Source organism: Barbus barbus (assembly GCF_936440315.1).
Source record: "Barbus barbus genome assembly, chromosome: 48".
NCBI classification, from domain to species: Eukaryota; Metazoa; Chordata; class Actinopteri; order Cypriniformes; family Cyprinidae; genus Barbus; species Barbus barbus.
Genome location: NC_136726.1, coordinates 1795273 through 2083630, shown reverse-complemented (window position 1 = coordinate 2083630; position 288358 = coordinate 1795273). Strand labels below are relative to the sequence as shown.

General features: G+C 40.7%; 2 protein-coding genes and 1 long non-coding RNA gene across 4 annotated transcripts; 2 read left to right on the top strand and 1 right to left on the bottom strand.

Moving 5' to 3' along the window:
- Nucleotides 1–61937: 61937 nt before the first annotated feature.
- pamr1b (peptidase domain containing associated with muscle regeneration 1b) lies at nt 61938–204551 on the top strand. 2 transcript variants are annotated; one of them, XM_079411947.1, is made up of 14 exons: nt 61938–62320; nt 88454–88630; nt 95153–95278; nt 137313–137427; nt 176511–176728; nt 183646–183753; nt 185067–185237; nt 185373–185561; nt 185759–186598; nt 188861–189046; nt 201335–201401; nt 201640–201872; nt 202377–202720; nt 203106–204551. In XM_079411947.1, exons 1-14 carry the CDS (start codon nt 62185–62187, stop codon nt 203658–203660), a joined length of 3465 nt encoding a protein of 1154 aa, XP_079268073.1. In that variant the 5' UTR covers nt 61938–62184; the 3' UTR covers nt 203661–204551. The 2 variants fall into 2 exon arrangements, with proteins under 2 accessions (XP_079268073.1, XP_079268074.1); XM_079411948.1 differs by having other exon boundaries at nt 185759–186577; nt 203106–204550.
- Nucleotides 181636–182843, top strand: LOC306866552 (geminin-like; the record flags this gene model as incomplete). Its single annotated transcript, XM_079411814.1, has 2 exons — nt 181636–182256; nt 182829–182843. The coding sequence occupies 2 exons, from the start codon at nt 181636–181638 to the stop codon at nt 182841–182843; spliced, it is 636 nt and encodes a 211-aa protein (XP_079267940.1).
- A 10907-nt stretch (nt 204552–215458) lies between the features above and the next one.
- On the bottom strand, nt 215459–219149 carry LOC306866804. The gene is made up of 5 exons (XR_013783966.1): nt 218934–219149; nt 218221–218294; nt 218081–218133; nt 217283–217348; nt 215459–216628 (listed from the first exon to the last, which is right to left on the bottom strand). It is a non-coding gene; the product is annotated as an uncharacterized lncRNA (long non-coding RNA).
- Between the last annotated feature and the right edge of the window lie 69209 nt (nt 219150–288358).

Here is a 288358-nt window from a genome sequence, read left to right as displayed (position 1 = left end):
AGTGAGAGAAAGTTGGTTTATGCAATTTTAAGAGTAAAGCTGAAGTACATGAAAAATGATAATTTCTCATTAAATGAAATGTCATTTGCAATGCAGGAGACAGATTTTCATGTGTTAGAGTATTTTTGCAGAGCAAGGCATGTTAGATCTTCAATGCACATGTTAAAGTCATGTTCAAAGTCATGTAAGAACTTCATTAGTTTTAGATCTTTTTAAGAACATTAATGCTGTCTTAAGTGCAGCTATGCAAATAAAAAGAAAGCAAGGCCACAGATGCTGATAAGCTTCTTTCTCAGTGAGAGAAAGTTGGTTTATGCCATTTTAAGAGTAAAGCTGAAGTACATGAAAAATTATAATTTCTCATTAAATGAAATGTCATTTGCAATGCAGGAGACAGATTTTCATGTGTTAGAGTTTTTTTGCAGAGCAAGGCATGTTAGATCTTCAATGCACATGTTAAGGTCATGTTCAAAGTCATGTAAGAACTTCATTAGTTTTAGATCTTTTTAAGAACATTAATGCTGTCTTAAGTGCAGCTATGCAAATAAAAAGAAAGCAAGGCCACACAGATGCTGAAAAGCTTCTTTCTCAGTGAGAGAAAGTTGGTTTATGCAATTTTAAGAGTAAAGCTGAAGTACATGAAAAATGTTAATTTCTCATGAAATTAAATGTTATTTGCAATGCAGAAGACAGATTTTCATGTGTTAGAGTTTTTTTTGCACAGGAAGTCATGTTATAGCTTCAATGCACATAATAACTGGTTTAGAGCTTGTAAGAACACTAGTGCTGTGTTTAGTGCAACTGAGCAAATAAAGAGAAAGCAAGGCCACAAATGCTGAAAAGCTTCTTTCTCAGTGAGAGAAAGTTGGTTTATGCAATTTTAAGAGTAAAGCTGAAGTACATGAAAAATTATAATTTCTCATTAAATGAAATGTCATTTGCAATGCAGGAGACAGATTTTCATGTGTTAGAGTATTTTTGCAGAGCAAGGCATGTTAGATCTTCAATGCACATGTTAAAGTCATGTTCAAAGTCATGTAAGAACTTCATTAGTTTTAGATCTTTTTAAGAACATTAATGCTGTCTTAAGTGCAGCTATGCAAATAAAAAGAAAGCAAGGCCACAGATGCTGATAAGCTTCTTTCTCAGTGAGAGAAAGTTGGTTTATGCCATTTTAAGGGTAAAGCTGAAGTGCATGAAAAATGTTAATTTCTCATGAAATTAAATGTTATTTGCAATGCAGAAGACAGATTTTCATGTGTTAGAGTTTTTTTGCAGAGGAAGTCATGTTATAGCTTCAATGCACATAATCACTGGTTTAGAGCTTCTAAGTACACTAGTGCTCTGTTTAGTGCAACTGAGCAAATAAAGAGAAAGCAAGGCCACAAATGCTGAAAAGCTTCTTTCTCAGTGAGAGAACGTTGGTTTATGCAATTTTAAGAGTAAAGCTGAAGTACATGAAAAATTATAATATCTCATTAAATGAAATGTCATTTGCAATGCAGGAGACAGATTTTCATGTGTTAGAGTATTTTTGCAGAGCAAGGCATGTTAGATCTTCAATGCACATGTTAAGGTCATGTTCAAAGTCATGTAAGAACTTCATTAGTTTTAGATCTTTTTAAGAACATTAATGCTGTCTTAAGTGCAGCTATGCAAATAAAAAGAAAGCAAGGCCACACAGATGCTGAAAAGCTTCTTTCTCAGTGAGAGAAAGTTGGTTTATGCAATTTTAAGAGTAAAGCTGAAGTACATGAAAAATGTTAATTCCTCATGAAATTAAATGTTATTTGCAATGCAGAAGAAAGATTTTCATGTGTTAGAGTTTTTTTTGCAGAGGAAGTCATGTTATAGCTTCAAAGCACATAATCACTGGTTTAGAGCTTCTAAGTACACTAGTCCTCTGTTTAGTGCAACTGAGCAAATAAAGAGAAAGCAAGGCCACAGATGCTGAAAAGCTTCTTTCTCAGTGAGAGAAAGTTGGTTTATGCAATTTTAAGAGTAAAGCTGAAGTACATGAAACATTATAATTTCTCATTAAATGAAATGTCATTTGCAATGCAGGAGACAGATTTTCATGTGTTAGAGTATTTTTGCAGAGCAAGGCATGTTAGATCTTCAATGCACATGTTAAAGTCATGTTCAAAGTCATGTAAGAACTTCATTAGTTTTAGACCTTTTTAAGAACATTAATGCTGTCTTAAGTGCAACTATGCAAATAAAAAGAAAGCAAGGCCACAGATGCTGAAAAGCTTCTTTCTCAGTGAGAGAAAGTTGGTTTATGCCATTTAAGGGTAAAGCTGAAGTGCATGAAAAATGTTAATTTCTCATGAAATTTAATGTTATTTGCAATGCAGAAGACAGATTTTCACGTGTTAGAGTTTTTTTGCAGAGCAAGTCATCTTATGGCTTCAATGCACATAAATCACTGGTTTAGAGCTTGTAAGAACACTAGTGCTGTGTTTAGTGCAACTAAGCAAATAAAGAGAAAGCAAGGCCACACAGATGCTGAAAAGCTTCTTTCTCAGTGAGAGAAAGTTGGTTTATGCAATTTTAAGAGTAAAGCTGAAGTACAGGAAAAATTATAATTTCTCATTAAATGAAATGTCATTTGCAATGCAGGAGACAGATTTTCATGTGTTAGAGTATTTTTGCAGAGCAAGTCATGTTATAGCTTCAATGCACATGTTAAAGTCATGTTCAAAGTCATGTAAGAACTTCATTAGTTTTAGACCTTTTTAAGAACATTAATGCTGTCTTAAGTGCAACTATGCAAATAAAAAGAAAGCAAGGCCACAGATGCTGAAAAGCTTCTTTCTCAGTGAGAGAAAGTTGGTTTATGCAATTTTAAGAGTAAAGCTGAAGTGCATGAAAAATGTTAATTTCTCATTAAATGAAATGTCATTTGCAATGCAGAAGACAGATTTTCATGTTTTAGAGTTTTTTTGCAGAGCAAGTCGTGTTATAGCTTCAATGCACATAAATCACTGGTTTAGAGATTGTAAGAACACTAGTGCTGTGTTTAGTGCAACTGAGCAAATAAAGAGAAAGCAAGGCCACACAGATGCTGAAAAGATTCTTTCTCAGTGAGAGAAAGTTGGTTTATGCAATTTTAAGAGTAAAGCTGAAGTACATGAAAAATGTTAATTTTTCATGAAATTAAATGTTATTTGCAATGCAGAAGACAGATTTTTATGTGTTAGAGTTTTTTTTGCAGAGGAAGTCATGTTATAGCTTCAATGCACATAATCACTGGTTTAGAGCTTCTAAGTACACTAGTGCTCTGTTTAGTGCAACTGAGCAAATAAAGAGAAAGCAAGGCCACAAATGCTGAAAAGCTTCTTTCTCAGTGAGAGAAAGTTGGTTTATGCCATTTTAAGAGTAAAGCTGAAGTGCATGAAAAATGTTAATTTCTCATGAAATGTAATGTTATTTGCAATGCAGGAGACAGATTTTCATGTGTTAGAGTATTTTTGCAGAGCAAGTCATGTTATAGCTTCAATGCACATGTTAAAGTCTTGTTCAAAGTCATGTAAGAACTTCATTAGTTTTAGACCTTTTTAAGAACATTAATGCTGTCTTAAGTGCAACTATGCAAATAAAAAGAAAGCAAGGCCACAGATGCTGAAAAGCTTCTTTCTCAGTGAGAGAAAGTTGGTTGATGCCATTTTAAGAGTAAAGCTGAAGTGCATGAAAAATGTTAATTTCTCATGAAATGTAATGTTATTTGCAATGCAGAAGACAGATTTTCATGTGTTAGAGTTTTTTTGCAGAGCAAGTCATGTTATAGCTTCAATGCACATAAATCACTGGTTTAGAGCTTGTAAGAACACTAGTGCTGTGTTTAGTGCAACTAAGCAAATAAAGAGAGAAAGCAAGGCCACACAGATGCTGAAAAGATTCTTTCTCAGTGAGAGAAAGTTGGTTTATGCAATTTTAAGAGTAAAGCTGAAGTGCATGAAAAATGTTAATTTCTCATTAAATGAAATGTCATTTGCAATGCAGAAGACAGATTTTCATGTTTTAGAGTTTTTTTGCAGAGCAAGTCGTGTTATAGCTTCAATGCACATAAATCACTGGTTTAGAGCTTGTAAGAACACTAGTGCTGTGTTTAGTGCAACTGAGCAAATAAAGAGAAAGCAAGGCCACACAGATGCTGAAAAGATTCTTTCTCAGTGAGAGAAAGTTGGTTTATGCAATTTTAAGAGTAAAGCTGAAGTACATGAAAAATGTTAATTTTTCATGAAATTAAATGTTATTTGCAATGCAGAAGACAGATTTTTATGTGTTAGAGTTTTTTTTGCAGAGGAAGTCATGTTATAGCTTCAATGCACATAATCACTGGTTTAGAGCTTCTAAGTACACTAGTGCTCTGTTTAGTGCAACTGAGCAAATAAAGAGAAAGCAAGGCCACAAATGCTGAAAAGCTTCTTTCTCAGTGAGAGAAAGTTGGTTTATGCCATTTTAAGAGTAAAGCTGAAGTGCATGAAAAATGTTAATTTCTCATGAAATGTAATGTTATTTGCAATGCAGAAGACAGATTTTCATGTGTTAGAGTTTTTTTGCAGAGCAAGTCATGTTATAGCTTCAATGCACATAAATCACTGGTTTAGAGATTGTAAGAACACTAGTGCTGTGTTTAGTGCAACTGAGCAAATAAAGAGAAAGCAAGGCCACACAGATGCTGAAAAGCTTCTTTCTCAGTGAGAGAAAGTTGGTTTATGCCATTTTAAGAGTAAAGCTGAAGTGCATGAAAAATGTTAATTTCTCATGAAATGTAATGTTATTTGCAATGCAGAAGACAGATTTTCAGGTGTTAGAGTTTTTTTGCAGAGCAAGTCATGTTATAGCTTCAATGCACATAAATCACTGGTTTAGAGCTTGTAAGAACACTAGTGCTGTGTTTAGTGCAACTAAGCAAATAAAGAGAGAAAGCATGGCCACACAGATGCTGAAAAGCTTCTTTCTCAGTGAGAGAAAGTTGGTTTATGCAATTTTAAGAGTAAAGCTGAAGTACATGAAAAATGTTAATTCCTCATGAAATTAAATGTTATTTGCAATGCAGAAGAAAGATTTTCATGTGTTAGAGTTTTTTTTGCAGAGGAAGTCATGTTATAGCTTCAATGCACATAATCACTGGTTTAGAGCTTCTAAGTACACTAGTCCTCTGTTTAGTGCAACTGAGCAAATAAAGAGAAAGCAAGGCCACAGATGCTGAAAAGCTTCTTTCTCAGTGAGAGAAAGTTGGTTTATGCAATTTTAAGAGTAAAGCTGAAGTACATGAAACATTATAATTTCTCATTAAATGAAATGTCATTTGCAATGCAGGAGACAGATTTTCATGTGTTAGAGTATTTTTGCAGAGCAAGGCATGTTAGATCAATGCACATGTTAAAGTCATGTTCAAAGTCATGTAAGAACTTCATTAGTTTTAGACCTTTTTAAGAACATTAATGCTGTCTTAAGTGCAACTATGCAAATAAAAAGAAAGCAAGGCCACAGATGCTGAAAAGCTTCTTTCTCAGTGAGAGAAAGTTGGTTTATGCCATTTTAAGGGTAAAGCTGAAGTGCATGAAAAATGTTAATTTCTCATGAAATTTAATGTTATTTGCAATGCAGAAGACAGATTTTCACGTGTTAGAGTTTTTTTGCAGAGCAAGTCATCTTATGGCTTCAATGCACATAAATCACTGGTTTAGAGCTTGTAAGAACACTAGTGCTGTGTTTAGTGCAACTAAGCAAATAAAGAGAAAGCAAGGCCACACAGATGCTGAAAAGCTTCTTTCTCAGTGAGAGAAAGTTGGTTTATGCAATTTTAAGAGTAAAGCTGAAGTACATGAAAAATTATAATTTCTCATTAAATGAAATGTCATTTGCAATGCAGGAGACAGATTTTCATGTGTTAGAGTATTTTTGCAGAGCAAGTCATGTTATAGCTTCAATGCACATGTTAAAGTCATGTTCAAAGTCATGTAAGAACTTCATTAGTTTTAGACCTTTTTAAGAACATTAATGCTGTCTTAAGTGCAACTATGCAAATAAAAAGAAAGCAAGGCCACAGATGCTGAAAAGCTTCTTTCTCAGTGAGAGAAAGTTGGTTTATGCCATTTTAAGAGTAAAGCTGAAGTGCATGAAAAATGTTAATTTCTCATGAAATGTAATGTTATTTGTTCAAGTTCAAGTTCAAGTTGAGCTTTATTGTCATTCCGCTACATGTGGGGACATGCAGTGGAACGAAATGTCGTGTCTCGCAGGACCACGGTGCTACATAAATACAGACATACAACAATGAAGTAAGAAAAAAACACTATAAACCTATACACTACTAACAGATTTAACTATAAGTATACTATATATAAGTATTTACCCTATACAAACTAAAAGAATAAAGGATAAAAAATACAACTATACGAATGCTTCACATAAATATTATCCTATACAAACTAAAAAATAGAAGACAAAAAATACAAACTGTACATGTGCAAAGAGAGACATTTGAGTCAGCAGCTGGTTGGGGAACAGTGCAGGATGATTTGTAGTGCAAGAGCATGTAAACATAACATACATATATTGCTGAGTTTTTTGTGAGATTGTGCACACGCAGCAGTGTGTGTAAGTGTCCATAGTGCACCTAGTGTAAAGTGTGAGTGTCCATAGTGCACATAGTGTAAAGTGTGAGTGTCCATAGTGTAAAGTGTCCATAGTGCACATAGAGGAGAGTGTCCATAGTGTAAAGAAAAATAAGAATAAAATAAATAAAAAAATATATAAAAGTTCCATACAGTTTTTCTTTGGTGTGGTAAGGTTTGGGGTGGGGGGTGGTCCATGTTCAGGAGGTAGGGGTTTGCATGGGGTTTCAGAGGGGGGCGGGGTGGTTTGAGTTCAGGGCTCTCACAGCCTGGGGGAAAAAGCTGTTGAGCAGTCTGGCGGAGCGGGCTCTGATGCTCCGGTACCGTCTTCCTGATGGTAGGAGCTGGAAGAGACTGTGGGAGGGATGGGTGGAGTCCTTCACGATGCTGTTGGTTTTGCTGGAGCATCGTGTAAGGAAGATGTCCAGGATGGAGGGGAGAGGGGCACCGATGATCTTTGCAGCTGTGTTCACTGTCCGCTGGAGGGTCTTGCGGTCAGCAGCACTGCAGTTCCCGTACCAGACAGTGATGCAGCTGGTCAGCACACTCTCAATGGTGCCTCTGTAGAATGTGGTGAGGATAGGTGGAGGGAGACTTGCTCTTTTCAGCCGGCGGAGAAAGTGTAGGCGCTGTTGTGCCTTTTTGGAGAGTGACATGGTGTTGGTGGTCCAGGTGAGATCCTCTGTGATGTGCACCCCCAGGAATTTAGTGCTGCTGACTCTCTCCACAGTCGAGCTGTCGATGGTCAGTGGGGGGTGGTCAACGGAGTTTCTCCTGAAGTCCATCACAACCTCCTTTGTCTTCTCCACATTGAGGGACAGGTTGTTTGTGCCACACCATTCAGCCAGCTGTGCCACTTCCTCTCTGTAGTGCGTTTCATCGTTGTTGCTGATGAGACCTACCACTGTTGTGTCATCAGCAAACTTGATGATGTGGTTGGAGCTGAACTTGGCAGTGCAGTCGTGGGTCAGCAGTGTGAAGAGCAGCGGGCTGAGCACACAGCCTTGTGGGGCACCTGTGCTCAGTGTTGTAGTGCTCGAGGTGTTGTTGCCGACACGGACTGACTGAGGTCTTCCAGTTAGAAAGTCCAGGATCCAGTTACAGAGGGAATTGTTAAGGCCCAGCAGGTTTAGCTTATTTATGAGCTGTTGTGGGATTATTGTGTTGAATGCCGAGCTGAAGTCAATGAACAGCATTCTAACATAGGAGTCTTTATTTTCTAGGTGGGTAAGAGCCAAGTGGAGGGTGGAGGAAATTGCATCGTCCGTAGAGCGGTTTGGACGGTATGCAAACTGGAGCGGGTCAAGTGTGTTGGGGAGGCTGGTTTTGATGTTATGCATGACTAGCTTCTCAAAGCACTTCATCATGATTGGAGTCAGTGCTATGGGACGGTAGTCATTGAGACAGGACACAGGTGATTTCTTTGGTACCGGTATGATTGTTGTGGATTTGAAACACGTGGGGACGACTGCCTGACTCAGCGAGGTGTTGAAGATATCTGTTAGGACATCTGTCAGCTGTGCAGCACAGTCTCTCAGAACACGGCCAGGTATGTTGTCAGGACCCGCAGCCTTGCGTGGGTTAATCCTAGATAGGGTCTTCCTTACGTCGGCTGGGGACAGACAGAGCGCCCGGTCGTTGGGAGGTGTGGGCAGTTTTTGTGCAGGTGTGTCATTCTGCATTTCAAACCGTGAATAAAAGTGGTTGAGTGCATCGGGGAGGGATGTGTCCTCATCACAGGCCTGTGGCGGGGGCTTGTAGTCAGTGATGGTCTGAATGGCTTGCCACAGGCTCCGTGTGTCTCTGCTGTCTGTGAAGTGGTTGTTGATTTTTTGGGCATATGACCGTTTTGCTTTTTTGATGCCACAGGACAGATTGGCTCTTGCTGTTTTGAGGGCTGCTTTATCTCCTGATCTGAATGCTTCATCTCTGGTCTTTAGCAGCCCACGAACATTTTTAAGAACAATTTGCAATGCAGAAGACAGATTTTCATGTGTTAGAGTTTTTTTGCAGAGCAAGTCATGTTATAGCTTCAATGCACATAAATCACTGGTTTAGAGATTGTAAGAACACTAGTGCTGTGTTTAGTGCAACTGAGCAAATAAAGAGAAAGCAAGGCCACAGATGCTGAAAAGCTTCTTTCTCAGCGAGAGAAAGTTGGTTTATGCAATTTTAAGAGTAAAGCTGAAGTACATGAAAAATTATAATTTCTCATTAAATGAAATGTCATTTGCAATGCAGGAGACAGATTTTCATGTGTTAGAGTATTTTTGCAGAGCAAGGAATGTTAGATCTTCAATGCACATGTTAAGGTCGTTCAAAGTCATGTAAGAACTTCATTAGTTTTAGATATTTTTAAGAACATTAATGCTGTCTTAAGTGCAGCTATGCAAATAAAAAGAAAGCAAGGCCACACAGATGCTGAAAAGCTTCTTTCTCAGTGAGAGAAAGTTGGTTTATGCAATTTTAAGAGTAAAGCTGAAGTACATGAAAAATGTTAATTTCTCATGAAATTAAATGTTATTTGCAATGCAGAAGACAGATTTTCATGTGTTAGAGTTTTTTTGCAGAGCAAGTCATGTTATAGCTTCAATGCACATAAATCACTGGTTTAGAGCTTGTAAGAACACTAGTCCTCTGTTTAGTGCAACTGAGCAAATAAAGAGAAAGCAAGGCCACAGATGCTGAAAAGCTTCTTTCTCAGTGAGAGAAAGTTGGTTTATGCAATTTTAAGAGTAAAGCTGAAGTACATGAAACATTATAATTTCTCATTAAATGAAATGTCATTTGCAATGCAGGAGACAGATTTTCATGTGTTAGAGTATTTTTGCAGAGCAAGGCATGTTAGATCTTCAATGCACATGTTAAAGTCATGTTCAAAGTCATGTAAGAACTTCATTATTTTAGATCTTTTTAAGAACATTAATGCTGTCTTAAGTGCAGCTATGCAAATAAAAAGAAAGCAAGGCCACAGATGCTGATAAGCTTCTTTCTCAGTGAGAGAAAGTTGGTTTATGCCATTTTAAGGGTAAAGCTGAAGTGCATGAAAAATGTTAATTTCTCATGAAATTTAATGTTATTTGCAATGCAGAAGACAGATTTTCATGTGTTAGAGTTTTTTTGCAGAGCAAGTCATGTTATAGCTTCAATGCACATAATCACTGGTTTAGAGCTTCTAAGTACACTAGTCCTCTGTTTAGTGCAACTGAGCAAATAAAGAGAAAGCAAGGCCACAGATGCTGAAAAGCTTCTTTCTCAGTGAGAGAAAGTTGGTTTATGCAATTTTAAGAGTAAAGCTGAAGTACATGAAACATTATAATTTCTCATTAAATGAAATGTCATTTGCAATGCAGGAGACAGATTTTCATGTGTTAGAGTATTTTTGCAGAGCAAGGCATGTTAGATCTTCAATGCACATGTTAAAGTCATGTTCAAAGTCATGTAAGAACTTCATTAGTTTTAGACCTTTTTAAGAACATTAATGCTGTCTTAAGTGCAGCTATGCAAATAAAAAGAAAGCAAGGCCACACAGATGTTGAAAAGCTTCTTTCTCAGTGAGAGAAAGTTGGTTTATGCCATTTTAAGAGTAAAGCTGAAGTGCATGAAAAATGTTAATTTCTCATGAAATGTAATGTTATTTGCAATGCAGAAGACAGATTTTCATGTGTTAGAGTTTTTTTGCAGAGCAAGTCATGTTATAGCTTCAATGCACATAAATCACTTGTTTAGAGATTGTAAGAACACTAGTGCTGTGTTTAGTGCAACTGAGCAAATAAAGAGAAAGCAAGGCCACACAGATGCTGAAAAGATTCTTTCTCAGTGAGAGAAAGTTGGTTTATGCAATTTTAAGAGTAAAGCTGAAGTGCATGAAAAATGTTAATTTCTCATTAAATGAAATGTCATTTGCAATGCAGAAGACAGATTTTCATGTGTTAGAGTTTTTTTGCAGAGCAAGTCATGTTATAGCTTCAATGCACATAAATCACTGGTTTAGAGCTTGTAAGAACACTAGTGCTGTGTTTAGTGCAACTAAGCAAATAAAGAGAGAAAGCAAGGCCACACAGATGCTGAAAAGATTCTTTCTCAGTGAGAGAAAGTTGGTTTATGCAATTTTAAGAGTAAAGCTGAAGTGCATGAAAAATGTTAATTTCTCATTAAATGAAATGTCATTTGCAATGCAGAAGACAGATTTTCATGTGTTAGAGTTTTTTTTGCAGAGGAAGTCATGTTATAGCTTCAATGCACATAATCACTGGTTTAGAGCTTCTAAGTACACTAGTGCTCTGTTTAGTGCAACTGAGCAAATAAAGAGAAAGCAAGGCCACAAATGCTGAAAAGCTTCTTTCTCAGTGAGAGAACGTTGGTTTATGCAATTTTAAGAGTAAAGCTGAAGTACATGAAAAATTAGAATTTCTCATTAAATGAAATGTCATTTGCAATGCAGGAGACAGATTTTCATGTGTTAGAGTATTTTTGCAGAGCAAGGCATGTTAGATCTTCAATGCACATGTTAAGGTCATGTTCAAAGTCATGTAAGAACTTCATTAGTTTTAGATCTTTTTAAGAACATTAATGCTGTCTTAAGTGCAGCTATGCAAATAAAAAGAAAGCAAGGCCACACAGATGCTGAAAAGCTTCTTTCTCAGTGAGAGAAAGTTGGTTTATGCAATTTTAAGAGTAAAGCTGAAGTACATGAAAAATGTTAATTCCTCATGAAATTAAATGTTATTTGCAATGCAGAAGAAAGATTTTCATGTGTTAGAGTTTTTTTTGCAGAGGAAGTCATGTTATAGCTTCAATGCACATAATCACTGGTTTAGAGCTTCTAAGTACACTAGTCCTCTGTTTAGTGCAACTGAGCAAATAAAGAGAAAGCAAGGCCACAGATGCTGAAAAGCTTCTTTCTCAGTGAGAGAAAGTTGGTTTATGCAATCTTAAGAGTAAAGCTGAAGTACATGAAACATTATAATTTCTCATTAAATGAAATGTCATTTGCAATGCAGGAGACAGATTTTCATGTGTTAGAGTATTTTTGCAGAGCAAGGCATGTTAGATCTTCAATGCACATGTTAAAGTCATGTTCAAAGTCATGTAAGAACTTCATTAGTTTTAGATCTTTTTAAGAACATTAATGCTGTCTTAAGTGCAGCTATGCAAATAAAAAGAAAGCAAGGCCACAGATGCTGATAAGCTTCTTTCTCAGTGAGAGAAAGTTGGTTTATGCCATTTTAAGGGTAAAGCTGAAGTGCATGAAAAACGTTAATTTCTCATGAAATTTAATGTTATTTGCAATGCAGAAGACAGATTTTCACGTGTTAGAGTTTTTTTGCAGAGCAAGTCATCTTATGGCTTCAATGCACATAAATCACTGGTTTAGAGCTTGTAAGAACACTAGTGCTGTGTTTAGTGCAACTAAGCAAATAAAGAGAGAAAGCAAGGCCACACAGATGCTGAAAAGATTCTTTCTCAGTGAGAGAAAGTTGGTTTATGCAATTTTAAGAGTAAAGCTGAAGTGCATGAAAAATGTTAATTTCTCATTAAATGAAATGTCATTTGCAATGCAGAAGACAGATTTTCATGTGTTAGAGTTTTTTTGCAGAGCAAGTCGTGTTATAGCTTCAATGCACATAAATCACTGGTTTAGAGCTTGTAAGAACACTAGTGCTGTGTTTAGTGCAACTGAGCAAATAAAGAGAAAGCAAGGCCACAAATGCTGAAAAGCTTCTTTCTCAGTGAGAGAAAGTTGGTTTATGCAATTTTAAGAGTAAAGCTGAAGTACATGAAAAATGTTAATTTCTCATGAAATTAAATGTTATTTGCAATGCAGAAGACAGATTTTCATGTGTTAGAGATTTTTTGCAGAAGAAGTCATGTTATAGCTTCAATGCACATAATCACTGGTTTAGAGCTTCTAAGTACACTAGTGGTCTGTTTAGTGCAACTGAGCAAATAAAGAGAAAGCAAGGCCACAAATGCTGAAAAGCTTCTTTCTCAGTGAGAGAACGTTGGTTTATGCAATTTTAAGAGTAAAGCTGAAGTACATGAAAAATTATAATTTCTCATTAAATGAAATGTCATTTGCAATGCAGGAGACAGATTTTCATGTGTTAGAGTATTTTTGCAGAGCAAGGCATGTTAGATCTTCAATGCACATGTTAAGGTCATGTTCAAAGTCATGTAAGAACTTCATTAGTTTTAGATCTTTTTAAGAACATTAATGCTGTCTTAAGTGCAGCTATGCAAATAAAAAGAAAGCAAGGCCACACAGATGCTGAAAAGCTTCTTTCTCAGTGAGAGAAAGTTGGTTTATGCAATTTTAAGAGTAAAGCTGAAGTACATGAAAAATGTTAATTCCTCATGAAATTAAATGTTATTTGCAATGCAGAAGAAAGATTTTCATGTGTTAGAGTTTTTTTTGCAGAGGAAGTCATGTTATAGCTTCAATGCACATAATCACTGGTTTAGAGCTTCTAAGTACACTAGTCCTCTGTTTAGTGCAACTGAGCAAATAAAGAGAAAGCAAGGCCACAGATGCTGAAAAGCTTCTTTCTCAGTGAGAGAAAGTTGGTTTATGCAATTTTAAGAGTAAAGCTGAAGTACATGAAACATTATAATTTCTCATTAAATGAAATGTCATTTGCAATGCAGGAGACAGATTTTCATGTGTTAGAGTATTTTTGCAGAGCAAGGCATGTTAGATCTTCAATGCACATGTTAAAGTCATGTTCAAAGTCATGTAAGAACTTCATTAGTTTTAGACCTTTTTAAGAACATTAATGCTGTCTTAAGTGCAACTATGCAAATAAAAAGAAAGCAAGGCCACAGATGCTGAAAAGCTTCTTTCTCAGTGAGAGAAAGTTGGTTTATGCCATTTTAAGAGTAAAGCTGAAGTGCATGAAAAATGTTAATTTCTCATTAAATGAAATGTCATTTGCAATGCAGAAGACAGATTTTCATGTGTTAGAGTTTTTTTGCAGAGCAAGTCGTGTTATAGCTTCAATGCACATAAATCACTGGTTTAGAGCTTGTAAGAACACTAGTGCTGTGTTTAGTGCAACTGAGCAAATAAAGAGAAAGCAAGGCCACAAATGCTGAAAAGCTCCTTTCGCAGTGAGAGAAAGTTGGTTTATGCAATTTTAAGAGTAAAGCTGAAGTACATGAAAAATGTTAATTTCTCATGAAATTAAATGTTATTTGCAATGCAGAAGACAGATTTTCATGTGTTAGAGTTTTTTTTGCAGAGCAAGTCATGTTATAGCTTCAATGCACATAATCACTGGTTTAGAGCTTCTAAGTACACTAGTGCTCTGTTTAGTGCAACTGAGCAAATAAAGAGAAAGCAAGGCCACAGATGCTGAAAAGCTTCTTTCTCAGTGAGAGAAAGTTGGTTTATGCCATTTTAAGGGTAAAGCTGAAGTGCATGAAAAATGTTAATTTCTCATGAAATGTAATGTTATTTGCAATGCAGAAGACAGATTTTCATGTGTTAGAGTTTTTTTGCAGAGCAAGTCATGTTATAGCTTCAATGCACATAAATCACTGGTTTAGAGCTTGTAAGAACACTAGTGCTGTGTTTAGTGCAACTAAGCAAATAAAGAGAGAAAGCAAGGCCACACAGATGCTGAAAAGATTCTTTCTCAGTGAGAGAAAGTTGGTTTATGCAATTTTAAGAGTAAAGCTGAAGTGCATGAAAAATTTTAATTTCTCATTAAATGAAATGTCATTTGCAATGCAGAAGACAGATTTTCATGTTTTAGAGTTTTTTTGCAGAGCAAGTCGTGTTATAGCTTCAATGCACATAAATCACTGGTTTAGAGCTTGTAAGAACACTAGTGCTGTGTTTAGTGCAACTGAGCAAATAAAGAGAAAGCAAGGCCACACAGATGCTGAAAAGATTCTTTCTCAGTGAGAGAAAGTTGGTTTATGCAATTTTAAGAGTAAAGCTGAAGTACATGAAAAATGTTAATTTTTCATGAAATTAAATGTTATTTGCAATGCAGAAGACAGATTTTTATGTGTTAGAGTTTTTTTTGCAGAGGAAGTCATGTTATAGCTTCAATGCACATAATCACTGGTTTAGAGCTTCTAAGTACACTAGTGCTCTGTTTAGTGCAACTGAGCAAATAAAGAGAAAGCAAGGCCACAAATGCTGAAAAGCTTCTTTCTCAGTGAGAGAAAGTTGGTTTATGCCATTTTAAGAGTAAAGCTGAAGTGCATGAAAAATGTTAATTTCTCATGAAATGTAATGTTATTTGCAATGCAGAAGACAGATTTTCATGTGTTAGAGTTTTTTTGCAGAGCAAGTCATGTTATAGCTTCAATGCACATAAATCACTGGTTTAGAGATTGTAAGAACACTAGTGCTCTGTTTAGTGCAACTGAGCAAATAAAGAGAAAGCAAGGCCACACAGATGCTGAAAAGCTTCTTTCTCAGTGAGAGAAAGTTGTTTATGCCATTTTAAGAGTAAAGCTGAAGTGCATGAAAAATGTTAATTTCTCATGAAATGTAATGTTATTTGCAATGCAGAAGACAGATTTTCATGTGTTAGAGTTTTTTTGCAGAGCAAGTCATGTTATAGCTTCAATGCACATAAATCACTGGTTTAGAGCTTGTAAGAACACTAGTGCTGTGTTTAGTGCAACTAAGCAAATAAAGAGAGAAAGCAAGGCCACACAGATGCTGAAAAGATTCTTTCTCAGTGAGAGAAAGTTGGTTTATGCAATTTTAAGAGTAAAGCTGAAGTGCATGAAAAATGTTAATTTCTCATTAAATGAAATGTCATTTGCAATGCAGAAGACAGATTTTCATGTGTTAGAGTTTTTTTGCAGAGCAAGTCGTGTTATAGCTTCAATGCACATAAATCACTGGTTTAGAGCTTGTAAGAACACTAGTGCTGTGTTTAGTGCAACTGAGCAAATAAAGAGAAAGCAAGGCCACAAATGCTGAAAAGCTTCTTTCTCAGTGAGAGAAAGTTGGTTTATGCAATTTTAAGAGTAAAGCTGAAGTACATGAAAAATGTTAATTTCTCATGAAATTAAATGTTATTTGCAATGCAGAAGACAGATTTTCATGTGTTAGAGTTTTTTTTGCAGAGGAAGTCATGTTATAGCTTCAATGCACATAATCACTGGTTTAGAGCTTCTAAGTACACTAGTGCTCTGTTTAGTGCAACTGAGCAAATAAAGAGAAAGCAAGGCCACAAATGCTGAAAAGCTTCTTTCTCAGTGAGAGAACGTTGGTTTATGCAATTTTAAGAGTAAAGCTGAAGTACATGAAAAATTATAATTTCTCATTAAATGAAATGTCATTTGCAATGCAGGAGACAGATTTTCATGTGTTAGAGTATTTTTGCAGAGCAAGGCATGTTAGATCTTCAATGCACATGTTAAGGTCATGTTCAAAGTCATGTAAGAACTTCATTAGTTTTAGATCTTTTTGAGAACATTAATGCTGTCTTAAGTGCAGCTATGCAAATAAAAAGAAAGCAAGGCCACACAGATGCTGAAAAGCTTCTTTCTCAGTGAGAGAAAGTTGGTTTATGCAATTTTAAGAGTAAAGCTGAAGTACATGAAAAATGTTAATTCCTCATGAAATTAAATGTTATTTGCAATGCAGAAGAAAGATTTTCATGTGTTAGAGTTTTTTTTGCAGAGGAAGTCATGTTATAGCTTCAATGCACATAATCACTGGTTTAGAGCTTCTAAGTACACTAGTCCTCTGTTTAGTGCAACTGAGCAAATAAAGAGAAAGCAAGGCCACAGATGCTGAAAAGCTTCTTTCTCAGTGAGAGAAAGTTGGTTTATGCAATTTTAAGAGTAAAGCTGAAGTACATGAAACATTATAATTTCTCATTAAATGAAATGTCATTTGCAATGCAGGAGACAGATTTTCATGTGTTAGAGTATTTTTGCAGAGCAAGGCATGTTAGATCTTCAATGCACATGTTAAAGTCATGTTCAAAGTCATGTAAGAACTTCATTAGTTTTAGACCTTTTTAAGAACATTAATGCTGTCTTAAGTGCAACTATGCAAATAAAAAGAAAGCAAGGCCACAGATGCTGAAAAGCTTCTTTCTCAGTGAGAGAAAGTTGGTTTATGCCATTTAAGGGTAAAGCTGAAGTGCATGAAAAATGTTAATTTCTCATGAAATTTAATGTTATTTGCAATGCAGAAGACAGATTTTCACGTGTTAGAGTTTTTTTGCAGAGCAAGTCATCTTATGGCTTCAATGCACATAAATCACTGGTTTAGAGCTTGTAAGAACACTAGTGCTGTGTTTAGTGCAACTAAGCAAATAAAGAGAAAGCAAGGCCACACAGATGCTGAAAAGCTTCTTTCTCAGTGAGAGAAAGTTGGTTTATGCAATTTTAAGAGTAAAGCTGAAGTACATGAAAAATTATAATTTCTCATTAAATGAAATGTCATTTGCAATGCAGGAGACAGATTTTCATGTGTTAGAGTATTTTTGCAGAGCAAGTCATGTTATAGCTTCAATGCACATGTTAAAGTCATGTTCAAAGTCATGTAAGAACTTCATTAGTTTTAGACCTTTTTAAGAACATTAATGCTGTCTTAAGTGCAACTATGCAAATAAAAAGAAAGCAAGGCCACAGATGCTGAAAAGCTTCTTTCTCAGTGAGAGAAAGTTGGTTTATGCCATTTTAAGAGTAAAGCTGAAGTGCATGAAAAATGTTAATTTCTCATTAAATGAAATGTCATTTGCAATGCAGAAGACAGATTTTCATGTTTTAGAGTTTTTTTGCAGAGCAAGTCGTGTTATAGCTTCAATGCACATAAATCACTGGTTTAGAGATTGTAAGAACACTAGTGCTGTGTTTAGTGCAACTGAGCAAATAAAGAGAAAGCAAGGCCACACAGATGCTGAAAAGATTCTTTCTCAGTGAGAGAAAGTTGGTTTATGCAATTTTAAGAGTAAAGCTGAAGTACATGAAAAATGTTAATTTTTCATGAAATTAAATGTTATTTGCAATGCAGAAGACAGATTTTTATGTGTTAGAGTTTTTTTTGCAGAGGAAGTCATGTTATAGCTTCAATGCACATAATCACTGGTTTAGAGCTTCTAAGTACACTAGTGCTCTGTTTAGTGCAACTGAGCAAATAAAGAGAAAGCAAGGCCACAAATGCTGAAAAGCTTCTTTCTCAGTGAGAGAAAGTTGGTTTATGCCATTTTAAGAGTAAAGCTGAAGTGCATGAAAAATGTTAATTTCTCATGAAATGTAATGTTATTTGCAATGCAGAAGACAGATTTTCATGTGTTAGAGTTTTTTTGCAGAGCAAGTCATGTTATAGCTTCAATGCACATAAATCACTGGTTTAGAGATTGTAAGAACACTAGTGCTGTGTTTAGTGCAACTGAGCAAATAAAGAGAAAGCAAGGCCACACAGATGCTGAAAAACTTCTTTCTCAGTGAGAGAAAGTTGGTTTATGCCATTTTAAGAGTAAAGCTGAAGTGCATGAAAAATGTTAATTTCTCATGAAATGTAATGTTATTTGCAATGCAGAAGACAGATTTTCATGTGTTAGAGTTTTTTTGCAGAGCAAGTCATGTTATAGCTTCAATGCACATAAATCACTGGTTTAGAGCTTGTAAGAACACTAGTGCTGTGTTTAGTGCAACTAAGCAAATAAAGAGAGAAAGCAAGGCCACACAGATGCTGAAAAGATTCTTTCTCAGTGAGAGAAAGTTGGTTTATGCAATTTTAAGAGTAAAGCTGAAGTGCATGAAAAATGTTAATTTCTCATTAAATGAAATGTCATTTGCAATGCAGAAGACAGATTTTCATGTGTTAGAGTTTTTTTGCAGAGCAAGTCGTGTTATAGCTTCAATGCACATAAATCACTGGTTTAGAGCTTGTAAGAACACTAGTGCTGTGTTTAGTGCAACTGAGCAAATAAAGAGAAAGCAAGGCCACAAATGCTGAAAAGCTTCTTTCTCAGTGAGAGAACGTTGGTTTATGCAATTTTAAGAGTAAAGCTGAAGTACATGAAAAATTATAATTTCTCATTAAATGAAATGTCATTTGCAATGCAGGAGACAGATTTTCATGTGTTAGAGTATTTTTGCAGAGCAAGGCATGTTAGATCTTCAATGCACATGTTAAGGTCATGTTCAAAGTCATGTAAGAACTTCATTAGTTTTAGATCTTTTTAAGAACATTAATGCTGTCTTAAGTGCAGCTATGCAAATAAAAAGAAAGCAAGGCCACACAGATGCTGAAAAGCTTCTTTCTCAGTGAGAGAAAGTTGGTTTATGCAATTTTAAGAGTAAAGCTGAAGTACATGAAAAATGTTAATTCCTCATGAAATTAAATGTTATTTGCAATGCAGAAGAAAGATTTTCATGTGTTAGAGTTTTTTTTGCAGAGGAAGTCATGTTATAGCTTCAATGCACATAATCACTGGTTTAGAGCTTCTAAGTACACTAGTCCTCTGTTTAGTGCAACTGAGCAAATAAAGAGAAAGCAAGGCCACAGATGCTGAAAAGCTTCTTTCTCAGTGAGAGAAAGTTGGTTTATGCAATTTTAAGAGTAAAGCTGAAGTACATGAAACATTATAATTTCTCATTAAATGAAATGTCATTTGCAATGCAGGAGACAGATTTTCATGTGTTAGAGTATTTTTGCAGAGCAAGGCATGTTAGATCTTCAATGCACATGTTAAAGTCATGTTCAAAGTCATGTAAGAACTTCATTAGTTTTAGACCTTTTTAAGAACATTAATGCTGTCTTAAGTGCAACTATGCAAATAAAAAGAAAGCAAGGCCACAGATGCTGAAAAGCTTCTTTCTCAGTGAGAGAAAGTTGGTTTATGCCATTTTAAGAGTAAAGCTGAAGTGCATGAAAAATGTTAATTTCTCATTAAATGAAATGTCATTTGCAATGCAGAAGACAGATTTTCATGTGTTAGAGTTTTTTTGCAGAGCAAGTCGTGTTATAGCTTCAATGCACATAAATCACTGGTTTAGAGCTTGTAAGAACACTAGTGCTGTGTTTAGTGCAACTGAGCAAATAAAGAGAAAGCAAGGCCACAAATGCTGAAAAGCTTCTTTCTCAGTGAGAGAAAGTTGGTTTATGCAATTTTAAGAGTAAAGCTGAAGTACATGAAAAATGTTAATTTCTCATGAAATTAAATGTTATTTGCAATGCAGAAGACAGATTTTCATGTGTTAGAGTTTTTTTTGCAGAGCAAGTCATGTTATAGCTTCAATGCACATAATCACTGGTTTAGAGCTTCTAAGTACACTAGTGCTCTGTTTAGTGCAACTGAGCAAATAAAGAGAAAGCAAGGCCACAGATGCTGAAAAGCTTCTTTCTCAGTGAGAGAAAGTTGGTTTATGCCATTTTAAGGGTAAAGCTGAAGTGCATGAAAAATGTTAATTTCTCATGAAATTTAATGTTATTTGCAATGCAGAAGACAGATTTTCATGTGTTAGAGTTTTTTTGCAGAGCAAGTCATGTTATAGCTTCAATGCACATAAATCACTGGTTTAGAGCTTGTAAGAACATTAGTGCTGTGTTTAGTGCAACTGAGCAAATAAAGAGAAAGCAAGGCCACAGATGTTGAAAAGCTTCTTTCTCAGTGAGAGAAAGTTGGTTTATGCAATTTTAAGAGTAAAGCTGAAGTACATGAAACATTATAATTTCTCATTAAATGAAATGTCATTTGCAATGCAGGAGACAGATTTTCATTTGTTAGAGTATTTTTGCAGAGCAAGGCATGTTAGATCTTCAATGCACATGTTAAAGTCATGTTCAAAGTCATGTAAGAACTTCATTAGTTTTAGACCTTTTTAAGAACATTAATGCTGTCTTAAGTGCAACTATGCAAATAAAAAGAAAGCAAGGCCACAGATGCTGAAAAGCTTCTTTCTCAGTGAGAGAAAGTTGGTTTATGCCATTTTAAGAGTAAAGCTGAAGTGCATGAAAAATGTTAATTTCTCATGAAATGTAATGTTATTTGCAATGCAGAAGACAGATTTTCATGTGTTAGAGTTTTTTTGCAGAGCAAGTCATGTTATAGCTTCAATGCACATAAATCACTGGTTTAGAGCTTGTAAGAACACTAGTGCTGTGTTTAGTGCAACTGAGCAAATAAAGAGAAAGCAAGGCCACACAGATGCTGAAAAGATTCTTTCTCAGTGAGAGAAAGTTGGTTTATGCCATTTTAAGAGTAAAGCTGAAGTGCATGAAAAATTTTAATTTCTCATGAAATGTAATGTTATTTGCAATGCAGAAGACAGATTTTCATGTGTTAGAGTTTTTTTTGCAGAGGAAGTCATGTTATAGCTTCAATGCACATAATCACTGGTTTAGAGCTTCTAAGTACACTAGTGCTCTGTTTAGTGCAACTGAGCAAATAAAGAGAAAGCAAGGCCACAAATGCTGAAAAGCTTCTTAGTGAGAGAAAGTTGGTTTATGCAATTTTAAGAGTAAAGCTGAAGTACATGAAAAATGATAATTTCTCATTAAATGAAATGTCATTTGCAATGCAGGAGACAGATTTTCATGTGTTAGAGTATTTTTGCAGAGCAAGGCATGTTAGATCTTCAATGCACATGTTAAGGTCATGTTCAAAGTCATGTAAGAACTTCATTAGTTTTAGATCTTTTTAAGAACATTAATGCTGTCTTAAGTGCAGCTATGCAAATAAAAAGAAAGCAAGGCCACACAGATGCTGAAAAGCTTCTTTCTCAGTGAGAGAAAGTTGGTTTATGCAATTTTAAGAGTAAAGCTGAAGTACATGAAAAATGTTAATTTCTCATGAAATTAAATGTTATTTGCAATGCAGAAGACAGATTTTCATGTGTTGGAGTTTTTTTTGCAGAGGAAGTCATGTTATAGCTTCAATGCACATAATCACTGGTTTAGAGCTTCTAAGTACACTAGTGCACCGTTTAGTGCAACTGAGCAAATAAAGAGAAAGCAAGGCCACAGATGCTGAAAAGCTTCTTTCTCAGTGAGAGAAAGTTGGTTTATGCAATTTTAAGAGTAAAGCTGAAGTACATGAAACATTATAATTTCTCATTAAATGAAATGTCATTTGCAATGCAGGAGACAGATTTTGATGTGTTAGAGTATTTTTGCAGAGCAAGGCATGTTAGATCTTCAATGCACATGTTAAAGTCATGTTCAAAGTCATGTAAGAACTTCATTAGTTTTAGACCTTTTTAAGAACATTAATGCTGTCTTAAGTGCAACTATGCAAATAAAAAGAAAGCAAGGCCACAGATGCTGAAAAGCTTCTTTCTCAGTGAGAGAAAGTTGGTTTATGCCATTTTAAGGGTAAAGCTGAAGTGCATGAAAAATGTTAATTTCTCATGAAATTTAATGTTATTTGCAATGCAGAAGACAGATTTTCATGTGTTAGAGTTTTTTTGCAGAGCAAGTCATGTTATAGCTTCAATGCACATAAATCACTGGTTTAGAGCTTGTAAGAACACTAGTGCTGTGTTTAGTGCAACTAAGCAAATAAAGAGAAAGCAAGGCCACACAGATGCTGAAAAGATTCTTTCTCAGTGAGAGAAAGTTGGTTTATGCACTTTTAAGAGTAAAGCTGAAGTACATGAAAAATGTTAATTTCTCATGAAATTAAATGTTATTTGCAATGCAAAAGACAGATTTTCATGTGTTAGAGTTTTTTTTGCAGAGCAAGTCATGTTATAGCTTCAATGCACATAATCACTGGTTTAGAGCTTCTAAGTACACTAGTGCTCTGTTTAGTGCAACTGAGCAAATAAAGAGAAAGCAAGGCCACAGATGCTGAAAAGCTTCTTTCTCAGTGAGAGAAAGTTGGTTTATGCCATTTTAAGGGTAAAGCTGAAGTGCATGAAAAATGTTAATTTCTCATGAAATTTAATGTTATTTGCAATGCAGAAGACAGATTTTCATGTGTTAGAGTTTTTTTGCAGAGCAAGTCATGTTATAGCTTCAATGCACATAAATCACTGGTTTAGAGCTTGTAAGAACATTAGTGCTGTGTTTAGTGCAACTAAGCAAATAAAGAGAAAGCAAGGCCACACAGATGCTGAAAAGATTCTTTCTCAGTGAGAGAAAGTTGGTTTATGCAATTTTAAGAGTAAAGCTGAAGTACATGAAAAATGTTAATTTCTCATGAAATTAAATGTTATTTGCAATGCAGAAGACAGATTTTCATGTGTTAGAGTTTTTTTTGCAGAGGAAGTCATGTTATAGCTTCAATGCACATAATCACTGGTTTAGAGCTTCTAAGTACACTAGTGCTCTGTTTAGTGCAACTGAGCAAATAAAGAGAAAGCAAGGCCACAGATGCTGAAAAGCTTCTTTCTCAGTGAGAGAAAGTTGGTTTATGCAATTTTAAGAGTAAAGCTGAAGTACATGAAACATTATAATTTCTCATTAAATGAAATGTCATTTGCAATGCAGGAGACAGATTTTCATGTCTTAGAGTATTTTTGCAGAGCAAGGCATGTTAGATCTTCAATGCACATGTTAAAGTCATGTTCAAAGTCATGTAAGAACTTCATTAGTTTTAGACCTTTTTAAACGATAATTTCTCATTAAATGAAATGTCATTTGCAATGCAGGAGACAGATTTTCATGTGTTAGAGTATTTTTGCAGAGCAAGGCATGTTAGATCTTCAATGCACATGTTAAAGTCATGTTCAAAGTCATGTAAGAACTTCATTAGTTTTAGACCTTTTTAAGAACATTAATGCTGTCTGAAGTGCAACTATGCAAATAAAAAGAAAGCAAGGCCACAGATGCTGAAAAGCTTCTTTCTCAGTGAGAGAAAGTTGGTTTATGCCATTTTAAGGGTAAAGCTGAAGTGCATGAAAAATGTTAATTTCTCATGAAATTTAATGTTATTTGCAATGCAGAAGACAGATTTTCATGTGTTAGAGTTTTTTTGCAGAGGAAGTCATGTTATAGCTTCAATGCACATAAATCACTGGTTTAGAGCTTGTAAGAACACTAGTGCTGTGTTTAGTGCAACTAAGCAAATAAAGAGAAAGCAAGGCCACACAGATGCTGAAAAGATTCTTTCTCAGTGAGAGAAAGTTGGTTTATGCAATTTTAAGAGTAAAGCTGAAGTACATGAAAAATGATAATTTCTCATTAAATGAAATGTCATTTGCAATGCAGGAGACAGATTTTCATGTGTTAGAGTTTTTTTGCAGAGCAAGTCATGTTATAGCTTCAATGCACATAATCACTGGTTTAGAGATTGTAAGAACACTAGTGCTGTGTTTTAGTGCAACTAAGCAAATAAAGAGAAAGCAAGGCCACAGATGCTGAAAAGCTTCTTTCTCAGTGAGAGAAAGTTGGTTTATGCAATTTTAAGAGTAAAGCTTAAGTACATGAAAGATGTTTCTTTCTCATGAAGTGTAACGTTATTTGCAATGCAGAAGACAGATTTTCATGTTTTCGAGCTTATTTTGCAGAGCAAATCATGTTACAGCTTCAGTAAACAGAATCGCTAATTTGGAGCTTCTAAGAACACTAACGCTGTTTTTAGAGCATCTAAGCAAATGCAGAGAGCAAACCACAGATGCTGAACAACTTCTTTCTCAGTTAGAGAAAGTTGGTTTATGAAATTTGGAGAGTAAAGCTTAAGAACATGATAGATTCTTCTTTCTCATGAAAGTAATGTTATTTGTAATGAATACAGATTTTAATGTACTAGAGCTTTTTTTGCAGAGAAAGTCATGTTACAGCGTCAATACACAGAATGACTAATTTTGAGCTTCTAAGAACACTAATGCTGACTTTAGTGCAACTAAACAAATGAGGAGAAGCAAGGCCACAGATGCTGAAAAACTTCTTTCTCAGTGAGAGAAAGTTGGTTAATGCAATTTTAAAAGTAACGCTGAAGAATATGAAAGATGTTTCTTTCTCATGAAATGTAGTTATTTGCAATACAGAAGACAGATTTTCATGTTTTAGAGCTTTTTTGCAGAGAAAGTCTGCAAACGTTTGCAGAGAAAGTTTTGCTTCAGTGCCAAAATGACTAATTTTCAGCTTCTAAGAACACTAATGCTGTGTTAATTGCAACTAATCAAATGAAGAGAATGCAAGGCCTCAGATGCTGAAAAGCTTCTTTCTCAGTGAGAGAAAGTTGGTTTATGCAATTTTAAGAGTAAAGCTTAAGTACATGAAAGATGTTTCTTTCTCAAGAAGTGTAACGTTATTTGCAATGCAGAAGGCAGATGTTCATGTTTTAGAGATTATTTTGCAGAGCAAATCATGTTACAGCTTCAGTTAACAGAATCGCTAATTTGGAGCTTCTAAGAACACTAACGCTGTGTTTAGAGCATCTAAGCAAATGAAGAGAAAGCAAGGCCACATATGCTGAAAAACTTCTTTCTCAGTGAGAGAAAGTTGATTTATGCAATTTTAAGAGTAAAGCTTAAGTACATGAAATATGTTTCTTTCTCATGAAATGTAATGTGTCTGTGCACATGATTACCCGCTCTCTTGTGATGCTCTCTATGCCATTCACAATATGCTTTTGTGTTGACAAAGATGCGACGCGGGCAGTGGAATAGGAAAAAATGCAAGAAGATGGAAGATAAACATCTTTTAATAACTAGAGCGCCGCGTTTTTAGAAAGCTGTTTCATGCACGAGACACTGCAAGAGACTCGAGCGCAACAGTCAAACACGTCCATGTTTACATAGGAAAACAATTGAAACGCGGCATAATCAAATAAAAAAACCTGTGAAGAACCTGTGTATGCCTGATATTTCATGTTTGCATCAGGGTGACAGGCTGAAAACTACTGTTCATTGTTTTACAGAGCCTTTATAGTTAATAATAGTGTTATACCGTCAGTAATTTTGAATTTGAATTACTTGAGAATTTTTAAAGCATTTTTCTTGTATTATTTTAAAAAATATATTAAATGAGAAAAGTTTGTATAAGATGTAGTTGTAGTTCATGCATCTTTTCTGCAAAAATATTTAGTGATTTGTTACATCATGATGACAACTTCATGTGTGTGGTGCACTTAGAATAGAATTTTCTTTAACTAGAGGTTTAATAAAAAGAAGTTGCTTGTATAATGTAGTAGTTCTATTTTCAAGTTGATTAGTCATTCTGATTGGCTGTTCAGCTGGCGAACCAGTGCGTGAGAAAAAAACCCCCGGAAGTGACAAATAAACGACGAAGTCAAGAGTGAATACACAGAATGCTCATTATTTGTTTACATTTCTCATTCCGATACGTGAATAATTAAAAAAGATATGGCTGTCTGAACGAGGCAAGTGAAGATGAATTGATTAGCATGATCCAGGAAAGGCCAGCTTTGTATGACATTAAGGAAAAATGTTATGTCTTTTTTTAGCATATTGTAAGCTGCATTGTTAATATGTTATGCACAGTTGTAATTTACATTATAGTTCTTGCAGAATTCTATGTAGACTTTAAAGTATCTATTGATTTTTTTTTTCTTAAATTTTGAAAATCTTGGAATTTTTTACTGATTTTAGTATCGAAACAGATTTTTTATAATTTTGTAAGCTGTATTGTAAATATGGCATGCACAGTTGTAATTTATATTATAGTTCTTGCAGAAATCTGTGTAGACTTTGAAGTATCTACTGTTTGTGTTCATTTTATATCATTGCCTTGTAGCAAATTTTTTGCCCATTGTTCTGCACATTGGAAAATAAAACACTTTTGACTTTGGGTAAAAGGTACTTGCATTCACAATTCTTTATGTAAAAAAGGATCACAAAACACAATGATGTAAAAACCTAACCTTTATTTAGCAATGTCACACCATCTTCATAAAACCGAAACCAAGGTTTTTATCAAAGACTGGAAACAAACAAATTTGTCACATGCTTATATTTTGCCCCACTGAAAGGGCACTACACCAATGTCTAAATTAAAATACTGGCACAGTTTATCCCTGAGCTGTTTGGCGTGTGTTGTACTGTTGGTTGTGTGTGGCAGAGAGGCCTGCTGTAGGCCAGGGTCTTGTCTCCATCTTCCTGGAAGAGTGTCATGATCTAGGCCTTCCTGGTCAATTCCTGCCATGTATACTTCACAGCACTCTGTACGCAGAAAGTTGTGCAAGGCACAGCAAGCCAAAACAACGTCCTCCACTTTGGCGGTGTTTTGGATATTTATGGTGGTTAGAAGGACTCGAAATCGATTTTCCAGGATGCCAAATGCATTTTCGAGCTCGCGAAAGCCTGTAATTGAATATGTGTTGCTCTACAGATAGCCTGCGGTTCGGATATGGCTTCATTAAGTAGTCCTTCAAGGGAAATGCCTCATCTGCCACAATGCAGTAAGGGGCCAGCAGGCCAGATTCAGGAAGTGGTGCAGGGGCAGGTATTTTTGATGTTCTTTTCTCCAAGGCATCTTGCAATAAGCATCCACCAAATACTCCACCATCTGAAATATGCCCATTGCAGCCCACATCAACATACAGGAATCTGTAATTGCTGTCAACCAGTGCCATTAGAACTATTGAAAATGAATGCTTGTAATTGTAAAATGTTGATCCAGTTCCTGGTTGGGGACGAATGTTGATGTGCTTCCCATCCAGAGCACCCAGGCAGTTTGGGAAGTTGCACTGAGCCTGGAATCCAATGGCTATTTGCTGCCACTCTTCCACTGTGTCTGGGCACTGAAAAACAACAGAATTAAAACAAAAAGTAGTTTTAATTGTCGACTCTTGATAACTTGTAGTCATTTTGGCATATTTCACTGTCTGAATGTGTACAAACTGCCCTATAAATGTTGAAGAAGAAAAAATAAAACCGATACATGTATACCTTCACGTATTTCTCTTTTAAGACCTGGTAGATTGCTACACAGGTTTCAGGAACGAATTGCCGAATTGTAGTCATTCCCACTCGGAACTGGTAAGAAAGGCTCTTGAAGCTTTCTCCTGCAAAGATTACAATCACATAACTCTATTATCGAGGTTCCACACCTTTTACAGAGTCAAATCAAACACTTTTAATGCATTTCATTACATTAAATCAGATTATTGTTATCAATTATTAAAGGCATTGTGCTATAAACAACCACAATTATGTTTTATGTTGTCTCTTTTTAAGTAAGCTCCAACTGCCATCCGAAATAATCAAATTATTTTCTTTTTTATAATGCTTAATGATACACCGACATAAACACAACTGAAACAGCATTGTAATGTAATATTCAAATAACGAATAACCTTTAGCTTGCTTACTTGTTGCCAAGAACCGTAGTGTAATCATCAGACGTTCCCCTACGGAGATACAATCCCGGTAGTTCGTGTTTCTCCTCTGTACGATTGGACTGATAAGTTCTTTTAACCTGTTAAACTGAACAGGAAAAAGCCGAGCAAAACTTTTAAAATCAGAGGTTTCACCTAACTTGAGCTCTCGACACAGGTTCGGGAAAGCCCCTTGAGCCTGTCTCTGGAGTATCCATGTTTACTTCATTAATCATTAAACTGTTTGCTCTCACTCTTGCGTTGTTCATAACTTTTCACGTCTCTTCTGTTCTCTTGCTCGCACACACTCTTCTGGAACTTTTCCATCAAAGGCGGAGCTAACCAATCAGAAATCAGTTTAGGAACTTTTTATTTGTTTATTTATAAAAAATATAAATAAATTTTACTTTGTGGGATGGGGATTCTCAGTCAAATAATTTTACAGCAGTAAGAATAAAATAATAATTCCTAAAAATATTAGTGACCTAGAGGAATGATCTGAGTTACACTCTCCCCTCTTGAATGTATGCAGGTCCCTCTGCATGCTTGAATTCAGATGGTTTCAACTGGAGAGTAATTCCTTGAGGGATTCAGGTCTTCTAAAGAGGTAGTAATTGCAATACTTAGACTAGAGAACAGGGACTGAATATCTAAACTGAGAGGATTACACAGTTGCGGGTAATTAAGTCTGTTTGGGGGTTCACAGTGTCTTCTCAAACGTCTGAGATCTTCAGTTTCATTTGCTTCACTCCGGTTCTCTTGAGACTCTCTGGAAATGCAACTTTCTCTTTGGATGGAATGGTTACTTCTTTCATCTTTCCTGCTTGAATTTTCAGAGGATTCACTATCAGTATCTGGTTTCTTTTGATCTGTCATCTGAGCAATTTCCTTTCCAGATTCATCAACTGATCTTTCAACAAGAACCTCAACTTCAGGCGGACTTGATAGGCTGCTCTCTACCGGTTGCTCTAAAGTAGGATGATCGGCCTCCTGTGGATTGGAGGTTTCCACTTCAGGTAAGTTTCCTTTATCAACAGGTTCTGTCGCGATGGGATGTCCTTCATTATTTTCCATCACAGGTTCAGCACCAGGTAAGTGGACTGCACTTCTACTTTTGGAAGAAGGAATAGGTACTGAGTTATACAAAATTCTGGTTTCAATCTCAAAGAACTTTCCAGGGTCATAATAGTCCACTGGATCATGCTCTGACTCTGAATGTTCACTCAAGCTTTCAGACTCTTCAGGTTCCTCAGCATATCTGGCTCTACTCCTGGGTTTCCGAATCACTTTTCTTTCAACAGACTCATCAGGTGTGCCTGTCGACAGGAATCCACAAGGCAGCAGCAGATCCCTGTGCACAGTTCTCAGAGGTTCATCCTTTCTTTTGGGTTTAACCGTGTAAAACCCTGCTTTCTTTGTCACCACGTAAACTTCAGGTTCCCACTTATCCGCAAGCTTGCATTTGCCTTTCAGACGAACATTTTTCACAAGTATACGATCACCGACTTCAAGAGTGGAAATAACAACATGTTTGTCATACCTCTTCTTGTTTCGTTCCGCTACCTATGCAGCATTTTTCGCTGCAACCTTGTAGCTTTCTTCCAGTCGGCTCTTGAGACCTTGGATGTACTTGGAGTGGGATCCAGACTGTCCATCCACAGGTAAACCAAATGCAAGGTCAATCGTTAGTCGAGGTTGTCTCCCGAACATTAGTTAGAATGGAGAGAATCCTGTCACATCACACATCGTGCAATTGTAGGCATGCACTAGTCAAGTCAAGTCAAGTCAAGTCTGCTTTATTGTCAATTCTTCCACATGTACGGCACATACATACAGAGAATTGAAATTGCGTTACTCTCAGACCCTTGGTGCATACAGTTAACATTAAACACGTTCAAATACAGATAATACAGTTTAAACATATGTACATACAACTATACAGCTATACAAATGAGGACATTGTAGAAAAATAAAGAAATAGATAAAGTGGCATAAGGCGCATGGCAGAATAGATAGAGTGCAAACCAGTTAAATAAAAACAAAACTGTGCAGATATACAGTATTTGTAGTGCAAAAAGAGCTTATCAATCTGAGGACATTGTAGAAAAATAAAAAAAGAGATAAAGTGGCATAAGGCACATGGCAGAATATATAGAGTGCAAATCAGTTAAATAAAACAAAACTGTGCAGATATATGTGTAGTGCAAGAAGAGCTTGTCAGTACGGAGAACAGTCCTTATATCAGACTATCCGAAGAGGTAGTTTGCAGTCAATGCTGGATGAGGTAGAGGGGGGGGGGCTTATAATGTCAGAGTTCAGTGTTGCATGGGGTAAAAGAGGGGAGGGGGGCAAGGACGACACCAACGATCTTCTCAGCTGCTCTCACTATGCGCTGAAGTGACTTGCAGCAGGATGCGTTGCAAGCGCCATACCACACAGTGATGCAGCTGGTTAGGATGCTGTCGATGGTGCCTCTGTAGAAGGTGCACATGATGGGGGCAGGGGCTCTGGCTCATCTCAGTTTGCGGAGGAAGTAGAGACGCTGCTGTTCTTTCTTGGCCAGTGCTACAGTGTTTTTAGTCCAAGAGAGGTCCTCTGTGATGTGCACACCCAGGAACTTGGTGCTGCTCACTCTCTCCACAGTCGCACCGTTGATGGTCAGAGGGGCATGCTGAGTGTGTACTCTCCTGAAGTCAACAACAATCTCCTTCGTCTTCTCCACATTCAGAGAGAGATTGTTGTCACTGCCCCACCTGGCCAGGCGGCTCACCTCGCTCCTGTAGTTTGTCTCATCTCTGTTGCTAATGACACCCACCACAGTTGTGTCATCCGCAAACTTAATGAACAGGTTGGAGTTGTGTGACGGTGTGCAGTCGTGGGTCAGCAGAGTGAAGAGGAGGGGGCTCAGCACACATCCTTGGGGGGGGGGCCCCAGTGTTCAGTGTGATGGTGCTGGATGTGTTACTGCCAACCCGTACTGCTTGAGGTCTCCCGGTCAGGAAGTCCAACAGCCAGTTGCACAGAGAGGTGTTGAGCCCCAGCTGGACCAGTTTGTGAGTGAGCTGTTGAGGGATGATTGTGTTGAATGCTGAACTGAAGTCTATGAACAGTATCCTGACATATGAGTCTTTTTTGTCCAGATGTGTGATGGCTGGGTGGAGGGCAGTGGCGATGGCATCATCGGTCGAGCGGTTGGACCTATATGCAAACTGGAAGGGGTCCAGGGAGGGGGGGGGGGGGGGGGCAGACTTGATGTGGTGCATGACTAGCCGTTCGAAGCACTTCATGAGAATAGGAGTGAATGCTATTGGACGGTAGTCATTGAAACAGGATGGAGATGACTTCTTTGGGACTGGAATGATGGTGGTAGCTTTGAAGCATGTGGGGACAACGGCCTGATTTAGCGAGATGTTGAAGATGTTTGTGAAGACATCAGTGAGTTCCACATCACAGTCTCTCAGTACACGCCCAGGAATGTTGTCAGGACCCGGAGCTTGCCTCAAAGCGGGCAAAGAAGGTATTCAGCTCGTTCAGCAGGTGGATGGTGCTGTCACAGGTCTGTGGTGGGGGCTTGTAGTCCGTGATGGTCTGTATCCCCTGCCACAGGCTCCGAGTGTCTCTGCTGTCGCTAAAACGATGGGCTATCCTCCTGGAGTACTGTCTCTTGGCCTCTCTGATGCCACGGGAAAGGTTGGCCCTAGCTGTCTTCAGGCCCTCCTCATCTCCAGCTCTAACGGCAGTGTTCCGCGCCTTCAGAAGTCTGTAAACCTCCCCTGTCATCCACGGCTTCTGGTTGGCCCAGACAATGATGGACTTTGTGACCGTTACATCATCAATGCACTTGGTGATGTAGGCAGTGACAGTCTCCGAGTACTCTTGGAGGTCTGTAGTGTTGTTGTGTGTTGCAGCCTGTTTAAACATATTCCAGTCAGTGGTGTCAAAACAGTCTTGAAGTGCATCTGACGACCCTTCCGGCCACACTTGAATCTGTTTGTGCATTGGTTTGATGACTTTAACGAGTGGTCTGTATGCAGGCATTAGCATGACAGTGATGTGGTCTGAGGCTCTGAGGTGGGGGAGGGGGAGGGCCTTGTAGGCTCCTCTCTAGGTGGTGTAAACAAAGTCCAGAGTGTTTTTTCCCCTTGTTGGAAAGTCTATGTGTTGATGTATTTTTGGGAACACACTCTTTAAGTCTGCGTGGTTGAAATCCCCAGCCAAGATGAGAAAAGCATCTGGATGGGCTGTCTGCTGCTCACTGGTGTGCTGGTACAGATCATTTAGTGCCTCACTCCTGGTGTTGTTGTTAGAGCTGGGAGGGATGTATACAGCAACGAGCAGTATAGCTGTGTATTCTCTCGGTAGATAGAACAGCCGGCACTTTATAATCATAAACTCCACCAAGGGTGAGCAGTGTTTGCAGACCACAACAGCGGTCTGCATAATGTAAACACAAAGCCAGCCACCGCGGATCTTACCTCCCTCGACGAGAGCTCTGTCAGCTCGATAGCATGTTAGCTGGTCGAGCTGTATGGCGCAGTCCCGTATGCTGTTGTTAAGCCATGTTTCCGTAAACACAAAAACACAACAGTCTCTTACAGTCCTCTGAGTAGAGCGAAGCAGTCGGATGTAGTCCAGTTTATTGTCCAAAGAGCGTACGTTCGCCAGTACGATGGTGGGGATAGCTGGCTTGTGTGGGTTGGCAGCTAGCCTAGCTCGGATACCTCCGCGCTTACCCCTCTTCTGCTTCCTCTCACGCCGCTTGTAGCGCCTCCGCTGTGGGCGAGGTGCAGTAGTGGGGGTCGGTGATGGAGTAGGCTTTCGGAGCAGTCCGAGGTCCCGCAGCTCTTCGGCGTGTGCTGAGTTTAACTCTAAAAAATGTGATTCTGCCGACATCGAGCAGAAACTCACGACTGTATGCACGCTTAAAGACAGGTAGACGAAGATGTACAAAAACATTGCGAATTACAAGACAAAAAACACAAAAACACCATTCTGTCGGGAGAGAGAGAAGCCACTGCGTCTGTGCGCGCCGCCATTTACAATGAATGTCGATGAAAACACTAGAGGTTTGACATAATTACAAAGAAAACAATGAAAACTACAATTTCAAAAAAATTACAATGAAAACACTAGAGGTTTGACATAATCCTTCCATCTTGATTTGTCTTTGTTGTTCAAGGTTCCTAGCATCTGTAGAAGTGTCCGATTAAAGCGTTCTACCGGATTGCCTCTTAGTTGGTAGGGGTTGTTTCTAGTCTTGGATATTCCAGCCACTTTGCACAGTTCTTTAACCCTCTGGTGTCTGAGGGTGTTTTGGGGGCCTGGAGAAGTTTTGACATGCCCTGACATTTGTGCTTTTTTCTGTTGCTTATAAACGTATAAATGGCTAAAGTCTAATAACACTGTAAACAGCACAAACTGGGCTACAATAATATGTTAGCAGCATTTATGTGCATGATTGTGTTTTTGAGAAAGCAACGTTTATGCATGGTTAGTGAAAAGTCACTGAAATAAGGCCAAAACTGAGAGGGAATTGCTACAAGAAAGAATGTGAGGAAAAAAGAAATGTATTTATTTACTGTTTGCAGTTTATTTTAGAATATATTTAACTATAATGCAAAATAATTTCAGATTAACTTGCAAGTGCAGGTAAACAATGGAACAAACCAAAAAAAACAACACAAGAGTCAAGACGTTGTGGGTGCAATATCCAAAAAGATCCAAAACAGCGGCAGGAAACTTGAATGCAGGACAACGGGAGACAGCAGAAACTGTATGAGAAAACAAATGGACATGAGTACCACAATAATCTGATAAAGACAGAGCAAACATAGTGACTATATATATATCTGTGTGTATGTATGTGAGTGTGTGTATGTGTTCGTGTTGAAATATATAAATAAACATCACATACCTGGAATTTCCAAAGTGTTTGATGTTTATGTGCTTTGAAGAAAATAAATTTACCTGCTTCCAGTCATTGAGTACACTTTATATAACTATGTATCCTATATAAACCTACACTTAGAAAACCTACTGAAGAAGTTATCTTGCTAGTAAATATACTTTACATATAACTTAAGACATTATACTTGAGTTTACACATGAAATATGTAGTAGTACAGAAGATACATTCAAAAACAGACATTCAGGGAAAAACAGTGCAAACAGGAACAGTGCAAGATAAAAAAAAAAAAAAAAAAAAAAGTAAAGTTTGTAAAAGCCCACTCTTACACCCTATGTATAATCTACTTGCTCACATAATGCTGAGAAAAAGTTCAGGATTGAGGGGAGAGGGACACAGAAGATACATTCAGGGTAAAACTGTGCAGTGGTGGCACAGAAGACATATTCAGGGCAAAACTGTGCAAAACAAAGTGTAAACAGGAAGAATGTAAGATAATAAAGGGTGTAAGGTTTGTAAAAGCCCACTCTTACACCCTATGTATAACCTACTCTCTCACATAGTACACAGAATTGAACAGCTATACATCTTTGTGCCACTCTAGGAAACAGTTCCTTTTCGGCTGAACACACAAGTGAACATCACATGACATTTCCAAGGAGTGTCCTGCCTCTTACCATGCTTTGCAGATCCCGCGACCAGAAATGGCATGTGAGGTCTTGTCAGCTCCTGGAACTGGCACATGGTCAACACTGGTCCTTTTTGGTGTTATTTGCTGTGACACACCACAGAGCTCTGCATTTAGTTCTTCCATAAACTGCTTGTGGCTCATGGTGCCATATAGATCTTTGTGTACAATGAAAGCATTGGTAGCAGCAATGTCCAAAAAGTGTAGAAAGATCTTTCTGTACCACTTCATTGTTTTGTGCTGTGTACTGTAGTATTTTAACAGCTGATCAGATGGGTCAACGCCCCCCATGTGCTGGTTGTAGGCAGTCACAGGTGCAGGACATGGAAAACTCTTTGTCTGCCATCCATTTTGTGTTTTCACCCACCTCTGCACAGTGTCTTCTGTATAGGCAGCATGGATGGTGGAACAGACAGACACCTCTCATGTGTCCATCCACTTCACAAACACAAGATGTTTGTCTCGAATCCACCTGATATGGAGCCCCTCACAGATTTTTTGGGGAGTGAGTTAGCTGCATTCCGAGGGCAACCCTTCCTGTTGTCTCTGTAAGTCCCACATGCACCAAACTTCAAAGCAAACAGATCTGTTAGGAGCTCGGGACTAGTGTAAAAATGATCCATGTATACATGGCACCCAGAGCCCAAAACTGTATGGTCCAAAAGAGATGCCACAGCATCATATGACAGTCCATGACCTGTGGGAAAGTTGTTCTTTCCTGTGTACACAGCAAAATCTACAGTGTATCCGTTTGATGAGTCCGCAAGAACAAACAACTTGAAGCCCCACCTGGTTGGCTTGGCTTTCATGTACTTAGTCATTCCTTTGTTTGCTTTGCATGCCATCATTCTTTCATCGACTGCCAAATTTTTCCTTGGATGATAGATGGCTTTACATGCATGCCGGATAGTGTCCATGAGGGGTCTGACCCTGAAAGGCGGTCATGTTCTGCTGTGCCCCTCTTTCTGTCATTGTCCTTGTCTGCATCTGGGTGATTCATGTGCAGATTCCATGAAATGGTGCGGTCTCTGTCCCTTGGCATGATTATGGCAGGGAAAGGAACAGAGAATATAGTATTTTACCGCCAGTAGTTTCTGATGGACCTCATCTTCACCATGGCCATGTAGAAGAGTAGCCCAATGTAGCAGCACAACTCACTGATGCTGATGTCGGTCCATTTATATTTATGGCCCTTTGCACGTGCCCTGGCAGCCTGAGCATTGGTGTTTTGACACAGAGTGGACACAGCAGTTTCAGAAAAAAACATTTTGAAAAGACTCATGGGAGTGTGTGCATCAAATGGTCTTAGCTGTGGTCCAGGTTCCCGTGTGGGCAGGAATCTCAGAGTCTGTGGAGCCATGTCAACATCAGTCTCTGTTTTCCATAACTGAGTGTTCTTTTGCACTGTTATTCTCACATCTGAAATAAAAAAGTAAGCATGCTGGTTACACAAATAAACTACATTATTAAAATTATTGTGATGGTCACTGATACTGGTACTAATTTATAGAAAAAAAAACACAATTACCACATACTGGATTTTACCATATAGTAAATATATCAAATTAAAGTATAATTTGTAAAATAGTGAATGCACACTTACTCTGTAACATTCTGAATGGAGATGAAAACTGAACGAGACCTGCGTCCCCTTCCTGTGTGAGATGCAGGTGAAAGCGAGAGTGCAGTTACATTCCTAAAGAATGTTGTAAACAACTATTAGCATTTATTATTCAACATACCTTAGTATATGCATACTTGATGAGAAAATAGAATGCCAATAACAAAGAAACTATATTCTAACACTATCAACCACAAATAATATTATCATAGGCATAACAAAAATATAATTTCTATAAACCCATACAGGAAGATTTTATTGTGTTTCTTAACAAAATTACACTAACATTTGAAAGTTGAAGCAGTTGTTAGCAACTACACGTGTTCATAGTCAAATTGCATCACTGATAAGTATGGGCGCGTGCATGTCTGTCAATGGGTCACTTATCGGTGGCATTTACAGCTTACTTGATACATTTACACCTGAGACGATCGCGAACGCAATGATTCAAATGCAAAACATTCAAAACATTTACACCAGAGCAGATATTCATGAAAACAAGCTTAGCTGGTTATCCCTTACGAAAAATAACCACGGTTTTACTAAATAAACACCATAGAAATGGTAATGTTAGTCTATTCAATCTGCCAAATCATGCAGGCTACCACACTTTTACTATAGTAAAACCATGGTTAATTTTCATAAGGGATATCATAGTATAATATCAGATTTATGTTTATATAGCATAGTTTATAGGCGTTCCCGCTTATTACAACATTTAAAACTAAAAGTAGCCTGTAAGACATATTTCATATTTCAACCAGTTTTACTCTGAATACCGGCTGATTTTAGTCTGGAAATATCCTAAAAATAACAAAAAATATGCAGTATTTTATAAATAGCTGAGCAACATTTTAACTCATGAAGGTAAGAATAAAAGGCTTACTCGTCAGGAATGATATCCTTCGCTGGGTCCAGACGTTCTTCAAAATCTTCCTCTGAGGAGCAAGTAAACTCTTCGTCGCTGTCCAGAACCATCCAAAGTTCTTCCTCACCCGTGTAGCGTGCCATCATCCAAACGGGCAGAAAAAGTAAGTAAATTCTGTGATGAAGCTTGTCGTTTTATGCCATTTCTCGGGGGCATGTACATGATTACCTGGCTCACCTGAGCTCATTTCCATATGAACAGCGCACTCAGTGCGAGGCAGGATCACATTAGCTATAATGAGTTGATACAGGAGAATCCATACCACTCCTTACTTTTATACGGATTACATAAAATGAGATTATTTGTTTTCGATTTGAATTGATTTATTTAAAAGTAGATTTATTTAAAAGTTAAATTTCAAGCTTTCTATACATATATTTCTCATGTATTTGAGGCAAGTATTCGCGGAGATTCATGTTGTTTTATTTATGTGTCTGTGAAGAGAGGTGACAGAGACAGAGCAGGCAGTGAACTCACCCTGTTTATTTTATTAATTTCAGAAAAGCCCATTGTTTCGTTGTTATTATGACTATACAGAAATAAAAGTAGACCCTTTGCAGTTTCAAATGATACCTTAATCTTATCTGTGTGATCAAAACTGACAGAGTATTTTTAGTTATTTTATTATAGACGATTCCATTCTTTGAACCATGGAATTAATTCAGGTGGAATGGTCTTGAGACAAGGCTTTTCTTTGGATTCCAGTTGTTGGATGACTATTCCAACTTCTGGATCTATTCTCTGTCTTTCCCGCAGGTTTTCTTCAGACAGTTGGGGAATCACTGTGAACTGTCTAATTCTTTCCCTCTATTTCTGTCTCCAGGTCATCTGGAATTTCTGCTTGCGGCCATCTAGATAGTCCCTCCGCATCCTGGTTTCTACACCCAGCTCGGTACTGTATCTTGAAGGTGAATGTTGATAAACTTGACAATCATCTGTAGCTGATGACTTCTAATTGCAGAATCAGAATCAGAATTTTGCTTTATTGCCAGGTATGTTTGCACATACGAGGAATTTGTTTTAGTGACAGTATTGTTTTAGTGCACAGTGCAACAGAATGACAGCGACAGGACAGGACACAGATAATAATAATTAAAAATTAAAAACAAAATAAAAATTATAATAATAATGTACAAACATACAAAATGGACAATATGCAAAATAGCACAAACACAGTATACAAAATAGATAATTCAGTATGTACAGGTATGTTAGGTGCAAGTTTGAAATGTAATAAGTATGTGTGTTAAATAAAAAATAAAAAGTATGATAGTGTTGTGTGTTTCATGTTTATTGTTTATTGAAGTACTGCTTAATTTTGCGGAGGTCAAGAGGTAGGTCAATGGGTTACTATCAGTTATCACGGTGAAATCAGCCCCATACAAGTAATCATTGCACTTGGTCGTCACAGCCCATTTCAATGTAAAAAATTTCAACTTGTGGGCGTGGTCCTTTGATTCACTCCTGGTAAGTCCTCTACTTGCGAAGGCGATGACTCTCATCTGTCCATCCTGCTCTTGGTATAATGCTGCACTAAGGCCGGTGGTGCTGGCATCTGTGTGCAACACATATGTGAGTTTGGGGTTGGCAAATCCCAATACTGGAGCAGAGGTAAGTTTTGCGACGACAGTATCAAATGCCCATTGACAATCTTGAGTCCATCATTCTCCAAACTGTTCCTTCGGATTGAAGTACTGCTTTTTCTCATCTATCTTTTTCTTGCAACTTTTCTGCAGTGGAGGGTACCCTGCAGTGAGATCATTAAGGGGCTTCCCAATTTTCTAATAATGTTGTACAAACCTCCGATAGTAACCAGAGAATCCAAGAAAATATCTGAGCTCCTTAAGATTCTTCGGCCCCGGCCAGGTTTTAAGAGCTTCGACTTTTGCTGGGTCAGTTTCAACTCCGTGCTGGGATACGATGTGGCCCAAGTATCTGACAGATGTTTGGCAGAACGTACACTTCTCAGGTGAGAGTTTCAGTCTGAATTCCCTTAACCTCTTGAGCACATGAATCAGCCGAGCTTCATGTTCTTCCAGAGTTCTCGAGAAGACTATTAAATCATCATTGAACACGAGCACTTCCTTCCGATTGAGATCTCCCATACCGTGTTCCAGCAATCGCTGAAACGTGCAAGGTGCATTTGAGATTCCTTGCGGCATCCTATTAAATTTCCAGAATTGTAATGGGGAAATGAAGGCGGTCTTCTGCTTATTAGACTCTTCCATTTCAGTTTGATAGTAGCCCGACTTAAGGTCAAGGACTGAAAACCATCTTGATCCGGTTAAGACTGAAAAGGCTTCTTCCAAGTTAGGAAGGGCGTATATGTCCTCGATTGTCTGTTTAACTTCCTGAAATCAATGCACAATCTCACATAATTGTTCCTTTTTCGTACAACAACTATAGGAGACGAGAAGGGAGATTCAGACTCTCTAATAATACCAGCTTCAAGGAGCTCTTGAAGATTTTTCCTGACAGCATCCACATCTTGTGGGTGAATCGGTAAGGCTCTGTACTTGAATGGCATTTCACCACTGAGCTTTTTCCTGTGTTTTACTTGGTCAGTGTGACCACCGTCCAGATCATGTAATGCAAATATATCAGGCATGGAGTTCAGCTGTGATTTTATCCTCTTTTTCCACTCTGGTGTTACAGGAGAATCTCCAAAGTCAATTGGAACCTTGGGCAGAATTGGCTCCATCTTCTCGCTTTCAGTATCAACTTTGGAAAACTCTTTCTCCACTCGCTGGACTGCATGGACTTCAGCTATCACAGCCTTCAGGGGAATCACTATGTCAGTTTGAGTGTCATTTCTCAATACGACTGGTAACTGTGCAAAGCATTGTTTTGGAGGTAGACTGTGCAGGCAGCTTAATTGCCACTAAAAGACCACCAGGTAAAGAGGACGTTGTAGGTGGCTCCACTGACACCCACTTCTCAAACAGAGGCGCTTTCACTTGAGCAAGTCCATCTTGAACTACGGTGCATCCTGCCTGTACAACATCTTGTTGATTTTCAGTTTTACATAACCCACAGCTCCACTGGAAGCTTGTTGTTTCCTCTTCTCCAGTATATTTACCACAGCTTGATAGCCATAACAATGTGACTTAAGAATAGATTGGTTCCCTTGTGTGCAGTTGGTGTATAACACATCCAGTGAATTGATGCCGATTAGGATCTGTGGTAGAGGTCTGCACGGGCTTTAAACTGAAGCCCGAACCCGGCCCGTACCCGCGATCATTTAACTCGACCCGACCCGACAAATACATTTACATGTTAAGCCCGAACCCGACCCGAACCCGAGGTCCACTCTATTTATCACAGCAAATAAATACCATTTTTGCAATATGTTGTATTTTCTCACAGCAAATAAATACCATTTTTGCAATATGTTGTATTTTCTCACGGCAAATAAATAATGTCGTCTCTCAGTTGTTGAATTTCGCGCAGACGTTGCCACAACGTAAATGTGTTTGCTCAGTCCGATCTCATGAAAGTGCGAATACCACGAATTGTATCTGTAGTGCTTATGATACGCAGTTTTCGTGTGCATATGATACGCACTTTATGGGGTGTAATAGGCACACACTCCGCACCCCTAATCCTAACCAAGGGGTTTACAGTACGTAGCATATGCATGCAAAAAACATTTTTGGTGTATAAATGGCACTAGAAATTAATTTGTGGTATAGATACGCACTTTCATGAGATCGTGTTTCATAATCTGCTACTGGGCCGGCCCTCTGTCAAATTTTAAAACCCAGTGTGGCCCTTGAGCCAAAAAGTTTGCCCACCCCTGGGCTACACAGACCACAGACACACAGGTAGAGCCTGTGTGTCTGTGGTCTGTGTAGCAGATGCACATTGCACATCTGCGCACGCAACTTTCTCTCTCGTGCGTGCCGGTCACCACAACACAAAGGGGAAGGGAAGTCGTGGCCTAATGGTTAGAGAGTCGGACTTGTAATCGAAAGGTTGCGGGTTCGAGTCCCCGGCCGGCAGGGATTGTAGGTGGGGGGAGTGAATGTACAGCGCTCTCTCCACCCTCAATACCACGACTGAGGTGCCCTTGAGCAAGGCACCGAACCCCCAATTGCTCCCCGGGCGCTGCAGCATAAATGGCTGCCCACTGCTCCGGGTGTGTGTTCACGGTGTGTGTGTGTGTGTGCATTTGTTCACTACTCACTGCTGTGTGTGTGCACTTGGATGGGTTAAACGCAGAGCACCAATTTCGAGTATGGGTCACCATACTTGACAATACGTCACGAAAAAAACAAAAAAAACAAAAAAAAAAAACACAGCAAGCAGGCAAAGCACACGGCACGCAAACTATATATATATGCCTATTTAGTTTTTCTTAGTTACAAACCCGAACCCGACCCGAACCCGACGCTGTTCAATAAACATTAACCCGAACCCGACCCGAAACCCGCACATTTTTCGGGACCCGTCGGGCTCGGGTCGGGTAGCAGACTTCTAATCTGTGGTATGTTCGTCAAGTCAGGAACTATCAGAGCTAAAGTTGGGACTTCTGCTTCCACTCCAAGGAAATTCTTGGGAAACTTCAGGTTAAGCTCGACATGACCCAAATAGGGTACGGCTTGTCCATTGGCTCCCTCAGCTTCTATAAGATGTCCCAAGGATTTCATTGGCTGCTTGCACAAGTACTTTTCATAGTAAGATTTAGGAATAGTTGTCACATGCAATCCGGTGTCTAGGAGGCAGTTCACTTCTCTCTCTTCCATTTGGATTCTAGCGGTGCACCTTGTTCCTACTAATCCAGTGGGTAATCCACAACATGGAGACTCATGAGCATGTTGGTGAAACAGATACCCATTCTTCTTAGGGCATTTTTCTCTCTCTTTTCTGGAGGTCCCATTTGGCCTGCCGCTCATTTAACTCGCGCCGCTTCTCTTCAACCTTGTGAGGGTTTGGATCATTCTCACAGTTAACAGCAAGATGTCCATCGTCTCCGCAATGGAAGCAATAACCAGGACAGGGTCTGTTGTATAATTTCCTGGTGGGTCTTGGGTTCTTATTCATCTCAGTTTCTGTCAACTGGGGACGGTATTTTGCAGGGAAAGTGTCAAGTCAAGTCAAGTCACCTTTATTTATATAGCGCTTTTAATTATGTAAATTGTGTCAAAGCAACTGCACAATATCAAAAAAAGGAAAATAGTGTGTCAATAAAGTAAAATGAAAAGATAAAAAAAGATTTTCAGTTAAAGGCATTTCATTATTGAATTCAGTGTTGTCATCATCCAGCTCAGTTCAGTTTAACCTGTTAACCTTCGCCCCCCATTTTGGGCCTCACAGGTGAAAATAACCTACCTAAATTAAAAGGTAACAGTTCCTGACAAAGTGTGCTACACAAACAAATTAGGTATCTTTGGAAAGAAGACACTCTAGGCTTTACTATCCATCATCCAGAGTTGATAATGCTCAAAAAGTTATAGACACTGACGTGCCTTGAAAAATATTTTTCCACACTGAATGTTTTTTAATTTCATATAGAAATACATGAAATAAGTCCTGGAGCAATCCAGAAAAGTAATGGATTGAAAACCACATGTCTCATGAGTTTATATTTCAAATTTGAAGACGATACCATGAAAAATGAGATTCCTGCAATATTTTTTCTGAAACTATTTATAGTCCTCCCACCCCCTTGTTTGAGGAAAAATAACCACCAAATGCATTGCAGAATTATACAAACTATTTTAGTCATTATACATGTTCCTGCATAGTTTTTCAATTACAAAATAATAGACAGAATTTTAGACATATAAGTGATTTATTTGAGCACTAAAAAATACAAAAATAATTATTTGAGTAATAAAAAAGGAAAATAAATAGAAAAAAATGCTTTGTAGATAGTATGTATGTATATATTCTGATTGCCAGACATAAACTGATATTGGCAGACATGGTCATACAGTCAGTAATCGCACGCTGATGTGCGTCCATACAGATGATAATCATACAGATGGGCCATATAATCAATAATAGCTGATCAATGAATCACAATGATAGCCGTCATAGAGTCGGTAATAAACACGCTGATGTGCGTCCATACATATGATAATCATGCAGATACGGCCACATTCCCCACACAATACACACATATAAAAAATGTTGAAGAAAAAAAAGAAAGTTTTTTTATGGAAAAAGCAGATCGCTAAGTTACGCCCCGCTCAGATGACAGCTGCGTCACAGCGTGCGTCACTCAGGAGAGAGTGCCAAATTCAAATAATCTATATTCCGCTTTTCTGAGACTTTTTTTTCCGTGGGCGGTCTCATTCTTTTTGTAAAACTGTATGCTGCAACACCGTGTTGTTTTTTTACCACCAAGACACTTGTTTTTGAGCGTAATTTATTCCATAACGGATGCGAACAATAACTCTCCCGAAGAAATGAAATGTAAACAAAGGAATATTCATCCTTATTACAACATTATTGTTTCGCTGGACTAAAAGTGCCCGCTGGGATGTTGTTCTGTGGACCCTTACCTCTCTAACTAAACTGGGATTTCAGCAGTGGAAGCGTTTGTGGCTCGTTATTACAATTATAATGGTACGTACTGCTTTTTTATTCTGCATGTTTTGATGTGTACTGCTTACACAAATGTAGCAAATACATTCCTTATAAGCTTTCCATCGAAAAACAGCGATCTGTCGTCGATGCTTGAGGCTTAGACCTTCAGAATGATATATAGTTTGTCAAGATTAACTTTGTCCCGTTTCATTTATTCTATTAGAAAACAATGACACATGCAAACAAAGAGCGTTCAGTGCGCCGTCGCTCTGGCAAAGGTTAACAAGTTAAATAGTGTATTTGCAATCAGGTCGACTATATCGCTGGAAAAGAAGTGTCCCCAACTAAGCAAGCCAGAGGCGACAGCGGCAAGGAACCAAAACTCCATCGGTGACAGATTGGAGAAAAAAAACCTTGGGAGAAACCAGGCTCAGTCGGGGGGCCAGTTCTCCTCTGGCCAAACGAACCAGCAGTTCAATTCCAACTGCAGCAAAGTCAGATTGTAAGGGCTCAACAGATTCCAGTGGTCTTTCCCGATGGCTGTCTAAGTAGCGGGGTCCTCACTGGGGATCTGTCTCTGGCGCTCATCTCGGTGTCCTGGTCTCCGCTGATGTTCAGGGCTGTAGAGGTCGTCTCTGGGTGCTGATCCACCATCTGATCTGATACGGACTGGATCTGGTGACTGCAGTGACCATCTGGGCTGGATACGGACCGGATCGGGTGGCTAAGGTGACTGGGGATATGTCCCCAGGGCTCATCCAGGTGTCCGGCCTCCACCGACGATCAGGGCCACATACATCATCTCCCGGTGCCGATCCACCATCTGATCCGGACACGGACTGAGAAACAGAATAGAAACAGACAAATATTAGAGTAGATGCCATAATTCTTTTGATATAAAGGTTGAATTAAATGAATTAAAGGTTGATCTAATTAATGCAGCCTAACAATCCTTTAACGGATTGTGTTATGTGTAAACCAGGTTAAAGAAATGTGTCTTTAATCTAGATTTAAACTGACAGAGTGGTCTGCCTCCCGAACAGTATTAGGTAGATTGTTCCAGAGTTTGGGTGCTAAATAGGAAAAGGATCTGCCGCCCGCAGCCATTATCAAATGGCCAGAGTTTTGAGAACGCAGCAGACGTCGTGGAGGACTATAATGTGATAAGAGCTCGCTCAAGTACATTTAGACATTTACATTTAGTAATTTGGCAGACGCTTTTATCCAAAGCCACCACTGGTGGTGGTTGAGGAGAGACCCCCCCACATGATTCTAAAGCGCTTTGGGTGTACAGCAATACACAATAAATGCGCTATATAAATGCATCATTCATTCATTCATTCATTCATTCATTCAAAGCAACTTACAATTGGGGTACTGAGTACTGAGGAGCTAAGCCATTCAGGGCTTTATAAGTAATTAACAAGATTTTAAAATCTATAGAATGTTTGATGGGGAGCCAATGCAGTGTTGACAGAACCGGGCTAATATGGTCGTACTTCCTGGTTCTAGTAAGGACTCTAGCTGCTGCATTTTGGACCAACTGTAATTTGTTGATCAAGCGTGCAGAACAACCACCCAATAAAGCATTACAATAGTCTAACCTTGAGGTCATAAACGCATGAATTAGTATTTCTGCATTTGACGTTGAGAGCGCAGCGCTAAGATCCAGTAGAACTAATAAAGAGATATCAGATGATAGAAGCAGGTCATTTGTAACTCTAATGAAAGCAGTCTCAGTACTATGATACGGTCTAAATCCTGACTGGAATTTCTCACAAATGCTATTTTTCTCTAAGAAGGAATATAATTGCGAGGATACTACCTTTTCTAGTATCTCTGACAGAAAAGGGAGATTTGAGATCGGTATGTAATTAACTAAATCTTTCGGGTCAAGCTGTGTTTTTTTTTTTTTTAGAACTTTATTTATTAGATTTTTTCAACACCTTCACTCACAAATAATTATCCAACGAACAATCACATAACAACTAATAATAACACATATAAAAAAATAAATAAAAAAAAGATAATAATTGTATGCATGTGTGTGTGTGTGTGTGGGGGGGGGGGCACATTAGACTAATAAATACCTCAAGTATTAGTCTAATTCTCTTCAATTTAACTATTTCTAGTAGAATTTATCTCCTTAAAATAATCTATGAAAGGTTGCCAAATTTTATAGAATTTTTCTTTGTTTTTTAAAGAGAATCTGATTTTCTCTAGCTCCAAATGTTTCATTACATCCCTCATTGGGAGTATTTATGTAGGAGCAGCTTTCTGTTTCCAGTTTAATAATATTAATCTTCGTGCTAGTAGACTGACAAATGAAACTATATTTTGATCCGAACTGCTTCTAACGATCTCAAAATTGCCAATACCTAGAACTGCCATCAGGGGATCTGGACCTATAGGCCTTTGCAATATTCTTGAAAATGTCAGAAAAAACATTTTTTCAATAGGATGATAATTTTGGGCAGCTCCAAAACATATGAGCCAATGATGCCGGTACCTGCCCACAACGGTCACATGAAGGGTCTACATCTGGAAATATTTTACTGAGTTTTTGCTTAGACCAATGTAAACGATGAATTACTTTAAATTGTATGAGGCCATGTCTTGTACACATATCGATGATCTATGAATCTGTCTAACGGCTATCTCCCATTGTTCGTCTGTAATTTCAACACCCAAATCTTCCTCCCAGGAAGACTTTAAGTGTTCTAGAGATGATGTATTTGTCAACTGGAAGAGCATTTCGTATATATACGAAATGCCTCCTTTCTCATTATGGTCATGCAAAATTATCACTTCCATTACTGATTTATTTGGAGATTTGGGATATAATGGGTTATTTTGTTTAACAAAGTTTCGTACCTGCAAATATTTAAAAAAATGTGACCGAGGTATATTATGTTTATTTTATAGCTGCTCAAATTATGGAAATACTTTATCAATAAATGTGTCTATAAAATTATGAATTCCTTTTTCAACCCAGTCATCAAATATTGTATTTTTAAATGAGGGAGCAAATAAGTGATTTTTTGTGATAGGGCTTTGGAGAGAACCAGCCTGCCAACCAAAACATTTTCGGACCTGGGACCAAATCTTGAGTGTATGTGAAACTACTGGATTTTCAAACAGACCAGGACGTATTGTAGATAGAGGTGAAAACAGTAAAGCTGAAAGTGAAGAAGGATAACAGCATGCACTTTCTATGCTTACCCATAATTGGGGTTGTTTTTGTAACCAGTAGGCCATCATCTTTATATTACTTGCCCAATAATAGGTCTGAAAGTTAGGCAGTCCCATTCCTCCTTTTGATTTGGGCTTCTGCAAAAATGTCTTTCTTATTCTAGGTATCTTTCTATTCCAAATAAACTCTGAAATAATTTTATCAAGACTGTCAAAAAAACTATTCTTTATATATACTGGTATACACTGAAATAAAAATAAAAAGTTTGGAAGGATGGTCATTTTTATTATATTAATTTTTCCCGCTAATGAGATATGAGATATATATAATATGAGACCATCGCTTGTAAATCCTGCGTTATTTGATCCAGTAATTTAGAAAAATTCTCTTTATATAGATCTTTAAATGCCTTAGTGACATTTATCCCTAAGTATTTAAACTGGGTTGATGTTTTAAAGGGTAGGGTGTCAAAAGATTGCTGACCGGCTATATTATTATTATATATATTATCGGAGATAATGGGCAACCCTGTCTAGTAGAAAGTGTTAACCTAAAGTAATCAGACCTGATCTTATTTGTCTGTACTGATGACATTGGAGATGCATAAAGGAGCTTTATCCATTAAATAAATATAGTACCAAACCCCGATAGGGCCGAGAAGAGATAATCCCACTCGATCCTGTCAAAGGCCTTCTCAGCATCTAAAGAAATAAGTATTTCAGATTGAGATCTTGAATGAGAAGAGTACATCATATCAAATAATCTGCAAATGTTGTGAGCCATTTGTCTGTTTTTAATGAAACCCATCTGATCCTCATGAATTATTGTTGGGAGCACATTTTCTAACCTAATGGCCATTATTTTAGCTAATATTTTGTTGTCTACGTTTAGTAAACTCACTGGCCTATATGATGCCGGATCAAGTGGGTCTTTTCCTTTTTTGTGTAATAAAGAAATTGATGCTTGGTAAAATGTGGTTGGCAGAAGAACTCTCTCTAACGATTCATTAAAAACATCTAGGAGAAGAGGGGCAACATCTGCAAGGAACATCTTGTAAAATTCTGGTGTATACCCATCTGGGCCGGGTGCCTTTGATGATTGTAGACTACATATTGCAAAATTAACCTCTTCCAGAGTTACAGGTTCCTCTAATAACTTCTTATCACTTTCATTAATAGAAGGAATATCTAGATTATCAAAGTAGTCATTGAAAAGTTTGGTTTCATTTGTTGATTCAGTTGAATATAGTTCCATGTAAAATTGTTTAAATTCTTTATTAATTTCTAACTGATCTTTTGTTATACAACCAGAACCCGTGCAAATTTCTGTTATTAATTTTGATGTCTCAGATACTCTTATTTGATGAGCCAAATATTTTCCTATTTTATCCCAGTATTCATAATATTTATGTCTAGAAGAATTTATTAATTTAACCGTCTCAGCTGATGATAGAAGATTAAATTCTGTTTGCAATGTTATCCTTTTTGTCAAAAGTTCAGTTGTAGTGGATAATGCATATTGGTGATCTATTTCTGAAATTTGTTCTATTAATTTTTGTCTTTCCTCTTTCTGAGTCTTAGTCTGATGTGCATGAAGGGAGATAATCTGGCCACGTGAATAGGCTTTCAGAGCTTCCCATAATATACTTTTAGAAACTTCAGGGGTTTTGTTGGTTTGCATATAAAAATCAATTTGGGATTTTATAAACTCAACATGTGTTTCGTTAGTTAATAAACTATTATCCATTCGCCAGGTTCTGGAAGTATATCTATTAGGGAAGACTAGTTGTAATTTTAGTGGGGCATGATCTGATAAAACAATGGCTTCGTAATCAATATATTTTACTGCTGAAAATAATTTAGAATCCAAGAAAAAATAATCAATCCCAGAATAAGAATTATGTGGCTGCGAAAAGAAAGAATATTTTTTCTGAGTTGGGTTTAAATATCTCCAAATATCTATTATATTTTCTGATTTAAAAAAGTTCTGGATCCGTTTGGCTGATTTAGATATAGACTGTTGCTTGCTTGATGATCTGTCCAATACAGGGTCCATCACAAAGTTAAATTGTCCTGTTTTGTTTTCTCAAGTTTTGGTAAAATTGCTAATATTGAGTTTATGAACTTCTCATCATCGTAATTGGGAGCATAGATGTTTGCCAATGTAACAGGGGTATTGTAGCTTTTCCCAGTTACAATAATATATCTACCATTTGGATCAGAAATTATATCAGATGTAGTAAAAGGAATATTTTTATTAATAATGATAGCCTTGTAATTAAAATTTGAATGAAACACGCGGCCAACCCAATTTTTGTATAGTTGTTTGTGTGCTTGATTTTTAAGATGTGTCTCTTGTAGAAAGGCAACACTGCTCCCAGCTTCACAAGATGGGCCAATATATTACTTTTCACAGCACCATTCAGGCCTTTACAATTCCAGGTGACAAACTGTACCTTAATCTCCTCAAGAGTCTTTAAAGATCCCATGGTACTTCTGATAATAGTCTATTTAGATAGAGGATAGGATAAATAGGTGAACATCCCCACATCCCCATAAAAGAGGGAGAAAAGAATACAAAAAGAATAGCAAAAAAATTAAATAAATAAAAACCACATATACATATAATAAAACTCAACCATGTAAGAACTCTGAAACTTACCCCCCCCCCCCCCCCCCCCCCACTTCCCAAACAAGTAGTAGGGGAATAATACATTTACCAAAAAAAAAACTGCTGTTTTCCACAGCTTGAGGAGAGAAAGCAGAACCAAAGCTGAACGAAATTCTCTCTGCTCCTCTATTGATATGTATCCAAGACATCTGAACCTCAATAAATTTTTCGATTTTAACAAAGCTATAGCAAGTATAGATAGTGTCAATATTATCATGCATCCAAAGCTCCTGCTGGATATACGTGTATTCACTTGAGCCTATTTACTTCTCATCATGTAATGATGTATTACCTCATCTAATAACAAAAAGAAACTTAACGAAAGTCTATCACACTACAAGTGCATGTAACTTTATGTCAGTTATGAAAAGAAAAAAAGTGTCCGATCATGCTACTTGCGCATAGGTCAGCCCATTTTAGTAATCTTCTGGTTGAAGAATTCTTCGGCAGCTTGCGGAGAGTCAAAGGAGTGTCTAAAGCCATCAACCGTGATAGCGAGTCTGGCAGGATAAAATAGACTGTATGTGATGTTGGCCTCGCAGAGTTTTCTCTTCACCGGGTTGAAAGCCGCGCGCAATCTGGTGACTTCCGGACTCATGTCTGGAAAAATATGTACCTGGGCTCCTTTGTACATGAGTCTGCCTTTCGTCTTGCCGAGATCCAGTATCTTGAGTTTGTCCGCGTAATAATGTAGGCGAACGAGTATGGCTCTGGGTCTCTCATCCCCCGTAGGCCTCGGAGCTAGAGTGCGATGCGCTCGGTCTATCATCACTGGGGAGGTAAAGTTCTCAGCACCAAGCACATCGGAAAAGAAGTCTGTCAGGAATCTGATCATGTTCCCACCTTCAGCTCATTATTTAATGCCCACCAGGCGAAGGTTTTGTCTCCTGCTTCTATTTTCTAGATCCATGCATTTGTCCTGTAATTTCTTACATTCTTTAGCGATCGCCTGTTGTGATTGTTCCAGTGCTGTTACTCTATCCATGGTTTCGCTAAGGGTGTTTCCCATTTCCTCGACATTACTAATTGTCTCTGCGTGTGCCGAGCGCAGGCGTGCTAGCTCACTGGCTAGCTCTTCATGTATAGCACGAATGTCTGCTTTCGTCTCTTCGCGCAGAGAGGAAATATTTGCTTTGATATCGTTAAACAAAGTCGTTATCTCAGCTTTTAACTGCCCCAGCACTGCTTCTCTGGATGCCTTTAGTTCCTCTCTTAGCATATGTAGCGAGATCGAACTTTCTGGCATAGACTCCGTTTCTTTCTCCGCCATTTTTGGACTGCAGACTGTGAAGGGACTTATCGTTTTTTAAATTTGTTTCAATTTACCTTTCTGCAAGTTCCTCTTCATAGCAGAAGTTTTGTTGTTAGGGTAATTCCATATTACATTTGGTCCTTTCTTTGTTAACTTTTGAGGGTTCAGATGATTATATTAATGTATTGTTTTGGCAGAGCTCTGCGTTTCCCACCAACTCCATCGAGCGGCTCCTGGAAGTCCTCAAGTTGTGTTTTTTTAATAGTAGTAGTAGTAGCCCTTTATTGTCACTAGTCACAAGTACCAGCGAAATTAGCCATCAACCTGTCCATACATACACAAACATACATACAATACAATATGACAGGGGGGTGGACAGGACAGGAAGACAGGGAATTGAGGAAGAAATACAGCTTAAACATGAGAAAGGAGGGGAGAAAAAAAATAATCCCCAGACTATGCTCCTATGGGAGTACAGTGTGAGAACAGGAAAAACACCCCAGCAACAAAAGCACATAATCAATACACCATAGACACACGACTTGCAACAGGTGGGGGGTAATCCAGCTCCTACAAACAGCCATCCAGTCCAGCAGCTATTCTCAGCGCCAGTCACAGCTTGTCGGACTGGCGGAACAAAGCGGCGAAGGCGAGGGATCGGGGGTGGGGGGGGTGAATGGAATGTCTGTATATATGGGTATGTGTGTGTGTGTTTTTCTCAGCAAAGCCGTGAGCTTATCCGTGATAGAATCCATATTGCGGTTCATAGTCTCAGTCTCAGTGCTGACCGCTCTGCCCACTGCGTCAATCATGACGGGCAGCCTTGTGAGGCTTTAGACAGCTGTTCCCATCTCCTGAATTTTCCGATAACCCAGGGCAAAGCCTAATCCAATCAGCAGAAACCCCGTTATCATGGTTTCGAATAGGTAGATGTCTTCAATGTCCTCCACGGAAAGAGCCGCCAGACACACGACTCGCCATCTCTCCCATGCGTCCATCGTATAGCCAGTAGCGAACGTTCCAGCAGGACAGCCAGGTTCCCCGAACCCAAAAATGGGGTCAATTGCGTTGGGAGACCAGTTGATCAAATCCATGATTTTTCAGTTTGAAGAGCAGTGCAGAGAGAGTCTCTCAAGTATTAGACAATAGACGAGAGAGCAAAGCAGGGAGGGTAAGGGTAGGAGAGGAAAGAAAAATGCATGGTTACAATTTTATCTCTGATAGAATCGATCTTGGAAGTAAAGTAGTTCATAAAGTCATTACTGCTGTGCTTTTGGGAAATGCCAACACCTGTTGATGCTTTATTTTTCGTTAATTTAGTGACTGTATTGAATAAATACCGGGGGTTATGTTTGCTTTCTTCTAGAAGAGACGAAAAGTAATCAGATCTAGCAGTTTTTAATGCTTTACTGTAGGATAGGGTATTTTCCTGCCAGGCTATACCAAATACCTCTAATTTTGTTTTCCTCCATCTGCGCTCCATTTTCCGGGCTGCTCTCTTTAAGGTGTGTGCTCATTATACCATGGAGTCAGACTGTTTTCTTTGATCTTCCTTAAGCGTAAAGGAGCAACTGTATCTAAAGTGCTAGAAAAGAGAGAGTCCATAGTTTCTGTGACGTCATCAAGTTTTTCTGCGCTGTTGGATATGCTGAGGAATTGAGATAAATCAGGAAGATTACTTACAAAGCAGTCTTTTGTGGTAGAGGTGATGGTTCTACCATACTTGTAACAAGGAGTAGAATTTACAGTTTTAGCTATATGGAGTTTACACAAGACTAGATAATGATCTGAGATATCATCGCTTTGCTGCAGAATTTCAACACCACTAACATCAATTCCATGTGACAGTATTAAATCTAGAGTATGATTTCGACAATGAGTAGGTCCGGAAACGTGTTGTCTAACCCAATAGAGTGCAGAATGTCTATGAATGCTGATCCTAATGCATCTTTTTCATTATCAACATGGATATTAAAATGCCATGTTAAAATACCATGCCAACAATTAAAACTTTATCTGCGGCCAGTACTAACTCAGATTGAAAATCAGCAAATTCTTTAATAAAGTCTGTATGGTGCCCTAGTGGCCTGTATACAGTAGCCAGTACAAACATCACAGGGGATTTATCATTAACGTGTTTCTCTAGATAATGTTATACGCAGCACCATAACTTCAAACGAGTTATACTTAAAGCCTGCCCTCCGAGAAATACTGAGAATATTGCTATAAATAGTAGCAACACCTCCCCCTTTACCTTTCAGACGTAGCTCATTTTTATAGGAAAGTGCTCAAAGCTGGAGACCTCTCTTGACATTCCCCTTGAAATCTCGGAACGAGATGAGCTTGAAGCTCAGCTATCTGCAGTTTCAACTCAGAAATTTCATCTACATTGGGGCTGCTCTTTTCTTTTGCGAACAATCTCGGTCTTCATCATGGTAATCTGTGTTTGAAGTTTTGCAACTTCCCTCTTCAGGCTGTCAACTTCAGACTTTTCAACTTTGCTTTTAGACTTGGCTGATTTCTGCTTTGCACTTAACTGACATGGTTCTTCTTCATTGGACTCATCAGGTACATCACTGCAGTACACAAACTGTTGGTTAATTGCTGTCCGTAACTTGACTGGAACAGGAGCATGTCTGTTTAGTCCAAGGTACTTCCTCATCCTTTTCTCTTTAAGAGATCTTCCGCAGTGCGGATGAGCACCACAAGTTCAGCAAAAGAAGGGGGCGTGGCTCTCTTTCCTTCAAGCTGTAGATCGATGATTAAGCTGTTGTCCCAGCAACCTCTGCAAAATTGCTTGAGGAGACAACGGTTCCTTTCAGCTTCAGCAACATCACCTTGTCTAATCGCAGTGCTCAGCATTACATGAAGGTAGGTGGGTGGTTTTTCTCCTTGATTTTGCAGGGCCAATGAACTTTGCGAACAATTCATCTCTATCCTCCACCGAGCCATAAACAGACTCCAACAGCTTCAAACACTCTGAGGGCAAAGCATATGGGCCTTTGTGCTTGACGACATCCGATGCTGGAGGTAGCAGACTGTCGAGGATCTTCCCAGTCTTGTGCAAATCAGAGAGGGACTGATCATCCAATAGGAAGTCCACAGTCGCACGCCAGGTGTCAAAATCTGGTTAATGGCTGGGGCGAGGAATTCTTCCTGAGAAGGCTTTGAGACGAAAGGAAATATGTGAAGAAGACATGGAATCACTGGTTCTTACCACATGCTCCATCACTACTCATTGAATTCCTGGTGGATTCAAAGCACTGGTAGGTATGTTCAAGGACATGGTCTTGGCAACACTGGCATCAGGGCTCCTAGGTTGGTAAGGTGACTTTGCCGGTGTGCTCACTTTGGCAGGGTTTCCAGGTTCTCTTGTATGCATATTGCTTTCATACACAGGCTGTTCCATTTCTGGCTCAGGTCTCGAAGATTCATTTTCTGAAAACATCAATGCAGATATCTTTAGCAGCTCACTCTGAAGCACTTCCTGTAGGGTTTTTACGCTGTCTCGGGTGATGGCCTACAGGTTCCCCAAGTAGCATTCAGTGACATTGCTACTTGTTGCAGGAGTGTGCACACTTCCCAAGCTGCGCACATGGAAAACAACGTTATCATCCAACGTGCTTCTGATGGACATGGGCAGTGAGGACTTCAAATTTTGCATAGCAGATTCGTCATAAGAGAATTCCACAATGGCAATGCGTTGGTGCTCAGAGTTGACATCATCAATAACTAAGTTATGTTTGATGGATCCATATTTCATTAGGCAGGTTTCTAATTCTTGATCTTGATCAGAGAGCGTTAAGCCACTCACAATAACTGCATTCTGGACATTAACGTTTTCACGTTTCACTATTTCCATTTCTGCTTATTTAACCTGTTAACGTTCACCAGAGCGACAGTGCACTGAAGTGTTTTTTTCCCCACTAGTTTAATGTTTATGAATGAATTTAACGTGAAAGAATATTGTTAATCTTGACAAACATATATATATATCATTCTGAAGGTTAAGCCTCAAGCATCGACGACAGATCGCTGTTTTCCGATGGAAAGCTTATAAGGAATGTATTTGCTACATTTGTGTAAGCAGTACACATCAAAACAGGCAGAATAAAAAAGCTGTACGTACCTTTATCATTGTAATAACTAGTCACAAACGCGTCCACTGCTGAAATCCCAGTTTAGTTAGAGAGGTAAGGGTCCACAAAACAACATCCCAGTGAGCACTTTTAGTCCAGCGAAACAATAACGTTGTAATAAGGATGAATATTCCTTTGTTTACATTTCATTTCTTCAGAGAGTTATTGTTCGCGTCCGTTATGGAATAAATTACGCTCAAAAACAGCGTCTTGGTGGTAAAAAAACAACACGGTGCTGTAACATACAGTTTTACAAACAGAATGAGACCGTCCACGGAAAAAAAAGTATCAGAAAAGCGGAATATAGATTATTTGAATTTGGCGCTCCCTCCTGCCAGCGTGTGACGCAGGCTATGACGCTGCTGTCATCTGAGCGGGGCTTAACTTAGCGATCTGCTTTTTACATAAAAAAAGTTTTTTTTTCTTCTACATTTTTTATATGTGTGTGTGGGGAATGTGGCCGTATCTGAATGATTATCATATGTATGGACGGACATCAGCGTGTTTATTACCGACTCTATGACGGCTATCATTGTGATTCAATGATCAGCTATTATTGATTATATGGCCCATCTGTATGATTATCATCTGTATGGAAGCACATCAGTGTGCGATTACTGACTGTATGACCATGTCATGAATATGTATAATGACTAAAATAGTTTGTATAATTCTGCAATACTGCAATTCTGGTGGTTATTTTCCCTCAAACAGAGGGGCTGGGGGGGGGGGGGGGGGCGAAGGGTAACAGGTTAAAATAATAATAATAGAAAGACAAAACCCAATTAAGTAACAATAACCTACAATAGTTCAAAACAAAAATACAATTATGAGAGTTCAAAACCTGTTCAGTGTATCAAAACCGATTTGCAAATTTCAACATCAATCTTTGATTTGAAGACTGTTTTCCAAACTTGATATTGAGAGACTGATATTGAAACTGAAAAAAACCCTAAAAAAATTGAGGTTGAATTTCAGTCTCAATTCCAACAATAGAAGAACAGTTCAGTCCATGAGAAAAAAAAAACTTTGTCTCAAGGGAAATCCAGGTGAATTTGAGGGGAAAAAAATTGTGTGCAGTTCTGTCCTACCCGATCAGAAAAAAATAACATTTACTTGGTTTCCAGGTGCGAACAATGGGATGACTCGCCAATCCAAACCAGGAATAGGAATCCATGGCCTGGCCAAAATTCAGGATCACAGCAGCAGTTCTTCAAACACTCAAGGAAGAGAAAAAAGAACAAAAAACCCCCCCGGCCTTCCAAAAACAAAGCCAAAAACAATCATAAGTAACTCGTTCAAATATACAGTTTCAAATGACTAAAGAGTCTGCTTCAATTATTTGTATATACGCAACACATACATGCTACTCACCCATGTGGTCAATTAACACACTAAAGTCTAAGCACAGTGTTAGCAAAGCTAGCACCACCTGGTGCACATTTCAAAAGGGAAAAAATTTTACGTCTTCACAAATAAACCACCCTTCAACAACTTGAACAATTATATACACTCACAGATCGTATTGAAGCACAAATTAAGGCATTTTCAACACATTTTTATATTACTCTCTCACATTCCTTGTTAACTTTACAATCTCCAATAACCGTATTAACATTCAATTTAATTGAATACATTTCTTATTACGAAATTTGTACTCACCAAAGAGAAATGTATTATTAAATGTATAAGAGAAATGAGAAAGGTATCTATTTCATCAGCTTCTCATCGCGTCTCTTTCAGTGCTGTTTCTTGTCTCATCTTTCTCACAGCGTTTTTTATTTATAAGAAATTATATCTTAAGTTATCTCTTAATTGGTTAACAATCCAACACTAAATCATTAAACTGTTTGCTCTCACTCTTGCGTCGTTCGTAACTTTTCATGTCTCTTCTATTCTCTTGCTTGCACGCACTCTTCTGGAACTTTTCCATCAAAGGCGGAGCTAACCTTTCACCTTACCAATCAGAAATCAGTTTAGGAACTTTTTATTTATTTATTTATAAAAATATAAATAAATTTTACTTTGTGGGATGGGGATTCTCAGTCAAATAATTTTACAGCAGTAAGAATAAAATAATTCCTATAAATATTAGTGACCTAGATGAATGATCTGGGTTACACTACACTCTAAGAAAAGTCTGTAAAAATAGGGCACACAGCAAAACCTCTGGTATCAAATTATCACTGCTGGGTGTGTATACGTGTCCACACTACAGAGTGTTAAAATCAATGAGGTAATTAAGAGATTCATTGATTGATTATTGGCCATTATTGAACACACCTGATGTTAACAAGCAGAATCACCAAAGAAGAAAATCACAATTTTTAAAGTCACCATTAAAGTGGTCAGTGTTTACATTAGTCGGGCTCTTGACCCTTGACGTTTTAACATTACAATTTGTTTGGCTGCTATAACTAATTATAGCAGCCAGACAAGCAAAGAGCAGAAGTATTTGGGTGGTGATGATTATATACAGAATTGTTCAATGTGGAGTCACAAGGCTGTTGTAATCAATAAAGGAAACTTAACTCAAATATTAGACTCTAAATGAGTTCTGTGATTCAGGCTAAAAAATGATTACGTTAGAACAAAATCATCAACACCACGACCTGATGACTTTTGCTCTTTGCAAAAGTCTGGCTGTTAAAATTCAATTATTTAGCCAAATAAAGTGTAAAGAGTCAAGAGCCCAACTAAAGTAAACACTGACCACTATAATGGTGACTTACAAACTTGTGATTTTCTTCTTTGGTGATTCTGCTCGTTAACATCAGGTGTCTTCAATAACTGTCAATCATCACTCAATAAATCTCTTAATTGCCACATTAACTTTAACACTGCTTCAGTGTTACTTTTAACACTCTGTAGTGTGGACCCATATAGACACCGAGCGGTGTTAATTTAACACCAGGGATTTTGCTGTGCACAATCTACGATGTTAATATGAAAGAATCTTCCGTATTGTTTATTTTAACCTGCATTGTAAATTATGCATTGTGTTTTCAGGTTACAGGGTTACAATGCATTATGGAAATGGATACAAAATGGCGCCGCTGATGGCAGCTATTGTGCGTTGCTCCTCAGTGTTTGTATTGTTTTTGTTTGTTTTCCCTGTTTTTTGTTTTTCAAATAAGATCAGCTTTACCAGGGATGATCTGCTGAACATTCGGCAGAACAAACCACAAAATCTTCTACCGGTTTTTGATTTTTCGGACGTTTTGCTGGACATTGTAGTTGGCGGAGCCATAGCTCTGGTCAAACGCTACAGGAGGCGCAGACGGGGAAAGCGAGCCGGCGCGCTCGTGAAACTTCGTCAGCGCGGATTTAGAACAGCGTTACCTAGCATCCATCTGGCGAATCTCCGCTCTCTACCCAACAAAACGGACGAACTCCTTCTGCTCTCCCGGACAAACAAGGACTTTTCTAACTCTGCTGCTCTATGTTTCACGGAAACCTGGTTGAATGGCGACATACCGGACAGCGCGATCCATCTGCCTAATTACCAGCTGATAAGAGCAGATCGGGACACAGAGTCAACGGGGAAATCGCGCGGCGGCGGGACATGCTTTTACATCAATGAGAGGTGGTGTACAGATGTAACTGTGTTAAAGAAGATGTGCTGTTCAGATCTAGAAACGCTCTTCATTAACTGCAAGCCGTTCTATTCGCCGCGGGAGTTCTGCTCGTTCATTCTCGTGAGTGTTTACATTCCACCGCAAGTGCACGTGAGCACAGCTCTACAGAAACTCGCTGATCTGATCACAGAGAGTGAACAACAACACCCGGACTCTGTTTTAATCATTCTCGGGGACTTTAATAAAGCAAATCTCTCCCGTGAACTGCCAAAATACAGACAGCATGTTACATGTCCCACCAGAGACAGTAATATATTGGATCACTGTTACACAACAATAAAGGACGCATATCACTCGGTTCCACGAGCAGCTTTAGGACTCTCTGATCACTGTTTGGTTCATCTTATTCCATCCTACAGGCAGAAACTTAAGTCTGCGAAGCCTGTATTAAGATCTGTTAAAAGATGGACTAACGAAACAGAGCGGGATTTACAAGCCTGTTTCGACCTGACTGATTGGACTGTTTTTGAAGCTGCGGCAAATGACCTGGACGAGCTCACAGAGACTGTAACATCTTATATCAGTTTCTGTGAGGACATGTGCATTCCTACCAGGACTCATCTATTCTACAACAATGACAAACCATGGTTCACTGCCAAACTCAGACAGCTCCGTCAGGCCAAAGAAGATGCTCACAGAAAGGGGGATAAAGTCTTGTACAAACAGGCCAAATACACACTGGAAAAGGAGATCAGAGTGGCAAAGAGGAATTATTCTGACAAGCTCAGGAACAAATTCTCTTCCAGCGATCCGGCTTCAGTGTGGCTAGGATTAAAGGACATCACCAGCTACAAAACACCACCCCCCAGCACTCTGGAGAATCAACACCTGGCAGACGACTTAAACGAGTTCTTTTGTCGTTTTGAACGATCACCCCACACCCGCCCAGAACACCCCTCCACACAACCATTCACACCTCCAGCAACCCCTCTCTCCCCCACACCTACAATTCAAATCAGCGAAGACGATGTGTGCCAGGTCTTCAGGAAGAACAAAAGAAGGAAAGCACCTGGTCCAGATGGTGTGTCACCAGCCTGCCTAAAAATCTGTGCTGAGCAGCTGGCCCCCATCTTCACACAGATCTTCAATAGATCACTGGAGCTGTGTGAAGTCCCCTCATGCTTCAAACGCTCCACCATCATCCCCGTCCCAAAGAAACACAAAATTACTGGACTTAATGACTACAGACCTGTGGCACTAACGTCTGTAGCCATGAAATCATTCGAAAGACTGGTTCTGGCTCATCTGAAGGACATCACTGGACCCTTACTGGACCCCCTGCAGTTTGCCTACAGAGCAAACAGGTCTGTGGATGATGCAGTCAACATGGGACTGCACTTCATCCTGCAGCATCTGGACAGACCAGGGACTTATGTGAGGATCCTGTTTGTGGACTTCAGCTCTGCTTTTAACACCATTATCCCGGAAACCCTTCAAAATAAACTAACTCAGCTCTCCGTCCCCACCTCCGTCTGCCAGTGGATCAACAGCTTCCTGACAGACAGACCGCAGTTAGTAAAGCTTGGCAAATTCACATCCAGCACTCGAACCATCAGCACTGGAGCTCCTCAGGGCTGCGTACTCTCCCCACTGCTCTTCTCCCTCTACACCAACGACTGCACATCTAAAGACCCCTCTGTCAAGCTCATGAAGTTCGCAGACGACACCACACTGATCGGCCTCATCCAGGACGGTGACGAGTCTGCTTACAGACAGGAGGTTAAGGAGCTGGCTGTCTGGTGCAGTCTCAACAACCTGGAGCTTAACACGCTCAAAACGGTGGAGATGATCGTGGACTTCAGGAGAAACCCCCCTGCTCTCCCCCCACTCACCATCATGAACAGCACCGTGACTGCAGTGGAGTCATTCAGATTCCTGGGCACCACCATCTCTCAGGACCTGAAGTGGGATATTCACATTGACTCCATTGTCAGGAAGGCCCAGCAGAGGTTGTACTTTCTTCGCTTTAACTGTCTGGTTCAGCTCAGCTACCAAATCTGACCTCAGAAGACTACGGAGGGTAGTCCGGACTGCTGAGCGAATCATTGGTACAACCCTCCCCACTCTCCAATAACTGTACTTATCCAGAGTGAGCAAAAAGGCTGGTAAAATCACTCTGGACCCCTCACATCCAGCACACAACCTCTTTGAACTTTTACCATCTGGTCGACGCTACAGAGCTCTGAGCACCAGAACGACCAGACACAGGAACAGTTTCTTCCCTCAGTCAATACATCTCATGAACACTCAATAAATAAACGTAGAACACACAACTAATACATTATCCATTCACCACACTCACTTATTTTATTTTCTCATTTCTAATTTGCACATACTTGACCTGTACATACATAGTCGCCTATATTATATATTATATAATGTGTATTTTTTATTTTTTTTTGCTGCTTTGTACATTGGTCATTGGCTATTTCCTGTTATTTTCTTTCATTACCTGTGTCCTGTCCTGTTACTGTCCTTCTGTTGCACTGTGGAGCTTCTGTCACTACAACAAATTCCTTGTATGTGTAAACATACTTGGCCAATAAAGCTCATTCTGATTCTGATTCTGATAATTGATAATGTCCTGGAAAATTACTAGTATCTTTTCAATTTTCTTACAGTGTACTACTAACTGATCAACAATCACAGGTACAAGCTACTAACAAAGTTTATCATAAATGAACAATTATTCAATTTTTCTATTATTATTATTATTAAATAAAATAATTGCAAATAGCAGCTAACTCAATTCATGTGATGCGTGTACTACTAGGCATCTGTGGTTTCCTCTTTTGGCGTAAGTTGAATAGAAAATGTGCCTTTTTATTGTTTGAGTCACTTATCAAAAGTTGCTAAAAGTTGTCAAATAAATAAAAAAAATTGCTAAATTTGTTGCTAGGTGCTTTTGGAAGAAAATGTTTCTAGGGTAGTCTGAAAAGTTGCTAAATTTAGCAACTAAATTGCTAAGTTGGCAACACTGAGAGAGAGAGAGAGAGAGAGAGAGAGAGAGAGAGAGAGTAATGGTGGAAACTGTGTGTGCACATGCACTTCAGTAATCCTTTCAAAATAAAAGTCATCATCATCATTCGCAGTCAGTCTGTGACAATCATTATTATTAGACTAAAAATATAGCATCTTTATAACTTGAAAAGTAATGCAACAAATTTAGCTTTTATGTGCTTTTGAAAATGCTTTGCTGAGTTGAAACAACATATTGTACGGTCATATAAGACACTGAGCAATTGCATAGAAAGTACTTTGGACTTAAGTGGGCAGTTCTTGGCAAATATAAGTTGCAAACTCAATCAGACTTTATGCTACTGGTCAGACGTCAGGCTTTGTGAGTCTGTGACCATTTATTCCTAAAACAGAATAGAATAGAATGATGTTCTTGATCAGTTATTTTGGTTGTCTTAAAAACAATTTTTTTCCAGTGAATGTATCCTTTATTCTGAAACAGTGAGGGTGTTCTAACAGCAGAGTTGTTGATTAGCGGAGGCTCTTACTTGCTGGAGTGTGAAACCTGAAACCAAGGGAGGGGAGAGAATGAGAGACTTTCTCTTTTGAGTACAGTAAATTTAAAGAGAGAGGGAGAGTGTGCTGAATGTGTAAAGAATGCAAGAGGTTTGGGACAGAGAGAAACTGAGGGAGTATGCATAGAGAGGGAGAGAGAGAGAGAGGGAAAATGTGAGTCAGGAGGGAGGGAAGTAAAGAGGAGAGGTGATGTCAAAGCAGTTGAGCTCAGAGAGTAAACAGAGCTAAAGACAGCAGCATGTGTTTATCTATTCAGCTGAAGGGGCGCAGCCAGCGGGCAGGCCACATTCTCTTCTTGAACCAAATCTCTGCACCCTGCAGTACCCTACTCATCATTTTCCTTCTGTCAGCTCAGGGGACAGCCTGGCCATATGGTAGGTCTGATTTAATTGCTTTCAATAAGAGTCACACTCTTTTGTTGTCTGAGAGTCAGTGTCAACTGAGCTGTCCCTCACACACTTTCTCTCTCGGTCTCTGTCTTTTTTTATGCTTGAGGTATAGGAACTGTACCAGTCTTTATTTGTTTCACATTACAGTAATTAATTGTAATGTTTTAGTAAAAAAATACCCCATCTGAGGTAATGGAATGTGAAATGTGAAAATGTTTTTGAGAGGGTTAAGAAGCATTAATTTTTAGAAGTGAAATGGGTGAAATTTATTGTGTTGCTTTGTATGTGGATTCAACTCTATAAATCTAATTAAACTGAACAGAGTGAGTAAATAACAAACGTGAACTGAAACCATAAACTTCATAATACCTATTCAAGGGATCTTCCTGTCTTAATCTTACAGACCCCAAGATTAGATACATGCTGAGACTTTTTCAAGCATAAATGAAGAGACAGATCACTGACTTTGTATTCCCTTGCTCACCACCCTTTGGCAAAGACCAGGGCCAGGCAAAGGGGAAAAAAGTAATTTCCACGGAACTCTTCCCCTTCACATTCACATCCTCAAGTCACATTTTGAAAACAAGTATTTGTTCAAGTAAAGATTATGCCTTACCTCATGTACAGACATCCACAAAATATGTTGGACAATCTACTGAGTTGCACAAAACATCCCTCAAGCAGAGGCTAGTTAGGGAGCAAATGCATTCATACTGGACTGTGGTTTCATTTATGTGTGGTCTAAAACATATAGAGCTTAGTAGTGCTTATTCAGAGTGAGAGTCCTGCTAAAACCCAGTGGAGTTTCATGTTCCATTGCTGCTAAATCATTCCGAGCTGTGGAATATCCAGCCACTATATTAAAGTGCAAAATTTGAACTTACATGCCAATTAACCCTTGTGTGGTGTTCATATTTTTGTTAGCCAGTGTTCGTGGGTCTGGTGGACCCCCCCTGCAGTTTTGGGTTTTTAATTCAATACAATCAAAAAGTCTATGTTAAAATACTTAAAAGATGTTTACTTCATCCCAATTACAAGCAATATAAACAGCACAAGGTAAAAATTGTCCCTTTACCTTTGTTAGATCACATTTATAAATTAAAGTGCTACAACCTTGTGCGGGAGCCGCAGGGGCAGAAACACAAAGGTTACACTTACACTCACACTCTCACAGACTCTCTTTCTCTCATACACATAAACACACATACACATACTAATAGCAGGCCCAGACAATAGGAGGACAGAGTGAAGGTACACAGGACCTAAAATTTCCACTCTTTTATTAGCCCTGGGTAACAAAACATCCTGTATGTAATATAAGTTTGTGTGTGTGTGTGTGTGTGTGTGTGTGTGTGTGTGTGTGTGTGTGTGTGTGTGTGTGTGTGGGGGGGGGGGGGGGGGGGGGGGGTGTACAGGGAGTGTTCATTGAAAATTTGTTCTGATAAATGTTCTTCACAGAAAATGAGCCAAGGCCAGTGAGTCTGAGTTTGAAAAAATAATTAATACATTTACATTTATTCATTTAGCTGACGCTTTTATCCAAAGCGACTTACAATTGCTATACATGTCAGAGGTCGCACGCCTCTGGAGCAACTAGGGGTTAAGTGTCTTGCTCAGGGACACATTGGTGTCTCACAGTGGATTCGAACCCGGGTCTCTCACACCAAAGGCATGTGTCTTATCCACTGCGCCATCACCACCAATAGTATCATTTTTCTTATTACTATAATAATTATTATTATAGTAATAATTTTTCTTTTGATAAAAACTGAAAACATGTCCCACAGACCCGAACACAAAACAAGGGTTAATATTGACTGCAAAAAATGCTGAAGTAATGCTTTATTAAACTCAAAAGTTTATAATCACTAAGAATGACATCTGCTAAAAGCATATTTTATTTGCATATGCTATCTCCAATTCACTAAACTGTGCAGTTCAGGGCATAATTATTTAGGACGGTGGTTCCCAACCCTGTTTCTAGAAATATGGTGAAATGAAGAAAATTATTTTTGCAGTGAGGGATCTGGACCTATTATTTTGAGAGTATGCCTAAATGTAGTTTTGTTGTAACATTATAGATTTGAATCTTAACTAGACATTGGACAGGAACCTACCTTGGCTAGACTGAGAGCACAACAGTTCAATGTATAAGTGTTTTGATATTTATAGCTATAATAACATTATTTAATGCAGTTCTCTTCATGAGACCTATTGAACATGAGCTCATACCAGAACTAAGCTCTGGTATAATAATAATAATAATAATAATAAAAACACTGAAACTCCAGTATGCCTTTTGCTATAAAAACTGAAATGGTTACAAACACCTCCCACACTACTGTTCCCTGTTTTTCTGAAGTTCTACACAAACACACAAATATGAGGTCATCCGGTGATTAGATCACAGCACCAGAATATTTTCTCTCTTCCATGTGAGCTGTGCATAAAAGTGAATTTTGAAGGTACTCAACCATGGCTAAACTAATCCTGGACTTCTTATTTTATGCATTTCTAGTCTGTCTGTGTGTGTTACAGTTTGTCATATAAAACCACTAAAATGTTGTTGTTCCGAGCTTTTTTAAGGGCTGAGGGTAGTGACTACAGATTGCAGCTGATTGAGTGATGATTTCATACAGCTAGAGGTTAACTTTTAAATTTTTACTTTTACATTTTTATTTTTAAAGTTTTACTGGTAAATGATTAGAAATAATGTCAATACCAAAGCACCTCAGGAAGCGACCTTTAAAGACTATTAACTGTTCATTTCATTATGTTCAGATCTCCAAATGAAATCTCTCTGGAAATACATGAGCCAACCTGGCCAAATTCTTTTAGAATGGGCTCAAACCAACACTCAGTGATGACTATGTTGGATTTCCTGACTAGTTAGTTTGTGCATAGACAGAGAGTTGGAGAAAGCCAAAAATGATCCTTTATAGATGTTTACAGGGTCTACATATCACTTACATGTAAATACTCCTAAGAGTTACAGTATTCCATGTCTAAGATGTCACAGCCATTTCACCCTGTAGCTCAAGACTGGTTGCCCACTGAAGCTAAACAGGGTTGAGCCTGGTTAGTACCTGGATGGGAGACCTCTTGGGAAAATTAAGTTGCTGTTGGAAGAGATGTTAGTGAGACCAGCAGGGAGTGCTCACGCTATGGTCTGTGTGGGTCCTAGTGCCCCAGTATAGTGAAGGGGATACAATACTGTCTTTCAGATGAGATGTTAACCTGTCAACCTTCGCCCCCCATTTTGGGCCTCACAGGTGAAAATAACCTACCTAAATTAAAACGGTAACAGTTCCTGACAAAGTGTGCTACACAAACAAATTAGGTATCTTTGGAAAGAAGACACTCTAGGCTTTACAATCCATCATCCAGAGTTGATAATGCTCAAAAAGATAAAAAGTTATAGACACTGACGTGCCTTGAAAAATATTTTTCCACACTGAATGTTTTTTTATTTCATATACAAATACATTAAATAAGTCCTGGAGCAATCCAGAAAAGTAATGGATTGAAAGCCACATGTCTCATGAGTTTATATTTCAAATTTGAAGAAGATACCATGAAAAATGAGATTCCTGCAATATTTTTTCTGAAACTATTTATAGCCCCCCCCCCCCCCCCCCGTTTGAGGAAAAATAAAGACCAAATGTATTGCAGAATTATACAAACTATTTTAGTCATTATACATATTCCTGCATAGTTTTTCAATTATAAAATAATAGACAGAATTTTAGACATCATATAAGTGATTTATTTGAGCACTAAAAAATACAAAAATAATTATTTGAGTAATAAAAAAGGAACAAAAATAGAAAAAAATTGCTTTGTATATAGTATGTATTCTGAAGTATATATTCTGATTGCCAGACATAAACTGATATTGGCAGACATGGTCATCCAGTCAGTAATCACACGCTGATGTGCGTCCATACAGATGATAATCATACAGATGGGCCATATAATCAATAATAGCTGATCATTGAATCACAATGATAGCCGTCATAGAGTCGCTAATAAATACGCGGATGTGCGTCCATACAGATGATAATCATGCAGATACGGCCACATTCCCCACACAATACACACACACACATATAAAAAATGTTGAAGAAAAAAAAAAAGAATGTTTTTTTATGGAAAAAACAGATCGCTAAGTTACGCCCCGCTCAGATGACAGCTGCGTCACAGCGTGCGTCACGTAATTTATTCCATAACAGACGCGAACAATAACTCTCCCGAAGAAATAAAATGTAAACAAAGGAATAGTCATCCTTATTACAATGTTATTGTTTCGCTGGACTAAAAGTGCTCGCTGGGATAGACAGCTCCTTCTGTGGTCCCTTACCTCTCTAACTAAACTGGGATTTCAGCAGTGGACACGTTTGTGGCACGTGGTACGTACTGCTTTTTTATTCTGCATGTTTTGATGTGTACTGCTTACACAAATGTAGCAAATACATTCCTTATAAACTTTCCATCGAAAAACAGCGATCTGTCATCAATGCTTGAGGCTTAGACCTTCAGAATGATATATAGTTTGTCAAGATTAACTTTGTCCTGTTTAATTTATTCTATTAGAAAACAATGACACATGCAAACAAAGAGCGTTCAGTGTGCCGTCGATCTGGCAAAGGTTAACAGGTTAAACTGAGGTCCTGACTCTCTGTGGTCATTAAAAATCCCATGGCACTTCTCATAAAGAGTAGGGGTGTTACCCCAGTGTCCTGGCCAAATTCCCTCCACTGGCCCTTGTCAATCATGGGCTCCTAATAATACCCAGCCATCGAACTGGCTCAATCTTTCTCTCCTGTAGCTGGTGTGTGGTGAGTGCACTGGCGCCATTTTATCCTCCAGGTGGATGCTGCACACTGGTGCTGGTTGAGGAGAGATCCCCTCATATGACTTTAAAGCGCTTTGGGTGTACAGCAATACACAACAAAACACTATAGAGATATACATTAATTTATTCAGTATAGTAATATTAATTCATTTATTCAGTATACTACTATTACTTGAGCTAGCGGGATTTGAAACTCATATATATTTGAGCCACATGAAAGAATGAAATACATGTCCACAGAAATGCATAACATACAGACCCATCAGGTAACTATGTACCTTTACCCACCATGGTAATAATAAATACTTTCTTCAAAATATTTGTATCACATGCATTGTTGTACATTTTAACTGAAAACAGACATAAATCTTAGGATATTTTAATATTATACGAGTACACTGGTAACCTGTAGCCTACCTGGATCAGAAAATGTTTTTTGCTTTCCTGAGTGCAGACTATTCAAAGGAATGCTTTGAACTACAGGGATAACTGTGATTAGAGATTTGTTTGCATAAAATATCCTATATACAAAAACACATTTTCTGTGTGAGATATAGACTACAATTTATCTCCATAGAATTCCAACACAGGCACACCTCATTCTGCTTAATGAAGTACTGATTACGTGATCACCTCAATCAAATCTAATTTAATGAGTATCTTATTTAATGAGTAACAAGTATAAAATCCACTGCTGTCCTCATCACTATCTTCTTGCAATAGGACCAGCTGGATGGCAAAAACAGTGCTAGTAGTACCTAAAAAGTAATTAGAATCAAATAATAACCATTTACCATTCCAAAAGGGTTGAAAAGTTTAAAGTGAGGAAAAGAAGTGTTCATTACTGGCTTTACTGGCAGAAGGATACAGTGAGCGTCAGGTTTCTCCCATCCTTAAAATTTCAAAGACAGCGGGTTAAAAAGAACAAGGTCAAGCTGCAGACATTGAAAACAACAAAGCAGACCGGCAGAGGACAAAAACAACTTGCTACTGATGACTGCCATGACTGCCAACTTATTTAAATGTCCCTCAACAACATAAAACTGTCAACCAACAACTGTAGGAGGACATCAAGTGGGAAACAGAAATGGCAAACAGCAGCTGGGGTAAAGTATGCAGTGAGAATGGTTTTAAACTGGCTCCTAGGGGCAGGGCTGAAGTCAGAGCTAGAAAAAAACTTCATCATTGAGAAGCAAAGAAGAGCTAGGCAGAGGTTTGCAAAAGATCCTAAGGACTGGACCATAGTGGACTGGAGTAAGATCATCATCTGATTTTCAGCTTTGCCCAACACCTTTTCATCTGATGGTTAGACGGAGACTTGGAGAGGCCCACAAGCCACAGTGTCTCGCACTCACTGTGAAATTTGTTGGAGGATTGGGGATGATCTGGGGATGATCAGCAAGACTGCAATCGAACACATTCATCTTTGTGGAGGGCCTTTGTCCTGAGAGAAAACTTGCTTGCTTCTGCTCTGACAATATTCCCCAACTCTGAAGACTGGTTTCTCCAGCAGGACAGTGCTCCATGCCACACAGCAGGGTCAATCAAGGTATGGATGGAGAACCACCAGATCAAGACCCTATCATGGCCAGCCCAATCTCCAGACCTGAACTCCATTGAAAACCTCTGGAATGTGATCAAGAGGAAGATGGATGGTCACAAGCCATCAAATACAGCAGAGCTGCCTGAATTTTTGTGCCAGGAGTAATGTGATAGACTAGTGGAGAGCATGCAAAGATGTATGAAAGCTGTGACTGATAAGCAGTGTTATTCCACCAAATATTGAATTCTGAACTCTTTCTAAGTTAAAATGTTAGTAATGTGTTGTTGTTTTGCTGTTCTAACTTGTATTCTTTGCTTTATTTGAGGTCTGAAAACACTGCGTCTTGTCTTGTCTTTTTTTGTTTTGTTATTTTGACCAATATTTCTGCAAATAAATTCTCTAAATGGCAATATGTTTATTTGGAATTTAGGAGAAATGATGTCAGTAGTTTATAGAATAAAACAAAAATTGTTAATTTTATTTAAACACATAACTATATACATCGTAAAACCAGAGAAACTGATAATTTTTTATAATTTTTTTTCCAGATCTCTATTTTCATTTACCTACATTAATTTGCTCCATCAATATTTCCACATTTACATCAAATATCTTTTTTTAGATGAAAACAAGAGCTGTAAAATAAATTCTTTCTAAATAGTTGTAATTAATTTCAATTGTTTAATTGTATGTATGTTATAATGTAAACAGTTTAATAAAGCTAAGTCAACATTGTTTACTCATAATAAAATATACTGTATGTGCTGCTGATAGACACCAAACAAATAATGATTTATGCAACACATACTTTTTACTCATCTCACTTGCGTAAAAACAAATTCAGCACTGAATAAAAATGCACAGGGAAATGCAAATCTGCAATAATTAAATTGTATGTTAAATATTACAGTTAGCAGTAACAATGTTACCAAATAAAGTTACTAAACCATATTGTCAGAGTCACCTCGGTCACCGCAGTCTCCACCAACGACACTCACTAGATACCAATCCCCTGATTTCTAATCACCGCCACCTGTCAGCACTAATCAGCAGCACTATATCCCTGCACTCCTCCCATTCCCTCACTGTCTGGTCTCAAATATTCCATGTTGACTAACCTCACCCACTTACCTTTTGTCTACTTACCAGTTGCTCCAGTGTTCCTATCCCTGTTTTCCACCGCTCCAGTTCTCCACCATCTCCATGCTCCGCTGTTACCTCTGGATCCCCTGGAAAAAGGAAAAAGGACATTCATACTCAGATAAGCCCCTAGAGACATTCCCATTCCCCGCCTGCTTACCTTACCTACATTCTGCTCATCTCATTCCCCTCTGCTACTACTCAATAAACCTGTTGATTGTATTTCACTTACCTCTGAGTCTTGTGTCTATCTGCTGACAGAAGACCAGACCAGAACCAACGACAGGAGACGGAGTTCCCGAACCCCGCCGCAGCTATCTCTCCGGTCTCTCTCAGCTCACACACCCTCAATCTGCCTCTGCCAGTCCCAAGGCCATCCCTGCTAACTGGACGGTCATTGCTCTGGGCACGAGCCATCTGGAACACACAGACCACTATATTTAACTCTTTCGATGCTTTCTCTTCCCACTTCAAGGAGGTCTTCAGCTTATCCACCGGCTCGCTCTCCATTGCTGACCAACTCATCCGCCTCCGTCAGGGAAATTCTTCGGCCAGTGACTATACCCTGCAGTTCCGGACTCTGGCGGCCTCGTGTGGATGGAACGAGGCAAATATTCTGATCTACTCCCGGAACCTGGCCGAACATCGCCATCATGTGACGCAGGTCCAACGCCAACTCAGAAAACACCACCTCTACCTGAAGCTCGAGAAGTGTGAGTTCCACCGCCCCATGGTCCAGTTCCTTGGCTACATCCTCAGTGTGGACGGGATCCAGATGGACCAGGGGAAGGTCCAAGCCATCCGGGACTGGCCCCAGCCTCAGTCAGTAAAGGAACTCCAACGATTCCTCGGCTTTGCAAATTTCTACCGGAGGTTCATTCTGAACTTCAGTCTCCTCTCAGCCCCCCTCACTTCCATGCTCCGTCAGAAACCCAAGTCTCTGACCTGGAACTCCGAAGCTCGAGCCGCCTACAAGAAGCTCCAGGAGGCCTTCTGCACTGCTCCCATCCTCTCACATCCCGAACCCCAACTACCATTCATAGTGGAAGTGGATGCCTCCACCACCGGCGTGGGAGCAGTGCTGTCTCAATACCACGGAGAGCCTCCCCGACTCCACCCTTGCGCTTACCTTTCCAGGAAGCTTTCCCCAACGAAGCGGAACTACGATATTGGAAATTGGGAGTTACTCGCCATTAAACTGGCGCTGGAGGAATGGAGACACTGGCTGGAGGGAGCTCGACACCCCTTTACGGTCATCACTGACCATAAAACCTGGAATATCTCCGAAGTGCTAAGAGGTTAAACCCCCGGCAGGCTCGCTGGGCCCTCTTCTACACCCGGTTCCAGTTTTCCATCATGTATCGACCCGGAGATAAGAATGTCAAAGCGGATTCCCTCTCACGTATCCATGCCCCCGATGAACCCTCCACACCTGAACCCATACTCCCTCCAGCCATCCTTGTAAGCCCCATCTGGTGGGCCCTGGATGAACAGATCTGCATCGCCTCCATCACCGAACCCACTCCGCTGGGAGGCCCAGAGAGCAAAACCTACGTGCCCACTTCCTTGAGGACTTCCCATCTGGGCTCCCTGCATGCTTCCCCGGGCTCTGGACACCCAGGCAGCCAGCATACTCTCTCGCTCCTCCAAGCTCAGTACTGGTGGCCCAGTATTACCCGGAATGTCTCCCAGTACGTTCGTGGATGTTCAGTCTGCGCCATCTCCAGGACCCCACATCACTTACCCGCTGCAAAATTAGTCCCATTACCCATTCCACGTCACCCCTGGTCCCACATCGGAGTCGACTTTGTCACAGATCTCCCCAAGTCAGAAGGTTATACCTGCATACTCGTTGCAGTTGACAGATTCTCCAAAGCCTGCAAGTTAATTCCCCTCTGGGGTTTACCCACAGCCCTCGAAACGGCAGAGGCCCTCTTCCATAATCTCTTCCGCACCTTCGGCATCCCGGAAGATGTCGTCTCCAACCGTGGGCTACAGTTTGTCTCCCGTGTCTGGAATGCTTTCTTCAAACTCCTCAATGTCACCATCAGTCCCTCCTCAGGGTATCACCCCCAGACTAACGGCCAGACTGAGCGGAAGATTCAGGAGATTGGGAGATATCTCTGAGCCTACTGTCATGACAACCGGCACAGCTGGAACCGATTTCTCCCGTGGGCCGAGTATGCACAAAATTCCCTCAAGCAAACCACCACCGGCCTCATGCCTTTCCAGTGCATACTCGGCTACCAACCCCCTCTGTTTCCCTGGACAGTAGAGCCCTCTGACGTTCCAGTTGTCAACCACTGGTTCCGAGTGAGCGAGAGAGTTTGGGACTCAGCTCATGTCCAACTCCAGCAGGTAGTGCGGAGACACAAGACCTATGCAGATGCCCGTCGGTCTTCCACCCCCGTCTATCGTCCTGGAGATAAGGTCTGGCTCTCCACCCGGGATCTGCGTCTCCGCCTGCCTCGCCGGAAGCTTGGTCCCTACTATATTGGTCCCTTTACCATAGAGAGGCAGATTAATGAGGTCACCTTCCATCTCCAACTCCCTGCATGGTATCGTATCCATCAAGCATTCCATGTCTCACTCCTTAAGCCTGTCTCTCCCTCTGTCACAGAACCCGACGAGCCTGCAGTACCTCCTCCTCCCGAGATCATCGAGGAGCCCCTAGTCTACAGGGTGCAGGACATCTTGGACTCTCGGCGACGGGGTGGTTGCCTGGAATATCTTATTGACTGGGAGGGATACGGGCCGGAGGAAATATCCTGGGTGACCCGAGACGATGTGCTGGATCCCTCTCTCCTGGCCGAGTTTCACCAGAACCACCCTGACCGTCCTACATCCAGAGGCCGTGGCCGACTCCATCGCCGTAATAGGGCGTCAGGAGCCACCCCTGGAGTCACCACATTCTCCACCAACGACCCTCACCAGATCCAAATCCCCTGATTTCTGATCACCGCCACCTGTCAGCACTAATCAGCAGCACTATAACCCTGCACTCCTCCCGTTCACTCACTGTCTGGTCTCAAATATTCCATGTTGACTAACCTGACCCACTTACCTTTTGTCTACTTACCAGTTGCTCCAGTGTTCCTATCCCTGTTCTTCACCGCTCCAGTTCTCCACCGTCTCCAAGCTCCGCTGTTACCTCCGGATCCCCTGGAAAAAGGAAAAAGGACATTCACACTCAGATAAGCCCCTAGAGACATTACCATTCCCCGCCTGCTTACCTGGACATTCTGCTCATCTCATTCCCACAATAAACCTGTTGATTGTATTGCACTTACCTCTGAGTCCTGTGTCTATCTGCTAACACATACACTGTGTCCATATCATATAACTCTGAAGAGTCTGCATTTACAATCTCAAACATTAGATTTTGGTGTGGGTAGAGTGGAGAATGAATGAAAGGTCTCCCACAGAGGTACACAATGATGCAGGGATGCAAGATATTATCACAATGAATATAATCATAATCAGCCTATAAGGGCTTATAATGTAATCATTGGCACCAGCCCCATGTGAAAAATTATGCTAATTTTGCCTTAAACGATAAGTTGATTGTGCAACTTCTTGCACAACTTTCATGTGTGCAAGAAGTGCTAAATGTTAAAAACACGATAGCAGTGTGGTCATTCTTTAAGTGAACCTTTTCCTGTCTTTTTCCTGATTTTGGATAATTGATTTGAGAGAGCGATTACAGAATGATCCATCGGGTGTGCAAAACCTGTCACTGTGTGTGCAGCAGCAACATACTCCCTTTCCTAGTGCGCACTAGGTAGGCAGCTTTATAGATTTAGAGAGGTGCTGTAGGCCTTCTTGATAGACTAAAAAAAGAAACGTAAAATACACAATTTATTTAAAATTTTAACAAAAAAATTAACAATTTAACCAAAAATAACATTGTTACATGATGAATAAATATCACAAACATGACTTTAAATTAAATAATTAAATACAGTTTAATAATGTATAACTTTAATCCAATAATTTTTATCTGAGGCTAAACGTGGCATCCTTCAGCTTGAATTTCATGAGTTGATGACTCTGTTGCTGTAGACCACCTACAAATTTGAAATCTATAAATTCGGGAAAGCCGATTTGTCACCAGCAGAGACGGACTACAGCTGCGTAAGTGTTTTGAATAACTTGGTTGCAGTTCTGTTGTTTTAATAATTTACTTGCTACTAGGAAGGAATAGTTCGTTTCTACCTATTTCTACTCTGCATTTTCGCTGTTTTTTCTGTTAATTGCACTTACTGGAAATTAGAATAATTTGCGCCTCAGGTGAGAACGAGCCTTTGTGTTTGTGCAAAGTGTTAGTTTCGTCTTGAGCTATCTAGCAGTCCTTTAACCTTATTGGCTGGGCTGATCAGAAGCCGGCAACAGCTGTTTTCACTCTAGTTTCTTAGACTGTATTTAGTTGATGTCAGAGCGCTGACGCGGAAGCGTCCAGCCTCCTCGTGTGAAGACCAACGAGTGTAAAGACAGACGACTTTTTCCTGCGCGACTTTGACCGAGCAACGACACCGAGCACACACTTAAGTATCCTTTATATCTTCCCTCACGCTTTCCTATCCTCTATCATGTGTTTCCAAACCATTCCAGTTCTCTCTCTACCTCGCTCTAAAAATACATGCAGAAGGTCACGTAACCCTGCCAACCTGCGCACTATCTCTACATCTTCCACTGCACCTCTTTCTTTCTCTGTAGGTCTTTGGAATTGCCAGTCAGCTGTCAACAAAGCCGACTTCATTTCTGCATTTTCCTTGCATTCCACACTCAGCATCCTGGGCTTGACTGAGACCTGGATTCGTCCAGAAGACACGGCAACCCCAGCTGCTCTCTCTCACAATTTCTCTTTCTCTCACACCCCTAGGCAAGTTGGCCGGGGTGGGGGCACTGGCTTGCTCATTTCTAACAATTGGAAATACTCTACCCACTCTCCCCTAGGCAATCTCAACTCATTTGAATCGCATGCTGTTACTGTGACAGCTCCTATAAGACTCCAGATTGTGGTAATCTATCGTCCGCCGGGCCAAATACCACCAACCTTCCTAGACGAGCTGGACGGACTGCTGTCGTCTTTCATGGAGGATGGCACTCCACTCTTAGTCTTCGGCGATTTCAACATTCACCTAGACAGGCCTTATGCTACAGACTTCCAGTCACGCCTAGCTTCATTTGATCTCAAACGCCTCACCACAACTAGCACGCACAAATCTGGTAACCAACTCGACTTAATTTATACACGCAATTGTTCTACAGATAACATTCTGGTACAACCACTCCATATCTCTGACCATTTCTTCATTACATTTACGTTACATTTTGCAACTCAGGTGCCACCATCTCCCTTACCGGTTACTTTCAGACGCAACCTACGCTCCCTTTCCCCCTCCCTTCTTTCCTCTGTAGTATCCTCCTCTCTTCCCTCGCCTACCCATTTCTCTTCTCTGGATGTAAATGCAGCCACTGACACTTTATGCTCTACCTTAACCTCTTGTCTAGACGACATCTGTCCTCTCTCCTCTAGGCCAGCACGGGCTGCTCCTTCTAACCCCTGGTTATCCGATGTTCTTCGTGAGAATCGGACCAAACTCAGAGCGGCAGAGAGAAAATGGCGCAAATCAAACGATCCGTCAGACCTGAGTAGGTATCAGTCTTTGCTTTCATCTTTCTCTACTGAAGTCCACACTGCCAAATCCTCACATTTCCACAACAAGATCACCAGCGCTCCAGACATGCGTAATCTCTTCAGAACATTTAATTCTCTCCTCTGTCCCCCTCCTCCACCTCCCACCACTTTGATAACCGCTGATGACTTTGCCTCTTTTTTCACAGACAAAACTAGAACAATCAGCAACCAGTTCTCAACTCCGCAGGACCTCCGATCAACCACATCCACCGCTCCAGCTCCCATCTTCTCCTTCTGTCCTCTCACCGAGGCAGAAGTATCCAAACTTCTCCTCTCCAGCCATCCTACAACATGTCCTCTCAACCCGATCCCCTCACATCTTCTCCAAACAATCTCTCCCACACTCTTACCGGCACTCACACACATTATCAACAAATCTCTCCTCACAGGCATCTTCCCCACAGCATTCAAGCAGGCTCGGGTAACCCCACTGATCAAAAAACCTACATTAAATGCTTCTCTTTTAGATAACTACAGACCTGTCTCTCTCCTTCCATTCATAGGGAAAACACTCGAACGAGCTGTCTTCAACCAGCTCTCGCGGTTTCTTTCACAGTACAACAAGCTGGATGCTAAACAGTCAGGTTTCAGGAGTGGCCATTCAACAGAGACTGCGCTACTCTCAGTCACTGAAGCCCTGCGAACTGCAAAGGCTGATTCCAAATCGTCAGTCCTCATTCTGCTGGATCTCTCTGCTGCTTTTGACACCGTCAATCATCAGATTCTCCTGTCTACACTCTCTTCACTGGGCATCACTGGAATTCCACTTCGCTGGTTTGAATCCTATCTCACCGGTAGATCCTTCAGGGTGGCCTGGGGAGGGGAGGTATCCAAACCACATCAACTGATCACTGGAGTTCCTCAGGGATCGGTTCTTGGACCCCTCCTCTTCTCCACGTACACTACATCGCTGGGTCCCATCATACATGCACATGGCTTCTCCTATCACTGCTATGCCGATGACACGCAGCTCTATCTCTCTTTTCAACCAGATGACCCAACGGTAGCTGCACGGATCTCAGGCTGCCTGGCGGACATCTCGGCATGGATGAAAGAACATCACCTACAGCTCAACCTGGCAAAGACGGAACTTCTGGTCTTCCCTGCCACTCCGACTCTACGGCATGACTTCACGATTCAGTTCGGCTCATCAATGATTACCCCATCAACTTCGGTCAGAAATCTTGGTGTAATCTTTGATGACCAGCTGACCTTCAAAGAGCACATTGCAAAGACTGCTCGTTCCTGCAGGTTTGCACTACACAACATCAGAAAGATCAGGCCCTTTCTGACAGAGCATGCTGCGCAACTTCTTGTCCAGGCCCTGGTTGTTTCTAGACTGGACTACTGCAATGCTCTTCTGGCTGGTCTGCCATCAAACGCAATCAAACCTCTACAAATGATTCAGAATGCAGCGGCACGACTGATCTTCAACGAGCCCAAAAGAGCGCATGTTACACCACTCTTCATCTCCTTGCACTGGCTACCAGTGGCAGCTCGCATCCAGTTCAAGTCACTGATGCTTGCGTACAGATCTACCACAGGCTCTGCACCCTCCTACTTCCACTCACTATTACGAACCTACATCCCCTCCAGAAGTTTGAGATCTGCTAGTGAGCGACGCCTTGTGGTACCATCACAGAGAGGCTCAAAATCACTCTCCAGAACATTCTCGTTTACCATTCCTGGCTGGTGGAATAATCTTCCCACCCCTATCCGGAACGCCGGATCTCTGGCAACCTTCAAGCAACAACTGAAAACTCATCTCTTTCGGCAATACTTGACTTCATCCTAAACTTAAAAAAAATAAATAAAAATAAAAAAATTAAAAAAACTTTCCCTCTATCTTTCTCTCCACCTACTAGTTTGTACTTATTTGAACAATGACTGAGACTTGGTGTTACGAGCACTTCCTCTGTCTGACTGCCTCTTCAAGATGAATCGCTTTTTGTATTCCCCAATTGTAAGTCGCTTTGGATAAAAGCGTCTGCCAAATGACTAAATGTAAATGTAAATGTAAATAAATAAAATATTTAGGTTGCTACTGCATTTGTCTAAAAAAAAAGAAAATATTATTGTTAATTTAATGGACTCTCAATAAAAAATAAATTAGGAATTTAACATTATTTAACATTTACTGGAGACAATAAAAACAGTTTTCCTAAACTACCTAAAATACCTAAAATAATAATAATAGTAATAATAGTAATAATAATAATAATAATTTTTTAAATATTTGCACAAGAGAGATAAGATATATATATATGTATCAGCATTAGTTATCGACCAAAATGTGCTGAAAAATATTGGCATATTGTGTATGTGCAAAAATTCTATATTTTGCATCCCTACAATAATGTGAAGTCAAGTCAATACTATTTGTATAGCACTTTTAACAATGCAAATTGTGTAAAGCAGCTTTACATCGGCTTGATATAAAGCTGGGTGGCTTTTTTTTTGGGCCCTTTGTCTCTCAGGTGAAAATCACTTAATATTGAAGGCCATTACCACTCCCTCGCATATTGGCTTTCAATCACAAAAGATGTCTTTAAAAATTTTAATCAATGTATTGTTTTCTGTGAGCAAATAAACAAGATGATTTTCACATAATTTTGAAGCAAAAATTCTAGGCTACAAGATCCAGTTCTCAAAAGTCTTGTGAACAATTGTTCTGTGTGTGTTTTATGGTCTTATTTCAGTGACTTCAAAATTTTAGTTTTTCACTAACCACGCATAAACGTTGATTTCTCAAAAACACAATCATGTACATAAATGCTGCTAACATATTATTGTAGCCCAGTTTGTGCTGTTTACAGTGTTATTAGACTTTAGCCATTTATATTTTTATATAAAACCACAAATGTCATGTCGAAAGTTCTCCAGGCCCCCAAAACACCCTCAGACCCCAGAGGGTTAATAAAATGAGATACCATTTAATTGATAAATGCTATCTCAGGGAAGGAGAAGTCAATACTAATAAATGAAAATACAAAAAAGTGGTCACATGACCCACAGGGGTCCATTTTAGGTGTGTTTGACTTCATGCAGCGCTGTGCAGACCGATCGGCGGCTGACATGAAGCCAGGTAGAAATTTTGTCCAACTTGAGAAGGCGTCGACGCCACGTCACTGTCACGTGTGGTCTCAAAGTAATTTCAGTTTCTCCAGAGCAGCTGCAGGAGCTCTGCTGATAACACAGCTGTTTCACGATTGGCCAGATTCACCACATGACAACGATCACATGCGTATCTTCAATTCCAATAATGCTCACAAATCTTTGTTTTTAGAACAGTAAAAGCTTTTTACTGTAGTCACAATGTTATGTTAGTCACATTTATCAAAAACACTGATAAAAGCCTATTTAACCCCACTTCATTTGTATTTAAATAGTATATGTTAATGTTGAACTTTCTTGAACAGATGGCTGTATTAAGCAATATATAAAAAGTGTTCCCTGTTGATACTCCACTCGTACTGTGTCTTGTTAAAGACACTATGGGAAAAAGCCTTTTTTCTCCTGAACTGAAGCCTTATTCAATCACGCAGTGAAACTGCACGACTATTGGTTCGTGCAGTGTGTAAAAAAACTAACCAATGGGTCGGCAGCGAAGCTGCACGAGCCTATGGTGGTGAAGCCCGCCAGAGCCTGCCAGAATGGGCGGAGCCATCTGGCTATAAAGCGATAGGATCCTCAGATTTCTTCTCCTTCAGCGACGACGACTTCGTCTCCACTGATCCCAGAAGCCTACTCGCCATTGACACGCCTCGCAGCTGGACCAGCGAACTCAAATCTGCTCGGCTTTGTCGCCGCCTTTTCCCTGCGCTCCAGCATCGCAGCAGTTCTGGGCCCGTTCGCTGCTGCCTAAAAAGAGCAAATTTCCTGGGGTTGTTGCAAGTGCTGCGACCACGAGTGTGGCTCATGCAGGGAATCCTGCACGATGCAGAAGAGCAGTGAGCGTGCCGCCTGTCTGGGTCACGCCCATACAGAGACTGTGCGCTCACTGAGATGGAACAATGCCCTATTGGAGTACGAGCCCATTCTACTAGAGGCATCGCCTCGTCATGGGCTTGGTCTAGCGGTGTGTCCATTACAGAGATTTGTGTGGCGGCCAGCTGGGCCTCGCCGTCCACATTTGCTAGGTTTTATAAACTGGACGTACCGGCCTTACAGGCCAGGGTCCTCTCTGCTTAGATAAGCGTAAATGCATAGGTTGTGGGATCAATCCTGACAGAGAATTCTTGACCGCAAGCTCTCTGCTGGGTTCCTTGCATACTTCGGTCCTGGAAGTACTGAGTAGGTAGGAGTTACATGGAACGATCACCCAGGCCGAGGCTGAGCATAACTTCTATGTATTTAGCTCGCTTTAGCCCGGAGTATACTATTGCACTTCCCTATGGGTATTAAATGCTTATGGAGGTATATTATGCAGTCGTTCCTCTACCTTAGCACGGCATGATTGAATTGTGTTCCCAAAGCATCTTTAACAAGACGCAGTACAAGTGGAGTATCGACAGGGAACGTACTCGGTTACTAACGTAACCTCGGTTCCCTGAGATACGGAACGAGTACTGCGTACTTTGCCGTGCCAGGTAGCTGTACGACTCAGTCGTCGCTTCAGTCGAAGTAACCTGAGGATCCTATGGCGAAACGGCCGCTTTATAGCCAGATGGCTCCGCCTATTCTGGCGGGCTTCATCGCCATAGGCTCGTGCAGCTTCGCTGCTGACCCATTGGTTCGTTTTTTACACATTGCATGAACCAATAGTTGTGCAGTTTCACTGCGTGATTGAATAAGGCTTCAGTTCAGGAGAAAAAAGGCTTTTTCCCACAGCGTATTTAACAAGATGCAGTACTCGTTCTGTATCTCAGGGAACCGAGGTTACGACAATAACTGAGTACGTTTCTGTTGCTCATGAAAACGTTTCTGAAACATCTGTGTATTTGACAGATATTGCATTTAATTCACTTCATCTGTGATAGAGCATGCAAACACCGCGAGAGCATCACTACCGGGAGCAGAAAGTGTCTGACTTGACGTGTCCGTTTCCAACTCTGCCCCCAAATGCTCTCGGCTAATATTGTTGACCGCCATCTGTAGCCATGGTTCAAGTTGAACACACCCTTTGTTTTCACTTTCAGGACATGTGCACATGTCACGTGACTCCATATTTTGTCCAATGAAAAGTGCACTTTTCATCAAATTTCATTCATATAATTGCTTACAGAAGTTGGAGTCACCTTTATTGGAAAGTAAAGAAGTTGGTTTTTAGTTTGCACTGTCTTTCCTTAGTTGGTTGTCATGCTTATTCACTTGATTTAGTCATTATATTATGGTGTGTGTGTCTTTATTATCATGTGTATTTAATTTAGGTTTTGTTAGTAGTCCTGTGTCATCTATCTTGAATGTTTTGTACATTGCTCTGTTCATGTGGATTACCTGTAGGATTTATTAAATATTACCTATTTGCCTTCATCTTCATCTTTGTGTGTTTTTACAACCACAAACGTAACATACCGCAGGACAGATACTAGAAATACACTGTTTTAAAGGTATTTTAATGTTATTGTTTTTATTGTTTGTTTGTAGTAGCATGTTTATTAGGATTAATCTACAATCTGTCTACAATACAATGTTATCCAATAATTGCACTCAGACCCGGAGGATGACTCATTCAAGATGATCATAATTTGATCAGAAACTAGTTATTTTTGAATAATCAACTCTGGGCTTGGAATATTTCTTTAGTGTTAAATCAAATTTATGTCATTCAAATAAAGTAGCAATACAAACATTTCTGGTCATTTGATATTCTACTTAAATAAATAGAAATAACAAACCGATTATAATTATTATTTTTTTTTTTATGTAGTGATGGGAGAAAAGGTCTAAAATAAAATAAACTGATATAAACTATGACATGTCCAAATATGTTCTGTCATGACAACTCTCTGAGGGATTGGAATGGTAAGGATCTATTCCGCCAAGACCAAAGTTAATGTATTTGTTCTTGGCGGAATAGATCTGCTACGCTGCTGCTGCTGTGGCAGAACAAGTACCGAGACTTGCTACTGCCAATACATCCACAACATGCTGCTGTGATTATGTAAGAAATACTGCTGCTGCATATATAACATACATGAATAACCCCCGTGAATCACCTCGAAGCATACAGTTGTAACGATCAGCCTAACAGGCTGGGTTACAAAGTTTAAAATGGGGTCAGATTTTATTGTGTGAGGGATTTTGTGGGTGTTAAAAGAATGACAAATCAGAAATGTGTTTAAGAACGGTGTATTTACCAAGTTCACAGGTCTATAAAACAGCACAATAAAACCAGGAAAACTCAGTCTGTTAAAAGCATACAGTCCATCCCACCATTCCGAAAAACAGTACAAGAATCCCAGTGTGTTGAAACGTCCCAATGTGAGTGTTCACCAGTGTCTATGCAGTCCACGAGAACTGATAATCCAATTGGTTGCAGAGTTGTGACTGGAAAGGTAAGTCCACAGTTTGGAAACTCCACAATCCAGCAAGTTCTATTTAGTGATTCCCTGTTTGTTTGGCATGCTGCTCTTTTTTTATTTCGTTTTTTTTTTATTGAACAATCCTTAAATGTACAAACAACTTGGCAATGACAAACATCTTCACATTACAATATACAGAACCGGTGCATACAAATACAACAGAAAGAGAGAGAACAGAGAGAGACAATAATAATAATAATAATAATAAAATAAAATACATAAAACATTAAATGTGCTAGGGTTTTTCTTGTAAATCATATTCTATAATAATAGAAAACAGATTTATTGCATTCTTCCCCTTCATCACCTTAAGGGCTTTTGTATACAAAACAAACATATTATGAAATGCACAAAAGGTTGGTTTTACTTTCAAGTATTTAGATTTGTGTACATAAAACTTTCCCATCATAAGGATGCTATTAACCAGAAAATCATCTTTGCTATTGTTCATTTCAAGTCCATAGATAATGTCCTTTTAGGGTGAAGCTGTCAAGGTGACGCACCTTTGGATTAAGCCAGGAATGAATATCAGACCATAAAGCATCCACATACATACAATGAAAAAACAGATGATCCGTGGTTTCAATGTCATCACAGAATATACATTTATTAGAGTCAAATCCAAATCTAAGTCTCAAGTACTCACTGGATGGATAAATCCCATTTAAAATATTAAAATGAAATTCTTTAATTTTAGGAGATAAAGGAAATTTTATATATTTAGTTCTAAGAGTATGAATGTCATCTTTTCGGAAATAATATGAAATTACATTTCTGTAAACTACGATAGGATAAGAAATGTTGTTAAACCTATTTTTAATACTCTTATTTGAAAGTTGACCTTCTCTGAATTCACAACCTTCAATTAACAGTGGAGGTAAACATGGTAAACAAGGTCATGGGGTTAGAATAAAAGAGAGTTTCTTTGATTAGACAAATAATAGAATTAGGGATAGCTTTAACAATAGATTCAAATTTAGCCCGATTGCAACTTAAATATTTAACACAGAAATTATCGTATGATATAATACCACTATTCTCCATTAAATGGGACACTGACCAAATACCTTTCTCCATCCAGTCCTTGTCATACAATGATTTGTTTCTAACTGTAATGTATCTATTATTCCATAATGGTGTACTGTGTGGTGTAAAATTATGTTTATATAAAATCTTCCAGTATTACAAGACCTGTTGGTGAAACTGGGATAATTTAACTGGGAGACGTTGAACAGTGAAATCACAACTTAGCAGAAACTCTATTCCTCCTAATTTCTTGAATAACTCTCTGGGAATATGAAACCAAAAATTGTTATTGTTTAGTCAAGTCAAGTCTGCTTTATTGTCAATTCTTCCACATGTACGGCACATACATACAGAGAATTGAAATTGCGTTACTCTCAGACCCTTGGTGCATACAGTTAACATTAAACACTGACAGTAGACGTTCTAATACAGATAAATACAGTTTAAACATATGTACATACAACTATACATATATACAAATGAGGACATTTGTAGAAAAATAAAGAAAGAGATTGATAAAGTGGCATAAGGCACATGGCAGATAAGAGTGCAAACCAGTTAAATAAAACAAAACTGTGCAGATATATGTGTATATGTATAGAGTGTATATATATAGTGCAAGAGGAGCTTATCAGTCTGAGGACATTGTAGAAAAATAAAAAAGGAGATAAATAAAGTGGCATAAGGCACATGGCAGAATAGATAGAGTGCAAACCAGTTAAATAAAACAAAACTGTGCAGATATATGTGTAGTGCAAGAAGAGCTTATCAGTCTGTTAAAGTGACAAGAGAACAGTCTTTTTATCAGACTATCCGAAGAGGTAGTTTGCAGTCAATGCTGGATGAGGTAGTGATCAGTCCAATGCTGCACAAGTGACAGGTGCTGGTCACAGTTTTTAAGTGGGTGGGGGTCCTGTGGATGTGGGGAGCTGGAGGGGCGGGGTCGTAGTATCAGAGTTCAGTGTTGCATGGGGTAAAAGAGAGGAGGGGGGGCAAGGACAGGAGGGAGTTCAGCTTCCTGACAGCCTGATGTATGAAGCTGTCCTTCAGTCTGCTGGTCCTCGATTGGAGACTCCTCCCTGATGGCAGCAGACTGAAGAAGCTGTGTGTCGGGTGGGTGGGATCACCTGCAATGCGGAGGGCTTTGCGGGTGAGACGGGTGCTGTAAATGTCCTGGAGGGAGGGGAGAGAGACACCAACGATCTTCTCAGCTGCTCTCACTATGCGTTGAAGTGACTTGAGGCAGGAAACTTGCGTTACAAGTGCCATACCACACAGTGATGCAGCTAGTCAGGATGCTCTCGATGGTGCCTCTGTAGAAGGTGCACATGATTGGGGTCGGGGCTCTGGCTCTTCTCAATTTGCGGAGGAAGTAGAGACACTGCTGTGCTTTCTTGGCCAGTGCTACAGTGTTGTTAGTCCAGGAGAGGTCTCCTGTGATGTGCACACCCAGGAACTTGGTGCTGCTCACTCTCTCCACAGTTGATGGTCAGAGGGACATGCTGAGTGTGTACTCTCCTGAAGTCAACAACAATCTCCTTCGTCTTCACATTCAGAGAGAGATTGTTGTCACTGCACCACCCGGCCAGGCGGCTCACCTCGCTCCTGTAGTTTGTCTCATCTCTGTTGCTAATGAGACCCACCACAGTCGTGTCATCTGCAAACTTAATGAAAAGGTTGGAGTTGTGTGACGGTGTGCAGTTGTGGGTCAGCAGAGTGAAGAGGAGGGGACTCAGCACACATCCTTGGGGGGCCCCAGTGTTCAGTGTGATGGTGCTGGATGTGTTAATATTGACCCGTACTGCCTGAGGTCTCCCGGTCAGGAAGTCCAACAGCCAGTTGCACAGAGCGGTGTTGAGCCCCAGCTGGACAAGTTTGTGAGTGAGCTGTTGAGGGATGATGGTGTTGAATGCTGAACTGAAGTCTATGAACAGTATCCTGACATATGTGTCTTTTTTGTCCAGATGTGTTAGGGCTGGGTGGAGGGCAGTGGTGATGGCATCATCGGTTGAGCGGTTGGACCTATATGCAAACTGGAAGGGGTCCAGGGAGGGGGGGGGGGGCAGACTTGATGTGGTGCATGACTAGCCGTTCAAAGCACTTCATGAGAATAGGAGTGAGTGCTATTGGACGGTAGTCATTGAAGCAGGATGGAGATGACTTCTTCGGGACTGGAATGATAGTGGTAGCTTTGAAGCATGTGGGGACAATGGCCTGATTTAGCGAGATGTTGAAAATGTCTGTGAAGACATCAGTGAGTTCCACTGCACAGTCTCTCAGTACACGCCCAGGAATGTTGTCAGGACCCGGAGATTTCCCATTGATCCTGCTGAGGAATCTCCTCACACTGTCCAGGGACAACCTGGTCGCCGGGAGGAGGTGGAGTCTTCTGTGCAGTGGTGCTGTTTTGTGCCTCAAAGTGAGCAAAGAGGGCATTCAGCTCATTCAGCAGGGGGATGGTGCTGTCACAGGTCTGTGGTGGGGGCTTGTAGTCTGTAATGGTCTGTATCCCCTGCCACAGTGTCTCTGCTGTCATTGAAACGATGAGCTATCCTCCTAGAGTACTGTCTCTTGGCCTCTCTGATGCCGCGGGAAAGGTTGGCCCTAGCTGTCTTCAGACCCTCCTCATCTCCAGCTCTAAAGGCAACGTTCCGAGCCTTCAGAAGTCTGTAGACCTCCCCTATCATCCACGGCTTCTGGTTGGCCCTGACAATGATGGACTTTGTGACCGTTACATCATCAATGCACTTGGTGATGTAGGTTTAACAGGGATTTCAATCAATTAATTTCAAGGGTCCCATTTATAGTATCAAAATTGCTTGTAAACCTCCATATTTATATTGTTTTATCATTACATTTATGCATTTAGCAGACGCTTTTATCCAAAGCGACTTACATTGCATTCAAGTTACAGTTTTTTACATTTTATCAGCGCTTGCTTTCCCTGGGAATCGAACCCATGACCTTGGCATTGCTAGCACCATGCTCTACTATTTGAGCAACAGGAAAACCATCTCTACTTTTTTTAATGTAATGTGTCTTCTTCTTCCAGATGTAACCAAAATTAATCTGATTGATTTTTTTAATAGCTCTATTTGAAATAGCAATTGTGTATGCTGGATAGATTAATCTTGAAATGCTTTCCATCTTAGTCAAAAATATTCTACCTAATAAACTTATACCTCTCAATAACCAAGAATTGAGCCTAATTTCACATTTGTCTATTATTTTCGACACATTCATAAATTCATTTTCAGTGGGATTTTTTGAGATAAGCATTCCTAAGTATTTAACTTTAGATTTTATAGGGATGTTATAAGCCTCAGTTAAGTGACATTGATGGATTGGCATTAATTCACACTTGTTCAAATTTATTTTTAAACCAGAGGCCTTGGAAAAAGTGTGAATAGATTGTAGTGTTTTGGGGACCTCTGATAATTGCTTTAAAAAAAAGGCAGTATCATCTGCAATTTGACTGATGATTACTGTCTGGCCAAGTACCTCTAATGGGGCTATTGTTGAGTTTTTGATAAAGATGGAAAGCAGTTCTGTGGTTATAATAAAAAGAAAAGGGGAAATAGGGCAACCTTGCTTTATGCCACGATTAATACAAATTCTGGGTGATGTGCCTCCTGGTAAGGAAACAGAACTATTAGAATTTTCACACAGAGATTGTATAATTTTTCTAAATTTCTCCCCAAAACCAAACAATCTTAAACACTCAAAAATAAAGGGGTGTTCAATTGAATCAAATGCCTTATAAAAGTCAATGAAGAGAATAAAACCATCGTCTTCTATTAGATGTCCGTAATCTAAAAGATCTAACACTAAACGAATATTATTGTGTATAATTCTTCCCTTCATAAAGCCAGATTGAGATTCGCTTATAATTTTGTATAAAAACATTTTTAATCTATTAGCATATATAAGGGTTACAATCTTATAATTAGTATTTAATAATGTAATTGGTCTAAAGTTATCTAAAATTTTGGGGTCTTTATCAGGTTTAGGGATTAAAGTTATTAATTGTTTCACGGTGGATATAAATGTCATATTTTCAATTGCTTCTTTTAACATAAGCATAAACGGTTCTTTTAGTATACTCCAAAAGTGTTTGTAAAAGTTTGCAGTAAGGCCGTCACACCCTGGAGATTTGTCTAAAGATAAGCTACCTACTACTTTATCCAATTCATCAAAAGTAATATCTGCATCACACAGTGCTTCAAAATCATCATCTATATGGGGAATACAATCTTTAATATGGTCAAAAAAGGATTTTGCATCCTCCAAAGAAAAGGTTGAGTAATATAGGTTACTATAAAAAGAAACAACTTCCTTAGTAGTTGAAGCTTGATCAGTAATTACCTGGCCCTGGATCAATAAAACTTTTAACTGATAGCCTCTCTTGCCTAACCGACAGAAATATGAAGTACTCCTTTCCCCATCTTCAATCCATTTAGCCCTAGACCTGATGATACAATTCCTGCAACCATTTCTTAAAGTGAAGTGAAGTGACATTCAGCCAAGTATGGTGACCCATACTCGGAATTCGTGCTCTGCATTTAACCCATCCAACGTGCGCGCGCACACACACGCACACACACACACGGAACAGGGGAGCAGTTGGGGGTTCGGTGCCTTGCTCAAGGGCACCTCAGTCGTGGTATTGAGGGTGGAGAGAGCGCTGGACATTCACTCCCCCCACCTACAATCCCTGCCGGCCGGAGACTCGAACCCGCAACCTTTGGATTACAAGGCCAACTCACTAACCATTAGGCCACGACTTCCCTTAAAGACACACACACTAAAATGTTAAGAGGAATAAAATGGACTTAAGGATACATGTAAACCAGTTAAAACTCTATTGTATATAAAATCATTGCAATAAAAAGATTGGTAAAACATGTATCTTGTGTGACAGTGACAGTGTCACACAGTATCTATAGATGTGGAGCGTTTCTGAAGCACACACAAAATCACTTTTCAGAACATTCTGGTTCACTGTTCCTGGCTGGTGGAATGATCTTCCAACCCCTATATGGAATGCTGATTCCCTGACAATTTTCAGTCTCTTTCGACACTATTTGACTTCACCTTTAAAAAAAAAAAAAAAAGTATTCTCTTTATTTATTCCTTCCCTTTCTAGCTTGTACTTATTTGAACAATTCCTGAAACTTGGTATTACGAGCACTTCCTGTGTCTGTTTGCGTCTTTAAGACGAATCGCTTGATGTATTCCCCAATTGTAAGTTGCTTTGGATAAAAATGTCTGCAAAATGAATAAATGTAAATGTAAATGTACTGCCTATGATATTGTGTTTTCTTGTTAGATTACAGGTTCCTGTACAACTACTGTCCAGGGCCCGAGTGGAGTGTGATGTGTAGGGGATGCTGTGAATATGATGTCATCCACTGTAAATGTCCTCTTCAAGGGACTTCGGTAGGTTATGCAGTGCCATGCTGTCGTAATGCTGTAAATGAATGCGATCCCTGCATCATCCATCCTGGTGAGCAGATAACACACAAACACATTTACAACTATTTCTCATTTTTCTCTTCTTGTGATAAACATTTTATGGTTTGTCCATGGTTTAATAATAGCTTCATTTGATACTATATATTCAATAATTAAACAGCTTGAAAGCAATCAAACATCTGACAGAAATATGAATGTCATATATGTTGTATATTGTAAACATTCCATCAGCCCAACATGTCTTATGATTTGTTGATTTTGACATTTGGAATTCTGGAACTTGTAAACAAAGAATGCAATCAATGTATTCACTCCAGTCAGATTTATTGGTTTAAGTTTTTTTTGTTTTTGTTTTTTCCCTAAGAAATAATTTGTCACATTCTTGACTGGGTGGTGTCAGTTTTACAGCAACAGGGAAATTAACTGTCCTAGTCTTAAATATGTCTGTACATGCACACATCCAGATGTTTGCAATCCAAGAAGTTTTGTTTTTTTTAATTGTTTTTTAATTCGGACCTAAGCTCTGTGTATTAACCTAAAGGATGATTATTAATGTCAATAACCATATTTTTATGTTAACCATATTTTACTTTACTGTTAACCAAAGAGCAGGAGTTCTCAACACTGGCCCTGGCAGAATTTTTATTCTAACCCTTTAACTCGATTTCGCTTCTCTGTTTGTGATCAGATCATTTTAAGCCTTTAAACTCCAGTTCAAATAATCAGACCAAAACAGCACCAATGTCAAAAACAGGCTCATTACGTCAGTGGCCTGTTTCATGAAGCTAGCTGAACAAACAACAAGAGTTGATAAAACCTGGTTTACGTCATGCTCAGTGGACAAATAAACATAAACATTCTCGGTCAACTCAGAGTTTGATCCAGAGTTTGTGATTAATTCTAGAGTGTGTGTGTATATTTGTGTATGTAATTTATTTATATTTAAAAAGAGCTCAAAAAGTATCAGGTTATGCATGTACCTAGTGATGGGCAGATGAAGCCTCATGAGGCTTTAAGCTTTTCAGCCAAGTGGTTCACAAAAGGGTTAATTTCTGGATGCTTCATTTGCACACAATACCACCTGGTGGCCAAAGAGTGTAAAACAAGCAGATATTAAATAGACAGAGTTGGATAGTCCAGCGGTCAGAAAGTAAAAGTCCTACCATATGTTTATTCCACCCATGAACTCAGCAGTTGAAATCAGAGGAGGAACCAAGTCATTCATTTTAAGTCACAAGCAAGTCTCAAGTCAAATCCCAAATCCTCAAAGAGTTAAAGTTAATGAGATAATTACGTGACTAATTAAATGATGATTGTGCATTAGTGATGAACACCTGCGAATTACAGATGAGCAGATGTTGATGTTTAATTGCTTAAAATGATGCCCCCATCATGGAGATCAGTGTTTGCTTTAGTTGGGCTCTTGACCCCAAAGTAATTTGTTTTTAAGCAATTGCGATAGTGTTTTACAGAAAACATTTGTGCACTGCTGAATTAAAAGCTTACACAGATTAGTTTACACTTTCTGCTTATAAATCATTTGAATGAACATCATGAAGGTGTCTCTCTTTGGTTTGTCGACTGACATTCATCTATTATTCAACTGTGAAGAAAGTTCTGTCAAACAAATAACACCGCAATGCTTAAATATTGGGGAAAAAAGAAGAACAATAGTAGCTCTAGCTTTTAGACATGAACACTTATCATGTGATCCTCAACAGTGGTAACAATATTTTTCATACTGCAGTGCATGATGGGAGTTTTTGCTATGGTGGTACCCAGCATGCATTTCAGCATTAAGCATTTTGGTGATTGTCACCATTGTTGAGATTCATATGCTGGTCCGTGATGTCTCTGTGTGTGTGTAATTAAAATAAGAGTTGAAATATTTATATGTGTTTTGTACAATGGCTTTAAAATTAATTCATTACAACTATTAGACCAATAATTCCCTTCCATGCTGTAGTTTCACAGGATTGATTATTCAAAACCTAAACATACAAATAAAATAAAAAGTTGCTTTGGATGTAATCAGGCCAGCACCTGATGATTTAGTCATATAAAAGTAGTTAATAGTTGCTCACTGTAGAGCTATGGTCTCTCTGCTTCACAACACCACATACAATATTATAGAAAGAGATCTTACACAGGAGTCCAGGGTCAAGAGCCCAACTAAAGCAAACACTGATCTCCATGATGGTGGCATCATTTTAACCAATAAAACATCAACATCTGATCCTCTGTAATTCGCAGGTGTTCATCACTAATGCTCAATCATCATTTAATTAGTCACTTCAAAGTGAAGTCAAGTCAAGTTGAACTTTATTGTCATACCGCTACATGTGGGGACATGCAGTGGAACGAAATGTTGTGCCTCACAGGACCACGGTGCTACATAAATACAGACATACAACCTATACACAACTAACCTACTGCCAGATTTTACCTATACGTATACTATATATAAATATTTACCCTATACAAAGTAAAAAAACATTAAAAAAATAAAATAAAAGATGAAAAAATACAAACTATACGAATGCTTCACATAAATATTTACCCTATACAAAAAAAAATAAATAAAGGATAAAAAATACAAACTATACGAATGCTTCACATAAATACTGTACACGTGCAAAGAGAAACATTGTGAGTCAAGCAGCTGGCTGGGGAACAGTGCAGGATGATTTGTAGTGCATGAGCATGTAAATATACATATATTGCTAGTCTTTGGTGGGATTGTGTACACGCAGCAATGTGTGTAAAGTGTCTAGTGCACATAGAGGAGAGTGTGTTACTACAGGTGGTTTGTACAGGCCCACTCACCTGTGTGTAGCAAACTTCGAATTGCATAAAAAAAAGTTCCATACAGTTTTTTCCTTGGTGTGGAAAGGTTTGGAGTGGGGGGGTGGTCCATGTTTCAGGAGGTAGGGGTTTGCATGGGGTTTCAGAGGGGGGGCGGGGTGATTTGAGTTCAGAGCTCTCACAGCCTGGGGGAAAAAGCAGTTGAGCAGTCTGGCGGAGCGGGCTCTGATGCTCCGGTACGTCTTCACTGTCCGGGGACAGCGTCATCACCTGGTCGCCGGGAGGAGGTGGAGTCTTCTGTGCAGTGGTGCTGTTTTGTGCCTCAAAGCGAGCAAAGAAGGCATTCAACTCGTTCAGCAGGGGGATGGTGCTGTCACAGGTCTATGGTGGGGGCTTGTAGTCTGTAATGGTCTGTATCCCCTGCCACAGGCTTTGAGTGTCTCTGCTGTCGCTGAAATGATGAGCTATCCTCCTGGAGTACTGTCTCTTGGCCTCTCTGATGCCGCGGGAAAGCTTGGCCCTAGCTCTCTTCAGGCCCTCCTCATCTCCAGCTCTAAAGGCAGCGTTACGAGCCTTCAAGAATCTGTAGACCTCCCCTGTCAGCCACTTGGTGATGTAGGCAGTGACAGTCTTGTTTAAAAATATTCCAGTCAGTGGTGTCAAAACAGTCTTGAAGTGCCTCTGATGACCCTTCCGGCCACACTTTTATCTGTTTGTGTATTGGTTTGATGACTTTAACGAGCGGTCTGTATGCAGGCATTAGCATGACAGTGATGTGGTCTGAGGCTCCGAGGTGGGGGAGGGGGAGGGCCTTGTAAGCTCCTCTCTGGGTGGTGTAAACAAAGTCCAGAGTATTTTTTCCCCTTGTTGGAAAGTCTATGTGTTGGTGTATTTTTGGGAACACACTCTTTAAGTCTGCGTGGTTGAAATCCCCAGCCAAGATTAGAAAAGCATCTGGATGTGCTGGTATAGATCATTTAGTGCCTCACTCCTGTTGTTTTTGTTGGAGCTGGGAGACCACAACAGCGTCGCAGCACTATGCATCATTGATGTAAACACAAAGCCCGCCGCCGCGGATCTTATCTCCCTCGACGAGAGCTCTGTCAGCTCGATAGCATGTTAGCTGGTCGAGCTGTATGGCGCAGTCCGGTACGCTGTTCTTAAGCCATGTTTCCGTAAACACAAAAACACAACAGTCTCTTACAATCCTCTGAGATGTACAAAAACATTGCGACTTACAAGACAAAAAACACGAAAACACTGTTCTGCCGGGAGAGAGAGAAGCCGCTACGTCTGTGCGCACCGCCATGTTGTTTACCATGTTTACCATAAAGTGTAGGCGCTGTTGTGTCTTTTTGGAGAGTGACAGGGTGTTGGTGGTCCAGTTGAGATCCTCTGTGATGTGCATCCCCAGGAATTTAATGATGCTGACTCTCTCCACAGTCGAGCTGTCGATGGTCAGTGGGGGGTGGTCAACGGAGTTTCTCCTGAAGTCCATCACAACCTCCTTTGTCTTCTCCACATTGAGGGACAGATTGTTAGTGCCACACCATTCAGCCAGCTGTGCCACTTCCTCTCTGTAGTGCGTTGCATCGTTGTTGCTGATGAGACCTACCACTGTTGTGTCATCAGCAAACTTGATGATGTGGTTGGAGCTGAACTTGGCAGTGCAGTCGTGGGTCAGCAGTGTGAAGAGCAGCGGGCTGAGCACACAGCCTTGTGGAGCACCTGTGCTCAGTGTGGTAGTGCTCGACGTGTTGTGGACGACATGGACTGACTGAGGTCTTCCGGTTAGAAAGTCCAGGATTCAATTACAAAGGGAATTGTTAAGGCCCAGCAGGTTTAGTTTATTTATGAGCTGTTGTGGGATTATTGTGTTGAATGCCGAGCTGAAGTTAATGAACAGCATTCTAACATAGGAGTCTTTATTTTCTAGGTGGGTAAGAGCCAGGTGGAGGGTGGAGGAACTTGCATCGTCCGTAGAGCGGTTTGGACGGTATGCAAACTGGAGCGGGTCGAGTGTGTTTGGGAGGCTGGTTTTGATGTTGTGCATGACTAACCTCTGAAAGCACTTCATAATGATTGGAGTCAGTGCTATGGGACGGTAGTTATTTACACAGGACACAGGTGTTTCTTTGTATGATTGTTGTGGATTTGAGACATGTGGGGACGACTGCCTGGCTCAGCGAGGTGTTGAAGATATCTGTTAGGACATCTGTCAGCTGTGCAGCACTGTCTCTCAGAACACGGCCAGGTATGTTGTCAGGACCCGCAGCCTTGCGTGGGTTAATCCTAGATAGGGTCTTCCTTATGTCGGCTGGAGACAGACAGAGCGCCCGGTCGTTGGGAGGTGTGGGCAGTTTTTGTGCAGGTGTGTCATTCTGCATTTCAAACCGTGAATAAAAGTGGTTGAGTAAATTGGGGAGGGATGTGTCATCATCACAGGCCTGTGGCGGGGGCTTGTAGTCAGTGATGGTCTGAATGGCTTGCCACAGGCTCCGTGTGTCTCTGCTGTCTGTGAAGTGATTGTTGATTTTTTGAGCATATGACCGTTTTGCATTTTTGATGCCACAGGACAGATTGGCTCTTGCTGTTTTGAGGGCTGCTTTATCTCCTGATCTGAATGCTTCATCTCTGGTCTTTAGCAGCCCACGAACCTCTGCTGTCATCCATGGCTTCTGGTTGGCACGTGTGGTGATGGTCTTGGTGACTGTCACATCATTAGTGCACTTTTTGATGTAAGCAGTCACAGATTCAGTGTACTCATGCAGGTCTGTGTGGTTGTTTGCTTTAAACATGTTCCAGTCTGTGCACTGAAAGCAGTCCTGTAGTGTTGAGGTAGCATCATCTGGCCAAATTGTGATGAGTTTTTGAGTGTGTTGTTTCCCCTTGTTGCAAAGTTCACATGTTGGTAGAACTTTGGCAAAACTGTCTTTAAGTTTGCGTGGTTGAAGTCACCGGCTATGATGAAAAAGCCGTCTGTGTTCTTTGTTTGTTGTTCACTGATGGCGCTATACAGTTCACGAAGCGCGTCCTTAGCGTTTGCACACGGGGGGATGTAAACCGCAACAATAACAATGGCCGTGAACTCCCGCGGCAAATAGAACGGTCGACACTTCACAACCATAAACTTAATTATCTCATTAACTTTAACTCTTTGAGGACTTGGGATTTGACTGGAGACTTGCTTGTGACTTGAAAGGAATGACTTGGTTCCTCCTCTGGTGAAATCAGTTGCTGAGTTCATGGGTGGAACAAACATATGGCAGAACTTTTACTTTCTGACCCTTGGATTATCCACCTCTGTCTGTTATATATCTGCTTGTTTTACACTCTTTGGTCACCAGGTAGTATTGTGAGCAAATTAAGCCTCTAGAAATTAACCCTTTTGTGAACCACTTGGCTGAAAAGCTGAAAGCTAACCGTGGTTCCCCAAGAGGGAACGAGACACTGCATCCTCTAGTGGACACTATGAGGAATGCCGTCAGCATGACCAGTGTCTAAAGCATGTGTGAAATCACTCCAAATACTTTGGACCGTGCAGCCCATGACGCCATTAGGAGCACAGCTGGAAGTATAAGAGGGGGCCTGTAATGCACATCATTGACTTCTTTTTCTAATGGAGATGGCTGGTTTAATTACAGAAAATGGCAGAAAACATGGAAAACACCAAAGTGATTTACATCTTATACGCTAGTTCCTCAGAAACAAATCTCAATATTTAATGCCTCTTTCTAATCCTCTTCAGGCTGCAGCATATTCGAGAACTGCAAGCGCTGTAACAATGGCACATGGGGCCCAAGGGACGATTTCTTTGTAAAAGGGCAGTACTGTGCAGAGTGTCGCCCAGGCTGGTCTGGTGGGGACTGTTTAAGTAAGTTCCTTACACTGCAGTTTTCGTGTATTCAAAGTAATGATATATTTAAGAGACCTCGCTCTGGGAATTTCTTTCTCTTCAACATGACTATGAAATGCTCAGTGTTTGCTTACTTTAATCATGATGCAGTTTTTTTTCTTTCTATTAACGATCAGACAGATTACCTGGATAAGCATCGTTATTCTGAAAAGTTTTACTCGCATGCAAACTCACTGGCTGGGAAGTAAAAATACACAATTATTTCTGTATCAATTTCATACAGTTCAGTCATGAAAACTCTTGGAAGATTTTAGCATGGTGATGGATATGACAATGTTACTGTATTTGATCTTGGCAGAATAGATCTGCTACACTGCTGCTGAATTGCTGCTGCTGTTGATTGTAGTTGTAGATTATTGCAGCAGCTGCTGCAAGCAAGTACAAGAACTTGCTACTGCCAATGCATATGGTGATACGGTGCCGTGAGTATTTAAGACATACTGCTGCTGCACAAATAGCATACAAAATAATCCCCCAACAAAGCTGGAAGAAGAAAATAATTAATTATGAATGCTGCTGCTAAACAATAATATACTTAAAATAATCCCTATAGGCAGAAGGAATATAAAAGATAACCCCCCCCCCCCCCCAAAACAAGCAGATCTATTGCCAAGACATATGTACTGCTGCTGCTCTGGAAAGCCGTGAGACCGTGTGTTTTGCTATTGTAGCAAATTAGCTCAAAGTGAGATGAACATAATTAATGTTAACGGGTTGTTATCAATTATATTCATCCTCGGGAATTAACTGTAGCATTAACAGTACAATAAAATGATTTGTTCGTCCGCAGTACGTACAATTTAAATGTCTATTAACTCTAAGGAAAATGATTTCTCTGGCCACGAAAAATAATTTCCTTACTGAAACATTGCTCACAGAGCATGTAACAAAACCGGAACGTTAAAGTGACCTCGTTATGTGAGCAGCAGACACAGACAACCAAGCGTGAATACATATGGATGTTTATTAAACTACACTACAGGGGAACATGCAGCATTTAACTATACACAAACATACATACATTAAACATAAATGCCAATGCAAGGAAGGCATGGAGAGAGAGAGAGGGTGAGAAAGAGAGAGAGAGAGAGAGAGAGAGAGAGAGAGCACTCTAGTGGTCAATAGAGTAGAGTGATATGGCAGGATTTACACATCAGCTAACCACAACCTGTTAAGAATCACATCACCTTAATTAAAAGGGGGTCGAAGCTTAGAAGCGCATCTAAATAGTTAACAAGCAGTTAATTGCATTGATTTTGTTGGTGCTGAGCAGGGCTCTAAACCGGTTCAAGGAACGAAAACGAAAACCGGAAACGAACAAAATTTTGACTGGAACAGAACCAGAAACAGAAACAAAATCAAATTTTATAGGTCTGAACAGAATCGAAAATTTGAAATGGCCATTAACTGGTTAATAACGTTATTTTATCGTTCCATTTAATATTTTAAATTTGCTGTCAACCAATCAGGAATTCAAGTAGTACAGACTATGCAAATGTGATGCTGACGCATCCAGCAAATGAAATGCCCACCCACACTCAGCTGTGAACTCTAGTCGCAATGGCAATGAATTCTGCTACCATCTGTTTTAATGGGAGGTAGCAAAATCTGACAGGGCAGCAGAAATCGTCAGAACACTGGCGTTAGAGTTTATATGACAGAGTAAGATGGATTCAACAGATCTTACGCACCTGCGGCGCTTCTGTGAACGGAGAAAACGGAATAAAACTATAGGTTTACATAAAAAGGAATATATATGCCTATACACTAAATATATTTCACGTAAATTATTGACAGTTTAACAAAACGAAAGAAAAAAAAATGCTGAGTTAGGCCTATGGTTCAATGTGACTCATTCCAGCGTTTTCGTAAAGGAAAACGACGCTGGCGCCTCACGCACACAAAGACACATATTTTTGCGACATTGCAGCCAGTTCATTATCAAAATAAAATACAGTGAAAGGAACGTGTAAAACATTACAGTGCTCCGTTGTCCGACAGCGTGACCACCGCCTCGCTATGTTGTTATTGCCGATGTGAAGGATGATGTTTTACGTCGATGAAAGTAAAAACCAATAAATAATATTTTAGTATACATCGAGAATATGGAAACATTTGGATTTGTGCCAAGTGAGAGAGGTAGGCATCAGTTTCACCTTTAATTTGTTTTTGGATTGACGTTTTTATAGCCTTTTATAGCAGCCTTAAGTTTAGAGGATTTGTTGTGGAGAGAAACTAATAACTGTGTTTATAATGTTTGTAAACATTTTTGATTTACCAGCATTTTAGCCTACATCATTTCTGAATAATAGCCTAATAAAATGCGACGTGGCTTAGCCTTTGTTTTTGTTTTTTTCCTCAAAACGCAATTTTATACAACATTTTTGATTTACTAGCATTTTACCCTACACCATTTCTGAATAATAGCCTAATAAAATGTGACGTGGCTTAGACTTTGTTTTTGTTTTTTTCCTCAAAACGCAATTTTATACAAGTAGCGTTTTCTTTTTTTTTTTTTACAATTTGCAGCAAACATTTTTAAATATCTTAAAAATGTTTACTTTAATGTCTTTAAAGCATTAATAGATTTTTTTCTTTTGTTTAGTAGCCTACATTTAGAAATGTAAAAATCTATAAAAGATGATGCTGTATTGGCTGTGACTAAGCGCAGCGGATTAAGATAACATCTCTTTCTGTATTTTTTTTTCTTTTTCTTTTTGTGTAAAGAAAACCCTGCACTTTATTATTATTATAGGCAAAGACAATTTTAAAAATAACGATTTTAACCATTATATTTTCTACTCGAACCGATTTCGGAACAGTAATAATACAGAGAAATGCAGGAACGGAAACATTAAAATATCGATTCTGCTCGGAGTGAACCGATTTACTTTTTTTTTGTTTTACTTTTTTGCCCTGGTGCTGAGTAAATTGTCCTGGTGCACGTATAATGCGTAGAGACTTGATGAATTCCTTTGGGAGTGAAAGCTTCGTCATTCCAGCCATGGGTTGATTGGTCTGAAGTGAATCGACGAAGTTACTGGTCTTAAAACTGCCAGAAGCTCGGACTCCCCCCGAAAGGGGAGTCATGAGATTTCCAAGGTGATATGTGTGTCTCCAGGGCACTGAAAGTAAAGAGAATAAATTGCAGTCTTTTGCTCTTTGGAAAAGTCTGACTGTTATAAGTCAGCTATAGCAGCCAAACAAAATTTAATTTAAAAAAGTTAAGGGTCAAGAGCCCAACTAAAGTAAACACTGACCACTATAATGGTGACTTAAATTGTGATTGTGATTAATTGTGTTAAATTGTGATTAATTGTGATTTTCTTCTTTGGTGATTCTGCTTTTTAACATCAGGTGTGTTCAATAATGGCTAATTATCACTCAATGATTCTCTTAATTACCTCATTAACTTTAACACTGCTTCAGTGTTACTTTTAACATTCTGTAGTGTGGACCCATATAGACACTTGGCAGTGTTAATTTCACACCACTTCAGTGTTACCTTTAACACTTTGTAGTGTGGACACATATAGACACTTGGCGGTGGTAATTTAACACTGGGGATTTTGCTGTGTATCTATGTGAGCCTGGGCTGACTTTGCCGAATGGCTTATTGCTAGTGAACTATTGCTGTGTGTACCTGATCGGTTGACCAGATAGCTCAAGCTAGTGACCTGAGTTGAATGTGTTTCTGGGCTAATGGAGCACAGATAAATTAACTAGTGACTTAACAATGTGAACCTGGGTGCTGTACCCGTAGGTTTATTTAACTAATGACCTAAATAACTATGTGAGTCTGAGGCAATAGCTCAAACTTACCTAGGTAGAATAGCATTATGTGTGTCATTAATCACACTGTAGGCTGAAAAATTAAGGAACCTCCAGCAACCACCTGACTCAGGCTCTGTGCGAGCTACTGTGCGAGCTGTTGCGGTTGTCAAATTTACTCAGAATTTGCGAAGCATAATCTACTGCTGCAGCACTTTTTTTTTTCTTATAAGCAAAGTAATAAATGCCTATTGAACTTTAAAGAGTTAAGTAACCCTCCAGAGTTATCACTAAAATTTTGTGCAACTAAAGCGCTTTCTGCTGCCGCTACTATATTAGCAACAATAATATGACTTGCTATGCATGCTGCTGCTAATATTATTTCTAACCTTGCATCTGAATTTGCTATGATTTACTAAACTAGCGATCTTAATAGCTATGAATGCTATAAGCGTCTTTATTAACAAGCAAATACCTATTTTGCTTTGAAGAGTTCACAAAATCTACTGTAAGCCCCGTTAAATAAGCAAAGAAATAAAATGCCTATTTCACTTTAAAGAGTTATTTACCCCATGCGTTATCACTGAATTTCAAGCAACTAAAGTACTTTCTGCTGCCGCTGCTATATTAGCAACAATAATTGACTTCCTGCTGCTAATATTATTCTAACATTGCAAATGAATTTGCTATGCATGCTGCTGATACATACGATCTTTCTATAATATGAACAAATTTCTCTTTTCTTCAGTGATTCTGCTTGATAATGTAACCGGTTCTACTTCGCCTCGCTCCAAGCGGGATTCGAACCGCGGTCTCCGGCGCGGGAGGCAGGCGCTCTAACGAGGAGGCTAAAGGTCACGGCCTCTAGCGTCAGTCGCCAGAGCGCCTCTTTTTGAGATCAGGGGAGTGAGGTTTACACACACCAGCACTTACTTGCCTACGTCTGTTACAATAATAGCAGGTGTTCATCACTAATGCTCAATCATCATTTAATTAGTCACTTAATTAGCTCATTACCTTTAACTCTGCTTCAGGGTTAATTTAACTCTATTTAGAGTGGGACCAAATGTTCTCTGAATAGAGTTAATTTTACTCTGAAGAGTTTACTGTGTACTACTGCTACAGCAGCACAAAGGTACTAAGAATTGCTATAAGCCCCTTTTAAATGAAATGCAAATGATGCCTATTCACTTGAAGAGTTCACCGACCATCCATTTTTATACATTGAAACTTCAGCAATTGTAAGTCGTTTTGTATAAAATCGTCTGCAAAATGAATAAACGTAAATGTAAACTATGGTCTACCTACTGTTGCTGCAATTAAACGCATAATTTGATTTGCTATGCATACTGCTATTAATAATTTGCTAATAACGCAATCTGCAATTCTGTGGATACTGCTGCTACACTCCATGAAAATACTAGAATTGCTGTAGCCCATCCATGCATTGTCACTGAAATTGCATGCAACAAAAAGTACTTTCTGTTGCCCCTACTATATTAGCAATGATAATTGGTTGCTATGCAGACTGCTTCTAATATTATTTCTACCATCGTATCTGAATTTTGCTATGCCATTCTGCTGCTATTGTGATCTGAAAGCTATGCATACTGCTGCTACAGCTGCACGAAAGTACTTAGAATTACTATAAGCGTCTTTTATTAAACAATGAAACGCAAACAAATAATGCCTATATTGTTTTGTAGAGTTCAAAAAATCTCTGTATGCCCTGTTAAATAAAGTAATAAAAGCCTATTTCCATTTAAAGATTTACTTACCCCATGTATAATCACTGAACTATCATGCAACCAGATATATTCTGCTGCTGCTGCTATAAACAACAGTAATAATTTGACTTGATTTGCTATGCATAATGCGATTAACAATTGCTAATAACACGATTTGAATTCGTTTATGAAAGACAGTTATACGGGTTCACCTTGATTTAAAACGGTGAACAACTGTGAAACACCAACTGCAAACCGACCCCACTAATGAGGTGTGCATCTGAAAGAGATCCATTTGCGGTTAACCCTCTGGGCCCGACAAACGCGAATACGCGTTTTGTGGCAGATTTTCCTGATAAGGCAGAAATGAGCTTGAATTACTCTGCCATGTTTGATTGTTCAGATAAGAGTAATACACCATTCGAATCTGTAAGGGGTCTACTTTTATTTGTATACACTCATAATAACAACAACACGCTGTGATTTTGTAGAATAAAGAAAATAAACAGGGTGCGTTCTCTGTCATCTCTGTCTCTGTCACCTCTCTTCACAGACACGGAAATAAAACAACCAGAATCTCAGCGAAAACATGCCTCAAAGACTAGATAAATATATGTATAGAAAGCTTGAAATGTCTAATTTTAAATTAACCAATTCAAGTCGAAAACAAATAATCTGTTTTTATGTAATCCGTATGAAAGTAAGGAGTGGTCCGGTTTCTCCTGTATCGCCTCATTACAGCTAATGTGATCCCGCCTCTCATTGAGCATGCTTTTCATATGGAAATGAACTGAGGTGAGCCAGGTAATCATGTACACGCCCCTGAGAAATGGCATAAAACGTCAAGCATGATGGCACGCTACACGGGTGAAGAAGCACTTCGGATGGTTCTGGACAGTGACAAAGAAATTACATTCTCCTCAGAGGAAGAGCGCGACTCCGATGACGAATGTTTGTATTTTGAAGAACGTCTGGACCCAGCGGAGGATATAATTCCTGACGAGTAAGCCTTTTATTATTACCTTAGTGATGTAAAATGTTGCTCAGCTATAGCCTATTTTATATCTAAATTTGGAAATTTCCAAACAGTCTATTGTAAGAATAAAATCAGCTATTCAGAGTAAAATTGGTTGAAATATGAATTATTATCTCCTTACAGGCCACTTATAGTAGCCTACTTTTTGATCAGTTCATCAGTAATATTCAGGAAATAATAGATATTGAATGGATGTTTGAACTTATTTGCATGTTTGTTTGTTTTTAGTTTTTTTTATGTCCTACAAAGTGCGTATATAACTAAGCCTATATATAAAGATTTATAATGACGATGTATAGCCTATGTATAGCCTATGTAATGATAAATATATATTTATCATTACATAACGCTTTTCTCGTTTGGCTCTCAACGAAGGCGGTCGCATTTTTCTCTCCCTCTCCTCCCCTTACCTTCCCTTCCCTGCTTTGCTCTCTCGTCTCGTCTCGTCTATTGTCTAATACCTGAGAGACTCTCTCTACACTGCTCTCCGAACTGAAAAATCATGGATTTGATCAACTGGTCTCTCAACGCAATTGACACCATCTTCTCGACGAGAAGTTTAGGTTCGGGGGAACCTGACTGCCCTGGCGGGACGTTCGCAGCTGGCTACACGATGGACGCATGGGAAAGGTGACGGGTCGTGTGTCTGGCGGCTCTTTCCGTGGAGGACATTGAAGATATCTACCTATTCAGAACCATGATAACAGGTCTTCTGCTGATTGGATTAGGCTTTGCCCTGGGTTATTGAAAAATTCAGGAAACGGGTACAGCTGTCAAAAGCCTCACCACAGACTATTAACCGCAATATTGATACCATCACGGAGAAGCTTACGGCTTTGCAAAGGAAAATTGATGGATTTGGAGACCAGAATGGACAAAGAGAGTAGCCGTGAAAATTGGAATACGGCTACTCGCCCCAAGACCAAACAATCGCAATCTTATCTTCTTTCGGCCCTTTCACACCAGCACTGGTCTCGGCCAAGGTCGCTGTTGGAAAAACAACCCCTGGAAGAGCACTGCAGTGAGACGCTCTTGCGTTCCTTCCACAGACACCTGCGGATTGTTGACTCTGTCTGGGTCCTGATCAAGGCTGTCTCCATAGCCACGTGCTGTGTCGCTATCACATTCTGCGGACTGAGACAACTTAATTTGAATGCCAGCGTGGCGGCTCTCCAGGCCTACAAATACATACATACACACACACATACGCACATATATACAGATATGCATTCACCTCCCCACCCCCGATCCCTTGACTTCTCCGCTTTGTACCGCCAGCCTGACAAGCGGGTCTGACCGGCGCCGAGAATGGCTGCAGGACCGGATGGCTGCTTGCCGGAACTGGATTAACTCCCCTGTTGCAGTCGTGTGGCTATGTTGTTGATTGACTATGTGCTTTTTGTTGCTGGGGTGTTTTTCCTGTTTTCACACTGTACTCCCAAAGGAGCATAGTCTGTGAATCATTTTTTTTCTCCCCCCTTTCTTCATGTCATATCATGCTGTATTTCTTCCTCACTCTACAACAAATTCCTCGTATGTGTAAACATACTTGGCGAATAAAGGTCAAGTTCAAGTTCAAGTTCCGTTTATTTCTAAAGCACATTTACTGCCGCCAGCCGACCAAAGTGCTGTACAATAATTACAGTATAGATACACAAGAAAGAAACACAATCAATAATCACTTAGAAACAATAAAAACAGGATGAATTACATGTTAAAAGCCGAGACAAACAGATGAGTTTTGAGAGCAAATTTAAACTCAGATAAAGTGGAAGCCATTTTAATTTGGGTCGGGAGATTATTCCAGAGAGTGGGGCCAGCCACTTCAAAGGCTCTATTTCCCTTTTTTTCAAGCGGGTTCTGGGAATCTGAAGGAGGAATTTGTTTCCCGATCTAAGTCCTGAACAACTTGTAAACGGGAAATTTGAGTCTTTGAAACACCATAATATAGAGAGTTGCAGTAATCCAGCCGAGATGTAATAAAGGCATGGATAGCAACCTCTAAAGAGGCGTTAGAAAGAAAGGTTTTAATTTTAGAGAGAGATCGAAGATAAAAGAAACTAGAACCTACTACAGAGCTGATTTGTCTGTCAAATTTCAAGCCGTTGTCGATTTCCACACCCAGATTTCGCACTCGGGATGAAATAGCTAAATTTAAGAACTCAAGATTAGGTATATTTTGTGTTCTAGTTTCAGAGGGGCCAAAAACAATAACTTCCGATTTATCTGAATTTAGAAAAAGGACATTTTTTGAGAGCCATGATTTTACGTCAGCCAGACATGCTGATAAACTATTAAGAACATGCTTTTTTTCCGTGGTCAAAGGCAGATAGATTTGCATATAATCAGCTTAACAATGAAAAGAAACGCCGTGTTTCCTAAAGATGGACCCCAAGGGAAGTAGATAGAGAGAAAAGAGAGTAGGTGCAAGAACAGACCCCTGGGGTACACCACAGGTTAGCTTGCGTAAAGAGGAAGATAAATTTCCTATTTTAATTGAGAAAGTTCTATTTGTTAGGAAAGATTTTAACCAATTTAAAACCGCCCCTCCCAGACCCACATAAGACTCCAAGCGAGAGATGAGAATTGCATGATCAACAGTGTCGAAGGCTGAAGACAGGTCCAGCATAACTAAAATGACAGAATCACCAGAATCAGTGGCCATTAGAATATCATTAAGAACTCTTACAAGGGCAGTTTCAGTACTATGCAGTGATTTAAAGCCTGATTGAAAAGTCTCATAGATGTGATTATTAGTTAAAAACGACTGGAGTTGTAAAGAGACAATTTTTTCCATCACCTTAGAGATGAAAGGTAGAACAGAAACAGGCCGAAAATTTGCTAAAATAGAAGCATCCAGTGAGGGTTTCTTTAGCACAGGGGTGACTGTGGCCATTTTTTAACTATCAGGGATGAACCCTGATTGCAGACATTTATTGAGTAGAGATACAAGCCCTGATCCTACAGTATCAATTATAAAGAATAAAGCTCATTCTGATTCTGATTCTGATAATCAAATATATATAATGCCATAGGTATATATGCTATGATATATGTCTTACAAAACTTTTTTTTTTACACATTATGGATTTAGACTATATTTTTCCTGGCTTTTCTTCACGAATATCTGATGTGGTAATTGTTTTGAATGCGTTATACTGTTTTGTATTGTTTTGAATACCATTGGCTTTCTCGATCGTCCTGGGTGTAAATGTATCAGAAAGCTGTAAATATCACAGATAAGTGGACCATCGACAGACACATACGCACGTCCATTCTTATCAATGATGCAATTTATTATCAGCTATGCATCTTCTGGTAATTGTTAACAATTGTTTCAATTTTCGTTTAGGACTGTGGCTGCATCACCGGCATCTTGCAAAAGAAAGGCACGCAAGTGTCGTTCAGTTTTGAGTTCGCTGGAAAATCACAATGAGTAAGTGCACATTCAGAATTTTACAGATGTTAGTTAAATTTTGTTAAGAAACGTTGGGATAACACAATAATAAAATCTTCCTGTATGGGTTTATAGAAATTGTACTTTTGTTATGCCTGTATCCCACATGAAAAAAATACTATAGTAATCTGTAGTAAATACTATAGTGTTTTTGAACCATACCATAGTAAAGCTGATTATACTGTATATATTATAGTATTATTATTTTATAGTATTATTTTTATATGTGGTTGATAGTGTTAAAATATAGTTAATTTGTTATTGGCATTCTGTTTTCTCATCAAGTATGCAAATACTAAGGTAGCCTACTGTGAAAAATAAATGCTAACAGTTGTTTGCAACACTTTTTTAGGACTGTAAATACACCACTCTCGCCTTCACCTACATCTTGCACAGGAAGGGGACAAAGGTATTGTTCAGTTTTCAATTCCATTCAATAATTGTGTAATTGTACATTATATTGTAACACAATAATGGTAATAATGTAGTTTATTAGTTTAAACGACATGCTTTTGTTTTTTTCTTTTTTTTCACATGTGAGAATAACCGTGCAAAAGAACCTGTAGCAAAGAGAGCTAAATCAAATAAGCAGCCCACTTGGTCATGGAAAACAGAAACTGATGTTGACATGGCTCCACAGGCTCTGAGATTTCTGCCCGCACAGGAACCTGGACCACAGCTAAAACCATGTGATGCACACACTCCCATGAGTCTATTCAAATTGTTTTTTTCTGAAACTGCTGTGTCCATTCTGTGTCAAAACACCAATGCCCAGGCTGCCAGGGCACGTGCAAAGGGCCATAAATATAAATGGACAGACGTCAGCATCAGTGAGCTGTACTGCTACATTGGGCTACTCTTCTACATGGCCTTGGTGAAGTTGAGATCCATCAGAGACTACTGGCGGCAGGACAGTCATTTCTCTGTTCCTTTTCCTGACACAATCATGTCAAGGGACAGATACTGCACCATTTCATGGAATGTCCACATGAGTCACCCAGATGCAGACCAGGACAATGACAGAAAGAGGGGCACAGCTCAACACGACCATCTTTTCAGGGTCAGACCCCTCCTGGACACTATCCGGCTTGCATGTAAGGCCATCTCTCATCCAAGAACAAATTTAGCAGTGTATGAAAGAATGGTGGCATGCAAAGCAAACACAGGAATGACTCAGTACATGAAAGCCAAGCCAACCAGGTGGGGCTTCAAGTTGCTTGTTCTTGCGGACTCATCAAATGGATATTCTGTAGATTTTGCTGTGTACACAGGAAATAACCACTTTCCAACAGGCCATGGACTGTCATATGATGCTGTGACATCTCTGTTAGACCGTACAGTTTTGGGCTCTGGGTACCATGTTTACATGGATAATTTTTACACTAGTCCCAAGCTCCTAACAGACCTGTTTGCTTTGAAGTTTGGTGCATGTGGGACTTACAGAGACAACAGGAAGGATTGCCCTCGGAATGCAGCTAACTCACTCCCCAGAAAATCTGTGAGGGGCTCCATATCAGGTGGATTCGAGACAAACATCTTGTGTTTGTGAAGTGGATGGACACACGAGAGGTGTCTGTCTGTTCCACCATCCATGCTGCTTATACAGGAGACACTGTGCAGAGGAGGGTGAAAACAGAAAATGGATGGATGACAAAGAGTTTTCCATGTCCTGCACCTGTGACTGCCTACAACCAGCACATGGGGGGCGTTGACCTGTCTGATCAGCTGTTACAGTACTACAGTACAGACCACAAAACAATGAAGTGGTACAGAAAGATCTTTCTACACTTCTTGGACATTGCTGCCACCAATGCTTTTAATGTACAGCTCTGTGGTGTGTCACAGAAAATATCACCAAAACAGACCAGTGTTCACCATGTGCCATTTCCAGGAGCTAAGCAGGCCTCAGATAACAGCGCTGGTCGCCGGACCTGTGTGCTTTGCAAAGCAAAGCATGGTAAGAGGCAGGACACTCCTCGGAAATGCCAGGCATGTGATGTTCACTTGTGTGTTCAGCTGAAGAGGAACTGTTTCCTAGAGTGGCACAAATATGTATAGCTGTTCTGTGTACTACGTGAGAGAGTAGGTTATACATAGGGTGTAAGAGTGGGCTTCTAAAAACCTTACACCCTTTTTTATCTTGCACTCTTCCAGTTTACACTTTATATTTTTTTGCACTGTTTTTCCCTGATTGTGTCTTCTGTACCACCACATGTTTCATGTGTAAATTCAACTGCAGTATCCATATAAGATCATCTCAAGTGAATCTCAAGTTATTTTATGTGATATATATATATTCTAAATAAACTACAAACAAAAAATATATACATTTATTTTTTCCTCACATTCTTTCTTGTAGCAATTCCCTCTCAGTCACACACCTGACTGAATGGCTCATTATGCAGCTCATTATGCGGGCCTTTGTCTTCTCAGGTGTGAATCACTGCATTGATAATGATAGTTCACGCCCTCTCGCATAGACCCTTTCTACTCAAAAAGTGACTTAGAAATTGTAAATCAATATATTGTTTTCTCTGAATGAGTAAGATGATTTTCAGATCATTTTGAAGAAACATTTCTAGGCTACCAGACCCAGTTCTCAAAAGTCTTGTGAACAAATATTCTGTATGTGTTTTATGACCTTATTTCAGTGACTTCAAAATTGTAATTTTTCCCTAACCACGCATAAACGTTGCTTTCTCAAAAACACAATCATGTACATAACTGCTGCTAACATAATATTGTAGCCCAGTTTGTGCTGTTTACAGTGTTATTAGATACTGTCGCTAAAGACAGCTAGGGCCAACCTTTCCCGCGGCATCAGAGAGGCCAAGAGACAGTACTCCAGGAGGATAGCCCATCATTTCAGCGACAGCAGAGACACTCGGAGCCTGTGGCAGGAGATACAGACCATCACGGACTACAAGCCCCCACCACAGACCTGTGACAGCACCATCCCCCTGCTGAACGAGCTGAATACCTTCTTTGCTCGCTTTGAGGCACAAAACAGCACCACTGCACAGAAGACTCCACCTCCTCCCGGCGACCAGGTGATGACGCTGTCCCCGGACAGTGTGAGGAGATCCCTCAGCAGGATCAACGCACGCAAAGCTCCGGGTCCTGACAACATTCCTGGGCGTGTACTGAGAGACTGTGCAGTGGAACTCACTGATGTCTTCACAGACATCTTCAACATCTCGCTAAATCAGGCCGTTGTCCCCACATGCTTCAAAGCTACCACCATCATTCCAGTCCCGAAGAAGTCATCTCCATCCTGTTTCAATGACTACCATCCAATAGCACTCACTCCTATTCTCATGAAGTGCTTCGAACGGCTAGTCATGCACCACATCAAGTCTGTCCCCCCCCCCCTCCCTGGACCCCTTCCAGTTTGCATATAGGTCCAACCGCTCGACCGATGATGCCATCGCCGCTGCCCTCCACCCAGCCCTCACACATCTGGACAAAAAAGACTCATATGTCAGGATGCTGTTCATAGACTTCAGTTCAGCATTCAACACAATCATCCCTCAACAGCTCACTCACAAACTGGTCCAGCTGGGGCTCAACACCTCTCTGTGCAACTGGCTGTTGGACTTCCTGACCGGGAGACCTCAAGCAGTACGGGTTGGCAGTAACACATCCAGCACCATCACACTGAACACTGGGGCCCCCCAAGGATGTGTGCTGAGCCCCCTCCTCTTCACTCTGCTGACCCACAACTGCACACCGTCACACAACTCCAACCTGTTCATTAAGTTTGCGGATGACACAACTGTGGTGGGTCTCATTAGCAACAGAGATGAGACAAACTACAGGAGCGAGGTGAGCCGCCTGGCTGGGTGGTGCAGTGACAACAATCTTTCTCTGAATGTAGAGAAGACGAAGGAGATTGTTGTTGACTTCAGGAGAGTACACACTCAGCATGCCCCTCTGACCATCAACGGTGCGACTGTGGAGAGAGTGAGCAGCACCAAGTTCCTGGGTGTGCACATCACAGAGAACCTCTCCTGGACTAAAAACACTGTAGCACTGGCCAAGAAAACACAGCAGCGTCTCTACTTCCTCCGCAAACTGAGAAGAACCAGAGCCCCCGCCCCCATCATGTGCACCTTCTACAGAGGCACCATCGAGAGCATCCTGACTAGCTGCATCACTGTGTGGTATGGCGCTTGCAACGCATCTTGCCGCAAGTCACTTCAGCGTATAGTGAGAGCAGCTGAGAAGATCGTTGGTGTCTCTCTCCCCTCCCTCCAGGACATCTACAGCACCCGTCTCACCCGCAAAGCCCTCCGCATTGCAGGTGATCCCACCCACCTGACACACAGCTTCTTCAGTCTGCTGCCATCAGGGAGGAGACTGCGGAGTCTCCAGGCGAGGGCCAGCAGACTGAAGGACAGCTTCATACATCAGGCTGTCAGGAAGCTGAACTCCCTCCCGTCCTTGCCCCCCCCTCCCCCTCTTTTACCCCATGCAACACTGAACTCTGACACTATGAGCCCCCCCCCCCCCCCCCCCCCCCCCCCCTCACCAACTTAAAAACTGTGACCAGCACCTGTCACTTGTGCAGCATTGGACTGATCACTACCTCATCCAGCATTGACTGCAAACTACCTCTTCGGATAGTCTGATATAAGGACTGTTCTCCCTACTGACAAGTTCTTCTTGCACTACACATATATCTGCACAGTTTTGTCTTATTTAACTGATTTACAAACTAATTTGTAACTGATCTATTCTGCCATGTGCCTTATGCCACTTTATCTCTTTTTTTATTTTTCTACAATGTCCTCAGATTGATAAGCTCTTGTTGCACTACAAATATATCTGCACAGTTTTGTTTTTATTTAGACTTGACTTGACTTGACTTGACTTATTACACTTTAGCCATTTATATTTTTATAAGCAACTGAAAAAAGCACAAATGTCAGAGCATGTCAAAAGGTGCTTTTACATCAATGAGAGGTGGTGTACAGATGAAACAGTGTTAAAGAAGATGTGCTGTTTAGATCTAGAAACGCTCTTCATTAACTACAAGCCGTTCTATTCGCTGCGGGAGTTCTGCTCGTTCATTCTTGTGAGTGTCTACATTCCACCGCAAGCGCACGTGAGCACAGCTTTACAGAAACTCGCTGATATGATCACAGAGAGTGAGCAACAACACCCGGACTCTGTTTAAATCATTCTCGGGACTTTAATAAAGCAAATCTCTCCCGCGAACTGCCAAAATACAGACAGCATGTTACATGTCCTACCAGAGGCAGTAATATATTGGAACACTGTTACACAACAATAAAGGACGCATATCACTCGGTTCCATGAGCAGCTTTAGTACTCTCTGATCACTGTTTGCTTTATCTTATTCCAACCTACAGGCAGAAACTTAAATCTGCAAAGCCTGTACACTGTAAAACCCAACAAGTTAGGGTAACTCAACCCGTTTGAGTAAACAAATTCCCCTTGGTTTAAACCATGTAAGTGTTAAAACTTGCAGTTAAGTAATTAAGTGATTAATTAAGGGCTGACTGAGCATTAGTGATGAACACCTGCTGTTAACAAACAGAATCACTGAAGAAAAGAGAAACACCATCGCCTTAGATTAAATCAACTGAAATAAAATACATCTCAAAATCTGATTAAACAACCCCAAAAACCACATCACCAGCTCCACTTATTAATAACCAGACTGAGACATCTACAGAAGATCTTATTGAGAATTAAATAAGGTTTAGATGTTGATTTATTTTCATTTGATGTAACCATGTTTGAGATCAGTGTCTGCTTTAGTAGTGCTCTTGACATTTGTGGTAGGTTTTTATTTTTGGTTGTTGTAACTATGTGTTCCTCGAACATATTTGTTACAACTCAAAAGCCCAGAGAAAATGATCAGTAGTTGGTTGCTGTATATTTGTAATGAGAATTATTTGTTAGTGAACTGATCTCATTTAGAGTGAGCATAGACTCAATGTGTGTCTAATCTCTGATTATATGGATGCTGTATTGATTATAGTGAAAATGATTCTAAGAGCCAGTGGTTCTGTGATGGTCAGTTAATATAAATACTTTCCAAACAGTTTGTCCTAAAATTATTTTTTAATCTATGGCAGTAGCTGGACTCAGACAGACATCAAGAATCAGTTTGTGAACCTCAACAATGGTGACCTTTAAAAAAAAATAAAAAAAATCATGCAATGCATGCTGGGAGCCACTGATGAGTTTTGTCCTATGCTAGTACCCAGCATGCATTGCAATATGATTATTATTTTATTTTTATTTTTAAATGGTCACCATTGTTGAGGTTCATAAGCTGATTCTTAATGTCTGTGTGAGTCGAGCAGATTCCATAGATTAGAACTTTTTTGTGGACAAAATGTTTGGAAAGTCCTTTTTAATAACTGACTGTCACATAACTGCTGGCTCTTAGAATCACTTTCTCTACAATCAATACTACATTAATTTAAGCAGAGATTAAACTGTTTAATCTCTGCTTAAATGGATGTGGAGTATACATTCACACTCAATGAGATCCGTTCACTAATAGATGATTGTCACTATAAATATGTAACAATCAACTATTGATAATTTTCTCTGGGCTTTTGAGTTGCAGCAAATATGCTCGAGGAACACTTGCTTACAACAGCCAGAAAAAAAGAAGAAACCAATAAACTCAAGGGTCAAGAGCCCAAGTAAAGCAGACACTGATCTCTAACATGGTTACTTCAAATGAAGCACTAAATCAACATCTAAACCTTAGTTAATTCTCAATAAGATCTTCTGTAGATGTCTGACAGAAATAAAGTCAGTCTGGTTATTAATAAGTGGAGCTGGTGATGCTGTTTGTGGGGTTGTTTAGATCTTGAGATTTAATGTATTTTATTTCAGTTGATTTCAGTTAGTTGTTCTTGTGTTTCTCTTTCTGTCAGTGATTCTGGTTGTTAACTGCAGGTGTTCATCACTAATGCTCAATCAGCACTTAATTAATCACTTAATTACTTAGTGAACTCAACTGAAATAAGTTCAGAGTACTCTTAATTGTTAGTTTTAAAAAACTTAAATGGTTTAAGGTAATAAGTTTCCTCAAACGGTTTGAGTTAACCTAACTTGTGTTTTTAAGGCAATTGGTTTACTCAAACGGGTTGAGTTACCGTGACTTGTTGGGTATGTCTTCTTTTAGTGAACTCAACTGAAATAAGTTCAGAGCACTCATAATTGTTAGTTTTACAAAACTTAAATGTAATACGTTTCATCAAACGGTTTGAGTTAGCTTAACTTGTCGGGTTTTTAAGGCAAACAGTTTACTCAAACAGTTTGAGTCACCCTAACTTGTTGGGTTTTACAGTGCACTGATTGGTCTGTTTATGAAGCCGCTGCCATCGATCTGGACGAGCTCACAGAGACTGTAACATCATATATCAGTTTCTGTGAGGATATGTTCATTCCTAACAGGACTCATCTAATCTACAACAATGACAAACCATGGTTCACTGCAAAACTCAGACAGCTCCGTCAGGCCAAAGAAGATGCTAACAGAAAGGGGGATAAAGTCTTGTTCAAACAAGCCAAATACACACTGGAAAAGGAGATCAGAGTGGCAAAGAGGAATTATTCTGACAAGCTAAGGAAAAAATTATCTTCCAGTGATCCTGCTTCAGTGTAGAAAGGCATGAAGGATATCACCAGTTACAAGACACCATCCCCCAGCACTCTGGAAAATCAACATCTGGCAGACAACTTGAACAAGTTTTATTGTCATTTTGAAAAATCACCCCACACCCGCCCTGAACACCTCTCCACACAACCATTAACACCTCCAGCAACCCTCCTCTCCCCCACACCTACAATTCAAATCAGCAAAGAAGATGTGTGCCAGGTCTTCAGAAAGAACAAAAGAAGGAAAGCACCAGGTCCAGACGGTGTGTCACCAGCCTGTCTGAAATCCTGTGCTAACCAGCTGGCCCCTATCTTCACACAGATCTTCAACAGATCACTGAGGCTGTGCGAAGTCCCCTCATGCTTCAAACGCTCCACCATCATCCCTGTCCAACCAATGAAACCCAAAATTACTGGACTTAATGGCTACAGACCTGTGGCTCTAACGTCTGTAGCCATGAAATCATTTGAAAGACTGGTTTTAGTTTATCTGAAGGACATCACTGGTCCCCTGTAGTTTGCCTACAGAGCAAACAGGTCTGTGGATGATGCAGTCAGTATGGGACTGCACTTTATCCTGCAGCATCTGGACAGACCAGAGACTTATGTGAGGATCCTGTTTGTGGAATTCAGCTCCGCTTTTAACACCATCATCACGGAAACCCTTCAGAATAAACTAACCCAGCTCTCCATCCCCACCTCTGTCTGTCAGTGGATCAACAGCTTCCTGACAGACAGACAGCAGCTAGTAAGGCTGGTTAAATTCACATCCAGCACTCGTACCATCAGCACTCACTGGAGCTCCTCAGGGCTGCGTACTCTCCCCACTGCTCTTCTCCCTCTACACCAACGACTGCACATCTAAAGACCCCTCTGTCAAGCTCCTGAAGTTTGCAGACGACACCACACTGATCGGTCTCATCCAGGACGGTGACGAGTCTGCTTACAGACAGGACGTTAAGGAGAAGACTGTCTGGTGCAGTCTTAACAACCTGGAGCTCAACATGCTCAAAACTGTGGAGATGATCATGGACTTCAGGAGAAACCCCCCTGCTCTCCTCCCTCTCACCATCATGAACAGCACTGTGACTGCAGTGGAGTCATTCAGATTCGTGGGCACCATCATCTCTCAGGACTTGAAGTGGGATATTCACAAAGACTCCATTGTCAGAAAGGCCCAGCAGAGGTTGTACTTTTTTCGCCAGCTGAGGAAGTTCAATCTGCCACAGGAGCTGCTGAAACAGTTCTACTCTGCCATCATTGAATCCATCCTCTGCACTTCAATAACTGTCTGGTTCAGCTCAGCTACCAAATCTGACCTCAGAAGACTACTGAGGGTAGTCCGGACTGCTGAGCGAATCATTGGTACAACCCTCCCCACTCTCCAAGAGCTGTACTTATCCAGAGTGAGCAAAAGGGCTGGTAAAATCACTCTGGACCCCTCACATCCAGTACACTCACTCTTTGGACTGTTACTGTCTGGTCGACGTTACAGATCTCTGAGCACCAGTACGACCAGACACAGGAACAGTTTCTTCCTTCAGGCAATCCAGCTCATGAACACTCAACAATAAACGTGAAACTATAATACATTATCCATTCACCACACTCACTTATTTTATTTTTATTTTCTCATTTCTAATTTGCACATACTTGACCTGTTTTTGCTGCTTTGTACATTGCCTATTTGGATATTTGTATATTATTCTTTTATTATCTGTGTCCTGTCCTGTTGCTGTCTTTCTGTTGCACTGTGGAGCTTCTGTCACTACAACAAATTCCTTGTATGTGTAAACATACTTGGCCAATAAAGCTCATTCTGATTCTGATTCTGAATATAAATCACTTTCCTATGCACACCACTCGAAAGCTAGTAAGACTGACTCAGAATGATTTTTATAGATTTTTAAACATTTTCTTAGAGATGTGAAATCACGGAAGAAAGCAGATTTACATTATCTCTTATCTCATGTCTGCCGAAAACTGCATTAGGCTATGTAGCGTACATTGTGACGACTCGAATAACGGCATTAAAATCTGAGAAATTTGAAAAGGCCAGTAGTAGTTTGCATTCCTGAAAATCAATGTCTGTCAATTAACTAAACGGTTGGCAAATATTGCTGAATTGTCATGTTTAGTTGCATACATTTTACCTGAGCTCGCATTCAAGTCTCACAGCTCAGCGTCTGTGAACGTTAAATCCCACCTTCTACACTTTGATTGGCTATTTCAAACATTTTGAAATTGATGAGCGCTTTGAGCCGGGGTACGTAATGTTAATTCGAATTTTTGAATGAAGTGGGCCGCGCGGCCCTGGCCATTCGTCTGGGCCGATGGAAGAATATACAGTGCTCTCCATAAGTACTGGAACAGTAAAGATAAAATTGCTCTGTTGGCTGTGGAGTCAATACATTTGCAAATATGATTAAAAGATGAATATGTGACAAAACTACAAAATGTCACATTTTATTATTAGCCATTTAAACACATTTTAATGGTTTTACCAAATAAAAAGAACAGCACTTTTAGAGTTCATCCCACTCATTGATGTGAGCATAAGTATTTGGACAGCTGAACATAAGGCAGATATAAAAGATTAAAAGCTATTATTTAGTTGCAGATCCCTTGCGCACAATCACAGCAGTGATTCTGTGACCCATAGACATCACCAGACTCTTGGTCTCATCCTTTGAAAGAATTTTCCCAGCCTTTAATGCAGCCAATTCCAATTGTTGCTTGTTTTGGGGAGTTTCTGCCTTTCCTCTCCAGCTGGTGAAATTCATGCTCAATCGGATTTAAATCTGGAGATTGACTTGGGCAATCTAAGACTTTCCATTTCTTTGCCCTTATAAATTCCTTGACTGAACTGGCAGGGTGTTTTGGGTCATTGTCCTGATGCAATATGAAGCACTTCCAAATGAATCTGGTGGCATTTTCTTGAATATTGGTAGGCAAGATGGTTTTGTACCCTTCCAAATTCATTCTGCTACTGTCATCATACATTAAGTCATCAGTAAAGTTGAGAGGGCCTGTTCCAGAGGCAGCCATGCATGCCCATGCCACGACACCACCTCCACCATGCTTTACAGATGAGGCTGTATGCCTGAGATCATTGCAGTTCCCTTTTTTCTCCACATTTTTGCTTTCCCATCACTTAGATAAAGTCGTGACGTATTGTCAAGTATGGTGACCCATACTCGAAATTGGTGCTCTGCGTTTAACCCATCCAAGTGCACACACACAGCAGTGAACAAATGCACACACACACACACACCGTGAACACACACCCGGAGCAGTGGGCAGCCATGCTGCAGCGCCCGGGGAGCAATTGGGGGTTCGGTGCCTTGCTCAAGGGCACCTCAGTCGTGGTATTGAGGGTGGAGAGAGCGCTGGACATTCCCTCCCCCCACCTACAATCCCTGCCGGCCGGGGGCTCGAACTCGCAACCTTTCGATTACGAGTCCGACTCTCTAACCATTAGGCCACGACTTGATAAAGGTTCATCTTTGTCTCATCGGTCCATAAACACAGTTCCAAAACTCTTCTAGCTCACATTTGTGCTTTTTGGCCAACTCTAATCTTGCCTTTCTATTTTTAGTGCTGGTCAGAGGTTTGCATCTTGCTGTGTAGCATCTGTAATTCTGTGTCAAAGTCTCCTGAGGACAGTAAATTGTCAGAGCATCACCCCAGCTTTCTGGAAGTTGTTGGTGATTTTACAGACATGTCTTTTAGAGTTAATTTTCACAGCTTTTATGATTTGTCTGTCATCAACTACTGTTGTTTTCTCAGCCGATCAGGTCGTTGTTGGTTGCTGGTGGTTTCCAAACTCTTGATTTCTCCATGCCTTTTGTTTTTGCTATAGCTCTAAATGACTTCCTCTTTTCTTTTAGCATCCAAATTGCTTGCTTTTCTCTCAAAGTCAGCTCCCTCATCTTCATCCTAGTTTGTGTGTGTCATCATCGAATGCAAGATTCAGAATGCAGAAGTAATGGATATAACTGATACAACACATTCCCTGATTTTAATATATGAAGAATTAATGCAACAGGACACAGCTGATCACTTAGAAAGACATGTGAGGCAACTGTTCCAATACTTATGCTCACATCATATAAGGGGATGAAACTCTAAAAGTGCTGAACTTCTTAGCTGGTAAACATCTATGTGTTGATTCACCCAATAATAAAATGTGACATTCTGTATTTTTGTCTCATATTCATCTTTTAATCATATTTGTAAATGTCTTGACTCCACAGCCAACAGAGCAATTATGTCTTTACTGTTCCAATACTTTTGGAGGGCACTGTACGTACTACTATCCATTATATTTATATATAGGCTATATATATTACGCAAAGGGCCGGCTCGGCCGACATTGTACAGTGGCCCACCGGGAAAACTCCCGGTGCACCAGATGGCCAGTCCGCCACTGATTCTTACGTACATGAACTAGGAAACTGCTAGCTGCTGCTGCTGCTGCTAATGCTACTGCTGTTATATTAACAATACATGCTTAGTAATTACTCCTCACGCGAATACTCTGCTTGTAGTTTTACAACTTGTATGTTTTTCTTGTAAGTTTAAAAATGTACATCTGACGAATGCAATAATACACTGAAATCAGAGTGAAGACCATTTACTTATCTAGCTGTTGAGCTTCAGAGAACACAAAGCCCGCTTGTGCCAATCAGAACCAATCAGCTTGTGCCAAGTCGTTTAACTCTCTGAATATCACCTGCGCCATCTAGAGTTTTATGACTGAACTATATTATTTATTCCTGTATCGGTCATGGGCCCTGTGTCTCACCAGGAGCCCATTCTTCATACGTTGCTTAATATATCTGAGATGATTTGAAAGATTCCAGGGCCTGTATTTATCAAGCCTCTAAGAATTACTCACAAGAACACTGCTAAGAATTGTGTGAAAACATTCTTGGCTCAATCTGCGCTTTAAAGTTAGTTATCAGTTATTTCAGTCGTAATTTAAGTGAAGTGTAGGACTAATTCTTAAGTGTCTGTCTTAGAGATGATTCACGACACTTTGCTGTGCCACAAACGGGATTTTGGATGACGACATACGCATGGACCAATCACTGAATAAATTTCCTTATTTAAGAATATTCTCAAATAAATTCACATTAAATGGTTAAATTCCTAATAGGAGTTTACATTTAACACAAATTTGACAATAAATAATTTTCAATAAAGAGAGTATATAATGGCAAGGAAGCGAAGCGCCATCACAACCTTCAATTTAGGGTTGTGGCGATAGAGATAGTATCGTGTATCTCGTGTAAAACTCATTCAGGGCTCCCAGAATGCATTGCGCCATGAAGCATGTCACCATTGTTGAGATTCATACACTGATTCTTGATGTCTGTGTGTGTGTCCATGTGATTTGTACACTGTGGGAAATTGCTGTTAAAAAACAGTCATATTTTGACAGTAACAGCCAGTCTTTCACTACTACAGCAAAAGTCTGGGTAATATTTGTTGTTTTTGAGAAAATAATTTTCTGTAGACTCGCGTACTAGTAACAGTGCTCAGAGTTAACACTCAGGGGGCTGCGTTTCAAATCACATCTTCATTCAATATTCACTACATGAGTTTATTAATACTGTCCACCTGATAGAGAGAATGAAAGCTAGTGAGTGAATACAGCCAATGATGAACAGCTGCTTTGAACAAACAGATTCACTGAAGAAAAGAGCAAGAAATGAAACTGCAACTGACAAACAGCCACAGCCTTAAATGAAATCAACTGAAATAAAACAGCAGAGGATGATTAAACAACTCCACCAACAGCATTATCAGTGTCACAAATTACAGTCTGTCTTTATTTCTGTCATATAATTACAAAAATTATTTGAGAATTAATAGACATTTAGATGCTTTATTGAAAATGGGTGGTGATGGCGCAGTGGATAAGACACATGCCTTTGGTGTGAGAGACCCGGGTTCGAATCCACTGTGAGACAGCAAGACACTTAACCCCCTAGTTGCTCCAGAGGCGTGCGACCTCTGACATCTATAGCAATTGTAAGTCGTTTTGGATAAAAGCGTCAGCTAAATGAGTAAATGTAAATGTTTCGTTTGACCTCACCATTATGGCGATCAGCATTGCTTTAGTTGGGCTCTTAAACTTGCATTTCTGTAGACATCTGACAGACATAGCATCAGTCTGGTTAGTAATGTGTGAAGTAATGCTGATTTAGGAGTTGTTTAATCAGATTTTAAGAGATTTAATGTATTCTTTATTTTAGTTGATTTCGTCTAAGCTATGGCTGAATTCAGTTGTAGTTCTTGTGTTTTTCTTTCATTCAGTGATTTTGCTTGTTTAATTGTTCATTTAAAACTGAGGATTTTGTTGCGGGGTTTAAAGGGTTAAAGATGTAATATGAAAAAAACAGCATGAAATGTAATTTAACAGCAATAAACTGTAATTAATTTATGGCAACAAACTGTAGAAAAACAGTTACTTGCTGGCAACCGTGCTGCCAGCAGATTACTGTTAATTCAAGGAAAAACAGCAATTTACTGTAAAACGTAACAGCCAGGTTAACTAAAAGAAAAAAAAAAGTTATTTTTACTGAAATATTAGTGAAGTTCCACAGAAAACAGTTATGTAAATTCATGAACTGATAAGGATAGTACATTTTAATCTGAACTGTATTAATGTGTTTTTGCACAAGAGAGATCTGTTAATGTAGTTTTGTGGGTCACCATTGTGCTGGAGAGTAGAGTCTGTGCTGCAGTCAATGATGAGCCACAAACTCTGATGTTCTGCTGCTTTATTTAAACACAGTAACTGTGCAGTTGCTTAAGCAGCAATGATCCTTTTGTTAAATACTCCAGCATGTGTTATAGCTGATAATGAACTAAAATGATTTGAGTTAAAGACGTGTTTTTTTTTAAAGTTTTTGCAGTTTTATAAGAAATATTTCTTCTCAGTGGACTCAAAGATATAAGGTCACATTACTAACGCCATATGAATACTAATATTTTAAACTCGAACTGTATGAAGCTATTGGAGCAGAGTTAATTTCCATGGTAATATAACAGTAACATGCTGTACAAAAGAAGAGCTGTAAATTAACGGTAGAGGGCTGTAAATTAACAGTACATTACTGGCGACTCTGCTGCTAGTACATTACTGTTATTTAACGGCAAGAATTTTTTACAGTTCAAAGGGAACTTTGTGAACAAGGTGTTTTAAAAAAATACAGGTAGAAATACAGATTATCTGATTAGAACACAATTGGATCTTATGCGGTTGCAGTGTATTACTACAGTAACTAATATTAAGTAAATATCATAGATTAGACTCTAGATGAGACCAGCTGATCAAATCACTACATGATGACATTACTAACATCAGCAAGAAGCCAAAATTATCTGACCACAGTTTCTCTTACCACTTTTGCCATAACAAACAGAATTATAGCAGCTAAACAGAAATATTGAATCAAGAGTCAAACTGCCCAACTAAAATAAACAATTCTCACCACAATGGTGACATCAAACCAAACTATTACTTTCAAACGGACATCAACATCTAAATCTCTGTTATTCTCAATAAAAACTTGTGTAAATGTATGACAGAAATATATAATAAGTTTATAATAAGTGAAGCTGGTAATGCTGTATTTGAAGTTAATGACACTGGAGCTTGACATCAAACAAAGGTTGGGTTTTCACTTTCAACCAAACTTTGGGAAGCTTTATTAGAATGTTAAAGGATAATGTCCTAATAATGTTATCAATAAATATTTTTAGAATGTTTTTAGAGAATGTTATTCCACCTTTTAGCAGAACATTCTGGGAACTAAAATAAAACTTGCAGCTGAAAACATTCCCAGAACATGAAACATTTCTAGATGGGATTCTTGAGAGTAATTCTTAGAGGCTTGATAAATACGGCCAAGTGCCATTTTAGTCTTAAGTTTGACAGTAGGAGTAGATTTCATGAATTCTCAGCACTTAAGTATAAAAGCAAGTTATCAAATTTCTTAAAGCTAAGAATTACTCTTTTTCTCCCAGTTATTTAAGTCAGTTCGAGAGGTCTCTCAAGTGGATAGGAGTTGCCAGTAGGGGCTTGTGATGGCACTGAGGAGACAGAGATGTGCGTTGCGTGAATCTCTCAGGAGAAGAAGAATGTTTTTGAAATGTTTGACGACGAGCAGTTAATCAAACACTTACATTTCCTCAGTTATTCAGAACGAGCAAAGAATATTTTCATTAATAAAGAACATCATAACTGACTTCAGTCTAGCGCAGTCTAGTATGCTGTTTAAAAACACTCCCGTTATAATCAGTGAAGCTACCTACACTGTATGATGAATGAATCTCTTAGCGCTTATTTACACTGCATACGTCTGCAGCACGTTTACAGCTCCGACACGACCACCGGAGATGATCAGCCACACCATGGCACGTTTCTGAAGCAGTTCTCAACGCTGCATCACTAAAGATAGGTGCCCATATGTATTTTTGATACATGTACATGTAGCAGATCTATTCCGCCAAGACCAAATATAGTAACATTGTCATAACCATTATGCTAAAATCTTCTGAGAGTTGTCATGATACAAATAACTATGTACAATTTGAATAGTTGAGATGATAACCAGCGTTTTTGACCAGTGACCTTCTTACTATAACTAGCCCCTAACGTTAATGCAACTGCATACACCTTAACAAAAGTCAATCCATAATCTAGTAATATAGCATCCCACCTGATGTGCCCCATGCTCCATCTAACCTGGGATCTAGAATACACTAACACTGGACGCAAATATGCCGGAACATACACCTTCACTTAATCTACTTGAGAAAATAATTTCAGAGTATGTCAGAATAAGATCAAACATACTTTATTCATCGGGTAATCAAGATAGTATTTCAAAATCCAATTAAAACTATATAAAACATTGATCAATTATGTAAAACATTCAATGATATCAAAATGAGAGAATTTAGAAATGATAATGAGAGATGGAGGAGAGTTGTCTACAGATTGCTTGAACCCTTTGTCATCTCTTAAATAGCAAGATAAACCCTGAACTTACCAAATGGAGTTGTTTGTTTATTGCAGGGAATTTAGCATACCTTTGGGGGTTATGAGTTTGTAAGATCTGCTTATGATCCTTGATGGTTATTGGGACTTCATGTCCTAAGAGACCCTTTTAGCCTTTTGACATTTGCATGTAATTCACAGCCTGGCCCCACATTCTACCTTTATATGGGTGCTAAATCGCCAGTGGTTGTCCCACCACTGTCAAAAAGATGCTAGACAGAATTGACTATCTGTTCTCTCCATCGGACTTCAAACACATTCCAGAGAACTAAATGACCCTCGATACCAGACACCAACGGCCTGGATGACCAATGGACTACCTCCACGAGTACAACACACATAACACACACGCATAGAGACATTTCCTTTATTTAGACCATAATTAATTAGTTACAAAGGTATCTGGTATAGGCATGTGTTGTTTGTATTAGTGATGGGAAGTTCGGATCATTTTACCGACTCGGACCTTTGAGTCTTGTTCAGCAAAATGAACGAATCTTTTTTCGAGTCATTTCGTTCATTTTAGCAAAATATAATTCAAATGTTACGTGTTACTTTCCAAACACATCTACAAACAATACAAAACTATGCTATAAGAAACAGAAAATATTACTTAATTGTTTACCTGGGTCTTTAGTCTATGATTAGCTCACCACCTCTTATCTGACAAGTGTTCGGGTTTGAGTCGTTCGTTCATCACGTGACAGCCCCATACACTTAACCAATGCAGCGTGAGCCGGAAAGAGAATGGATTAGTTCTTCGATCGAGTCTCGGGTTTGAGTCGTTCGTTCATCACGTGACAGCCCCATACGCTTAACCAATGCAGCCTGAGCCGGAAAGAGAATTTATTAGTTCGTCTATCGAGTCTCGGGTTTGAGTCGTTCGTTCTTTTGTCACGTGACCACTTGCCGGATCAGTACATATCAACTAGGCTACTATAAAGTAAAACTGTATTTTTTTGTATGTTGGATCATATTTAAGAATTATCATAAAATTATCAAAATATGTGTAATAAGCATTTTCCTAGAAATAAAAATGGTCTGTTCATTTTTTTTTAATGCAAACATGCCTTAAAGCATGTTCTAAAATATAGCCACAGTGTTATTTTAAAGCTTATTTATTTTTTATTTATTTAAAAAAGGCCTAGCTTGTTGTGCTAATATATATATATATATATATAGCACAAAAGTGTTATTTATTTTAAAGCTTATTTATTTTATTTATTATTTTTAAAAAAGCCTAGCTTGTTGTGCAGTATTTTGTTTTAGTTTTTTAAGGCTTTAGTATATTTTAATTTTCTTGTATTTTTTATTTAAATCGTTTAAATTCATTTTGGAATAGTTATCTTCTTTGCTATAGCTTTTTCTGGCACAAAAATAAACAATAAAAAAACAATTCAGGAGTGTGTACAGAGTGTTAATGTCTAAAGTGTCATATGTTACAAAAGTATAGTAAGTAACACTATAGTCCAATCTAAAGGGTTAACTCAAAAGACATAAATACAACAAGGTATTGTATTTTATGAAGATTAGACTAAAAAATAAATAAGAAAACAAAGCATAACAAGTCAAGTCTGCTTTATTGTCAATTCTTCCACATGTACGGCGCATACATACAGAGAACTGAAATTGCGTTACTCTCAGACCTTTGGTGCATACAGTTAACATTTAAGACACTGACAGTAGACGTTCAAATACAGATAAATACAGTTTAAACATATGTACATACAACTATACAGATATACAAATGAGGACATTTGTAGAAAAATAAAAAAAGAGATAAAGTGGCATAAGGCACATGGCAGAATAGATAGAGTGCAAACCAGTTAAATAAAACAAAACTGTGCAGATATATGTGTTGTCCAAGAAGAGGTTAACCAACTCGTTATTATCTTTTTTTACCACATGGTGTTATGGAAAAGAACCATGTGACAGAAATTAAAAGCAATAATTTGAGACCAGAAAAGCATCACATAACTGTAAGAGTAAATAATACTAATAATTCTAATAATAATAATAATGACTATGCACCCGTTTGTAAGGAAGGTTGTAAATTAACTAATTTCTCTGTCCAAAACTGTCACGTCACGTGACAAAAGAACGAACGACTCAAACCCGAGACTCGATCGAAGAACTAATCAATTCTCTTTCCGGCTCAGGCTGCATTGGATAAGCGTATGGGGCTGTCACGTGATGAACGAACGACTCAAACCCGAGAATGCTGTGCAATGCGCATGTGCGACTGAACGAATCACTCCCCGAGACGACTCGTTCTTCCCGAGTCACATTAAAGATTCGTTCAAAATGAACGAATCGTTCAAGAACGACCCATCACTAGTTTGTATGTTTCCTTATATTAGCCTAGTGACCAATCGTTATTTGTATTAGTAAGCTCTGTATTCTCATATTCAGGTGTATGAATGTATCTCTGGTTTAATATCTTTTAGATGTCTCTTTCTTGATATCAAAATTATCTGCTCTTTATTTCTCAAACAATGATGTACACTGTGGCCTCATGAAATGCATCATACTATTCTTACGGTACTGTGGGAAGAATTACACCGATTGAGCAGAACAGTCATAACACATGCAAATGAGGTGTCAAGTGAGACAAAGAAACACTTTCCCACTGAAACTATGTGCCTTGTTGTTGATCAAATTGACCAAAATTGGTGTTACAGAAAAACCAGATAAAACTTCTCCCACACCCAAAAGGCGAGGTCTTCTCTTTACTTTCGGTGCCCTGGAGACACACATATCACCTTGGAAATCTCGCGGCTCCCCTTTCGGGGGGAGTCTGGAATTCTGGCGGTTTTAAGTCCAGTAACTTTGTCGATTCACTTCGGGCCAATCACCCCATGGCTGGAATGACGAAGCTTTCACTCCTAAAGGAATTCATCAGGAATCTACGCATTAACAGCTGTTAGCTGTTAGTATCTGACTAACACTTAGAGAGACAGTGTGTGTAAAGTGTAACAGTTCCCTTCCTCCCTCTACACTTTCTTTCTGTTCCATATTCTGTTGGGCTATCAATTACTTTGGTCTCCGCCATATGCTTTTGTTTATTTGTTTATTTTATTTTACTGTGTTAATTGCAGCAATTATTTATTTATTTTATTTGGGCTTATTTTATTTAATCTACTCCAGTCTGTAGTTAATGTAAATCTAGCTACACCTATTGAGAAAAATTTAATTTACTTAGATTTTAAATCTATTTTTAAAAAAAATTCCATTTATTTTCCTAAGCAATTAGGACATTTTTAACTTGGTTTCTAATTTTAAATTCTCCTTAGTTAGGGGGGCGCCTCGGATACCTCTGACCCTGTACTCCGGGAGGCAACACGCAGCACGACATCAGCGATGGGGTCTTGGTTAATTACCCTGTGAAGTTACACGGTGGTCCACCCTCTTGAGAGGAGCGAACTCATCCATAGCTCGAGGCCCAAAAGGGGGGTCCATGTAACTTGGGACCCACAGGCGAAATCCAATTCTGTGCCAGCTAGTTGTTGGCCCTCCCTCACTTGAGTGACGCAACATTTTTCCAAAAGTCATTTGCTGTTTGAGTGCTTGCCACCGGGTTCCATGGGTGCGAGTGATCAGGAGCCCCTGCAGTTGCGTGCTCGGGAGAGTCAAGGGAGATGGCCCAACCATTGGGGTCCACCCGGGTGACCTCAGCTCACCACCAAGCCTAACAACACCTAAGATATAGCCATTCACTCAATATGAGACTTGAAGAGGACTAGAGAGCCTCTCTGCTTTAGCGTGCTTGGTCTGTCCAGCTATCTCTCTCATCATCTCCCTAGGCAGTACAACCCCGGAGAGCCACGCTCTGCAGTCCTTGTCACAGCCCCTAGAGGTGGTAGTAAGCCCTTGATTTCCAACTATCCCTTTCTAGGTTTGAACTTTGATTTGTTTTATTAATTTCAGGTTCTGTTTGTTTTGGTTGTTTTTGTGGGCCTGGAGACCTAACCTGTTTGAACCATCAGAAAATACTTGGTAATAACGTTGATAAACCGAATAGCCTAAGTCATTAAATGACCCACTAGATCAGGGCTATTCAATTACAAATTCAGTTGGGCCAGATTTTCAAACCAAGAAGGTTAGCTGGGCCAGTTATTTCAGCGGCGAAGCAACTCGTAATGACACATTTTAACACCAACACAAACAAATTTATTGAATACATGTAAGGTTTATTCATTGTTTCTCTTTTAACTTTGGTCAGTTTGCACATCAAAAGGTGCATAAAAATACAACAAAAGAGTTAACTGAACAGAATCTGAGGTAGCCCCTACTTTTTCCACTTACAAAAGAAAAAAAAACTGACCTAGGCACCTCTTGCCTAGGCCTACCTAGGCTACATATCTGACCTATCTGATCACAAAGTGCATAAAACAAAATAGTGCACAGTATGTTAGATAAGCAATAACATTCAAAACATCCTTTTGAAACAAAATAAACATCTTACTCACATTTGACCCAGGAACATCTCAAAGTGCATAAAATAAAAAGTGCACAGTATTCACGACTAGGCTATAACTAACACATGAATACAAGGTGGACTACTGCACATACTGAGGGAACATATTTTAAATCACCACATTTGTGATTAGGCATGCCTTTGTTACACATCCAACATTATATTGATGTAGGCTACAGTTACCCAGCTGATTTAGTGGGAGAAGTGACATTTTTTGTTTTGAACGAGAGCAGTGACTTTAGGCTCGTAAGTTGTCAGTGCAATCCGAAGGCATTGGTGGAGAGTACAGTCAGTCAGGGAGCAACGATAGTTGCTCTTTATGGAGTTCATGTGTGAAAAACTTGACTCACATGTGTATGTTGATCCAAACATACTGAGCATGACGATTGCTACTTTCTTAATGTTAGGTAACTGATGTACGTTGACATTAGTCCAAAACATTGTAGGCCCGTTAGTGCAAAGCTCCTGTGCCATGGTTACAGATGACTGCATGTCAACAAGTTCGAGTGTGAATTTCCCCTCGTCAATGGAAGGAACCACTTGCTTTGCTCTGGCTGATAAGTCCCCTTCTATTGCAACAGTGAATGGGTCTCTGACAAAAACGGCCACCTCTGAGGGCAGAACACGTCCATCCAATCGACCAGCAAAGTTCATTTTCAGCCTTGCAATGAAATCTGTCATCACATCCGTGATTTGTGCGGGGGATGAGATGAATTTGCGGAGTGTCGGAAAATGCAGCATTCGGCCTGTGCTCAAATCAGTTGCGAAAAGGTCCAGTTTAACTGGGAATGCGCGCATCTGTTCCACAAGGTCGATGACAGTTTTGTCTCTGCCTTGTAGTGCCAAATTGAGATCATTCAGGTGTTTGAATATGTCGCTCAGAAAGCAGGCATCGGCCATGAAGTTGTCGTCCAGTATGCGACTCAAGTGCGTTTCTGCCTTTTTTTGCTTGCTGCTGCGGAGGAAAGTTATGATCTCCTCTCTGAGACCACAGAAACGCTCCAGTGCTTTGCCTTTGGACAGCCACCTCACGTCATTATGCAAAACAGGTCGTGGTGCTCAGCAGACATTTCTGACAGCAGCATGCGGAACAAGCGGTGTTGGAGGCTTGATGTAGAGCGAATAAAATTAATTGTAGCCATCACGTTGTCCATTGTCGTTTTGAGCATCCCGCTTAGTTTTGCGCACAACACCGCCTGATGCACAATGCAGTGTAAGGAGATCAACTGAGGTGCAACAGCGGACCAACGTGCTGCCAAACCATTCACTTTCCCTGTCATGGATGGAGCCCCATCTGTCACAAGCCTGCACACACGCAACATATCCAGACCATTGTCTTTAAAAAAAGCGGAAATTTTCCCAAAGACTATATCGCCCGTTGTGTGTCCTTCTAACGGCAGTAGGCAGAGCAGCTCCTCTCTGAAGCATTTGCTGTCAAAAAAACGGACATATATGCACAACTGAGCAGTATCAGTTTTGTCTGTGGACTCATCTACTGCTATAGACATAGTATCAGCTTTCCTCAGATCTCCTAACAGCGTTTCATACACATCTGCAGCAAGAATTTCAACCCTACGAATGTTGGAAGTATCTGACAGGGGTACGTTTTTTATAGCAGATGCCACGCTCGTTTTAATTTTATCGTCATTTATCACCTCATCCACGACGGCCAGCATACAGTCCTTCACGGTTTCAGAGTCTGTGAATGGCCTTTTCTTTTTTGCCAATATCCAGGAAACACGAAGGGATGCTGCGGTAGCTCTCTCTTGGGCTGTGAATGACCGCACCATGGTAGTACTGCTCCGGTTGTAAGATGCAATCAAACTCTGCACTTTTGCTGCCCTCTCTTGAGATCCCTCTGGAAAATTGGTGTGGAAAGTCTGGTGTTTCTCAACGTGGTGACGGTTTTCATTGGCAATTTTACGTTTCAGTGTTGAGAAAGACATATTGATAGTAATCTAGGCTACTACCAGCACGCTCTGCATTGTTTGCGTGTTGCTAGGCTACGTGGTCTGTACTACTGTATGAATTTACGTAGGGATGTGCGTTTCTGGCAGGACCACGGGCTGGGCCATTTGGAGATTGCTTCCGGGCCGCATGTGGCCCGCGGGCCGCCAATTGAATAGCCCTGCCCTAGATTATCACCCATCGACAGCGTTGCTCATAGTTTTCGGGTGCTCACTCACACCAATTATCCTCTCCTGCCTTATCAGCCATGATATTTAAGTGTTTAGTTTGCGTCACTAACTGATCACACATGTTAGCCACACAACACATAGCCCCAAATATTTTAGCTTACTAAATCTGTACGGACTTGCATTGGTTTTTGTTGTGTTTGTTTTCCCTCTCCACCTGTGTTCCACCTGTGTCCAGATCATCCAGCCCTGCCACCCACCTGATCAGCCAAAGGCTTGGCTAAGCGCTGCAAATGACGCCCTCCGGTCCGGGACCACTCCTGATCTACAGCACCTGAGCGAAACAGCTGGATGATGACCTGAACTGGCAGATAGACCATGATCAATTCAAGGCTACAGCCACAGAGGGCCAGCCAGGATCACCGGTGCTCTTGACTACATCCGCATCATCCATTTAGCGCTGAGCGAAAGATGCTTCAACCACAAGGAGGCCCAGAGGACCGGGAGCATGTGCAGAACTGCCAGACCAGCTGGACCAGCAAGTGACAGCAGATGAAGAGATCAAGGAGCTTTGTTTTTTTTAATGTTTTTTTTCTCTTTCAAAACAAAACCATTAATCTGGCTCGCTTGTTCGGAAAATAGGTAATGTAATTGGTTTAATTTACGATCCATCTAGAATGGCATTGCCATTGGTCGCCTGGTAAATGCACGGCTGCATCATATGCCTGGCTCCGAGTGTGCGCGCTGCACAGAGGCATAATTCGTTGGAGTTTTCCCTCTCTTCCACCTGACTTTCCTTCACTTTTATATAGCTTATAAATGCCCGTGCGCATTTTACTTTCACTTTCAATAGCACCATTCCGCGTCAATTGCTTATCTATAACTTACAATGACACATTTTCTGCAATAAACATGGGACTTTTATTAACAAAATGAAAACACCATATGCTATAAGCCTAATATAAAATAACAAACTTACAAATGTTTAAAAGTAAAAAAAAAAAAAAAACCCTCTGTGGAACCAAATGAATAAGAAACAGAACGAATAAGAGCAAAATGAATAAAGCCTGGAGGATCAAGCTCCTTGATGTAAAATAAAATAAATAAATTACACAAAATTTAAATAAAGTAAAAATAAGCAAACACTGGGGCTATGGCTGGGCGATTTTTCAGATTTTATGTATTAATTTTTATTGAATTTAATGTTTTGCCACAAATTTATTTTTTATAAATAGAGGAATCACGATTTTGAATAGAAATATTACCAAAGGCTAGAATTAGACACTTTGACAATAACAGTAAAGAGAGAAGAACGATCCAACCGCATGTCAGTGCACATGATTAACTGCTCTCTTGTGATGCTCTCTATGTCATTCACACAGAATGTGCTTTTGTGTTGACAAAGATGCGACGTGGGCAGTGGAATAGGAAAAAATGCAAGAAGATGGGAGATAAACATCTTTTAATAACTAGTAAAAAAAAAACAGATAAAGTAGTTCATGCATCTTTTCTGCAAAGATATTTAGTGATTTGTGATCTACATCATGATGACAACTTCATGTGTGTGGTGCACTTAGAATAGAATTTTCTTTAACTTGAGGTTTAATAAAAAAAAGTTGCTTGAATCATGTAGTAGTTATATTTTCAAGTTGACTAGTTAAAATTGTACAAAATCGAGAATTGGTGAAATATTCTATGAAAATCAATTTTTTTTTTTTGCCATATCGTCCAGCCTAGAAACAAATAATAAAAAAAAACCTTCCAATTTTAATTTCTTTAATTTTTCAATCTTTAATTGTCTATTCTCTAACTGAACTAAATTATTTTTATTTCTACTATTAAAAATGGCCTCAGCTTAACACCTGTAAGCCTGTCTATATCCACGGGGGATATATATTGCACCTATATTATATGGCCTAAGGTAAACAGCAAACAAATGCATGCACGGCCACACACAGACACACATAGCTGAAGGTGTTTATATGCTACACAGCCTTGCTTGGGAGGGTTAAATGGCATCAATATAATGGCATCACCGAGCCACTTCATCTGATGGCTGCACATCCAGGATGATCCAACACCGGTCAGCATACCGGTCACCACACAAACCCGGTACTAGGACTCCTGGGGAACCCAATTGAAAAGAAGGGAAACCAGAAAACAGCATGTTGGAAAACAAGGCGAGACTTAGAGCTCTGGTAACACTGGAGTAAATAAAACTTTTATGTCACTTTCAACTTTTTGGCAGACCCCAAGCTGATGCTCAGAAAGAGAACTGAACTCTTAAGGCCCAAAGGTGTGCACTGAACATGCAGCCATACATTCATACCACCTTCTCAGTGATAAAGAGCTGCTGGGTCACATTGACCTTTTGCTGAAATTGAGACAGCCGAAACCCCGGGCTGAAGTACGAGAACCCCTGCCACTCCAGCCAGACAGACTGTCAGGTCACCGCCTGACAATCTCACAGCCAGCCATGAGGACATGGCCTGAAGCCTCACACACTTCAAGGCACTCACCGAGCACACACCAGACCGGCCTTCGCAAGCAAGTGCACAAGTTTCCTATGAGGTCCTGTTGTCAACCATAGTAACTGCCAAAGACACCTGCGTCTTAGCTTGAAGTAAAATAACCAATGCTCAACCTGCTACTCCTTGGTTCTTGCAGACCTTGCAACCCCCTGGGGAAACCCTGTAAAGTGCAAGAACTTCCGGCCAGACCTCACCAGACGTTTACTCTGGTAAAAATATGAGACTGCAGTACCAGCATACGCAAAAGGGGAACGGACAGCGACAGTGTGACACACAAACAGCGTGGCCAAACCCTCAACCACACACCTTCAAAGGAAGGGAGGGAACCTGGCCCCACTCTGAGCCACACTCCCTTTTCTAGAGACATCCTGCACCTGCCGACAACTGCTAGTGCCTAAGCTGCTCTTCACAAGAGGCAATGATGCAGAGTTAATGTCAACTATGTGGACTCATTCAAGACCACATTACATCATCAAACTCAAATGGCATCTGCACTCTACACAATGCCTGATTTACTCTCATGCCAAGGAGTTTCATCTGACAGCTGGATTCACCAACTACTGCCTTAGTCCTGGTCTACAGCAACAAATGGCCAGAACTAAAGTGGGGTTGCCCACTTCAGCAGAACACTGCTCCCAAAGGAGCACTAACTACTCAGATGACAAAAGAGCCCTGCTCTGCACTTCATGAACCACCCAGAGATTCTCCAGTTCAATGGAACATGGAAAGTGATCACAAAGACATGCCGCCAACCTGTAAGGGCCCTCAACAGCCAAAGCAGCTGTACAGAGGACCAACATGGTCAATGGCCTTTTAACCCTCTGGGGTCTGAGGGTGTTTTGGGGGCCTGGAGAACTTTCGACATGCCCTGACATTAGTGCTTTTTTCAGTTGCATATAAAAATATAAATGTCTAAAGTCTAATAACACTGTAAACAGCACAAACAGGGCTACAATAATATGTTAGCAGCATTTATGTACATGATTGTGTTTTTGAGAAATCAACGTTTATGCGTGGTTAGTGAAAAACTAAAATTTTGAAGTCACTGAAATAAGACCATAAAACACATACAGAACAATTGTTCACAAGACTTTTGAGAACTGGATCTTGTAGCCTAGAATTTTTACTTCATAATTATGTGAAAATCATCTTGTTTATTTGCTCACAGAAAACAATACATTGATTTAATTTTTTAAAGACATGTTTTGTGATTGAAAGCCAATATGCGAGGGAGTGGTAATGGCCTTGAATATTAAGTGTTTTTCACCTGAGAGACAAAGGGCCCTCCCCTAAAGGCTGCTAATGGGCCATCAGTGTGACTGTGACTTTATATATATATATATATATAGGTTTGTAGCCATAGACTTATGCAAAAAAAGACATTTTATTTTTGAGAAACTAATTATTATTGTTTAGCATGCTATTAAAATCTATTTTTGAACAAAGTAGGCTATTAATCATAAACGTTCTAAACTCTCATATTACTTTTATTGTTTTATATAGAGCATGAAAACATCATCGCGCTGTAAGAAATTTAAATACAATGAATTGCCCATCATATTCAAAATGTTTTACTGGATTTCAAACATTTTAGTCAGGAATTATAGTTTGGGGAAAACCCAACTATGATTTTGTAGTCATATAGCCATCCTGAACATCATGTATGATTTTATAGTATAGAAGATATGATTCTGCAGTCATAGACTCACGCATGCTTTGTACTATAAAAGGATGTACTTCGTACTATAAAAAATATATTTTATATCTGAGAACTAATTGTTATTGTTTAGCACGCTATTAAAATATATTTGTGAACAGATTATTGATAATAAACATGGTCTAAACTTTCTTAGATGCGTAGCATTCATCGTGTTTGGGAAAAAACCCAACTAGTAATGTGTTCAAGTTTATGTCACAATAACACGTTAACTAATGCAAAACATAAACATTACTTACTCATCAGATCGATCTTCTCTACTTGAACTCTTGTTCTTATTTTGAGGGAAATCCAGCCTTTACTGAGCGCGTCTTCTTCCAGAAACGAACAGTATATGAACTCTTCACTCCTGACTCTTTGTCTATGTTGGGCGTCTTCATCCACGCGTGGCTCACGTGGTTATTTGCATGTGAACACGAGGGGGAGGGATCCCATTAAAAATAATGAGTTAGACTAGACAGACTGAACATCGTGTTGGTTTCATACGGATTACTTCATCACAGAATATTTGTTTTCGATTCAGGCTTTCTATAGATATAACTCCCATGTCTCTGTGTTGAGTATTTGCTGAGTTACACTTCATTTTAGTGACGCGTTTCTGAAAACAGTTCGCGGAGACGGAGAAGACAGAGCGCACCCTGTTTGTTTTCTTTATTCTTCAAAAGCACAAAGTTTAGTTGTTATTATGAGTGCATACAAATAAAAGTAGACCCCTTACAGATTCTAATGGTGTATTGCTCTTATCTTTAACGATCAAAAATGGCAGAGTAATTCAAGCTCATTTCTGCCTTATCAGGAAAATCTGCCCCAAAACGCGTATCTGCGTTTGTCAGACCCAGAGGGTTAAGGATACAATGTTGAGGTATGGTGTGCCCAGAGCGGGTGTTTTGTGGGATAACAGCAAACCCCTCCCACAGCAACACTTCAAGCTGGACTCCCAGTCATCACAGTACAAGTGACAACCATCCTGATCACCCTTTAAATCGCATCGGCTCAAAAAACTGCATCAGAGAACAGTTACACAGACTCAAATTATGCCAAGCTCAACTTCACACACCACCTCCTTGACTAGGAAAAAGATGAGTTTGCCACAATGAACAAGAAGCCAGTCAAGCACAACACCTGCTGCTCCAGCCCTCAAACTGCTGCATGACATCAAACCATGCTGCGTGTGCTGAACAACATTCTATAATATGTCCCCGATGACCACACTGCACCAAAGCTTGTGGTGCCACAGTGAAAAAGGTGGGTCAGGTTAATGTATGCCCACAACGCATCATGTGCTGGACACCACAGTACCAGAGACACTTATGAGACACTAAAACAAGTGGCATACGGGGCTGGCATACAGCAAGATGTGGCGGAATATGTCAGAGCATGTCAGGTTTCTGTCAATTCCGAACAGCAAATTTGAACCACAAAACCCCACTACAACAAACTCCACTTTGGGTTTGCAATCACTGAAATGACACTTGGCTGTTTCACCACATAGAGGCCTATAACACCATACAGATCTGTGTCAGTCCTCACTTTCCAGTCTGCCAGCATGTCACAGACTGCAAACCCCCCAAGGAGGAGATGTGAACACCTGGCTAAGAAGCATTACAGATAGTCTCACCCACAAGACAATTGAACTTTTAATATTCTGAGTAATAGTCACAATTCGGAAGAGACTCCTGACGAGCACAGCATCCATCGTCAGAAGGAGCTGAAACATGCCCAAAGCCGCATAGGAAAGCTGGCAGTGAAAATCCAGAATGATTTCAGGCATCAGACCACTGTGTTCCTGAGAGAGCTATTGCACATCTCACGCTGCACGGACAAACCCAGGATAAACTCAAGGTACTAGACCGAGTGAAGCAGGAAACAAAGGAAAAACTGAACATCTCCAAGAAGCCCTTGCAGTTGCTAAACGTGACCGACAAGGACTAAAGGCTTCCCATAAAGACATGAGAAGACATCTACAGTCTGCACAACAGCTACTAGAGAAAGCCAAAACTGACTTTAAAAGAAAGACTCTAAAATAAATAATAATAATAATAATAATAATAAACTTTATTTTCTATAGCGCCTTTAAATGAAGATCTCAAAGCACTTTACAACAACAGATAAAACCATACACAATAAAAAGATCAAAAACACTACAAATAAAACAATATAAAAATAGTACATTACTCTTTTGAGCAATACAAATGTTTCATTAAAAGCTACCCTAAAAAAATGAGTTTTAAGGCGAGATTTAAAAGTGCTAAGAGTTTTAGCTTGCCTTATCTCAATAGGTAAAGAATTCCACAGTTTTGGAGCTAATGAAGAAAAAGCCCTATCGCCCATCAATCTTAAACGGGTTAAAGGAACAGTTAGAAGACCAGTTAGAAGTGGTCTTCCAGACCAAATGCTCTGGAAGACCACCTGAAAAGGAATTAGAGCCAAGAAAAGTGGAGCTCTCATCAGCATCACCATCACTGAGCAAAACAGAGTCCCCCATCCAAGAATTGCTACACAATGGAAGAAGTGACTAGCCGCAAACCAAAGCATCGCCAGCCTTCACCACAGAACACTTCCCTTTTAACAAAAGAAGAAAGCTCTCCATGCAGACCCTGAAACTGCACATGAGACGACTCTTAAAGACCTTGACAAACTGGCTAAAACATCCCCCAGTTCGACCAAACGCGACAGAACGTCAAGATATCCAGAAGTGGAAGCTGACAGAAACAGGTTACACCTCCTCAGACCCACATCCAGTCCTGAGAGGATTAGATTAGAAAATTAGAAACCACCTGTCATTCGTCCTGTCTGATCCACCTACCATTCGACCATCATGATCCACTGTTGGCTGAAGATGTCTCCAGGTGAACATCTTCAGCCAAAAGGGAGGGAATCTGTAGCATCTGCTTATGATCCTTGATGGTCATTGGGACTTCATGTCCTAAGAGACCCTTTTAGCCTTTTGACATTTGCATGTAATTCACAGCCTGGCCCCACAGTCTACCTTTAAATGGGTGCTAAATCGCCAGTGGTTGTCCCCCCACTGTCAAAAAGATGCTAGACAGAATTGACGATCTGTTCTCTCTATCGGACTTCAAACACATTCCAGAGAACTAAATGACCCTCGATACCAGACACCAACGGCCTGGCTGACCAGTGGACTACCTCCACAAGTACAACACACACGCATAGAGACATTTCCTTTATTTAGACCATAATTAATCAGTTACAAATGTATCTGGTATAGCTATGTGTTGTTTGTATGTTTCCTTATTATATTAGCCTAGTAACCACTCGTTATTTGTATTAGTAAGCTCTAAACACTCATATTCAGGTGTATGAATGTATCTCTGGTTTAATTTCTCAAACAATAATGTACACTGTGACCTCGTTAAATGCATCATACTATTCTTATGGTACTGTGGGAAGAATGGTGGGAAACACCGATTGAGCAGAACAGTCATAAAACATGCAAATGAGGTGTCAAGTGACTATTTAGACGTGCTTCTAGGCTTTGACCCCTTTTGATTAAGGTGATGTAATTCTTTGATGTTTCTAACAAGTTGTGTGTAGCTCATGTGCAAATCCTTCCATTACGCTCTCTTTTGCGTGCGAGCGCTCTCTCTCTCCATGCCTTCCTTCCATTGGCATCTATGTTTAATGTGTGTATATTTGTGTTTAGTTCAATGTTACATGTTCCCCTGTAGTGTAGTTTAATAAACATTTATATGTATTCACACTTGGTTGTCTGTGTCTGCGGCTCACAGAAGCTCACTTCAACGTTCTGGTTTTGTTACATGCTCTATGATGTATTAGTGAGGAAATTAATTTTCCGTGGCCAGAGAAATAATTTTCCTTAGAGTCAATAGACGATTAAAACTGTCCGTACAGCAGACGAACAAATCATTTTATTGTACTATTAATGCTACAGTTAATTCCTGAAGATGAATATATAATTGATAATATCGTTATGATTAATTATGTTCATCTCACTTTGAGCTAATTTGCAACAAGTGGCTTTGATTTTAGTGGGAAGATGCATCTTATAAATATACAGTAGGTAATTTTTGTGAAAGGCCTGAGAGAAGGCACATTCTATTATTATTGTTTTTGTTGTTGTTGTTGTTTTATCTTAATGGTGGTTAATCCTAATAGAACAAGAACTTTTTCGTCTTCTCATCTTTTCCTGTTTGTGAGACAGAGTTCAAATGTTGAACCCTCCTTAGGTCCAGTATAGCATTAGCCTTACAAAAGTTCACTAAATATCACTTACTACTGTTCTTCCTGCTTACATGTCTGACAATGACTGAATATCAGATATTGTTAAACGCATGTAATGTTGTTGCTCCTGGACAGAGCACAATACAAGTATGGTATTTGTTTTAGTGCATTTGACACTGCAACTTTATTGACTTTGTCTACTTTTTTAGCATGTGGAGGAGTGATTCATAAGAGGCAAGGTCACCTGGTTCTGGAGAGTTACCCAAACAATGCCCGCTGCGAGTGGACACTAAAAGTAGACCGGCCTTTCACCATCGATCTGAGGTGAGAACTGAAATTACACAAACACAGAGACATTAGATAAACTGGGACATTCCAAAGACTTCTGCTATAACTGAATTATAACACCCAGACAAGCAAAGAGCAAAAGTCAGCAGGTGGTGATGATTGTTTTGACATAATCATCATGTATTGACCTGAATAACTGAGTTAGGTTTTCTTTGTTGGTTACGTCAACACTGTGAACAACATAAGATCTGGCAATTTAAGTATAATCAGACAGATGTTTTTTTTAAAGTTATTTTGATCAAAAACTTAAACGAGTTCAGTGATTCAGGTCAAATAATGATAATGTTAAAACATAATCATCACCACCTGATGACTTTTGTTCTTTGCTTGTCTGGCTGTTATATTTTAGTTACAGCAGCTAAATAAAATATAATATTAAAGCCCAACTAAAGTAAACACTTAGTAAACACAAAGTAAAGTAAACACAAAATAGTGATTTTCTTCTTTGGTAATTCTGCTTGATAACATCAGGTGTGTTCAATAATGGTCAATCATTACTCAATGAATCTCTTAATTACCTCATTAACTTTAACACTGCTTCAGTGTTACTTTTAACACTCTGTAGGATGGACCCATATGGACACCCAACAGTGTTAATTTAACACCGGGGATTTTGCTGTGAGGATGGCAGGACCTGCAATATATTTTCTTGTCCGCCCACAGTAAAGGTAAAACTGCCTGCTCCCATGAGATTTGCATCCCACAAAATCCCAATCCCAATGCAGCCCTCTACTCTAAATTTCTAGCGAGCATATCTGATGTTTAACAAATGCAACCAAATTGATTATTTTTTGTGTAGTCAATTATTAGTCAAAGTAAATTTTAATCCAACAACGTCAAGTCAAATGTTCCACAGATGTTATGCAGTCTCGAGTCAACATCATCATCATCAGGTCTTACCAAATCCAACAGTAAATTCAAACATTATTGTAAGGAAGTTTTCAATTTCATCAGTAAGATGGCTGATTTTGGCTAGATATCCTGTGTTTATCTCTAAAGCAATTCTTATGAAGTACTGAACAATCAGGAGAATCTGACACATTCAAGAAGTCTGGCAATAGTTCATTACTGGCCTGTTGCAAGGGAAACAATTGCATGTCAGTGTTTCAGAGCCAGGAAAACATTACCTTTTCATGCTGGAGGAAAACAAGACCTGAAAACCTAAATTTGGATTAATAAAAGACAGGAACTATTATTCTATATTTTATGTTTACATTCTACCAATTAAAAGTCTAATATGTAAATATATATATATATATATATATATATATATATATATATATATATATATATATATATATATATATAATATCCTTTAATTGCAAAATAAAATATTTATGGGAGTCAATGAAATGGTCAGCTAATTCTGTTTGAGGGAGTTCACCAAGAATGAATTGTGCCACTGACAGCACAGTTTATTTACATGTGCTCTCTATTATTCTTTCTTAAGAACTCTACAGAGCAAAATAACAATGTCAGTAGTCACATTGTCTAAAGCCCTATGGAATCACATACATGAAATAATTCCCCACTGAATTAATACTGTTTGCAGATATTGTAAACTCGTAAATGTTGGTGATTTTAATATCCTCGTACAGTAGGTGTCACGGTGTCTATTAGTTTGGACTTTCTGTTTGCATCGTCTTCACCGTCTTGTTAGTTGTTATGGTTTTTGATTTGATTTCGTCATTTTTCGGCGTGTCTAGGCATTATTTTAGTTTGTTCAGTGTATTTAAGTTCCTGTCTGCCTGTTCATTGTTGGTCGGGTCTTGTAAGTCTATACCTCAAGTATACCTAAGTGTCACCAACCTGCCATTGTCTGGATTATTCCTGTTTGTGCTTTAATAAAGCCTGCTTGCTCTCAATCTCATCTAACACTCGTCCCTCGAGTGTGACAGAAGACCCGACCAACAAAGTTTACAGGTGTGATTCTACCCTGTTTCTTTTCCTGTTTTGTCAGTTTTTTGTTTTCCGTTACCATGGACCACTTTGCCGTGATGACCCTGCTATGCTTGGAGCAGAGGAACTGCTCCCTCAAAGAACATTTGGAGGAGTTCCTTGGTCTTGACATCTGACCACCTTCCCGGACGACTGCCTGAACACATTCTTACATGCTGGACTGAACACCGCTACACGTGCAGTTGTCCAGGGAGGGTCCTCGAAAGAGCTTCACGTACATGGAGTGGGTGCTGGTATCATGCGGTTCATCCATGACTGTAGGACCAGCGGACGATGACACCAGACCCAGAGTCCAGCCAAACACCACCCTGCTGCGCAAAGCATCAGCCAGAGCCCACCACAGACAGAGAGCCAAAGCACGCCACGACCAACGAGCCATCACCTTTAGGAGCAACAGAGCTGAATATCGAGCCAGAGCCTCATCCGATGTCTGACCAGGTGCGTGATCTGGTAACGAAGCATGCCCATGGAGGAAGTTATAGTGGAGATCGAGGGCGCAGAGGAAAGCTCCGCCTCTGAGGGTGAGCTGAGGCTGAGCTCAGAGGACTTATATGTAAACATGCCCGTTCTTCTCTCACCAGAACCGTCTGTCTGCCCCGAACTGTCTGAATGTCCTGAACCATCAGCCTGTTTTGAACAGTCTGTCTGTCCCATCATGACCATGGAAGCCTGCATTAACTGTTTGCATGTCCTGTTACAGCCAAGGAGGCCGTTTATGGCCTGCCAAAACTGCGGAGATCATGCCTGAACTGTCTTTCTGCCCTGAATTATCTGTCTGTCCTGCTAAGACCATGGAGGTCACTTACCTATCTGCCACGTTCCCTGTGCTGGTAATCACGCTTGTGTGTGTGTGTGGTGGCATACACATGCCCAGAAAACCCCGTCTATCCCAAAAACCCACCCAGCTTGGCATGAGCCACCTGCCATCTTCTGCCCTGCTGCATCAGCTCACGTTGAGCTTTCCATCTATGGAGCGGATTCACTTCAGGTCTGTCAGTCTCCACCTCCATCATGGTGGAAGGATCCCCGGTCTCCACCTCCAACCTCCAAGACCTGGACACAGTGGGCCGCCTTCCTGGCTGTGGTCTGGGTCCTGCCTAGTTCCTCCTGCTCCTGGCACCTCACATCACTGAAGAAAAGAGAAACACAAAAACTACAACTGACTTCAGCCACAGCCTTGAATGAAATCAACTGGAAGAAAAACAAAAATCAAAAACATTGCCACCATAATTGTGGTCAGTGTGTTTAGTTGTGTTCTTGAGCATTTTAATAATTGCAATATTGTTTCACAACAAATGTTTGTGCAATGTTGAATCAAACCTTGCAGTAGTAGATTTGATTATGCTTTTGATTAATGAATGTTTTTGGTTTAAATCTTTTGTTTATTAGCTACATTTGGTTATTAAAGAAGAAAAAAAACCTCATATTAAGCAAGTGCCACCATAATGCTTCAATATTGAGAAAAAAAATTCTGTTTAGGATTTGGCTTTTAGACGTGAACATTTATCATAGGATCATCAACAGTGGTTACAGTAATTATTCATACTGCATTGCAGGATGGGAGTTTTTCATGCATTGCAGCATGAAGCATTTTGTTGATTGTTGATTTTGTTGAGATTCATGTGCTGGTTCTTGATGTCTGTGTGTGTCTAAAAATGTACTTGAATTCAAATTTTTATATGCTTTACATAGATTTAAAATTAATTCATTGTAACTATTAAAGAAACCCTTTGCTTGCATGCTGTGGTGTCACAGAATTGATTGTGCAAACCCTAAACATATAAATGAAACAAATGTCCCAAATTTCCTGGGTCTGGGTAGGCCAGGCACGGAGCAGAGCACAGGCGCTGTTTGAGCTGGCTCATCGCTGTGTCTTGGGCTTCAGTCCAAACGAATGGTTCATCCTTTTTCAGGAGGGAGGTTAGTGGTCGGGCGATGTCAGCGTAGTTTTTGATGAACTGTCGCCAAAAAGCTTCGCAGCTCAGAGATGTTAGTCGGCACTTTTCTGCTTTGGATTGTTTGGGTGCGGTTAGCCTGTTGCTCGATGCCATTTCTTTCGACAAGCAGTCCGACATAGTTCACCTTGGTTTTGCACCACTGTCCTTTGTGAAGGGCGATTTTGGCTCCTGCCGTTGTCAGCTGGTTTAGGACGTGATCAATTTCCTTGAGGTGGTCTTCCACACTTGAGCTTTTCATCAAAATATCATCTACGTAGACAAGGTTGCCTCTGGCTCTGGCGTCAGGGCATGCTTTGTTCAGAAAGATGTTGAATTCAGCTGGTGAGTTTGCATAGACGAAGGGGCACCGTGTGAAGGTGTACTGTCGATTGCCAAAAGTAAATGCCAACTTGTGTTGGTCATCGGGGTGGACAGGGATCGTCCAGAACTCGGAGGCGACGTCCAGTGTGGACAGGATCGTCGAGCCTTTGATTTTGGGAATTTCTTGGTCCAATTGGGTCATGGGCCATCGTGACAATGGTACTTGCTGATTCAACTTGCAATAGTCGATGGTGGGCTGCCATTTGCCATTGGGTTTTAGGACTGGCCATATCGGTGCAGAGTATGTGCTGTTACAGGGTCGGATGACCCCCTTTTCCAGCATGGAGTCAACAATTTCTTGCACTGGCTCATATGACGCTATTGGAATCTTGTACTATCGCACGAATGTGGGTGGTGCATTTGGGTTTGTCGGGATGTGCACAGTGTGGATGTTGGTCAGTCCACAATCCAGGGAATCCTTTGCGAAGGAGTCCTTGTACTTGAGCAGAACCTGTTTGAGTCCTTGGCGATTCACTTTGTCGTGGAGGGCATCCACCTCATTCAGGATCTGTTGAAGTTGTGCGTTGAACCCGGCGTAGGGTTCTTCTGCAGTTAAGTTATTTGGGGGGCTTTGGGCCCCGGTGTTCACCTGTGTAGGCGATTCTGTCTCAGGCTGTGTTGAGACAGTGTAGACAGCGAGATGAGATTTCTTCATCTGTTAGTTCTGAACGGCAGACGCTTTCTCTGGACACCGGCAGAATGGAAGTGATGGTGATTACTTCATGGGGTTTTGTGAATGTTATGGGGCCTATGACAGGTACCGTCAGTTCAAAGTCGTGGAATGCCTGGCTGATGAGCCATCCCAGGTGATTGGCTTTGGGAACGTGGATGTCTTGGGCCATACAGTTGTTGAACAACACATACACAGCACGAGATGACACTTCGATGAGAGGTGTGACTTCCAGGGTGAGTCCTAGTTTCAGGCAGGTCCTGGAAGGTTGGAAGAAGCCTAGCTTACTGTTGAGAGTTTGGCCAGGTCGCAGGTTGAGGCGGACAATGACACTCTTGCTGTAGGCCGGTATTGTGGCTTCTTGCTCTGTGATCATAGCACATGCGTCTGGCATGGTTTGACCAGATTGGAGGTTCTTGAGGTTGACTGAAGTTGTCAGTTGGTGTGGCAGAGGAGCCCATATGATGTCGTTCACGGTGTCAATGCAAGCATTGAGCCGGACCATGATATCCGCTCCAATGTAGATGTCATGAGGCAGGCCTGGGACAACGAGGAAGTAGTGACTCAGATGTCTATTGTTCCATCGCATGTCCACAGCGCAGATGATCTTGGAGGTGGCCATGGTGTCGACCAGGGACTGAGAGGGAAGCGGCTTTGCTTAGCGACACGTGGTAGACTCATGTCTTTGCTTCAGTGTTCTGAATAGCTTCAGGCTGATGGCTGAGTTCTTTGCCCACAGGGCTAGTGCCGCGTCGGACACTGATGTGCCTTGGACATCTATTGCAGTCATGATTTGAAGGGGGCCTGCGTTTGATTCAGGCTCCTGCAGTGAGCAGAGGAGAGGGTCCTGGACTTTGCTGCTTGTGCTTGATCCAGGTACAGGCTTTGCTACTGCATCATCAGTCAGTGAATTAGGGGCTGTGTCTGTGACTTGATACTGCAACTCGTTGGAGTCTAATGACTGCCAGGGCAGAGATTCGCGGACTCAAACAGCTAAAGATAGTGTCCATATCTTTAGGTGCTTGAAGTTGATAATTATGTGTGCTCTGATAATTTAACAATAACATTAAGATCTTAATTATTAACTATCAATGTGTTTGATTGTCGGCCCGGGAAAATTAAAAAAGTTCCTTGATAATTGAGATGGTAAGGATTAATTTGTTCTGATGGTTCTAATGACACAAAGAGGAATTAGTAATCTGTTAGGTTTAGGGATGTGGAACTTTTCATTTAATTTCATAATTACGAATTTGAAGGTTCGAAGAGATTAAGCAGATCTTTCCCAATGAGAAGTGGATACGTCTTGAGTGGTGAAACGTATACTGGATGGATGAGATCCATTGATCCTACCGTTAGGTGGATTGGGGCCACATGTTTCAGTTGGAGGCCCGTGTGGGAATATGCTTGGAGGTTCAGCTCACACCTCTGGAGTCTGAGGGTTCTGTTAGCCCTCTTTGTTCTTTCTTGGACCTTTTCGAGGAGCTCGGTGGACATTAGAGTGATGTCGGCTCCCGTATCAAGAAGGGCTTCGCCTCTTTTGTGTCGTTCAATGATGATGGAGAGGTAAAACTTTCTTGCTATACTTTTCTCAATGAGATCACCTAGAAGTTGAGGGACTGGAGTTTGGGAGGAAACCGTTAGGATATCAGGGCCGATGTGGTGTTTTTCGGAGGAGTGGCAGGCAACCAAGACAGAACTTTCAGGAACTTGAGTGGTTTCATCAGCAGGTGTTTGTTGGACGCTGCTGTGATCTGGAGCGTTGAGTGTTGAGTTAGTGTTTCACTCTGTTGCTGGGTTTTCAGGTGAGGTTTCGTGTCCATCTGAAGTTATTGCAATTGCGGTTCTCTGAGAGTGAGGTAGTGCTGTTATCCGTAGCTGGCTGGGTCAGCTGGTCGCTGCCTTCTCGTCCGGCCGCTAGTTAGGCTGAATCTGGTTTCTCTTTCTTTTCACATTTCCGATCTTCCTCTTTCCGTTGGAAGAATTATTTCATCATTTTCACCAGCTCTTGTGAGTCGAAACACGGTGGTGTCTTTTGTTCTTGCGTGGATTCAGTTTGAGCTCGGTCAGCTTTGAATCTTTGTGAATTATTTCGTCGATTCCTTGAGCTAGTCGCTCCAGGGTGAGTTTGTCGTTTTCCCTTTGCGTTTCCGTTGGATTCCCATGAGTTTTTTCCTCTTGAGTTTCCAAATGAGCTTGGCTGGTTCCACGATCTTTCCCATTGACTCTCATGAGGCCTTGACTGGTCCCATGTCTTTTCCCAATGCCGTCCAGGTGAGCGTTGACGTCCACACGGTCTATCCCAGCGTTCATACCTCTGTTTAGATCTGGTACCAGTGTGGGAGTCTCGTTCTTTGTCGGACGAGGGTGCATTCCACTCTCTGGGTGGCGGCTTGGCATTGTCTTGGCATTGGGCGCTCTCTAGAGCCAGCCCTTGACTTTGAGTTTTGAAGTCAAGAACTGCTGGGCTTTTGCCGCTCTTTTCTGAGGCATCTTTTGTTTGCCGTAGGCTTTCTAAAAGTAGAAAAATAGAACTTAATGACAGTACTGGTCCCGTAATGGCAAGATTGACACCACAACACTAGTTAGAGTATGCCTCGTTCGTGCTGGAAATCTCTCCGACGCCTACCTTTTCGTTGACCTGCTTTAGCCTGGCGGGGTATGATTTCACAAAGAGGAAGGTAAGTGGAAAACAATTTTGAAACGTCGTTCTCAAGTTTCACAAATACCTTTTCAATTGCTAAAGTTCTCTGCTTATGCTTTCCCTCAGGCAAAATCCCAGAAAACAGCAGCAGTAGTCAAATTAGAAGATAGTGGCAGGGAGAAAAGAGAAGAAGAAGAGTGAGGATTTACTTCCAATGTCAGGATTAGTAATAAAGGTGGAAGCGCGGTGGCGCTGTTGAGTCGCTGTACCAAGGGGTTTGGCTTTGCTAATTTTAGTAGGGTAAAACACACTGGCCTAAGTATTGAGAAAATCCTAATTTTCTTTTGGAGTTTGGCTAATTAGAAGGTTACGTTCTTGTGCCCTAGGCAGAGTGAGGAATTAAATTGGTCCAGTGGAGTACAGCAGCAAGGCCCACCGCCCGAGCGCACCAGGTGAGCTCCTGTAAGGGTCCTGCCGAACACTCAGTCCCTACCGTAGTTGCAGTGAGCCTCTCAAACAGCTGTGACACGGGTGAGGCACGTCACCGACTGCTGGTCTGAAGAGGGGCAGGGCTAGATCTCGGGAGCTATTCTGTCAGTGCGGACCTGGAGTCCGACGTACTTCAGCCAGTAGTTAGCCGAGGTGGTATATCTGCACCTTCTCCCAGTCAGCCTGTTGACTCCTCATCCGATACCTGATTGCTAGGCCTGCTGCGGACCTTCACTGTGCACCACTAGAACAGAGCTATTCAGTTTTCTCCTCCAGCCTGCACCAGGTTTACGTCGGAACGGGTGGCTCCACTTGCTTTAGCCCACACTGGAAACAATGTCACTTCACCAACCAAGCACTACGGGGAGTCCTATTTACTATTAGACCCAAGCAAAAGAGACACCTAAATTAACTTCTGTGTTAATTAAGTAACTAAAGGATTGAAAATAAGGCAGATGGAACCAACTTAATTGCGAATTGAATTTAGAATTTCAAATTATAAATCGTGATTCCTAATTACGTTTTAATGATGTCATCATTAAAATTGATAGGATCGATTCAGATAAATTTTTCAGAGGGATATAATTTGATTATAATATTATAATGATTTTCCTAGTTGCAGAGTATTATTGGCAGTTAAGGATTAAGATCTTAAGGATGTTTGTCATTAAAATTATAAGCGCAATTACAACTGGAACCAGTATGGAAACAGGAACTGTAATTAATAATTAGATTGAATTAGAATTTTCAAATTCGTAATTATGAAATTAAATGAAAAGTTCCACATCCCTAAATCTAACAGATTACTAATTCCTCTTTGTGTCATTAGAACCATCAGAACAAATTAATCCTTACCATCTCAATTATCAAGGAAATTTTTTAATTTTCCCGGGCCGACAATCAAACACATTGATAGTTAATAATTAAGATCTTAATGTTATTGTTAAATTATCAGAGCACACATAATTATCTCAATCAGTCTATATGGAATCAGGAACTGAAATTATTTTAATTAAATGAGTTTAATTTCACATCTGGGATTAGTTATGAAATAAAATTATCAGTTTCAAATATTTCATAGCGATTCACCCGCTGATATCCTTAAAATCATGAGCGCAAATATAATTAAATTAATTATCTTCCTATCAAAGCAATGAGGCTAAGACCCAGCATTAATTGCGTCTAACTACAAGGGGAAGAGACCAATCTTAGATGCAGTGGGGCAAATTGAGTATTTGATACACTGCCGATTTTTCAAGTTTTCCCACTTACAAAGAATGGAGAGATCTGTAATTTTCATCGTAGGTACACATCAACTGTGAGAGACAGAATATAAAAAAAATCCAGAAAATCCCATTGTATGATTTTTTGAATAATTAATTGCCATTTTATTGCATGAAATAAGTATTTGATAAAATAGAAAAATAGAACTTAATATTTGGTACAGAAACCTTTGTTTACAATTACAGAGGTCAGACATTTCCTGTAGTTCTTGACCAGGTTTGCACACACTGCAGCAGGGATTTTGGCCCACTCCTCCATACAGGTCTTCTCCAGATCTTTCAGATTTTGGGGCTGTCGCTGGGCAACACAGAGTTTCAGCTCCCTCCATAGATTTTCTGTTGGGTTCAGGTCTGGAGACTGGCTAGGCCACTGCTTAGTTGCCCTTGCTGTGTGTTTGGGGTCATTGTCATGCTGGAAGACCCAGCCACGACCCATCTTCACTGCTCTTACGAAGGGTTGAAGGAGGTTCACAGCAAAAAATCCAGGGTGAAATTAACTCTCCTGGGAGTACATGTGAGACCACACTCAAGAGTGTGAAAGTGCTAAAATAAGAGTGTTAAATTAACACTGAAGCAGAGTTAAAGTTAATGAGGTAATTAAGAGATTCATTGAGTGATGATTGACCATTATTGAAGACACCTGATGTTAACGAGCAAGTTCAAGTTCAAGTTCAAGTTCAAGTTGAGCTTTATTGTCATTCCGCTACATGTGGGGACATACAGTGGAACGAAATGTCGTGTCTCGCAGGACCACGGTGCTACATAAATACAGACATACAACAATGAAGTAAAAAACAGTATAAACCTATACACAACTAACCTACTGACAGATTTAACTATAAGTATACTATATATATAAGTATTTACCCTATACAAACTAAAAGAATAAAGGATAAAAAATACAACTATATGAATGCTTCACATAAATATTACCCTATACAAACTAAAAAATAGAAGATAAAAAATACAAACTATATGAATGCTTCACATAAATACTGTACATGTGCAAAGAGAGACATTTTGAGTCAAGCAGCTGGTTGGGGAACAGTGCAGGATGATTTGTAGTGCATGAGCATGTAAACATACATATATTGCTGAGTCTTTTGTGGGATTGTGTACACGCAGCAGTGTGTGTAAAGTGTCTAGTGCACATAGTGTAAAGTGTCCATAGTGTAAAGTGTCCATAGTGCACATAGTGTAAAGTGTCCATAGTGCACATAGTGTAAAGTGTCCATAGTGTAAAGTGTCCATAGTGCACATAGTGTAAAGTGTCCATAGTGCACGTAGTGTAAAGTGTAAAGAATCACCAAAGAAGAAAATCACAACGTTTATGTCACCATTATAGTGGTCAGTGTTTGCTTTAGTTGTGCTCTTGACCCTTATATTTTCAAAGTTAGATTTTGCTTTGCTGTTATAACAGAAATATAACAGACAGACAGACAAGCAAAGAGAAAAAGGAAAACAATATATGCATATGTATGTATATATATATATATGTGTGTGTGTTGTTTTTCCTAAATCTCTGAAGTCCTTCAGAGCCAAATCTCTGATTTAGATAATTGTTGATTATAGCAGTCTTGTGATTCATTAGCATAGGATTACCAGCATTTTCAATACAAGCCGAGGGATTTCTAAAAGTTGTTTGTTCAAAAATCTTTGGAAAGAACAAACTCAAACATCAAGAATCAACCTGTGAATCTCAACAACGGTGACAATCAAAAAAGCATGTTGCAGTGCATTCTGGGTGCCACCAATCAATTTCATCCATGGCTCCCATGATGCATTGCGGCGTGAATAAATTATTAGCTGAATTTTCTTAGTAATTTCCTTTATTCTTACTATTATTATTATATTTTTTTTATGCGACTTTTTAGTAGCTTGTTTTCTAATGTTTAGAGTTGATCTGTTTATGCTGTTTGTCACAGTTGTTGAGATTCATACACTGATTCTTGATATCTGTGTGTGTCTAAAATAAGATTTTTTTGTTTTTTTAATTACCAGAACAACTTTCAAGGACCCCTTTTTATTATTGAATATTGTAGAATAACAGGATTCTTCTAATCAACAAGGTAAATCTGACTGTTTTAGATTCTGAATGAGTTTGGCAATATAGATCAAATGATCGTTATGTAATAACATTACCAACATCACATGACCTCTTTTTTCCTTTTGTTTGTCTCTCTGCTGTAAGTCAGTTACAGTATCCAAACAAAATCTAACTTCAAAAATGTAAGGGTCAAGAGCCCAACTAAAGCAAACGCTGACCACTATAATGGTGACATAAAAGTTGTGATTTTCTTCTTTGGTGATTCTGCTCGTTAACATCAGGTGTCTTCAATAATGGTCAATCATCACTCAATGAATCTCTTAATTAACTCATTAACTTTAACTCTGCTTCAGTGTTAATTTAACACTCTTATTTTAACACTTTCACACTCTTGAGTGTGGTCTCACATGTACTCCCAGGAGAGTTAATTTCACCCTGGATTTTTTGCTGTGTTGTTGCCCAAAATCTTGAGATACATGGCCCCATCCATACTCCCCTCAATACGGTGCAGTCGTCCTGTCCCCTTTGCAGAAACGCACCCCCAAAGCATGATGTTTCCACCCCCATGCTTCATGGTTGGGCTGGTGTTCTTGGGATTGTACTCATCCTTCTTCTTCCTCCAAACACAGCGAGTGGAGTTTATACCAAAAAGTTCTATTTTGGTCTCATCTGACCACATGACCTTCTCCCTTGCCTCCTCTGGATCCTTCCAGATGGTCTTGGACATGTGCTGGCTTGAACAGGGGGACCTTGCGCGTGCTGCAGGATTTAATCCATGACGGTGTAGTGTGTTACTAATGGTAATCGTTGAGACTGTGGTCCCAGCTCTCTTCAGGTCATTGACCAGGTCCTTCCGTGTAGTTCTAGGCTGATCCCTCACCTCTCTCAGGATCATTGATACTCCACGAGACGAGATCTTGCATGGAGCCCCAGTCCGAGGGAGATTGACAGTCATCTTGAATTTCTTCCATTTTCTAATAATTGTGCCAACAGTTGTTGCCTTCTCACCAAACTGTTTGCCTATTATCCTGTAGCCCATCCTAGCCTTGTGCAGGTCTACAATTTTGTCCCTAGTGTCCTTAGACAGCTCTTTGTTCTTGCCCATAGTGTAGAGGTTGGAGTCTGATTGATTGAGTGTGTGAACAGGTGTCTTTTATACAGGTAATGAGTTCAAACAGGTGCAATTAATACAGGTAATGAGTGGAGGATAGGAGGGCTTCTTAAAGACAAACTAACAGGTCTGTGAGAGCCAGAATTCTTGCTGGTTGGTAGGTGATCAAATACTTATTTCATGCAATAAAATGGAAGTTAATTATTTAAAAACCATACAATGTTATTTTCTGGATTATTTTTTTTTTATATTCTGTCTCTCACAGTTGAGGTGTACCTGCGATGAAAATTACAGATCTCTCCATTCTTTGTAAGTGGGAAAACTTTAAAAATCGGCAGTGTATCAAATACTTATTTTCCCCACTGTAAATACCTTATTCCTATGAAAATTAGCTGCCTTGTCTAGCAATGGTTTATTTAAGTTTGCATTTGTTAAAGTCCTTTCAAATGGGAGGAGAGGTATAGCATAAATAAATGCAAAATAGAGAAGAAAATTATGTGAACAGTCTTAGTGTGAGTTAAAGTTCAGCAGTAAACGAGTTAATCGTCCCAAAACACACTGCACAACACACTGCATTCAAACCCACAGGCTACAAAATGCTAGGTGCTATTCACTAGCCTTCAATGCTACCAGCTTTGGCTAGGCTTCAATGCTACTTATTAGCTTCAGTTAGCTTAGCTCGTGCTATGCTCTTTGTTTACCAAAGCTCAAAATGACGCGGAACTGAGCCTGCGCACTAGAAATTTTCCGAGAGAGTCTCTGAAGACTTCCGGTTGGGCTGTCACCATGGTGACACACACTGTTTCAGAGTGCGTCTCACTCTTGAACAACCACAAAAGCACTATTTAGATTATTTTCTTTATAGCACTAACAATCTCAACTCATTTAGACCAAATTAAATTAACCCACAGATTAATTATCAATCTAACACTTTGGCCGCGGCGAGCTCAATCACTTCGTCAGATTATTCTGGCAGACCAAAACACAGTGGATTTTCTTTACCCATTTTTCCTTTGATCAATGTAAATATTCTCCCCACAGACGCGTTTTGGCCACTCCTTCCGAGCGCCCCATGTTGATTTCACTCTTTAGTGAATCAAAATGGCAGAAAATCAATAAGTAGCTAAGTTAATATTCTCGCCAGGGAAAACACATAGTTCAGTTAAACATTGGAACACGCAATGAATCACAGACTATGAAAAGGCTTTATAGAAGAGAGAAATTAGGAAATTCGCTCATTTGTCTCTTTTGCACTTTTAGAGCGACTTTTGTCTTAAAAGACACTTTTATTTTTACTGCAGTTTACTTTCTTCTTAAACAACAACTCACGTTGCACTGTCTTTCATTCAAAACGCATTGCCACAAGTAAGTGTACAGTACCACAACAGCTTTGACTCTCTGTGCATCCGCTATATCTTTCCGGTTAAAAATATGAAAAACACACAGATTGACTATTCTGAATGGGCTATAAATTTTCAAATCAAACTAATGCCCACATTCTCCACCATTATATGTAAGGATTAGCCCTTATTTTAATTTTAGCTTTTAGGGAATCTATTCCAGCGAATCGTTAAATTAAGTATATCTTTAACAATATTGTTTATCTTATTCGTGGCCAACGATAAAACAAACCAAATAGTACTTTATCCAAATTCATGAGCATAGGTAGCGCGATCTTTGGCAAATATTTTAAGACTTAAATCACTTAGCACCAGACAAAAGATTTCTTAATAAATCAAAGTTTATTTGCTACTCTACAACACTACTAAGCTAAAATAACACAAAACAGAATACATACACACACAAACACACATTGCAGGCAATGAACTTGAAGAAAACTTAAACTAGCACTCTTTTGCTAGGTACTGAAACCTCACCCTGAGGGAGTTTCAAGCAGAGAACTTGTCTGTCTTTACTCATAAAATTACTTTAGCCGGTTTCCAGCAGAATTATGGAGAATTGTTTGATTACTTGCTTTAAGTTGAGTTTGACAGCTGGTTGGGTGTTTCCGCGCGGTCTCCGAGGGGTCGGCGGGAACCTCCGGCTGATTGGCTGCTGATGTGTCGTCGTCACACGATGTCACTGGGGATGCCCTCTTGCAATTGGTTGGTTTTCTGTGACGTGATGACGCTCTTAGGAAGTTTGTTTCAGTTCTTATGGCTTCAGGTGTTAAAGTTTCTTTGGTCAGAACTTTGAAGGCATGTGTGGATCTTTGCCAGATGGTATATGGCCAAGAACGCTTAACAGCGCGATCAGATCAGGACCCGAAGTTTCAAACATGTCAGCGCGCGAGCAAGCAGCAAAAAAAGCAAAGCTTTCATCAAAAGTCAACTTTCATCCATGCCAAATTATTGCTGACACAACTAGCTTTCATTAAAAATCAAACAACAGGTATTTGGTATACACAAAGTACATACCTTAATTTTATATAATACATGGGTTAATGCATCGATTAACATGCTACCTTCTAAATAATCACACCAAGCATATGAAAGACAAACTAAACACACAACCTCAATATATATTGTCTATATATACAGTATATGTTGCTTTCGGTAGCAGCAACAATTATTGTGTCTTTCGGAACACAATAATCAATCTTCTTTGTTCTGCCAATAAGAAGAAAAGGCGCGTTTCTCTGCTGGGGAGAAACGGGAGGTCACTCCGAATGAAGATCTGGTGATTTTCTTAGCTCGGACGTCTGTTGTAAAACCATCATCTTTGTTGTTACCATCATTGAATTACTGCATTAAACGATCAGGAGATATCAGGGAGGGTCTGTGCGGGAGCCTTTCCAGATGCCACATGCTTTGTACTGTTGATTATGCGACTTTTATTTATGGTAAACCGGTCAGGAACAACATTGAAGGTTCTGTTCTAAATCCATTCCTTTCACCAGAATTTATCATTAATAAGAGATACCTTCCTTTAAACACAAGATCGTAAACTACCTGTGTAAACTATGTGTCATGTGGTTCGATTTAGAAAAGGCTTTTGATAGCTTAGACCACCTTTTTTTACGTAAAATGTAACAGAGTTATGGGTATGGGGGAGTCAATTCTTAGATGGATCAATTTATTATACACTGGATGTAAGAGCATATTGGTGAATGGTCATCTATCTCCACCTGTTATCGTCCGATCAGGAGTGAGTAATAGCTCAAGCTATTAGGCAGAATTCTGAATTGAAAGGATTATTAATACCAGGGAGCTTAGGTAAGGAAGCAAAATTATCACTTTATATGGACGATATCACTTAGTTTTTTTTTTTCAAATAACCACTCAGCAGAAAGAGCACTACAGTTTATGTGAGCTTTTTACACTGACGACTGGGATGAAAATTAACAAAAGTAAGATTGTGAGATTCTATATTTAAATTGGATGGAACCCAAATTAAATTTTGGATTGAAAATCCAAGACAAAACCATTAAAATATTTGGGATAGTGTGGGGTAGAGATATGGAAGAAAGGAATTGGCATCCCAGGCTACAACAAATCTTAGTTTTGGGAGGGAAGTGGTGTGTGGCCAAGTATGGTGACCCATACTCAGAATTTGTGCTCTGCATTTAACCCATCCAAGTGTACACAAAGTAGTGACACCCGGAGCAGTGGGCAGCCAATGCTGCGGTGCCCGGGGAGCAGTTGGGGGTTTGGTGCCTTGCTCAAGGGTCTCACCTCAGTCATGGTATTGAGGGTGGAGAGAGTGTTGGTTATTCACTTCTCCCACCTACAATCCCTGCTGGACCCGAGACTTGAACCCACAACCTTCGGGTTACAAGTTCAACTCTCTATCCATTAGGCCACAACTGCCCACTTTTAGGGGTAAAGTGCTAATAATTAATGCAGAGATTGTAGCATCTCTTACTTTTGTAGCCTCAACTTTGCCAGCCACACGATGGTTTTTAACTTCAGTAAAGAAAAAGATTTTTCGTTTTTTTACGGAACTCTAATCAGGAGAGGTTGAAACGAGAAATTGTATGTAAAAAAATCGAGAATGGAGGATTAGCAGTCCCCGATATACAAGCCAAACTGGATGCTTTGGTTCTCTTTCCTGTGTTGAAATCTTGCCTAGATGACGAAGTGACTACTTAGTAGTCTAGTTTAGTAGTTTTTTCACTAAGTTTTGGGTAGGCCAACAAGTGAGGAGAATTTGGAATAAGAGAATGCCTCAAAACCCAGATAGCAACATATTGTCGGCCCAGATCCAGCCCACATCTGGGCACATGTGGAATGATGATCTGGCCCACATGTAGCGTGGAATGATGGCACTTGGGCGGACCGCTCCTGTTTGCCAGATCTGGGCCAAAAGCAGGCCATAGCAATGCCACATATCAGCCAAGAGCAAAGAAATAAACCACACTGGACCTTATCTGAGCCACAAAATCTTCATAAATTATTTATAGAGTCCTCTCAGCTTGTCTAAGCTTCTTAACAAGAAAAATCACTGAAGGAAAGAAGAGAAAAAAAAAAAAAAAGTTACAGTTAACAGATAAAAACAGATACTCAAGAACTACAACTGACTGCAGCCACAGCCTTAAGCTCGGCTCACACTGTGCGATTTTGGCCACGATTTGGTCGTCTGAGACAAATTTTGAAAATCCTAAAATCCTAAAAGTTTCCTATAATCCTAGGCTAAAATCGGTCGTCTAGATCGCTGGTTTGACATTTTCACCGACAGCCGATTAATGGCCGTTGCGATAAATTTTTTCCTCCGATTAAATTCTGGCAGTGTCAGAAGATTTCAGACACTTTCCTGCAGTGTGACATCTCCTACGATGACCGTCAAACCAAGAACCAATAGGAGCACTGAACTTGACGCAATTAGCGCGACAACTTCAAACCATTCATTATTTGTAAAAAATGATATATGTACAAAGTAAAGTTTACTTAAAGTTTATTTATTAAGGGGCAGGATGTTTAAACTCGAATAACAAAATTACCTCAAGTTCGCTCTGTAGAACTGGAAGTCCATAAAGTCCTCTTTTGCCGAGCCATGACTTGCTCCACACACGTCGTCTTTTTCGTTGTTTTTTTAACATCAAGGCATGTAATTAATAAAACTAACGCTACACGTTGCTGTTGTTTGCTAGCTACCATTATAGCGAGAGAACGCGGGTCACGTATTGATGACGTAAAACTCCGGACAAGTCTTCTTGAGTATGTCCGTTTTTGTAAAAAAAAAAAAAAAAGTACGTCCGTTTTTGTCACGTCTTGACTGTCGTACAGTCTGACATTAAGACAACTGAGATCCTACAGTCTGACATGGGGATCATGGTCGTACAGTGTGACAAGCAGCAATCGCAAAAGACTATTAAAAATCGCACAGTGTGAGCCCGGCTTTAGATGAAATCTTTGGAGATTTAATGTATTTTATCTTCAGCTGATCTTAACAGAGAAGGATTAAAAACTCCACAAATAGCCGTACCAGCTTCACTTATTACTAACAAGACTGACTTCATTTCTGTTAGAGGTCTACAGAAGTTCTTATTGACAGGGGTTTAAATCTAATGTTTGTTTCATTTCATTCCATAATGGTGACTGGTGTTTCCATTAGCTGGGATCTTAACTCTTATTATCAATTGCTGTTTTTCTTTGACTGCTATGACTGTTTGTTTGACACATTTGCAGTACATCATAATCTACTTTTGATGGTTTCATAATTATGTAATTGCCTGATTTACTGAAACTATTAGAATCCAGAAGCTGTACAGTTTAATGTGTTCACTTTACAAACCCTGTGTTATTACAATGTGAGTTTGAAGATACATAAAAAAAAAAGAAAAGAAAGAGAAAAAATAAAAAAAATAGTTAATTGTAGTGACTCACACAGATATCAGCATTCAGCATATGAATCTCAACAATGGTGACAAAATGTTCCGCTATTCGGATCAATTCTGGACATCACAAAAAGACACAACAAAATACACAGCACAAAATAAATGCACCAAAGTAAGAATTACAGAAGGTAATAGGACAATTCAGCTGGATAATTTATTCATGCTGTGATGCATGCTGGGAGTTTTGTACTATTGTACCCAGCATGCATTGCATCATTACACTTTTTATTGTCACCATTATTGAGGTTCATGTGTTGATTTATGATGACTTTTTGTGTTTTTGAATCTAAAGGTCTGAAACTGGAAGTAAAAAAATTTGATAGCGCATGAAGGAGATATTATTTTTTTATTTCTTTACAGGAATCCAGAAATATTCTTTACCCAATTTTAGATTACATCATACAGCTGCAGCTCACATGCATGAAAGTGGCATGTTTGAGCTCGTTGATACAAGAAATCAGCAGTCTAATATAGAGATTGATTGGCAAAAAATATTTTATGCATTTTGAAAATACAAAAATACTATGATTAAATGTATTTAAATACAAAATACATTAGAATTTTTTCAAAGGTATTTAAATACAAAATAGTATTTTGTATTTCAAATATGTATTTTAAATACATGTATTTGAAATACTGCCCATCCCTGGGTATAAAGTGTTACATTGTGCCGTTAAATAACAGTAATTTACTGACAGCAGAGTTGGCAGCCCTCTACCGTTAATTTACAGCTCTACATTTTTACAGCATGATATTGTTATACTACCATGGAAATTAACTCTGCTCCAATTGTTGCAAACAGTTTGAGTTTAAAATATTAGTATTAATATGGCGTTAGTAATGTGAACTTATATAATTTGAGTCCACTGAGAACAAATATTTCTTAGTATAAAACTGCAAACACTTTAAAAAAACTAAAAATATGTCTTTAACTCAAATCATTTCAGTTCATCATCAGCTATAGCACACATGCATGTGCTGGATTAATTAACAAAAAGATCATCGCTGCTTAAGCAACTGCACAGTTACTGCCTTTAAATAAAGCAACAGAACATCAGTGTTTCCGGCTCATCATTGACTGAAGCACAGGCTCTACTCTCCAGCACAATGGTGACCCACAAAACTACATTAGGCAAGGCAAGTTTATTTATATAGCACATTTCATACACAGTGGTAATTCAAAGTGCTTTACAAAAAAGAAAGTTAAATAGTCATTAAAAATAATAATCACAGCAATAAAAACAATTAAAAATAATAATAAAAACAATGACTTTTAAAATGATATTTAAAATAAATTTAAAACAATTAAGAGAAAATGATTATACATAAAATACACTGCAGTCAGTTCGGACATAGCACAGTGCTCATTCAACAAATGCACAGCTAAACAGTTGCGTTTTGAGTCTGGATTTAAATGTGGCTAATATTTTAGCACATCTGATCTCTTCTGGAAGCTGGTTCCAACTGTGGATAATAGTAATAATAGCTAAAAGCGGACTCCCCTTGATTTGTGTGAACCCGTAGTATTTCTACCTGACTCAATCCTAATGATCTGAGTGGTCTGTTAGGTTTATATTCATTGAGCATATCAGCAATATATTTAGCTCCTAGGCCATTGAGTGACTTATAAATGAGTCAAAGTACTTTAAAATCAATCCTAAATGTTACTGGAAGCCAGTATAAGGATCTGAGAACTGGTGTGATATGCTCAGATTTTCTGTTTCTAGTCAGAATCCTGGCAGCAGCATTCTGGATGAGCTGCAGCTGTCTAATGGTCTTCTTGGGAAGGCCGGTGAGGAGAGACCATTACAATAATCCACCCTGTTGGTGATAAAAGGCATGAACAAGTTTCTCCAAGTCTTGACTGGAAACAAAACATCTAATTCTTGCAATGTTTTTGAGATGATAGTATGCTGATTTAGTTACTGCTTTGACATGACTACAAAACTAAGGTCTGTCTCCACATTTACATTTACATTTAGTCATTTGGCAGACGCTTTTACCCAAAGCGACTTACAATTGGGGAATACAAAAAGCGATTCATCTTGAAGAGGCAATCAGACAGAGGAAGTGCTCGTAACACCAAGTCTCAGTCATTGTTCAAATAAGTACAAGCTAGAAAGGGGAGAGAAAGAGTTTATTTGTATTATTTTTTTTTTATTTGAGTTTAGGATGAAGTCAAGTACTGCTGAAAGAGATGAGTTTCAGTTGTTGCTTGAAGCTTGAAGATTGACAGGGATCCGGCGTTCCTGATAGGGGTGGGAAGATTATTCTACCAGCCAGGAATGGTGAACGAGAATGTTCTGGAGAGTGATTTTAAGCCTCTCTGTGATGGTACCACAAGGCGTCACTCACTAGCAGATCTCAGACTTCTGGAGGGGATGTAGGTTCGTAATAGTGAGTGGAAGTAGGAGGGTGCTGAGCCTGTGTTAGTTCTGTATGCAAGCATCAGTGTCTTGAACTTGATGCGAGCTGCCACTGGTAGCCAGTGCAAGGAGATGAAGAGAGGTGTAACATGCACTCTTTTGGGCTCGTTGAAGATCAGTCGTGACGCTGCATTCTGAATCATTTGTTGAAGTTTGATTGTGTTTGATGGCAGACCAGCCAGAAGAGCATTGCAGTAGTCCAGTCTAGAAACGACAAGGCCCTGGACAAGAAGTTGTGCAGCATGCTCTGTCAGAAAGGGCCTGATCTTTCTGATGTTGTGTAGTGCAAACCTGCAGCATCAAGCAGTCTTTGCAATGTGCTCTTTGAAGGTCAGCTGGTCATCAAAGATTACACCAAGATTTCTGACCGAAGTTGGTGGGGTAATCATTGATGAGCCTAACTGAATCGTGAAGTCATGCTGTAGAGTCGGAGTGGCAGGGAAGACAAGAAGTTCCGTCTTTGCCAGGTTGAGCTGTAGGTGATGTTCTTTCATCCATGCCGAGATGTCCGCCAGGCAGCCTGAGATCCGTGCAGCTACCGTTGGGTCATCTGGTTGAAAAGAGAGATAGAGCTGTGTGTCATCGGCGTAGCAGTGATAGGAGAAGCCATGTGCATGTATGATGGGACCCAGCGATGTAGTGTATGTGGAGAAGAGGAGGGGTCCAAGAACCGATCCCTGAGGAACTCCAGTGACCAGTTGATGTGGTTTGGATACCTCCCCTCCCCAGGCCACCCTGAAGGATCTACCGGTGAGATAGGATTCAAACCAGCGAAGTGGAATCCCAGTGATGCCCAGTGATAAGAGGGCAGACAGGAGAATCTGATGATTGACCATGTCAAAAGCAGCAGAAAGATCCAGCAGAATGAGGGCTGATGATTTGGAATCAGCCTTTGCAATTCGCAGGGCTTCAGTGACTGAGAGTAGTGCAGTCTCTGTTGAATGGCCACTCCTGAAACCTGACTGTTTAGCATCCAGTTTGTTGTACTGTGAAAGAAACCGTGAGAGCTGGTTGAAGACAACTCGTTCGAGTGTTTTCCCTACGAATGGAAGGAGAGAGACAGGTCTGTAGTTATCTAAAAGAAGTGTTTAATGTAGGTTTTTTGATCAGTGGGGTTACCCGAGCCTGCTTGAATGCTGTGGGGAAGATGCCTGTGAGAAGAGATGTGTTGATAATGTGTGTGAGTGCCGGTAAGAGTGTGGGAGAGATTGTTTGGAGAAGGTGTGAGGGGATTGGGTCGAGGACATGTTGTAGAATGGCTGGAGAGGAGAAGTTTGGATACTTCTGCCTCGGTGAGGGGACAGAAGGAGAAGATGGGAGTTAGAGCAGTGGATGTGGTTGATTGGCTGGCCTGGAGGAGAGAGGACAGATGTCGTCTAGACAAGAGGTTAAGGTAGAGCATAAAGTGTCAGTGGCTGCATTTACATCCAGAGAAGAGAAATGGGTAGGCGAGGGAAGAGAGGAGGATACTACAGAGGAAAGAAGGGAGGGGGAAAGGGAGCGTAGGTTGCGTCTGAAAGTAACCGGTAAGGGAGATGGTGGCACCTGGGTAGCAAAATGTTAAGTAAATGTAATGAAGAAATGGTCAGAGATATGTAATGGTTGTACCAGAATGTTATCTGTAGAACAATTGCGTGTGTAAATTAAGTCGAGTTGGTTACCTGATTTGTGCGTGCTAGTAGTGGTGAGACGTTTGAGATCAAATGAAGCTAGGAGTGACTGGAAGTCTGTAGCATAAGGCCTGTCTAGGTGAATGTTGAAATCGCCGAAGACTAAGAGTGGAGTGCCATCCTCCATGAAAGAGGACAGCAGTCCGTCCATCTCATCTAGGAAGGTTGGTAGAATTTGGCCCGGGGGACGATAGATTACCACAATCTGGAGTCTTATAGGAGCTGTTACAGTAACGGCATGAGATTCAAATGAGTTGAGATTGCCTAGGGGAGAGTGGGTAGAATATTTCCAATTGTTAGAAATGAGCAAACCAGTGCCCCCACCCTGGCCAACTTGCCTAGGTGTGTGAGAGAAAGAGAAATTGTGAGAGAGAGCAGCTGGGGTTGCCGAGTCTTCTGGACGAATCCAGGTCTCAGTCAAGCCCAGGATGCTGAGTGTGGATTGTAAGGAAAATGCAGAAATGAAGTCGGCTTTGTTGACAGCTGACTGGCAATTCCAAAGACCTACAGAGAAAGAAAGAGGTGCAATGGAGGATGAAGAGATAGGGTGCAGGCTAACAGGGTTATGTAACCTTCTGCGTGTGTTTTTAGAGCGAGGTTGAGAGAGAACCGGAATGGTTTGGAAACACATGATAGACGTGGAAGGATAGAGGATAGGAAAGTGTGAGGGAAGATAAAAACGATACTTAAGTGTGCTCGATGTCGTTGCTCGGTCAAAGTCACGCAGGAAAAAGTCGTCTGTCTTTACACTCGTTGGTCTTCACACGAGGAGGCTGAACGCTTCCGCGTCAGCGCTCTGACATCAAATAAATACAGTCTAAGAAACTAGAGTGAAAACAGCTGTGGCCGGCTTGCGACCAAGTTATTCAAAACACTTACGCGAGCTGCCGTCCGTCTCTTCTGGTGACTAATCGCTTTCCCGATTAGTCACCAGAAGTCATCTTTGTCATCTTTGTCTCCAGAATCATCCCAAAATTTTTGACTTGATTTTGAGTTGTTTGACCCCTGGAGTCAAGGTATGCATTCACCTTGAGAACTTCATTTTTGTTTCCAAATGCAATGACTTCAGTTTTCTTGTTTAACTGAAGAAAGTTTTGGCACATACAACTCTTAAATTCATCAATGCATTGGCAGAGGGAGTCAATGCGGCATTAAACTAACAGATCTCTCTTGTACAAAAACACATTAATACAGTTCAGTTTAATCTCATTATTAACTCTCATTATCAGTTCATGACTTTGCATAACTGTTTTCTGTGGACCGTCACTAATATTTCAGTAAAAATTACTTTTTTTTCTTTTGGTTAAGTAAATTCTGTGATTAATTAAATGATGATTGTGCATTAGTGATGAACAGCTTTAGCCACAGCCTTAGATGAAATCAACTGAAAGAAAGACATTAAATCTCTCAAGATCTGACCAAACAACTCCTAAATCAGCATTACTTCACACATTATTAACCAGACTAATGCTATTTCTGTCAGACATTCACAGAAATGCAAGTTTATTTGTTTGTTTTTTAACTACCATGATGGAGATCAGTGTTAGCTTTAGCTCTTGACTTTTTAACATTAACTTTTCTTTGGTTGCTGTAACCATGTGTTTTAAAACACATTTATGATGGTAAAAAGAACCAAAGTAAAATTTGTAATATTGTTAGTTATGTTTTGCTAATGACATAACCTTCATTAAACACCATATTCATTGATTTTTTCTGCAGTGTCTCTTCTGTTACCGAAGTGATGATGTAATAACAGCCTGGTCATTCTTTTGCTCTAGTTTATGTACATTTACATTTAGTATTTGGCAGACGCTTTTATCCAAAGCGACTTACAATTGGGGAATACAAAAAGCGATTAATCTTGAAGAGGCAATCAGACAGAGGAAGTGCTCGTAACACCAAGTCTCAGTCATTGTTCAAATAAGTACAAGCTAGTTAGTGGAGAGAAAGATAGATTTTTTTTTTTTTTTAAAAGCTCAAAAGCGCGGTGAAACACACACCTTAAGAATCAGCGTATGAATCTCAACAGTGGTGACTATCAACCAAAATAAATAAGTAGATCAACTCTGAACATCACAAAACACGCTACTAAAACTCAACACAAAAATAAAAGCAAAAAGAAAGAATTAGAGAAAATAAGTGGACAATTAAGTGGCATAATTTATTCATGTCGCAATGCATGCTGGGAGTCATGGGTGAATGACACCATAGAACTAAAGGTTTTGTGCATAAGATGTTTTACCATTCTTCATAATAGGTTATTATTTTGCTGTATCATATATTGTAAATAACATGAAACTAATAAAAACCCCCCACACCACTTCATTAAAGACTGAATGAGATCAGAGAAACAGGCCGTTTCATGAAGATTACAACCCAAAAACATTTACTTACAATTTTTTGGGGCTTTTGTTACTATAACAAATGCATTTTACAAACACAGTTACAACAGCCAGAAAAAAATCTAGCATTAAAAAGTAAAGTGTCAAGAGCCCAACTAGAGCAAACACTGATCGTCATAATGATGAGGTCAAACGAAAGGTTTCAATAAAGCATCTAAATGTCTACTAATTCTCAAATAATTTTTGTAGATATATGACAGAAATAAAGTCAGACTGTAATGTGTGAAGCTGATAATGCTGTATGTGGAGTTGTTTAATCATCCTCTGCTGTTTTATTTCAGTTGATTTAATCTAAGGCTGTGGCTGTATGTCAGTTGTTGTTTCATTTCTTATTCTTTTCTCCAGTTTATCATTGGCTGAATTCACTCATTAGTTTTCATTCTCTCTGTCAGGTGGACTATATTAGTAAACTCATGTAGAGAATAGTGAATGAGGGTGTAGGGTGTGATTTGAAACATCCTCTGAGTGTCGACTCTTGGACCATCTCAAAAAAATGTATATTTTGGTGGTTTCAAGATGGCGCCTGTGTCTTTGGCATGCCGTCTGCTGCTCCTTTTTGTGTGTTTGTGGACACCTGTCTGGTTTTCAAAATACAGTGCATTTTTTACTTATGATCGACAATCACTATTGGATATTCGCGCCTCATTTATGGACAGTTTTAAGCAGGATATGGAACTCGTTTTTAATCAAACGCATGGGAACCTCTTAATGGATATTCCGGTGTGTATCCGCCGGGGGCCTCTCACCACTTCGCGGAGAAAGCGGAGGAGGAAACGCGGGTGTCGGGGAGGACTTCAGTAAAACTGAAAACATACATTCGGGCTGGCTTCTGGCCTTTCCCATGAGTCGTCATGCCGCGGCCCTGTTGCCTGGCGGCCGCTGGACTTGCCTTGTAGGTGGCTTCGACCTATTCTCCCCCTGTCTCCGTCCCCTGTCTCCATGGATGGCCTTCCTCGGATCGGCCTCTGTTGCCAGCGCAACGGAGTGACTCCCGGTAACCTGCGCCCGCTGACCAGAGAATTGCTTTCTCCGGAGGTGATTGCCCCACCAAAAATGGCTCTAATCGACGCTCGATCTCTGGTGAATAAGACCTTTCTGCTAAACGATTTCTTCACTACGCATTGTCTGTATTTTATGTTCCTCACTGAATCCTGGACCAAGGTTGGTGATTTAACTCCCTTCTCCGAATTGGTTCCGCCTGACTGCACCTTTTTTAATTCTCCCCGCCCGAATAGAAAAGGGGGTGGACTAGTAACTATTTTTAAAGACTCCTTTCTTGAACGCTGTCGGTCTTTTTCAGTGGATGTGTTTACCAGTTTTGAAGTTCAACTTCTCCATCTTGACTGGAACGGTCCTGTTTTATTAGGGGTGTTTTACCGACCCCTCATTCAGCAAAGGACTTCATACAGCAGTTTACTGAATTTATCGGCAATATTGCCATAAAGTACGACCGCTTTTTATTATTGGGCGATTTTAACATCCATGCATGCTGTCAGTCAAACTTGTTATCAAAGGAATTTCTCAATCTTATTGGCTCTTTTAGTTTGGTTCAGTGGATAAAGGACTCCACTCACGTTCAGGGCCATATTTTGGATCATGTACTCATGGGTTTGCCGTTTCTGATATTGAGATATCTGATTTTCTGCTTTCTGACCATAAGCCGATTTTATTTTCTATGTCTCTTCTTTCTCATTTTACTAAGAAATCTGTAACTCAGTCTCGGTCCTATTCTTCTAAGTTTGGGTCTAATTTTAATAAGTGTTTTATGGAGTCTTGTTCTCATCTATCTTTGGCTCTACCGCTACCTGACCTGCATGCTGAACAACATTTACGTCTTCTAAATTCTGCCTGGCTGGATGTTTTAGACATTACTGCTCCGCTCAAGCCTTATAAGCACAAATCTAAATCTGTTTCGTGGCAAAATTCTGATACCCGATTCTTACGACAAGCTTGTAGAAAGGCCGAGCGCAAATGGAAAAAGGATAAATTACATATTTTCATTTCAGTTGTTTAAAGACAGTTTATCATCTTATCAGTCTGCTGCTAAATCTGCTAAGGCTGCTTATTTTTCTGATTTAATAAAAAAAAAATCATTCAACTCCTAAAGCCCTGTTTTCTGTTATTAATTCTGTTATTAATCCTCCTGTTAACACAGTGTCTGTTGCCTCCAATGCTCTATGTGAAAGCTTATTGAGACATTTCATTGATAAAATCTCTAATTTGAGACCCAAAGTCTGTTCTCTCCACTCTGAACCCACCCTTTTTCTCTGCTTCCTGTTTCTTGGGACGTTTTGAAGCCATTTCCTTACAATCACTCAAAGACATCATTGCTAATATTAAACCATCGCTTTGTCCTTATGACATTATGCATCCTAAATTTTATAAAGTAATTGCTGATTGCTGATAAAAGGCACAACAGCGCCTACACTTTCTCCTCCGGCTGAAAAGAACAAGTCTCCCTCCACCCATCCTCACCACCATTGAGAGTGTGCTGACCAGCTGCATCACTGTCTGGTACGGGAACTGCAGTGCTGCTGACCGCAAGACCCTCCAGCGGACAGTGAATACAGCTGCAAAGATCATCGGTGCCCCTCTCCCCACCATCCTGGATATTTTCCTTACACAATGCTCCAGCAAAACCAACAGCATCGTGAAGGACTCCACCCATCTTTCCCACAGTCTCTTCCAGCTCCTACCATCAGGAAGACGGTACCGGAGCATCAGAGGCCGCTCCGCCAGACTGCTCAACAGCTTTTTCCCCCAGGCTGTGAGAGCCCTGAACTCAAACCACCACACCCCCTTCTGAAAACCCATGCAAACCCCTCCCTCCTGAAACATGGACCACCCCCCACCCCAAACCTTACCACACCAAAGAAAAAACTGTATGGAACTTTTTTGTGCAATTCGAAGTGTGCTACACACAGGTGAGTGGGCCTGTACAAACCACCTGTAGTAACACACTCTCCTCTATGTGCACTAGACACTTTACACACACTGCTGTATATCGCTGAGTCTTTGTGGGATTGTGTACACACTGCTGTGTGTACACAATCCCACAAAGACTCAGCGATATATGTATGTTTACATGCTCATGCACTACAAATCATCCTGCACTGTTCCCTAACCAGCTGCTTGACTCAAAATGTTTATCTTTGCACATGTACAGTATTTATGTGAAGCATTCGTATAGTTTATATTTTTTTCTTTAATTTTTTAGTTTGTATAGGGTAAATATTTATATATAGTATACTTATAGTTAAAATCTGTCAGTAGGTTAGTTGTGCATAGGTTTATAATGTTTTTTACTTCATTGTTGTATGCCTGTATTTATGTAGCACCGTGGTCCTGCGAGGCACGACATTTCATTCCACTGTATGTTCCCACATGTAGCGGAATGACAATAAAGCTCAACTTGAACTTGAACGTGATACTGTTGGGCCAGGTTTGGTGTCTTTTCTCAATAAGTGCCTTTTAACTGGCTCTGTAGCCGCTACTCTTAAAGTGGCTACTGTCACTCCCCTTCTCAAGAAGCCTTCACTAGATCCTTCTATTTTGAATAACTTCCGTCCCATTTCTGTCTTACCATTTTGGTCAAAGGTTTTTAGAGAAAATTGTGTTTGACCAACTGCAGCATTTTCTAAATCATAAGTGTATTACTGAAAGTTTTCAGTCTGGTTTTAAATCTGCTCACAGTACGGAAACGGCCCTTCTCAGAGTGCTAAATTATATTCTTTTAGCTACTGACTCTGGTGATTCTGTGGTCCTCCGAGTCACGTCGGTGACCGACGAATTGGGATCTCGCTTAGAGAGACCAATCCCCTACGAGAGTATCTAAACAAGCCAATGGATATTGGCATGCGATTATTGCATCCTGCTGCCGCTAATCACAGCATGAGTATAAGTAGGCAGCGGGTGCAGCGCATATTCAGCTTTTCGATTCGGAGCCGAGCGTTTGTCGTTCTGCTCCTGACCAACCTACAGTGTCTGCAAGTCAGTGCGCTCTTCGAGGCATTCTTGTGCTGGTGGTACGGCGCGTCAGGTTGCACTACCCCCTAATTGTGTTGCAAGCGGCCATCTCCCCTGTGCGCTTCAGCACACTGAAAGAGTGATTTCTCTAAAAGAGCATTCACGGGTGCGTCTTTTTAAAGACGATGTTGCATCTGACAAACTTGACGTTACGTCTTTGTAAAGACGAGTTGGGTCTTGCTACAGACAACATGTCACCTGTGCGTTTCTGGATGCAGTAGTTACCTGGCGCCAGGTGATGGTCATGATCGCTGCCTCACGTGCCTGGGCAGTAAGCATGCTGAGGTGGCGTTCATGGATGAGGTATCTTCTCATGGGAAGATGATCATCTCGGAGTTGCGGGCCAGGCTCCGTTACCTCGACAAAGGGACGGAGCTCTGTTGCCTCTGCCTTGATCTGGTTCTCGTTCTGGCTGCAGACAGATGGGGACCACTTCAGGTGGTGGCATGGTGGTCTGAGGATTACAGTGGTGGAGAGTGAGCATCGGAGGGTGAGCCGGAGATTTCTGGGCAAGAAGATTCGGCTGTGCTGCTGCTCCGGCAGTAGCAGTGCCTGAGTCGGATCCAGAAATCACAGCTATGCTTTCCCGGGCCACTGAGAGGGTAGGGCTCGAGTGGAGATCCCACCGTGTCCCGAGCCCTCGAGGTTGGACGACTGGTTTCTCGGGGTAGCTTGCACTGCCCCAGTGCTTCTCTTCCCGGAGGTGCATGGGGAGCTTACCAAGTTGTGGACGGCACCTTTTACTGCCAGAAACCGCCCTGTTAACTCCTCCCCTTCACCACTCTCGGTGGTGGCGCAGCTAGGGGGTATACGGGGGTCCCCCCGGTGGAGCAGTCAGTTGCGATGCAGGTGTGTCCTAATACCGTCTCCACCCAGCGGGGCAAACCGTGCCTCCTTTTCCGGGCCTGTAGGTACTCGTCTGGCCTGTCCGGCGGTGCTTATGTGGCCTGTGGAGAAGCTGCCTCCACCTTACGCTACGGCGTTACTGCAGGTTCCTCAGGCTAAAAGCACTGAGGGACATGCACGGGGGTGGTTACGATCCAGAAGAGGCGATCCAACACGTCCTGCCCCGGCGGGCAGCTGCTGCCTCCACCCGTCCGCTGGCTGCAGTGCTCCAGCCTGCTTGTTGCCGAGGGCGGCCCCTGCGTCCGTCCCTGCTCCCGCACCGCATCCGCAGCAGCCTCCAGAAGCGGTGCCGTTGAGCTGGGCGTAGGCAGGCCGCCCCGCCCGTCCTGGCCCCCGTCAAACCTGGCGGTGAGCGGAAGAGCAAGAGGCCCGGGACGGGCAACCCAGTGAGAGAGAGAGGACTGCTTCGGGAGGTGGCGGATGCGCCTCCCCCTCCCCCCGGAGGAGGGCCGGGTGGAGATTCTCCTGTTTCAAAAATCTCGACAAGAAGCGGTTGTCTCTGCCTCTGGGTCCCAAGAGGGCATGGAGAGTCACGGACGGACCAACTCCGGACCGCACTCATCCTCCTCTTTCGCCAGCTGGCAGCAGTGGGCGGTTCGAGAGCGTCATCAAAGGCCCTACTCATGCACCCTCTGCCAAACCCCGGAACCAGGTAAGCGTGCACCGCACACTCAGACCCCTTTGGGCCGCCACGGGCAGTGTTCCTGTGTTCCACCTCGCTGCCCCACCGCGGGTACGTTGGTGGTCCCGCTGGTCCGCTTGTACGGTGTCTGGGTGCCTGCGCTACCCAGCCTGTCTTGCTGGCTCCGGTGGACCATCTGACTCGGCTATGCGGTTCAGTTCCCTCCCAAGTTCAGGGGCATCCACCTCACAGCAGTGAAGGCAGCTGATGCTCACGTCTCGTGTGGAGAGATCGCTGTCCTACTGGCGAAGGACACGATGGAGCCAGTCCCTCCAGCCGATATGAAGACAGGGCTTGCAACCCTTACTTCATTGTGCCCAAGAAAGCGGTGGGTTACGACCAATCTTGGATCTGCGCGTCTTGTACCGAGCCCTTCACAGGCTTTCGTTCAAGATGCTCATGCAGAAACGCATCTTCGGGTGCGTCCGTCCCCGAGATTGGTTTGCAGCGATCGACCTGAAGGACGTGTACTTCCATGTGTCGATCCTTCCGCCCCACAGGCCATTCCTGCGGTTTGCGTTCGAAGGACGGGCATATCAGTACAAGGTCCTGCCCTTCGGGCTGTCCCTGTCGCCCTGTGTCTTCACGAAAGTTGCGGAGGCAGCCCTAGTTCCCATGAGAGAACAGGGCATTCGTATTCTCAACTACCTCGACGACTGGCTCAGTCTCAGGACCAGTTGTGTGAACACAGGGATTTGGTGCTCTCACACCTCAGCCAGTTGGGCCTTCGGTCAACTGGGAAAAGAGGAAACTCTCCCCGATGCAGAGGATCTCTTTTCTCGGTATGGAGTTGGATTCGGTCAGTCAGACAGCACGCCTCACGCAGGAACGTGCTCAGTCGGTGTTGAACTGCTTGAATACGTTCAAGAGCAGGACAGCGGTCCCACTGAAACAATTTCAGAGGATCCTGGGGCATATGGCAGTTTCAGCGGCAGTCACGCCGTTGGGGCTGCTTCATATGAGACCGCTTCAACACTGGCTCTATGGCCGAGTCCCGAGGTGGGCGTGGCAGCGCGGCACTCACCGGGTCCAAGTCACACCGGCCTGCCGCCGAACCCTCACCCCGTGGTCAGACCTTTCGTTTCTGCGGGCAGGAGTGAAGCTGGAAAAGGTCTCCAGGCATGCTGTGGTTTTCACGGATGCCTCCACCACCGGCTGGGGCGCCACGTTCGACGGGCTTCCAGTGTCGGGGGTTTGGACGGGCCCCCAACTGCACTGGCACATCAATTGCCTAGAGTTGCTAGCGGTACGTCTGGCCTTGATACGTCTCAGAAGGCGCTTACGAAGCAAGCACGTACTGGTCCGCACGGACAACATTGCGACCATTGCGTACATCAACCGACAAGGTGGTCTGCGCTCCCGTCGCATGTCGCAACTCACCCGCCACCTCCTCCTCTGGAGTCAGAAGCGTCCGAGGTCGCTTCGTGCCATTCATATTCCGGGCTTGCTCAACCAGGCAGCCGACGAGCTGTCACGAGCTGCGCTCCCCGGAGAGTGGAGACTCCATCCCCAGATGGTCCAGCTGATTTGGAGACGTTTCGGACCCGCTCAGGTAGACTTGTTTGCGTCTCTAGAAACCGCTCATTGCCAGTTGTTTTACTCCCTGACCAAGGGAACACTCGGCACGGATGCACTGGCACACAGCTGGCCGCGGGGCCTTCGCAAGTATGCGTTTCCCCCAGTGAGCCTTCTCGCACAGAAACTGTGCAAGATCAGGGAGGACGAGGAGCAGGTCCTTCTCGTGGCGCCGTACTGGCCCACTCGGACTTGGTTCCCAGAACTGATGCTCCTTGTGACAGCCCCTCCCTGGCAGATTCCTATGAGGAAGGATCTACTGACTCAGAGACGGGGCACCTTATGGCACCCGCGTCCAGACCTCTGGAAACTTCATGTCTGGTCCCTGGACGGGACGCAGAGGTTCTAGGTGACCTACCCCAAGGGGTAGTTGACACCATCACTTCGGCTAGAGCGCCATCCACGAGGCAGGCCTACGCCTTGAATGGAACCTGTTCGTCGAGTGATGCTCTTCTCACCGAGAAGACCCCCGGAAGTGCCCGATCAGAGTCGTGCTTTCCTTTTTGCAGTAGGGGTTGGAGCGAAGGCTGTCTCCCTCCACCCTTAAAGTCTATGTGGCTGTGATTGCTGCCAACCACGACCCCGTGGAAGGGAAGTCGGTGGGTGAGCATGACTTGGTCATCAGGTTCCTTAGGGGGGCAAGAAGGTTAAATCCTCCACGGCCCCCCTCTATACCCTCTTGGGACCTGTTTCTAGTGCTCGAAGCACTACAGCAGGCCCCATTCGAGCCTTTGCAGTCAGTTGAGCTGCAGTTTCTTTCAATGAAGACTCTGCTCCTGCTTGCATTGGCCTCCATCAAGAGGGTAGGGGACCTGCACACATTTTCGGTCGACGATTCGTGCCTAGAGTTGGGCAGGCTGACTCCCAGGTAATCCTGAGGCCCCGGCCTGGCTATGTGCCCAAGGTTCCCACTACTCCCTTCAGGGACCAGGTGGTGAGCCTGCAAGCGCTGCCCTCGGAGGAGGCAGACCCAGCCCTAGCTTTGCTTTGTCCCGTCCGGGCGTTGAGATGCTACGTTGACAGGACACAAAGCTTCAGGACCTCAGACCAGCTCTTTGTCTGTCAGGGAGGCCGGCAGAAGGGGAAGGCCGTCTCCAATCAGAGGGTGGCCCACTGGATAGTGGACGCCATCACCCTGGCTTATCAGGTACAGGGTGTGCCCTGCCCGTTCAGGTTGAGAGCTCACTCTACTAGAGCTGTTGCATCCTCCTGGGCGTTGGCTCGTGGCGCCTCGCTGGCAGATATTTTTAGAGCTGCGGGCTGGGCGACCCCTAACACGTTCACTAGGTTCTATAGCCTTCGTGTGGAACCGGTTTCCTCCTGTGTTCTCACCTCAAACGGGTAGAAGCACTGAGAGGCTCTGGTTTCGGGTTGGCTTGCTAAAACTGCTCCAGAGAGTCCGTACCCGTAGACCCTGTCGAGTTCCTCCGTCCCCTCGGCAGTCAGACGTGGCGGAGCGTCTGACGCCAGGCCCTCACTCGTTGAATCCGTGAGAACTGGTAGAGGGCTGGGTTCCATATGAAAGGCCTAGTTGGATCCCATATGTGTATAGTCCACGGTATAGCCTGAGAGCCCGCGTTTCCCCGGCAGGTCTTCTGTCAATCTCCATGAGGTACAATTTCCTCTAATTTTTCATATGCGCCTCCTGCGGGAAGGGCGAGCTTCCGTAGCGTCCGGTTCCAACTGGAATGGGTACGTTTTCCCAGTGTTATCCAGTCTTACTGTGTGGGTAGTGCCATGGCAAATGTAGTTGGTCTTCTGTGGTAGCCCTGACCTGCGCCAAAAAATAGGGGCTCAGGAGGCTTCCACAGGACACTGGAAGGGGCAGTATCCGTTGCCCTTTGGTAGGGGATCCCAATTCGTCGGTCACCGACGTGACTCGGAGTGACTGACTGATAGGGAACGTCTCGGTTACGTATGTAACCCTCGTTCCCTGAAGAAGGGAACGGGGACGTCACGTCCCGTCGCCACGGCTGCTGTACCACCGCTGAGCGGCCGGGTCACCGGCTCGGCTCCTCAGCGAAAATCTGAATATGCGCTGCACCCGCTGCCTACTTATACTCACGCTGTGATTAGCGGCAGCTGGATGCAATAATCGCATGCCAATATCCATTGGCTTGTTTAGATACTCTCGTAGGGGATTGGTCTCTCTAAGCGAGATCCCAATTCGTCGGTCACCGACGTGACGTCTCCGTTCCCTTTTTCAGGGAACGAGGGTTACATACGTAACCGAGACATTCTTTTAGATCTATCAGCAGCATTTAATACTGTGGACCACTCTATTTTGATTTCCAGATTAGAGTTAGACGTAGGCCTAAAAGGTACGGTTCTTAAGTGGTGAGTTAGACGTAGGCCTAAAAGGTACGGTTCTTAAGTGGTTTCAGTCATTTTTATCTGACAGAATTTGTTTTGTCAAAGTAGGTAACTTCTCTTCCTCCATTGCTCATCTCACCTGTGGCCTCCCTCAGGGCTCGATATTGGCGCCCTCCCTTTTTTCCCTGTACATGCTTCCTTTGGGTCACATTCTAAGAAAGCATGGGGTGTCTTTTCATTTCTACGCTGATGACACCCAGATCTATTTACCTTTTAAGAAAAATTATCCTTCAGCACTTTGTACTTTAATAAGGTGCTTAGGAGAGGTCAAAATCTGGCTTGCTCAAACATTTTTAACATTAAATGAAGATAAAACAGAGGTGATTGTTTTTAGTTCTACTGATCATTCTCAGGCTATCAGCCTAGATCTGGGCTTATCGGCCTCCAGATCTTCTCGGTTGCGAAATCTGGGTGTCCATCTCGATGAGTCATTAAAATTGGATAAACATATCTCTTCTGAAATTGGTTCCAGTTTTAATCAACTACGCTTGCTGTCTAAAATCAAACACTTTTTAAATGCCACAATGTTAGAGACTGTTGTCCATGCCTCTTATTACCTCACGTTTAGATGACTGCAACGCACTATATTACGGTATTTCAAAATCACAAATCACTCGCCTACAATTGGTTCAAAACGCTGCTGCTAGATTTATTCAAAATAGTCGCAAATATGATCACATCACCCCTATATTGAGGGCCCTCCACTGGCTGCCTATTCAATTTAGAATTGATTTTAAAATTATCTTATAGACCATTTCACGGACGTAAACAATAACAAAGGCGTTGGAGCGCTACTGCGCATGTCTGGTCCTGAAGCATTTCCGGTAGCGCCATTTTAAAATCTCAGATCTATAAAAACCTATAGTGCAAGCGCATCCCTTTTAAGCCTAGCGAAAACGCAAGTTAGGTATTTAAAAAATAATAATAATAATTACCCTTTAAACATGACAGAGAACATTAAAAGTAGTGTTCCGGACGGCTCTGATTGATGCTGTGTGTGTGCGTGTACACGAGAGATGGCGTTAAACGCGTATCGCAGTCTGGATGCTTACAATTAACTCCTCAGAAGTTGGGATCATTTGTTTGTACGATGGATGACATCAGTCTTATGTTCGGTTAAACTGAAGCAAGACAAACAGTGTTACTTACGATCTTATCATGGTGTGTGCTAAGATGTCACGGGAGGTTTTTGGTGGACATTTCACTTGCATTGCTGGGTCAGTCTGTATGTCTACGCGTTCATTTTTATTTGTACAGTGCTTTTCACAATACATATCGTTTCACTGCAGCTTTACTGAACATGCATGTTTATTACAATGCTAAATGAATGCTAATAAACTAAGCACTACATCCCATTATTACTGATTTCAATCGTTTTATAATGTGTGCTTAGTGTGGTCAAGTTTGTTGCTGTGGAACAGTGCGAGAATGCTCTATCTGAGCCATCATGTGGTCATAAATAAACAAGATGAATGCAGTTCAGTGCTGACTACCGTGTTTTGCATAAACCTTTATTAGGTTTTTTTTTTTTTTAGATAAAGTATAGCCTACATGCAGATTAATAAATGCACACACACGAGTTTATATGTGGGTATGTATGTTTTTATGCACATTTACTGTAAACACACATACAGGTAAAAAGTGTGGCCACTATTAATGTTTTTGAAATAAGTCTCCAATGCTCATCAAGCCTGCATTTAATTGATCAAAAATATAGACAAAAACAGTAATATTTTGAAATATTACAAATTAAAATAATGGTTTTCTATTTTAATATGCTTTAAAATGTAATTTATTTCTGTGATTAAATCTATTTTCAGCATCATTACTCCAGTCTTCAGTGTCACATGATCTTCAGAAATCATTATAATATGCTGATTTATTATCAGTGATGGAAAAAGTTGTGCTGCTTAACATGTTTATAAACTGAGATAATTTTAGTATTCTTTGAATAAAAGAACTGCATTTTTTGTAATATAAATGTTTTGTAACAACATGCACTACTGTTCAAAAGTTTGGGGTCAGTATTTATTTTATAAGAATATGAATACATTTATACATTTTTTTATTGATTTTAAAAAGTGATAGTAAAGACACACTGTTAGAAAAGATTTCTATAATTTTGAAAATTCCTGTCTGGATTTAATTAATCAATCCTGTATAAAGCATCACAGGTTCCAGAAAAAAATATTAAGCAGCACAATTGTTTCCAACACTGACACTAACCAAATATCAAATCAGCACATTACAATGATCTCTGAAGAATCATGTGACACTTAAGACTGGAGTAAAGGCTGATCAAAATCCAGCTTTGCATCACAGAAATATAACGAATATTAAAACAGAAAACCGTTTGACAATATTACTGATTTTGTCTGTATTAAAAACATAAAAAATAGTAATGTGTCCAGACATTTGACCAGTACTGCATATAAACAAAAGACAGAGACTGTTTCCAGCATATTTATTAACATGTGATCAATATCAAAAGCAGCAGGCTGACCATATGCAGCTTTGAGTACTACATTTCATTTCATCCTCAAGTTCTCAAACACATCTGGGTGTTCATATGGTCACATGTGGCTTGGCACTGTCCTGTCTCCCTGTAGCACTCACTGTCTTAGCTGTCTTACGTTACAGATGATGGCTTTCCTAAAGACAGAAGTAGAAAAACAATTGTTTTATTTAATGCACAACATTTACAAATAATACTATTATTGTTTAATACATCAGTACATGTTGGAATTAACATTAGACAAGCATAAGTGATGACAAATGTTTACCGTTAGCTTTTGTAAACTACTGCAGTTAACTGTTTCACTATTCAACATTCAAGTTTAGAGAATACATTTCTATAATGTGTTACTCACTGCATTTATCTGCTGACAAGATGGCTAGACAACTAATGAGAACTCATTTAATTATAGCCCACATAACGCTTGCAATAAAATGGAAATAAAAGCTTGGCCTTTTTCACTTAAAAAGAATCAAAACGCTAGGCGCATATGTAAACAATGACGAAAACACAATGCTGCATCATACTTGAAGAGTTAACGTAAATAAATACAAATAATTAGATGGAAAAAAAACAAGAGCTTGTCCTTACCTGAATGGAAATGTGCGCTGTATATCCTAGAGCTGCTAGTGTCTATTCTGCTTCTTCACTGCTGCAATCCAGGCGCGTTTCTCGGGCATCTAACCCTTTAATTTCCGATTATTTATAAATTAATGTTAGTTCGAGCCCAGCGGGAGCACCCAACCACCGAACTACAAGGATCTAATTTTAATTTCTACATTTTAAACAGTAGGATTAAATAAATTAATCGCAATCCCACTGTGCATCAAGCGCCTGCCGCCATTGTTTTGAACACTAACCGGAAACGTCCGTGGAACAAAGACGTCACTTCCTTATACCGCCGAATATCCGTTGAAATGGTCTATTGGTGTACAAATCTTTACATAACCAAGCCCCTAGCTATCTTTCAGAGCTGTTGCAGTTTTATACTCCCACTAGAAGTCTAAGATCCAGTGATCAGAATCTCCTTTTAGTCCCTCTGTCCAGACTTAAATGTAGAGGGGATTGAGCTTTCTCTGTGGTCGGGCCTCGGTTATGGAACAATCTGCCGCCTGAGATTAGAGTGGCATCTTCCCTATCCGTTTTCAAGTCACTTTTAAAAACACACTTGTTTGATCTGGCCTACTAATATCCCTTTCTTATTACACTGTATTATGGTCTGGATTATTACTCTGTTTCAAGAATGTCTATTTGTCATTCCTTTTTGGTTTTTAATTTATATGTTGTATTATCTCTGTTTTATGTGTTTATGGTTTGATTTTAATGTACAGCACTTTGGTCAGTCTTGTGGCTGTTTTTAAACATGCTTGATAAATAAATGAACTTGAACTTCAACTTGACTCTGAGCACTGTTACTTCACAGGACTGCAGATGGCTACTTTCTCGAAAACTACAAATATTACCCAACAAACCGTAGAAAACCAGTAACATGCTGGCAACAAGAGCTGCCAGTAGATTAACGTAAATTCAAGGAAAAAACAGCAATATACTGTAAAATGTATTTTGATGTAAATCAGATTACCAAACAAAGGTAAATTTTTTACACACAAAAGTTTAATGTTTATAGAAAAAAAGTTATGCATAGTAATTACCTGATAAGGAGAGTAAATATTAATCTGAACTGTATTAATGTGTTTTTGCTCAAGAGAGATCTAATTTAGTTTTGTGGGTCACCGTTGTGCTGGAGAGTAGAGCCTGTGCTTCGGTCAATGATGAGCCACAAACACTGATGTTCTGCTGCTTTATTTAAAGGCAGTAACTGTGGAGTTGCTGATGCAATCGGTTTCCAAAATGAAATGAGATACCACATGGTATAATAACGGTAACATACTGTAAAAATGAAGAGCTGTAAATTAACGGTACAGAGCTGTAAATTAACAGTACAATGCTGGCAACCACAGCGGCCAGTAGATTACCGTAATTTTACAGCGCAATTGTTTAGGTCATCATGAGAGCTTAGTTGTAATCTTCATTACTTTACTAAGACTCTATATAATCACACAATCACTGCATATCCTGAGACCTGAATCATATCCTAATCACCTGAACTTGTCATTTTCTTTATTTCAGGTTTATGATGCTCAGTTTGGAGTTTGACCACAGCTGTCAGTATGACTATGTTGAAGTGAGAGATGGAGAGAGCTTGAACTCACGTGTGATTGGACGTTATTGTGGAAATGAGCGACCACCTCCAATCAAAAGCACTGGCAATTCCTTGCACATTCTTTTCATCTCAGATGGTTACAAGAACTTTGATGGGTTTTTTGCCATCTTTCAGGAGAGCTCAGGTAAGACGGTATTATCAGTTTGCTCTTTATGAATACAGTTCATTTTTCAGGTCAGGGCATGAATCGAGTCATCTCATCTCTTTCATCTCAGAGCAAAGCATATGTTGTTGCATTGCAACTAACAATGTGCTAGTCTACAAATATATAATTTTACTTTTGTCTGCCATCAGTGTGTGTGTGTGTGTATATACACACACACACTCACACAAATAGATATACAAATACAGTAAACCTATGAAAGGGACATCTCGTTTATGTACAGTATGCAACCTTGGTTCCCTAAGTAGGGAACATGATGCTGGGTTGCTTGACATACTCCGTTCTTTTTAATAGGAATATCTAATTTGTGATGGTGCAAACACATCCTTGTGAGCGGTGCTAGCACCACCAACCAATGAATAAGTTCTAAAGGATTCTATATGGGGTTCAGACAGTTGTCACACATGGAGGACAGTTCCCATAGCGCCAGCTACTGTACAAAAGTGCTGATTTGCTGCAGAAAACCAAAAAATAAAAAATAAATAGTAAGCAACAACAAAAACATGTTGCTGGAGACGGGCTTATTGAACATGCAAATTCATTTTCTGCCAGCAGGAGGCACTTTTGGAGCAGCAGGAACAGTGGTTTCCCTGGTAACAGCTGTACACAAAGCAGCCCTGCGCTCATGAACGCTACTTTACCAGATAAAATGAAAATACCAGTGAAAATTGTCTTAAGACTGCCGGTTCTCTTCAAAGATACATTCATATAAAACCCCTGCGCCGTGTTTTGAAACGTGCATTGCTCGTGTTTATTCAACGAAGTCAACCACCACAAATAAATCAATGCATGGGAAACACTGGTAAAGTTTCCCATACATGGCTTGCTTAGTTGGGGACGCTTGACTGATTGCACAGACAGAGCTGAACTGGATGTTGACATCAATGAATAATCAGTGAACTGACCTTAGCTGGAAAATGACTCTTTGTTATTGTCCTCTTGCATTATTGACAAACTATTTTCCTGTTGACACTGTAAAGCAGCTTTCACACAATCTGTATTGTATTAACTGCAATATAAGTATATTATACACAGAAGTGAGTACACCCCTCACATTTTTGTAAATATTTTATTATATCTTTTCATGTGACAACATTGAAGAAAAGACACTTTGCTACAATGTTAAGTAGTGAGTGCACAGCTTGTATAACAGTATAAATTTGCTGTCCCCTCAAAATAACTCAACACACAGCTATTAATGTCTAAACCGCTGACCACAAAAGTGAGTACACACCTAAATGAAAATGTCCAAATTGGGCCCAATTAGCCATTTTCTCTCCCCGTTGTCATGTGACTCGTTAGTGTTACAAGGTCTCAGGTGTGAATGGGGAGCAGGTGTGTTAAATTTGGTGTTATCGCTCTCACTCTCTCATACTGGTCACTGGAAGTTCAACATGGCACCTCATGGAAAAGAACTCTCTGAGGATCTGAAAAAAAGAATTGTTGCTCTACATAAAGATGGTGTAGCCTATAAGAAGATTGCCAAGACCCTGAAACTGAGCTGCAGCACGGTGGCCAAGACCATCCAGCGGTTTAATAGGGCAGGTTCTACTCAGAACAGGCCTCGCCATGGTCGACTAAAGAAGTTGAGTGCACGTGCTCAGCGTCATATCCAGAGGTTGTGTTTGGGAAATAGACATATGAGTGCTGCCAGCATTGCTGCAGAGGTTGAAGGGGGGGATCAGCCTGTCAGTGCTCAGACCATACGCCGCACACTGCATCAAATTGTCTTCCCAGAAGGAAGTGTAACCCGTTACACGTGATAAATTTGTGTCAACTTTACAAATGGACCAGTGGGCTCAAAAGATTAGGTTCGTCCGGGGAGAGAGAGATGATACAGCAGCAATGAATACTCAAAACAAAAGGATGAGGTAAGAACAAGTTTGAATTTACTGAATGTTCTTTTCTTTTACCTTGTTGTTAGAATTAAATGATTGATCAATTAGTTGAACATGGACCATATAACCTCACACAGGCGTAAGGAAAACAATAGAAAATGAAACAAACAAAACAAAACAAAATTTGAAAGTCCAAAAGTTTGATGTTTCTCAATGAACAGATCAGTTTGTAAACTCAGTCCAAAAGTTCGTGAGGCACTTAATTCAGTCGTCCTATTCTGCCCTGGATAGAACAGAATAAATTGATGTGTGGTTCTAATCCTACCGTTCAAAGACGAGAAAGTTCAGTTTCGGCTTCGATTTCTCTTTCAACAGGGAATTCAAAGGATTCGTTAAACGGGCGGCTCGCCAGTCCAACCCCACCGTTACACACACAGGAAGAGCTGAGACAGTCTACACTTCAGGAATGATTCACACTTCGTCCGATTTGCGTGCAGAATGGATCACACTCATCAATTGGACATCACAGCACTCACATGGAAACAAAAGCAGAAGAACACAAAAACCTGGCCAAGGAACTCGTTTACATGTACATCAGAAGAACCAGGGAAGTTCCAGATGATACACGTTCTCAAAATGTCATTCTCGGGCATAAACTGCTTCTCTCTGAATCATCAATTCTCGACTCAATCGGAGCTTCAAATCTCCCGGAGCAGCACAAGCATCTGCTCGCGTCAGAGGTTCACAGAGAAAAGAAAGTTCTAGAAGGCGCTGCTCTCTAAAAGTGCCGCGATAGCGGAATTTTCCATGACGTCATTCAAAATGCGATCTCATTGGAGGCTTATGTAAAACGAGATAACGCTATTGGACATATTTATAATATTCAATATTTATATTTCTCTATTTCTATATAATTAATTATTTTGTTTGCAGTCTTATTTTTGATCTGAAATTATGATCTTTCATACTTTAACTCTGTTGTTTAATTTGGAGTGCATTTTGTCTCTGTCCACTGGTAACCTGGGTTACAGAAGCCTCTTCTAAAGATAATGCACAAGAAAGCCTGCAAACAGTTTGCTGAAGACAAGCAGACTAAAGACATGGATTACTGGAACCATGTCCTGTGATCTAATGAGACCAAGATAAACTTATTTGGTTCAGATGGTGTCAAGCGTGTGTGGCGGCAACCAGGTGAGGAGTACAAAGACAAGTGTGTCTTGCCTACAGTCAAGCATGGTGGTGGGAGTGTCATGGTCTGGGCTGCATGAGTGCTGCCGGCACTGGGGAGCTACAGTTCATTGAGGGGACCATGAATGCCAACATGTACTGTGACATACTGAAGCAGAGCATGATCCCCTCAGTTGGCAGTATTCCAACATGATAACGACCCCAAACACACCTCCAAGACGACCACTGCCTTGCTAAAGAAGCTGAGGGTAAAGGTGATGGACCGGCCAAGCATGTCTCCAGACCTAAACCCTATTGAGCATCTGTGGGGCATCCTCAAACGGAAGGTGGAGGAGCGCAAGGTCTCTAACATCCACCAGCTCCGTGATGTCGTCATGAAGGAGTGGAAGTGAACTCCATGCCCAAGAGGGTTAAGGCAGTGCTGGAAAATAATGGTGGCCACACAAAATATTGACACTTTGGGCCCAATTTGGACATTTTCACTTAGGGGTGTACTCACTTTTGTGGCCAGCGGTTTAGATATTAATGGCTGTGTGTTATTTTGAGGGGATAGCAAATTTACACTGTTATACAAGCTGTACACTCACTACTTTACATTGTAGCAAAGTGTCATTTCTTTTGTGTTGTCACATGAAAATATTAATAAAATATTTACAAAAATGTGAGGGGTGTACTCACTTCTGTGAGATACTGTATATTGAAATATCGGAAATGTGTTTAAAATCATAGTATCATTATTTAAATTTTTTTTATTGCGATATATATTGATATTGAATTATTGTCCAACCCTATACAGTAGGTACTTTGCCCCTACTCCCCCAAACTTGTCACCAAGGCTACCTTACGTGAGTGCTAGTGCAGTAGCAAGTAGTTGTAGCAGGAGTTTCATATATGGGATGAGGACATGGTCCATATATGAGATGAGGAAAGTACCTTTTTGAAAGTAACTTTATTACATATGCCCTTTTTGAGTACTTGAGCTTAAAGGAGTCATCGGATGCGACATGCACTTTTACAAGTTGTTTGAACTGAAATGTGTGTTGGCAGTGTGTGAACACATTCACCCTATAATGACAAAGATCTACCCAGTGTTTTTTTTTTTTTTATCTCGTTAAATCATTACCCCTTTCTCATATAAAGCCGTTTTACTGTTATATAATATTTTGCTTCATTGTAATGTATGTAAATTCCCTGAACTACATTTCTACAGCTATTAATATGTTTAAATGTAAACGAAAAGAGGCAGTGGTGTTTGATATCATATTTCTTCTTATTGTAAATACAGTGAGGGACATTGCAGTAGCCAAGGCGAGCTGCCTGACGTTATCAAGTATGCTGCTGTTTCATTTGCAGACTTGCATTGTCCCGTCCCTGGGAGTTCACACTCCCGAGTCGAACTTGCGAAGTCTGAACTACCAAGGACGCAAGTCTGAAATTTGCGAAATGGCCCTGGACTGGGAGGAGCTAGCCTCGCATAGCTTTCATTGGCCAAGGCCCGCCCATGAGGCCATTTGACCGACATGTCAAACAACCAATCACAGTTCGTATCGTTCAGCGTCACATTTTGGGACATGAAAATGTCGCCACATTTTCAGACCAGTGTGTAAAACTCTCGGACGTATTTTAAAGATTCTATGCTGTGAAATTTAAATATTTCACATACTTTTGAAAATCCAGCATTTAGTTGATCCTGAGAAGCGCTTGCCATCACAGTTATAAACATGATGGCTTTCTTCTTTTGTGAGGGGGCTTGGCGTCATGGCATCTTCGTTTCCAGGAGGAACGTTAAAGAAGCTGTTGTTAAGGGACGTCCGTTTTATTTCGTGTAGGTTCCGTAAAAACATGAGCTCCATCAGAAGACCCAAGCATGCAGAGAATCAATCTGAAAACATCAAGAAGTTCCTTGTAGCATCAACATCTGGAGCAGGATCGGGGAGGAGGACGCTGCAGGTCCTTCAGCCGTCTGCTGTCAATAAGAACCTTGGTCGTATCATTGAGAATGGCAAAGCGGTTCCAAAGAGAAAGATGTGGAGCGCTGAGCAGGCGAAGGGCTCAAAGAGGGTCAAAGCAGAGGTACCTATAAAATCCATAAGTCCGGAGGATGAAAATCAGCCTGAGAGGGTCACGCAAGAGGCCTATGAGCTCATGACCAAAGAAACTCCTGGGTCCTCCTACTGGAAGGAAGTAGCAGAAGAGAGGCGGAAAGCCCTGTTCCGTGTACTCCAAGAAAATAAAAAGTTGCACAAAGACATTGAAGCCAAAGATGAACAGATATCTCAGCTGAAGAGTGAAAATGAGGAGTTACAGGAGCTGGCACAGAATGTACAGCACCTGGCTGACATGATTGAAAGACTAACTGGTAAGAGTCCAGACTGGAAGAACATGGAGATGAGAGTGAAGCTGATGAGAGCCAGGACAGTGTTGAACTGGGCACAGAACTGTCACCTGAACATATTGTGCCACGTAAGGATGAATCCACAACCGATGAAAGCTGAAATGATGGCACCTGAAAAATATAGAACTGAAAAGAACCATTATGGACCCGTTATTTTTATTTTTTTTTATCTCCTTTGAGAACCAATACGCACCTTTTTTTTGTTTTAAATTTTTTTTTTTTTTTTTTTGCTGTAAATGAGCTTTTACTTTCACTACCTGTAGTTAATATGCATGTTCACTGCCGGTGTACATATGTAAAATTGAATGCATACAATGGAAATAAACTCATATTTTGTAAAGAGAAAAAAAAAAAAAAAAAAAAAAAAAAAAGAACATGACGCACATGTATCCCAGAAATCCTGTATAATTCGACCAATCTGATGACGACTTCGAAACTCAAGTTTCCACTTTTGTGTGCCATATGCATCAGACGTTCAGCCAACAGTCCGTGGGCGTGACGTCTGAGGCTAAGACTAGTAAGCATTCAACTCTAATCCCAATGAAGATGAAATCGTTCATTTTCTTGTTGTCATACAAGAAATGTAGATAGAAATCGTTCATTTTCTTGTTGTCATACAAGAAATGTTCTGTTTGAGCAGCTGAAAATGGCTTAAGTTACCATTTTCAGCTGCTCAAATAGAACGTTAATGTCATCTTGTGCTTCAGCAAGGTATCTCCATAAATACTGTGGGAATTAAATTATACCTTAGCGATTTAAACAACAGATGAGTAAGATAGAGATTTCTTCAGATAAACAAAGCTACACGGAGCTACAAATAGCAGCACGGCAGGCAGGAACAGGAAGCGATCTCCAACAGGAAGGAGTATTGTTATATTGTTATTAAATGTTTTTATTTAACTCAAAATATCATAAATTACAGATTGATTATTTTGCACTCCTTAAATTGAGAAATTACTGTCACAGTGGTCAAATATCGAAGCTGGAGCCTTTAATCTTCCTAATGATACACAGTTTGTCCAGATCAAGTATAAGTACGATGTTTCAATGTGCTGTAAATTTTGTACAACAATAATCTGTGGCCGCCTGCGATCTTTGCATGTCACAGGGTTAAAATGAGGGGAAAAAAATGCAATTGTATAAAATTCCTTAAATCAAGATTTATTTGCAACTGGTTGCAAGTAGGAGTCTGAAATATGAATTTATTTGCAGGTTTTATTAACAAACAAATGATAAAAAGTCCAAAAAGATAACATTGACAATATCCTCTTGAAATCCCTAATGCATGTACCATATGCAATTTTGCCTATCAAGAAAACAAATCTTGTTATCTTGTATTTTCTTGTTATCTTGTAAATATAAAATCAAATCTATATTTATATATTGCTATGTGTGTTTAGGCATGTGTATATTATTGGAACTGAATGACTGACATGTAAATGTATGTATTTGTATAGAATGCATATCCTCTCCATGTCTGCATGATGGCACCTGCATCGTAGACTCCTCTCACTCCTTCCACTGCGCCTGCCTGGCTGGATATACTGGAAAGAGATGTGAACATGGTGAGAACAGTCTTTTAAAGAGATAAATTAACAATTTAATTATATCCATATGCAGACATGACCAGAGTCTAGACTCAAACTGCAGCTAATTTGTTGTTCCTGCTGCTGCTGTTGTTTTGTTTACAATGTGTTAACGTTTGTTTATACTACTACCATTACAAGGCAAATTCATGCCGTGTATGTTATAAGGCTGCACTTTTTATTCTGCCCCTGATGTGTGTTCCATCTATGCAAACTTGACAGTAAGCTAACAGGATTCAGAAAAGGGTCGAGCACAGGAGGAAATTTGAGGGCTTTTACTGTTATGCTCTTTTCCACTTCTTTTCTCTTTTTTGGTAAAAAAGCGAAGGCTCTCCAAGGCACAACATGTGAGGATAATCAGGCAGAGGAGCAATTTCTGACTAATTGCATGGAGCGAATCTAGACCACTGCAGTCATTTACTGGTTAACCTCTAACCTAAGAGTCACATGACCTGAACCAACCACTGAGTTATCAATGTCGTTTTTGATCTTACATCATACTGCCACACTGTGGTGCTAAATAAATAAATAGCAGAATGTGTTCCGTTAAACTTTTTATACCATAGCATGTAACAGTTGTATGCAGGGCTTGTTTTGTGCTTGTGATTTGGACATGTATGTGTCATCTATCACGTCAAATTTATAAATTATGAAACCAAACCACCAGTAGGTGGCAGCTCATGATGGTCTCTTAATGAGTGAGTTGTTGAGTCATTCGTTACTTTCATTCAAACAGCTAATTTATTCAAGAATGAAGCAGGTGTCTTTCTTGACTCACTCAATTTGTTCAAAACGCTGAATTATTTAGTAATGAAACACTGATGTGTTGCTCAGAGATGCACAACAGATCTGCAAAATAGAGCAAAAACAGTCAATATCGTGTCTAAAATGTAAGTCACCTAATATCAACTTCTTGTTTAATGAACTACTTTGTATAAAATCATTGTCACATTGTAATTGTGTTGATATTCGGGAAAATGTCACTCTTGGCTGTGAGGTGTTGCTTTTGTGTTGTGCTTGTTTGTTTTGATTTCTCCACGAGTCTCTCTCTCACATGCAGTTTGTCTGCACAAGCCTCAAGTGGTGTGACCTTGTCAATTTTCAGTCACCGTTTTTACACCTAATGTAATAAAGTCAGAATCATTACACACAAAAGTTTTTGGTGGCTAAAATATCGGTGCTTTCCTGGTTATTTTTTGTTATTCACATTTTAATCAAGCTACTTGTCTCAGAAGTGGAAAAGTGGACAAGCTTTAATGCCGAGCCCTGTGCATGTATATATGATCTCCCAGTGCTTGAGTGCAGAAGGCCTTTGGTTCCAGCCCATGGGACTATAGAGCATCTGGATGCAAGGGTTGGAGGACATGCTGTCTTCCAGTGTGACCCTGGACACACATTAAAGGGTTTCAGGATGGCCACCTGTTTATTGGATGGGTCATGGAGTACACCAAGTCCACAGTGTGGTAAGCAACTAAAAACTCATTGTAAGATATAGATCTACAAGTAAGGCAGAAAAACAACTTTTTAAATTTGAGTTATTGTACTTGGGTTAAAATTAATTTGATCATAGTTGAAGCATGACTGTATCTTTTCATCAGTACCTGACCAAAACTGCGGCATTCCTCCAAAGCCAGAGCATGGTGATCACTTCCTTGTTTATGGACCAAATGATGTACTTATTGCTATACAGTATTTCTGCTATAAGCTGTACAAACTGAATGGAACCCCTCAGAGAACCTGTCTGGGCAAAAACACTTGGAGTGGGACAGCACCAACCTGTGTCAAAGGTACTGAACTGCATTCAATACAATGACTTAGTAGCTCTTGGTCCTGAGCATTATTTTTCATTAAATCATTATTGTCAGTTTATCATTGGCATATACAGTATGGTAGGTCTATGGTTATTTTCTTTTCCATGTGTACTTCAGTTTTTGTGTGGTAGAGAAGTGCTTTAAATAAACCTTTGAATGTATTCTATTTACAGAGCTGGACATAATTCCTGCAGCAGATAATGAACAAAAAGACAAACACAAACCTACCGGACAAGACCAAGCGGGCTATGCCAAGAACAAAACTTCACAAGAAAAAGAAAATGAGTCAAAAACAGTCAAAGATATACAACCACAAAAACCTACCCCTGGAAAGGATCATGTGGGACAAGATGGAAAGTTTGGCGAAGACATGGACATAGATTTTGGGAGCAATTTTGTAAAAGAAAAACCTAAAGTTGAAAACAAAGATGCTGATAGCAGCATTAACACAATCAGAAAGAAGGAAACTGGAGAGGATAAGGACACTCTTAAACCCTTTGACAAAGATGCACATTTAGATATCAGAAAGAAAGTTGGAAGTCCAACAAAAGATTTAGCCATGGAATATATAGATTTTGTTTTGATAGACAATAGGATGGCCAATAATCAGACAACAAAGGCTGACAAAACCAAGGATGGTGGAATGGACAAAGGACAAAAAAGAACTGATGGACCTCAATATACAATATTAAGCCTGACTGAAAATGAGAAAGACAACATTCTTTATGAAATAGATACCATACACAAAGGGAATAACACTCAGTTTTTCAATAGGAATGACATAAAAAATTTGGGGACACTGCTTGAAGAAACTGAACAACTCCCAACAACTACTTTTGGAAATGATAGCACAACAATCATACCTACAGTGAGCAAAACTACTTACAAAATGACAATGATGGTCAAAATGGATGCAGTGAATGAAAAGACAACAGAACAGGATTTACAACAAGAGACAAAAAAAGAATCTCAACAAAACACAGACATGGAAGGTGAATCTGGGCAGATTATTGGTAATTGCAAGTATCTCTACGATGCTGTATAAACACCACATAATTATGCAATTAAATGTTTTATAGTGATTTTGTAGTTAAATTGCTTTTGCAAGAATTATGTCCTGTACTGTTAATGGTTCCCATAAGTATATTTTTCAGCTGACTTGAGTGGAATTATGTGGTAAAACACAGAAAACACAGATTTCCTGCCATATTTAATGATGCTTCAATACAGTTACTGAATCTACAGTAGGGTGCAACAGGGCTAAAGTATATATATGTGTGTGTGTCTCAATGTGTAGAGAACAAATAAGAGCCAGTTATTTTTAGGGAATCGAAAATATACAGGTACATCTAAAAAAAAAAATTAGAATATCGTGAAATTGTTATTTTTTTTGGTAACGTCAAAAAGTGAAACTCATATATTCTAGATTAATTACATGTAAAGTAAAACATTTCAAAAGTTTTTTTGTTTTGTTTTCATTTTCATTTTTAGAGCTTACAGCTCATGAAAGTAAAAAATCCAGTATCTCAAAATATTAGAATATTTATATTTGAGTTTCATTAAATGACCATCCCAACAGTATAAATTCCGGGTATCTCTTGTTCTTTGAAACCACAATAATGGGGAAGACAACTGACTTGGCAATGGTCCAGAAGACAATCACTGACACCCTCCACTAAGAGGGTAAGTCACAGTAGGTCATTACTACCATCACTTCCATCTGCTGACAAGCTTTATGGAGATGCAGATTTGCTTTTCCAGCAGGACTTTAGCACCTGCCCACAGTGCCAAAACCACTTCCAAGTGGTTTGCTGACCATGATATTACTGTGCTTGATTGGCCAGCCAACATGCCTGACCTGAACCCCATATGGAATCTATGGGATATTTTTAAGAGAAAGGTGAGAAACAGTCGATCCAACAATACAGACGAGCTGAAGGCTCAATAGTGCCTCAGAAGTGCCACAGACTTTTTGCTTCCATGCCATTCCTCACTGATGCTGGAGTTTGTGCTAAAGGAGCCCCAATCAAGTATTGAGTGCATAAATGAACATACTTTAAAGAACTTGTACTTTTCTGTATTGCAAATCCTTTTTTTGATTAATTTTAGGAAATATTCTAATATTTTGAGATACTGGATTTTTTACTTTCAAAAAAAAAAAAAAACTTTTGAAATGTTTTACTTTACATGTAATGAATCTAGAATATATGAAAGTTTCACTTTTTTGAAACAACTTACCAAAAAAAAGAACAATTTCACGATATTCTTTTTTTTTTTTTTTTTTTTTTTTAGATGTACCTGTACATCACAACCAGTGTTATATGATTCCAAAATTAATTGAAATTATCTGATTCTTTGGCAATGGAGTTGCATTTATTTTTTCCAAATATTTAGTTTTAGAATTACTACAAGAAATAACCATTAAGGAGCTGAAATTAAGATAAATTGGAACTGATAAATTCTTCCCAACTTACATCCCTAATAAAAAGCTACATCTCACGTTTCTCAAAGCAAAAGACATTTTACTCAAATGACCATGTCTGGTAATTAGTAAGTCAAAATTAATCTTAGTCTTATATCATAGGTTTTTTTTGTTTAGTTTTTTTCAAGCCATTGAAAATTATGTGTTTACTGAATAACTGAATAAATCAGCATGCACAACATTACTTTTGATTTTGTTAATACCTCTGACTGGACAAACAGTAACCTCTGAACGGTGAGACTAAAAACAGCCATGTTTCCACTGTCACTGGAGGCTTCATTGTGCCTCCTCGGGGCTTCCTCGGGACCAGCGGCAAGAGATTTTTGTCCCGCCGAATGCCTTGGTCTAAAGCAGGCCAACTGGGGCTTGAGGAGTGGTCATGAGCAAAAGTGGAGTTTATCTGAGTCAGGAGACAGTTGGCACTGCTGCTCATTTTTGATGTTTTTCTTTTTCTTTTTCGATTTACTTATCAAGCTACCAGCTAACATCAACATTTAAGACATTTCAAACAATTTTACTGGCAAAACTCACTTTTAGACAACACTGAGTGTCTGAAATAGCTTACGAGTGTAGGGTGGCCTATAATTAAGGGTGGGTTTTAGCTGGTCTGGCAATGGAAACGCAGCTTGACTTTCTTTTTGTTTTGTTTTGTTTTGAGCACTGCCACTGTGCTCTAGGGTGCCCTATACAAAAATAACCATTTTACCTAACCATGCACTTTGTTTGTTTGATGTATACATTGACATTTTTTCCCTCTTTCACTTTCTCTGTCATACTTTCTTTTCTCTCTCAGATGGTGAAGGGAGACCATGTCTTCGACTGTCACCATTGTATAATGGTTACTATAAGTTGGTTCCTGACCTCCTTCCAGAAACAGTGGAGTTCTTCTGTAACCAGTCTTATGCTCTGAGTGGCAGCGCACGGAGGACATGTCAGCCTAATGGCACCTGGTCTGGCACGCAGCCCATCTGTATGAGAGGTTGAACCAGTCTCAGATTTCTACAGTCTTTTTAGCACTGAATTTACTGAAGAGATACGAAACTGTTGCAAAGTTATCCATAAAATGATTTCTAATAGCAGTTTTCAATTCAGCAGTTTTACCTTTTGCACAGAAATGCAGAATTATTTTTAGGACCACAGAGCAGTCAGGACCTCGGTGTAACACCTCTTCCAGAGGAGAGGGCTTTTTACAGTATTGTGTATAGCAGTGGCAAGCATTGATTTCTTTAACCGAGTTTGCTGTCTTATTTGCTTTATCAGAAATTACAAATAAGAAACATCATGGCAGGTGCTGATTTAAAAATAGGGGGTAACACTTTAGAATATTGTTTCTTACTTACTGCATAACTAATAAGGAAGATATGTTAACTAATCAGTATATAATACAATTTTATGATTGTGTTAAGTAACAGCTAGCAAATCAATAACTAATGTATTCTGCCATACCTCCTGAAGAACTACTATTAATTATCTACTAGTTCATTTTCAAGAAAAATAACTATGAAGTAACTACTAATGAACAGTTATACATAATTACATTGGGTTGTGACCCTTTCAAATAAATGTTATTAGCAGTAGTAGTAGTAGCAGTATGAAAATGCAATATTAATAAATACAATACATTTTATAGAGGTTTTCCCTGTGTAGTGAATTGTTTTGTGAGTGTGTTTTGTAAGAAATCAGCATCCGATAGGAACCCCACCACCACTCTAGTGCCATGCGATAACTTACCTTAGTTTTTATATTTTATATACAGTATGTGTGCCTCCTCAGCAAATACCATATTATCATTAATTCAGTTCCTGTATGTAAGGCAAGGACTGAGGGAAAGTGAAAATACGGGTAACGAATTAGTAATTAATAAAGAATTATCAAATAATTCTCCAGGATTAATTTCGAACCTGAAACAGTTGGCCTATTCTAAAGTGAAAATATTTGAAACCCATTAGTAATTAATAAAGAATAGTTAGATAATTCTGCAAAAATGACTTAGAACCTGGAACAGTATTCTAAAGTGAAAATATAGTGAAACATTTAGTAATTAATAAAGAATTATCAGATAATTCTGCAGGAATTACTTAGAACCTGAAACAGTATTCTAAAGTGAAAATATAGGGAACCCATTATTAATGGATTTCAAGATGGCGCTGCTGTGTTCGGACGCTGTCCAGGTCGCTCTGCTAAGAATGTGTTTTTATTTACTTTTTTACTTTTACTTTTTACACATTTCACGTCGGCACTGATCACCTATAACAAAGAAACACTTTTGGACATTGGAAACCGCTACACTAACCTGTTCCAGGACACTTTATCCACAAATCCATCGTGGCCTCTGGAGATTCTTCGGAATGCGGAGATAAACAATAAACCCCGAGGCAACGGATCAAGAAACATCGCGGGAAACGCTCCGGGGAAACATGGCTTTCGTCCTCGGTCCCGGACACTGCTGTAATGCCGAGTGATAACTTCTCTGTTTTACGGATGGACAGAACAGCAGAGGCTGGTAAATCCAAGGGTGGAGGAGTGTGTTTCATGATCAACAAGAAATGGTGTGACCCCAGGAATATCTCCATTATGTCGCGTTCCTGCTTGCCTCATCTGGAACATCTTTCCATTATTTTCCGGCCATTTTATCTGCCCCGGGAGTTTTCATCGATCATTGTTACTGCTGTGTACATTCCACCACAGGCAGACACCAGCTGGGCTTTGTCTAAGCTTCACAATGTGCTCAGCGGCTACATTAACAAACATCCTGACGCTGCCTTTATCATCGCGGGAGACTTTAACAAAGCCAGCCTCAGGCAGGTCATGCTGAACTTTCATCAACATGTATCCTGTCCAACTAGAGGACCAAATACACTGGATCATTGCTACACTCAGTTCAAGAATGCCTACAAAGCCCGCTCACTACTGGCAAATCGGACCATGCCGCCATTTTCCTCACCCCGGAATATAAACAAAGGCTCGTTCAGGATCCCCCCGGTGCAGAGAGTAGTGACGCGCTGGTCCTCCCACTCAGAGGCTATGTTGCAGTATCATTGATGAAGTCGACTGGGACATGTTCCGGGCGAGTTCTTCTGACGTCAGCGAGTTCACGGATGTAGCATTAAGCTTTGTAAACACGCCAACCGAGCAAGCTACAGAAACAATAACTATTAGGACATTCTCCAACCAGAAACCGTGGGTGGACAGAGCTATCCGTGCTGCGGTTAACACACGCACTGCCGCTTACAATGAGGCTCTTCTGACCGGGAATATGAGCGAGTGCAAAGCATTGTGCTATGCTCTCCGACGCACAGTAAGAGCGCCAAACACAGATACATTTCCAGCTCAATGACTCTCGACGGATGTGGCAGGGACTGAGGACCATCTGTGCCTTCGGAAACAAATCCTCTGCGGAGGTGAGAGCAGATCTGTTGCTGGCCGACGAGTTAAACATCTTATAAGGCCGCTTCGATTGCAACGGCGGCAGCGCGACTCTGCCGTCCAGCGCGTCAGGAAGCAGCAGGCAGAGCAGCGATAATCCTGTAACCACCGTGTCGGAGGATGAGGTTTGGAGGGCGCTAAAGAAAGTGAACGTCAGGAAAGCAGCCGGACCAGATGGGATAACCGGCCGTGTTCTGAGGTCCTGCGCAGATCAGCTCGCTGGTTTGTTGACTTCTATCTTTAATGAGTCCTTTGTTACCTCCGTGGTTCCCACCTCATTCAAAAAATCTGTCATTATCCTTGTGCCAAAGAACAATAAACCCTCTTGCCTGAATGACTATCGCCCAGTTGCCCTCACATCTATAGTCGTGAAGGTTTTTGAGAGACTTGTAAAGAGCAACATTTGCTCCTCCATACCTGATACTTTGGACCCTCTTCAGTTTGCCTATAACCCAAACAGATCTAGGGACGATGCCATCTCTCACGTCCTCCACTCTTCCCTCACACATATGGACAGCAACAATGGGAATTATGTAAGGCTGCTATTCATTGACTATAGCTCAGCTTTCAATACTATAGTCCCCATCAAGCTAGCTTCTAAACTCATGGACCTCGGCCTAAACTCCTCACTCTGTGACTGGATTCAAGACTTCCTCACCGGCAGACCTCAATTGGTGAAAGTTGGCCACTTCACCTCAAACTCCATCACCCTGAACGTAGGAGCCCCACAGGGCTGTGTCCTGAGTCCCCTGCTCTACTCTCTCTACACGCATGACTGCGTGTCCTCTCACAGCTCCACATCTATTATCAAATTCGCTGATGATACTGTGGTTCTGGGCCTCATCTCCAACAATGATGAGCATAAATGACTGCCCACTACTCCGGGTGTGTGTTCACGGTGTGTGTGTTCACTGCTGTGTGTGTGCAGTTTGGATGGGATAAATGCAGAGCACGAATTCCGAGTATGGGTCACCATACTTGGCCGTATGTCACGTCACGTCACTTATATTACTATTTAAGTCAACAACATACTGACCTGCACATTTATATTTATATTTTTTATCTTTTATTAAATTTTATTCTTTTTTTTCTACTTTTCTTTTTCTTAATATTTGTATACTATACAATTGCACTGGCCTTGGAGCAGACCTGACTTACATTTCACTGCTGGTTATACTCTGTATAATTGTGTATGTGACGAATAAAAATCTTGAATCTTGAATTAATAAAGAATGATCAAATAATTCTGGAGGACTTATTTCGAACCTGAAACAGTAGGCCTATTCTAAAGTGAACATTTAGTGAAACCTTTAGTAATTAATAAAGAATTGGGCTCAGGGAAACTGCAGTTAACTTCCGTGTTAACACAACACAAAAACTACCCAAGAATAAAAATCAAAAAAACAAATATGACCCAACAGCTTCATAACAGTGTTTCGGTAAATAAATAAATAACCGTTTCGGTAAAAACTTTACAAACCACCATGTACTGTATATGTAATAAGTTGGATAGTTATGGCAAGACAGTGGAGTTGGGGTTCCTTTCCGAAGCAGATTCCCTACAGAACATGTGTACAAAGTAATTATTTACCATACAGGCAAAAACATAATGGGTGAGAACCAAATGTAAGTGACATTTCACCAACTTTACAGGAGGGCCAAGACAAAAATTTACCATAGGTTGATCTGACTTTGTGCACTGATTTCAATCGTTCATAATAGAAATTTCTACACTCATGGATGACAGTATACTTTTGCCAGTAGAAAGAGCTCATCAAGAGCTTTCATTTGATATATATTGGTGTGCAGCAAACAAAATGCATATTTCATTACCATTATAGGCTAATAATAGTAGTAGTGGACTGTAACAAAGTTGCTACTGTAGTAGTACTTTGTACTCTTCCTTTTATTCAAGTAATTTTGAAAATGAGTAGGCCTACTTATAATTTAACTGGAGTAATATTTTATTGGGGTATCTGTACTTTTACTCAAGTACTTGATTTGTGGGCCACAGCCTGATTATTATAGTGACTATTTGCGTATAACTATTCATTAGTAGTTATTCCATAGTTATTTTTCTTAACCTTAACTAGTAGATAATTAATAGTAGTTCTTCAGGAGGTATGACAGAATACATTAGTTATTGAATAGCTAACAATCATAAAATTGTATTACATACTGATTAGTTAACACATCTTCCTTAGTAGTTAACAGTAGTGAGTTAAATGTTAATGAATAATTACCTGTTAGTTCTCCAATAATTCCTTATTAGTTATGCAGTAAGTAAGAAACAGTATTCTAAAGTGTTACCAAATAGGGCTGTTACCAGGAACAGCCATTAGGTGGCAGTGCCTTGCCAAATTATTAAATTGACTTAAGCTTAATTTGGATGGCATTAGTTTTACATGGAGAGGTGGGGTAAAGTAATTATTTCTAGAGCTTCTCAGTTATTTTAGTCCCGTTTGAATGTGCAGTCTCAGTAATCGTTACGGACACATTTGTGAAACACACGTGACAAAGAAATTTCCCTTCTGTAAAACAAATCCAGAAAAATCCTACCTTGAGTACAGTAATGCTAATCCCATGTGAACAGACCAGCTGTAAATATGAATGTTAATATTACATCATTTCCTGGCACGAAACTTCGGTTAGCTTTAGGTAAGTGCCAACAGAATACAATCGGAATGTAATTAATAAATTGTGCGGTCAGCCCTAACTGAACTTATAAGCAGCATATTATAAACATATTATAAGCACAGGAAGCAATGCGGCACATGATGACAGAAAGGACGGCAGTGCTTATGTTGAGTTACCCCCCCCCCACCCCCACCCCCACCCCACTTCTGGTAGCTTTACTGAGATTTGTTTTCCCATGTCAATTGACCATTAATATTGCAGACGTCCTGTGGTAAAATTACATTATCTACCAGGGGGGTCATGCACTCATTATTTTTGAGGGGGCACGAGTGGGGGAGGGGTCATCATGTGACACACAGCAGCACTTATGTTTAATTTTATTATTTTTTTTTCCTTATAGATAGTTAGTTGATCTATAGTGGGCGATGGTCAAAGTAACCTAATGATGTAATCTATTAACTATGCATAACAACCTGTCTGTTTACTTAAGTAACATATATGGGTGTCATGCCATAACAGTTTTAATATGACTGACTTTATATTTAATGTGAATTTAACATTGAAAGTTAATATGAATAAAACACTGTAAGTTAGGTTTGGCTACTTATCATAACACTTTCATTGTACAGAAGAGCAAAGAACATTTTCACTGACAGTCTAGAGTTCAAGCACTCTCAAAAACTCCCATTAAAATCACTGAAGCTACTTACACTGTGAAATTAATATATTACTTACAGATTCATACACATATCTGCACTTTATTGTTTCTAACAAGTGAATTCTCCAGTATTCAGTCTGCGAGCAAGTGAAGAAAACAGCGGCATTTCAGCGATGTCTCATCTGAACGCCTCTGATTACATTACATTCATAAACTCAACAGAATGGTGTGTGATTGGTTATAATGCACAGTGCTGTAAAACCGCTTCTGTCTCTGGCTCAGCGAACTGAGATTTAAATTTTTTTTTTTTTTCAATTTAATCACGCTGGTGTGATTGTATCAAATATCGAAAATATTATTCGGCTATTTTTTGTCTTTTGGAAGTTGCATTCAAAATCCACTAGGCTCAAAAATCTGAGGGGGCACGTGCCCCCTCACTCTCAATGGGCATGACGCCTCTGCTGTCTACCCTTGTAAAACTAATCCCTTCCGAATAGGGTTATAAACTCACCAGCCACTTTATTAGGTACACCTTGCTAGTACCAAGCTGGATCCCCTTTCCCTTCAGAACTACTTTAATTAATCACGGCACAGATTAAACAAAGAGGCCAGAAACATTTCTCAAAGATTTTTGATCCATATTGACATTACAGCATCACACAGTTTCTGCAGATTAGTCGGCTTCACATCCATGATGCCAATCTTCCATTCCACCTCATCCCAAAGGTGCTCTATTGCATTGAGATCTGGTGACTGTGGAGGTGATTTGATTACAGTGAACTTACTGTCATGTCTGTGATGATTTAAATTTTGTGACATGGTGCATTATCCTGCTGGAAGTAGCCATCAGAAGATGGGTACACTGTGGTCAAAGCGATGAACACAGTAAACAACAATACCAGGGTAGGCTGTGTTTAAATGATGCTCAGTTGGTACTAAGGGCAGTGTTGCCAATTTAGCGATTATGTTGCTTATTGTAGCAACTTTTGAGACTACCCTAGCAAGTGTTTCGTCTAAAAGCAACTAGCACCAAATTTAAAATTTATTTGACAATTTTTAGCAACTTTTGACAAGTGACTCAAACAATAAAAAGGCACACATTTTCCATCTGAATTACAAAAAAAAGAGGAAACCAAAGAGGCCTAGCAGTACACACATCACATGAATTTAGTTCAATTGTTCAATTTAATAATAATAATAATAATAATAATGTATTATTTATTTATGATACACTTTGTTAGTAGCTTGTACCTGCAATTGTTGATCAGTTAGTACACTATAAGTAAAATATCTAGAAAAATGGAAAAAGTAATTTTCCAGGATTTATCCATTATCCGTTGTAACCCTGTAACCTGAAAACACAAAATACAATGCGTAATTTAAAATGCAGATAAAAAACCTGTGAAAAATCAATACAGAAAAATTGTTCATATTAACAGAGTAGATTGTGCTTTATTTTTACAGATTCTTCTTAGAGTGTAGCATACTAACTAACTACTAATACACTGCTTACGTGGCCTAATGGTTAGAGAGTCGGACTTGTAATCCAAAGGTTGCGGGTTCAAGTCGCGGGCCGGCAGGGATTGTAGGTGGGGGGAGTGAATGTCCAGCGCTCTCTCCACCCTCAATACCACGACTGAGGTGCCCTTGAGCAAGGCACCGAACCCCCAACTGCTCCCCGGGCGCTGCAGCATAAAATGGCTGCCCACTATAGTTTACTAGTTTACTAGCTAATAAAAAAAAAACTTACATTGTTCAAAAATGTGTAAGTGTTCAATAATTCAATGTTGTATTTAAAAATGCACTTATTTTAATATTATATTATACATTTATATAATTTGGCACCGTACCAAACGGGCAGTTAACTGGGTCAAGGTGGCAGTCTCCGCACCAAGAAGTGAAAAATTTTCACTTCAGGGCATACAGTTTCCTCGTAGAGGGAGCTCTGGATTGGAAGATGGTCTCAGCAACCTTGGTTGAGAGACCGGAAGCTATGAGCTGTGTCCCCTCAGAGGCCACAGCCACAGCTTCCCCAATTCCGAGGAGATCTCTCCTGACAGGAATCTCCCACGGAGAGCCGTCGAGGAGAGAAATCAGGTCCGAGAATCATACTCAGCCCGGCCAGAACGGTGCTACCGAAAGTAGGCTGACCTCGTCCTAGCACACTCACGCCAGAACTCCCGGGAGAAAAACATACAGACGAAGCCTCGGCCAGCATTCATTCCCCAGGCCTCGGCCCCTGTCTCAACAGGATGTCTGCTCCCTGAAATACCCAGGGATATAGTACGGCTCTCAGAGAGCGAAGTTAGCCTGGGACCACACGAGGATCTGATGCGCCAGCCGTATAAGGGGCGCGAACGCAGACCTCCCCGGTGGTTGATGTAAGAGACCAACGCTGTGCTGTCGGTGCGCACCAACACATGGTGATCTCTTAGGTCTGGGAGAAAGTGCTTGAGTGCATGAAACGCGGCCAACATTCCCAAACAATTGATATGCCACATTAGGTGGCGACCGCTCCACAGACCGCGGGCAGGGTGGCCACTCATGATCGCTCCCCAACCGGTGTGAGGGATGCATCCGTCGCTAGCATTACGCGGCGACAAAGAGCTCCCAGCACCGGGCCCTGAGACAAGAACCAAGCTTGGCTCCACATGTTTAAGGCACGTAGGCATTGCCGCGTGACCTTGATCATGCGAAGCGGGTTTCCCCTCGGGGAGAACCCCTTGATCTTGAGCCACCACTGTAGGGGCCTCATGTACTGCAGGCCAAAAGGTATCACGTTGGACGCAGCTGCCATGAGCCCCAGCAGTTCTGAAACTGCTTGACAGTGAGTGACTGGCCCTCTTTCACTCTCTTGACTGAAGTGAGGATCGACTCGATCCGAGCAGGAGACATACGTGCCTGCATCGTGGTCGAATCCCACACCACGCCTAGATAAGTGGTTCTCTATACTGGAGAAAGCACACTTTCTTGGCGTTCAGTCTCAACCCCTTCATGTGCGCGAGAACGACATCTCGATGCCGAATTGCCACCTGCTCTGATCGAGCTAGAATCAACCAATCGTTGATGTAAAAGTGCGGGTGAGAGTGCAAGGCCAACGAGAAGAACCCGATATTGGTAAGCTTTGCCCCCAAAAGCAAATCTCAGGAACCTCTCGTGAGAGGGAAGGATGGAGATGTGAAATATGCGTCCTTAGATCTATCGTGACAAACCAGTCCTCGGACTTGGCCTGAGACACGACTGAAGAGTGTACTTAGCACCCTGAACTTCAGTCACATGACTGAGCGGTTCAACTGATGCAGATCTACCATTCTTCTTTGGAACAATGAAGTACCGGCTGTAGAACCCGGGCTCTCTTCCATGAGGAGGGACCACCTCGATGGCCTCCTTCCTCAAGAGAGTGTCTACTTCCTGTTCCACGATCAGAGCCTGCTGGGGGCCCACGCACGTGGGAATCACCCCGGTGAAAGGCGGTGGCGGAGCGCCGAACTGAATACAAAGGCCTTTCTCTACAGTACGCAGGACCCAATGAGATCCATTTGGCAGTAGTTTCCACGCTGCCTAAATGGTCTACTAAGGGAACCAGTCTCTCGAGACTGGCCTCTGGTGTACTCAGAGCTGCTGGCACCAGGAGCTCTAGAGACTCCCGCAGGGGAGGCGAGCTTCTCAGCTCCACTACACTTCGGGGCGGAAGAGACTGAGAACATTGCTTGCTGGAGCCAGCTGCGCCCTGGAACCCCGGCAGGATTGGCAGACTGGTCTCCCGAGGGCACTGGGGGGGAGACGGACACCCGCTCTGCCCCAGAGGGGTCTGCCCTCATAAGCCTGGAGCCTTACGCCCGTAGGGCTTCTTGGCCGAGGACTCCTTAGACTTAAGAACGGTCCGCAGATCCGGCTTAGCCTTAGAGGTCCCCGAGCCAGAGCATTTGCCACCACGGCCCCACCTCGGTGGGGTACGAGTAGCCACGCTCTGTTTTGTGCCTCTCTGAAGACAAAACACAGAGAGGCACAAAACAGAGCCTATCTACAGCCCTCACATTCTTACTGTCCTCAACTAAAGTTTGGATGCGTGTCTCTAATTCTGAAATCTTCTCTGTCAGCCTAACTATTTCCCTGCATTTATCACATGTAAATCTCTTGTCGCCGACAGAGAGAGGTAAACTGTACATGTGGCAAACAGTGCAAACAACAATAGCAGGAGAAGCCATTATTCACAGTGATTGAAGAATGATTCGCTTACCACTGTTGTTTGATGAACTCGTGAAAAACGGAGGGAGAAAAAAGAAAACAATAATAGATGCGAATAGAAACGCGAATGGAACCGCGAGTGACAAGCTAACCGGCTAAAAAATGCTAACACGCTGCACGCGCACTGCACTTGCGGTTTTAAAAAGCGAACGATCAAATTAGTTTGATAGATAATATCAGAAATATGGTGAGAATTAAGTTATATATTATCACTTTAAACAACAGAGAGTGAAAATAAGATAGAGATTCAACAGAAAAGCAAAGCTGCACGGAGCAACAATTGCAAACCTCTCAGCAGCACGACAGACAGGGACAGACAAAAGCAATCGATCAGCAATCGATTTTTTGCAGGTGAGTCCAACACTTATCTGGTCCAGCTTATCTGGAGTCAATTCGGCAAAGCACAGGTAGATCTGTTCACTTTGCAGGAGTCCTCCCATTGCCCTCTATGGTACTCCCTGACTGAAGCTCTGTTTTGCACGGTGGTTTGGCACACAGCTGGCCCTGGGGACTGTGCAAGTATGTGTTCCCCAATGAGCCTGGTTGCACAAATATTTTTCAAGGGTCAGGAAGGAAGGAGAACAGTTCCTGCTGGTTGCACCCTGCTGGCTCACAAAGACTTGCTTCTCGGAGCTCATGCTCCCCTCTATGCCCCCTCCCTGGCGAATTGCCCTCCTTCACTTTCTTTTTGCTAACTAGTGTTCTTCCTGAACAGAAGAAGATTTGCCATTGGATCAGTGCTTTCCTCCCTAGAGGAAAGGTTGGACAGACAGAAGTCCGCCTCCACATTGAAAATGTACATAAGGACTATAGTGGCGCATCACACTGTGGAAGGTAGGTCTCTAGGAAATCACAACCAGATCGTAAGGTTCCTCAAAGGCATGAGGAGGCTAAATCCATTGAGGCTGTGCCTTATTCCTCTCCTTGGTCTTACAGGGTCTGCAGAGAGCTCCCTTTGAGCCCTTAGAGTCAGTTGAGCTAAGGGCCTTCTCTTTGAAGATGGCTGTCCTGACCATGCTTACCTCCATCAAGAGGGTTAAGGAGCTGCAAGCAGACTGGCTCTGTACCCAAAGTTTCCACTACCTCTTTCAGGGACCAAGTGGTGAACCTGCAAGCACTCCAAGCACACCACTATAATGCACACTTTTCCAATCCATGTGCGTTTCCTATTTCTGGCAAAACTTGGGATAATAACTGACTGTTTTCAGTACTCATCAGTAGCTGAATCAGTGGCAGAGGTATTCTGCTTCCAGGCCCATTATTTGTGGTATGCCACTTTTCTGATGGGCCTCTCTAATTGGATGAAGTGTTCCATATGGTGTAATTCCTATATGGTAATCTTATTTGCTGTTTTTTTTTTCCCCCACTATAAAGGTGCCCTGCCGTGTATATACCCAGGGCAGAGCCTTGCTTGCCGCCAGTCTCTGTGGATAGGAGCCTCTCCCATCTCTTGGTTAGAGCCCATCACAGAGATCTCTTCCATGTGTAGTACTTCCCACTAGGTAAACCTATGTGATGTATTCTTCACATACTGTCCTCTTCTGGGTAGTGTTGTTTTTTTCCATAGTGTTTTTTCCCTATATGGAAAAAGAGCACTTTCCCCAGTGTAAACTAAGGGTCTGCACGGCTCCATGAGTCTTCAACACAAACTTCTGGTTCGCCTGGCCAGAGGAGAACTGGCCCCCCGGACTGAGCCTGGTTTCTCCCAAGGTTTTTTTCTCCATTCTGTCACCGATGGAGTTTTGGTTCCTTGCCGCTGTCGCCTCTGGCTTGCTTAGTTGGGGACACTTAATTTCCAGCGATATCGTCGACTTGAATGAACAGATACTATTTAAACTGAACTGAGCTGGAAGATAACATCATTGAATTCAGTAATGAAATGCCTTTAACTGAAAATTGAGTGTTTAATGTTGTAATTTTACATTATTAACACACTATTTACCTATTTTGATATTGGAAAGTTGCTTTGACACAATCTTTATTGTTAAAATCTCTATATAAATAAAGGTGACTTGACAGTAAATTTATCTTTTATTTATTTAAATAAAAAGCAGGAAAGTTCAAGACATGGTACAGTATACACTTAAATCTGGAGATTGAGACGGTTACGAAGTGGTAATAATGCTCAATGTAGTGAAACCAATACATTCATACAGGATACTTCAACAACAATATAAATCTGATAATCTATTTTCTTAGTATTTTCATAAATACTGTACTGGCATAAACATTAAAAATATTGATAAATTCAAAAATAAATAAAAAACTAAGATGTTTTGTTTGTATTCTTATTTATAGCCTGTCGAGAGCCCAAAGTATCTGTGCTGGTGAGACAGAGAGTTCTACATCCCCATATCCCATCCAGGTATAGACAGTTGCAATGTCACTCCTGATGGCAGAATGTTACAATAACATGTATGCAAAGTTGAACCGTTTAATTAATTACTATGACCATAATTCTCCCATTCATTCCAAAGCAGAATTTTCAAGTAAATTTTGTTAATTGAACTGTAAAATGTGTTTCTTTAATTCTGTATGTTTGTCTAATATGATGTCCTTGTTCTGTTGTTTTTTTGTGTATATATGTGTGTGTGTGTTTTCAGGAAAACACCTGTGCATAAATTTTATTCTTCCTCTGGAGTGACCAATTACTTAAGGGATGTGCAGCCCACCCAGGACCCTTTCCACATGCCCCCGCTCCCACAGGGGTTTCATCATGTCTACACACACATTGAGTATGAGTGTATGTCACCTTACTACCAGCACTTTGGAAGTGCACGCAGAACCTGTCTGAAGATGGGAAAGTGGAGTGGACGTCATGTTTCTTGTTCGCCTGGTGAGGGCACACATGACAGACAAGACACAACAATGTAGGTGTAAATGTCTTTATTAAAGAGATCAATTTCATAATTTAATTAGGATTTCATGTGATGAAAAATCATGGAGGTTTGTAAGAAAATGAGCAAGTTTTTTTTTTTTTCATTGTAAGGTGTAAAATGTCTTTCATAGTAAATGCCAACAAAGTCACACATTTATGTGAATATGCCAATTGTTCGTGATCTGCCAGTATTTTAGGGTTAGCCTCTGAGAGTGGGCCCGAATGCTTTTGTCAAATGCAAGAGTTACGGAAGGCAAGTATCACATCCATACACATTTATCAGAGCGTCAGCACAAGCAAATGCTTGAGGAAGTAATAAAATCAAATAGAACTCTCTATATGATCCACAAAAATCCAAGCCTCAAAGTACACTTTTATTGTTATACTCGATAATCTGTAAAATATTCATTGCTTTTGTTTTCTTCTCTTAATTTTTGTTCTCTCTCTCCCTCTCTATGCCAGTGTGTGGGAAGCTGACAAACTTTGACCCTCAGAACCCTTCTGAGACAAACTGGCCCTGGCTGGCTGCCATCTACCGTTTGCCTGTTGCAAGCAAACTAGGGAAGTTAAGTGTGGCCAAGACAATGGGAGCAAACATTGAACTGATGGAAGAAGAGAGTGACATGGATGGTTGGCAGCTTGTTTGCAGCGGGGCCCTGGTGAACCAGCGAAGTGTGGTTGTAGCTGCCCACTGTGTCACAGAGCTGGGGAAATTATATCCACTTGACACAGCCAAAATCAGGGTAGTGCTTGGCAAACAGTATCACAGTGATCTGAGAGTGACCAAGGGACTGCAACGATTACGGGTCAGTTTGAAAGAATACTAATTGTCAGAAGATTGGACACTCCTACCCATTCTTTATTATTACTTCTTTGCACATTTACAACTAACTATCTAACTAACTAATTATTAAGATTAAATGTGCTTAAATATGCTGCTTATAAGCAACTTTCTGTTTGTTATTTCAAGCTGAAAAAAAAAGAATCTAACGAGTTTTAAATTATTATTTTTTTGAATATCTATTCAACTTTTCTGTGAATTATTTATTTACATGTAAAGGTTTTCTAAGTTCCTGGAAAACATACATTTGAATTATGTGTGCCCAAGTTTTGACTACTACAGCATATTTACATGTTTTGTCCTTTGTATATGCTGCTAATTTATTCCATGTCTCACCTCTGATTTGTCAGGTATCGTCCATCACTCTACATCCAAACTATGATCCCCTGGTGTTGGATTCAGATGTGGCCGTATTGAAGCTCTTGGACAAGGCTCGCATTGGAGAATATGTGCTACCGATCTGCCTACCAGATGCTCATGATACAGTAGAAGACTCCAGACAAAGGATGGTGACAGGCTGGTCCCTCTTACCTGACCAGAAGGCTGGAGATGCTGAGAAAGCACGTGTGGGCCGTGTGATTCTTGGAGATGTTGTTCAATGTGAGCAGCAATATGCCAGTTATGATTTTCCTATCAGTGTGTCTGAAAACATGCTGTGTGGGCGACAGGGTTCTGGTGCAGAACAGTCAAACATTTGCCCTGCTGACACTGGAGGGATTCTTATTTTGCCTCCAGTCTCCTCAGGCTCCAGTCTGACACCTCCACATGGACAGGGCCCACAGGAGTGGAAACTTTTAGGGTTGGTCAGTTTTGGATATGATTCTTTAAACTGCAACCCAGAGCTTTACACTGTGTACACACATGTTGCTAATTTTGTCAGCTTTATAGAAGAAAATATGATATAGGCTGACATACAATATTACATTTTATCTCTGTCTCATTTATGTTATTTCATTCATTTTCTTCTATCCATTATAATGCTGCATTAATGTATAGGCTTAAATACACTGGACTATGCAGTGCACAGATATATAAGACATGGACTTAATTTAAACCTTATTGTAACCATTATAAGGGAAATAGTCCTAAAACAACATAGTCCTAAAACAATATTTAAACGTTTTAGGAAAAAGTCCTAAAACACCAACACTGAGCAGCTTCCTACATTCATGTTGCCCTCGGTCTCTCAGGTGATATTTGCTTTGACTATAAATCTTATGTATGTACATAAATTGTAATGCTGTATTTACCAGTGTAAGCGCTATTGAAAGATGTATAAAATATGTATATAAATACATATATTTTTCAATACTTTCTTATTGGGGTAACCCAGCTAAGAATCATAACTCATGGATATGGACTGCAGTGACAAAATTAAAACTAATCAAATACTACAACATTTAGTGTGTAAAAACACATCTATTCCATCTTCATTTGACCCTCTATTTAGCACTCTCTATTCTAATGTTTTATCTACACGTTTTCGGTTTTATTAAAAGAAAAACACTTGACCCTCGCTTGCACTCTCTATTCTATTTCTATTCTTTTTTTTTTAATGACTAATCGAACACTAGCGTTCCCTATTCTTTTTCTCTTCTATCTACTTGTTTTCTTTTTATTTAATATTAAAAAAAAAAACTTGCTACATGTACTGTGTTAGGCTAACCAAGACTTATCACAGCACTTACATATTATTGCTCCTTTGTTGGTGTTGATTGATTCTATTGTCCTAATTTGTATGTTGCTTTGGATAAAAGTGTCTGCTAAAAAACTAAATAAATGTCAATGTAAATGTAAAACACGTTTATTTCTTCAATGACAGTCCAACATTGTGAGACTTCAGTATGAGGAGTGAATTGCAAGATGCAAGTTGAAAGTCACCTGAGAGGAAGCAATGTCTTGTCTGTGAATACCTGCAATGATTTACTCCCTAAATGGTTCTAAAAGAAGACTGCCAAACAATAGTTCACACTTTCTTATGATACTCACTTTAACACCCAACAAAGTGAGATAAAGGTAAATGTGGGCTTAAGCATGAGAATCTCCAAATTCCTCAGTGGAATATTTCATAGTTAAAGTGAATTAACAAATGTAGTACTGAGGTGATGTAAGCATGCTGAAGATACACAAACATTGTTGCTGTATTTCTATAGTTATTACTTTTAAAAGTAATGTTGTTAAAATATGAGTTTATATGAGGAGTGCACAAGTACTAAAATTACATTTTCAAAAACTATTTCATCAAAGGCCTTCCTTTTTTTAATTGATGCTAAAAGCAAGCATTTAAAAAAAATCTAAAGCCATGTCTAAGAAATAAATACACTCACTTTGTCATACTGTCAGAGAAGTCACGCAGTCACAGCCTCCGCCGTCAACACAGTCATCAGCCACCAGCCACCACACCAGATCTCACTCACCTGTGTTCTGATCACTTGCACCTGCCGATCTCCAATCAAGTCACCTTCAAAAAGCACACTGCACCCAGTCTCTCACTGACTACATTTACAGTTACATTTACCTTATTCTGAATAAAACAATATTATGATTAAGGTGTTTACATGAGTTGCTTTTAGAATAATCCTTTCATGTTCCCGTTTTAAATGTTATAGTACATAGATCGATTAATGGCATAAATCATTATGTCACCACGTGACGCCAGCCGACGTCCACTCCTGAATTTCACGTATAAACATATAGTTCGTCTTCGTGAAGATGCCATATACAGTTTTGGGTGTTTCATTTTTAATTTTATGAAAGCTTCAAGTGCAGTCAATTATTTGTACGTGCATACAGATGACGGCGGTATTGAAGCGCTTTTATTTGCCGCCAAATGGTTGACCACTGCCGTGTGTGTCCTACACGACGGTGATAGTTTGATTAAGGTGTGTACATGTCTATACTGCACTTCAATAATGTGACTAAAATAGGAATACTCCACATGTCTTAATTTGATTTGAGTTTACTTTGATTATGACTTTAGCCGGATTAAGGTAATCAAATCTCTGATTACCTGGTAGATTCTTAATCCGAGTATTGTCTTAATCGTACTAAAATCTGATTATTGATGTCCATGTAAACGTAGTCACTGTCCGGTCTACTGTTCACTACCCTGAACTGTGCCTGACTCTCGTGCATTGCTAACCTGTATGTACTTACCTTCAGATCTCCAGACGATTCTCCAGTGTTTCTCCAGCGATACTCCCATGTTGATCGCTCACGTTCCTGGACAACTCAGCACCAGCAAACCTACAAAGATACAGACAGTCAGCATTCAGCTAAGCACTCAAGAACTGGTTTCAGTGTTCAATACTCACCTGCCATTGCTCCTGTCGATCTCCCATCTTCCGCTACTCAATAAACCTGCTTGTTGTTCATTTACCTGTTGTTTCTGGCTCGCTTTGTGACTCACTCCAGCGCCGCCATTTGAATTTATTAGACCTATATTTAGGAAGTCATGATGTGTCTGCACTGTCATGTCTGTTTTACAGATTTATATAATTTAATAAGCGACACAAATGACAACTTTCTGTCTTCAGGATTACTTGTAAACAATACAGAGAGTTGTGTTGGAGCAGGTTTGGAACTGAAGTCTGCAGAAGGTAGCTTTCTAGGAGCAGGGTTGGAGACCCCTGGGGTGAGGCTGCCCTCTCTCTTTCTAGGAGAGATGATATGAAACAAAAGGCAAGGGGTACAGGGCAGTGTTCTGGGGCAACTGCTCTCTTACTATAATAATTAGAAAATAGCTTACACGGACAGGTGTAAATGCTCCTGGTAGAGGGTAAACACAGATATGGAGATTGGATTTGGTTTTGATTTAGGTAGGTTCCAGGGATCCCCCTTGAGGAGCTTTTATAGCACTGGAAACTGGAAACGGAAAACTACCTCCCAGCCCAATCCGGTGGTACTAGCAGCAGCCTGTGGTGTCCGTAAAAGAAGTAGCCAAGATTACAGTCAGAAAAAAGACAGTAAGAGGTCTACCCAATTGTTGATTAGAGTATCCAATGGCATGTTTTCCAGAGGGGCAGTAGTTTTCCAATTCTGAGGTAAAGAGGTCCACATCCACTCTGTCAAACCATTGCCACAGCATCTCTTCCCCTTCCAGACTGTCACCACTCCCCTGATGGAAGTCTGTGGCATGGCAAGAAATCTGCCACCACTTTGTAAAAGGCAATACTCTGGTGTTTTCAAACTAATGGTAAGCCCAAGTCAGCAGTTCCTGTGATACCTATAGGGATTAGCTGGAGCTGGTGCCTCCTTGATGATTGAGGTGCCCTACATAAATGATATAAAGTGTCCCAGAGCCAGCAGTACTACTGGTAGCTCCACAGTATTTACAGTATTCTCTTGCAAATTTGTAATTCTGAGTTTACAGACTGTCCCCCAGTAGGTCAGAAAAGCATCTGTCTGCTCTGTTCTCTCTCAAAAAGGAATCATGGCCAGGCACTCTGCTCCTCGGTAAGTTAAATAATTGCAGCCCCTGTGCCCTAGGCACCTGAGCAGAACATTTTAACCACTGGGATAATTCACGAACACTGAAGCTGGCTCACGTGACCATTACCTAACATTTTAAAAGCAGTGGGGAATTTCATGTGCCATAGCAAAATTGGGAATGAGAGGATGGCATTTTTCTCTGTTCAGCAAATTGCCGCTTGGTTTCCTAGCCACTGTGTTCCAATGTATGTTGTGCTTCTGGATCAAATAGCTGACTTAGAACTATCAGAAGGTCCTGCAGTGTTTTCCTACAAGTTTCAGACAGTTGTAATTGTGCAAGCTAGACTTGGCGCTTGTGTGTGCATTGACAAAAGTGTGGAGGAGAAAATTATATGGGTGTGTGATTCGCCAATGTGACCCAATTGTGCTGCTGTATAATAGGCCTGAAGAGGAGAGTACTGGTAATTTGGCATTGAGGTCAGGGGCAACAAGCATAAGGCCTCAAGATGCCCTCTTTTTTAGGTCTCCTCCAGAGTTTGAATGTCCATCAGTCAAAGTCTTCACAAGTGTTGCCATCATCTGCAAGTAAGTTTGGGTACAGACCAATAGCTGGCACAGTTAAGAGATCAGAAGTTCTAGAAACTCATGATTCTTTCCATCCATCCATCCATCCATCTTCTTCCGCTTATCCGGGACCGGGTCGCGGGGGCAGCAGTCTAAGCAGAGATGCCCAGACTTCCCTCTCCCTAGACACTTCCTCCAGCTCTTCCGGGGGGACACCGAGGCGTTCCCAGGCCAGCCGGGAGACATAGTCTCTCCAGCGTGTCCTAGGTCTTCCCCGGGGCCTCCTCCCAGTGGGACGCGCCCGGAACACCTTCCCGGGAAGGCGTCCAGGAGGCATCTGGAACAGATGCCCGAGCCACCTCAGCTGACCCCTCTCGATGTGAAGGAGCAGCGGCTCTACTCTGAGCTCCTCCCGAGTGACCGAGCTTCTCACCCTATCTCTAAGGGATCGCCCAGCCACTCTGCGGAGAAAGCTCATTTCAGCCGCCTGTATCCGGGATCTTGTCCTTTCAGTCATGACCCAAAGCTCATGACCATAGTTCAAGTTCAAGTTGAGCTTTAATGTCATTCCGCTATATGTGGGGACATACAGTGGAATGAAATGTCGTGTCTCGCAGGACCACGGTGCTACATAAATACAGACATACAACAATGAAGTAAAAAACACTATAAACCTATACACTACTAACCTACTGACAGATTTAACTATAAGTATGTATATATATATATTTACCCTATACAAACTAAAAGAATAAAGGATAAAAAATACAACTATACGAATGCTTCACATAAATATTACCCTATACAAACTAAAAAATAGAAGATAAAAAATACAAACTATACGAATGCTTCACAAATACTGTACATGTGCAAAGAGAGACATTTGAGTCAGCAGCTGGTTGGGGAACAGTGCAGGATGATTTGTAGTGCATGAGCATGTAAACATACATATATTGTCAGCCCAATAGTCTTTTGTGAGATTGTGCACACGCAGCAGTGTGTGTAAGTGTCCATAGTGCACATAGTGTAAAGTGTAAGTGTCCATAGTGTAAAGTGTCCATAGTGCACATAGAGGAGAGTGTGTTACTACAGGTGGTTTGTACAGGCCCACTCACCTGTGTGTAGCACACTTTGAATTGCACAAAAAATAAAAATAAATAAAAAAAATTAAAGTTCCATACAGTTTTTCTTTGGTGTGGTAAGGTTTGGGGTGGGGGGTGGTCCATGTTTCAGGAGGTAGGGGTTTGCATGGGGTTTCAGAGGGGGGCGGGGTGGTTTGAGTTCAGGGCTTTCACAGCCTGGGGGAAAAAGCTGTTGAGCAGTCTGGCGGAGCGGGCTCTGATGCTCCGGTACCGTCTTCCTGATGGTAGGAGCTGGAAGAGACTGTGGGAGGGATGGGTGGAGTCCTTCACGATGCTGTTGGTTTTGCTGGAGCATCGTGTAAGGAAGATGTCCAGGATGGAGGGGAGAGGGGCACCGATGATCTTTGCAGCTGTGTTCACTGTCCGCTGGAGGGTCTTGCGGTCAGCAGCACTGCAGTTCCCGTACCAGACAGTGATTCAGCTGGTCAGCACACTCTCAATGGTGCCTCTGTAGAATGTGGTGAGGATGGGTGGAGGGAGACTTGCTCTTTTCAGCCGGCGGAGAAAGTGTAGGCGCTGTTGTGCCTTTTTGGAGAGTGACATTGTGTTGGTGGTCCAGGTGAGATCCTCTGTGATGTGCACCCCCAGGAATTTAGTGCTGCTGACTCTCTCCACAGTCGAGCTGTCGATGGTCAGTGGGGGGTGGTCAACGGAGTTTCTTCTGAAGTCCATCACAACCTCCTTTGTCTTCTCCACATTGAGGGACAGATTGTTTGTGCCACACCATTCAGCCAGCTGTGCCACTTCCTCTCTGTAGTGCGTTTCATCATTGTTGCTGATGAGACCTACCACTGTTGTGTCATCCGCAAACTTGATGATGTGGTTGGAGCTGAACTTGGCAGTGCAGTCGTGGGTCAGCAGTGTGAAGAGCAGCGGGCTAAGCACACAGCCTTGTGGGGCACCTGTGCTCAGTGTTGTAGTGCTCGAGGTGTTGTTGCCGACACGGACTGACTGAGGTCTTCCAGTTAGAAAGTCCAGGATCCAGTTACAAAGGGAATTGTTAAGGCCCAGCAGGTTTAGCTTATTTATGAGCTGTTGTGGGATTATTGTGTTGAATGCCGAGCTGAAGTCAATGAACAGCATTCTAACATAGGAGTCTTTATTTTCTAGGTGGGTAAGAGCCAGGTGGAGGGTGGAGGAAATTGCATCGTCCGTAGAGCGGTTTGGACGGTATGCAAACTGGAGCGGGTCGAGTGTGTTGGGGAGGCTGGTTTTGATGTTATGCATGACTAGCCTCTCAAAGCACTTCATCATGATTGGAGTCAGTGCTATGGGACGGTAGTCATTGAGACAGGACACAGGTGATTTCTTTGGTACCGGTATGAATGTTGTGGATTTGAGACATGTGGGGACGACTGCCTGGCTCAGCGAGGTGTTGAAGATATCTGTTAGGACATCTGTCAGCTGTGCAGCACAGTCTCACAGAACACGGCCAGGTATGTTGTCAGGACCCGCAGCCTTGCGTGGGTTAATCCTAGATAGGGTCTTCCTTACGTCGACTGGAGACAGACAGAGCGCCCGGTCGTTGGGAGGTGTGGGGAGTTTTTGTGCAGGTGTGTCATTCTGCATTTCAAACCGTGAATAAAAGTGGTTGAGTGCATCGGGGAGGGATGTGTCCTCATCACAGGGCTGTGGCAGGGGCTTGTAGTCAGTGATGGTCTGAATGGCTTGCCACAGGCTCCGTGTGTCTCTGCTGTCTGTGAAGTGGTTGTTGATTTTTTGGGCATATGACCGTTTTGCTTTTTTGATGCCACAGGACAGATTGGCTCTTGCTGTTTTGAGGGCTGCTTTATCTCCTGATCTGAATGCTTCATCTCTGGTCTTTAGCAGCCCACGAACCTCTGCTGTCATCCATGGCTTCTGGTTTGCACGTGTGGTGATGGTCTTGGTGACTGTCACATCATCAGTGCACTTTTTGATGTAAGCAGTCACAGTTTCAGTGTACTCATTCAGGTCTGTGTGGTTGTTGTAGGTGGCTGCCTCTTTAAACATGTTCCAGTCTGTGTCCTGGAAGCAGTCCTGCAGTGCTGAGGTGGCATTGTCTGGCCATACTGCGATCTGCTTTTCAACCGGTTTGGTGAGTTTGAGAAGTGGTCTATATGTTGGGATTAGCATAACAGTGATGTGGTCGGAGTACCCGAGGTGGGGGCGGGGTTCAGCCTTGTAAGAGTTCTTTGTGGTTGTGTAAACAAAGTCCAGTGTGTTGTTTCCCCTTGTTGCAAAGTTCACATGTTGGTAGAACTTTGGCAAAACTGTCTTTAAGTTTGCGTGGTTGAAGTCACCGGCTATGATGAAAAAGCCGTCGGGGTTTTTTGTTTGTTGTTCACTGATGGCGCTATACAGTTCACGAAGCGCGTCCTTAGCGTTTGCACACGGGGGGGGGGGATGTAAACCGCAACGATAACAATGGCCGTGAACTCCCGCGGCAGATAGAACGGTCGACACTTCACAACCATAAACTCCACCAGCGATGAACAGTGTTTTGATAATACCGCAGCATTGTTACACCAGTCTTTGTTGATATACACACACAAGCCACCTCCGCGTGTCTTACCAGACAGTGATGAATCTCTGTCCGCTCGGAAGTTGGTTAGCCCGTGCAATTGAATGGCGGAGTCCGGGATGTTGTCGTTTAGCCATGTTTCGGTGAAAACAAACATGCAACAGTCCCTTGCCTCATGCTGTGTAGATCGACTGAGTTGAATTAAGTCCAGTTTGTTTTCCAGAGAGCGAACGTTTGAGAGCATGAGTGTTGGAAGAGCCGGTCTTGAGGGGTTAGCTCTTAGCCTAGCTTGTATTCCTCTGCGCTTACTGCGCTTCCGTCCTCTCTCACACCGCTTGCGACGCTGCCTTGTGCGGGTAGCGTCAGTAGGCGAGGCCGCGGTCCAGCTCCAGCAGTAAACAAAGGCCTCGTAGCTTCTCAGTAGCCGCCGGCGAGAGTTGATGTTCGTATGCGTTGCTGATATCCAAAAGACTTTGGCGATCATAGATGAATTCTGGGGTGATTTCCTTAAGAGTTAGCGGTAAACTGACACTATTTGGAGACGAACAGACGACATTAAACGACATAAAAGCACCGTCTTTGGGACCCGGAGCAGCCGCTGCGATCGATCGCGCCGCCATCTTCCTTCGAATATAAGTGAGAATATAGGTGAGAGTAGGAACGTAGATTGACCGGTAAATCGAGAGCTTCGCCTTGCGGCTCAGCTCTTTCTTCACCACGACAGACCGGTACATCGACCGCATTATTGCAGAAGCTGCACCGATCCGTCTGTCAATCTCCCGTTCCATCCTTCCCTCACTCGTGAACAAAACCCCAAGATACTTAAACTCCTCCACTTGAGGCAGGAACTCTCCACCAACCTGAAGTGGGCAAACCACCCTTTTCCGACTGAGGACCATGGCCTCGGATTTGGAGGTGCTGATTCCCATCCCAGCCGCTTCACACTCGGCTGCAAACCGTCCCAGTGCATGCTGAAGGTCCTGGCTTGATGAAGCCAACACGACAACGTCATCTGCAAAGAGCAGATACGAAATCGTGTGGTCACCAAACCTGACACCCTCCGGTCCCTGGCTGCACCTAGAAATTCTGTCCATAAAAATTATGAACAGAACCGGCGACAAAGGGCAGCCCTGCCGGAGTCCAACATGCACCGGGAACAAGTCTGACTTGCTGCCGGCAATGCGAACCAAGCTCCTGCTTCGGTCATACAGGGACCGGACAGCCCTTAGTAAAGGACCCCGGACCCCATACTCCCGGAGCACCCTCCACAGGCTGCCGCGAGGGACACAGTCGAATGCCTTCTCCAAATCCACAAAACACATGTGGACTGGTTGGGCAAACTCCCATGAACCCTCCAGCACCCTGTAGAGGGTATAGAGCTGGTCCAGTGTTCCACGGCCCGGACAAAAACCACACTGTTCCTCCTGAATCCGAGGTTCTACTATCGGCCGTATTATCCTCTCCAGTATCCTGGCATAGACTTTCCCAGGGAGGCTGAGAAGTGTGATCCCCCTGTAGTTGGAACACACCCTCCGGTCCCCCTTCTTAAAAAGAGGGACCACCACCCCGGTCTGCCACCCCAGAGGCACTGTCCCCGACCGCCACGCGATGTTGCAGAGGTGTGTCAGCCAAGACAGCCCCACAACATCCAGAGACTTGAGGTACTCAGGGCGGATCTCATCCACCCACGGTGCCCTGCCACCGAGGAGTTTCTTGACTACCTCGGTGACTTCAGCTTGGGTGATGGACGAGTCCACCTCTGAGCCCTCAGCCTCTGCTTCCTCAATGTAAGACGTGACGGCGGGATTGAGGAGATCCTCGAAGTATTCCTTCCACCGTCCAACGATATCCCCAGTCGAGGTCAGCAGCTCCCCACCTCTACTGTAAACAGCGTTGGTAGGGCACTGCTTCCCTCTCCTGAGGCGCCGGACGGTTTGCCAGAATCTCTTCGAGGCCAGCCGATAGTCCTTCTCCATGGCCTCACCGAACTCCTCCCAGGCCCGAGTTTTTGCCTCCACAACCACCCGGGCTGCAGTTCGCTTGGCCTGTCGGTACCCGTCAGCTGCCTCAGGAGTCCCACAAGCTAAATTCTAAAATCTAAAATCTGATTCTAAAATCTGAAGAAACTCCAGAGAAGCCAGTTAGTTGAGTTTGTGACAATTTTTTTTACACTGCTTAAATATGGTTGTCTTATACTGCATGTGATCATTCAAACTGAGAAAGGAGAACTGAAATGACATTCATTACAACATTATTAGTTAAAACATTTCAAAATACACATGCAGACTATTTTTACAGTCATGTATTTCGTCATTGAAGATACTGTGTAAAAATCTTGTCTCATCTCGCCTCAAACCCAATCTCATGTCTTGTCTCGTCTTGTGTGTCTTGTCACACCCGTATAGCTGCTGTCCTTAGCATTTCAACAAGAGAAGATAATTTATTACCATTTCATCAGATGTAACAATACAAGGTTAGGAGATGCATTATATTTTTAACTGTAGGTTCCAGTGTCTAACCTCGTTAACAAATTCAGATGTAAAGATTTAACCTGATCGAGCAAATGCACAATTCACCGCATCCAACTTTTTGTTCTAAAGGAATCTCTTTCTTGCCAGCAAATTCTAATCTTAAACAGAAATGGCAGCAGTTATGCTCATCATGGCCATGCACAATGTGATGGCATGAGATCCTTGTTCCATCCTGCCACAGGCACCTACCTTTGTACTGTAGCTACCTTTGCCAAGACATACAGTAAGTACTGCTGCTGCTCCATCAAGCCATTAGAGTCATGTTTACTATCTTTTTTAGTTTGTTTTATTTGAAGTTTGAAAAGGCAGGATATTGAAGAACAGAACAAGAACGATTACTTCTCCTTTTAGCAGCACAACCTGATAAGTGTAAAACATAATATATTCAGATATTAAATGCAGGTAATTCATAGGTAATGCAAATGGAATTAAAAAAGAATAGTGACATTTCCTATTAGCAGCACAACCTAAAATGCACTGTAAAAAAATAATCGTAAAAAAACGGTCAAATGACTGGCAGCTACGGCTGCCAAACAAAAACCGTAAAATAAATGAAAAATATCTTAATTCCAATAAAGTGCAAAAACTATCATTTTACAGATTTTTTCATTAAAAGTTTTAGAAAAAAACCCTGTTATTTTACAGGTTTTTCCTTGTTTGAATTAAGATATTTTACCTTAATTATACGGTTTTTGTTTGGCAGCCGTAGCTGCCAGTCATTTGACCGTTTTTTTACGATTATTTTTTTACACTGTAAAACTGTTATTTTATGGATTTTTCCTAGATTATAATGATCAAACACCTTCAATAAAGTGACAGCACTACAAGTTCTACAGAGAAACACTGTTATTTTACAGGTATTTCCTTGTTTGAATTAAGATATTTTACCTTAATTTTACAGTTTTTGTTTGGCAGCCGTAGCTGCCAGTCATTTGACCGTTTTTTTACGATTATTTTTTTACACTGTAAAACTGTTATTTTATGGATTTTTCCTAGATTATAATGATCAAACACCTTCAATAAAGTGACAGCACTACAAGTTCTACAGAGAAACACTGTTATTTTACAGGTATTTCCTAAATTATTACAATCAAACACCTTCAATAAAGTGATGGCACACAGTTTTATGGAGAAACACTGTAATAATTTAGGAAATACCAGTAAAATAACAATCAAACACCTTCAATAAAGTGATGGCACAAAGTTTTATGGAGAAACACTGTAATAATTTAGGAAATACCAGTAAAATAACAATCAAACACCTTCAATAAAGTGATGGCACAAAGTTTTATGGAGAAACACTGTAATAATTTAGGAAATACCAGTAAAATAACAATCAAACACCTTCAATAAAGTGATGGCACTAAAAGTTCTGCTGAAAAACAGTTATTTTACAGGTATTTCCCAGATTATAATGATCAAACACCTTCAATAAAGTGACGGCACTAAAGGTTCTACTGAGAAACACTACAGACCTTTGCTAAATCATAACGATCAAACATTCGATAAATTGTCAAGACGTGCTCAAGATTGTAAATTAACAGTTTTATTTCGGAAGACAAAATAAGTCTGTAAAAAAACTGCATGAAACTGATTAAAATCATCTCAAACTTTAATTTGCAGCATTTGTGTTGACAAATAATTTAATAGTATTTAAAATTACATGTAATTAAATAAAATGGAATGATTCAGTTGATAAATTACAGTATATATCTTAAATTAAATATAACATTTTAACTATATAGTAGTTATCAGAACAGTTTCATCAAAATTCTCAAACTTTAGGATTAAGGTTAAATATTCTAAACATACTGAACACAAAACTGATACATGTACAAGATTTTCACTGTTTCACACCAGTATTGATTCTAAACATTTAACAATTTAAATTTAAAGGGATACTCCACCTTTTTTAGAAATAGAATGTTTTCGGTCGGAGTCGATTGTCGAGTTCACACGCGTGATCATAGGTAACTAAACCTATGCGCGTGAACTCGACAATCGACTACTGTGGACTCCGACCGAAAACAGGATGTAAACACAGGTATGTGCGCTGGCTGAATTAACGTAACTTTTATTAATATCTTTCACATCTACTGCAGTCAGATTCACCTGTGTTCACTCTGAAGGAATCACTTACATGGCTGGTGCACTTGTAATGACACATCGAGGATGTTAAGAGGCTAAAAGCAGGTTTAAAACTTACCCCGTTTAAGTCAACAGGGTGCAAATTTTAAAAAGAGGATAACACGGTGTAGGCAACACCGATTTTTGTCGTTGTTCTCTGTACTGACAGCACTCCAAATTTACAAAAAAATGAGCTCTATGTTAAAATTGACCGGAGTTCTCCTTTAACACTGGGGGAGTTGGAAAATGAGCCTATTTCCAAAAAAAGTGGAGTGTTCCTTAAAATTTTTGGTATTCAGAGGTAAATTAACATTATAATGGCTTTTGTTTATATTTTGGCTTCTATTTTCCAAATCAGTTTTATATAGTTTTTCCAAAATGTTCTGCTGACCCCTGGGGGCCCTGCATAGTTCTGTTAACAAATATTATACTGTCTTTTAATTCAGAATCCTAACTCTACAAGTGTATTAATAAGTTAAATCAAAACATACAACAAAAGTGTACCAGAAGTGACAGATACAGCAAATAAACAGCAATCCTGCAACAGCCAGTAATCAGCTGCATCCTTGGTGCATCTGAAAAAAAAAAAAAAAGACACTATGATTCTCTCAAAATTATTTCAATTTTTTTGTTTCCTTTAAACAAGTTTAATACATTTTTATTTAAATAGTCTGTTTGTCTTCCGTTTTGTCTGGTATATACAACTTTTGTCTGATAGAAAAATGTGCATCACCAAGAAAAGGAACATGTAGATTCACAACAATGGACATTCTTTTCCTGAGGTATCATTGCAAGGTTAACACCTAAAAATGCCAATATGTATTACAAAATAAAACCAACAATATTTATATTAACTGGAGGTGTTTACAGACTGCTGTGATATGGGTAATGAGGGTCTTTCTCTCAATATTCTCTAGGGAATTAAACAAAGGATTGATGATGATATTGTGTTTAAAAAAAAAAAAAAAGTTATATTCTCCTTGTGTGAGATTATTAAAGTACTGGAGATAGTTCACCCAAAAATGACAATTCTGTCATCATTTACTCACCATCATGTCTTTTCAAACCTGCAATTTTTTTCAAAAATTCTTTTGTGAAGCATTAAAATTTGATATTTTTGAAGAATGTTGGCAACATCTTATACATCTGGGATAGCACGGGGGAGAAAAAAGAGCTGCATTGTGCCTTTAAAATTGACTACGGTTTTATATACTGCAGTTGATACTTACTAATGATGGACTTGTTTCTCTGTTGGTGCCAGTTCTGCTCCGTAAACAATGTTCCAATGGCTTGATCTAAAAAAATAAAAATGTTAAAAAGTGTTATCACTGTTGGAAAAGGGGAATGTAAAAATTACTTGAAAAGAAACAGGTAGCTACACACAACAGGTTTGGGCCCAAATGTAGCATCCATGCAAGACAAGCACAAGCTATATTTCGGTGTAGTTAACTGAACAATTTGTAAAAGCAAAAAAAAAAAAAAAAAAACATTACAACTTGGGTGGGTTTGATTTCCATTGATGGACATGCTAATGTCATGTTAAAGCATGTTACTCATAGCTTTATCATCTACTGATAAGTAAATAAATGTTTTATGGAGTCCATTTTAATTCAGCCATCAAATGTGCATATTTTGAAGTTCAGAGCAGTCAAAGGTTTTAACCCAGAGTTCATAAAACTAAATTGCAGAGCTACATCCTGGAAAATGTTGTGGGAATGACACCCCCAGTGTTGCAAATCCTGGCACATGATGTAAAAGTCATAGAAAATAGCAGTTAATGCTCTTATGCCAGAGGCACTATGTGCATTTTTGTGTTTGAATGCCCTGTGTATCATCACCTTAAGTCATACAGGTTTGAAAATACTTAAATTTTGAAAGGACATTTATTTTGGGGTCAGCTAGGCCTGTAAACTCAAAAAGAGAGGTAAAATATGGTCTGGAGGGTTTGAACCATGCAGTGTGCCTTTGAGTTTACATGTTCTGCCTCTTTTTCACATGCTTTTTACAATGACAATAACGTTACTCACCGCATCTGAAGATCGTGTGGCTGGATGATTTTTATTCCCTAATTTCTAAATTCCTGGATCATGAGGGAAACACACACAGCAATATTAGCGATTTACTTACTAACAGACACATTTGCAAAAGCTTGCAAAATTGTACTCACCAGCAGCTCCAAAACATGATGACTCATTATGACTGATCGGTAACGTTGGGCCTAAACGTTATAGTGTTATACCCCTGAAAAAAGGGGAGAAGATTAAGCACATTCACTCAACGATGTTTCTCCACCGCAGACTTTATGTGTAATGAAGAAATACCGCGAGCTCTCCCCCTAGTGTTCAGCAAGGCCTAACTAATAGATTGCACAGCTTATTGTGCCAAACTAATTGATCACCGATTAACCAAAATTATTATTTAGATAACTTATTCCCATTTTATAAACATTTTTAAACACATTCAACATATCCTAACTACAGAATACTTTCATATTTGACTGATTTATGAACTTTTCGATCTAATTAATGAAATATTATACAGGCATATATTTTTCACTCTGTCACAATAGCAGCTAAGTTACCCCGCGATCAACAACAGATTCAAAAGCCTAGTTTCCATCTTCTAGAGTCGACGAGTGTCTAAAGAGACAATGTTCTCAGTTCACTCACTGTAAAGCTCATTTGCGGAGTTTATTTATTTTTAATCTAAAACTAAGTTAGCTGACAACATTTACTCATGCTAGAAACACACATTAACATGATTAATACATTGAAATGTGTACTCATATCGATATTGCTCTAATCGCGTTAAGATTCTTAATTTAACACACTATATTTTGATACAACGTTAGCAGAATTTTTTTAAATAAAAGTTATTTACCTTCCACAGATTGCAATATATCCGTTGCACGTTGTTAAAATTCGTTGTCCATATTCCTTTTTTGTTCTTCGTTTACAATCCCGCAATATTTAAAATAAAATAAAAAATAGCCGTCCGACATAAAAATAATTTAAAAGCCACAGAACCGCAGTAACGTTAGGCTATACTGAAGATCCCGACTCCGAGTCCGAGCAGGAGCAGCAGCACACACCCACTGACCCACTCACTCCAACAGCCGTATATTCAAACTTGGCGCGCATAGTTGTCATTGGCCAGATTCCTGGATGACAGTCAGAATAACCAATCATGCTCAAAACAACTCGGAGAGACAGCCAATAGTGTGGCAACATTGCAATTACAGGAAAAGATTACATGTTTTAAAAGAAAGAATAGGAAAAAAATATACATGTGCTATTTATCTAGTTGTATTTATAGGCTGGCTGTTATATTTAATCAATTGGTTAAATTGTGTTTTCATTGCAGTGCATGATTAAAAATTAAACACAGTAACTTATATAGCCTACCCTATATAACAAAATATATTTACCACTGCTCTGCTAAACAGCAGTTTAACAGAGCAAACAGATTGTAGTATTAAACAGAGCAAACACTAGATAGCCTATGTATTCATATATAATTATGTATGTAGACCTATATGAAAAGATAATGTATTGGTATCATGGTGACATTAGAGTGACATCCATGTGACCCATAATGACCCTTTTGCACTTTAACAAATTCTTGACCTTTCCTTTAGAAACACTCTTATGCCTAATAATGCTTTTCACCCTGTGTGGCACTGTCACACAACCTGTTGGTTTAGGGTTAACACTCTGTCCAACGCAACACGTTTGCTAACGTTGGCATCATTCTATACAAGTTAGGCCTACAGCATATACCCCGGGTTTCACAGGCGAGGCTTAAGCCTGTAGTCCCAGACTAATATGCACGTTTGAGCTGTTTAACCTGAAAGCAACTTGCACTGACATATCTTAAAATATGTCAGTGCCATTGCTTTGTCTCAACATAATGTCTCAACACATAATGTTTTTTTTCCTAAGGCACATTTTTAAACGCTAATTAAATGCCCTAATTGAACTAAGGCCTAATCCTGGCTTAATCTAAACCCTGTCTGTGAAACCAGGTCTGTGTTAGAAATTAAGGTTAACCCTAACTTTAACCCTAACCCTTAACAGCATGGATACTCCCATGGTGTTGACTGCAGTGTTTAGGCCTTAAGTGTTGATACAGGACAAAGAACTTCTCACTGTGACAGTCTGTAATGTGTTTTACAGGGTTTGTATGGATTGTCCCAAAACTAGAGCTATTGGTGCATTCAAGTCATGTCATAAAGATAGTATTTACGAGTTGAACGCACATGAACGCCACCACAAAGATGAAAATATGAGTAGGAAGCTCAGGATTTTCTTTAAGCCCCGATCTTTGAGAGTTAGGGGTGTCAGTAAAAAACATTGTGGAACACCACAATACTTATAGGTATTTAGAAGTGACATCAAGCTTTTCTATTTACAATGAAGTAAGCTAATACCTGCACAAAATATGATAGCATTATAATATAACAATATAATATGTAATGATAAAGTTTACAGTGGTGTCATAAATTATTTTAAAACATAAAAAATAAATAGTAAAACCTCATGAATACAAATTTCCCAGGAGGACTTAAACGCTCCATATGTTCCATCATGAACCCTGTTGGCCTATCTGACCAGCAAGGTCAATTTAACAATAATTGTGCAGTTTGCTTGCATTATTGCATTTCAATGTAGTAATAATACTTAAATGGCACATGTAAAGAGTATGGTGCAGGTATGACATCACTTTGTAAGCCAAATGCAAAGCACATTAGCATTTTAGCAGTTCCAGTTCCATCGTCCCGAAGTCAATGGGGTTTTTTAATGGGTTTTTGGTTAAGTGGATGACAAGGTTTGTAGTGAACACAAGCTCAATTCACTTTCACGTTTTATTCTACGACATAAAATAAGCTACACCAGTACCCTACTTGTGATTTTCTGAAGATGTGATGTGTCTTGAAAAAGACGTACGGTTGCTAAAATGGGACAACTGAGGCAGTTGGGGGCATTAACATCTTTAATAACCAAGCTTCCACCCTGGTCCTTTACATGTGTTGTGTACATACTATGTTTCTTCCAGGGACTCAGATTTCCATAGTACAAAGACATGCATATTTGCCAAACTGAGGAAATCCATAGAATTGCATGTGTGTACCCTATTTTCTCCATGTACTGTATTTTTGCTAGTTTCAGATGTGTCAGTATTTGCCTCAGTGCACTGCCTCACTCTCATACACGTATTACCATATAATTTCTATGAATGATCAAATGCAAATTCAGATTAGATATAGCATAATAACCATATACTTTAAGATGATATGTCATATGTGTGTTTTTGAATGTGGATGGTGATTTTTGGGAAATTCGAGTTGGTAAATCTCAATTTTCATCTGTTTAATTTTCTCTGTAAAACAATTTGTACCAACTGTTAAAGAGCTATAGCCTACATTTGACTTAATATAAGCAAACTATCAAACGTTTACTTAATTTCTAAAATGTGAAAAACTTTCTAGATCAAAACATTGTAACTTATTAATGGTAACCCTAACCCACTCTTAACGTTTTATTTTTCCAGTATAATTCGAATTCAGTCAGTGGTAAATCTGCCGCTGCGCCGGCGCTGTTTCACACACCAGACATAATCCTTAAATTAACAGTCAATTAATTAATTTACAGATATTGTTTGTAATTTTACAGAGTTTTGAATATAATTTAAAATAACAGAAAAATACTGTATAAATAATACAGTAAATGTCCTGTATAAAAAAATAAGCATTACTGTAATTTGTAATTAATGACATAATCCTTAAATTAACAGTCAATTAATTAATTTACAGATATTGTTTGTAATTTTACAGAGTTTTGAATATAATTTAAAATAACAGACAAATACTGTATAAATACAGTAAATGTCCTGTATAAAAAAATAAGCATTACTGTAATTTGTAATTAATGACATAATCCTTAAATTAACAGTCAATTAATTAATTTACAGATATTGTTTGTAATTTTACAGAGTTTTGAATATAATTTAAAATAACAGAAAAATACTGTATAAATAATACAGTAAATGTCCTGTATAAAAAAATAAGCATTACTGTAATTTGTAATTAATGACATAATCCTTAAATTAACAGTCAATTAATTAATTTACAGATATTGTTTGTAATTTTACAGAGTTTTGAATATAATTTAAAATAACAGAAAAATACTGTATAAATAATACAGTAAATGTCCTGTATAAAAAAATAAGCATTACTGTAATTTGTAATTAATGACAAAATCCTTAAATTAACAGTCAATTAATAAATTTACAGATATTGTTTGTAATTTTACAGAGTTTTGAATATAATTTAAAATAACAGAAAAATACTCAAAAAAATTTAGAGTTATTATCTGTAAAATTACGATTTTTTTTTACAGTGTGTGTAAAATCCTCTGACATGTTCCCTGTGTCAGCAAAGTGAAAAAAAAGATGTTGGGGGAAATTGTGAAGTGGTGAACTGTCTTCTATCAGTGAGGGTACATATTGTGGCCTCATTTCACCTCTCACTCAATGAAGGAAGAGAAGCAACATTTTACAGCATTGTTTTTGAACACTCTTACTCACCAGAAAGACCTTTAAGCCAGGGGATATCAAACTGGGTATCTGTGATCTGTGGGTATCTGTGAGGTGGGTAGTAACGAGTTACATTTACTTCGTTACATTTACTTGAGTACATTTTTTGGGTAACTAATACTTTGAGTATATTTTAAAATGGGTACTTTTACTCTTACTCAAGTATATTTTTAGAGAAAAAACGGTACTTTTACTTCGTTACTGTGGGCGACTCTCCTCTCGTTACTGTATCTTAATGAAATACAAGTTAAAAATGCTTCGGTTTATTCCAAACGCGCCGTCTACTTTTCTCTGGGCAATGAACGATGCCCATTCGCGAATGATTCATTCTTTTGAGTCGATTCTGTTCGAAGGCTTGATAAAATCAGTTGGCAAACCAGTGAATCGGTTCGCGAATCAGTTTGAATGATTCGTTCAGTTCTCTGCCGCACGCGCTGAGTCTCTGAAGCGGTTCTCACTCAGATAACAGAGAGTTTAAGAACATCAAGAGCGATGAAGACGTGGCTTTGGATCTACAGTCAGTTGAAAGCAAATCTGCAAAGGCTTGTTTACTAGAGCTATATAAAGATCTTTATAAGATGAACGCCGCGTGTGCTGTCTACTGTTCCTCAGGTATAGGCCACGATACCACTATGACATTACCAGTTTGTTGTACAGGTACCATACATTAAATACAATGTATAATTTATACATTAAATAAGCTGTCACAGAGTATGAAATGAACACCCGCGGAACCTGCGTTAGCTCTGCGCAGCGGCGCGCGACCTGTTCTAGACACAATTAATATTCATATTTTTACAATATTTACGCTTGCAAAAATATAGGCTACATTTGTTTACATTTTGCAGAACAGAAGATCCGTCAATATGCATTTGTTTCGTTATGTTCAGAGCAGTCATGTGAGAAGTTTTCAGAGGTTTCAGTGTCAGAGGTTATAGAATAATACATAATTAAATTTACTTTAAAATATAATGTATTCAGTGATGCAAATCAGAATTTTCATCAGCTGTTACTCCAGTTTTCGGAGTCATATGATCCTTCAGAAAACATTATAATATATTGATTTATTACCAGTGTTGGAAACAGTTTTGCTGTTTAATATTTTTTGGAACCTGTGACATTTTGTCCGGGATTCTTTGTGAATAGAAAGCTAAAAAGCATTGATAATAAATCAACATATTGGAATGATTTCTTATGTGACACTGAAGACTGGCGAAAAAGGCTGATAAATTCTGATCTGCATCACTGAAATAAATTACATTAAAAAATAAAACAAAAATAAAAATATTTTGAAAGGCACACACACATTACATAAATGTAATCTATGTATCTAAATAAAAATAGACTATATTCAGTACCTATATGACCCAAAGTAACTAGTAACTAAGTACTTGAGTAGTTTTTTTATCCGATACTTTTTTACTCTTACTCAAGTAACTATTCAGACGATTACTTTTACTTGAGTAAATATTTCTAGAAGTACTTTTACTTGAGTACAGTTTTTGAGTACTCTACCCACCTCTGTCTGTGACGCAAAGCCAGGGGATCTGCAAAATAATTTGCTATACCGTATTTCCCGGACTGCAACTCGCGTTTTTTTATCTCCTGAAATGTGCTATGATTTATATTCCAAAGTGACTTATATAATGCAAATAAGCAAAGCGTAAACACTTAAAATAAGTGAATAGAATAAGAATAAGTGAATAAGTGAAGTGACATTCAGCCAAGTATGGTGACCCATACTCGGAATTCGTGCTCTGCATTTAACCCATCACGCGTGCACACACACAGCAGTGAACACACACACACCGTGAACACACACCCGGAGCAGTGGGCAGCCATTTTATGCTGCAGCGCCCGGGGAGCAGTTGGGGGTTCGGTGCCTTGCTCAAGGGCACCTCAGTCGTGGTATTGAGGGTGGAGAGAGCGCTGGACATTCACTCCCCCCACCTACAATTCCTGCCGGCCGGAGACTCCAACCCGCAACCTTTGGATCACGAGTCCAACTCTCTAACCATTAGGCCACGACTTCCCAAAAGCAGGAAGTCAAGGTTTATATAGTTAAATATATTTCTCATGTCTGTTTGAAGTAGATAGGATCGCTGAGTTTTCTTCATTTTAGTAAGAGATTCATAGAGACCAAGACGGCAAGCGCATTTTGTTTGTTTTCTTTAGTTTACAAAAGCACAATGTTTCACTGTCATTTTCAGTGGTGTCAAAAGTATTCACATTCATTACTCAAGTAGAAGTATAGATACTAGGGTTTAAAAAGACTTCTGTAGAAGTTGAAGTATCAACTCAAGTTTTTTACTCAAGTAAAAGTGTAAAAGTACTGGTTTCAAAACTACTTAAAGTATAAAAGTAAAAGTAATGGAAGGAAAAAAAAAGGACAAAAGCTTAGGCCGCGGCACAGGGGCCTATTGTGCACTACCCCACCTCCTCAAAAAAACTTTTTTCTAAAGGCCATAATGACTATGTTATATTAAAATGTTAATGTTGAAAAATGTGGGATACACTAGGCTACCTGTTTCAGCCGGATATGTGCCCACTGAAAATGAACGCATTTTAGTACAATGCAAATACATTAAAAAAACCATATATGTGTACTACTGAGCATTAACGTGTTTCATGGAGCGGAAGATATGATGACTAGTTGCCTGTTAAGTATTGTAATGGCGCAAAAAGTCAAACTTCAGAGGCATGTCATCAATAACCTTTATTGGAATGTAAATGTACATCCAAGCTTAGCTGCAGGAATCTGTGAGGGCAACGGACGAAGAGAAAGCACCCGTTTGATAAATGAGCCAGTAGTGGAGAAATAATAACTTTTAAGAAATAATCTTTGAGTGTGACGTGATTTGTGTCATGTGCAGGTGCGATGGATCGCGTACAAACCAATAGGGTGTCGGAATGGTATAGGTTTATATTCTCATCCAGCCACAATTCACTCTATCCGGATGGCGCGATTTATCTGGATAGGTTTTTATTTATTTTTTTATTTTTTTGAGCGATGACCAAGGGCGATGCTAGGATTTTCATTTTAGGGGGGCTCAGCCCCCAATGATGGTATAATAATAAAAAATAAATATTTACAAAAAAATGTATTAATAGGGTAGGATGGTATGCTAAACTTATTGCAGTATTGCATAGATGGGTATAACATCCGAGTACAAGCCAAATACAAGTCTACCTGATCTCACACACACACACACACACACACACCTGTTTACTGTACAAACCAAAAATGTTACTGTTTGCATTACTAGTACAAATCTTGTTCTATGCTCAAGTACAAACAGAAAATTGTAAACAAAACATCATATCACTTTAAACTTACACTGACTATCCATATTAGCAAAATAAACAACACAGCTATAAGGCTGGACAATGGATTAAACTATGTGGGTGCTGTGATTAACTTTTAAAAGTAAAAAAATAAAAAAAAAAACTGCAAAACTGAAGCAGTCTGTGAGAAGGACACACAATGTTTCAATCTCTGTCAATCACTCTGATATGCAATTAAAATGAGTGCACTGACTGAGTGCTGTCTGTCACTGTCTTTAATCACTTCTATGCATAACTGTATGGTAGATAATGCCACATGCACTGTAATATTAAGTTCTATATTGAAAGCTAAATTTTCAAATGAAAATAGCAATAACGTGATCGTTTTATAAAGTATGCGTATAATGTGTTAAGGGCTTTCGCTGAAGGAAACAGCTATGGTGTGATGAGTGGTGAATGCAGCGAAAACTTTACAGAAGATTGGAAACCGATTGCTCTCCCATGACTTTTTGTAAACCGTATTTAAGACAAAGAACTGCACAGATGTAGATATTATAACAATCTATCGATAAACACACACCTTGTCCTCTCCTCTGCGCCACTGCAGTCTGTGGATTGAAGAACGCGCAAATAAAATAAAAATAGACTATGGAATTATGTAGTGCTCTTATCTGATGAATATCACATTTTTACGCTGATATAAGGAATCCCAAATGTTCACGTTGGTGCCTTCCATGCACACATCATATAAATTTTAACATTGCAACTTGACATAACAGCCTCATCATCAGCAAACTAATTGAGACATTATGTTTCTGCTGGTGGGTGCAAAAAACTAGCTTTTTTTTTTTTTTTTTAGATACAACATATTTTCAACACCGTTTCCACGAGTAAATGATAAGTTGCTAAGTTGCTTAACATATAAAAGTAAAAGCTGCAATCCATTTCTTATTGGTTGAGCGGAGAACGAAATGAACGGAGACTATCTTGTGTTTTTCTGTGCATGATCGGCACCTGTGGACATAGCATTTAAAATAAATGTTGTTTGTAATGAACGGCATTATAATTATTTTTTTATACATATATATGCATTTATTTTTGTTCTGTTATGAATGCCACTCAATTTAAATGATTTAGAGTGAGGGGAAGTAAAATTCAAGCTAGTGTTTATAATATTTTTTTTTCTTCCTAACATTCGTTTTATTTAGACTTATTCAGCATTTAAATTATTTCTGAAAGTAATAGTAAAATGCAACTTACACACTGATGCAACTTGTTTTGTTTGTTTTTCCCCCATGGTGCAACTTTACTGAAAAGTACATATACAATAGGGACCATTTGCACCAATAAAACAATCATGTTATGTTCATTCCTCCTAGTAGGCTACCCACATTAAACTTTAGCATTGTTATAATTACGAGGGGGTCCTTGGAAAATGCTCTCCCCTGTAAGGGGTCCCTGGCTCCAAAAAGTTTGAAAACCTCTGCTTTAAGCAGTCCACCCCTTTCTGGGCTAGCATACTCGAGAACTAGCAAGCTAAATATGTCTAGAGGAAATAAAAAGCTAAATTAAGATCTCTCTAACAGCTGAAATATTTCTCCTAGACATGAATGTGATCATATGGATACATTTTCTTGAGTCTCCTGATTCTCACACTTGTCTCCTGACAACAACCCAAAAATGGGGGACAGTGTGATTGGAGCTGTTTTTGTTGTGTGTTGTGGGTTTCGTGATAATGGAGATGAAATGCAAATGCACAATTTATGTGATTGAAAGAGAATGAAAATCTGACTAAATCTCCTATTGTCACAGATCTGTCTGTTCTCCACCAGTCACGATGCACTCACGCACCTGGTTTCACCAAGGCATTGATTGAGCACACCTGCACGTCATCTGTTCACTCATCAACACGGCTACATATACACACACCTCACAGCACTCCAGTGTCCGGTCTCGTTACTACTATACTACGTGAATCGTTCCTATGAAGAGGACTACCATTGCAATCTAAGTATGCCTGATACTTACCGTCTTGTCTACTTACCCGCTGTGTTTCATCCCAAGTGTGTCAGCTCCCGAGTCTCGTCCTGATCCACTGTATTGGTGAGGTGTGTGGTCAACTCCTGTTCCGTGTCTCCGGTCAAGAAAAGGATATCCAAGTTAACATTCCTACTGAACTCTGAAGTATCCTAGAATCATTGCTTACCTGTTTCATTCCATATCCTCTAAGTCCGTCAATAAATACCTGTTCACATTACGTCACGCAGTCCGAGTCCTACATCTCTAACACCCATGACAACATGCAGTGTTACATATCATCGAGGCTGAGAAAAGAACACAACACTGCAGACAAGAAGTCACTTTTATGTTTAGCACTTTTTTCAATACAGATTGTGTCAAAGCAGCTTTACAGTATTAAACAGTAAAGTAAAAAAAAAAAAGTAAAGTCGTGACGTATTGTCAAGTATGGTGACCCATACTCGAAATTGGTGCTCTGCGTTTAACCCATCCAAGTGCACACAGCAGTGAGTAGTGAACAAATGCACACACACACACACACACACACACCCGGGGCAGTGGGCAGCCATGCTGCGGCGCCCGGGGAGCAATTGGGGGTTCGGTGCCTTGCTCAAGGGCACCTCAGTCGTGGTATTGAGGGTGGAGAGAGAGCGCTGTACATTCACTCCCCCCACCTACAATTCCTGCCGGCCGGGGACTCGAACCCGCAACCTTTCGATTACGAGTCCGACTCTCTAACCATTAGGCCACGACTACCCCCACAACAGGAAATAATGTGACGATATTGCAAGAAGACAATAGAAAACAGTCAATTAACTCAGTTAAAGTCAGTTCATCATTGATTCAGTGATGTCATCCTCCAACTCAGTTCAGTTCAAATAGTATCTATGCAATCAAGTTGAAAATATTGGCAGAAATTGCCAAGTTATTATTTATATAGCGCTTTTTACAATGCAGATTGTGTCAAAGCAGCTTTACAGTATTAAACAGGGAAATAGTGTGTCGAAATAGTGTGCCATTCTCCTCTGACCAGACAAAACCAGCAGTTTAATTCTAGGCTGCAGCAGAGTCAGATTGTGCAGAGGACTCATCTGGTTCCCGTGGTCTTGTCCCAATGGCCATCTAGGAGACAAGGTCTTAATTGGGGGTCTGTCTTTGGGGCTCAGTAGTTGTCCTGATCTCCACTGACATTCAGGGCTGTAGAGGTCATCTCTAGGTGCTGATCCACCATCTGGGCAGGATACAGACAGGATCCGGGTGACTGCAGTGACCATCTGATTTGGATACAGACTGGATCTGGTGGCTACGGTGACCTCGGAATAAGAATGAATCAGACTAATATTAGTGTAGATGCCATTATTCTAATGATGTAACAAGTACATCATTTGTTATGGGAAATGTACCAGGTTCCAGATGACCTACAGTAAGTAATGCAGCTTAACAATCCTTCAATGGATTTGAATATTAGAAATGTGTTAGTTAGACGGTGGGCCGAGGGTCCGTATCTGCTTTACTTTTCGAAATGGATGATCCCCATGGAGGGAGAACCTGGATTTGTAAAGTTGGGACGGTTGTTTTATTCTCAACGATATGAAAAGTGTTGCCACTCCCATTGATTGCACATTTTCCCAGAAATCATAATGCACGACCCGTAAATATACAGGCAAACGCGGTTGTCTACTATATCAGTTGAGCCAATAGCGCGGCAAGATACTGACATGGGATTATTATTAACCAATCAGATGTAGCTTATTTAGAACAGCTGTTACACGTCACGGATGATTTAGCTATCAGACACGAGCAGCAGCAGTGCATTGATCATCGTCAAGGACATTCTTTGTGTGATTGTAAGTATTCATTTAATTAGAATATGATATCTATATAAAATGTTTGTTTTGTACACTGTGTTGTTCAAACGTGTGTAAGCGTCTCGTTAGTGTCGTTTTAAGTTGGGTAACGTTTCAGCTGGCGAACTAGTAGTAGCCAGAGCCGTTGTAGAATAACATATTTAACGGCTCTGGCAGTAGCTAGCATCATGCGATTACATATTTGATTTGGTGTAAACATTCCATTTGCAATGTTCACTCCTTCTGTTTCTTCCACAGTTTTTTGAAAAGCAAATTCAGCTTTGACAGTCGAAGCACTTCACGTTGTTTTAACAGCCTCTCCTCAATGACTGTTTTGCAGAAGTGCTTGTATCCATTTTCATATATGTTTTTCTGTTCTCTCAATTTTGTGTGTGGTCAGGTACCGGGTATAATCTCGATAGCAGGTGAAGTCATACCATGCTTCACTAGCCACCAAGTCCCTGTCTTGGATATGGAGAAGGAGAGACTCATCCCTTCTCCCTTCAGCGGCGAGTAGCAATTTCCCAGCATGGAGTGTTTCACACTGTGTTAGCTTTTCTTTCACCCTTTTCCTGCTGTGTGTCTGAACCTTGTACTTCTCATGTTTGCAAATAATGCATTGTACTGGAAGCAGGTGTGGGGCCCGCTTGGACGTGTAGAGATCACGGGCGTAAGATCTCAGAGCCAGTGTTTTAACTGGAGTTGCCTCACCATCCTCTGCCTCTACCACTAAAAGTGCAAAACAATAGATTTAGGTTCTGCATCCTTCCTCACATCACTGATTAAAGAAAAATGGTTTGTAACTTTCAGCAGGGGGAAAACGTATGCTCCATATATTGGTTCCACCTATTCCCTTAACATGGGTAATAAACCAGTTTCACAGCGTTCAGGTGTCCGGGCTTGTTCATGATGCCATAATTGGAAGGGTAAATTTTTGCAGGGTGTTTATATTATATTACTGTTAATTAATTGTATTTATCTATATTAAGTTGGCTTGAAGTTTCTATATCTTTTCTAACTGGTTGGACTTAGTTTTCCTAAAAATGACGACTAAAACTCTGGAAAATCCCATTGACTTTCATTGCAGAATGTTCAAATTGAGCCAAGGCTACGGTGGCCCAGTAGTGCCCAACACAAACTCAAATCTAAACTCCCTGAAGTCTTAGACTCAATTAAACTTCCTTCCTTCATATCTATATTTCTTTCTAACCTTTATTTTTTTATCTATTCTTTCCACCTAATTTTTTATTTTTTTTCGACCTATCTATCGAACTGTATTGCCTTAACTTTCGGGCTAGGCCTTTTCAAGCCAACTTAAAAGTTTGCCAACAAATTTCATCTAGTTTTTTGTACTAATCTTATATTGTTACTGCAACTACACTGCACATGTTGTTCATACTGTATATCTATTCTGCTCTTGTATATAATATATTTAATTTATATTACTGTAAACTATACTACTTTCTTAACTGTATACTACTGTCCATACTGCACTGTACAGTACAGGTCAAAAGTTTGGAAACATTACTATTTTTAATGTTTTTGAAAGAAGTCTCTTCTGCTCATCAAGCCTGCATTTATTTGATCAAAAATACAGAAGAAAAACAGTAATATTGTGAACTATTATTACAACTTAAAATAATGGTTTTCTATTTTTATAATGTAAAATATTTAAAATATTTATTTCTGTGATGCAAAGCTGAATTTTCAGCATCATTACTCACATGTGACATCCAGTCTATCACATGATCCTTTATAAATCATTCTAATATTCTGATTTATTGTGAGTGTTGGAAACAGTTCTGCTGCCTAATATATTTGATGAATAAAAGGTTAAAAAGAACTGCATTTGTTCAAAATAAAATATTTTCTTATAATATAAATCTTCTTTACTACCACTTTATCAATTTAACACATCCTTGCAAAAGTATTGATTTTATTTAAAAAAAGAAACAAACAAAAAAAAAAAAAAATTACTGACCAGTAGTGTATATTGTAGTTACAAAATATTTCTATTTTAAAAACATAGCTTTTTTTTTTTACTTTTTATTCATCAAAGTATCCTAAAACAGTATCACGTTATGAAAAAATATTAAGCAGCAGAACTGTTTCCAACTTTGATAATGAATCATCATATTAGAATGATTTCTTAATGATCATGTGATAATGATCCTAAAAATTCAGCTTTGCGTCACAGAAATAAGTGATAATTTAAAGTATAATAAATTGAAAATCAATTATTTTAAATTGTAACAATATTAAATTTCTGTATTTTTGATCAATTATAAAATTATTAAAAATAATGTTTCCCAACTTTTGACCTGTACTGTATGTCTAATACTGCACCGCCTGTCTATACAATATAATACCAACCTTCCTTTGCAGTTTCTTCAACCAATACTGCCTTCTCTCTTCTCCTTTGTGCTCGTTTTATCTTCGTGATATTTGTGAAATGGCTGTAGCACTCTCTGTGGTAGCTGGTTTGACTAACTGGTTTGTAGGTTCCTGGCTTTGTAACTTGTATGCCTGTACTGCCTCTTCTGCAATGATACCTTCTCTGCCCTCAAGGTCTTTCCACAGAAACACTGATTTAATAAATTTCTCCCAACTTATGTCTGTGAAGGGAATGGTGGGTCCACCACTTCCCTCAAATATATGCATACAGCACTTCATGTTTTGCCATTTCTTCCAAGTAAACATGGGCGGGAAAAGAGTCGTCTGTCTCGTTTTTTCATGACGTTGTGTTTCCAAGCAATACCATTATGTCAAATGTGTTAAATCAGAAGGGTGTATTTATTAAAGATTACAAATAAATGACAGGACATCGTATGACAAAAGGGGGTTACATAAAATAAAAACAGTACAAATGGATAACGTTACCTCTACATTCTCATTTTGTCAAACTGAATATGTAGCAAAATTAGGTAAAATAGTTCTTACCTTAAATAGAATAATCTTAAATATTGGGCACGAAGCGCGCCAGTGTGTCTCGTCACCAACACCGACACTTTCCACGCACGCTATTGGATGAAGGCAACAAATACGTCATGCAGGTCGGACCCCGCACGTAGCTGCTTGCTCTATTCGCCGGGAAAATAACCTGGAAAAAGTTACCGATATTATAGTAATGGACAAGGTGTGTGAGTGGCAACAATTTTTATTTGCTTTGTTGAAAAGCGTAGCGGTTACATATAAAAAAACTGAGTTATCCCTCACCACAGATCATTTGAAAACACAAAATCTCCCCTCGGCCCACCGTCTAAGTGTGTTATGTGCAGTGTTGGGCAGTAACTAGTTACTAGTAATTTACTTATTGTAATATTACTTTTTGAAGTAACTAGTAGTGTAACTAATTACTAATAAGATTTCAGTAATAATATTACAGTTATGTCCAGAGGGGGTGGTTGCTCTAGGATTGGGGCTCCGGGGTCAGCCTCCGGGTGGACCAGTTTGAGGAGGGAAACATGAAAGGTAGGGTAGATCCGATTGTTAGTAGGAAGCTCGAGCTGGTAAGTTACTTCATTAATATGATTAAGAATCTTGAAAGGGCCAACATACCTGGGGCTGAGCTTCTTACAGGGCAGCCGCAACTTGATGTCCCTCGTGGAGAGCCAGACCCGTTGTCCTGGTTGGTAGGGAGGGTGTGGACGCCGTCGCCTGTTAGCCTGGAACTCCTGTGTTCGTACAGCTCGCTGGAGGCGGACGTGAGCGCTGTCCTACACCCTTTCACTACGCTGCATCCATTCGTCCACAGCAGGGACTGAAGAAGGTTCGCCAGACCACGGGAACAAATGGGGTTGGAACCCCAGGACGCACTGAAAGGGGGTGAGACCTGTAGATGAGTGGGTTATGGAGTTTTGAGCACGAGTTGGAGGGTACGAGAAATTCCAGGGTGACCTGCGCTGATGGAGGTGTGGACCCATTGCATGATACGTGGCCGCATGTTGTGAGCGATGTACTGTTTGTTAGGGGGCAGTTTTTTGGGGTAGGTTCATTCTGCTGGGCTCTTTGCAATTCTTCCATGATATCCCAGGTTACTGGGGCTATGATTACACTAGAAGGAAGAATTGGTTCTGGGGAGGAATTCTCGGTATATGGGTCATATCGTCTGGAAAGTGCATCTGCCTTGCTGTTCTTGCTGCCTGGTCGATAGGTGACTGAAAATTGAAATCGAGTGAAGAACAAGGCCCATCGAGCTTGACGTGGATTGAGTCGTTTAGCGTTCTTGATATATTCCAGATTTTTGTGATCAGTGATTATTTGAAATGGATGAAGAGCGCCCTCGAGCCAATGTCTCCACTCCTCCATGGCAGCTTTCATGGAAAGAAGTTCTTTGTTGCCAATATCGTAATTTCGTTCCGCTGCGGTTAATTTCCTTGAGAAAAAGGCGCAGGGAAATAATTTACCTGGTTGCCCATGGCGTTGGGACAAGACTGCTGCGATTCCGTAGTCCGAGGCATCGACTTCTAACACGAAGGGTAAGTTCGGGTCAGGGTGTTTCAGGATGGGTGCGGTCGTGAATCTCTCCTTAACCGTCTGGGGCCTAAGGTGATTTTGGGGCCTGACATTTATGTCCATGGATTAAAAAAAATAAAATAAAAAAAATCAGTAGTCAAGGATCTTGTTTTACCATAGAATATCAGTGTAGTTGAACATCAAACTGTTCCTCTGAGAGCACTGTACTAACATCAGAAGAAAGTCAGTAGGATTCATCTGTGGTTCAGGTACCTGATTCAATAAAATACAAAAACCAAAATCATTTGTGAGCATGTTAACATCAGGAGCATGCATATATATATATATATCTATCTATCTATCTATCTATCTATCTGTTTTATAGACTCATACATGCTTTGTACTATTTTGAAACTAATTATTAATGTTTAGCACGCTATTATAATCTATTTTTGAACAGAGTAGGCTATTAAGCATAAACATGTTCCAAACATACTTAGACTAGTAGCATTCATCATGTTACAATGTACTCTCATATTACTTTTGTTTTATATAGAGCATGAAAACATCATCGTGCCATAAGAAATTTAAATTCAATTAATTGTCCATCATATTCAAACACTGCAGTCTGGAATTACAGTTTGGGAAAAAACAACTATCATTTTGTAGTCATAGTCTAGTATGTGTGATTTTATAGGAGCTGTTGTGATTCTGCAGCAATAGACTCACGTATGCTTTGTTCTACAAAAGGATGCACTTTGTACCATTTGAGAAACTAATTATTATTGTTTAGCACGCTATTAAATATATTTGTGAACATTAAACATTCTTAGATGCTAGCATTCATCATGTTGTCGTTTGGGAAAAACCCAACTAAACGCCTTCAGGTTTGTCACAGTAACACGTTAACTAATGCAAAAAAGAAGCATTACTTACTCATCAGATCGATCTTATCTTCTGGATGAACTCTTGCTCTTATTTTTAGGGAAATCCAGCCTTTACTCAGCGCGTCTTCTTCCAGAAAGGAACAGTATAGCAGCGATGAACTCTTCACTGACGCTTTGTTTATGTTGGGCGTCTCCAAGCGCGCGCGGATCACGTGGTTATTTACATGTGAACACGAGGGGGCGGGATCACATAAGAAATAATGAGTTAGACTGGACAGACTGAACATCGTGTTGGTTTCATACGGATTACTTTATCACAGAATGTTTATTGTCGATATGACTTCATTTGAAAGTAGACACCAGTCTATAGAGATAACTCCCATGTTTCTGTGTTGAGTATTTGCTGAGTTACACTTCATTTTAGGGATGCGTTACTATAAACAGATCGTGGAGACGGAGAAGACAGAGAGCTATCCTGTTTGTTTTCTTTTTTTCCCCAAAACCACAAAGTTTTGTTGTAATCGTGAGTGTACACAAAACAAAATAGACACTTAACAGTTTCGATTGATGTATAACACTTATTTGTGTGACCAAAATCAACAGAGTATTTTTAGTGTCTTTTGCACTGATCTTAAAAAAAACGAGTTGGTATCGCCGGCGATACAGCCGGCCCCAGAGGGTTAAGAGAAGTGAAGGCCTTTGTGGACTCCTCTGTCCACCCTAACTTCTTGGGTTTATTTTTGAGTAGGGAGGTGAGACAAGAATATAATTACGAATGAAACATCGATAAAAGTTTGCAAAGACAAGGAAATGTTGGAGTTCCTTGATTGTGTTGGGTTGTGGCCATTCAGTGACTGCCTTGACCTTGGTCTCATCCATTCTTACTCCTGTGTGGCTATCCCAAGAAAATGGCTTGTTTAACATGAAACTCACACTTCTCTGCTTTGACGTATAACTGGTTATTCAGGAGTCGTTTGAGGACAGTTCTCATGTGGGTGATAGGTTTCTTTTCTGTCTTGGAGTATATCAAGATGTCATCAATGTAAGCGATTACGTACTGGTTCAGCAAATCCCTGAAAATCTTGTTAATGAAGGATTGAAACACTGCTGGTGAGTTGGCAAGTCCATAAGGCATGACCTGATATTCATAGTGCCCCCTAGTGGTGAGGAAGGCAGTCTTTCATTCATCTCCTTTCTTGATCCTGATTAGGTTATATGCGCTTCTTAAGTCTAGCTTGGTGTAAATATGGGCCTCACGTAGCTGTTCTAGGGCAGAGGGGACTAAGGGAAGTGGGTAGCGGAATTTGAGGGTTACCTGATTCAGCCCTCTGTAGTCAATGCAAGGCCTCAGTCCACCATCCTTTTCCACAAAGAAGAAGCCTGCAGCAGCTGGTGATGTGGATGAACCCAGAATTCATGGCTTCGTCAATGTATTCTTCCATGGCTTGATTCTCGGTTCTTGACAATGGGTAGACTTTACTCTTGGGTGGCAGTTTTAGTCTGGGGGCTTTTAATACAGGTAGGTTAGTTTAGCAGTGATGAAAGCAGAAAGGTGACCAGCGATGAAGCTCACCACTATGCCAGGGTCATGGATAGAGAACCAGGGATGTCCCAGAATGACATCATGATGTGATGAGTCAACCACGTAAAGGGTTATGGATTCCTGATGGCGGAGGCCTACAGTCATTGTGAGAGTTCTAGTTCTGTGGGTGATGCCCTCTCCTATGAGAGTGTGATCAATGGCCTTGATTCTTATAGGGGGAATGCAGGGTTGAGTGAGGAGATCATGTTGCTTGATGAGGCGGCTACTAATGAGGTTGAGTGCTGCACCAGAGTCGATCATAGCTGCAAGTTCAATAGAAGCAGCATCAGTCTTGAGGGTGATAGGGAGCCGAAGCAACTTATTTGCAAGAAGAAAGTAATGGTCAATGTTTACCGTGGGTGTAGATTGGCGCTTATGGGGACAGCCGGAGCAACGGTGACCTGTTTCACCACAGTAGAAGCAGAGTTGAAGTTGTCGACACCGGATCCTTTCTTCTTCAGATACTTTGGTGTTACCAAGTTGCATGGGTTCATGACAGGGAGTGGGTTCAGCATACTGAATTGTTTGGCCTGAAAGCAGTGGTTCACCTCGAGAGCCTCTGTTGTGCTTACGTTTAGGAGCTTGTCTCATTAGGTTATCAATTTTGATGGTGAGTGTTACAAAGTCAGAGAATGAAAGATTTTCCCCTTTGCAAGCCAGTTCTGTCTGGAGTTCATGAGTGAGGCCTTGTTGAAAAATAGCTTTGAGAGATACATCGTTAAATCCACTTTGGGCGGCAAGAGTACGGAACTCATTTGCATAATCAGCAGCAGTCAGCAAGGTCATGATAAAAGCACATTTGTCCCCATCAGAAGCAAACTTCTCTCTTTGGTGATTGAGATAAATTTCCACTTGAAGAAAGCCTTTGCATTGCTCAGCAGATCCATTAAATTTATCGGGAAGAGCAAAGCTTACCGTTTTCGGCGTGGGTGAGGGAAGTGCTCTGATGTAGTGCGTCAGGTGTTCATTGACTTACTGTAGGTTAGAGAGTTGTTCCTGGTAGCCCTTTAATAGTTAACTTTGGTAACCGAATGCCGTCTGCAGATTTGAAACTTCTGCTGGGTTCATGGTTGGTGAAGTATTCTGTAATGATGGTGCTGAGGCAGAGTTAGAATCCATTCGCAGAAGTTGATTAAAAGGGGTTTCAACAAACAGAAACGGGAAGTCAGGTAAGAGGTCTATACCAGTATCACAGTTGAGTCCGTTGATACAGACAGGGGCAATCCAGAAGGCGGAAATCAGTAGGCAGGCAAAGAGTTCGTACACAAACATCAGTCCAAACGAGCAAACAAGGCAGAGGGGCAAATCCAGGAAATCAGAGTCGAGGTCAACAGGCAGAGTTATACACAGCAAGGCAATGAGAAAGACAATGGTAAACGCTTGGTAAGGCAGGTAAACTGGCAATACTTTGCAGTTTGACATGTGCTCAGTCTCTGGCTTATAAAGCAACAAACAGGAAGTGGCAGTAGAGGAAGCAGAGGGAGTGGCAAGCAGTCAGTACTCTGGTGAGAGCTCCCTCTGCTGGTTTGGTGTTACAATTGTTATGCAAGTTGTGGCTTAACTTTACTCTGGCATAACATCCCACCCACATCCCTCTGATCAACATGTACATTATATTACTATAATTAAACATCTTTTTGGAAAAGTAAACAGTTTCTTACAAACTTATGAGATTTGATAAAATACATAAAATATTATCGCATATGGGTAACGGAAAAGTTACTTCAAGCTACACATGACAATTAATGAGATTAATGAAAGTGAAAGTGAAGTGACATACGGCCAAGTATGGTGACCCATACTCGGAATTCATGCTCTGTATTTATCCCATTCAAAGTGCACACACACAGCAGTGAACACACACACACCGTGAACACACACCCGGAGCAGTGGGCAGCCATTTATGCTGCGGCGCCCGGGGAGCAGTTGGGGGTTCGGTGCCTTGCTCAAGGGCACCTCAGTCGTGGTATTGAGGGTGGAGAGAGCGCTGGACATTCACTCCCCCCACCTACAATCCCTGCCGGCCTGAGACTCGAACCCGCAACCTTTGGATTACGAGTCCAAATCTCTAACCATTAAGCCACGACTTAATACTTAATACAACACTTCTACTTGAATGTCACTATCAATCACTATTGAGTGTTTGTAATAACTTCTGACTGCGATCCAATGTTGGTCAAATGATGAGGCAGGTATGTTGTTAGTAACATTCTAGACAAATTATATGTGGAAGAGACACAGTTACAACTTCTGTGGGGCATGAAGAAAAAGTAATGTAAATAGTAGTGTAACTAATTACTGTTGCAAGAAAGTAATAAGTAAAGTAACAATATTACTTTTGAAAGGCGTAACTAGTAATTACTAATATGTTACATTATTTGAGTAACCAGCCCAACACTGGTTATGTGTAAGCCAAGTTATAGAGATGGGTTTTTAATATAGATTTAAATTGACAGAGTGTATCTGCCTCCCGAACAGTGTTAGATAGATTATTCCAGAGTTTTGGGCGCTAAATAGGAAAACAATCTCCCGCCCGCAGTTGATTTTGATATTCTAGGTATTATCAAATGGCCAGAGTTTTGAGATTGTAGCGGACATGAAGGACTATAATGCAATAAGAACTCGCTCAAAAAAATGAGGTAATTATAGGTAATTAGCAAGATTTTAAAATATGTACGATGTTTAATAGGAAGTCAGTGCAGTGTTGACAGAACCGGGCTAATATGGTCATACTTCGTGGTTCTATTAAGAACTTTAGCTGCTGCATTTTGGACCAGTTGGAGTTTGTTTATTATGCAACCACCCAATAAAGCATTACAATAATCTAACCTTGAGGCCATGAACAAATGATTTAACGTTTCTGCATTTTCCATTCATATTATAGGTCGTAATTTAGATATATTTTTTTAGATAGAAAAATGCGGTTTTACAAATGCTAGAAACGTGGCTTTCAAAGGAAAGATTGCTATCAAATAGCACAACTGATGACGAAGAATTGACAGAGCAGCCATCAATTATTAGACAGTGTTCTAAGTCATTACATGCAGATATTTTTGGTTCTATGATTAACACTTCTGTTTTTTGGATTTTTTTTTTCAGAATTGCCACTGTATTGAATAAATACTTGGGGTTATATTTGTTTTCTTCTAAAAGAGACTAAAAGTAATCAGATCTTGCAGTATTTAAGGCTTTTCTGTAGGAGAAAGTCCTTTCCTGCCATGCAACACAAAATACCTCTAGTTTTGTTTTTCTCCAGCCAGGGCTGGACTGGGACAAAAAATCAGCCCTGGCATTTTTTGGTCCAGGCGGCCCACCACCACATTTACATTTAGTTATTTTGCAGACGCTTTTATCCAAAGCGACTTACAACTGGGGAATACATAAAGCGAATCTTGAAGAGGCTATCAGACAGACAAAGTGCTCATAACACCAAGTCTCAGGCATTGTTCAAATAAGTACAAGCTCGCAAGGGACGGAATAAATAAGAAAGATAAAGTAGTTTTTTTTTTGTTTGTTTTTTTAAGTTTAGGATGAAGTCAAGTTATGTTGAAAGAGATGAGTTTTCAGTTGTTGCTTGAAGATTGACAGTGATCCAGCACTTCGGATAGGGGTGAGGAGATCATTCCACCAGCCGGAATGGTGAACGAGAATGTTCTGGAGAGTGATTTTGAGCCTCTCTCTGATGGTTCTGGAGGGGATGTAGATTCGTAATAGTAATAAAAGACTCAGCAATATATGTATGTTTACATGCTCATGCACTACAAATCATCCTGCACTGTTCCCCAACCAGCTGCTGACTCAAATGTCTCTTTGCACATGTACAGTATTTGTGAAGCATTCGTATAGTTTGTATTTTTTATCTTCTATTTTTTAGTTTGTATAGGGTAATATTTATGTGAAGCATTCGTATAGTTGTATTTTTTATCCTTTATTCTTTTAGTTTGTATAGGGTAAATACTTATATATAGTATACTTATAGTTAAATCTGTTAGTAGTGTATAGGTTTATAGTGTTTTTTTACTTCATTGTTGTATGTCTGTATTTATGTAGCACCGTGGTCCTGTGAGACACGACATTTCGTTCCACTGTATGTCCCCACATGTAGCGGAATGACAATAAAGCTCAACTTGAACTTGTGAGTGGAAGTAGGCGGGTGTTGAGCCTGTGGTTGTTCTATATGCAAGCATCAGTGTCTTGAACTTAATGCGAGCTGCGACTGGTAGCCAGTGCAGGAGATAAAGAGAGGTGTAACATGGGCTCGTTGAAGTTCAGTCGTGCCGCTGCATTCTGAATCATTTGTAGAGGTTTGATTGTGTTTGATGGAAGTCCAGCCAGAAGAGCATTGCAGTAGTCCAGCCTAGAAACGACAAGGGCCTGGACAAGAAGTTGTGCAGCATTGTCTGTCAGAAAGGGCCCGATCTTTCTGAAGTTGTGTAGTGCAAACCTGCAAGATCGAGCAGTCTTTGCAATGTGCTTTTTGAAGGTCAGCTGGTCATCAATGATTACACCAAGATTTCTGACCGAAGTTGATGGGGTAATTGTTGATGAACCTAACTGGATCGTGAAGTCATGCTGCAGAGTTGGAGTGGCAGAGAAGACAAGAAGCTCAGTCTTTGCCAGGTTGAGCTGTAGGTGATGTTCTTTCATCCATGCCGAGATGTCCGCCAGGCAGCCTGAGATCCGTGCAGCTACCATTGGATCATCTGATTGAAAAGAGAGATAGAGCTGTGTGTCATCAGCGTAGCAATGGTAGGAGAATCCATGTGCCTGTGTGATGGGACCCAGTGATGTAGTGTATGTAGAGAAGAGGAGGGGTCCAAGAACTGATCCCTGAGGAACCCCAGTGACCAGTTGATGTGCTTTGGATACCTCCCCTCCCCAGGCCACCCTGAAAGACCTACCAGTGAGATAGGATTAAACCAGCGAAGTGGAATCCCAGTGATGCCCAGTGATGAGAGTGTGGACAGGAGGATCTGATGATTGACAGTGTCAAAAGCGCCAGGTAGATCCAGCAGAATGAGGACTGATGATTTGGAGTTGGCTTTTGCAATTCGCAGGGCTTCAGTGACTGAGAGTAAGGCAGTCTCAGTGGAATGGCCACTCCTGAAACCTGACTGTTTAGCGTCCAGTTTGTTGTTCTGTGAAAGAAAAAATGAGACCTGGTTGAAGACAACTCGTTCCAGTTAAATACATATATATACAGTGTTGTGAAGTGTTGGCCCCTTCCCTGATTTTATATTTTTTTTGCATGTTTGTCACACTTTAATGTTTCAGATCAAACAAATTAAAATATTAAATCAAAGATAACACAAGTAAACACAACATGCAGTTTTTGAATGAAGTTTCTTATGAAGGGAAAACAAAATCCAAACCCATATGGCCCTGTGTGAAAAAGTGCTTGCCCCCTAAACCTAATAACTGGTTGGGCCACCCTTAGCAGCAACAACTGAAATCAAGCGTTTGCGATAACTTGCAATGAGTCTGTTACAGCGCTGTGGAGGAATTTTGGCCCACTCATCTTGGCAGAATTGTTGTAATTCAGCCACATTGGAGGGTTTTCGAGCATGAACCGCCTTTTTAAGGTCATGCCACAGCATCTCAATAGGCTGGACATTGTCCTTCAGGATTTTTTGGTAGACAGCTGAATTCATGGTTCCATTTATCACAGCAAGTCTTCCAGGCCCTGAAGCAGCAAAACAGCCCCAGGCCATCACACAACCACCACCATATTTTACTGTTGGTATGATGTTCTTTTTCTGAAATGCTGTGTTACTTTTACGCCAGATATAATGGGACACACACCTTCTAAAAAGTTCAACTTTTGTCTCGTCAGTCCACAGAGTATTTTCCCAAAAGTCTTGGATCATCAAGATGTTTTCTGGCAAAACTGAGACGAGCCTTTATGTTATTTTTGCTCAGCAGCGGTTTTCGTCTTGGAACTCTGCCATGCAGGCCATTTTTGCCCAGTCTCTTTCTTATGGTGGAGTCATTAACACTGACCTTAACTGAGGCCTGCAGTTCTTTAGATGTTGTTGTGGGGTCTTGTGACCTCTTGGATGAGTCGTCGCTGTGCTCTTAGGGTAATTTTGGTCGGCCGGCCACTCCTGGGAAGGTTCACCACTGTTCCATGTTTTCTCCATTTGTGGATAATGGCTCTCACTGTGGTTCGCTGGAGTCCCAAAGCTTTAGAAATGGCTTTATAACCTTTTCCAGACTGATAGATCTCAATTACTTTCTTTCTCATTTGTTCCTGAATTTTTTTTGGATCTCAACACGATGTGCAGCTTTTGAGGATCTTTTGGTCAACTTCACTTTGTCAGGCAGGTCCTGTTTAAGTGATTTCTTGATTGCGAACAGGTGTGGCAGTAATCAGGCCTGGGTGTGGCTAGAGAAACTGAACTCAGGTGTGATAAACCACAGTTATGTTTTAACAGGGGAGGGGGGGCAAACACTTTTTCACACAGGGCCATGTGGGTTTGGATTTTGTTTTCCCTTCATAAAAAAAAAAAACCTTAATTTAAAAACTGCATGTTGTGTTTACTTGTGTTATCTTTGATTAATATAAAAAAAAATAAAAATAAAAAAAAATCAGGAAGGGGGCCAACACTTTTTCACACCACTGTATATATACACATATATATATATATATATATATATATATATATATATATATATATATATATATATGGTATACACTATCAGTCAAAAGTTTTTGAACAGTAAGATTTTTTATATATATTTTTTTTAAAGAAGTCTCTTCTGCTCACCAAGCCTGTATTTATTTAATCCAAAATACAGCAAAAGCAGTAATATTGTGAAATATGTTTACTATTTAAAATAGTAAATTTTAAAATAGTAAATTTTCAGGCAATTAATTGGTAAATTCCATATTAACACTCAATTTAAGCGTTTGAAGCTTTTAAGAAATTGAAGTTTGAATAAGAATATTTTACTTGTTTGTTATGTTTACAAGGATTCTTTAAGTAAATATCAAAATTATGATCCCGTTTTTCCCATCATTCTCTGTGTTCATTTGGGTAATAATTCTATTGAGTGGACATATTCTCTTAAAAGGATCACAATCTGTCTACTTGCTTACTGTCAGGGAGTCTCTGCCACCAGCCCAGTCACGACACTCACCTGTTAACGATCTCCTCATTATTGATCACCTGCCTTCTGATTCCCCGCACCTGCTGCACCTCATCAAGCCCGTCTATATCTGCTCACTCTCAACACACCCACCTCATCTGGTCTACCGTTCACATTCCTGAACACCGATCTGACTTTCTGCATGTGCTTACATGTGCTCACGTACCTGTAGATGTTCTGACGCTCCATCGATCCTGTTCAGCTCCACGCTATCTGCAAGGGACAAAGCTTCACTCATCACAGCTAAGAATCAAAGAACTGTTATTAGTGTTCTGATAACAGTTCTCAGCTACAATACTCAGCTGCCATCTGCTCCCACGATCTGCTCAGCTACTCAGTCAATATACATACCTGTTTTCACCCTTACCTCGTGTCTCTGCCTTGTACTGTGACACTTACATGTTTGTAAGTGAATCACATGCTTTAAAAGCATGGTTGTTTCCCAGTGCTACATCGATTGAGTCAATTTTAGAAGCCATGACTGAGTGAAATGTACTTAAAGTTAAATCTACAATACTTAAGCAAAAATTACTCATCAAATTCTAACTGGCCATGTTAAATTTACTTATGTCCTTTCCTAATTTTACCTAACTTAAGTAGATTTTACTTAATTCAATGCTTACATTTTACTTGTGTGTGCAAAAATCTTGCAAAATAAAGTAAATCTTATTTTTTTTTTCAGTGAAGCATCCTTGCTAAATAAACGTATTAATTTCTTTCCCAAAAAAAAAAAAAAAAAAAAAAAAAACTAAAATTATACTGACTCCAAGCTTTTGAGTGATATATTGTACAATGTTACAAAAGCTTTTATATTTCAGATAAACACTGATCTTTGGATATTTCTATTCAAAGAATCCTGAAAAAAAAAAAGTACTTGGCTGTTTTAAATATTGATGATGATGATGATGATAATAATGATAAGTGTTTCTTGAGCAGCAAATCAGCATATTAGAATGATTTCTGAAGGATGAAGACTGGAGTAATGATGCTAAAAATAAATGACAGTTTAACAGATATTCAAATAGAAGACAGTTATTTTAAATAGTAGAAATATTTCACAATTCTACTGAATTTGCTGTATTTTGGATAAAATAAATGCAGGCTGGATGAGCAGAAGAGAATTCTTAAAAAAAAAAAAAAAAAAAAAATCTTACTGTTCAAAAACTTTTGAAAGGGACTGTAGATATCCAAAACAACTAGATGCAATGATGCATAAGAACAAAACATCAGATCCGACAATATTGTGTCTTTTCGAATTTAAATCTAGATTTATTCGCATTGGCCCAAGGAAACTTCTATGAACACGCTTGACTTGACCAAAAAAATCGCGGGGGAAGGATTTTACATTTTAAAGTGCTTGCGTATTCTACACTCATGGCGCGTGCACACGTTAGAATATAGATGCCTCCCTCCGTTCCGAGTCCCAATCAAGCACTTTACCGATTCAACTACTCTCCTCTCCTCCTCCTGCCTGGCTCTTTGGCCTGCTTCACTTACAAGCAAGCCTCTTCTTGATAAAGCTGCAGTGAAAACGTGGGAAAAGCCGACGAGGAAGAAGTTGGGGTGAAGCGATCTTAATATAGGCGGAGCAAAATAATTAATCACTCAGTCTATAGCTCTTTGTGATTGGGTGGTTTACGCTGTCAATACAGGAGACAAACAAATGGGCCATTGGCTCTGCGTGTTGGTCCTTGGCAAAAAAAATAAAAAATTCTGTCGGCCCCTTCAGTGCGTCGGCCCACCGGGAAAATGCCCGGTATGCCCGATTACCAATCCAGCACAGCCTCCAGCTGCGCTCCATTTTCCAGGCTGCTCTCATTAGTGCGCGAGTGTGCTCATTATACCACAGCGTCAAACTTTTTGCCTTAATCTTCTTTAAACATAAAGGATCAACCGTATCTAAAGTGCTAGAAAAGAGAGATTCCATAGTTTCTGTTACATCAAGTTGTTCTGAGCTATTGGATATGCTGAGGAATTGAGATAAATCAGGAAGATTACACAGAGTAGTCTTTTTGTGGTAGAAGGGATGGTTCTACCATATTTGTACAAAGGAGTTGAATTTACAGTTTTAGCTATATGGAGTTTACATGAGACTAGATAGAGATATCATCACTGCTGCAGAATTTCAGTACCATTAACATCAATTCCATGTGACAATATTAAATCTAGAGTATGATTTCAACAATGAGTAGGTCCTGAAACGTGTTGTCTAACCCCAATAGAGTTCAGAATGTCAATAAATGTTAATCCCAATGCATATGTTTCATTATCAACATGGATATTAAAATCCCCAACAATTAGCACTTTATCTGCGGCCAGCACTATCTCAGATAGAAAATCAGCAAATTCTTTAATGAAGTCTATATGGTGGCCTGTATACAGTAGCCAGTACAAACATCACAGGGGATTTATCATTAACACTTGTTTCTCTGGATAACGTTATATGAAGCACCATTACTTCAAAAGAGCTATACTTGAAGCGCTCCCTCTGAGAAATACTGAAAATATTGCTATAAACTGTGGCAACACCTCCCTTTACCTTTTAGATGCAGCTCATGTTCATAACAGTAATCTTGGGGGTAGACTCGTTTAAAGTAATGTAGTCATCTGGTTTTAGCCAGGTTTCTGTCAAACAGAGCACTTCTAGTTTATGATCAGTCATCATATCATTTACAAAAAGCCCTTTCATAGAAAGGGATCTAATATTCAACAAGCCAAGCTTTATCATGTGTTTCTGTATCACATCATCTTTTTTTTTTTTTGGTTGTTGAACATCAATTAAATTGTTACCCTTATATGGGTTTGGACATTTTTTGTATTTGCTAGTTAGGGTAACAGACACAGTCTCCATAGTGAATATTTAAAGTAAATACTAAAATAAAAACTAAAGTAGAAATATTGAATAAGCAACTAAATGACACAGAACAGCCGGACTCACACCCTAGCCAATCCCAGCGCACCTCATCACCTGAATACTGATCACACACACACACACCTGTTGCTCATTCACCATGCCACTACTTAAGCACTCACAGCACCTCACTCCAGTGTCCGGTCTCGACAACACATTGTGGACTCCTACCTGATTCAAGTGACTATTCCAAACGATATCTTGATTGAATTATTCCCTGTACTTACCTCTTGTTTCGTCCAGAGTATTCCTCCTCATCTTTGTCCTCCTTCGTCTCCTAGATCTCTGTCCCCCGGAACTTGGCACTAGAGTGCTCATCTCAACCTGTAAGACAAACCTTAACTTCACCAACCTCATCCAGCAACCGAAGTATCCTTGTCCTTATTACTCACCTGCTCCATCGCGCTCATCTGCTGTGTGTGCATAAATAAATCTTATAACTAACATCTCTGTGTCTGGGTATCCTTCCGTAAAAATAAATTAGCGTAAGCTAAATAGTAAGCAAAATTTTGACAACTGACAAAGACAAGGAGGAAGAGATCACAATAAGTAGGGAAAAGCAAACAAGGAACACATTCATACAACTTACCAAGTCAGTGATTTCAGGAGAACAGATCTGAGATCCTCACTGAGACCTGCTCAGTTAAAGAGAGAGAGAGAGAGATTGAAAACACACTTTTATTCCATATTTAACAATTTATAAATATAACCAATATTACATCATCTTTACACAATATTCAAATTATTAAAAAGATAAAACCAACTCTCCATCACTATCAACAACACAGAAACATTTCCAACAGACCATTTTTCAACAAAAGTCTGTAAATTGTTGATTAATTTATAATAAACCTACTCAATTCTGAGGCGACCTTCTAACAATCCCAGAAAAACCTCAAAGACCTCTTTTTACCCTTTGTTATTAATTATTTTTTCTGGAAAGCCATATAGACAGTTTAGCTATACTCCAAAAACAAAATTCATCAAAACATGTTTTTGTTTTTTCTTGACACAATACCTTGGTCCAAAAATAAATAAAGGAAAAGAAAAGCATTCCCCCAAATTTAAACAACTGTTTTAACAAATTGAACAACACCCCCCAGTCTACCACAACCACAAAACAAATGCACCAAAGTTTCATCTTGAATACAAAACGGACATTCCACTCCTTGAGTAGAATCTAAATGGGCTACATGTTTTTTGTAGCTATAGCCCCATGGACTGTTCTCCATTGAAGATCTCCTGTCTGTTTATAAATAGGCATCTTATACAAAGATTGCCAACAACCTTTCACTGGCTGATCAGGACCAAAAAAGTCAAACCACTTTAATGTTTTCATTCCTTCAAAAGATCTGCTATGGAGTACTTTCACACACAGTATATAAGCCTCCTTCTTACCCAACTCTTCAAAAGAACCCAGATTTAAATTTGTAAATGAAAGAAACCCATCTTCTAAACCAATCTGTTCACTATCAAGACATTGGAAAATATACTCACACCCATTGACCATATCATGATCTTCAACAAACTCTTAGTGACTGTGGAAATGATTCACAAACTTCTACCACAATCCTTTTCATCAATCTTTCAGATCTTATATTTGCCAATTGTCCTAATTCAACAAGAGATGAATGCATAGCTTTTCAAAGATGGCATAATTTTGTACAACCAGCCTCTCTCAGTGCTGAGTGCAGGCAAGCAGAGTTTAAATAATTTACATTAATCAGAATCAGAATCAGAATGAGCTTTATTGGCCAAGTATGTTTACACATACAAGGAATTTGTTATAGTGACAGAAGCTCCACAGTGCAACAGAAAGACAGTAACAGGACAGGACACATGTAATGAAACAAAATAACAGGAAATAGCCAATAACCAATGTACAAAGCAGCAAAAAAAAAAAAAAAAAACACAATATATAATATAGGCGACTATGTATGTACGGGTCAAGTATGTGCAAATTAGAAATGAGAAAATAAAAATAAAATAAGTGAGTGTGGTGAATGGATAATGTATTAGTTGTGTGTTCTACGTTTATTTATTGAGTGTTCATGAGATGTATTGACTGAGGGAAGAAACTGTTCCTGTGTCTGGTCGTTCTGGTGCTCAGAGCTCTGTAGCGTCGACCAGATGGTAACAGTTCAAAGAGGTTGTGTGCTGGATGTGAGGGGTCCAGAGTGATTTTACCAGCCTTTTTGCTCACTCTGGAAAAGTACAGTTCTTGGAGAGTGGAGAGGGTTGTACCAATGATTCGCTCCGCAGTCCGGACTATCCTCCGTAGTCTTCTGAGGTCAGATTTGGTAGCTGAGCTGAACCAGACAGTTATTGACGTGCAGAGGATGGATTCAATGATGGCAGAGTAGAACTGTTTCAGCAGCTCCTGTGGCAGGTTGAACTTCCTCAGCTGGCGAAGAAAGTACAACCTCTGCTGGGCCTTCCTGACAATGGAGTCAATGTGAATATCCCACTTCAGGTCCTGAGAGATGGTGGTGCCCAGGAATTTGAATGACTCCATTGCAGTCACAGTGCTGTTCATGATGGTGAGTGGGGGGAGAGCAGGGGGGTTTCTCCTGAAGTCCACGATCATCTCCACAGTTTTGAGCGTGTTAAGCTCCAGGTTGTTGAGACTGCACCAGACAGCCAGCTCCTTAACCTCCTGTCTGTAAGCAGACTCGTCACCGTCCTGGATGAGGCCGATCAGTGTGGTGTCGTCTGCGAACTTCAGGAGCTTGACAGAGGGGTCTTTAGATGTGCAGTTGTTGGTGTAGAGGAAGAAGAGCAGTGGGGAGAGTACGCAGCCCTGAGGAGCTCCAGTGCTGATGGTTCGAGTGCTGGATGTGAATTTGCCAAGCTTTACTAACTGCTGTCTGTCTGTCTGTCAGGAAGCTGTTGATCCACTGGCAGACGGAGGTGGGGACGGAGAGCTGAGTTAGTTTATTTATAATGGTGTTAAAAGCAGAGCTGAAGTCCACAAACAGGATCCTCACATAAGTCCCTGGTCTGTCCAGATGCTGCAGGATGAAGTGCAGTCCCATGTTGACTGCATCATCCACAGACCTGTTTGCTCTGTAGGCAAACTGCAGGGGGTCCAGTAAGGGTCCAGTGATGTCCTTCAGATGAGCCAGAACCAGACTTTCGAATGATTTCATGGCTACAGACGTTAGGGCCACAGGTCTGTAGTCATTAAGTCCAGTGATTTTGTGTTTCTTTGGGACGGGGATGATGGTGGAGCGTTTGAAGCATGAGGGGACTTCACACAGCTCCAGTGATCTATTGAAGATCTGTGTGAAGATGGGGGCCAGCTGCTCAGCACAGATTTTTAGGCAGGCTGGCCCCCATCTTCACACAGATTTTTAGACACACCATCTGGACCAGGTGCTTTCCTTCTTTTGTTCTTCCTGAAGACCTGGCACACATCATCTTCGCTGATTTGAATTGTAGGTGTGGGGGAGAGAGGGGTTGCTGGAGGTGTGAATGGTTGTGTGGAGGGGTGTTCTGGGCGGGTGTGGGGTGATCGTTCAAAACGACAAAAGAACTCGTTTAAGTCGTCTGCCAGGTGTTGATTCTCCAGAGTGCTGGGGGGTGGTGTTTTGTAGCTGGTGATGTCCTTCAATCCTAACCACACTGAAGCCGGATCACTGGAAGATAATTTGTTCCTGAGCTTGTCAGAATAATTCCTCTTTGCCACTCTGATCTCCTTTTCCAGTGTGTATTTGGCCTGTTTGTACAATACTTTATCCCTCTTTCTGTGAGCATCTTCTTTGGCCTGACGGAGCTGTCTGAGTTTGGCAGTGAACCATGATTTGTCATTGTTGTAGATGAGTCCTGGTAGGAATGCACATGTCCTCACAGAAACTGATATAAGATGTTACAGTCTCTGTGAGCTCGTCCAGGTCATTTGCCGCAGCTTCAAAAACAGTCAAATCAGTCAGGTCGAAACAGGCTTGTAAATCCCGCTCTGTTTCGTTAGTCCATCTTTTAACAGATCTTAATACAGGCTTCGCAGACTACTGCCTGTAGGATGGAATAAGATGAACCAAACAGTGATCAGAGAGTCCTAAAGCTGCTTGTGGAACCGAGTGATATGCTTCCTTTATTGTTGTGTAACAGTGATCCAATATATTACTGTCTCTGGTGGGGCATGTGATGTGCTGTCTGTATTTTGGCAGTTCACGGGAGAGATTTGCTTTATTAAAGTCCCCGAGAATGATTAAAACAGAGTCCGGGTGTTGTTGTTCACTCTCTGTGATCAGATCAGCGAGTTTCTGTAGAGCTGTGCTCACGTGCGCTTGCGGTGGAATGTAAACACTCACGAGAATGAACGAGCAGAACTCCCGCACCGAATAGAACGGCTTGCAGTTAATGAAGAGCGTTTCTAGATCTGAACAGCACATCTTCTTTAACACAGTTACATCTGTACACCACCTCTCATTGATGTAAAAGCATGTCCCGCCGCCGCGCGATTTCCCCGTTGATTCTGTGTCCCGATCTGCTCTGATCAGCTGGTAATTAGGCAGATGGATCGCGCTGTCCGGTATGTCGCCATTCAACCAGGTTTCCGTGAAACACAGAGCAGCAGAGTTAGAAAAGTCCTTGTTTGTCCGGGAGAGCAGAAGGAGTTCGTCCGTTTTGTTGGGTAGAGAGCGGAGATTCGCCAGATGGATGCTACGTAACGCCGTTCTAAATCCGCGCTGACGAAGTTTCACAAGTGCGCCGGCTCTCTTTCCCCGTCTGCGCCTCCTGTAGCGTTTGACTAGAGCTACGGCTCCACCAACTACAATGTCCAGCAAAACGTCCGAAAAATCAAAAACCGGTAGAAGATTTTGTGGTGTGTTCTGCCGAATGTTCAGCAGATCATCCCTGGTAAAGATCTGATCTTATTTGAAAAACAAAAAACAGGAAAAACAAACAAAAACAATACAAACACTGAGGAGCAACGCACAATAGCTGCCATCAGCGGTGCCATTTTTGTTTCTTGTCTTAAGGAAATCATTATAAAAAAGTGGCTCTTTAAAGATCCACATACCAGGTAGAGCACTGGGATCTCTGGATACTTTCAAATTTGCCACGCCTGCAAAACTGAATCATAAAAAGATGTTAAACATGTGACTTGTAACTCTTCAAGTTTCAGCAGAAAAAAAATTGCTTACTATAACCCAACCTCCCTACCTTCTGTAAAAGCAATTTTGCAGTTTCATGTCATCTCAATCCATTTCCATACAAAAGTCTAAAGGCCCCTATTCAAAAAGATAAATCAACAAGTCCCTGACCTCACTCACAAAGTGGGAGATATAGGGCAGCAGCTCTAATGATTTGACTTAATCCAACGATACCCTGACCAAAAAAAGTCCAGAATTATCTTCTGCACACTTGTAATTAGTGCCTTTGGTGGATTTAAAACCATAAATTTATGCCAAAGCATAGAAGCAACCAAATTATTGATTACTAAAGCACATCCTCTATATGACATCTGAGGAAGCAACCATCTCCATTTAGAAATTTTTGCACATACCTTCTCCCATTGTCCCTTCCCAATTATTTTCTTGAAATTGTTGTGTGCCAAGGAAAACACCCAAAATTTTTATCCCATTACTTCAAACCACCAGGTAAACAAGGTATCTTTTCCTCTCTCCACTGTCCCACTTTTAAAGCCTGACTTGGTCACACTTTATATTAGGTGGCCTTAACTACATGTACTTACATCAGAAAATAAGTACAATGTACTTATTGTGGTCATATTGTATTTTAAAACACTTTTGCTGCTGTTGAGGTGGGATACGGGTAAGGTTAAGGACAGGTTTGGTGGTATGGGTAGGTTTAAGGGTGGGTTAAGGTGTAAGGGATGGGTCAACAGAGTAATTAGAAATGTAATTACAGAAATTAATTACAGATGTAATTACAAATAGGTATTTTTAAAAATATAAGTACAATGTAAAAACATGTATGTACACAATAAGTGCATTGTATCAAATGATTAATTTAAATGTAAGTACACAGTAGTTAAGGCCACCTAATATAAAGTGGGACCCCTGACTTTTATCCCAATTAACCTTTGATGAAGAAGCCTTCTCATAACACGTCAAAGCCTTTATAATTGTATGTATATCTTTTTCATTTTTTACAAAAATATTCATATCATCTGCATACGCAGATACAACTAAAAATGAATGACTGGTTTTAGTTTAACAGGCTGTATAACTCAAATGCTTTCTTAAAAAACATGAAAGAGGTTCAACAGATAATGAATAAAGCTGTCCTGAAATAGGGCTGCCTTGCCTTATTCCCCTTTTTACTTGTATAGGTCGACTAAGGCCCCCTCCCACCTTGACCATACAAGAAGCATTACTATAAAGAAGACTCACCCATACAATAAACTATTCTCCAAAACCAAAAGCTTTGAACACAGTAGGGCTGCACGATTTTGAGAAAAAACCTAATTGCGGTTTTTCTGACAAATATTGCGATTGCGATGCGATTTTCGATTTTTGCGTTCGATACTTTAAAGTGCATAAAACCTAAAATATTTTACATTTAGCTCTCTTTTGCTCCACGTCGTTCTTCGCGAATCCAAAATAAGTCCAAACAGCTGAAGTACCACCCTTCTTGTTAACCAAGTGCTCCCCCGCTTCCTCTCCCATCACCGAAGAAGTGCCTTCGGCCATTTCTGCGCAGTTACAAGCTTTTTCTATTGGCACAATTCGAGGTACACGTTGTGTGTTAGCTGCATTGCTGCTGACAGAAAGCCGGTGCACTGCATACAACCTTGTTTCCATTGCCATTTCTAATTGGCCAGCAAGCCAGGAACGCGAGATTCGACCATTTTGATTGGCTAATAGGTTTGTCACTCAAATGTCAGAGGCGGGGGAAAAAACCTCAGACTCCTGAGGTTAGGTTATTGCGGGAGTTAAAACCTCAATATCGATGCGATAAAGGTTAATCGTGCAGCCCTAGAACACAGAAAACAAAAAATCATGATCTATTCTATCAAAGCTTTTTCTTGATCTAGGGATAAAATTCCAACACTTTGATTATACACATTACACACATCCATCACATCTCTCATTAAAAACAAATTGTCCATTATAATCCGATCTGGAATGCAATAGGTCTGATCCATATGTACAAGTAAAGGTTTAGATATAGTCCAGGTGATATGTGCAAAATTTGAGGTGATATGTTCACTTTTTCATAAAAGCATGAAATTTGGTACACTTGTATAGTTTGCGGCCCTAAACATTTTAAGAATTGGGCAATGCAAAAACACCTCGTGGTTGCCATGGCGACCATTTTACTTTCCGCCATATCCAAATGATGTATTTTGTGTCATATCTCCTGAACCAAAGATGATAACACAGAAAAGGTGATGTCTACCCCTATGTTTTGATGGTCAAGGAATATACAACAAAATAAACTGTTCAGGTGAGGAGTTAATGGTGAAATCAGCTTATTCTGCTTGTTTTAATTAATTAATTAATTATTAATTCGTTACATTTATATAGCGCTTTTCTGGGTACTCAAAGTGCTTTATATGGAAGGGGGAATCTCAATCTCAACTACCACCAATGTGCAGCATCCACCTGGATGACGCGACAGCAGCCATATTGCGCCGAACGCCAGCTAAATAATATTGTATTCAATAGTACAATAAAAAGATTTTCAAAAATACAATAATTTATTTCAGAGATATAAAAAAAAAATATCATCTCAAGTGTATTTTTCCTTACCTCTCAGGCAGAGTCAGGTAGGTGGTAGTATGTTTCCAATACATTCTTGTTCTCTCTCAACAGAGCTCTAATATCACACGCAGATGGCAATGCAATCTTGCTAAACGGTGTCCTATCTGCACCTCTTCTGCTGCACCTCAGTCATTTTCTCTGGGTCTCTGGAATTGTCAGTCAGCTGTCAACAAACTTCAATCTGGCAATTGCTTCTCAGTCTACTCTTTGTATCTTGGGCTTGACTGGGACCTGGATTTGTCCAGAAGACTCCGCAACCCCTGCTGTTCTCTTTAACGACTTCCCTTTCTCTCACACCCCCCATCAGGTTGGAAGGGTACTGGTCTTCTCATTTCTAATATTTGGAAATACTCAACCCACTCTTCTCTATGCATTCAAAATTATTTTGGGTTTCATGCTATTATGATAACAGCTCCTGTTAAACTCCATATTGTAATGATTTATCACCTTCCTGGTCATATATAATCCTTTATAGAGGAGCTGTATGGGCTGCTGTCCTCATTCTCTGTGGATGGCAGTCCACTTGTAGACTTTGGTGACTTCAAAATCCATCTGGAGAAGCCTTACACTGCAGACTTTCACTTCCACTCCTAGCTACCAGCTTAACTTAATTTACACATGCAATTGTATCACAGACAACTTTGGACATCTCTGCTCATTTCTTTCTTACATTTAACCTACATATTACTACCTGTGTGCCACCAATTCCTCTACCATTTACTTTTAGGCAAAACCTACACTCCCTTTCACCCTTCCATCTTTCCTCTGTAGTGTCATCCTCTCTTCCCTCACCCACCCATTTCTCATCTCTGGATGTAAATACAGCAAGTGACACTTTATGATCCACTTTAACTTCATTGAGTTGCCTCAAGTGCAAGTGAGGCAAAGAAAACGCACCTATAGAAGTGAAGGTTGAAGCAAAAAATATGATCTAATTGAAAGAGAACAACTGCACACTCACTTTATTTATTATTTATAATTTATTTTGCTTAAGTGAGTGTGCAGTTGTTCGCTTTCAATTGGTCCACTTTAACTTCATGTCAAGACAATATCCGTCTAGACAGGCCAGTGCATGCAACCCCTTCTAACCTAAAAAGTTGCCCCATGTATCGTCATCTTTAATGTATTTTTGCTGAGCAGTCTTTTGGGTGGCTCACCAATGTAACAGATTTCTCTAATATAAAAAAATTAAGCTGATTCCAAATCATCAGTTCTTATTCTGCTGGATCTATCTGGCACTTTTGATACTGTGAATCATCAGATTATCCTGTCTACCATCATCGGATCTGCACTCCACTGGTTTGAATCCTATTTCAGAGGTAGGTCTTTCAGGGTATCCTTGGGAGGAGAGGTATCCAAAGAACATCAACTGGCCACAGGGTTTCCTCTGGGATCAGTTCTTCACAATATACACTACATCACTGGGACCCATTATACAAGCACATGGTTTCTCCTACCAAATTCTATCATTGATGACACACAGCTCTATCATTCATTTCAACCAGACAATCCAATAGTAGCTGCATGGATCTCAGGCTGCCTGACAAACATCTCGGCATGGATGAAGGAACATCACCTGTAGTTCAACCTGGCAAAGACTGAGCTTCTCGTTTTCCCTGCCACTCCGACTCTACAGCATGATTTCATCATCCTGCTAGGTTCATCAAAAATTATTATTTGGTGACCAGCTGACCTTCAAGGACCATATTGTAAGGACAGCTCGATCATGCATATTTGCATTGCACAACCTCGACAAATGATTCAGAATGCAGTGGCACAACTGGTCTTCCATGAGCCCAAAAGGGCCCACTTCACACCTCTTTTTATTTCCTCGGACTGGCTACCAGTTGCGGCTCGCATCAAGTTCAAGACATTGATCTTTGCGTACAGAACAGCAACAGGCTTAGCACCCTCCTACTTCCTCCTCACTTTTACGAATCTACAGCCCCTACAGAAGCCTGAGATCTGTAAGTAAGTGATGCCTTGTGGTAACATCACAGAGAGGCATTTTTGTTCACCTTTCCTGGCTGGTGAAATGATCATCCAACACTTGCAGTAATTACTTACTTTACTTACTTTTACTTTTAGTCATTTAGCAGACGCTTTTATCCAAAGCGACTTACAAATAAGAAAAAGTAACTAAAACTAAAAGTTAACACTCTGTAAATACTCTATACACACCCATTTAAGAAAATACCGAAATGAAATGCATACAACAACATTTCAATAGTAAACATATAAAGGAAAAAATAAAAAAATAAAAAGCGATACTTATATCCTTTGCCGGTGTCCCAGCCCGGTGGAGACGCATGGTAGAGTCGATGGTCTTTATGTCACAGGCCGGGGCAGGTGACCGGACCTTTCTGCACCGCCCCTATGAACCGTACCACCTCAAGGAGCTAGCCGAGAACACCACCAGACCAGACAATCAGATAAAAGATACAAAGTTCGTCTTTATTAAATTAAATTAAAAGTATTCCTTTAAGATAAAATAACACTCGATCAACTCCTTCCTCTTCTTGGAATCCTCTTCGAAGCAGGCCAAGACAGCGAGAGAGGAATAACTCAGACAGAGAATGGGAAGTACGTATAACTCATAGCTTTAGCAGGCTCTTCGCTGGACTCAGGCAGAGAATGGAGGGTACGTATAACTCATAGCTTTAGCAGGCTCTTCGCTGGACTCAGGCAGAGGATAGAGGGTACGTATAACTCATAGCTTTAGCAGGCTCTTCGATGGACTCAGACAGAAAATGGAGGGTACGTATAACTCACAGCTTTAGCAGGCTCTTCACTGGACTCATGCGGAAGATAGAGGGTACGTATAACGTACAGCTTTAGCAGGCTCTTCAATGGACTCAGACAGAGGATGGAGGGTACGTATAACTCACAGCTTTAGCAGGCTCTTCAATGGACTCAGACAGAGGATGGAGAATACGTATAACTCACAGCTTTAGCAGGCTCTTCAATGGACTCAGACAGAGAATGGAGGGTACGTATAACTCACAGCTTCAGCAGGCTCTTCAATGGACTCAGACAGAGGATGGAGAATACATATAACTCACAGCTTTGTATAATGTACACTCAACAAGCACTGGTTAGCAAACCCCAACGCCCCTCAAGTGAGGCAATCCAGCAGGTCAAAGGCACAAACAAAGGCAAACTTTACTCCCCACACTCGTGTATTCAATAAAGCACTCGAAAACTTGGAATGTCCACCATACACACTGCAATCCACACAGTCTCTGCTCGTAGCTCCGACCGAATGCCTCAGTCTTCGATAGCACTTTAACTCAGGGACAACCGGGAAGATGGATAACAACCAACAGTACTCGCTTGGTGAAAATCAAATCAACATGATGTTTAGTTTGTAAACCCACAATCATCAGAACGGCTCTTACGTGCAGGGGCCAAACCCTCGTCTTCGATACATTTGGACTCAAGACGACATCAAAGGTGGGAAACGGCAGGCAGGAAGACAGCGAGAGAGATGGACGACAACAAGCATACTGGTTTCGAGAAATTAGAACATCAGAAAACTTAGTTCCTGACCAGCAATCATCCGACCAGCACATCCATGGAGGAACAAAAAGCTTTGAAAAGCAATATAAAAGGGTAGTGATGTACTTAGCTCGTTCCAAAGATAGCATGTGCACCTCCGTCCTTCAGTCTCCCAAAGTCCTCCTTTCCAGTATCAATTTTTCCTCCAATCAACAGCCTGCAAAGATCCGTCCCTGCCCCACTTCCTCTCCTCACGATCTCTCACTCTCGCTCACACTGGTTTCCTTTGTCTCTTGCTTACCCACCACCATGTCTTTTTATAATCCACATCTCAATTACATGTCTCAATCGCCGATCGCCACCCTCTCATCGCGCACCTGACACTCATTTCCTCATCTAATCACCCATTTACTCACAACTCGTGGGACAACCGGAACCGGCCAGGTGTCGCACCGGTACTGCTCCGGCAGGGAAACATCCTCCAAAAAAAAGGTTCCGCCTGCCTCTAGTCACTCCGTGACATTTACACTCGTTGGCTGTATCCGAAATCGCCCCCTATACCCTCATTCACTATTCCCTACATTAGTCCACTCATATAGTTCACTTGAAGGAGTGAATGAAAACGAGTGAGTGAATTCGGACACTGAATGCACCGGAAGAACTGCCGCTTTTGCATAGTTTGCTTCCTGTTAAATAATCATTTGAAACGGGCAGCTCCAATAGTAAGATTGAAGGATTTAACTTGAACTCTGTCACAGAAATTATGTATAAACCCTAATAGTCAATTTACAATTAATTTTTTACCTTTGTTGTATTCCACTGTATTACGCCGTGGACCAGCGCTTCTAAAATCAATGAATGGATATGATTCAGCTGCGGGCGCCATCTTCTGGCGAGACGCGGGAATTGACTCGGCCCGTGACTCTCGCAGTGCATTCTGGGGATTCTCTAGCCGTTGAGTGTACATCGGTTGTACGCTCGTTTTTGCGGTGCATTGTGGGATTGAATGAGTGCACTCGAGAACATCCACTAAGGTTTCGAACACCACTTAAAATGGCCGTCCCCTCAAATAGTGCACTATTTGAGTGTATAGGGGGCGATTTCGGATACAGCCGTTACTTTTTACTTTGTCATTTAGCAGACGCTTTTATCCAAAGCGACTTACAAATAAGAAAAAGTAACTAAAACTAAAAGTTAACACTCTGTAAATTATTGTATAATAATTATTGTGTAATAATTAACACAACACCCGACACGTTATCTGACAGCAACACTAATTTAATCCTATATCTGACCCATTTGACATAAAAACTGGGACCCGAACCACACCTGCATTAAATCTCCTACATGAGGTAGAAAAAAATAATTTATTAAAACTTTTATTCAAATTGTGAATAGATTAAATACAGAAAGCAAGCAAAGAGTGCTCCCTTTAATATAATCACTACAGCTGTCAATCAGTGGCAGCGCGATTGGCTACATTGCTCAGCGTGTATTGGACCGAGTCGAAATAGTCTTGGTTATTGGACCCGCAACCCGCCCTTGTCACCGTCTGGCTCACACCTGCACCACACCCTACACATAAATATTATTCCACCCGTTACATCAAATATTAGTGATTCACCTGCGTGTATACTCGCCTGCATGCAGGACCCTGGCTTCCCCTTTGTGGACAACATAATAGACAACTCTGGCTGCAAAAAGTGATTGTAAATTAAGTTTACATGAAATATGTCTGAAATTTCATTCTGCATCTTCTGAGATTTCATTGTAATCCTTCTCATAAAGTCCCTAAATTAACCATTAACTGTTCACCTGATTGCGTTGCCATCTGCGTGTGATGTTAGAGCATTGTTGAGAGAGAACAAGAATGTATTGGAAATATACTACCGCCTACCTGACTCTGCCTGAGAGGTAAGGAAAAATACACTTACCTGAAATCATTTTTTTTTTAAATTTTTTTAAATCTCTGAAATATATGATAGCATTTTTGAAAACAATCTTTTAATGTGTTGTTGAATAAATATTAGTTAATTATCAAAGAAAGAAAAAAAATTAATAGCCATAATATGGACTTTTGTAATGCTGTGATACTGTGATGCTCAGATACTGTGATTTCCTTCTCACATTGCTGATTTCACCATTAACTCTTCACCTGAACAGTTTATGTTGCTGTATCATTGCAATCCTTGACTATCAAAACATAGCGGCAGACATCACCTTTTCTGTGTTATCATGTTTGGTTCAGGAGATATGACACAAAGTACATCATTTGGTTATGGCGGAAAGTAAAATGGTCGCCATGGCAACCACGAGGTGTTTATGAGGTGGCTCCATTTCAGAAAATGTTTAGGGCCGCAAACTATATATAGTATACCAAGTTTCATGCTTTTATGAAAACGTTAACATTATTTTCACATATCACCTGGACTATATAAGGCTTTAACCTATTAGACAAGGCTCTAGCAGGGTTCCTAAAAATGTTTGGCCCGCACTAATTTCAAATAATGTGGCATGAAAATTCAAATACAACATCAGAAAGCGACATTAACTTACATCGTGTCCACACCAGACACGAGCAGATCGGTGTGACGCAACAAAATACAATAGATATTATAATCAGTGATGCTGTCTACACTGGATGCAGCGCTGCGCGACAAATCCCCGACAGTAAACTGCTGACTCGTTCTATTTGTGACGTACTGACAAAGTTCAAAAGATTTGCAATGCTTTGTCACGTTCAGTTTAGATACGATGTAACAGCAAAAACATGGCAAGTGTGAAGTAAAGAAAAGTGGACACAGAAATAGATGATTCAAATGTGAATGGACTGAACAGTTTTGAGTGAGTGAGTGAGTGAGTGATACCATCTTTGTTATGGATGTTGGTTCGCAGTGAGTTCACAGTTTTAAAGTAAGTTTACTTTAATTTATTTTCAAGATCTGAGGTAAAATATCCATTGTTGCTTTCACTATGGCTATAAACCTCACGCAAAATAATCTTCAAACTCACATTAGACACTTTTAACATTGATTAAAGCACATAATCATTACCTGAGATTATCACTGTCATATTTTGTATGTTGTTCCTGCCGCAATGTCGCAGAAAATAAAAAAAACATTTCTAAAATAGAATTCTGTGTCGCTTATTGTCATGTGTCGCTGTCGTGGGTGGTTAGGACAAAAATTACATGGAAAATATACTTTTTATCGCGTCATGTCTGGTTTGGACACACGGTGTTACAGTTTGACTCCCCCCAAAAAAATCTAAGTATAAAAATATTAATGCTGAATTAATTCTAATAATTGAATCTGCAATTAGGGAAAGTGGAGAGAAGAGATTAGCAGGAACAGAGATCCAATTTGTTTGTTTGCCTGTTGAATATTAAAAACAAATGAACAAAGTTCTTCTGTATCTAAATGCAAAAATTTTCATAATTGTTTGAATAAAACAGACTACTGGGGGAAAAATCTGAATATTTATCTTGTGACCATCTTGTGACTATTTTAACAAAAGCGACAATATATATATTTATATACAGGTCAGTGGCCCTGGGCTTGGCATTGTTGGCAGAATTCGGCCCTCTGTGAAAACTAATTGATGAACCCTGCTCTAGAGAGTACTTTATAGTCGGTACACAAAAGAGCAACAGGTCTCCAATTCTTAAGTTCCGTTAAATCTCCCTTTTTAGGAAGTAATGTTAGAACAGCCCTTCTACAGGAGGCCAGGAGTGCATTATCGTCATACGAGCTCATTAAAACCTCATGCAAATCAGATCCAATAACCGCCCAAAAATATTTATAAAAGTCAATAGTGAGTCCATCTATTCCAGGTCCACGTCCAGATGGCAGTTGATTAACAGCAATAATGAGTTCTTCCAAACTTATTTCCTTATCCAGTTCAACTTGTTCCACTTCAAAAGCTGAGGAATACCCTCTAAAACATCCTGAACACATTGCTCATCACATTGTTCCTCGTCATACAACTTGGTAAAGAAGTACATAGCGCATCTCCTCATTTCCACTCCATCTGTTGTTACATGACCATCTGAACATTTTAGACATGACATGCGCTGATGTTTCACAGAAGTTTTCTCCAAGTTGAAAAAGAAAGTACTTGAGGCATCCATAACTTTTAACTGAACATATCGTGACCTCACAAGTGCTCCTTTCACTTTTTCTTGCAACAAGGACCTCAGCTCCAACCTTTTTGTATGCAATTCATTATTATTTCCAGTCTCCTCAGCATTTAAGTAGTTATTTTCAATGCGTCTTATGGCCCGCTCAACCTCCTCTATAGCCTGTTTTAACATAACAGAAGAAAAAGAGGTATATTGTTGACAAAAAATTCTAATTTGAGCCTTTGCAATTTCCCACCACTGACTTAAAGACTCAAATTAACTTTTTTTTAACTTTCCACTTATCCCAAAAAATCTTAAAGTTCTCACAAAAAAACATAATCTTGAAGTAGTTTGTTATTAAAATGCCACTGAGATCTATTAAATTCTTGCTTTAAGAGAAGATTCCCAATAATAAGATGATGATCAGAGAAACCAACTGGCCTAATAGAGCTATCAATTAATTTAGATTTTATTTGTCACAAGGGTTTATATCTATCTAATCTGGCTGCACTCACTCTTCCATCCACAACCTTCACCCATGTATATTGTTTTACATTTGGACATTTAATTCTCCATGCATCTATAAATCAAAATGAAGTAATAACTTTTTCAGGTTTTTACTGGATTGTAAATGAGGCTATCAATGTTAAAATCAACAGTACAATTCTAGTCTCCACCTAAAATTAAATAATCACAAACACTTTGTTCAAGGCTTTTCTTTATATTATTAAAAAATGATCTATTCTTTCAGTCTCAATATTAGGTGCATACATGTTAATAAAACAATGAATTGAACCCTCTATATCAGCTTTAACCATTAAACCTCGACCTTTAACTAACACACAAGAATTTAAAATCTTAACTTTTAAACTGTTGGAGAAAAGCACAGCCACCCCTCCACTGACATTACTCCCATGACTTAAAAAAAAAGTTGACCTCCCCAAAATAAACCCCAATCAACTACATCTTTTATAGTGCTATGTGTTTCCTGGAGAAAAATAACATCAAGTTTATTCATATGGACTATCTCCTTTACCAATTCTCTCTTCTGTCTGTCCCTTCCACCATTTATATTTGAAGATCCTACTCTTAAACTCCCCATAGAGAAAAAGAGAAAAAGAGACAGATAGAAAAAAAAGGAAAGCAAAATGTGCAGCATGATCAAGACAGACATCACTTATTTGTTTGGTAAAACTTTTTTACATTTTCTGGTTTTATTTGCCTTGGAGACCTTTTCTAACGCGGTGACATGTTTCCTCAAACAGTACCGCTTCCTTTCATCTAGCAAATCAAAATCTTTTGCAAAATTGCAACTGACCTGATAAATTTTCTGTGTCAGCAAAATAATCATCAACCTAAACAGACTGTCCGAAAGTTTCATCGAGAAAATTATTAATTTCCTCCAATGAATACAGATCTCTCGAGCTGTTTGACCCATCAAATCCTTCTCCATCTGACTCGTCCTGTTCCATTTCTTCAACATCACTTTCTACTTGATATTTATAATTTGAGACAATTTCTACATCCTTCTGGTTATCTTCTACAACAGCCTCCTGCAAAACAGGCATACTTTTATCCATGGCTCCACTTACATTCAATCTTTCTCCTGTATTTTCAACATCTTTTGAGGTCCCTCCAGCTTTATCAACTGCTCAAAAAGCCTATCAACTTTCTCATTTTCTCTTTTAGTCTCTACGATCTCATGAACCATACTTAACATCCATTCACCCTGAGAAACAGAATTGCTGCTGGAGGCTTTAACTCTTTGACCATCAGCTTCATTCGGTTGTTCAGTAGGTCTCTCTGCACGTTCCACTTGTTGTCTATGAGGGCAAGTTAGACGCTTATGCCCCACATCCCCACATTCAAAACATTTCATACTACCTGAACTAGCATACACAGTGTAATATCCTCCTCCATGCTTTATCTTAAATTAAACATCCAAAGACTGTGTCGGAGAATCCTAAAACATAAACACCCAGCTAACAATTTTGAGTTCTAAGAACATTTAAAAAAAAACATTGGTTATGGTTTTGGTTATGGGAACGTTATATATGTCCAGTTTTCTTAATGTTAGTGGAACATTTTTTTAAGGTTAGTATTGATGTTCCTGATACGTTGTTTCAACTTAATTTTCATTAATTACTCAGCATTCTAGGCAGTGTTGTATCCGAGTCCAGTGTCGAGTCCTAGTTTTTAATCAATTGAGAAGAGGTGGGACTTTCAAAGAGTTAAAGTTAATGAGATAATTTAGTGACTAATTAAATGATGATGAACAATGAATGATGATTTAGTGATGAACACCTGCTGTCATTGAGAATTACAGAGGATCAGATGTTGATGTTTTATTGCTTAAAATTATACCACCATCATGGAGATCAGTGTTTGCTTTAGTTGGTCTCTTGACCCTTTTACTAATTCACAGTAAGTTGCTTCTAAACAATGGCAGTGTTGTTTCACAGCAAATATTTGTGTGTTGTTGAATCAAACCTTGAAGATGCAGGTTAGTTTACACTTTCTGCTTGTAACTCATGATGAATGAATATCATTAAGTGGTCTCTCTTTGGTTTATTGACTGGCATTCAGCTATTACTGTAATACCGAGAAAAAAATAATAAAATTTAAACAAATGCCACCATTAGACTTCAGTATTGAAAAAAAGAGAAATAGCTAAATCGGTTCAAGCTTTTAGACATGAACACTTATCATACAATCCTCAACAGTGGTGACAATATTTTTTCATACTGTGCATTGATGGGAGCTTTTACTATGGTGCTACCCAGCATGCATTGCAGTATGAAGAATTTTGTTGTTCCCTTTCGAAAGCTACAATCGATGCTGCGCTGCTCAGCGCATTGGGAATGCCTTTAGTCATGACCAGCTGTGAATATTGTGTGTAACACGTCAATAGAATTGACCCGGCGGTAATATAGCCTCGGTCGATGACGTCATCGGCGTGTGCCCGCAACACGAGGCTATAAAAAGATGAGCCACAGGTGCATCATCAGGTCTCTTGTCTTCAGACCATTCTGTGCATGTGTGCGTCGAAGAAACATTCTGGCAGGTTTGCAAATCTTTTTATCTCATGTTACAACAAAGAGAAATGAGCCAACAAATCAGTAAGCGTTGTGTTCCTCCATGCTCCCGTCCCATGTCTGAGCTGGATACACACGATTATTGTTTTGTTTGTTTGGGGGAAGCGCACGTGATTCTGGCTATAGAGAAAGGTGGGTGCGAGCATTGTGACCAGCTCACAGTTAAGATGCTTCGCTCCCGTCTGAACTATTTCCAGTCCGCACCCGCATTACCATCGTGGGGCTCTCGCATGGATCTGCATGACGAGCAAGAGACGGGTCCGTCTCTTTCGCTTGCTGCGTCACCAGATCCTAACATCCCTTCTCGTGATCTCGAAGTGCGCTCTGGTGCTTCTTCGGTTCAGGAGGGGGATGATATATCTCTTGGTTCTTTAGATCACGAGCAGCCAGCCTCTGAGCATTTCTCTCGCGAAAAGAAATCTGTCGAGGAATTGCTAGAGGTGGTTACTCGCGCGGTGGCCAGGTTACAGATTGACTGGCCACGTGAACAAGAGACCCCCAAACGTAGTAAGCTAGAGGATAGGTTTCTGTCCGGTGGCAGGGGGGAGAGACCACAACATCAGTCTCTCCCCTTTTTTGAGGACCTCCATGATGAGCTGTCTAAGTCATGGAGTAAACCATATACTTCTCGCGTCTTTGTGCCTTCGACGTCGACTTTTTCGACTATCGTGGGTGCGAAGTCGCGGGGGTATACGGAGATGCCTCGGGTTGAAGAGACGCTCGCGAGCTATCTCTCGCCCGAAGCCGCATCTTCGATAAAGAAACCTACCCTCCCCACTAAACCTTGTCGTATAACATCATCACTAGTGGGTAAAGCTTTCCAAGCTGCAGGTCAGGCTGGTGCTGCGCTGCACACTATGGCACTGTTACAGGCATACCAGGCTGACCTGTTGAAGGATTTGAGTATGGGCAGTACCATCGACGAGGAGGCTTTCTCTGAGCTTCGTCGAGCCACAGATCTGTCTCTCCGTGCGACCAAGCAAACGGCCCGTGCCATCGGCCGTTCAATGAGTGCTTTAGTCAGCACGGAGAGGCACCTGTGGCTGAATCTGACAGGTATTAAAGAGAAAGATCATTTGTTTCTGTTAGACTCCCCTGTTTCTCCCTCTGGTTTGTTTGGCGACTCCGTGAACACCGTAGTGGCCAGATTTAAAGAGGTGAAGAAACACGAAGAAGCAATCGTTCAGTTCCTTCCTCGCCGCACTCAAGGGGAGGGGCCATCTGCCACCCAGCCCCGCGCCGGTCCTTCAAAAGCTAGGGAGGTTAAAAAGCAGAGCGTGGCGGAGCATGCTCCCCCTCGTAGAGACTGGGGACAGGCTTGCCGCGCTCAGCAACCTCCCAAGCCAGACCTCAGGACTATTATTAACAAGAAGCGAAAGTCCTGATGGTCTGGCGCCCAATCTGGTGGGGGTAGTCCCCCGCGGGATGGGGCGCGTTCAAGATCTCTTCGCCCCTTCCCGCTACCCTCACAAAACCACTCCATCCCCGCCACCTCGCGTGCTTCGGGGGGCAGCGGTTTCCAGCGAAATGTTAGATGTTCCGTTGTTTCCGGCTGTCATTCCGGACGCGGAACATCTAACATCCCCTCAAAAGGAAGTATTAAAATTAACACCACTCTCAGAGAGTCTGGCAGCGTGGAAACTTCTGCCAGGCATTTCTGCGTGGGTATTAAGCACAGTGCAGATAGGATACAGAATCTAATTTATTTGTCGTCCTCCGCGTTTCAATGGTGTGGTTTTCACTTCCGTGAAACCGGAGCTGATGCACGTACTGTCACAAGAGCTGCAAACTCTTCTGAGCAAAGAGGCCATAGAACATGTTCCTCTTCCAGAGAGAGAGTTGGGCTATTACAGCAGATACTTCCTGGTTCCCAAAAAGGATGGGGGGGTGCGTCCAATCTTAGATCTTCAAGGCTTAAACCGTGCAGTCAAAGCGCTCAAGTTCAAGATGTTAACCGTCAAGACGGTCGTGACGCAAATTCAACATCACGTTTGGTTCGTCACGATCGATCTGGAGGACGCATATTTTCACATAGAAATATTGCGACAACACAGGAAATTCCTGAGGTTCGCTTTCGGGGGCAAAGCATACCAATTTCGGGTTCTTCCATTCGGCCTAGCCTTGTCACCCCGCACATACACAAAATGCATGGATGCAGCACTGGCTCCATTTCGACTCCAGGGCATTCGCATTTTGAATTACATTGACGATTGGTTAATATTAGCACAATCGCGAGAGATGGCGCTCCAACACAGAGACATCGTGTTAGCTCATCTAGTTTCTCTAGGGTTGAGACTCAACACCAAGAAAAGTGTTCTTTCTCCTACCCAGAGAACGACTTATCTCGGGATCGTTTGGGATTCGATCACGATGTGGGCACAACTGTCTCCCGCTCGTATCGAGACCATTCGGCAGACCATGAGCAAAGTCAGGCTAGGTCAAGATCGCACTATTCGGCAGTACCAAAAGATGTTAGGTTACATGGCTTCAGCATCCACGGTGATTCCTCTGGGCTGTTGCACATGAGACCGTTTCAGTTGTGGCTGAAAGCCAGAGGATTTCATCCAAGAGCCAATCTTCAAAGGCTAATAAAAGTGACGCGCCGTGGGCTTCGTACACTATCTCTGTGGCTCAGACCCCGGTTTCTCGCCTTGGGTCCCACTCTAGGGGCGCCGTGTCGTCGCAGACTACTAACGACGGACGCCTCCCTGATGGGCTGGGGAGCGGTCTTAGATGGCCGTCCAGCTCAAGGGGAATGGGAGGGCCATCAGCTCGATTGGCACATCAATTGCCTCGAGCTGATGGCCGTATTTCTGGCTCTGAAATATTTTCTCCATCAATTGAGGGGCTGTCATGCCCTAGTGCGGGTGGACAATACCGCGGCAGTCTCTTATATAAATCACCAGGGAGGTCTGTGCTCACGCAATCTGAACAGAATAGCGAGGCAGATTTTTCTCTGGGCCCAGGACAAGTTCCTGTCACTCAGGGCAGTATACATTCCAGGGCATTTGAATGTGGGAGCAGATTTACTGTCCAGGCAGACACTACCGATGGGGGAATGGAAACTCCACCCGGAAGTAGTGAAACAGATTTGGACCAAATTTTACAAAGCGGAGGTGGACCTCTTCGCCTCACAACAGACAGAGCAATGTCCCCTCTACTTCTCTCTGAGTCACCCAGCTCCACTGGGTCTGGATGCGATGGCGCACACATGGCCCAAGATGCGCATGTATGCGTTTCCTCCCATTTCTTTGCTCCCGGGAGTTCTAGCCAGAGTTCGCCAACAAGGGTCTTGCCTCTTGCTAATAGCGTCGCGTTGGCCGAACAGAGTGTGGTTCTCGGAGATCAACATCCAAGATTGGCTCTTGGATGAAATCCTCTGGCTTTCAGCCACAACTGAAACGGTCTCATGTGCAACAGCCCCAGAGGAATCACCGTGGATGCTGAAGCCATCATATCTCTCCTCGACGGCTCGCCGTGGGCGATTCCGGAGAGGAGGGACCTTCTGTCTCAGGCGAAGGGCACGATATTCCATCCCAGGCCCGACCTGTGGAATCTTCAAATCAAATCAAATCAAATCACTTTTATTGTCACATCACCACAGCACGTGTGCCTTCGTGAGTGAAATTCTTGAGAGCGTGCTCCAGACAGTGCAGAAACAATTTACATATAGACATTACCATACATACGTACAGACTTATACAGATGACAATGTGTAATATACACATACATATACTCAGTACACACAGTGTACTATTTGACAGACATAAAGTTATCGATACACATTATACACCGTATGTAGTACACATTCTACGTTATATGCACACAGTAATATGCGAAGATGCAGCAGATTATATATAAACCGGATGTGCAAATGTCATGGATGTGCATTGGATGGTATCCAGTGCCGGCAAAAAGATTGTTGTATTTGTGCAGTAGTGTACTGGTAGTCCAGTTTGAACTGTGTGGAATTAAAGTGCAGTGCGTGGTATATTGTAAAGTGGGAGTGTGCTGTAGGGTGTATTAGTTTTGATTGTTCATTAGCCTGATAGCCTGAGGAAAAAAGCTATCCCTCAGTCGGCTAGTGCGGGATCGGATGCTGCGGAGATGTCTTCCTGAGGGCAGCAGAGAGAGCAGTCTGTGGGACGGGTGGCTGGAGTCACTGATGATCCTCCGGGCTTTCTTTATACACCGCCTGGTGTAGATGTCCTGGAGGGAGGGAAGCTCACCTCCAACAATGTGACGGGCAGTTCGCACGACCCTTTGCAGAGCTTTGCGGTTGCCAGCAGTGCTGTTTCCAAACCAGGCGGTGATGCAGCCTGTCAGGATGCTCTCCACAGTGCAGGTGTAGAATGATCTGAGGATGCTGGGGCTCATTCCAAACTTCCTCAGCCGTCTCAGGAAGAAGAGGCGTTGGTGTGTCTTCTTCAGCACTGCATCTGTGTGAGCGGACCATGTGAGATCCTCAGTGATGTGAACACCGAGGAATTTGAAGCTGTTTACTCGCTCCACAGGTGTCATGTCGATGGTGATGGGTGTGTGTTCTCTGCTCTGTCTCCTGAAATCCACCACCAGCTCCTTGGTCTTGTCGATGTTGAGTGAGAGGTGGTTCTCTTGACACCATTTAGTCAGGGTTCTCACCTCCTCTCTGTAGGCCGTCTCATCGTTGTCAGTGATCAGGCCTATCACCGTTGTGTCGTCTGCAAATTTGACGATGACGTTGGAGCTGTGTGTTGCTGTACAGTCATGTGTGTACAGGGAGTACAGGAGTGGGCTGAGGACGCAGCCCTGAGGAGCACCAGTGTTGAGGGTCAGCGGGGATGAAGTGTTGTTGCCCATTCTGACCACCTGACATCTGCCTGTCAGGAAGTCCAGGATCCAGCTGCACAGAGATCCGTTTAGTCCCAGAGTCTGGAGCTTCTCAGCCAGTGTGGCAGGCACTATGGTATTGAATGCTGAGCTGTAGTCCACAAACAGCATTCTCACATAGGTGTTCTTATTTTCCAGGTGGGAGAGAGCAGTGTGCAGGGTGAAGGCAATAGCATCGTCTGTGGAACGGTTTCTGCGATATGCAAATTGTAGGGGATCCAGTGAGTCAGGCAGCACAGAGCAGATGTAGTCTCTGATGAGTTTCTCAAAGCACTTGCTGAAGATGGGTGTCAGAGCAATGGGCCTCCAGTCATTCAAGCATGTGATTTTATTTTTCTTTGGTATGGGCACAATGGTGGATTTTTTGAAGCATGCGGGAACCACAGACAGAGAGAGGGAAAGGTTAAAAATGTCTGTGAAAACCCCGGTCAGTTGGAATGCGCATGCTCGGAGCACACGGCCTGGGATGCCATCGGTACCCACAGCCTTGCGGATGTTCACCCGTCGGAAGGATCGGGTTACATCTGCGACAGAAAAGGAAAGTGCGCTCGCCTCTTCTGCTACAGCCGCGGGAGCGCGCTCTGTGTGGGCGGTGTTGTGAGCCTCGAAACGAGCATAAAAGTGATTAAGTTCGTCAGGTACAGAGGCGGCAATGTTCACAGTAGCTGGTTTATTCCCTCTGAAATCTGTGATGTTATTGATACCCTGCCACATGCTTCTTGCGTTGTTGGATTTGAATTGTTCTTTAACTTTGTTTTTATATTGTCGTTTGGCGGTAACTGGCTTGTTTGTGATCGTCAGAGTTTCCAGATTTAAAGGCAGATGTCCGCGCTGACAAGGCTGCTCGAACATCGCTGTTAATCCACGGTTTTTGGTTGGGGTAGATGCGGATTGTTTTTGTTGGTACTACATCCTCTACACACTTCCTGATGAAACACGTTACAGTATCTGAATACACCTCTATGTCGTCATCAGACGCTGCCCGGAACATGTCCCAGTCCACGTGATCAAAACAGTCCTGTAGTATAGCGTCTGATTGGTCTGACCAGCATTGAATTGTCCTGAGGGCGGGTGCTTCTCGTTTCAGTTTCTGCCTATAAACTGCAGAGTTTTCTTGGAGCTCGCAACACGGCTGCCATGCTCGGCGCCATCTTGGGGAGAGGATTTTGGCCCCTGATGGGAACCAACTGAGGTACACTGGGCTTTCGCCTGCCGTTATTGAGACCATTCTGAGTGCTAGAGCTTCCTCCACTAGACAAATTTATGCCAATAAATGGGGTGTTTTTGAAAGGTGGTGTGTTTTACACAATGTAGATCCAGTCAACTGCCAGGTTGCTTCAGTTCTGGACTTCATGCAGGAGAAATTATCAACAGGCACATGCCCTGCTACTCTTAAGGTTTATGTGGCCGCTCTTTCGGCTTGCCACGCCTTGGTAGACGGGGCGCCACTCGGGAGACATCCTCTGCTCTCTCGCTTCCTTCGGGGGGCCAGGCGACTGAGGCCTCCAGTAAAAACCAAGATCCCTTCATGGGACTTAATCTAAAAAATTTTCTCATGGCTATAACTTCCTTGAAGAGAATTGGGGATATGCAGGCTCTGTCTATCTCTCCATCCTGCTTAGACTTTTCCCCAGGTATGGTGAAAGTGATTTTGCATCCACATCCTGATTACCTGCCTAAGGTTCCACTTTCGGCTGTACATCCGGTCATTCTAGAGGTCTTCTGCCCTCCACCGTTCACAACGCCGGAGCAGGAGGAATCTCATAGACTGTGTCCAGTCCGTGCTCTTCAGGCTTACATCCACCGTACTAGCCAGTGGCGTAAGTCAGAGCAACTATTCGTCTGTTATGGTGGTAGTAACAGAGGAGCAGCTGCCACCAAGCAGACCATGTCTCATTGGGTCAGGGATGCTATTACTCTTGCTTATGAGGCGCGCGGTCAAGCTTCGTCTATAGGTCTTAGGGCTCACTCCACCAGGGGGGTCGCCTCCTCTAGTGCTTTGGCAAGGGGTGCCCCCTTACAACAGGTTTGTGATGCGGCAGGTTGGTCCTCTCCACACACATTCATAAGATTTTATAGTTTGGATGTTCATGCCACTCCGGGCTCTCATGTCCTTGAGTCAATGTCACAAGCTAATGTCTGAGGCCTTCTTGCGTTCTTGTGGGCACACCTGCACAACCGTGGGGTCCAGACATTTTCAAGCATGGCGGCGTGGGTATTCTCGTTCCCAATGCGCTGAGCAGCGCAGCATCGATTGTAGCTTTCGAAAGGAAACGTCTCCAGTTACTTAACTGTAACCTTGTTCCCTGAGAAAGCGGAACGAGATGCTGCGCTGCTTTGCCGTGCTGAAGATGTCCCAGGACTGCTCTTCAGACAAAATATCCTGATGATGCACCTGTGGCTCATCTTTTTATAGCCTCGTGTTGCGGGCGGACGCCGATGACGTCATCGACCGAGGCTATATTACCTCCGGGTCAATTCTATTGACGTGTTACACACAATATTCACAGCTGGTCACGACTAAAGGCGTTCCCCATGCGCTGAGCAGCGCAGCATCTCGTTCCGCTTTCTCAGGGAACAAGGTTACAGTTAAGTAACCGGAGACGATTGTCTCCATTGTTGAGATTCATATGCTGGTTCTTGATGTCTGTGTGTGTCTAAACAGTACCGGAGTTCAAATTTTTATATGCATTACATAGATTTAAAATTCATTAACTATAACAATTAGAGCAATACTCTTTGCATGCTGTATTTTCACAGGGCTGATTATGCAAAACCTAAACATACATATATAAAAAAAACAGTTATTTTGATTGTAATAAGACCAGCTCATGATGATGATCTCATCATATGAAAACAAGCTAGAGCACTGACCTCTCTGCTTTACAACAGCACATGCATTGCTACAGAGAGAGATCTAACACAGGAGACAAGGGTCAAGAGCCCTACTAAAGCAAACGCTGATCTCCATGATGGTGACATCATTTTAACCAATAAAACATCAACATCTGGTCCTCTGAAATTCTCAATAACAGCAGGTGTTCATCACTAATGCACAATCATCATTTAATTAGTCACTTAATTATCTCATTAACTTTAACTCTTTGAATGTCCCACTTCTGCTCAACTGATTAAAAACTAGGACTCGACACTGGCCTCAGATACAACACTGGTTTCACCCATTATTATGAGAACGTTTATAAAACCTTCTACAAACAACATGTAAAGAACATTTTTGTCTAACCATTTGAGAACATTATTAAAAACCAAATAACTTTGAACAAATGTTATATTAACATTACTGGAGGAATGCTTGTTTATAACCTTGAGAGAACCATGAGAGAATGTTAGCCAAGTTCTGAGAACGTTCCCTATTAGCTGGGCACTTGCCTCAGCATTGAGAACAGCATTGATAGCAGCGATAGGCCCCTCCACCATGTTTAAAGTTTATGACCCGCCCAACTCGGAAACTCGGGTATAAAAATTATTTCAGAATTTCCCAGTAGTAAATACGACTTGAGAGTAAACTCATATTTACGATAATTCCGATAGCACATGAAGGCAGCATTAAATCCGCTCGCAAATTTTCGAAACCTACACAATACTTGTTCAAACAATTAATTAGGAATAAAAGGTGGAACAACTTAAATAACTACTCTTGTTGAGGGAGTAGATAGCGGCAAAACTTGAACAAACATATCATTGACAAAACCTCCACTTTCGATCAAAGCATGAACCAAACGTTCCTCTTTCAAAAAAACAACAGTATCTTTGTTCATCTGAGATGCATAAGATATATTATGAAGGTAAATTTGGAGCAAAACAACTGAGCGTCTGTGACAGCAGAATTTGTAGTTGTAGAGAATAGTCACACGTGTATCAGTAAATTTGAAGCCACAGACAAAAGTCGCAAACTTGTAGATTTTTTTCTCTCTCCCGCAAACACAACACAATAGTTACACCTTCTCAGATCCTTCATTGCAGAGACACAAATCCTATTCTACGAATCACAAATCAAGAAACTTGTACTCTCACATGTTTTGCAACTATTGCTGCAGTGAATATGGTGCAAAACACATTCACACACCTGCATCAAAAATGTGAAATCACGGACGAATTGTGTACATCCACAAATCAGTATTTGAATTCTCTCAATGAGATTTGCACACTTGTAGAATGTTTTCTTACATACAGTATATATATTTTTATATACGAGTCTTAATGCTGTTTTTCACCTGCAAATGACTAGTTTCTCCCTTCTGCATCACATATCTGTGACAAATGGAGCAAAAGTGATTTGTGCATCTGTAGAGACAACAGCGAGCACTCTTCAGAGATCAGAGGATTTCGGCCAATCAGAAGAGCTACACTGTATCCGGTTTTTTTTATAGTTGTTAATTTTTTTTATGTTCAAGTTTGTGGATCTTATCGTCTGCAACGTCAGGGGTGTGTTTTGGAGCCATCATTGTGGTGATTACTTCAGCTGGTAAGTTAAGTTATAAGGTCAGTTTACCGAATCAATCAGGGAAGCAAAATAATTCTACACTGCCTTTTTATCGCAGGTTATGTAAGACGTTACATAACAGCAAGCTAACGTGAAAATAGTAAAGAAAAATTAGTCAGGACACACCGCTGTTATGTACATCTTTTGTATTTTATTTTCAGGATTTAGTCTATTGGTAATGTCACCTGCAAAGGAGGTGTAATGGAGTCTTTTCTTGTGAATCATAGAAGTGGTAACAACAGGTGAGTAAGCTGCCATATATTAGCCGAATTAGACTCTGGCTGCTGCTCAATAACCCACAGAACGGGGTGTATAGGAACGGACTAGCAATATATAGGAAGTTTGGCTAACAAATATTATGAATGTTGTTTATTTTAATATAACCTGTAAGATCTGTTATTGTATGGTAATTTTTTCTCTGACCATAATCTACAATAACACTAACAGGATTGTGACTCTGGTACAAGAGATTGCTCCAAGCACAAACAGGGATGCTGACTTTGAGGGGCAGAATCATCAAATGGCCAGCTGTCCATTTTATTGAAATTAGGTAACCCAAAATACATTTGATTTTACATTATATTTACATTCCTGCATTTGCCAGATGCTTTAATCCAAAGCAACATGTGCTGCATTAGGTACACATTTTATTGAGTTAAGCTAACCAAACAGTATTTTCAATTACTGCTTTTTTATTATTATTATTTTCTAGTTTGTGGTCTGGATCATGTCATCTGCAATACATTCCAGTTGGAGGCTTTTTTTGTTATTGCCATCATAACAGGGATAACATCAACTGGTAAGTTAGCCGAATTAAACTAGTTAAAGGTTTTTTGTTTGTTTTTAAATCGTTATCCATTCCCTGGGAATCAACCCTATTATTTCAGCAATATAACACTATGCTCTCCATGTCAAATGCAGAAACATTAATTCATGCATTCATGACCTCGAGGATAGATTATTGTAATGCTTTATTGGGTGGTTGCTCTGCACGTTTAATAAACAAACTCCAGCTGGTTCAAAATGCAGCAACTAGAGTTCTTACTAGAACCAGTAAGTATGACCACATTAGTTCGGTTCTGTCAACACTGCACTGGCTCCCTATTAAACATTGTATGAATTTTAAGATCTTGCTAATTACCTATAAAGCCCTGAATGGTTTGGCACCTCAGTATTTGAGTGAGCTCTTATCGCATTATAGTCCTTCACGTCCGCTGCGATCTCAAAACTCTGGCCATTTCATAATACCTAGAATATCAAAATCAACTGCGGACGAGAGATCCTTTTCCTATTTAGCACCCAAACTCTGGAACAATCTACCTAACACTGTTCGGGAGGCAGACACACTCTGTCAGTTTAAATATAGATTAAAGACCCATCTCTTTAACCTGGCTTACACATAACACACTAATACACTTCTATTATTCAAATCTGTTAAAGGATTGTTAGGCTGTATTAATTAGGTCAACCGGAACCGGGAACACTTCCCAAAACACCTGATGTAATTGTTACATTGTTAGAAGAATGGCATCTACGATAATATTAGTCTGTTTCTTTCTTATTCCGAGGTCACCGTAGCCACCCAGATCTAGACTGTATCCAGATGAGCCCCAACAACCTGCTGGTTCATCTGGCCAGAGGAGAACGACACACTATTTCCCTGTTTAATACTGTAAAGCTGCTTTGACACAATCTGCATTGTAAAAAGCACTATATAAAATAATGGTGACTTGACTTGACTTTGATCTACTGTTTGATCTACAGGAATGCATTATAAGGAATGGATTATAAATTTAATGATTTGTGATGGATTATCAACTAATTATGCACCTTCCTTGTAGGTGCGTTCAGAGTATATCGTATTTTTTATTAATCTCAAAGTGCATACAGCACAAAATCTGGCAGTTAGGGCAAATTCTGTAAACACCTCTTTGATTTTTTTTTTTAAATATTTCTTGTGCTTGCAGGTTCATTCTGAGAATCAACACTGGTGGCACCAAATACCATTCAGAGTCACAGATCAGATGGAATTCTGGAAAGAGTGCGCAAAGACAAAGCATCAGCCTGAATCCCCTCGTGGTGTTTCTCATCAGAGAGCTTGTCAACTTTGCCAAAATTACTGAAATTTAACACAACAACACAAACATATTTTTTACTGTATTTTACTTCTGTGAAGTCTGTTTTGCCATGCTGCAAATACAGTCCCCAGGGGACTGTGGTGATGCCCTTTTTCAGCTAGCACATGCTAGAGATGAAGATTTGTAATTTGTATTTTTAAAAAGAACATGTTCAACAATTAAAAAAAATATTATAAAGACAAATGCTAATGAGTTATTGTGATCTTTATGGGGTTGTAAAACGGTATATAGTGTACTGCAATTAGATTGTTTTATACAGGTAAAAAATGAAAAAAAAAACTGAACAGTACTAATATTGACAATACAGGAATCATATTTTAAATGAGAATACAGTAATAATATATCCAGCTATTGTGAAATTTACAGCAATCTCTTTACAGTGTAGTTTAGGTGCCTATCCGTTGGCACCCGAAAGAGCAGGGGGTAATAATAATAAAAGCTGCGAGCATCTTCCGGAGCGGACAGCAGCAAATACCAATAAAGGTACATTTTCTTTCTTTTTCTGAAATCATTCAATGTTAGACTGTAAATTTATTTATAATTTATAAAACAAATATATTTAATCATCTTGTAAATGACACTCTCATAATTATCTACGTAATTAACAGGTTTATCTTTTATGAAGCCTCTTTGTGAGTTGAAGCCGGGTTGGGCAAACTTGGTACTTTAACCCTAATCAAACACACCTCTACCAGTTAACTTAATTAGGACCAGTGTTGGGCTAGTTACTCAAAGAATGTAATATATTACTCATTACTAGTTACTCCTTTCAACAGTAATATTGTTACTTTACTTGTTACTTTCTGGCAACAGTAATTAGTTACACTACTAGTTACATTACTGTTTCTTCAAGCCCCACAGAAGTTGTAACTGTGTATCTTCCACATAAAATTCTTCTAGAATGTTACTAATAACATATTTCTGCCTCATCATTTGTCCAAAATCCACATTGGATTGCAGTCAGAAGTTATTACAAACACTCAATAGTGATTGATACAACACTTCTACTTGAATGTCACTATCAATCTCATTAATTGTCATGTGCAGCTTTAAACTAATTGTAAGTTCTCCATTACATATACATTTCATTATGTATTTTATCAAATCACATAAGTTTGAAAGAAACTGTTTGATTTTTCAAAAATATGTTTAATTATAGTAATATAATGTAGCACATGTTGATCAGAGGGATGTGAATGGGATGTAATGCCAGAGTAAAGTACAGCCACAACTTACACAACAGTGTTCAGATCATATTTTTTCCTGACAAAATCAATATAATGCAATATTTCCATCTGCTGAATGTAAGCTTTTCCATATTCCAAGCTTGCCTGCTGCACAGGGGACGTTAGATTTTAAATCAGCGGGGTTGAGGCATCAAAAGTAACTAAGATGTTTTATGGATAGTAACTGTAATATTATCACTGAAATCTTATTAGTAATTAGTTACACTACTAGTTACTGCAAAAAGTAATTTTATTACAGTAACTAAGTTACTAGTAACTAGTTAGTTCCCAACACTGATTAGGACTACTAGAAGGCTACAGGTAGGTGAGTTTTATCAGGGTTGGAGCTAAACCCATTTAATATTTAAACTATAAACAAATATACTGTACAGTATAACTGTGAGTGATTTCAGAAAAAGAAAGAAAAAAACCGTCTCGGTTACGTACGTAACCGTCGTTCCCTGATGGAGGGAACGGAGACGTTATGTCGTGACGACATTAGGGGATTTACTTGGGAGCCCCGACTGCCTCTGATAAGAGAAAACGCCAATGAAATTTGGCTAGTGGATTTTGCATACCTGAGCCACTCCCCGTGCATACGGGTATAAAAGGGCGACAGGTGCATCCACTCATCAGGTTTTCCGCTGAGGAGCCGAGAACGTGTCCCTGGAAACCAGCGATGGTTCAAGATTGTGGCATGGGGACATAACGTCTCTGTTCCCTCCATCAGGGAACGAGGGTTACGTACGTAACCGAGACGTTCCCTATCTGTCGGTCACTACGAGTTATGTCGTGACGACATTAGGGGTCTATGGAAAGCTCCACAACCTGAACCCCATCACGACCTTATGGCATGCAGATGTTGACAGGCTAGCGCGTGACAGACAAATGCGATGCGAAGGTCGCAACCTTCCCGTCGCCCCAGTGCAAATTCGCTAACCTTGGCCCCCGCAGGGACCACTGAGTACATTGCTGCTGGAGATAGCCAAGCCGCTGTTCCTTTCCCCAGAAATCGGAAGGGATTTCGACCTTCTATGAAAGACTGCTTCAAGTCTTTATTGTTACAGCCCGGCAATAACGACAGGGAAGCGAGCCTTCCGGAGAAGGGCGCTACGGAGGCCACACCATGCCCGAAGGGAGGTAACGTGTGGAGACACTGGTATGGACTGGCCCAAGCCTGGGGCAGTGCTACATACGCCTGGACCCTGGGGTAGATCCTACCTAGGAGAAGGGAGGAGGGCTGCCAGCAGAGTCTGACAGAGCTCTGTCAAAGGGAAGACATGGGTTTACCGTGAGGAAAACCGTACCGTGGATGGATACACGTGTGGGATCACCCGAAGGGAATCAGGCCACGCGGGCACCTAGCCGAGTACAGGGGCTGACCGGAGACCCGGGCAAGCTAACACCGGTACTGGGCCTGGCGTCAGGCTGCTCCGCCCAGTCTGACTGCCGGGGGTGCTGGAGGAACTCCGCCAGGGTTCGCCGTCCGGGGAACTAACTGGAGGAGAGAAACAGGCGCTCATATCCCCGGGTAAGGGGGAATGGCGCAGCAAGCGTGACACCGGCCAACTCTTCCCGCCACTTACCTGTTACCCAACACACGGGAGGAGACTGGCTCAAGGCGGAGACTGTAAAATCTCGCGAAGGTGTTCGGTGTCGCCCAGCCCGCAGCTCTACAGATGTCTGCCAAAGAGGCGCCGTGCACCAACGCATAGGAGGAGGCAACACTCCGTGTGGAGTGAGCCCTCACCCCGAGGGGGCACGGCTCGCCTTGGGATTGGTACGCCAAGGCGATGGCATCCACTATCCAGTGGGCCAACCTCTGCTTGGAGACAGCCTTCCCTTTCTGCTGACCTCCGTGGCAGACAAAGAGCTGCTCAGAGCTTCTGAAGCTCCAGGTGCGGTCCACGTATATGCGCAACGCTCTCACGGGACACAGCAACGCCAAGGCTAGGTCTGCCTCCTCCGAGGGCAGTGCTTGCAGGTTCACCACCTGATCGCGGAAGGGCGTGGTGGGAACCTTAGGCACGTATCCAGGCCGGGGTCTCAGGACAACGTGAGAGTAGGCCGGCCCAAACACAAGGTACTCTTCGCTTACCGAAAATGCTTGGAGGTCCCTGACCCTCTTGATGGAAGTGAGCGCGGTCAGGAGCGCTGTCTTAGCCGACAGGAATTTCAGCTCGACTGAGTCCATCGGCTCAAAGGGACCCCTCTGAAGTCCAGCCAGGACAATACAGAGATCACAGGAGGGCATCAGGGGTGGCCTAGGAGGATTTAACCTTCTGGCACCCCTAAGGAACCTCACGATGAGATCGTGCTTCCCCAGGGACCGGCCGTCCACTGCATCGTGATGGGCCGCAATAGCAGCCACGTACACTTTCAAGGTGGAGGGCGACACCCTGCGCTCCAACCTCTCTTGCAGGAAAGAAAGCACCACTCCAATCGTGCATCTTCGGGGGTCCTCCCGACGAGAAGAACACCAGTCCGCGAACAGACTCCACTTCAGTGCATAGGCTTGCCTAGTTGAAGGGGTGATGGTGTTGCCTGAGTGATGGTGTCCACCACAGCCTGTGGCAGGCCACTCAAGTCTGCCGCGTCCATCCAGGAGCCACACATGGAGGTTCCACAGATCTGGACGCGGGTGCCATATGGTGCCGCGCCCATGAGAAAGAAGGTCCTTCCTCAGAGGGATGCGCTAGGGAGGGGCTGTCGCGAGGAGGGTGAGTTCCGGAAACCAGGTCCGGGTGGGCCAATATGGCGCAACCAACAAGACCTGCTCCTCGTCCTCCCTGACCTTGCACAGTGTCTGTGCGATCAGGCTCACTGGGGGAAACGCATACTTGCGCAGAGCCAGAGGCCAGCTGTGTGCCAGTGCGTCCGTGCCGAGGGGAGCCTCGGCCAGGGCGAAATACAGCTGGCTGTGGGAGGACTCGCGGGAAGCAAACAGGTCTACCTGGGCTTCCCCGAATCGACTCCAAATCAGCCGGATCGTCTCGGGATGGAGTCGCCATTCTCCGGGGAACGTGAGCTGTCGTGAGAGCGCGTCGGCTGCACGATTGAGCTCCCCCGGAATGTGGACGGCGCGCAGCGATTTGAGCTGTGACTGACTCCAGAGGAGGAGATGGCGGGCGAGCTGTGACATGCGGTGTGATCGTAGACCTCCCTGCCGGTTGATAAGATAAGATAAGATCTTATTATTGGGAATCTTCTCTTAAAGCAAGAATTTAATAGATCTCAGTGGCATTTTAATAACAAACTACTTCAAGATTATGTTTTTTTGTGAGAACTTTAAGATTTTTTGGGATAAGTGGAAAGTTAAAAAAAAGTTAATTTGAGTCTTTAAGTCAGTGGTGGGAAATTGCAAAGGCTCAAATTAGAATTTTTTGTCAACAATATACCTCTTTTTCTTCTGTTATGTTAAAACAGGCTATAGAGGAGGTTGAGCGGGTCATAAGACGCATTGAAAATAACTACTTAAATGCTGAGGAGACTGGAAATAATAATGAATTGCATACAAAAAGGTTGGAGCTGAGGTCCTTGTTGCAAGAAAAAGTGAAAGGAGCACTTGTGAGGTCACGATATGTTCAGTTAAAAGTTATGGATGCCTCAAGTACTTTCTTTTTCAACTTGGAGAAAACTTCTGTGAAACATCAGCGCATGTCATGTCTAAAATGTTCAGATGGTCATGTAACAACAGATGGAGTGGAAATGAGGAGATGCGCTATGTACTTCTTTACCAAGTTGTATGACGAGGAACAATGTGATGAGCAATGTGTTCAGGATATTTTAGAGGGTATTCCTCAGCTTTTGAAGTGGAACAAGTTGAACTGGATAAGGAAGTAAGTTTGGAAGAACTCATTATTGCTGTTAATCAACTGCCATCTGGACGTGGACCTGGAATAGATGGACTCACTATTGACTTTTATAAATATTTTTGGGCGGTTATTGGATCTGATTTGCATGAGGTTTTAATGAGCTCGTATGACGATAATGCACTCCTGGCCTCCTGTAGAAGGGCTGTTCTAACATTACTTCCTAAAAAGGGAGATTTAACGGAACTTAAGAATTGGAGACCTGTTGCTCTTTTGTGTACCGACTATAAAGTACTCTCTAGAGCAGGGTTCATCAATTATTTTTCACCGAGGGCCGAATTCTGCCAACAATACCAAGCCCAGGGCCACTGACCTGTATATAAATATATATATTGTCGCTTTTGTTAAAATAGTTACAAGATGGTCACAAGATAAATATTCAGATTTTTCCCCCAGTAGTCTGTTTTATTCAAACAATTATGAAAATTTTTGCATTTAGATACAGAAGAACTTTGTTCATTTGTTTTTAATATTCAACAGGCAAACAAACAAATTGGATCTCTGTTCCTGCTAATCTCTTCTCTCCACTTTCCCTAATTGCAGATTCAATTATTAGAATTAATTCAGCATTAATATTTTTATACTTAGATTTTTTTGGGGGGGAGTCAAACTGTAACACCCTGTGTCCAAACCAGACATGACGCGATAAAAAGTATATTTTCCATGTAATTTTTGTCCTAATCACCCACGACAGCGACACATGACAATAAGCGACACAGAATTCTATTTTAGAAATGTTTTTTTTATTTTCTGCGACATTGCGGCAGGAACAACATACAAAATATGACAGTGATAATCTCAGGTAATGATTATGTGCTTTAATCAATGTTAAAAGTGTCTAATGTGAGTTTGAATATTATTTTGCGTGAGGTTTATAGCCATAGTGAAAACAACAATGGATATTTTACCTCAGATCTTGAAAATAAATTAAAGTAAACTTACTTTAAAACTGTGAACTCACTGCGAACCAACATCCATAACAAAGATGGTATCACTCACTCACTCACTCACTCACTCACTCAAAACTGTTCAGTCCATTCACATTTGAATCATCTATTTCTGTGTCCACTTTTCTTTACTTCACACTTGCCATGTTTTTGCTGTTACATCGTATCTAAACTGAACGTGACAAAGCATTGCAAATCTTTTGAACTTTGTGTCAGTACGTCACAAATCGAACGAGTCAGCAGTTTACTGTCGGGGATTTGTCGCGCAGCGCTGCATCCAGTGTAGACAGCATCACTGATTATAATATCTATTGTATTTTGTTGCGTCACACCGATCTGCTCGTGTCTGGTGTGGACACGATGTAAGTTAATGTCGCTTTCTGATGTTGTATTTGAATTTTCATGCCACATTATTTGAAATTAGTGCGGGCCAAACATTTTTAGGAACCCTGCTAGAGCCTTGTCTAATAGGTTAAAGCCTTATATAGTCCAGGTGATATGTGAAAATAATGTTCACTTTTTCATAAAAGCATGAAACTTGGTACACTATATATAGTTTGCGGCCCTAAACATTTTCTGAAATGGAGCCATCTCATAAACACCTCGTGGTTGCCATGGCGACCATTTTACTTTCCGCCATAACCAAATGATGTACTTTGTGTCATATCTCCTGAACCAAACATGATAACACAGAAAAGGTGATGTCTGCCGCTATGTTTTGATAGTCAAGGATTGCAATGATACAGCAACATAAACTGTTCAGGTGAAGAGTTAATGGTGAAATCAGCAATGTGAGAAGGAAATCACAGTATCTGAGCATCACAGTATCACAGCATTACAAAAGTCCATTTTTTTTTTTCTTTCTTTGATAATTAACTAATATTTATTCAATAATACATTAAAAGATTGTTTTCAAAAATGCTATCATATATTTCAGAGATTTAAAAAAATAAAAATAAAAAAATGATTTCAGGTAAGTGTATTTTTCCTTACCTCTCAGGCAGAGTCAGGTAGGCGGTAGTATATTTCCAATACATTCTTGTTCTCTCTCAACAATGCTCTAACATCACACACAGATGGCAACGCAATCAGGTGAACAGTTATTTTACAGAGTGTTAACTTTTAGTTTTAGTTACTTTTTCTTATTTGTAAGTCGCTTTGGATAAAAGCGTCTGCTAAATGACAAAGTAAAAAGTAACGAGTGTAAATGTCACGGAGTGACTAGAGGCAGGCGGAACCTTTTTTTTGGAGGATGTTTCCCTGCCGGAGCAGTACACCTGGCCGGTTCTGGTTGTCCCACGAGTTGTGAGTAAATGGGTGATTAGATGAGGAAATGAGTGTCAGGTGCGCGATGAGAGGGTGGCGATCGGCGATTGAGACATGTAATTGAGATGTGGATTATAAAAAGACATGGTGGTGGGTAAGCAAGAGACAAAGGAAACCAGTGTGAGCGAGAGTGAGAGATCGTGAGGAGAGGACGTGGGGCAGGGACGGATCTTTGCAGGCTGTTGATTGGAGGAAAAATTGATACTGGAAAGGAGGACTTTGGGAGACTGAAGGACGGAGGTGCACATGCTATCTTTGGAACGAGCTAAGTACATCACTACCCTTTTATATTGCTTTTCAAAGCTTTTTGTTCCTCCATGGATGTGCTGGTCGGATGATTGCTGGTCAGGAACTAAGTTTTCTGATGTTCTAATTTCTCAAAGCCAGTATGCTTGTTGTCGTCCATCTCTCTCGCTGTCTTCCTGCCTGCCGTTTCCCACCTTTGATGTCGTCTTGAGTCCAAATGTATCGAAGACGAGGGTTTGGCCCCTGCACGTAAGAGCCGTTCTGATGATTGTGGGTTTACAAACTAAACATCATGTTGATTTGATTTTCACCAAGCGAGTACTGTTGGTTGTTATCCATCTTCCCGGTTGTCCCTGAGTTAAAGTGCTATCGAAGACTGAGTCATTCGGTCGGAGCCAAGAGCAGAGGCCCTAGTTCACTGTGAGTGTGTGGATTGCAGTGTGTATGGTGGACATTCCAAATTTTCGAGTGCTTTATTGAATACACGAGTGTGGGGAGTAAAGTTTGCCTTTGTTTGTGCCTTTGACCTGCTGGATTGCCTCACTTGAGGGGCGTTGGGGTTTGCCAACACGTGCTGGCCTAAGAGCAGTGGCCGGAACTGCTTTAAGGCTAGATGCACTGCCAACAGCTCTAGGCAGTTGATGTGCCAAAGCAGTGACGAATCAGCACGGGGCGGAGCAGCTCTGGAGGACGCAGGAGGGCACCCACGGCGACCAGCAGACTGGGGCCTGGCCCTTGGGCTAGCGGTGGCAGCTGGAGCATCCCGCCGTTTAGAGAGGATGTGTTGAATTGCCTCCGTCTGCTTTTGTACTGCTGAGAATTGCTGGGCAAAACCCTCGACAGTGTCGCCAAATAGCCCCGTCTGGGAGATGGAGGCATCGAGAAAGCGTACTTTGTCGACGTCCTTCATCTCGGCCAGATTGAGCCAGAGATGGCGCTCTTGGACCACTAACGTGGACATCGCCTTCCCGAGGGACCGCGCCGTGACTTTCGTCGCCCGGAGAGCGAAGTCAGTCGCCGTGCGCAGCTCCTGCATCAACCCCGGGTCGGGACTACCCTCGTGCATTTGTTTCAGTGCCTTGGCCTGGTGAACTTGCAGGATGGCCATGGCATGCAGGGCAGAGGCGGCCTGGCCCGCAGCGCTGTAAGCTTTGGCGGTAAGTGCGGCCGTCAGCTTACAGGCTTTGGACGTTAGACGCGGACGATTCCTCCAGGTGGCTGCGTTTTGCGGGCACAGGTGCACCGCAACCGCTCTCTCCACCTGGAGAATATCCACGTACCCCCTGGCCGTGCCATCGAGGGTAGTGAGGACGGAGGAGGGAGACGAGCGGCTTCTGGCCGAGAAAGGGGCCGTCCACGACTTCGTCAGCTCCTCATGCACCTCCGGGAAGAAAGGCACCGGGGCAAAGTGCGGCCGCTGGTCACGTTTTGCGCCGATGAACCAATCATCCAGCCGCGAAGGCTCGGGACTGGGCGGTCTGTTGACCTCCAGCCCGATACTCACGGCTGCCCGGGCAAGCATGGCCGTCAGCTCTGGGTCCGGATCGGCAGTGGCGACAACACCCGAGGGGGGCAGCCCCGCCGATCGTTCATACTCAGAGGACGAAAGCCCATCCCCCGATGCCGCGATCGACATCTGATCCTCAGGCGGCGCACCGAATGAAATGCTGGCGGCCCCGTGGGGTGAACCAGCGAAATCACTCGGGAACCGGACGGAACAAGCGCTGCGAGAGGAGTAAGAGGTCCGCGGGGACGTGCCCGGCGGAGAAGCTCTTACTGTCACCCTCAGATCTCCCAGAGCGCCAGCCGGCGGTCCTCTGCTCGAGCCAGAGAGACCGGGACGGGTGGCGGCAGAGTGTGCCAATCCTTTCAGAAAGGAAAGGCGAGATCGCAGCGTTGCCATGTTCATACGCCCACAACAGGCGCATGACTCATCCACAAACGCATCTTCAGCGTGCTGGATGCCCAGACACTGAAGACAACGCTCGTGACCGTCATCCGAGGACAGGAAGCGCAACCAAGAGAACACGGACGGAACGGCATCTTTAAAAAGACGCGAACCGCCCAGTGTTTTAGAAATTTACTCTTTCAGGTGAAGTGCCCAGGGGAATCGCTGCTGCAGGGACACCGCTGTCTGCATCGTAACGCAGGAACAAACTTCGAGGCAGACGGCTTTGTGGAGATCAGATCTGTTTCAAGACTTCTCATCCACTCGGCTCCGAAGCAAAAATCTGATGAGTGGATGCACCTGTCGCCCTTTTATACCCGTATGCACGGGGAGTGGCTCAGGTATGCAAAATTTGGTATGCCAAATTTCATTGGCGTTTTCTCTTATCAGAGGCAGTCGGGGCTCCCAAGAGGCTGGCAGCCCTCCTCCCTTCTCCTAGGTAGGATCTGCCCCAGGGTCCAGGCGTATGTAGCACTGCCCCAGGCTTGGGCCAGTCCATACCAGTGTCTCCACACGTTACCTCCCTTCGGGCAGGGTGTGGCCTCCGTAGCGCCCTTCTCCGGAAGGCTCGCTTCCCCGTCGTTATTGCCGGGCTGTAACAATAAACAGGAAAGACTTGAAGCAGTCTTTCATAGAAGGTCGAAATCCCTTCCGATTTCTGGGGAAAGGAACAGCGGCTTGGCTATCTCCAGCAGCAATGTACTCAGTGGTCCCTGCGGGTTAGCGAATTTGCGCTGGGGCGACGGGAAGGTTGCGACCTTCGCATCGCATTTGTCTGTCACGCGCTAGCCTGTCAACATCTGCATGCCATAAGGTCGTGATGGGGTTCAGGTTGTGGCGCTTTCCATAGACCCCTAATGTCGTCACGACATAATTCGTAGTGACCGACAGATAGGGAACTGTATTGTTTGCCGCTCTCGGCTCCGGAAGAAGTTTTGTTTCTCTCTCTCCTCTGATTGGCCGAAATCCTCTGATCTCTGAAGAGTGCAGAGATCCGTCCCTACAGATGCACAAACCACTTTTGCTCCATTTGTCACAGATATGTGGTGCAGAAGGGAGAAACTAGTCATTTGCAGGTGAAAAACAGCGTTAAGACTCGTAGCAGCAGATTCAAGCCGTTGTCGTTATGTACTTGTGTTTGTGCTCGAAAAAGCATGATCCGAGGAAAAAAAAATATATATGTAAGAAAACATTCTACAAGTGTGCAAATCTCATTGCAAGAATTCAAATACTGATTTGTGGATGTACAAAATTTGTCCGTGACGTCACATTTTTGATGCAGGTGTGTGAATGTGTTTTGCACCATATTCACTGCAGCAATAGTAGCACAACATGTGAGAGTACGAGTTTCTTGATTTGTGATTCGGAGAGTAGGATTTGTGTCTCTGCAATGAAGGATCTGAGAAGGTGACCTTCATATATATTGTCATAGCCAACCTGTTCACCTACCGCAAGCAAAGCCTCTTCCATCGTGACACCAGGATCTGTAATAAACCTAACCCCATGTCTTATGGACAGCGGCGGCGTCACGACGGAGGCCATTTATGGAGCGATTTTTGTGCCAATATTCATCAAACAAATCCAGTGTTTTGCAAATAAACACAATCTGCTTTGCAAAGAAAAACTCGACTTTCAAACAAACGCAAAGTGATTTTCAAATACAAAACTCTATTTGAGAGAAAATGCAGAGGTATGGACAAATATATGTATTGTGTGTTACAACTGTGAGACTCATTTGCCTTTTTATGAGGAAACTTGGCTTGATTTTCTCACAAATGCGACAGGCTGATTTTCTCACACGTGCAATTGAGCAACTTTCTTTTCCAAAACAGCAGATGGCGCTGTTGGTCATTTTACGCTAGTCTCCCGAGACCTGAAACACCTCTTTACCTTTTCAGACCAATATGAGTGGGGAACAGGTGAGTTTCTGTCTTACTAGATCTATAATTAACCATTTAGATGTTTTCACAAAGCGACCCTACTACAGTGTCAGTGAAATTCACAACAAGTGCTGTAAAGTTGTTAACATGATTGATTAGTTCAAAAATCAG

Coding starts and splice junctions, on each gene's coding strand:
- pamr1b (XM_079411947.1), top strand. CDS start 62,185: ATGTGTTTATCTATTCAGCTGAAGGGGCGCAGCCAGCGGGCAGGCCAC. Junction 137,428..176,510: donor CCTTTCACCATCGATCTGAG/GTGAGAACTGAA, acceptor TCTTTATTTCAG/GTTTATGATGCTCAGTTTGG. Junction 201,402..201,639: donor CATCCCCATATCCCATCCAG/GTATAGACAGTT, acceptor GTGTGTTTTCAG/GAAAACACCTGTGCATAAAT.